We start from the raw sequence: 288,358 nt of genomic DNA on the forward strand, positions 1-288,358 counted from the left end.
TCTCTGTGACAGCCTTCCAAGTCCTTGAAGAGTGCTATCCTGTCTCCCCTCAGTCTCCTCTTCTCAAGGCTAAACATGCCCAGTTCTCTCAGTCTCTCCTCATAGGGCTTTGTTTCCAGTCCCCTGATCATCCTCATTGCCCTCCTCTGAACCCTCTCCAGTTTGTCTGCATCCTTCTTAAAATGTGGTGGCAAGAACTGGACACAATACTCCAGATGAGGCCTAACCAGTGCTGAGTAGAGGGGAACTAGTACTTCCCGGGATTTGGAAGCTATGCTTCTATTAATGCAACCCAAAAGAGCATTTGCCTTTTTTGCAGCCACATCACATTGTTGGCTCATCTTCAGCTTGTGATCGACAACAATTCCAAGATCCTTCTCGCTTGTAGTGTTGTTGAGCCACATATCCCCCATCTTGTAACTGTGTATTTGGTTTATTTTTCCTAGGTGCAGAACTTGGCATTTATCCCTATTAAATGTCATTCTCTAGGGAGCTCATTCCACCGCCAGGTGCCACAACAGAAAAGATGTTGTAAACATTAAGGCTCAAATTCAGATCCAGATTATGAATCACACTGTATTTTTATTGATTAAATTTGTATACTGCCCAACTGGCAAATGCCCTCAGGCAGTTTACAATCATGTGTTTGTTTATTACATTTCTCTACCACCCAATAGCCAAAGCTCTCTACGCAGTTCATCATAAACCCAAACAACAACAAAATAACAATAAATAATACAAGACAAGTATCAAAGTGATACAATATTAAACATTAAAACTATTTAACAATATTAAAAAGACTGATGAGCCAGGAGTAAAATTAATAAAGCAACAGATTAAAGGTTAAATGCCTGCTTAAAGGGAAAGGTCTTTATACAGTGAAGATGTAAGAGAGACCTTTTGGAAGCTTGCAAGCAAAGGCTTCCTCCGTTGTTTGCCTCTGTCCCTTTCCAGTAACTGGCATTCCAAGGTACACAGCCCATGAGCATGGAGGTTCCATTTAACTATCATGCCTGGAACCTCCATGTCTGCAGCCTGATGTGCAGACATTAGTAGGTGATAAAATGTATCTCCATGCCATCAAGCGACTGATAAAGGCACAGAAGCAACCAAGGTTGTGTGTGTGTGTACGTGCTTTCTGGTCTGTTGGCAACCCTACTTTAAACCCCAGACTTTCAAGGCCCAATGGCATTCCCTCTAACCTGGTGCCCTCCAGATGCTTTGGACTAGAACTCCTAGCATTCCTGACCATTGGGCATGCTGGCTGGGAGAGTGCAGAGACGTAGCCAGCGCAAAGAGAAGTGCACCAGCTATGAGGGGGAGAGGGGAGGAGCGCAGTTTCTGAGCTCCAAGGTCAGAGCCCTGGTTCTGACCCAGGATCCCAGAAACCGAAACATCCTATGGCCCTCTAGACAGTGTCTAGTGGCCGCAGGAGTGCTCCCTAAGTGGCTAGACAGAAGCTAAGAATCCTGGAGGGGAAGAAGTGGAGCTATACCTGCTCTGGTGACAATTGAAATGGAAAAATACCACTTGCATGGTTAGCATGGGAATGTGTTGCTGAGGTGCTGAGAGTCATGTAGGAAAAAGGTCATAGTGATTGAATTAGTACAAGAGGACGCTGGCTGATTAACTTACTGTGCATGAGTCACAATGCCTAGCAGGGACCTTGTCCCTGGAAACCAGAAAACTTCCTCTGAAGGAAGTTTGCCCCTGGACTCAGCGCTGCACCAAATATTGACCAAAGCTGACGTCATGGGCCTTGTTTACTTGTTTGTATAAATGCCAAAGTCACCTATTGTTCTGGGTCCAGTCCCAAGGGGCCATGCTGGCAACTACTGACTGCACCACACCTTGGTGTTCTGGTAATAAACATCCACTCTAACAAAAGTCCGTGTCTGTTCTCTGGCCAAGCCTGGCAGAACGGTGAAATTCTGCAACAAAATTTGGAGGTTCTACCAAGACTTCAACACCACCAGAGCTGCTGGCCACTCACTGCCAGTCCCTGGGGGACCTGGTGAGTGTGCAATGGGACCATTGCTCCCTGCCAGTCCTTCCTGGGCACTGACTGCAACCAGTGAGTATTCTCTGTGTGGGTCTGAGATTGAACTCTTGAGGTTCATGGATGTTTAGGTTGGTGGAAGGCTAGGACTGCTTGTTTGGAGCCATTGTCTCGTTTGAAATCTGTCACCCGTTGTTGTGTGAGAATGCTGGTAGAGGTGACTGGGTCCCCCAGTCCGCCCTGGTCCCCAGTGCATCCTGCCTGCCACCCTCTGAAGGGTCCCCAACCCAGGAGGAAAACAGGCATGGTGTGAAAGTGCCCTGGAATACGTGGCAGCCGCACCTACAGCAAAAGCCTAGAATGCAAGGGCTGCATATACTGGTTTCATAGAATCATAGAATAGTAGGGTTGGAAGGGGCCTACAAGGCCATCGAGTCCAACCCCCTGCTCAATGCATGAATCCAAGTCAGAGCATCCCTGACAAATGGCTGTCCAGCCTCGTCTTGAAGGCCTCCAGTGTGGGAGAGCCCACCACCTCCCCAGGTAATTGGTTCCATTGCCGTATTGCTCTGACACTCAGGAAGTTTTTCCTGATGTTCAGTCGGAATCTGGCTTCCTGTAACTTGAGCCCGTTATTCCGTGTCCTGCACTCTGGGATGATCAAGAAGAGATCCTGGCCTTCTTCTCTGTGACAACCTTTCAAGTACTTGAAGAGTGCTATCATATCTCCCCTCAGTCTTCTCTTCTCAAGGCTAAACATGCCCAGTTCTTTCAGTCTCTCTTCATAGGGCTTTGTTTCCAGTCCCCTGATCATCTTTGTTGCCCTCCTTTGAACCCTCTCCAGCTTGTCTGCATCCTTCTTAAAGTGTGGTGCCCAGAACTGGACACAGTACTCCAGATGAGGCCTAACCAGTGCTGAGTAGAGGGGAACTAGTACTTCCTGGGATTTGGAAGCGATGCTTCTATGAATGCAGCCCAAAATAGCATTTGCCTTTTTTGCAGCCACATCACATTGTTGGCTCATATTCAGCTTGTGATCGACAACAATTCCAAGATCCTTCTCGCTCGTAGTGTGGTTGAGCCACGTATCCCCCATCTTGTAACTGTGCATTTGGTTTCTTTTTCCTAGGTGCAGAACTTGGCATTTGTCCCTATTAAATGCCATTCTGTTGTTTTCTGCCCAGCACTCCAGTCTATCCAGATCACTTTGTTTCTGTCTTCCAAAGTATTAGCTATCCCTCCCAATTTTGTGTCATCTGCAAATTTGATCAGCATTCCCTGCACCTCCTCCTCCAAGTCATTAATAAAAATGTTGAAGAGCACTGGGCCCAGGACTGAGCCCTGCGGTACCCCACTCGTTACCTCTCCCCAGCTTGAGAAGGTCCCATTGATAAGCACTCTTTGAGTCCGATTCTGTAGCCAACTGTGGATCCACTGGATCATTGTTTCATCTAGCCCACTTCGAGCTAGTTTGCTCATCAGGATATCATGGGGCACTTTGTCGAAAGCTTTGCTGAAGTCGAGGTATATGATGTCTACAGCATTCCCACGGTCTACAAGGGAGGTGACTTGATCAAAAAATGAGATCAGATTTGTCTGGCAGGACTTGTTTTTGACAAATCCATGTTGGCTTCGAGTAATCACGGCATTGTTGTCAAGGTGCTTCCAGATGGATTGCTTTATGATCTGCTCCAGAATTTTCCCAGGGATTGATGTCAGACTGACTGGTCTGTAGTTCCCAGGTTCCTCCTTTTTACCCTTTTTGAAGATAGGGACAACGTTAGCCCTCCTCCAGTCATCTGGCACTTCCCCGGTCCTCCATGATTTCTCAAAGAGAATAGACAGCGGTTCTGAGAGTTCTTCTGCCAGTTCCTTTATGACTCTAGGATGCAGTTCATCTGGCCCTGGAGATTTGAACTCATTCAAAGTAATGAGGTGTTCCTTGACCATATGCCTGTCGATCTCAAGCTGCAATCCTGCCCCTTCAGCCTGTACTTCGCCTTTGCCAGGGGGGTCATAGACCCTCTTTTGGGAGAAGACTGAGCCAAAGTAGGAATTGAGCACCTCTGCCTTTTCTTTGTCCTCTGTTATCATTTTGCCATCCTTATTTAATAGCTGAACAACCATTTCTTTCCTCTGCCTTTTACTATGCACGTAGCTGAAGAAAGCCTTTTTGTTGTTTTTAGCATCCCTCGCTAACCTCACCTCGTTCTCCGCTTTAGCCTTCCTGACGCCATCCCTGCAATTCTGTGCTACCTGCCTGTACTCTTCCTTTGTTACTTGGCCTTCTTTCCACTTCCTATATGTGTCCTTTTTTGTTTTCAGGTCATCCCTAAGCTTTTTGTGAAGCCACATTGGCTTCTTCTGTTGTCTTCCACCTTTTCTTCTTGTTGGAATTGTTTGTGATTGTGCATTGAGAATTTCCTTTTTTAAAAGTTCCCACCCATCTTGGACTCCTTTTCTCGCTAGCATTGCTTGCCATGGGACCTTACTGATCATTGTTCTGAGTTTATTAAAATCAGCTTTCCTAAAATCCAGGGTACGCGTTTGAGTACACTCGGCTTTTGCTTCCCTTAGAACCAAGAACTCAAGTACAACATGGTCGCTTTCCCCCAGAGTTCCTGTAACTGCTACTTTATCCACTAAGTCATCTCTGTTGGTTAGGATCAAGTCAAGGATAGCCGATCCTCTAGTTCCTTCCTCTACTTTCTGTAGGAGGAAGTTATCCGCCACACAAGTCAGGAATTTCCTGGAGGGGCCATGTTTTGCAGAATTTGTCTCCCAACAAATATCAGGGAAATTGAAGTCCCCCATTACTACTACATCATGCTTCCTTAAAACATTGGCTATTTGCTTTTCAAAAGTTTCATCCTTGTCTTCTCCTTGATTGGGTGGCCGGTAGTAGACTCCGACCACCAGGTTCCTTTTATTCTTTGCTCCATTTATTTCAACCCAGATGCTCTCGATGGGGCTACCAAGCTCCTCCTCCTGTATTGATTCCCCCTTGTGTCTTAGCACGCGGACTTAGCTGCGGCGGTCTGCCCTCCCCTCCCTTGCGTCTACTGGGGCTCTGTAGGTGAAGACATGGGGTCTTCAGGGTCAAAAATGGTACCATTGCGTCCCAAAAAGGCATGCTGGCTTATTACATGTACACTCTTTGCAGTCCTGGGTCATGTAGGTTTTTAGAAAAATGGAATTGGTATACCAGGAATGATCCAAACAAACAATTTCCCCTAACCAAGACATTTGACATGGACAGGCTGGTGCACCTGAGGGGAGCCCTGCAGGGACTAGGTGCCAGAATCCCACAACACCAGTGGGATGCCTACAGTATGTGAATGCATTCTCTGATTGGTATGTTGAAACATCAAAAAGGTCACCTAAGTCCCGGGGAATGGAGTCTTGAGGACTCCCAAGAAAAACTGAAAGACTGGGTCAGATGTTGAAACATCAGAGAAAAGCCACAGAAATGTAGAGAAGAATTGCAAACAATGATCACTTGTTAAAAACCTAATTGGACTAGCACGAACCAACTCATGCAAGTTATTTTGCCCCAAGAAGCACGCAATAGATTATATGAACAAGCGAATTGGCCAAATCAAGAACCAGCAGATCTTAATACTTTAGACCAAGCGCACATCAAACTCCTAGGAACAATCCCTGAAATCTGTCTGCAGAAAACTGATTAGGGTAAAAATAAAAAGGTAAAGGTGTCCCCAACCAGTCTTGTCCGACTCTAGGGTGTGGTGCTCATCTCCATTTCTAAGCCGAAGAGCCAGCGCTGTCTGAAGACGCTTCCGTGGTCATGTGGCCGGCATGACTGAACACCAAGGTGCACGGAATGCTGTTACCTTTCCCGCTGAAGCGGTACCTATTTATCTACTTGCAATTTCTTGCTTTCGAACTACTAGGTTGGCAGGAGCTGGGACTGAAGACGGGAGCTCACTCCGTCATGCGGCACTTGGGTCTCGAACTGCTGTCCTGCCAACCTTCCAGTCTGCAGTTCAGCGTCTTAACCACTAAGCCACTGTGGCCTCTAAGCTAAAAATAATCAATTATAAACCAAGCAAAGGTGGAGGCTGAGGTTTCACAAAACTTAATGAACATTGCAATCATTACCTTGCTTGTCCAACAAAGAAGAAAGGAAAAGGGGGGGTCAGCAAAGAGACAGGGGACAAGGAGAGCCCTGCATAGATTGCTGCCACTTTTGTGGCCAAGTTGGGTATTAGAAAAACTAGCGTCCCCACCAGCCTGGCCAGCTGATGGAAACACTTCACACATCCCAGCCGCTTCCGCTTCTCCTCAGAACTTCTAGTATTTCAGTACTTTCCTTGATTCTGTAGCCACAAGGGTTTCTCACTGTCTGCAAGCATTACAGCCACTGCCCTCCTTGTTCAAACCGCTGAAAATACTGTGTTAAGTTCTCCTTTAATTCTTTGTGTACCTCACTCAGTGGCAGCTCTTTTACTTCAGACAAAGACTCAGCACCATGCAACGTTGTTCCACTCTAAATCCTGCGTCTTTGCAGCCAGATCCTTCCGAAGGTATCCCTTATGATTGTTTGGAAGTGGCTGAGCACCTAGCAAAGCCACGTCCAGACTTGTCAGATGAGCCACTGACAAATGTAGATTGCATATATTTTGTGGATGGGTCTTGTCAAAGAAATGCTGAAGAGATATGCTGTCTGTACTTCCCATATTGTAATAGAAAAAAATTCTTTTGCCTAACTGTACTTCTGCTCAAGTGGCAGAACTTTTTGCCCTCTCTAGGTCTACTGTCTTATTCCTTTCAGCAATAAACCAGTCTCCCCTGGCAACTCTGAAGATGTTGCACAACTCCAAAATCAGACCCAAATTTTGAAAAAGTAAAGTGGAGACTGGCTGGTTGTCCTCAGTATACTGGCCATTTATGGTGCTCCCCAGATGGCCACCTGGTAGCACCCATAGTCCTTCTTCCCCACCTTGTAGTAGCAAATAAGACAAATAGAATCAGTTGTGTCATTCCCCTAAGGAGCGAAGGTGCCACAATGGTTTAGGTCAAGCAAGTTGCATAAATGTGAATAATGTGTTTAATGTACTCAGTAACTTCGTTTTTGCATCTGTATTTGTGCCTATGGTTCCTGCCATGTGGGGGTGTGAGCTTTTTACTCCTCTTAGGGAGCAATCCTATGGCTGCTAGTCAGCAGCTAGACGGCCATAGGATACGTCAGTTACCGGGAACCGACCTCAGAGCCCACGCTCCGAGGTTGGTTCCCTGAGAACCGACCTTCCCCGCTCCCGTGCTGCCTTGCAGGCAGCTCAGAATGGCCCCGTGCTCGGAAGAGGAGCGCAGAGCGGCCAAAACAGGGTGTTCCTGGGGGCGTTCCGGGGTGGGGAAGGTGGAAATGCCATTACAACACATCCGATGTGTCGTCCGGCAGCTGCCTCCCCTGCTCTGCCTTCCAATGGCTAGACAGCCAAAATCATCTGTCTAGCCGCAAATGCAGGGCGGCTGCAGAGCAAAGGGGCCGATCCCCTCCGTGCTTCTCCTGCCCTGCATCGGATAGGCAGTCGCCTCCAGGTTCAGAGGCGGCTGCCTATCCCGATAGGATTGCGCCGTTAGTCATCAAATGCCTGTCCTTTGGGGCAGCTAGACAGATTGTCCTATATGCCACTCGAAAGCTACAAGAGCAGTAGCTTATCCCGTGTAAAGATCACGATGCAATGACTGTATGTGACTGGCAATGGAGAGTGAGTGTTGCTAGGGGCCGTCTGTATTGTTATGTATTGGCTAATGCGTTTAAACATGTATTGTAGCTTAGGCTCAACCTTATTCATTCATTCATTCATTCATTCATTCATTTCATTTCTGTACCGCCCAACAGCTGAAGCTCTCTGGGCGGTTCACAAAAAAACCTTCTGTGTGTGCCGGTAAGTGTTACTTCACAAAGAAGAAAATGCAAGCTGAATGTTTGTTGAGGGATGCTGCATGTGCTAGAAAGATGCTGTCAAGATGGGAATGAGATTTTAAAGTGGTCTAAGCAAGTGTAAACTTTTATTGAAAGTCACTGGCAGGATGTATTTGTACACTGAGGTAACAGTGGATTTGAAATCCCGTGTATTATGTTTTATCCCATCATATTGGTTACTGTTATTTTCTTGCTTTGTCTTTTTGCTTTGTATGTAGCAAGCTTAATGATATATGATTTGTTTTAATTGTTTAATGAAAAACTGCTAGTGGAATCTGTGAAAGTTCAAAGGGTGGAGTGTATTGGATTTGGTTTCGGAAGAATGTCAGGCAGTCAGGTGCGAATTTGCCCATAACCTTATGCAGTATTTAATGTAGCATTTAATAGCACAAGTACATTGATTTGCTAGAAAGTTGGCAATTTTCATGATTTTCGAGTTCATTCTTATAGCTGTATTTACATACAGTGAAGGCCATATTTTTTGCTTCCAGAGGAAGTTAAAACAATGCACAGTAGTTGTTCTTCACACTGTGTACCTTTTAACCGATAAGGGATGCTTCTTTCTGTACTGGGAGAAACTTATTTTGCTACCAAAGGAGAAAGACCTTGGGAAGGGGGGAGCAAGCAGGGTGTTCTTTCACACAAAAGATAGATTCAGATAGATTGGCATGCTCCTGGATTTGCTGCAGTAGCCCAGCAATATTGCCAGTCCTGCGCAATCAGCCTAGATCACAATGTGGGAAAAACCTGCAAGGGCTGGGCAAGCAGCCCATCCTCCCCTGTGGGGGCCATTTGTAAATATTCAGATTGATTTCATCCAGATGCCAAAATGCTGTAATTACCAATATGTGCTTGTGATAGTTGACATGTTTCCAAGTGGGTCAAGGTACAGGCCAAGTCATGCAAGAACTGTGTAAAGACCTGAGAATCAAACAGAATCTGCACTGCCCTTACCATCCGCAGTCACCAGGTAGAGAGGCAGAATGGAACCTTAAAGAACAAACTGTTAAAAGTTGTGTGATGAGCTAGAACTCAAATAGTCAGATGCACTGCTGCTCGCTCTCATAAGCATGAGGAGCGCTCCCAATAGGGTTAATGGACCGAGAGCACATTAAATCCTCATGGCAAGGCCAATGAGGCTCCCAGTCAGGACGGTGGCTGATTAACTTACTACTCATGGGTCAGAATGCCTACCAGGCCCGTTGTCTCTGGAAACCAGAAAACTTCCTCTGAAGGAAGATTGTAGCCCCTTGACTCAGCACCGCACCAAATACTGACCAAAGCTGACGTCATATGCCTTGTTTACTTATTTGTGTAAATACCCAAGTCGCCTACCGTTCTGGGTCCGGTCCCGAGGGGCCACGTTGGCAACCCTTGCACCACACCTTGGTGTTCTGGTAATAAATATCCGCTGAGGAGTCAGTGTCTGTTCTCTGGCTGAGCCTGGCAGAAGGGTAAAATTCTGCAATGCAACATTAATATGAACAAAGGTTTATCTCTGTATCTATGAGCTGACTTGAGGGCCCATTTTGGGTAGAAAGCCAGGTTAGAAATGTTAAAATAAAATAAATGAGCAAAGTGACTGGTAAGACGCTTCATAAGTTTTGGCCTATTAAAGTTTTTGGCCTATTAAAGTTTTCTTCCTTTATATCTCTGCTGAGTCCCTGCCTATTTCTACAATCCTATGCATACTTACTTGGGAGTAAGCACACTGAGAATTGGGCTGTTATTAATAAAACCTTTTTTAATAACAGTTCAATTTGCTTTGATTTCTCCTGCCCAGTTAATTGTACATTGTGTTTTCAATTCCTGATTCAACTGCTTGAGATTCTGCTTCCTTATGCCCCCCGCCCTCCCATGTGCACAACAGGGTAGTCGCTTACGCTTCAACAAAAAAGAGGAAATGCATTGTCAAAAAAGAGGGCAAAAGATGACACTGATTTGCATATGTTAATTCATATGAATACATGCACATTTAGAAATGATTACTGTAATTTAAATATAAATACGATACAGGGTGGTACCCAATTATCCAGGGTGGTATCCATGTGCAGCCACCATTTTTCATATCCAACCCCCAGTCAGGGGTTGTTGTGTCACACGAACCTGGCAAGTGTGGGTTATGCAGGGGTTAAACAACCCTCATATAACCCTAGAATATAACCCAGGACACCATGCCGTGTCATGCAAAAAAGGGTGGTATCCAATTAACTGGCTGATGGAACAGCTTCCATCAGCAGAATGGGAAAGGGGTGATTCCCTCTCTGCCCTGCAGCCCTCCCCCTACACACACACACCCTCAAAACCTACTCTGGAGGGTTGTGGGACCCTTTGGAAATGATTTAAGGGGGTACAACAGGCTGCCCCAATTCACTGGTTACTGAGGTAGTGAAGTTAACTCCAACAGCAATGAACTATTTCATGGACAACGTTAGCATGCTGATTACATGTGTTTTATCCTTGCATGTTAGGGAATATGGACCTCACACAACCTTTCCTTGCAGAAAATGTTCTGCCTCACAAGTTTCAATTCCAATTTTCGTTAATTAAAGGCAGTATTTCCCAAAGTTCTGCATTAAAACTGAAGGCATACTTACTTATTTAAGACATGTACCTTTCCATCAAAATGTTTGAGGCAGCTAACAAAAACTAAAAACAATACAATCACTGTTGAGTCCCCAAACGTTTACATTTATTTATTTATTTATTAACTATATACACACACACACACACACACACACACATATATATACCGCTCCATATCTAGAACAGATTTTGGAGTGCTGAACACAAGGGATAAAACAGTAAAGTGCATAAGATTTTTTTTTTAAATCTCACCTGCAGAGGAGTCGAACCCTGTGTGTCAGCATGAATCACTGTTCTGGACACACCTCCTAACTGGAACAAGAGGAGAGCTGTAACTCATCCAGAGATGCAAATGGCAGCCTCAGCTAGGAGCAGGAAATCCTGCTGCATCTCTGCTCTGAGTATGATTATATCACTCTGTCCAGAATTAGCAACACTGAGAGGCAGCTGATTGCAAGAGCCATCCGCATCCATGGTGCTTTACAAAGAAAGAGAGGACAACTCCCTGCCCCAAGGGATCTACAATCCAGGCCCAATCTACATGGCCGATTTAATGCAGTGGTAGAGTGCATCGGGGACGATTGTGACAGATGACGTTGTCGCCAATCTGCTGCCATCCCGCAGCATCCCTCCCGAAAATGCACATTTTCAGGAAGTCCATTTATGTCAGGGTTGGATCGGAGCCCAGAGAGCCCCAAAGCAGTTCTGATTCTTAGGAAGAGAGAGAAACAGTGGGAGAGGAACCCGCGCACTGTTCAGAGAAGCAGCCAGGGGAAGAGCCCCTCCTGGTACACATTCCTGAGAGTGATAGTGACCCTGGCAGGGAGAGGGAGGAGCAACAGCAGTTTCTGGATGCTAGGCACCGGTGCACCCTCAAGAGCAAGGTGGCGGGCACAGAGAGGAGGTGCTCAGCCTGCTTGGTGCGATGGCAGCAGCACCCCGATGCCCCATGGGAAAGGGGTGGACCCTCTCCTCCTAGCCCATAAGTACAGAGGTTTCCCACATTCCCCTCCAAACGGAGACCAACTGATTCCTAAGGTTAGAATCCCCAAGTAGGTAGCTCTCTTAAGTCTCCCTCGTAGGATCAAGCAATTAGTATCTGTAAGCGTCATTAGATTGAATGGGAATAAAGCCTTGGAAAAGAGCCCTATTGTCTGTGTGTTGATTCTGGCTACCTGAGGATTTCAGAAGGCAGCAGGGGCGACCTCCTTGACAGTTTACTCCACTGTTTCGGAGCAGTTCTGCAGCAGTGTGCTCCGTCCCCCTACATGAAATCCTGGTCATGCCTCGGTGACCTGGCTGTGCCCCGCAAGTGACGTCTTCAAGGGATGGAGTCTCCCCTCCACCCATTCCCTTTTTTTCTCCATTTGCAGTAGGGCCGCTTTCACAATAAGTAGCCTCCTTTTCCCATTCATAATAGCAGTAGCGCTCTTTCATTCACGATAGTGAAGTAGCCCGTTTATATGTCGTGCACAATAAAGAATACACAAAGCTTAAGGGGAAAGGGCAGCCAGTAGCAGGAGCCTGCAGCTGTAGTATTTCGCAGTCGCGTTACTGCGATACACCTACAACTTCGCAGTGGCGCGATACACCTACAGCTAAGGAATACCCAGAAGGGAAGTAGAAAGGGCAGCTAGTACAGCAAGGGAGCATGGACCAAGGTGGGAACAAGCCTCCCCAATCACGGAATTGCTCTGGGTCGCCCCTTCAGAGAAACACAGCAGTTTGCTTTTTCCATTCACAGATAGCAGCTGCGGATTAATTCATGTCTACCCTTCAGAATAGTCCTGTGTGTGTGATTTTCCTGTGTGTTTGTGGGGAGGAAGAGGAGAAGGCTTAGTTGGGGTTGGGGAAGCAGAGGCAGCAGCAGCAGTAGCCACCGCTGCTGACTCCAGAGTGCTAGCAGAGGGAGGCAATTCCAGTCCTTTCCCTCTGTGCAGGATCTAGGTGCCTCCTGTCTGCCCGCCCGTCGGTCTGTCCCCGGGCTTCAATATTGCTGGTTCACAGATAGTGGATGCGAGGGGGAGAGGTGTAGGGTAAACTATCCGATGTTACTCATCTCTTCCATTAAACTTCCCTGAGCAGTGGAGCAAGGAGAGGGACAGGAGCAAGCCTCTCTCACTGGCTGAGCAGCATCTATGGGGCTGATGACGTTCACTTCTACTAGAGGGACTCCCCCCATCCAACCACAAAGTAAGGCGGATTAAAGTGCAGTTTGACCTTTGAAAAGCAGGTTTTGAGGTAGTGTTTACTCCACATTTTTTGCTTCATGTGCCTGGGATGGACCAAAAGTGATTTCATGAAAGTCCGGATAATACTGGAAGCGCTTCTCATTCTGTTTCCATGTAGACTCTCCTCCAGAAACTAATTTAAGGGAGACAACAACAATGAAAGAGGAGGTAAATGGAAACTACCGCTTAGTTCTGGCAAAGGGAGGGAACTGCAAGGAACCAGTCTCTCCAACAGACATAGCCAAAACAGGTCATGTGATAAGAACTGAGTCTTATAAAGCAATTTGGATTTGAGCAACAAGAAGTTTTTGGTATTCTTTTTTAATATATGGTTGGTCCGTATCAGAAGCAGAATACTGGACCTTGCTGTGATCCAGCAAGACTTTTATCACCTTTCCCCTCGGACTTAACAGAGCAGTGTTTTTGCCATAGGATTTCTGCCTTTAACAAATACAGAAAATTCTGACATTCTCATCATAGCCGCCTTGAGTGCCATTTTTTAGAGGGTAGAAAGGCAGGGCACAAACAGATAAATAAACAAACAAACAAATTATCCCCATCCTACGCCAGGAAAAGCTTCATCTGCTTAATTTCTTTGTATCCAGCTGCCGTTAAAGGCACTGGAGAAGGGCCAGTTAAGAAATAAAACTTGGCAACTTTTTCACCCAGAGAACCCTCCCAGCTGTTAGGCCTGCTTTTCTCATCCAGCATTTTGATACAAAGGGCATTCTCTTGTGCTCAGCCTCCCTGCCTTTCCAAAAAGCCACATTTTGCATGCCTCTGGCATCACAGCTTCTGACAATTCTAGCATCCATTTCTGTCACATGCTGGTCTGTTTCTAGTGGAGGATTCCGTGGTGTTTTCCATCTGCCTGGAAAAATCAAGCAGCGCTGCAGAAATGAACCAGAGGAGGTGGAGACTGGTTCACCAGCAGCGTGACCCTGCTGAGGGAGCTGTCTGCCTGCTTACCCAGGGAATGGATGTTGCCACAGATGTGACCTGGACTTTCTTAAAATGCCAGCCACATGGTGGAATAGACTGACTGTGAAGCATCAAGGTGGGCGTGTCTCCTGATTTAGAGAACAGTTCTCTAAGGTCCTCCTCCGGGTGCCTCCTCCAAGGGAAGCTTGGAAGGCGGCAATGAGGGAGAAGGCCTTCTCAGTGGCGGCCCCCCATCTGTGGAACAAGATCCACAATGAGGCCTGCCTGGCACCAGCACTGTTATCTGCTCAGCGCCAGGCTAAGACCTCTCTCTTTTCCCAGGCATTTTGCAGCAGATGATAAGTTTTAATTGGTCCTGGATGTGTCTTTAGTTATGACTGACTGTTCAAAGTTGTTTTTAGTTATATGTTGTTTGTGTATATTGCGTGCGTATAGGTATATTGTATACTGTGTGCTTTTACGTAAATGGATTTTACACTTTGTATACTGTATTTTAATGGTTTTAAGTTCTGTAAACTGCCCAGAGAGCTTCGGCTATGGGGCAGTATAAACATGTAATTAATAATAATAATAATAATAATAATAATTAAAAGTCTGTCAAATAGAGAACAGTCCTCTATGTGAAGCCATCCTCTATTTGAAGGGCTATCTATGTCTGCTTTCAAGGTCAAGAACCATAAGAAAAGAGAGCAGGGGCCTTGAAACTGTCCATTAATAGCTAGTACTCAGACAGCAACTAAGCAAGCAGACAATCACCTTGTCAAAGATTTCTTCACTACAGTGTGATGTACGGAAGGGCCGTGGCCTAATGGTAGAGCACCTGCTTTGCATGCAGAGGTCCCAAGTTCCATTGCTGGAATCTCCAAGTAGGGCTGGAAAAACTCCTGCCAGAAACCCTGGAGAGATACTGCCAGTCAGTGTTGGCAACACTGGGTAAATGGACCCATGGTCTGACTTCATATAAGGCAGCTTCCTTGTCCCACTGTGTTTCTATTTAAATCAGTGCTTTTTTTTTTCTTGTGGTACTCACTGGAACTGAGTTCTGACATCTTTCCTTCTATTACACACACGCACACATATACATACATACATACATACATGCATGCATAGTGTTTGTCCACTATTTTAATGCTCTTCATTACAATTTAATCGCCACCTACTCCCAAGGAAGCGTAATCCAAGAGTTCTGGTACCTTTTTCTCCAGAAAAAAAGCACTGATTTAAATTACAGTAATTATTTCTAAAATTGCATCTGTACATGTAAATTAGCACTTGTTAATGCAAATCTGTGTCCTCTTTTGTCCTCTTTTGTGGCGATAGATAAGTGGCCACCCTAGACATGGTTAGCACTACTTTGGTAATCGCCCATTTAGACTGTTGGAACGCTTTGCACAGGGGGCTGTCCTTGAAGACAGCCCAGAAGTGCATTTAGTACAGAATATAGCTGCCAGAGTTCCAATTGTTAGTCCAGTTGCTAGGAACAAATCCCGTCAGTACCATGCCATCAGAGGTGTGATGTGTGGCAACCCGGGAGAGGACATTTTTGGTTGTTGGTTGTTGTGCTGTTTGTGTCACTCTCATCCTAAGGAGCCTAAGACACTTTTTATTCAAAGCTAATACACTTATCTTTGTAGGGCCAAAGACCTTTTTATTCACCCAGGTGTTGACATTTTAAATTGTTTGATCTGTTTTTATACTGCTTTAAAGTGCTGTTTCATTGTTGTTTTTATTCTTAGTTTTTTTTTCTATTATATTTAATTGTTTTAAATCCTCTGAACTGTGCTGGAAATTTATATTGTAGCATGATATAAAAATCTATTAAAAATAAAACGGGAGTTTGAGGAGCCTTTTAGTTTGCTTGCAAGATGTGGTATGGCTTGGCTTAGATCCTTTGCGTACAATGTTGCCACCTTTTTTGCCTGGCCTCGCTGCTGTTTAATTTCTGACATACAGAAATTAAGCAGGTGATGCTTCTCCCATCACCATCTTCCTCCATGCCAGGAGAAACTTCACCTCATACATTGCTGCGTTCCAGGTAGCTATTAAAGGCATAGGAACAAGTCAAGAATAGTAAGCAATTTTTTTTAAAGAAGTAACCATGCTTGGATTCATAGAAGGCATAATGTCCAGCTATCAAGGATTGCAGGGGGTCTGGGCAAGATCATATCCTGTAAAACAGAATATCACAGCAATTCCATAGAGTGGTAAGTGGATGTATAATTGGAGACAAAGTCAAGAAGGCAGATAGCAGATTTAAGCAGGTGAGCATTCCATAGAAGCAATGCAAGGCATGCATGCAAAAAGGTATACAGGTAGGAAGTCAAACAACAGCCCATTGCTTCTCAGTTCAGTTAGAATGGCTAAACAAGATGTAACACTAAACTATGGCTGTTCCCCAAAGTTCCCATCTCCTCCTCCACAAGTCTACCATAATGCCCTGACATCATGATGTGCCATGTTGCCTCATCTTCCCACCCTTGCTAGCAGCAGCCAGTTATGCAGAGCATGGAGAAACACAGATAGTTGTGATGTCAGGATATGGGTAAGTTATTCAACAGACTAGAGGGAGGAGCTGGATCTAGTCTGACCATCTGACTAAAGAGCTTGAACAGCTCTGTGGGCTCCTGGTGCAACGTGAAGCGTCCTTTGTTCTGCAGGTCACCTGACAGAATGCTGAGTCAGAATCAGAGCAGACAGGAATCTTACTAAGCGTTGTTTAGCCATTTAATGTGATGGTGCTCAAAAGCAGCAAGTAATTGGCTAGATGTACCAGTGGGTCCACCTTCTGCTTTGCAAAGGTTACCTTAGGTTTTCCACTTCTTGAGAGTGTAAGCATAAGAACACTGGGAGAACCATATGGCTTCATGTTTTCAGCAGTAGATTAATCAGCTAAAGCCTGGCAATGCGATCCTATACATGGCTATTCCGAGAAGTAACTCCCATTACATTCAATAGGGCTTACTCTTTGGTAAGTGGGTATAGGATTGCAGCCTTAGCTGATTAGTTGGGAGAAGACAATTTAATTGATGTGGCAAACATTAATTGGCAGGGAAGAGTGTAAAGGTAAAACATGTCCATTTTCTTTTGCTATAGTGGTTCTGATAGATTACTGTAATAAAAAATTAAAATATTTGCGCTTTTTGAGTGGTCGTTCTTGTTTACTGAACTGTAAGTTATGTTTCATTCCTGTCCATTTCTCCAAAAGGTATCTATATGGAGGCATTTGGTTTTTTTTTTAAATATGCCAATATATTTCAATTCAATTAATTAAATCACAGTAAATCAAATATCAAAAAGGCAAATTCCATATTGGAGATAATGAGGAAAGGATACTGAGAGGTTTGGCTATGGGGCAGCTCCTAAATTTATTATTAATAATAATAATAATAAATCATCTACCTTTTAAATAATTAACTTAGGGCACAATCCTATGCAATTTTAGACAGAGAAAGGCCCTGCAACTCCTGGCATTCCCCACCCAGCATGGCTGGGGCATTCTGGGAGTTGTAGGACTTTTTTCTGTCTAAACATGCATAGGATTACGCCCTTAAAACCTTTAATAAGTTGACAGTGTTTGACCAGGAAAGAGATCTTGGGGTTCTGGTGGACAGTGTGATAGAAACGTCAGCCCAGTGTGCCACTGCCTGAGAAGCGCAAATTCCATGTTGGGGATCATTAGGAAAGGAACGGAAAATAGAACTGCCAATATCATAATGCTTTTATGCAAACCTATACCTCAAAAAGGATATTATAGAGCTGGAAAAGGTGCAGAAAAGGGCAATCAAAATGATCAAGAGGCTGGAGCAACTCCCCTATAAGGAGAGGTTACAAGGTTTTAATCTTTTTATCCTTTTACTGTTTTATCTCTTGTGTTCCCTGCTCCAAAATCTGTTCCAGATATGGAGTGGTATATAAATATTGTAAAAAAATAAATACTGTTTCTGGTGCCTCCTGTAAACAGCACTGTTCCAGGAAGCATTCCTTAATTGGCCAGTCACAGTTTTTATTGGTATTCTGTTTTTAAAAATAGCATAATTTTAATCTGGTGTTTTAATGTTTTTATCCTTTTACTGTTTTACCTCTTGTGTTCACCGCTTCGAAATCTGTTCTAGATATGGAGCAGAATATAAATATTGTAAATAAATAAATTATGGTAAATAAGGTTTTAAGCTGTTGGTTTTAGAAAAAAGGCAAGCATGGGGAAATATGATAGAGGTTTATAACTTTATGCATCATGTACTAAATACGATCCCTGGGGAAGGAAACGGCAACCCACCCCAGTATTCTTGCCATGAAAACTAAATGGATCAGTACAACCAGAGATATGTCGGTATACCATCGGAAGATGGGACTCCCAGGTCGGAAGAGGGTCAAAATGCTACTGGGGAGGAACAGAGGATAAGTTCAGCTAGCCCCAGATGTGATGACGCAGCTAGCTCAAAGCCGAAAGGACGGCTAGCAGCCGATGGTGCTGGTGGTGAACGACGAATCCGATGTTCTAAAGATCAACACACCATAGGAACCTGAAATGTAAGATCTATGAGCCAGGGCAAATTGGATGTGGTTATTGGGGAGATGTCAAGATTAAATATAGACATTTTGGATGTCAGTGAACTGAAATGGACTGGAATGGGCCACTTCACATCAAATGACCACCAGATCTACTACTGTGGACAAGAAGACCACAGAAGAAATGGAGTAGCCTTCATAATTAATAATAAAGTGGCTAAAGCAGTGCTTGGATACAATCCAAAAAATGACAGAATGATCTCAATTCAAATTCAGGGTAAGCCATTTAACATCACAGTGATCCAAATATATGCCCCAACTACAGATGCTGAAGAAGGAGAAGTAGATCAGTTCTATGAGGATCTGCAGCACCTACTGGATAGTATGCCAAAAAAAGATGTTATTTTCATTACAGGAGACTAGAATGTTAAGGTGGGTAGTCAAACGACACCTGGAATTACAGGCAAGCATGGTCTGAGAGAACAAAATTAAGCGGGACATAGGCTGATAGAATTTTGCCAAGACAACTCACTGTGCATTAACAGTCTCTTCCAACAACCTAAGAGACGACTTTATACATGGACTTCACCAGACGGTCGACACCGAAATCAGATTGACTACATCCTTTGTAGCCAAATGTGGCGGACATCTGTGCACTTGGTAAAAACAAGAACTGGAGCTGATTGTAGTTCAGTTCACAAACTTCTTATTGCACAATTTAGAATCAGACTAAAGAGAATAGGGAAGACCCACAGATCAGTTAGATATGAGCTCACTAATATTCCTCATGAATATGCAGTGGAGGTGAAGAATAGATTTAAGGGACTAGATTTAGTAGATAGGGTCCTGGAAGAACTATGGTCAGAAGTTCGCAACATTGTTCAGGAGGCGGCAACAAAAAAGTCCCAAAGAAAAAGAAAACCAAGAAGGCAAGATGGCTGTCTGCTGAGACACTGGAAGCAGCCCAAGAAAGAAGGAAAGCAAAAGGCAACAGTGATAGCGGGAGATATGCCCAATTAAATGCAAAATTCCAGAGGTTAGCCAGAAGAGATCAGGAATTATTTTTAAATAAGCAATGCGCGGAAGCGGAAGAAGATAATAGAATAGGAAGTACAAGAGACCTCTTCCAGAAAATTAGAAACATTGGAGGTAAATTCCAGGCAAAAATAGGTATGGTCAAAAACAAAGATGGCAAGGACCTAACAGAAGCAGAAGAGATCAAAAAAAGGTGGCAAGAATATACGGAAGATCTGTGTAGGAAGGATAATAACATTGGGGATAGATTTGACGGTGTGGTCAGTGAGCTAGAGCCAGACATCCTGAAGAGTGAGGTTGAATGGGCCTTAAGAAGCATTGCTAATAACAAGGCAGCAGGAGATGACGGTATCCCAGCTGAACTGTTTAAAATCTTGCAAGATGATGCTGTCAAGGTGATGCATGCCATATGCCAGCAAATTTGGAAAACACAAGAATGGCCAACAGATTGGAAAAGATTAACTTATATCCCCATACCAAAAAAGGGAAGCACCAAAGAATGTTCAAACTATCGAACAGTGGCACTTATTTCACATGCCAGTAAGGTAATGCTCAAGATCTTGCAAGGTAGACTCCAGCAAGTCATGGAACGAGAATTGCCAGATGTACAAGCTGGGTTTCGAAAAGGCAGAGGAACTAGAGACCAAATTGCCAATATCCGCTGGATAATGGAGAAAGCCAGGGAGTTTCAGAAAAACATCTATTTCTGTTTTATTGACTATTCTAAAGCCTTTGACTGTGTGGATCATAACAAATTGTGGCAAGTTCTTGGTGGGATGGGGATACTAAGTCATCTTGTCTGCCTCCTGAGGAATCTGTATAACGACCAAGTAGCAACGGTAAGAACAGACCGTGGAACAACAGACTGGTTTAAGATTGGGAAAGGAGTACGGCAGGGTTGTATACTCTCACCCTGTCTATTCAACCTGTACGCAGAACACATCATGCGATGTGCTGGGCTTGATGAATCCAAGGCTGGAGTTAAAATCGCTGGAAGAAACATTAACAATCTCCGATATGCAGATGATACCACTTTGATGGCTGAAAGCGAGGAGGAGCTGAGGAACCTTCTGACGAAGGTGAAAGAAGAAAGTGCAAAAGCTGGGTTGCAGTTAAACCTCAAAAAAACCAAGATTATGGCAACCAGCTTGATTGATAACTGGCAATTGAGGGAGAAAACGTGGAGGCAGTGACAGACTTTGTCTTTCTAGGCGCAAAGATTACTGCAGACGCTGACTGCAGCCAGGAAATCAGAAGACATTTACTTCTTGTGAGGACAGCAATGACAAATCTTGATAAAATAGTTAAGAGCAGAGACATCACACTGACAACAAAGGTCCGCATAGTTAAAGCGATGGTATTCCCCGTAGTAACCTATGGCTGTGAGAGCTGGACCATAAGGAAGGCTGAGCGAAGGAAGATAGATGCTTTTGAACTGTGGTGCTAGAGGAAAATTCTGAGAGTGCCTTGGACTGCAAGAAGATCAAACCAGTCCATACTCCAGGAAATAAAGCCAAACTGCTCACTTGAGGGAATGATATTAAAGGCAAAACTGAAGTACTTTGGCCACATCATGAGAAGATAGGATACCCTGGAGAAGATGCTGATGCTAGGGAAAGTGGAAGGCAAAAAGAAGAGGGGCCGACCAAGGGCAAGATGGATGGATGATATTCTGGAGGTGATGGACTTGACCTTGGGGGAGCTGGGGGTGGCGACGGCCGACAGGAAGCTCTGGCGTGGGCTGGTCCATAAAGTCACGAAGAGTCGGAAGCAACTGACCGAATAAACAACAACAGCAGCAAGTGGACAGGCCTCTTTCATAATACTAAAACATGGGATCATCTAATAAAGCTGAATGGTGGGATATTCAGGATAGACGAAAGGAAGGACTTCTTCACACAGCACATAGGTAAACAATGGGGTGCCCTACCACAAGAGGTAGTGATACCCACTGACTGGGATGGCTTTAAAAGGGAATTAGACAAATTTGTGGAGGACAAAGCTATCGATGGCCCAGTTCACCATGAATAAATGGGAGTGGACAAGCATGCTGGCTCCCAACTGTCCGACCGCTTTCACTGAGTTAAACAACCCAGGGACATTCCAAATTCCGGGGTTGAGCATAATGATGAACAGCCCAGGGATAAAGCATCCCTGGGTTGTTTAACATAGCAGGAATGGCCAGGGGCCAGCCCACTCTCTTATTCCCACTCCATTATCATCAACCCATGGTTAACAAATCATGGGTTGTTTGCAATGTGCGAACCAGATCAATGGCCACTAGTAATGATCGCTACGTATTACCTCCGGCATCAGCGGCAGTATGCTTCTGTATACCAGTTGCTGGGGAAAATGAGTGGGAGAAGGCTGCTGAACTCATGTCCTGCTTGTGGGTTTCTGATAGGCATCTGGTTGACTGCCATGGAGCAGAATGCTAGATCCAGCACAGGCTCCAGCACAGCTGATCCAGCACAGCTCTTCTTATGTTGTTATGGCAGCTCTAGAAGACAGATTTTTACTTGCCCCCATATTTGGGTGGGTGTCCAATCATCCCACGTGGCCAGGTTGACTTCTGACAATTTCCCCACAACATATTTCCCCTTTCTGCTTCCACCCGACAGCTCGAAATCACTAGGTATATTCCAAACAACTGGACAGCTCTGAAGCACAATCTGCAGATTCAGAGCATGAATTAGTAGGAGAAAGCATTTTTTTTTAGCAACACCCCCCTTTCCTTTTTCAGTTGAAGCTAAAGAAAAATGTTTACTCAGTTGCAAAATCATGATGGAATAAAACAAAATTTAAAAACAGAAGAAAGGGTGAGGCCTTGATATGTCTCCAGAAAACCTGTAGGAGGTCTTCTGTTTTTAATAGAACAAGGATGGAACAGCCATTGTCATGTGGAATGAAAAGATCTTCCAAGGCTAATTGGGGCAGTGGGGAGGCATGGAGAACTGGACAAGGTTGAGAACATGCAGGGGCTTGCATCATGGCATAATAATGCACAATAAACAGAAGACTTTATGTCTCTAAAGCACTTTTCCATGGCAAAGCTTAATTTGAGTCAGGGCCTAGGGCCTAGAACCTGCTTTCTGTACTATGTTTTCAGCCCTGGAACATGTGAGACATTAATAATTAAGGTAGGGGAGCGGCCACAGTTCAGTGGTACAACATATGCTTTTCATGCATTAAAGCCCCAGTTTCAGTATTTAGCATCTCCAATTTAAAAACATGATGTCTAGAAGGACTGGTAAACACTTCTGTCTGAGATCTTGGACAACCTCTATCCGTCAGCCTAGGCAATACTGGGTTAGACAGACAAATAATTTGACTAAATACCAGGCAGCTTTAAATGTTAAATGAAGGGAGTGTCTCTGAGCATGTGCAGAGTGCTCTGTCTTACCACTGACCATGACAGGAAAAGTTCAGCTGTTGAATTCTACTTTCCCAGGTACAGGGGTAAGTGAAAGGAAAAACTTTACCTGCAAAATGTTTGCAAGTCAAAATGCTATTAAGGGCACAGGAGCTGGGCCAATTCAAAATAATGACAATTGTATCCTCAGCATCTCTGTAGCTGCTCCTCTGTTTAAAAAAAGGAAAATAAAATATATACTACTTATACTCACATTTGTATTGCATTCTCAAGTGTTCAAATCACTTAACACACAGTATCTGATTGTGATTTTTACAACAACCTCATAAAGTGGGTTAGTTCCCTTGTTTGTTTGTTTGTTTGTTTATTTCATATCTATACCGCCCAATAGCTGAAGCTCTCTGGGCGGTTCACAAAAATTAAAACCAAATAGCACACAATAAAACAATTTAAAATATATAGAATATTAAAACCACAATATAACAATACAGCCACAATAAAACCTAGCAGCAGTGCAGGAGTTTAAAATACAGATTTAAAACAGCAAAGCTAAAAGTTTAGAAAGCTAAAATGCTAAAATGCCTGAGAAAATAAAAAGGTCTTCACCTGGCGCCAAAAGGAATACAATGTAGGTGCCAGGCGAACCTCACTAGGGAGCTCATCCCAGAGCTGGGGTGCCACAGCAGAAAAAGCCCTCCTCTGAGTAGCCACCCACCTCACTTCCTTTGGCAGGGGCTCACGGAGAAGGGCCGCTGACGATGATCTTAAGGTCCAGGCAGGCATTTATGGGAGGAGGCGAACCTTCAGGTAACTTGGCCCCAAGCCGCTTTAAATGTTAATACCAGCACTTTGAATCGGGCCCGGAAATGGACTGGCAGCCAGTGCAGCTCAAAAAGTAATGGCGTAATATGAGCTCACAGGCCAGTCCCTGTTAACAATCTTGCTGCCCTATTTTGGACCAGCTGAAGTTTCCGGATCATTTTCAAAGGCAGCCCCACATATAACGCATTGCAGTAATCCAGACGAGAAGTTATCAGAGCATGGATAACTGTAGCTAGGCTATCTCTGTCCAGATAAGGGCGTAGATGGTATACCAGCCTAAGCTGATAAAAAGTGCTCCGTACCACTAAGTTCACCTGTGCCTCAAGTGACAGTTCTGGATCCAAGAGCACCCCCAAACTATGAACGTGATCCTTTAGGGGGAGTGCAGCCCCCTCCAGAACAGGTTGAATATCACCAAGCCGGGCAGACGAACCACCCACTAACAGTACCTCCGTCTTGTCTGGATTGAATTTCAGTTTATTGGTCCTCATCCAGTCCATTACCGTGCCCAGGCACTGATTCAGAACAGCCACTGCCTCACCTGGTTTTGATGAGAAAGAGAGGTAGAGCTGGGAGAATGTAGAACTGCAATGTTTCAGAACGGTGTCCTTAAACACTGCAGAACAGGCAGAAATGCAGCAGGCAAACCTTTTTTATTGCATTGCCCTGCCAGGAAAAGTTCAGCTGCTTAATTTCTGGCTGCCATGCGGTTGTTCAAAGGCATAGAAAGCTTGCCAGGAGCAAAACTGGCAATGATATTTCACACCCATTCACAAATTAATCTGGGAAAAACACAAACTTTGCTCCAGGTGAGCAGATTTAATCCAGGCCAGGAATTCCGGAGGCCTTACCTTAGCAGGTATGGGGGGGGGAGAACCTCCTCAGCAGGAATGTGAGTTACAGAGACCCCACCCAATGACTTGAGGCCTGATATCCTTCATTTTATTGGAAAGAAGCCAGAGAACCTGGACTGGACAGGGTGGGAGGATAATGGCAGGGAGAAGCAAGGCAGGGAACAAAGGGTATTGCTTGCAAAGATAAGCAGTACCCAGGATAGATTTGCACTCTTCTGAATAGAGCCCAGTCACCGGGGGTGGGTGGGTGCGTGGGTGGGTGCGTGGGTGGGGTGGGGTGGGGGATCATAATGTCACAGGTCTATCAGACCCCTTCTGCTGTGTCTCAAGTATCTCTGTGTGTCTGAAGTATCATTACTAATCACTAACAAAATGCTCATCATTACGACAAGCAGGTTGTATATGGAAGGTGGATTAACGTATTACAAGGACTCCTTGCGCTTACCTGTCTGTGAGGGCATAGTCCAGCCTATCTCAATCGGGCAGGTTTTGATGACATTTTCGTTAGGCCTTCTAGTAAGACACAGATTAAAAGTGCTTCAAACCAGGGCTCTCTTGCTGCCAATTGTCTTTTCTTGCTACACAGCAGTGGAAGATAACTCCACTGGTAGAGGGGCAAAGACCTGGGGGACAGCCCCCTTGACATCACCTTCCCCCTAAACTGTCAGTCTTGTCTGGGCATGTGGGCCTTTGGTAGAGGAGTCACCAGTAATCCCCTCAGTATCCCAGACCATGTGCATCCACCCCTTTGAGCTCTTCTTCAGCAAGTAGCTAACCACTAGTCATGGTTTGTCTCCTCTTGCTTATGTTTGGGCAGCAAATTGGGGCTGCCTGCCTCTGGCTCTGGATGCACAGCTGGTTGTCCTTCCTTCCTTCCCAGACACAGGAGGCGAGGCTGCAGCCCTGCCAGCCAACAGGGAAACAATGGAGGGTTTTGACACTGGGTATGGGTGTGTACCAAGCGAGGCAGACAATGTCAGTGTTTGGCATCTATGATTTCAAGGAAAGGGAGAGTGGAAGGACAACGTTTATAGAAAACTTTATGACATCCTGAAAGTCCACAATGTTGCTATGGTTCTTCGATGTGGGATTTCAGCTCCTGAGAATGTCAGTTTTTAATTAATGTTTCTAGCCCTCACAGGCACACAGAAATATTCAGTGCCACCACATGTAATTTGGTCCCCAAAGCCACAGCAGAAGATCTTGCAAGAGGCTAAGGTGGTGATGCCAAATAGGCTTTTCCTGCCTTACTGCCCCACCCCCCGATAGCTTTCTGTGTAAAAAAAACATATATTTTATGCAGATGCTAAGTAAAACATTTTTTAATGCATAATATATTTTGACAGCCAAATCAGGATTTCCTGGTTGGGGAATTTGCTTTGCTTTGGTGCCGAATACAAGAATTCAAGTACAAGGGCTGGAAAAATATTTTCTAGTTCTTAGGTAGCAGCTCTGCGCAGGAAATATATGGAAACATATATTCATGCGTAGCATGCCAGCACCAAATGTTAAGTACCTGAGCAACTAGGGCATCTGGGATTTCCCAGCCCTGCTTGACTTTATTTCTCTTTAACCTAAGGGTCTTAGGGCCAAGCCAGGCATGAAGGTAGAAGACCCCTCTTGTTATATGCAGGTCTACCTCTATCACATTTAAGGCAGAGGGTAGAGGCCTGATTTAAAGAGCAAAGGCGGGGGTGCAGGTGGGATTGCTCAGTCCTCCTCCTGCCCATGACTTACTTCCTCACAGTCTTTCACCTGAGATTATTTTCCCTTCAAACAGGCTCTGATACAGGAAATAAGTTGTACCATAAGAGAAAAACACTTGGGGTTTGGCTCTGGGCAGATATAATTAGGGAGAGAGGGAGTCAATGCTCCTTGTCCATGCTCCCCTTTCACTTTTTCTATTGCCCCTCTGCCCTTGCTTTAAATATGTTTGGGCCAGATTTGCATTTAAAAGGACAAATCTGCCGCCATGCCCCCACATGTAATTTGGTCCTCAGAGCAACAGCAGAAGATCTTGCAAGAGGCTATGGTGGTGATGCCAAACAGGCATCTTCCCTTCATCTGCAAAGGAACCCAAGTTACATTTCCTCCTCCTGAATTTCACCCCACTGTCCAGCCAGCAGCAGGACAAGCTCCAGACTTGTGGAGGTTCTCAGACAACTTCATATCTGATGGCCTCATGCTTGCCTGGGGGCGGAGGCAGCTAAGGCATAGCTGTTGGGCGGGGGGGGGGGGGAGACAAGGTGCACACCCTAACACTCAAGGATTTCTCTAGGATGCACTATCATTCCAGATCCGGTAAGGTCATGCCCAGTGCACCTAGCCAGGCTGTGCCTGAACATAAAATAGATGACGGCCCAGAATTCCTTGCACTATTGCAAGGGTCTTTAGGGCTCGATCTCATACTCAGCCAGGGCCCTCCTGGTTGGAAGCAGCACTGGTTACCTCCAACCTGGCCGTAAGTGAGAGCCAACATGGTAGTGGCAGTTCTTGGCCATCGTCTGACCCTGCTGACCTCTTGTGCCAGTCATGCGAATGAGCCATTTTGAAGCTAAGGTCAGGCACCGCCTCCCAAGCACAATTGATACGGTCTGGTCATTCCTTATGTTCCTTAGATGTGATATGGGCAGTGCACATGGGTTCAACCCTGCCACAAAGATCATCAGAAGCCTGTATTCCTTTCCTGAACATCCTTGCTAACAGAGTCCATGATTGTCTGAAGGGTCCACAGAGACAAGTCTGGGACCCTGTGCAATTCTTAATGAGCTTTCCCTGCTTCTGCTGGTTGGGAAACTAACAGGGACAATAGATTAAGGGTTACAGAATTGGGATGACCTGTCATTGGGATCACATCCAAGCACCAGATCTCTTTCAAGTTATTTCCATTCCCGCATGATCCCTACCCTAGTCAGTTGCTGCTGTTCTTGGTGCTCAGGAGACCAGCAAGGTGGATCGATTTTAAGATATGAACCAGCACTGCAGGACTGATTTCTCTGGGGGAGGGTCAGGCCTCTTGCCCAGGGGTTCACAAAACAGTCTGAGGCCACACAGCACCGTTCCGCTGCTGAATACCAAGGAAAACAAATCTGATCTGGCCCATAAACTACCTGAATAGAAAGGTGTTTAGGAAATGTCTAAGCTATTTGGAGGAACATTAAGGTATGTGTGTAATAAATTAATTTTATTTACAAAGAAATGCTGGCTGGGTGGCAAAAAAAATCCCACCCACCCGGAGGTGACCTTAGATTTATTAAATGTTCAGGAATGTTCAAAACTAAAAGGGAAAACTCTCTCCGCAATCACTGAGAAGAGATGATTCAGCCACCTCACAGCTGAATGGTATGCAATCATCTGGAAATGGCGCCTCACCTCCTGAAGGAATATTCTTTGCCTTTGACCCTGTTCAGACACACATTTGGGGCAGGGTGGTTAGCCCTAACCACTGCAAGAGTCCCTGCCATACGTGCAGCTAACCATGGCCCATAGTGTGGTTAGCCTAACCACTCTCTAACCACCCTCCGTCCTGCAGTCCTCCAACTGTTCCAGCATCCCAGCAGCCTCAGCGGTTCATACAGCCATTACAGGTGTGGGCTGCTGATAGCTGTTGGCGGCCATTTTCTTCTTTCGTTCTGCTTCTGTTACAAAAAAATAAGCAAGAAATAAATAAAAACATTGAAAAACTGCACAAAATTGCCATATCACTAAAATGTGCACATACACAAATGCACATTTGTGCAAAATCGCTATATTTTGCAGTTTTGCAAAACTATAAACTATATAACAGTTTTGTGCACATGCTCAAATGTGTGTTTTAGCGATATATAGGAAAAATGCGCATTTTAGCGATATGGTGATCTTGCACAATTCTTCAGTGTTTCTATTTATCTTTTGCTTATTTCTGTAGGGGGAGCAGAAAGAAGGAAGAAAATGGCCACCAACAGCTGTCAGCAGCATCACTCCTGTAATGGCCTTTTTTGGCCACTCTTGATGCAGAGCTCTATAGAAGTGCTGTGTTAACCACAGGGCCTGTTCAGATGTCACACTATGCCATGGTTAGCACCACAAACCATCTTGCAGCAGGTGGTTAGTGAGTGTGGTTTGTGCGTGGTTAATAAACCATCATGGTTGGGTCTGAGCCCTGTTCAGACGTCATGCTAAGCCACCATGGTTAGCTCAGAACTCCTAACCATCATGGCTTAGCGTAACATCTGAACAGGCTCAGTTGGCTGTAGTTGTTAGAGTGTTGGATTAGGACTTCAGTTCTAATCCCTACTTGGCCATGAAGTTTACTGGGTGACTTTGGGCCAGTCACTGACTTCCAGCCTAGCCTACTTCACAGGATTGTTGTGAAGATAAAATGGACAAAAGGAGGCTCAGGTACACTGCCTTGAGCTCCTCGGAGGAACGGTAGAATATAAATGTTACAAATAAATAAAATAAATATTGCATATGGAGGCGAGTAATGACCGCTCCAGAATTTTGGGGGCCCTCAGATAAGACACCCTCTGTGACTCACTTAATTTGGAAGAGGGGTGGCATACAAACCAAAAATTCTCTCATGCCAGCTGTGGTCCAAATTAGATGCAACAGTAGTAGTCCCATTTGTCTAATCTTCGCTGGACCGGCCATGTTGTTCGAAAGCCTGATCATCGTCTTCCAAAGCAGCTACTTTATTCCCAACTTATGAATGGAAAACGGAATATTGGTGGACAGCAAAAGAGATTTAAAGATGTTCTCAAAGCTACTCTAAAAAAATGTAACATAAGCATTGAGAACTGGGGAGCTCTAACCCATGAGCGTTCCAACTGGAGGTCAGCCTATATTAAAGGCGCTAAGCACGAGTAGGGGGCGAAAGGGAGAAATGAGCTCAGCGGAAGGCACATCAAGCAAACCCTCATTGTGATTGCCTTCCACCTGGAAACCTATGTCCTCGCTGTGGGAGGCTGTGTGGGTCCAGGATTGGCCTTCACAGCCACCTACAGACCCACTGCTAAGACTCTACCTCTGGAAGACAATCTTACTCGGTCACGAGTGATCGCCATGATGATGATGATGATGATGATTCATACAGAAAGCAGGAAACGTGGGCTGTCTTACTTTCACATTGAAAGGGGTGCATGAGTGAGTATAGTGAACCTCCCAACTCCCCATAGTCTGCATTTTTCTCACAGAAATCAAGCCAAACTGTGAGGAAAAATACCTGGCGCAGTTGGCTGTGGGGGAGCTGGAAAGGGTTCAGCTGCCCTCACCCATGCACCCCATTCAGTCTTAAAGTAAGACACCCCATGTCTCCATTTTCTGCATGAATGTGGCTTGCTATTTTGACCACTTGACCAGATTTTATCCAGATTCTACCATACCACCTGGCGTTCATTTGCACCACTAGCTAGCCCGAACTCCCAGCTTTCTTGAAGAAGAAGAGGGAAAAAAGGAAGTCTCTACCCTTTGTAGAACCTCGTGTGGCGCAGAGTGGTAGGCGGCAGTATTGCAACCGAAACTCTCCCCACGATCTGAGTTCGATCCCGGCAGAAGTTGGGTCTCGGGTAGCCGGCTCAGGTCAACTCAGCCCTCCGTCCTTCTGAGGTCGGTAAAATGAGTACCCAGCTTGCTGGGGGAAAGGTAGTCACGACTGGGGAAGGCAATGGCAAACCATCCCGCTACAGTCTGCCAAGAAAACGCCAGCGCAAGTGGCATCCCTCTAGGAGTCAGCAATGACTCGGTGCTTGCACAGGAGGAACCTTTCCTTTCCTTTCCTTCCCTTTGTAGAACCAGAAATATGAAGCAAAATGTGCAGGAACTGTTCTGTTTTTAGCCAATGAGCGGGCATCGAAATGGCAAATGCGGTTCAGTATAAGCCAGGGTAAAGTGATGCACACTGGGGCAAAAAATCCCAGCTTCAAGTATAACCTGATGGGATTTGAGCTAGTGCTGACTGATCAGGAAAAAGATCTTGGGATTGTGGTGGACAGCTTGATGAAGATGTCAAACCAGCGTGCAGCCACTGTAAAAAAGGCAAACTCCATGTTAGGCATAATTAGGAAAGGAATTGAGAATAAAACTGCCAATATCATACTGCCCTATCTATGGTGCGACCACACTTAGAATACCGTGTTCCGTTCTGGTCACCGCACCTAAAAAGAGATATCGTAGAGGTAGGCAAAGAGCAGAAAAGGAACTAAAATGGTCAAGGGGCTGGAGCATCTCACCTATGAGAGAAGTTTACAAGAGCTAGGATTGTTTAGCTTGGAAAAAAGGTGAGTAAGGGGAGACATAATAAAGGTGCACAGAATTATGCATAGTGTGGAGAATGTGGATAGGGAGACATTTTTCTCCCTCTCTCATAATACCCGGGATCATCCCATGAAGCTGTGGGAGATTCAGGATAGATAAAAGGCAGTACCTCTTCACACATTGCATAGTTAAACAATGGAATTCAGTGCTACAAGATGTAGTGATTGTCCACACTTTGGATGGCTTTAAAAGGAGATTGGACAAATTCTTGGAGGAGAAGGCTGTGACAGGCTACTAGTCCTGATGGCTATATGCTACCTCCAGAACCAGAGGCAGTGAGCCTATGTACACCAGTTGCTGGGGAACACGGGCGGGAGGGTGCTGTTGCGCTCATGCCCTGCTTGTGGGTTCCTGGTGGACAGCTGGTTGGCCACTGTGTGAACAGAATGCTGGACTAAATGGACCCTTGGTCTGATCCAGCAGGGCTCTTCTGATGTTCTTATGAGTGAAATCACAACTATGGTTGACATTTAAGGGACCTTAGAGTTTTAAAAACTGTAGAGTGATATGTTGTTGTTTATTCGTTCAGTTGCTTCTGACTCTTCGTGACTTCATGGACCAGCCCACGCCAGAGCTTCCTGTCAGCTGTCGCCACCCCCAGCTCCCCCAAGGTCAAGTCCGTCACCTCCAGATTATCATCTATAGAGTGATATACCCATTGTCTACAGAAGAGACTTCCTGGTTCATTCTGAATCCATTCTTTGTGTTGGTCTTCCCTGATGGAGAAGTGATGGCTTTTCATAGAAAACAATAGAGAAATCAAGAATTCTTGTGTAGCTATGATTAGGAAGTAGTATATCTACTCCAGAACAAAAGGGAGCAAAGACAGGAGTTCATACTCTAACTCAGGGTTGTTGTTTTTAATTAAAAATGTTTTTTAAGGAAAGCTTGTAAACATTAAAAAATATTCTACCAGTGCAAATAAAGTCCATCATTACTATACCTATATTGTAGGGGGTGCTGGCACTGTAGCTGAGAGTGTAGGTTACATCGAAGTACGACAATGTTGTTATACCTGTATTGCTGGGGAGGTGGGGCTGAAAGAGAGGAAGAGTAGAGTACGACAACCCTGCAGTGTAGCGCAGTGCTATTATCAAGTCTCCTGGCATGTTGGGTTTTTAAATGCAGTCAAGTGGGACTTGTGAAGTTGATTGTAACAGCAATGCTGGGAAGTGGGGAAAGAGGGTGGTTAATTGTTTTCCCACCTATGGGGAAAAATAGGGGGACTTTTGGGGTTGGGTGGATTTGGATCATTAAAACAGCCTGAAGGGAAGGCATTCATCAACCTTCCCCCTGCCCAGTGATAGGTCTGCAATCAGCTTCACAGTCCCCTCGCTCGCATTTCCCTAACAACAACAACAACAACAACAACAACAATAATAATAATAATAATAATAATTCTGAAACAATCATGTACAGTTTGAGTCTCAGGGATGTTGAATGGCGTGTTAAAATGCTTTAGTACAAGTTATTATCACAACTACTCCACCTGATCTGGGGACTGCCCATGACTGGTTTGGTTTTCAAGCCAAAAATATCCCCCCACCCACCGCCGGTACACCTCGGGCCACAGGTCTGTTTAGTTGAAGTGTCCCAACTCCAACTCCCTCCCCAGCCAAATCTAGCACTCAGCTGCATACAGGTGCTTCATGTTCCAATCGCCTGCCCGCAACCACAGTTACATTACACATTTGCACCAGCAGAACATCATCAGACCGCCATCTCCACATTTCTGAGCGCTCTTGGGCAGGACACCCTCAATAGGCCCCCTCCATCAGTGAGTCACCCTTCTCAGCACCATTGTCACCAGCTTCTATTGCACCTTCTCCTCTCTCTCAGCATTGCTACCACTTGCTTGCCTGACAGGCAGACAGCCAGTGAGCAAGCAGGCCATGGCATCTACTCTGCCTCCTCACCACCACTGTTACCAGGGCTGGAACGAGAGGCAGGTGAACGAGCAGGTTGCATTAGTGAAGCAGAGCAGCAATGTCAAGGGGCTCTTTTCAGCTAGCCTCTGCAGGGGGGTGGGCCCTCAGCAGGTGCCCAACCATGACTACCCTTGACGCCGGCCCATTCTGATCATACCAGCTCAACCTGGGCATCGTGTCGTCCTTCCCTTTCCCCATCTCTATGATGATAATCTATTTTCACAGAGAGTTAGAAATGCAACAGGTTTAACTGTTGAAACTGCATATTGTCTGGAAGTCTGTGTCCGACCTTTGTTTCACATAGACCCCCACCCTGGCTTTCTACCTTCCAAGGGGAAAAAGTGCATCCAGCTTATCAGTGGTCAACCTTTGCTGCACCTTTGCCCAATATCTGAAAGGAGGCTGTTTCACTGTGTCAGTTTCACAGGGGTGGTCGTATAAATATAGAGCCCAGTCTTTTGGTAAAGGTTTTTGGTTGGAGTTAGAAGAAGCTAACCTTCCTTTCCGGAGCTCACGTTCTCCTGGAGAGTTGTGAGTCTTCAAACTAGTTCAGTCTTTCAGATGCCTGAGGCCTATGGTTCCAACCCCACACTTTCCACTTCTCTCTTCCTAATCCCAGATCCCATCACCCCATGATTCATCCCAACCTCACTCTTTTTCCCTCCCTCCTCATCCCAGATCTTAATTTCACCCTGTGCTGATCCTAACTCCCTACCTAAAGTACAGTGTACAAGGAAGAGTAATAGCTTATGTTCTAAAAGAACTAGGAGAACATTTGCATAGAGTGTAGTAACTTGCAGCTTAATCCTATGTGTGTACTCAATGTAAGTCCCATTGAGTTTAGTAGTGCTTACTCCCAGGTAAATCAGTATTGGACTACAGCTTTAATTATTATAATTTTGGTTAACAGCAGCATTAAAGTCAGAGATAAAAAATGCTACCTTTAAAGTGTTAAGACTGACAAAAAAGGAAGCACCAAACTACATACAGGGTGAATTCGCACTTCATGATAAACTACCCTGAAAACAAACCCCAGTGGTCTGTTTAATCCATTGCTTATCCCCATTGCTGCTATCTATTTTGCCATGGTTTGTTTCCCCCTTGGTCCTCCCACCCGCTTCTGGCATGTATCCCAGTGTCCTTTGCGGCACAACTTTTGTGAAATTTGGTTCTGTCTGTGTTTTGCAGATGGTCAGGTGTCTTTAAAACAAAAACACTTTCTGGAATTGTATGCAAGTTTAGTTGTGGGGGGAACAGAGACTAAAAATACACATCCCCCCATACGCTTAAGTGTGAAAATACAGATTTGGGGAGGATTTGCACTTTGAAACTTTTTTTTTCACTTTTGGGGAGATTTGCATAAATTCTCATTAACTAATACACATTAGTTAACATTAATGGGCGCAAATGTCTTCTGCGTTGCTGCTAGGTTTTATTCTGGTTGTACTGTTATATTGTGGTTTTAAGCTTTCATATTTTATATTGTTTTATGCTGCACTCTGTGGTTTTAATTTTTGTGAACTGCCCAGAGAACTTTGGCTATTGGGCAGCATAGAAATGAAATGAATAAATAAATAATAAAAATAAAAGTGAAAAAAGTTTAAAAGCACAACCCCCACCCCCGCCCCCATCTGCATTTTCATGCTTTAGGCTATGCAGGGGGAATGTGTATTTTTGGTCTCTGGTCATTTTCCTCTACTAAATTTGTGCACAATTTTGGAGAATGAAAAAAGCTCCCACAAATTAGGGAAATTGCACAAATTTCAGTTAGTTGCTGCTTGATTTGCACAATTCTCACTTTCACATAGAGCAAGCAGTGATCACAAACACAAGTGGGAGTTGGTCACACAGGTGTTGCTAGCCTGATATGTGGCTAGTGAAGCGCCCAGCACAGTGGTCAGGTTTATTGCTGCTCTTGTCAAGCAAGTGTTTTGGCACAAGCCATCCTGCCAGGTTTGCACGACATGACAAGCCACTCTGAAAACAAGCCAGCATAAACAACGCAACAGTAAGCCCTGGGTTCTCAGGGTGGCTTGTGCATGGTTAACAAACTACACTGAAGCTACCGTGGTGGGTTAGGTCCTCACAACAAGCCACTCTGAAACAAACAAGGCTGACAACCCACCATGGATTGTTGTGGAGTGCAAACCAGGTCACAGAGAGGAATGTATTAAGGAATTTCCCTGAATAAGAAAAAGAGGGACCGATTATAAAGGGTAGTTCAGCCTTTGCCAGTCAGTTGAGGGTTACTTAATTAGACTAACAGCACAACCCTATTCTTGTTTACTCAAAAGATGCAAGGTTCACAATGTTCAGTGTAGCTTACTCCCAGAAAGGTGTGCATAGGACTGCAGTCTTTGACATCTTTAATATAGAATGATCTTAACTTTATTTAGTCTTTGAGGATAGAAATACATGTTACATGCAAAAGAAAAACCAACCTTTTGTTCCCTATCTATAAAGCAACTTGGAAAGTGATGATCTGGAGCGGAAAATTAGTGGGTGTGAGGGGGGGAGGAGGGTTGGTTAACCCTTTCCCACCCCATGGTTTGCATAAATAGCAAACAATTTGTATAATATGCAAATGAGGCTGTCTAGATTTGGGGAACTGGAAACCCTAGAGCCATCCCACTTCATTGAGAATGCGGCAGAGTGGTGATTAAAGAAGCATGACTCCATGGTTATGGATTCCTGCTTGCGAATGGCGTGGTCGAAGCACTGGGACAGAATAAATTGCAAAAGCTCAACCACACCAATCTCTGCTGCCAGTCTGGGAGGAAAGGAACATTATTGCTTCCCTGTGAGCAGAACTCAGGTCTGTCACTCTCTTCCTTAAGAATTGTTAACAGTAAAAATCTACACATGAAAATGATATTTGATCTTTTATTTCTGTCAGGACAGTTGGGAGGGAACACAGACAGCCAACAACACTTTGCTGCCTGAGGCAGGGCAGCCAGTGCCTCCCCTACAAGTCAGGGCTCATAGTACCCAAGGCCAGTGAGGGTATTTTGGGACCTGAGGCAGAAAATCCCACAGGTATCTCTCCCTGTCCTTTGCAGTAAAAATACAACAACAATACACTCAAAAAGCAACCATTTGCTGCCCTTTCATTAAACTGGGAATTCAGCAGGTAGCCTCAATGCCGGTCAGGAAAAAAATGGGGGTAATTCAGTAATGTCATTGGGGGAAAATACAATAGGAATGTATTCGTTGATTGCCTCAGCTTGGCTCTACCTTTGTGGTGTGGAACTAGGTTGTGGTTCCATCCGTCAGGGTGACTGTGATTCAGTTTCAGACCAAGTATGATGCAATGCCCCTGCAATGAGGTCATGCAACAGCCGCCCCACCAATTTTGTCTTCCGGGGAAGCTCTGACCTTGGGGAGATCGCCATGCTGCTCCAGATTGTGTGTGTGTGTGTGTGTGTGTCTGGGGATGGGGTGGGGGGAATGGAGAAAGCTTGGTAGGCAGCATTTTCGTGGAACTGTGGAAAACTGGGGAGGGAACATAATATTTTGTCAGATGTAATGCACAGAATGGGAGGAGAAACCTCTCAAATTCCTGAAGTGCAAACATCAGACATTTAGCGTGCTTCCAGACGGGGCTTTTATTCCCTCAGTCGCTTGCTTCTTTCACGGAATTTTATGGGAGGTTCAGGTTATTATCATCTTCCACTCGTAACCCTCTAGCACTTTCCCACCGCATCTTCCGCCTTCTTTCTTACTGCAGAAATCCAGTGAGGGGAAAAAACGGAATAGCTGCACAATGGGTTCTAATTAGTAGTGCTAGGAGTCTGGAAGCACCCTTGAAAGCCAAACCTGTATGAAAATGGGGCAAAACTTTAAATGTTTTGTAGGATATATTTAGGAGTTCTGGGCCCAGCCCTGCCCACTTGTAACATATGCACACAAGACATCATGCAACAGCTATTTTTATTTTTTTGTTTGTTTTATTTGTATCCCCTCGTAGAAGTTAATAGACTGCAAGGTAGGAATGTTGAACCTCTTTCGACATTCACAGTGTTGTAACACTTTTCTTCAGGGTCTCTAAAGGGCCTCACAGCAAAGGCCTTGTGCAGGGAGAATTAACATATAACATTTTTAATTTGTTAATTAATAATGGACTTGTAATCATTTTACGTGCATAACAATACACCTATCTTCAAAAACAATAAAACAGAGCACAGCCCTCCCAAAGGTCCGTCTTTTTTTCAGCTGGAGTCCACAACAAAAATATAAATAAAACTTCTCTCTGAAGCTTGATTTTTCTGCTGACTGAAGAAGGAAAACAGCCTCTACTCAGTTCACTCCAGCTCCACAGCAATCTTCTCAAAATGGACCAGCATCCAGCAACACAGGAACAACATAAACAGCCCTTTATACAATATAAAAGAAGATAAACAACAAGGAACTCATAGTGTTTGTAAAAAAGATCATGACTCTTTAAAAAAAATGTCAAAAGTAAATCTCTGTACTAACCTGTCTCAAGGGTTCAGGGTCTTGCAGCGAGGAGAAAGCAAGCTTCTTCCACACTGCATTTTGGAAACTGCCTAAAATGGTGGCCACTCCCTATCTCACTCCTTTACTGAGCATGTCATGCAGGAATATTCCCACTCAGAATTCTTAAAGAAAAATATACCAGTGGGTTACAGTATCTCATTATCTGTCTGTCTTGCAGAACTGGCCAACTTCTGTATTCTAAGGGGCCACTTTGCTCTCTAGGCCGTAGCCTGGGGGTCTGGAAATAATATTTCACTGCCTAAACTGTCTCATTCATGGGTGATTGGGGTTTTTTATATTAATGTTAGCAGCACCTTGCTGTAAGGTTATATTTATATTACAGTCTTAAACTGTAATATGCCATGGTTTCTCCCCCCAAAAACCTGGGAACTGTAGTTCTGCAAGGGTGGCTAGGAATCTCTAACAGAGCTTTCAGCACTCTCGCCAAACTACAGTTCCCAGAATTTTTGAAGACACAGCAGCTAAACTGTTATAAAACAGATACAAGTGAGTAGTCTAGATCTATTCTGTTTCAGAGTGGCAGAGCACATGCTTTTACATGTGGCCAAGTCATTACATAAAAAGCCCCAAGCAATGCCGGGTTCAAGCATGGAATATCTTTATTTCACATACAACTTTTGAAAGCAAAGTTGTTTCCCATAATGAAATTTGGTAGGAACACCAGGAGTTAGCTAAAATTAATTTGTGCACAGTTGTGGTCCACAGTGTGCCAGCTGATCAGCCCTAGGCTATGTATTTATTAATCTACAGAACTAACTTGCAGTTGCCTCATCTTGAGGTCTCGGTAACAATACTTTAAAGAAATCTACAAAATGAAGTCCATGCTATAATGAGGCTAATGCTCAGAATGAGAGTGGTCCCTAATTTAGGTACATACTGACATATACACCAGGGCCAACTGATGCTCAAGCCCTGTTTTCCATTTGACGGATGTGCTGACGAACAAACTGAATGCTGATTAAATGCTCTGTCTTGGACCCCATGCTCAGAGAGGTTGTCCACCTTTGTTTTAAAGTGTCGCATGTACATTTATTCAATTACATACACATATAACAATGTATTTAAAACAACACAAACAAACAGCAGAATAGATTTTTAAAACGTTGACCGTTGATTGGAAGGAAGCGAGGGGAAAGGGGTGAATGACCTCACCAGTTCCCAGCCAATCAGTGGCCCCAACTGCAAAGAGGAAGAACAGGTTTTGCCTGAACTTGGTCCAGAGGAGAAGGCTGCGTGTCTGACCAAATGTACTAAAATTATGCACATAATTTGCATAATTTCACTCTCAGTATTTCTCTTGACTCTGACTGGTAACATCAAGGGTCTTGTATGTTATGTGGTAACAAACAAGCAAGTAAACAATGTCTACTGGATCACCCCTATCTACATGTTTATTGACACTCTCAAAGAACTCTAAAAGTCCTGAGACAGGACTTACCTTTGTGGAAGCCGTGTTGATTCTTTTTCAACAGGGCTTGTCCTTCTATTTGCTTACTAATTTTATCATTAATAATACCTTCAACTAATTTACCCAGAACAGATGTTAAGCTAACTGGGCTGTAATTTCCCAGATCCCCACAGGATCCCTTTTTGAAAATGGGTGTTACATTGGCCATCTTCCAGTCCTCTGATATTGAGGCTGATCTTAGGGACATGTTGCATATTTTGGTTAGAAGATCAGCAATTTCATCTTTGAGTTCTTTGAGAACTCTAGGATTAATACCATCTGGGCCCGGTGATTTATTTGCTTTCAATTTATCAATAAGGTTGAGAACTTCATCTTTTGTCACCACTATTTGCCTCAGTTCCTCAGGCTCCCTTCCTGAAAACATCAATTCAGGCACAGGTATCTGTCCTATATCTTCTGCAGTGAAGACAGATTACAAGAATTAATTCAGCTTCTCTGCAATCTCCTTGTCCTCCTCCAGTACTCCATTGCTATCCAATGGTCCAACTGCCTCCCTAGCAAATTAAGCAAAATTCTGAGCTTAGCTATGTTCTGCAACCTCAGTGCAATTTTAGCTCTGCAATTGTAACTGATTCTCTTGCAGGCACAATTCAAGGTACTTCTTATAATCTCTATAGCCCTAAATATGTGATCCCAACATCTCTGTGCAACGCAGTCTTACACATGTTTACCCCACTGTGTCCATAGGACTGATACCCAGTGCACTGGACTGTAGCCTTCAAGGACACCCCCCCCCCGTCTTTTGTCCAATTACAGTCTCAGATCCACTGGGGGGCACCCTCTTAATATCATCTATGCACCAGGTTCAACCAGTAAAAGCCTGCAGAGCAGCAATCTTGGTGTTTGCCCCCTATGTACAGAACTTGCTCCCACTGCAGATTCACCAAAGTCCAAGATAGAGCAACTTTTAGAAGCATTGGTAGAACTGCCTGTTTTAACCGGCCTTTGGAACTGTCAGGCAAGGATGGACAATCTCAATGAACTGTATGTCGATACATTCTATTTTGCTGTGTTTTTATTTGTGTTTGTTTTAGTTATCTGCCCAGAGTCCTTGGGATGGGCTATACTGTGCAAGTCTTGTTTTCCCTAATTTTATTTTACTTGTTATGGGTAGACGCAAATAGCTACACAGGGCTCATAAGTGCCGCTCCCCGACAGCTGGAAATCCTCCCCAGCTTCTGCGATTTCATCAGATGTTGCCTGAACATCTTCAAGCTTATCTTCACAGCCTAAAGGGTTAGAAGTTCATTTTTAAAAACAAATGACATGAAAGCTGAGATCTCAGGATCCTGAATTCTTCAACTGCCACTACTTTCTGACGCAGTCATGGAATACACACTTTGCTGGTAAGGTTGCAGGTTCAAGTCACACTTCAGCCATGATGCCAGTGAGTGGCCTGCGGCAAATTGCTGCAAGCTCTATTCCAACTTTCCCCAGTCTAGTGTCCCCCAGATATTTTGGACCACAATGCCCATCATCCCCAGCCAGCATCACCACAGCCATGATGGTTGGAGTTATGGGAGTTGTAGTCCAACACATCTGAAGGGCACAGGTTGGGGAATACTGCCTACTTTTCCCCAATCCATAGAATGTGAATGATAAGATTGGTTTATGTTGCAGGGAATTTTTTGGAATAAAAAATAATAGAAAGGGCATTGTATATTGAGTATTAAATACATAGGTTCGGATCCTAAGATAAGTTGACTGAAGGAAGCTCACATGGACAAGTTTTCCATCCCCTCCTCCCACCTGTGTCCCCAGAAAAGCCTCAGGGAAAGCCCTTCTGAATAACATGGCATGGGGCATGGGAGGATCCTGGGGGGGATGAGGAGACAAGAAATGTTCTGTAAGTTCACTTATCTTAGGATCCAAGCCAATATTCATATTACAGAGAAAAATACAGTTGGGGATTTGCCAGGAAACATGTTGCGCATTTTGGAAGAAAGGATGCCATCCTTTTTATTGGTCTAATAAAAGCCTGAGATTCAGAAATTTAGCAGGTGAAGCTTTGCCCATCATTTAACTTCATGTCAGGAGATAGGGTTTCCACCCTTTGTTTACATGAATTTTGGCTCCTAGGGCTGAATGCCTCTGCGTATGTGCAGAGTTCCTTTCTCCTTTCCACTTGGGGAAAATGTTTTTTAAAAAAGGAACCTCAGACAAGCTGTTTGTGTTTAATCACCTGGCTGGAAAGTGTCCAGGTGTGCTGTAGACTCTGGCACCCTGTGCAGCCCCTTACCTGCCTAAGCGAGACAGTGGGTCCACAGGTGATGCCCTGCCTGAGAAGTGGCCCAGGGTGCAATGGCAAGCAGTCTCTCAAGTGGCAGGAAGAGGCATAGGCTTTGCACTGGGCCAGCTGGGACAGCAACAGATGTGTATGAAATCCCTTGAAATGAAATTCCAAAGCTGGGGAATGCTGGGAGTTGTAGGCCTTTTCTCTGTCTAAACCTGCATAGGATTGCCTCCTAAAACAGGTTAACTTCATTATAAAAACGCAATCCAATAGCTACAAAAATTAATTTAAAATACATCGCTATGAAAGCATACAAACATTTGGGGCAAAAATAGGTGATGGGGCCTACCTAGGAGTCACATTCTCTGAATTCATGCCCTTTGGCTTTCCCCTAATGCTGGTGACCAGCTGTTGTGGTTTGCATATTATCAGAAGCCTTAGGTTTTATCGGTTTTCCCTTAGCTAAATACTGGTTCGTGCTCTGAGTTTGATTACAGCAGCCTCCCACTCCCTGACTTCCACTGTCAAACCTCTACCCCCTCACCTTTATCCAAAACTCTGCTGTCAGATTAATTCACCTCTTTTTTTCACCTGATATCCCTCCTCCAATCCCTGTCCTGGCTTCTTAGCACCTTCTATATCCAGCACAAACTGCCTCTCCTTGTCTTTTCAAGGGATATATGGTCCTGGACTCCTTATCTTTCTACCCTAACTTCCTGCTATAGCCCTGACTGTTATACCTTCATTCCTCCCTCAGCCACCTGACGATAGGGATCCATTCCATCTGTGTCTCGCAGATTGTGAGGCATCTTTTTGTTCTGTCATCCGCTCATTGACAGAATCGGATTCTTCTTTAGGGATGTCTGAGAATTTTGTTCCTACTTGCAAATGCGCATTAGCAGAAGTGTGCACTTGCGCAAATCCCCTCCAAAAGTTAAAAAATGCAAGTCTATGGAATCCATGTGACTCAGAAAAAGCCTGTGGAATCTGCAGATTGGATTCATAGAAATATGAACTCATTTGAATCCGTTGGATTTCTCTGACATCCCTGCCTGGAGGTCTCTTGCATCTGTACCAGCCTCTGCTCTTTCTTCTTTTCTGCCCTTATGCCTGGAACTCCCATGCAGGTTGGTGCCACCCTCTTTCTTCTAATCCCTCCTCAAAAATCACCTTTCCTGTGAAGCCTTCTGTCCTTAGTCCTGGACTGAAACAAAGCCTAAGTATATGTATATGCATTTATTCACATTCATTCCTCGTTATCCCTCTTCCTCTTCCTTTGTTGTCTCCTCTGCTATTGAAATGTAGGCTGCAAGCAGGAGGGTGTCAGCATCCTCAGGCAGCTGCCAGGGCCCACCAGCACTGAAACCAACCTTTGCCAGGTAGCTACAATCCACCCCATTAATATTCCCACAACACCCTGGACACTGGACCAAACTAAACGTTCCATAAAGCACACATAATGGAGCTATGCATGCTACTTTTATTTACTCTCCCGCAAATGTGTGTGGCCCCAATTTGGATCAGGACCATGGTACTTCAGGAGAGGAGGGTTTAAGCTTCCCCACTCACCTATTTTTGTCCCAAAAATCCATCTCTGCAGAGGGGCATGTTAAAAAAAAAGAAAGCAAGCAAGCCCCCATTGATTCCAATGGATTTTTTCTCTCTCTCTGTTTAACCCCCCTCCCCATAAGGGGGTGGAATTTTGGGACAAAAACGGGTGGGAGAAAAGCTTAAACCCTCCTCTCCCTAAGCACCATGGTCCCAACTCAAAATGGGCCTGCACACACTTGCAGTAGAGTAAGTAAAACTAACATGCATACCTCTGCTATGTGTGCTTTAAGGAATGTTTAGTTTGGCCCAATTTCAGGCATTCTGAAGCACTGTGGGAAATTTAAAGCAATGACTGCCTGGAACCAATTGGAGGGTTCTAGTGCTCTCAGTACCAATCAGAGGAGCACTGCTGGGTAAGGGGGGGCATATACAGTACTATGTTAAAGGTCCCCTCAACCCTGGGTTCCTTGGTACAAACAACTGTCTTTTTATTATGTTTCACTGCAAAGTGAAATCATTTTATAAATAAATATTTATCTTCTTCATCTGTGGTAGCAGCTGTTTCTACATGCCCAAATCAAAGCTCCATGAAGGAATTAATCTTTATAAACTGACTCTAAGGGTAGGTTCTTTGCCACCTTTTATCTTGCTCTGCTCGTGTACCTTGAACAGCTGGCTTCCATGCAGTAACTGAGTATGTGAAACTTCTGGCATAGGGATGAAGCGATGGGAAACATTTACCCCAGTTAGCTTATGTGTATCATTTTTATTAAAGGCATAGAAGTAAAGCTAGGGGAAAATGTTGGTAACCATAGCAGGTTCCCATGTTATAAAACAAGCAGAGATGAGGGAAGCATGAGCTGGTTGTGTTTCTTCATTTGGCCCTTCATTTGTGAAGCAGGAATGTATGCATATCCCTCAGGAAATCACTTGAACTTCCTCTGTTGCTGTCTGTTCATCACTTGGAATGCTATCATAAATACCATGACTCCATAAGTCACTTTTGCTAATGAGAGCTAGCAAGAAGTTATAGTTCCACAAGAACCACAGTCAATGGCGGGGTTGCTAACTGATCATGGAGGCAAAGGTGAACCTGGCCTCCTCTCATGCATTTAAGCAGTGAAAGCTGGAGGCTCCGATGTCAGTGGGGTGGTGCATCCACTCCAGGTTTCAGTCAGAACCAGTCAGAACTCTAAAGGAGTGCTTCGCACCTTGGATAATTCCTTTAGAGTTCTGACTGGAACCCAGAGCGGATTCACCGCCCCACTAACCTCGGAGCCTCCAGTGTGCTTAAGAACGGCATGATCTGCAGAATCAGCACGGGCTCGTTTCTGATGATAAACCTGTTGCTAAAGGCATAGGGATAGGGATACACATGTGGCAAACCTAATGACCAAAGACCTGCACATGCAGGTTAAATTGAACTAGCCAGGCCTTCCCAGAGCTCTGCCCCAGAATTTTTCAGGATCACCACTCAGCCTTGGAAAATGGAAAGCTATATATTAAAACCCCCTCTAGGCATGTGTACCTCATCGCTGAGTAACCCTGCATACAATTGGATTATGGGGAAAGCTTCCAGGTAGATTTCAACCACTGCATCTCCCCCCCACCCCATTTTAAAACTATTGACTACGCAGCTTAAGTCCAGTCTTGTGGAGGGATGAGTATTGCATGAATGTGAGTGGCCTTTTAAAATGTGCAGTAACCGTCTTTCTGGCTTGATTCTATTATTTATTTATTTACAATATTTGTATTGTTGTGTGTCCGACTCTTCGTGACCCCATGGACCATAGCACGCCAGGCCTTCCTGTCCTGCGCTCTCTCCCGGAGCGTGCTCAAGTCCATATTCATTTGTATACCACTCCATATCTAAAACAGATTTCAGAGCGGTGAACATAAAAGGTGAAATAGTAAAAGAATAAAAAGATTAAAACGCCATATTAAAATTATGCTTTTAAAAAACCAGAATGCCAATAAAAACCGTGGCTTAGGGAGGAATAAGGAATACCTCTAGGAACAGTGCTGTTTTCAGGAAGCACGGAAGCAACACAGTGTTGGTTCCTACCTGACCTCCAGGTGCAGGAAGTTCCAAAGAAAAGGGGCTGCCACACTGAAGGCTCTTCTCCTGGTGAACTCCAGTTGGGCCACAGGTCCATGTGGAACCACCAGGAGCATGCCCTCCCATGACCTCAGTGACTGGGCAGGTTGATAAAGGAGAAGGTGCTCTTTCAGGTATTGCCACCATTGCAGGGCTACTGTGCTTTTGACTGTTGTATTGTTGTTGTTCAGTCGTTCAGTCGTGTCCGACTCTTCGTGACCCCATGGACCATAGCACGCCAGGCCTTCCTGTCCTGCGCTCTCTCCCGGAGCGTGCTCAAGTTCATATTCATTGCATCCGTGATGCTATCTAGCCATCTCATCCTGTGCCGTCCCCTTCTCCTTTTGCCTTCAGTCTTTCCCAGCATCAGGGTCTTTTCCAGGGAGTTTTCTCTTCGCATTAGGTGGCCAAAATATTGGAGCTTCAGCTTCATTATCTGTCCTTCCAATGAGCACTCAGGGTTGATTTCCTTTAGGATGGACTGATTTGACCTCCTTGCAGTCCAGGGGACTCGTAAGAGTCTTCTCCAGCACCACAGTCCGAAAGCATCAATTCTGCGGCGCTCAGCCTTCCTTATAGTCCAGCTCTCACAGCCATACATTACTACTGGGAAAACCATAGCTTTGATTAGACGGACCTTTGTCGGCAAGGTGATGTCTCTGCTTCTTACTATGCTGTCTAGGTTGGCCATAGCTTTCCTCCCAAGGAGCAAGCGTCTTTTAATTTCATGGCTACAGTCACCGTCTGCGGTGAGCTTGGAGCCCAAGAAAGTAAAATCTGTCACTGCTTCCATTTCTTCCCCTTCTATATGCCAGGAAGTGATGGGGCCAGATGCCATGATCTTTTTTTTTTAATGTTGAGTTTCAAACCCGCTTTTGCACTCTCCTCTTTCACCCTCAACAAGAGGCTCTTGAGATCCTCTTCGCTTTCTGCCATTAGGGTGGTATCGTCTGCATATCGGAGGTTGTTGATAATTCTCCCAGCAATCTTAATTCCGACCTCTGATTCATCCAACCCGGCATTTCTCATGATGTACTCTGCATATAAGTTAAATAAGCAGGGTGACAATATGCAGCCTTGTCGTACTCCTTTCCCAATTTTGAACCAATCGGTTGTTCCATGTCTGGTTCTGACTGTTGCTTCTTGACCCTCGTACAGGTTTCTCAGGAGACAGGTAAGGTGGTCTGGTACTCCCATCACTTTAAGAATTTGCCACAGTTTGTTGTGATCCACACAATCAAAGGCTTTAGCGTAGTCAATGAAGCAGAAATAGACGTTTTTCTGGAATTCTCTTGCTTTCTCCATGATGCAGCGAATGTTGGCGATTTGATCTCTAGTTCCTCTGCCTCTTCTAAACCCAGCTTGTATTTCCGGTAGTTCTCGGTTCGCGTACTGCTGAAGCCTAGCTTGTAGGATTTAGAAATTCACCAGGCAAAGTTTTCCCCAGTAGGGAAATGCCATGAGGACTGAATGCTTCACCTGTTGAGGCAGGTATTAAAATCATAGGAGTCTTACCAGAAAATAAAATACTTGATAGAGAGGCACTGGCTGACACAGGACAGCCTATAAGAATCATAGAATCATAGAATAGTAGGGTTGGAAGGGGCCTACAAGGCCATCGAGTCCAACCCCCTGCTCAATGCAGGAATCCAAGTCAGAGCATCCCTGACAAATGGCTGTCCAGCCTCGTCTTAAAGGCCTCCAGTGTGGGAGAGCCCACCACCTCCCCAGGTAATTGGTTCCATTGCCGTATTGCTCTGACACTCAGGAAGTTTTTCCTGATGTTCAGCCGGAATCTGGCTTCCTGTAACTTGAGCCCATTATTCCGTGTCCTGCACTCTGGGATGATCAAGAAGAGATCCTGGCCTTCTTCTCTGTGACAACCTTTCAAGTACTTGAAGAGTGCTATCATATCTCCCCTCAGTCTTCTCTTCTCAAGGCTAAACATGCCCAGTTCTTTCAGTCTCTCTTCATAGGGCTTTGTTTCCAGTCCCCTGATCATCTTTGTTGCCCTCCTTTGAACCCTCTCCAGCTTGTCTGCATCCTTCTTAAAGTGTGGTGCCCAGAACTGGACACAGTACTCCAGATGAGGCCTAACCAGTGCTGAGTAGAGGGGAACTAGTACTTCCCGGGATTTGGAAGCGATGCTTCTATTAATGCAGCCCAAAATAGCATTTGCCTTTTTTGCAGCCACATCACATTGTTGGCTCATATTCAGCTTGTGATCGACGACAATTCCAAGATCCTTCTCGCTCGTAGTGTGGTTGAGCCACGTATCCCCCATCTTGTAACTGTGCATTTGGTTTCTTTTTCCTAGGTGCAGAACTTGGCATTTGTCCCTATTAAATGCCATTCTGTTGTTTTCTGCCCAGCACTCCAGTCTATCCAGATCACTTTGAATTTTGTTTCTGTCTTCCAAAGTATTAGCTATCCCTCCCAATTTTGTGTCATCTGCAAATTTGATCAGCATTCCCTGCACCTCCTCCTCCAAGTCATTAATAAAAATGTTGAAGAGCACTGGGCCCAGGACTGAGCCCTGCGGTACCCCACTCGTTACCTCTCCCCAGCTTGAGAAGGTCCCATTGATAAGCACTCTCTGAGTCCGATTCTGTAGCCAACTGTGGATCCACCGGATCGTTGTTTCATCTAGCCCACTTTGAGCTAGTTTGCTCATCAGGAGATCATGGGGCACTTTGTCGAAAGCTTTGCTGAAGTCGAGGTATATGATGTCTACAGCATTCCCACGGTCTACAAGGGAGGTGACTTGATCAAAAAATGAGATCAGATTTGTCTGGCAGGACTTGTTTTTGACAAATCCATGTTGGCTTCGAGTAATCACGGCATTGTTGTCAAGGTGCTTCCAGATGGATTGCTTTATGATCTGCTCCAGAATTTTCCCAGGGATTGATGTCAGACTGACTGGTCTGTAGTTCCCAGGTTCCTCCTTTTTACCCTTTTTGAAGATAGGGACAACGTTAGCCCTCCTCCAGTCATCTGGCACTTCCCCGGTCCTCCATGATTTCTCAAAGAGAATAGACAGCGGTTCGGAGAGTTCTTCTGCCAGTTCCTTTATTACTCTAGGATGCAGTTCATCTGGCCCTGGAGATTTGAACTCATTCAAAGTAATGAGGTGTTCCTTGACCATATGCCTGTCGATCTCAAGCTGCAATCCTGCCCCTTCAGCCTGTACTTCGCCTTTGCCAGGGGGGTCATAGACCCTCTTTTGGGAGAAGACTGAGCCAAAGTAGGAATTGAGCACCTCTGCCTTTTCTTTGTCATCTGTTATCATTTTGCCATCCTTATTTAATAGCTGAACAACCATTTCTTTCCTCTGCCTTTTACTATGCACGTAGCTGAAGAAAGCCTTTTTGTAGTTTTTAGCATCCCTCGCTAACCTCACCTCGTTCTCCGCTTTAGCCTTCCTGACGCCATCCCTGCAATTCTGTGCTACCTGCCTGTACTCTTCCTTTGTTACTTGGCCTTCTTTCCACTTCTTATATGTGTCCTTTTTTGTTTTCAGGTCATCCCTAAGCTTTTTGTGAAGCCACATTGGCTTCTTCTGTTGTCTTCCACCTTTTCTTCTTGTTGGAATTGTTTGTGATTGTGCCTTGAGAATTTCCTTTTTTAAAAGTTCCCACCCATCTTGGACTCCTTTTCTCGCTAGCATTGTTTGCCATGGGACCTTACTGATCATTGTTCTGAGTTTATTAAAATCAGCTTTCCTAAAATCCAGGGTACGCGTTTGAGTACACTCGGCTTTTGCTTCCCTTAGAACCAAGAACTCAAGTACAACATGGTCGCTTTCCCCCAGAGTTCCTGTAACTGCTACTTTCTCCACTAAGTCATCTCTGTTGGTTAGGATCAAGTCAAGGATAGCCGATCCTCTAGTTCCTTCCTCTACTTTCTGTAGGAGGAAGTTATCCGCCACACAAGTCAGGAATTTCCTGGAGGGGCCATGTTTTGCAGAATTTGTCTCCCAACAAATATCGGGGAAATTGAAGTCCCCCATTACTACTACATCATGCTTCCTTAAAACATTGGCTATTTGCTTTTCAAAAGTTTCATCCTTGGCTTCTCCTTGATTGGGTGGCCGGTAGTAGACTCCGACCACCAGGTTCCTTTTATTCTTTGCTCCATTTATTTCAACCCAGATGCTCTAGATGGGGCTACCAAGCTCCTCCTCCTGTATTTCTGTGCAGAGATATGTATTTTTCACATACAGTGCAACCCCGCCTCCCTTTCTGTTCCTCCTGTTCTTTTTGAACAAGTTATATCCTTCAACTGCTGTATTCCAGTCATGAGAGTCATCCCACCAAGTCTCAGTTATACCTATCAAGTCATAATTTCCCTCCTGTATTAAGAGTTCAAGTTCGTTCTGTTTGTTTCCCATACTCTGGGCATTAGTATATAGACATCGAAGACCATGTGCTTCATAGTCTGGCTTTCTTCCTACATGTGTCTGAAGACTATTATTGGGCGCTATCAGCGCTGTTCTCTCCATTGCAGTGCATGCGCCTACGTCCATTGTTACCCCCAACATTACATCTCCCTTCCCCGTAGGATTCAGTTTAAAGCCCTCCTGATGAAGTTCTTCATGCTGTGGCCAAACACATTCTTCCCAGCCTTTGTGAGGTGCAACCCATCCCTAGCCAACAGCCCATCTTCCAGGAAGTATAGCCCGTGGTCCCAGAATCCAAATCTCTCTCGTCGGCACCACCTTCGTAGCCAGTCATTCACCCGGAGTATTTTTCGTTCCCTTTCTATCCCTCTTCTAACTACTGGAAGGATGGATGAGAAAACTATCTGGGCCCCAAAGTTCTTGAGTTTCCTTCCCAAAGCTTCAAAGTCTGACGTGATCTCTTCGTAGCTCCGCTTGGCGGTATCATTTGTTCCCACATGGATGAGAAGAAAGGGATACCTGTCAGTGGGCTTTATGAGTGCAGGCAACCTTTCAGTCACGTCTCTAATCTGTCCTCCCGGGAGACAACATACCTGGCGAGTCCACGGGTCTTCGCGACATACTTGGGTCTCGATCCCACGCAGCAAGGAGTCTCCCACTACTACCACTCTTCTCTTCTTCTTCTTGTAGGCCTGGGTTTCATCGCCTCTGTTTGACTGACCTTTAGCCTCTTGCTCACTCTCATGCAGGTTCCCCTGTGATTCTTCCTCTGCAGGCTGTCCTCCAGTCTCATCTGCAAGTACCTGGAATCGGTTCCACAGCTCCACCGCTTCCACTGGTGCAGAGTGGCGTCTAGTTCTTCTTCTCCTAACTGTCACCGTTTTCCAAGGAGTATCCTCTACTCCATTTTTCTTCTCCTCAGCATTTCCCACTTCTGCCTCATCTTGCTGTTGCTCTTCAAGCTTCTGGTCTGCCCTTTGCTGCTGTAGTTCCCCCATTCTGTCCAAGAACTCTTCGTGTTCTCTTATTCCCCGGAGGGTTGACAGTCGCCGCTCCAGTCCACTTACTTTTTCCTCCAGCAGCGTGATCAACTTGCACTTGTTGCAGGTGTAGGCCATGTTGTTCTCAGGCAAGAAAACAAACATGGCACACACCTTGCAGGTCACCACCACTGGAGAGTCTTGTCCTTCCATAGCCCCTTTTCCCTTTTTGTGTCTAGCTTTGTGATTGTTCTAGACTAGTCTGTGCCTGCTCCTCTACTCAGTAGAGGTTAAAAGCAGAGTCCCACTGGTGTGGAAGTGTGTGTTACAAGACAAATAAATGGGAAAAAGTTAGTTAAAAAAAAATGTTAAAAGAAGCGTGGTGGCTATAATAATCCCTTGCACTTTCAATGCATGATTCCTTTCAGGAATTGTAAAAAGGATGGGGGTAAGATTGCCAACTGACCAGCACAAAGTCTGCTCTGCTCTTATGTCAACTTGATCGGCAGAAAGGTGAAGCTTTCTGCCACTTTGAGATAAACAAGATCACCTCCCAAAGTCAGGTGATCAAGCTGCCATTAAAGACACACCTACCTCCAGTTGAACACTTGGCAATCCGAAGAAGGGGGATTCAGAATGACTACAAATTTCATGGAGACTTTTGGGTTCGTAGATAGGCGGAGCAGCAAACTATTGCAAACAAGCCCCTTGGCAGCTTGCCGCAAATTTCTCAATGAGAAATTTCTCATTTCTCTTTTGTATACCTAGTCCCAAAATGACTAGGTACACCCCACTCCCCCTCCACCCACCCCCCAGCATTGGATTACAGTAGTAGCTGCTGCCAGGCAGAATTGAAATTAAAGACTGATGTATTTGCAGAAGAAATGGTAAATACTAGGTGGGCGTTTGTTTTGCGGGGAGCAGAGGGGGTGGTAATTGCATGAAAGTAGGTTTTAACAAAAGCCAGCTAATTCTCATCGTTAGCTATTCACTAGGCCATGAATCTCCTGGGGATTTGGGAGATGTGGAAAGGAGTTGAGTGAGGTGGGGCAGACGCTGCTGATCCTAATGGAGGAGGAGAATTTGTATTAATGACAGCTGAAATAAGACACCCGGGCCTTTTTGCCCTTTCCAGGAGCAATAATGGGGCACTGTTCTGGCCTCTAGAGGGTGGAGGGAACATTCACAAGAACATTTAAACTGGATTACTCACCCTGTAAAAACATAATTTAACCCCCTTTCTTTTGTTCACACAAGAATCACAAGGCCAGGTTAAAGAGAAGTCCGGTGAACAGGTGTGCTCCCCTTAAAAAAAACACGTGTAAAATGTAAATGGTGTGATTCTAATTTTTGTAAGGGCTGTTCACACACACCGAGAACAGCATTAGAAGGGTGTGTCGGCGTCGCACTGCTATACATGCGCACTATGTACAGGAGTACGTTTTCCCCATTTTGCAGTGAGATCAGTATGAGGGTTCTCTTTATCCTCTGCTGTGCTTTTCAGAGAGGAAGTTGTCATGTTCTCTAAGGTAGGGGTGGGCTGACTTCAAGCTTGCTAGATCTACTAGTTTGGGGGTGGAGTGATGGTGTTGTTTTACTAGAACCCTGAGGTCCCACCAGGTGCAAAAGAGTTGCAGGTGGGGGTCATGCACTTAGGATTAAGGAACAGGGTGCCTCTGAACACATGCTCGACCCAGGAATGTGTTTTTGTACCAGAACTGAGCTGCTCTCAGTTTTTGGGCAAAGTAGAAACAACCTCGGAAGGCCATGGCAGGGTCATTGCTTCTGGCCCTATCATACCAGAAGCAAATCTTATCATTTATTGTCAATTTATTTTATAACTATTTTATACCCACTTTCAATTATATTCCGATTCATGTTCAATCATACTCCAACTCCATGATGTGTTGAACTTTGCAACTAAGAATCAAGTGCCTGAATTTGCTTTTTTCCTCCTCCTCCTCCCTCCCAATCCCATTTCCTTTTGTGTAGTGCCTTTTAGGGTGCAATCCTATGCATGTTTAGACAGAAAAAAGTCCCAGAACTCCCAGCGTTCCCCAGCCAGCATAGGATTTCACCCTTAGATGGTAAACTTGTGGGTAAGGATTGTCTTATTTCTTATCTTTATAGGCTGCTCTGGGAGTCTTTTTGGCTGAAGGGCAGGATAAATAACTAAATAAATATTTCCAGAATGGTTTATTAAAAAAACACACAATTAAAAGGTAATTTAAAAACATAAAATAAGCGTAAACACCACAAAAGTATAAACGCAGCATAAAATTGTCAGTAAGAATAAAACTGATTTTAAAAGCTCCAGAAAGTAAAACGTTCTTCACCTGGTGGCACCTAAAGGACAATAAAACAGGTGCTATGGGGGAGCATTCCACAACTGAGGAGCCACCACTGAGAAGGCCCTCAGATGGTGGGGGCACCCTCAAGTGGCCCTTCACTGAAGATCTTAATGCATGGGTAGGTACCTATAGAGACAGGCAGTCCTTCACATACACTGCCCATAAGGTGTGAGTGGCTTTCAAGGTCAAAACCAGCACTTTGATTTGGTAATGGAAACAAACTGGGAGCAGTTGGCATAGCATAGGTGTAATGTGATCATAAAGCCCAAGTCCCATTTAGTGAGCTGGCCGCCACATGCTGCACCAACTGTAATTTTCTTCCTAACAGTCTTTCTGGTATAATAATTTTTATTTTCAAAAAACAGAAAAAACACACAACAGCAACTTAAACACACAATACAATACTCTAAAATATCTCTTAAGATTGCAAGATGTCTGCCTTTGGCTCCCCTTACACAACAAATGCTTATTATTATTCTCTACTTCTTATCTTAGTTGTATATCATACATTGAGTCCACAGACATTATCTAATTTCTCTCCTAATTTTTAACAACAACAACAAAAGAGAACCAGCCATCTCAAAGTTGAAAATCCACATACACAGATATCATTTTTCTCTATTTCTTGTACAAATTCTATAAAAGGTTTCCAATCTAACATAAATTTAATTTGTTCTTCCTAACAGTCTTCAGAGGCAGCCCACACGTAGCACATTACAGTAGTCTAACCCTGGAAGTTAGCAGAGCACGGAGAACTGAGAAAAGGTTAGGCATAGGGTTGCCAGCCATCACATATTTTACATTGGGTATTTTTGCCTCAATTTTGTATCTCTTTCATAAAGGCATTTTTGAGATGAATCGCCCAGAGAGCTTCAGCTATGGGGCAGTATAAAAATATAAGAAATGAAACTAAGGGAAGAATTAAACTTTTGTCTGCATTGACGTCACATCCTGATCCACAAGATCCTGCCCCCTTATTTGGCAAAGTCTACTAGGACCCACCTCTGACTCTGGCCCACCAGAACAGCCCCAAACTGAACAGTCAAAATCCACCCTGGCTCTGCCTGCTGGCTAGGTATCTTTAAAATCACAAGATGGTTACCTCAGATGGCAGAAATTGGATGCCGTTATTAAGGGTGGGAGAGCGGGTGACTGACAAAAGAGCAGGACCCACTGGGAAGTTCTTCTGTGCAAGCCACAATGCAATGAACAGGAAGGGCACAGTATGGATTCCAGTAAGACTCCACACTTCCTGGTGTGGGACAGCCCTACCATTAGGCAGAGTGAGGTGGAAAGCTGAGCTTGGCTGTCTGCACGTTGTTTGTTGTTGTTGTATTTATACGGCTGGGGAAATGGGGAGAGGTGCTTGTGGGATTCTTTTTGTCTTGGATGCCAAAATGATCCGGCTGGCCTTGGCACGATGCCCCTTGACTGGGGGTGGGGGGCCCATTTGTTGTTCCGCGCAGGCAGCAAAACATCTTGGGCTGGCCCTGCTTGGTGAATAATGCTCTGTGGATTAGATCTGCCTGCATCCCTCAGCTGCATCCAAAATCTGCCGCCTGAATGGGCCATCTCCCATGGCCTCATGGTAGGGCTGCCTCGAGCAGGCAGATTGGCTCTTGTTGCAAGCAAATCCCAGAGTACTGGAAATGGTTAATTGAGGGCTAGCTTAAAAAAATTAGGTTCAAATCAGGCATGTCCGTGACAATCGGAGACTTTTGCGGAGCATGTGGCCTCCAAGCAAACATATAGCATCTTCGCTGTTTCTCTGCAGCAAAGCCACAGAAGTTGAAGCGTAAACAATCCCCCTTGACCCCCCCTTCCCTTAACTGCATTCCCAACTCACATCCCCAGTGGCAGTTTCTTAACAAATTGTGCAACATCCTGGATTCCATAGACCACAGACTCTGTAGGGGCTGGGAGAAGAGGAGGGGGGAACTTGTAGGGTAGAGCAAAGGGTGGTCGGGGGACAGAATTTCAGCTCTAGGAAGGGAGCATGGCCTAGCACAGGAGAGTAGGAGGGGCCTGTGGTGATTTGATCCAGGACTCCTGGATTATCTTCTCTAGGCGCTCACCTTCTTTCACGCAAGGCTTCTTGCGCCCTTAACATCTGCATTGGAGGCAGGAATGCAGTGGATGAAGTTTTCTTTCAGCATGGAGATGCAGTTATGAGGAACTGTTGCACCTGTTGAATGTCTACACAGCTGTTATAGCCAGGCGAGCACTTCTAGGAAATGTTATTAAAATGTGGCGGCCTTAATTCTCTGGGAGAAGATGAGCACAATAGCAGAATATAAGCGAGAATGCCCGGCCTTCTTATAGTGTGAAGTCTAGCACGTGAGTGAGGACTAGAGGAGAAGAGGCCGATCTTGGGCAATTGGGGTGCTTCCAGACTGACAGCTTCTGTGCTGTTGGGGTTCCAGATAAGGCTTTTATCACACCCTCACCCTGCCTCATTCTCGGGTTTCTACAGGGTGGGGGTGGTCCAGATGATGTCGTCTTCCATTTATAGCCCTCCGGCGTTTTCCTACTGCTTCCTCTGTCATTTTTCTTAATGCAGAAAATCCATTAAGGAGAATAAGATAGAAGTGCTGCACGATGCCTTCTAATTCATAGAATTGGGAAGCCGCCATCTGGAAGCACCCCTGGCATGCTTCCAGATGAGGCTTTTATATCGCCATTGCCCCCCCTCATTCGTTCATGGAATTTTATGGGGGACCAGCCATCTTCCACTCATAGCCCTCCCATGTTTTCCCACCACTTCTTATCTTTTTTCTTACTGCTAAATAAGCAAATATGGAATAGCCGCACAGTGCCTTCTGATCATTAGTGCTTGGACTTCTCCATCTGGAGGCACCCTTAGTCAAAGGCATTGTGCAGCATTCTTCTTTTCCTCCTTACTGATCTTTTGGTTGCTTGCAGACGAAGCATTTATTGTGCAATCACCCTTCCTTAAACGTGACATTTTTCCTGGGAGTCCAGACCATCTTTGATTTGTTTACCTCCCATGTTTTCCCACTGCTTCTTCCATCTTTTTTCTTACCACGAAAAAAAATCTATTAAGAAGGGACAGATGGAATAGCCGCACAATGCCTATTGATTGGCAGTGCTCGGAGCCTTCCAACTGGAAGCACCCTTTGTGTTAAGAAAATAAAAATATGGAAGAGTGGTGGGAAAATACAGGAGGGTTACAAAGGGGAGAAGAAGACCTCTGGACCCTCCATAACATTCTGTGTTTGAGGCAGGGCGATTGCACAATAAAAGCCCATCTGGAAGCACCCTTAAGGCACAATCCTGTGGCTGCTATACAGCGGCTAGACGGACATAGGATTTTTCGTTTTCTGGGAACTGAGCTCAGAGCCAGCACTCTGAGGTTGGTTCCCAGAAAACCAACTCCCCTCCCCCTTCCCTGCTGCCTCACAGACAGCACCAGGCTCGGAGGGCAGAGAGGGGAGGGGACGGCGGAAGCGCTGATATGATGCTTCCTATGCACCATCCGGCCTCCCCCACCCCCGGTTCCAAGGTGCCCTGGCTAGACAGCTGAAATCGGTTGTCTAGCCACAAATGCAGGGCAGCCAGAGCACGGAGAAGATCCCCTCCACGCTCCACCTGCCTTGCACTGGATAGTCACTCGCCTCTGAGTTTGGAGGTGGCCAACTATCCCCATAGGATTATGCCCTTAGACTACTTCTACCCAGGAAGTGAGCCTCGGGTAGTCCACATGAGGCTTTCACAGCACCATCACCCTGCCTTATTCGCTGAATTTTTATGAGAGGCCCAGATGACGTCATCTTCAATTTCTAGCCCTCCCATGTTTTCCCACCAGTTCTTCTTCCATTTTTTTTCTTACTGGAAAAAATCCATGAAGGGAAAGAAGAAGTGGGGATAGGTGCACAATGCCTTTTGATTGTTACGTTAAGAGCCCTCTGTCTGGAAGCACCCCCAGTATGTGGGATGGGTCTGGGAATCAGCATGCCTGGGGTCTCTCTGAATGTCCAGTGGGGCAGAGTTACACACTTTAGAAGCCGAGATGGATGGATTCTGTTTCCAACTTTAGAAGTAGAGGGAGGCCAATTACAGTGGGGGGTTTTGGCAGAGAGCCAGAATTCCTGGTGTTCTCTTGGGAAGAGATGAACTCCTCTGGGTTATAGCGGAAGGTTTACAAGCCAGGATTCCAGGGTCCCACCGCACCCAGCTTCAGGAGGGGAGTGATCCATTAGAAAAGGGAGTGGGACATTGATTGCCTGGAGGCCTGAGCTCCTGGCTTCCAATCCTTCCTCTTGGAGGAATCCACGTGGAAGCAGGGCTGGTGGATTTGAAGTGGGAAGCAGGAATTCAAAGCTTCTGCTCTCTAACGTCCTGTGCCCAGGTTGCCCCCGTGCAACGTAGCCACTGACCCCCTGCATCATCTTCCTGGGAGCATTTGAGTGTTTAGCCGGGGTGGGGGGCAGGGAAAAAAGACAGCCCCCTTCTGCGCAAGGGCAGTTGCCGTGGGGTATCCTTCCCTCCCTCCCTGCCGGGTCTATTTCTCACCCACCCACCTCCCAGGCCACCCATTTGGCCAGCGGCTGGTTACGCCTGCTTATTTGCCCTGAGCGCTCCCAGGGGAAAGGGTGTTGTGTGTCACTTGTGTTGTGTATGTGTGTAATGATCTCAGCCTGACTGGGGGCTTATCAGGACCAGACGGAGCTTGCACTTGAGGAAGGGGCCAGCCAGACATGGCTTATTTGCAGAGGATAAAGTGTACTGTACAGGGGCAACGTCACACAGACATGATGAAGAACCCTTTCCTTCCAATCTCCTCTCCTCTCCCCTCCACCGCCACCACCGCCACTCCCTCCCCCCACTCGCTGCCGCCGCCACATCCACACCGGTTTCCAGCCCATCAACCTCATCCCCAGATAGCAGGCTTACTTGAACTCTAAGTTCCCTAGGAATATGCAGCCCTCCCCCTTTCTCAGCCATTCTGTGTGTGTGTGTCTGGAGGCGGGGGGGAATCCTGGCAGAAGTTCCATCTGGGGGAGAGATAGTGGTCTGTGGGTGATGTTCCCTGTATGCAGACCCTGAGGGTGGCTCCAGGTCATGTAAGCAAGGGCGGAGTGTCAGAATTCTGTTCTAGCAGGTCCCTTTAATTCAAAAACATTAGGGCTGCCACCAGGCACCTTAAACTGAGTGCCTCTGAACATATACAAAGTACCACCCCCAATCCAGTGGGAACAAACTGTTCTTTTTTAGTGACCTAAGCATAAAGTGCCTATGGACACACGCCATTGATGAGAAATGTCTTTTTAAAATAAATCTATGCAAGGACAAAGCAACTCTGAGCATGTGCAGTATGTCCCTGGGAAATGCCGTTTTAAAGAGTAGCTGCACATTTTACAGAACGTAGGAAAATAATTATTGCAAAACTGAACATATATCCCCCATTCCTGCTTTACATCCTATCTTGACAACTGTCCAGGAGGATAACATTTTGGCTGGGTGGCCACTCTGTTCAAAATTATTGCAAAAAGTCTTGTTCTTGGTTTAGTGGAACCCAGCCATAAAGGAAAATGAGGGAGGAGGTTACAAGATTTTAGATACAGCTTCGCTTCAGAACTTGTTTTCAAGCCCATATATGAAATCATAATAAAGAAGTGAATGCTTTTTAAGCATGGATAGAATGACTTTTCCTTCACCACGGAGTAAGGATAGCCAGCCCATGTAACATCTGGGATTAATGGCCTGGATTTCCAATGCATGGTTTCTTAACATTCTGCATCTATTTGCTGGCAGTGTCCAGATTCCAAAATGAATGATGCAAATTTAACTTCTGTTCCAGGCCCGCTCTCTTTCCCCTAAGTATTTCATATTTGGCCTACTTACCCTGTATAGCAGCCTTCCCCAACTTGGTGCCCTCCAGTTGTGCTGGACTACAACTCCCAGTATCCCTAGCTGGGATGGGCCAGCTGGATGTGGATGCTGGGGATTGTAGTCCAACACACCTGGGGGCTGAGGTCACTGCCCGGGCAGTGAACAATGCAACGGGGCCAGTTCCTCAATGTGCAGTCCATCTTTTGCCAGTCCCTCTTAGAGGCCAGTTCCACCCCTCCCGCCCTGGAGTTACAGAGGAGATGGTGAGAGATGCCAGCTTGGAGGCCATCAGGAATCCAGGGCAGGGAGGAGATCAAGCTGGGAAAGAGGGTACCCAGGCGGGGAGACAGGAAGGGGGTTGATGGTTGTTGGATAGGAAGAATACTCTCTCTCTCTCTCTCTCTCTGATAATACTAGCACCCATTGGGGTCATGCCATGCAGGCAGACCTTGGGTCTGCTTGAGCATGCCGCTCACTTCTCCTACTTCTTCTGGCCCTCTAGATGGCTGCGTCTGGCAAAGCCCACAGTGGGAGCGCTCACCTGGCGTAGCAGTCTCACCTGGCCCAACCTTCTGAGTAGACCTGGCTTCCCAGTGACTCGCTGGGGTACTGCAGTCCTGCTGGTAGACCTGGCCTTCAGCATTCTTGCTGCCCAGCGTTGATACCCAGAATTCCCCCCTTGCCCCGTTGCCCCAGCCACACCACACATGCCCTCCAGCCCTTAAATGTTCATTAAGTCTGCAATGGGACTGGAGAAACATAAGGCTGCTGGCCCCAGGGAGGCCGGAGATGGCAGCCTTCAGCCTGCACCCAGGGAGGTGGAAGAAGTATAAGTCTGCTGCACTCAGGAAGTCAAGGCTGCATCTACACAACCTCAAGTCTGCAAGGCTTTCTGTACGGAGGCAGAAGATTACCGGGTCTGCAAGTAGCTAGACAACTTCAGATGCATTCCCACCATGGTCCTTGCCAGGCACAGCCATCTAGAGGGTCAGAAGAAGACGAGGATGAGGAGGAGGAGGAAGAGGAGAGCGCCAGTCTCATTCAGACCCAAGGCTTGCCTGCCTGTCTAGGCCAGCATTCTGTTCATGCACCTGGTGGTCAACAAGGACTTGTAATCTGGCCTGAATCTCCCACCATTCAGCTCCATAGCATGACCCCAATGGGTTCTAGTATTAACACAGAGAGAATGAAAACCCTCTCTCTAGACTCCAGTCATCCACCCGCTTTGCAGCTTGATTTCTTGTTCCCTCCCTAGTGGGTTCCCCATGGCCTCCAAGCTGGATCTCACCCACGCCAGGGCTGGCATCCCTCACTGCCCATTCTGCAACTCTGGCGGGAGGGGTTGACCTGGCCTCTGTGCAAAACACGACTGAACTCTACAGAATGAGCTCTGCTCCATCACTCCCCCCGGCCCCCGTTTCCTAGGTATGAGCCCTTAGTGCCAGGTTGGGGAAGGCTGCTGCATAGCTAGAGCTTTGAGGAGAAGGCTGGGCCCCACATGTTTTGTCTATACAGCTGAAAACAGCTGCTCTCAACAATCTCCTAGCGAGCCCAGCCAGCCCACCTCTTAAGTCACTGCTCCTGTCCTGGATGCCATATCTCCTTGGGATGATACTGTGTGTGTGGAATATGAGAAAGAGACATTTGACCTGGGGTGCATCCCTCCAGGAGAAGCAGTGAAAGGAACAGGAATGGCAGTGGACACGGGAAGCTCAGGAGCAAGGAATCATAGATCATAGAACAGTAGGGTTGGAAGGGGCCTATAAGACCATTGAGTCCAACCCCCTGCTCAGTGCAGGAATCTAAGTCAAAGTGTCCCTGACAGATGGCTGTCCAGCCTCATCTTGAATGCCTCCAGTATGGGAGAACCCACTACCTCCCTAGGTAATGGGTTCCACTGTTGTATTGCTCTAACAGTCAGGACGTTTTTCCTGATGTTCAGCTGGAATCTGGCTTCCTGTCACTTGAGCCCATTATTCCGTGTCCTGCACTCTGGCATGATCGAGAAGAGATCCTGGCCTTCCTGTCTGTGACAACCTTTCAAGTACTTGAAGAGTGCTATCCTATCTCCCCTCAGTCTCCTCAAGGCTAAACATGCCCAGTTCTTTCAGTCTCTCCTCATAGGGCTTGGTTTCCAGTCCCCCGATCATCTTTGTTGCCCTCCTCTGAACCCTCTCCAGTTTGTCTGCAACCTTCTTAAAGTGTGGTGCCCAGAACTGGACACAGCACTCCAGATGAGGCCTAGCCAGTGCTGAGTAGAGGGGAACTACTCAGTGGCATAGCCTTGGTGGGTCTGGTCAGACAGGTCTGAAGGAGTTTAGGGCCCAACAGGAAGGAGGCCCAATACAAATGGAAGTACTTTGAACTGAGCACAGAAGCCATTTGGAAGCAATCCAGTTGGAGCACAACTGGGAGGGGCTAGTTAGTTTCAGCTCTTGTGCTGGCCTATTCTTTGCAAGCTGAGCATGCTGGAGCACACATCACCCAGTAAAAAGAAAGAAAAGAAAAGAAAAGCAAGGGGGTGCAACAGAAAGCTAACACACACCTCCATGCAGCAAGTCTGCCCTCTGTACTCAATCAGATACCACTCTGTTGCCTTTGAACTGAGACGTGCCCAAGGGGCCTGCAAAAACTAAGACGGCGCAGTGTTTTTTTTAACTAATTGTTTGGCTGAAACTGTCTGGATGGTATCGTGAAGAAGGAGCTGGTGCCTGATTCCCAGAGCACCCATGGTGTTTGACAGAACTACTTCTTAGGGGACGAGCTGTAACTCCGTGATGGAGCAGGATCCTTGGTCCTTGGTTAGCCCCTGCCAACTGGGTGAGAAGTATTGGGCTAGATGGACTAATGGTTTGACTCAGTATAAACCAGCTTCTTAGATGTATATGAAAGAGTGCGTTCATTTCTGCATAGAACATTGGAAGCAGAATTTTGAAAGCAGCAACTTGTACTAGGAGTTTTAGGGCATAATCCTATGCATGTTTAGACAAAAAAAAGTCCTACAATTCCCAGCATGGCTGGCTGGGGAGTGCTGGGAGTTGTAGGGCTTTTTTTCTGTCTAAGCATGCATAGGATTGCACCAGTGCCGGCCCAAGGCCTTTTGCTGCCTGAGGCGAATGACAAGATGGCGCCCCCTCCCAGTCCATGTACAAAAGCCAGCTGGACGGGCAGATGGATCAGTCTTCAACACTGATAACTGGACAGCATCCTCCACTGCCCCTGAAGGCTGCGGGCTAACTTAGGGGGAACAGAGCAGCCTGCATGGCCTACAGGTCTCTCCTCCAACACCTTGTTGTCATCTCCCAGTATCTACCACCTGAGGTGACTGCTTCACTCTCGCTAATGGTAGGGCCGGCCCTGGATTGCGCCTTTACTGAATGCTGAGACCTACATAGAGTCTGCTTTTGGGAACTGGAATAGTCAGTACTTTTACTTTTTATCTTTTACAAGAGAAAAGGCCTATTTCTAGCCTAGGCTGATTGATTGACTGACCGAAGGGATTTATCCCCCCCCCCCCGCCCCTTCAACAGGTTCCCAAGGCAGCTTACAAAAAGTTAAAAAGACAATAAAACAAATTAAAACAGAAACGTTAAAATGCCACAGTATATAAAAGTGCGTGTGTGCACAAGTTTTATTTGCATAATTTAATGCAGATCACAGAATTCAACTTTTCTTGGAGCAGAGGTTGGTGCAGAACCTTTGGGTATGATTGTGCCTCCATTATACAATTTATAAATGTTGCCTAACTCAGCTTTCCTCGACACAGAAATTTGTTTATCTTAGCAATGTATTTTGATTCTTTTTTTAACAGAGTGTATGCAGTTCCAACATTCCTTTTCAACCGGTAATTTGTAAATAAACCAATTTTTCACAAAAGCATTATATGTTTCCAGTACGTTTCCAGTACATTTCTCAGTCAGAGCTAAACCAGGGCACAGTTCTGGATTCTTGTCTGAGTTTCAAATCCCAAATGAGGAACATGGGAAGTAAATATAAAAAGAGTGTCCTTAAGCATGCACTGAATAAATTTCATTCACTACTACATAACTACAGCCACATCCACGCCACATATCTGAGATTGACTGCAATGGGGCATGGATTCTGCATGTAAAAGCTGGCATCACAGCAGCTTTGCTTGGAGAAATTGGGTAGTTCTCCTAAAGAAATGGATTATCAAAAGGATGCTGGGAGTTTCCCAGCATTCTGGGAAAGAGAGAAAGAACGATCATGAAGTTGGCAATGTGACTGCCTGTAACCTTGCAAAACCGTTCATCTGGGGAGGGGAGACGAACCTCCTGGAGGGCATCCCCTCCATATTTCCATGTGAATCCTGGGGGCGAGGGAAGCTTTTGCAACATCTCTGTTTCCACCAAACAAGGAGACTGTCACAGCTCCATTCTGAGAGCAGCAGCCTCAGAGAATTTGGCTGGTCTCTAATCCCAGCTTTGCTTCAGGCACACGTTTTTATATGCCACTGATTTATGCACAGCCGCCCACGCGACTGCATGGGCAGAGACGTCTCGGGGACCTCCAGCATGTTTGCATGCTCTCTGTGTGCATGGATCAGCAAATCTGGTGGTGATACCAGCTTGTACAATTCAAGGACATTTGTGTGCTCTCTGCTTTTCTGTATGTATGTGTACGGTCATACCTTCTGCTGCCTGAGTGTTTCCTCAGTGCACATCACTGCATTGCTGTGTGCATGAATGACTCCACACACTGTGTAGGAAGAGCAGCATGCACCTGGGCATCAATTTTAGATATGCATTAGCACACAGGTGTGCATGTCCTGTACATCTGTATATGGAGCCCTCAAGCTCGGTCTGTTTTTTCATAGTGGCACAGCTGAGTGTATTAATGGTGCATTTCAACTGTTTGCATCTTCGAATCCTAGCACTGGGCAGTGCCGTTATTTTGTTGCAAGGAAAGGTTGAAATACCAGTATTTCAAGATTACTGTCTTGAGCTCTTTGGATCTTATGAAAATTCCATCTTAATAAATAATCTGGCAGTAGCTCCATTCCTCCCCAGTCCCTTAAATGACCTGTGGATTCCAATTCAATTCATGGGAACATAGGAAGCTGCCTTATATCAGACCATTGGCCCATCTAGCCCAGTATTGTCAACACTGACTGGCAGCAACCACTCTCCAGGGTTTCAAGCAGGAGTTTTTCCTCACCCTTACCTGGAGAAGCCTCCCAGTTCCTGACTGAGAATGCCAGAGTTTCTTTATTTTCACTTTCTTTAATGACAACAACAAAAAGTTTGTAGCCCTGGTGTTCCCAAGAAGTTCTTCATAGGAAGATGCTGATCAGAGAGAAGTAATTCTCCTTGTTGTGCGGCAGAGATGAGTCACTACAGAATCCTTCTCTCTTCCCTTTTATTGAATGATTGAAATGCAGATAGAAGTGTCCTGTTCACTTCCTCCTACCAAGCTTTTACAAAGGGACTGCTTATCTGGTGCACTCTGCACATACTTAACGGCCCTGTTTTAAAAATTATTGTATTTTTTTAAATTAGTATTATAGTATTCCAAGGCCCCATCTACATGAGCCTTTTACTCTGGGGCGGCTGCAAGTTGAGGTCCCTCAGGACAGACAACACAGTCGCCACTTCGCAGCCATCCGTGGTTTTCTCCCGGGAAATGCAGATTTCCAAGGAGGCGTTTTGCTGCAATGTTTTTCATTTGCTTCAGGTTTCCCTGCTGTTGCGAGCCGTCTGTCCCTTCCCCGAACCGACTTTGCATTTTGCAGTGGGTGTGTTGTAGGCGTGCATAGTGCTTGCATCACTCTATGATGCCCCTTTACTCCCCCTATCCCTTCACAGCTGCGTGGTTATGGAGGCACAGAGAGGCGTTTTCATTTATTTAATCACACTTTCGCACATTTTTGCAGCTTCGTATCTTCGCAATGGTTGCTTTTGGACTCAGTGCCCAAGAGCCGGGGAGGACCAACGTTGCTCCAGCCACCATTTTGGAGTGATGGGTAGGCACATACCGCTCATGCTTGTGAGTGCGAACCATTGCGAGAGTCTCAGGCTGGGGAACTGACAAACAGATGGCGTGGGAATGAAGGCGCACAAAATACTCACTTTTTACCTAACGAGGGAGAGAAAGACACAGCAGCGCCCCAAAAATACAAAACAGCCACTGAGGTGTCGGACCCCATGCTCACAGGACTGCACAGCTGCGCATTTAGGTATAATGGCAAACAAAAAGGGCACGGTGGAGTTTGTTAGGGCAGTAAATCACGAGTGTATACCACCAGAAGCTACTTTGAAGCTGAAATGTTGTGCCGTTGCGACTGAGTGAAGGGTGAAAGCGGTGCCATGTAGACGGGGCCCAAGACTAACCCTAAATGTTTGGATCGGGGAACCTGGCAAATTCCACTCCATTACTCTGTAGAAATCCTCTTCTCTGGCCTATGAAAATACCTCTTGCTGGATGAAAGGCCACACCTCCTTGAGCAAAAGCCCCACCCACTTCAAAATGAGGGCACCTTGCCCAGAGAAGTCCCCATAAGCACTGGAGTTATTTGAACAATGAAATGAACAAACCAATAAGGCGTTTATTGGTCTATCACTGTGAGTTAATTATTACATAGTTTGCTGGATACTTTTCACTTGGGGCAGTGGCTTATAATTGCAGCAAGCCTTTAATGTCTGAATAAGTTCACTGAGTTCACCGTAACTGGGGAAAAAAGAAGAGGTGGATGATGATAGTCATCTCACCTCCTCTATTGCAAAGGAAACCGGGTGGACTCCCATTTGATTCCAGAGCATAGGCAAAGCAATGTTCCCTCACCATGGAGAGAACCCAAGAGTCTTGTACACATCCAGAGGCCAAGGTTTTCAGGGGTCAAACAATACTGATTCTGGCTAAGCTTGAACTCCAGAACTCCTTGTTTTAGAAAGTAAGCACTGAGCACCTCTTCACTGTAAAATCCGTTCAATCCCAGAACAAGCAACGCAAAGGAGCAGGGCCGGCCTGGCCCAATGAACTTTGGTGGTAGACTGAATTTTCCTTGCTACGTAAAAAATTATTTGGTCATACGGGAGAGAAATCTAAGTTAGAACCATGTTCCCTGACATGCAAATTTTCTATGTGGCAGGAATTATTTTTGTATGAAGAATATTAACTCATATACGTCTCTACCTGCAGTCTGAAATGCTACAACCAGACACGAGCTTGCCACCTCGATGAGTACAAGGCCTCAATTTACATGGCACCTCCCCTCTGCGAACTCTGTGGAATTCCACTGTGTTCTTTGGTGTTCACAGAAGAGGAAGGGAAGAAGGTAAAATAACACTCAAGCTACACTATCAGATAGCATACAACAGCCCTTACCCAACCTGGAGTACCATAGGTTGGGGAACACTGGCATACACATTTTCTTAGCTTATCTTTGAGGCTTACCCCCTAGCCTCTGATGCAGCTTCTGCCACACCGCCAAAATGTGATGATGCAGCAGCAACACCCCACCCCCACCCCTAAAAAACTGGGTGGCAAACGGCTACAGAAAGTTAGAAGTGACAAATTTTGCTTTAAATGTAGCTCTAACCCTATGTAGCAGTTTGATGCAGAAATTCAGTGGCAAACTGCTGATGGGGGGGTGTTTTTGCTGCTGCACCACCAAATTTCAGTGGTACGGCAGCAGGAGGAGTGCAGTCCGGGGGGGGGGAGGAAAAGTGGCCCCTGGGTCCCCCAAAGTTGCTAATTCATTCCTGAGAAGACCTAGTCATTTGCCCTTGAAGAAGAGCCTTATGGTTCAAAATCACTTGGGCTTTTATGACTTGGTTTGCACATAACAACCAACCATGGTTTAATTTACCATGGTTTGTTGAATCATGGGTTGTCATTACATGCGAACCTGGAACTCTGGGTTAACAATCCATGAAAAGAACTCATGATTTTTTGTTTGGTTGTAAACTGTTGTTTAAATCATGAGTGAGTTATTGTTACATGCAAACCCAGAATTGTGGGTTGTTCATGGGTTGTTTTGCCAGGCTACAGAGGTAGCAGGCAAGAGCAGTAAAAAAAACAGAGCCTCTTTACATGCCAGTACTGTAGCGCTGCAAAGGCAGTTGGGAGACAGGGAGGGAGCTGGTGGAGGGGGAAAACAAACAACCCAAGGACTGAGAAAACAAACCATGGTTTGTTCAACAGTCTGCCAGACAAACCCTGGGTAGGGCAACAAACCATAGTTTGTTTGTTTGTTTGTTTACAATATTTCTTGGATGGCTTTCAGGACAAGAGCCCTCCAAAGACAGTGTACAACAATAAAACTCATAATAAAAACCAATATGGTAATAAAAACAGTAAAAACCGCAACAGCAGCAAATACCCTAAAACAACAAGCACCAGCGTAAAAACAAAACCTACCTCATACAACTGCAACTACAACCCAGTCTGATAAAACAACAGGGGGTGGCCAGAGTAAAGCAGTACATTGTGAGGGCCTTCCTAAAAGCCTGCAGTGATGGGGCTTGGTGGACCCTCTATGGCAACTTATTCCAGAGGCATGGTGCCACTGTGGAAAAGGCCCTCTGGTATAGTCACCCATCTAGCTGTCCTCACAAGTGGGCAAATGACAATGGCCTTTCCTGTTAGTCTTAAAGTGCAGGCAGACGGTCCTTTAAGTAATTTAAATAAATCACAAGTTAGCATTATGTGCAAACCCAGCCAATATGTTGTTTTCAGTGCTCCTTTGAGGTTTCCTCCAGGACCCTTTCTCCACGACAACGGAAGGAGAAGCGAAGGGAGGCTTACCCAGATTGTTTCAAGAAATAGGTTTTGGTGGTCTTTGGTCCACGCAGGGCTCCATATACTGCACCACACCAGTATAAGTCACTTCACAGAACATACTTCTGGGTGGGCTGGGGGGATTGGAGTAAACGTCATCAGACTGGCAGGGGCTGCTCAACCAATAAGAAAGCCTCTCCCACCCACCCCTGGCTCTCCTTTTTCCTTTCCCTGATATTCCCGTAAAGCGATGGATGGAAGCTTAGCCTCCTTGACCACAATTGGAGTTACTTCTGAGGAGACCCCTTCCCCAAGCTATGCCCATTCTGCCAATTGTTTTTTTATTTCTCCCCCTCTAAAACCATTATCTCATTTTGTAATTATCACGTGTTAGCGCTAATGTGCGGTAGTGGCTTATTGAGAGACAGGGGGCATAGCTGTTGCTGGACAAATACGTGATAGAGACCTAGTGGCATTGAAAACCTCTTTGCAGGTGTGATTTTTGAACTTCTTCCTTTCTGGATGGGTGACTTGTTTCATATCTCTGTGCATCTATCACGCATTAGCTCTATCTCGTAAGTGCTCTATTGTGCAATTGTGTCACCCATCCAGAAAGGAAGAAGTTCAAAAATCACAGCTACAAAGGGGTTTTCAATGTCACTAGGTCACTATCAGGCATTTGTACAGCAACAGCTATGCCCCTGAATAGTGGCCTAGTGAGGTAGTGAGATAGGGGGGAGGCAGGCGTAGGTACTGCTGACAAAAGCGCTATTTCAGTTTAACGCTTAAAAAAAAAAAAGAGGCTTCCGGAAGCACAATGGGAATTATTTCCAAGTAGACACATATATGTTTGTGCTGGGAAAGAAGGGGAAACAAAAGGATGGGAAACCAGCCCCCTTTCTAACCTGATGCTGGCAGGATCAAATGATCAAAGGTGGAAGTAGTTACTTCCGAATGGTAATAAACCAAACAATGGAGAATTGCAGGTTTGAGAAAGGGCTTTGCAGGCTTAAGGGAATTAATGCTTTAAATGTGCTATTTCAGTTGCGGGGGGATCTCTGTAAATGCTGGTGTGTGCATTCAGGGGACAAGCCTCATTGACCACAATGGGAGTTACTTCTGAGTAGACAGTAATTAGTTTGTGCTGGGAAACACAGGGACAGGAAACACCCCTTGACCAGGTCCTGGTGAAAGGCACACCCCTGGGCAGGGCTAGCATCCCTGAGGTAAATGTGGGGCTTGGGGCACCCAACAACTATACCGGAGAGAACCTGACTTGAGCAAAAGAATCAGACTTTAAGCAGTCTCAGGAAATCTTTTTTCCACGATAAGCTCCGGGGTGGCTCCTGGATGGCCATGACATCATGTATCCTAATGACCTAATGCAGCCAGTTCCCAGCTCAGAGTAAATCGCTCATGGAGACACCCCCCAGTTCTTTCTTTCCTTGGTGTTCCTCATCAGACAACTCAGCATGGAAATGGTTCTCAGAGGGTCTGAAAGCTACTGAGAGGCTTGCCTGGCCCCGAGAGATTTGCCTTGTCCCTGCTTATAATTTTGGTACTGGGCTTTTTCTTTTCCTAGGCATTTGTAAGTGCGAGTTTTATCTTTGATGTTGTTTTTTAAAGCTGTTCTGCCATATGCTGTTTTAGATTTTGTAAGCATTTTGTGGTTTGGAATATTTGTATCACTACATATTGTATTACTGTATTTTGATGGTACTCCGTATTACCATGCTGGGAAAGTGTTTTGAGAGGCGTGATATATATTTTTTTTAATATGTAAATAAATGCTGGACCACTTTATTTACTGGATTCCTTCAAACCTCACAATGTTATTGTCTGGGGTGGCTGGGGGAGAAGAGTGTTCTTTGAGACAAGGCTGGGCCAAGACGTTTTGAGATGAAGGACAAGATGGTGCCTCTTCCCCCATTCCATATACAAAACCCAGCTGCACTGGCCGTTGAATCTTGCTTCAAAACTGGTGATGGTACAGCATATTCCACTGTACCTGAGGACAGGTCACACAGCTCTGCCCACTTCTCTACCTGCTACCTGAGGAAGCTGCCTCACTCTGCCTCATGATAGGGCCGACCCTGTACTGGGAATATCTGTGCTAGGAGTGGACAAGAAGCTGCCGGCATTAAGACCACTGTGCAACACAAAGGCTCCTTCGTGCACCTAAGGAAGGGAGAGATGCTTGGGGATGGCAACAAGCTCATTTGGTTCAGCTCAGCATTTCTCTTGCTACCTCTAGGTTGCCTGGCACAGCTATCAAAAGGAGCGAGGGAGATGGGCAAGATGTGTGTGGGATTCAGTTTCACTGGCACCACTTATTCCCCGCCTCCTCTCATTGGGTATTGGCTATTCCCCAAAGAGTCCAAATAATTAGGACGTTGGTGCTTGCAGCTACTATTGTTATGGCTGACATAAATGAATAACCAGCACTTAAAGGAATTTCACAGGTGTAATCTGTACTTAGATATGCCCTTGGGAATTTGGGGACAGGTACTAATTCACCAGGAATAATTTTAAGGATTAAGTTCTCTCATCTGGAAGCTTGCCAATGTCCCAGTAGTAGAACTAAAAATAATATTTTGGGCTGGCTAAAATAGGACAGATTAAATTCTGAGGGGACCTAAACTAGATGTGATGTGGGGATCTGTAAACACGTTCTCCCATTAAAAAAAAAAAGGTTGAGAGCAGCTCTGTGTGCATGTGCGAGGGGGTGGAATTTGGAATGGGATGATCCAAATGTAATAAATAAAATAAATAAAGGAGGAGGGTTTTTTTCACCCAGCACTGTTTTCTTGACAACTATGCTTGCCTTGAAGGCTTTGTGGGAGGCTTTAATTGGAAAATGGCATTGCAGAAAGGCGAACCTCCTCTCCTTGAATGCTTTGGTCTTGATCCAAATTCCACCCCCACCCCACGATGGCAGTGGTAGCTGTTATAATTAACATGGGAGATCCAGTTCACAGATTTCCTGCATCACACCTAGTTTGGTCTGAAGGGCGCAATCCTATCGAGATAGGCGGCCGCCTCCAAACTCGGAGGTGGCCGCCTATCCAAAGCGTTCCCTCCGCGCTCCTCCTGCCCTGCTTTTTCGACTAGACAGCCGATTGTGGCTGTCTAGCCATGGGAGCATGGAGCACGGAAGGAGGCTACGTTCTCCCTGCTCCGGAATGCCCCCAGACACACCCCTTTCTGGCCGCTCCACAGTCCTCTTGCGAATGTGGAAGACAGGGCTGATCCGCGCTGAGGCAGCGTGGAAGTGGGGGGATGTCGGTTCTCTGGGAACCGACCTCAGAGAGCGGGCTCTGAGGTCGGTTCCCAGAAAACACCATATCCTATGGCCGTCTAGCCGCTGTCTAGCAGCCATGGGATTGCTCCCTCCATCTCTTATAGGAAAGAGAATGTGGGAAAGCACCAATTGCAGGAAAAAGGTAGGAAAGAAATCTCCAATTCCAGCCACAGATACCCACCAGCGCTGTGAAGGGCAATCTGGCTGCATTTCGAGACAAGATGAAGTATTATTATTATTATTTTTCCTGGTGGAGCATTTCTCCACAATGGTGGCCCTACCAGTAGACAAGGTAAGGAGGGCAGCAGCAAGGTTCAAGGGGCCCAGTCGGCACTCCATTATGACTTGAATGTGCACTAGAAGACACCCCAGAATGCTCTGCAAAGCATAGGGGACCCATGGCAGCCATGTGGAACTTCCTTGGTAGACTCATCATTATGGAAAGGGTTTCCTGAAGCTAGAACATTTGCAAAAACCCCATGCTGAGCAGAGTGATGGCCAGTTTACACTACATACAACAGTCTTCCCAACTGGTGCCTCCCAGATGTGCTAGACTACAACTCCCATAATCCCCCAGACAGCATGGCATGGCTGGCTGGGGGGCTATTAGCATAATAGTCCAACAATTGGGAGGGTTGCAAGTTGGGAAAAGGTTGCACTAGCAGCATGGAGGCTAATTGCAGAAGCCCTAAACACAGGCTGGTGGAGATTCATCTGACTTTAAAGCAGAGGCTGGGACAAGCGCTGTCTGGGTGTATTATTTAAAACAAAATAACCCTAAACTAATGAACAACCATTTACTTATTGATCGCTAGTTATTAGTGCTCTTTCCTCTTACAGGCTGGATCTACATGGCACATCGCCCAGAGTGGCTGGGTGACCAGCCAGATGGGCGATTAATAAATTTAATAAATAAATAAATAAATGTGAAACACGTTCATGTTTAATGCAGATTTTCATGATATCAGCTTTGGTCCGTCAGCAGCACACGAAGCAAAACATGTGGAGTAAACACAACTTTAAAACCTTCTTTTCACAGGTCAAACTGCACTTTAATCTGCCTTACTTTGCAGTTGGGTGGGAAGAGTCCCACTAGTAGAAGTGAATGTCTTTGACCCCATAGGGGCAACCCAACGCAATTCTGTCATTGGGGAGGCTTGTTCCCAGCCTGTCCATGCTCCCTTGCTGTACTGGCTGCCCTTTCTCCTTCCCGTCTGTGCATTCCTTAGTTGTAGTTGTACTGCACGACTGTGAAGTTGTAGGTTTATCGCCACTGTGAAATAGCAGCTGGCCACCCTTTCTCCTCCCTCCTCTCTGTATTCCTTAGTTGTAGGTGTATTGCGCGACTATGAAGTTATAGGGGTATCGTGCGACTGCGAAATAGTGGCTGGCTGCCCTTCCTCCTTCTGCTCTGTGTATTCTTTATTGTGCACGACATATAAACAGGCTACTCCACTATTGTGAATGCAGTGCTACTGCTATTATGAATGGGAAAAGGAGGCTACTTATTGTGAAAGCAGCCCTACTGGAAATGGGGAAAAAGAAGGAATGGGGTGGGAGCAGCCCCACCCCTTGACCACCTCACTGCCAGGTCACAGCTACGTCACAGAGGCACGCCCAGGATTTAATGCTGAGGGATGGGGCATACTGAAGGGGAACCGCCTGGGAGCTACTCAAAGTAAAAAATATGGAGTAAAAGGACTTTCAGAAAATGTGGGTTTTCAGGAGGGATGCAGCTGGTTGGCTGTGGATTGGCCACGACGTCATGTGTCCCTAACAACTTTAAGCCACAGCAGCATCAGAGAAAACTTCCCATGTAGATGGGCCCACAGTCATTTTGGGCTTCTTCACACAGAGCTTTTATCCTGTTATTGAGATTGCTCATTCACGGAAGTTTGCGGGCCCTTGAGATGGCGTCGGCAACCTCCAGGGCATCTCCCACACTAAGGGCGCAATCCTATGGAGATAGGCGGTCGCCTCCAAACTTGGAGGCGACCGCCTATCCAATGCAGGGCAGGAGAAACACTGAGGGGAAACACTGAGGGGAACAATGCAGGGCAGGAGAAACACTGTTCCCTCTGCACTTCTCCTGCCCTGCATTTGTGGCTAGACAGCCGATTTCGGCTGTCTAGCCACGGGAAGGCGGACCAGGGGAGAGGGCTTCTGGATGACACATAGGATGTGTCGTACCAGCATTTCCGCCTTCCCTGCCCCAGAACGCCCCCCTGGAATGCCTCGTTTTGGCCACTCCGTGCTCCTCTTCTGAGTGTGACTGCGGGGCTGCCTGCGAGGCAGCACAGAAAGGCGGGGAAGGTCAGTTCTCTGGGAACCGACCTCATAGTGCGGGCTCTGAGGTCGGTTCTCAGAAAGGCACATATCCTATGGCCATCTAGCCGCTGACTAGTGGCCATAGGACTGCTCCCTCTGTGATCTTTATTCCATTTTTTTTAAAGATCAGAGATTATGAGCTATCAAATTACCCCGCTTGTGTTCTGCTTGAGTTCCCTCCATGAAAAAGGAAAAGCCGCAAGAAGAGGAGCGAGATCAATGAAACCTATGGAAGACTCAGATACGGGGAGAAGGAGGTGGGAAGGGGAGGGGGAAGGAAGCACTGTAAAGGGAGTCCGTTGTGATCCTGCATTTAAAACGGAAGCAGAAAGCCCCCTTTCAAATGTGGGATTTTAGGCGGGTGTAGAGATGCTCTTCCTATCCCTTACTAAATGAATCTCTCTAAAATGAAGCTCTCGCTGGCCTCACTCTTCCTGAACCGAATTTAACAGTTCTCAAACTGTTATTCTACAGCCAGTCATACACAAACTAGGGCATGATGTCATCATATATACCAATAGCAAACTTGTTTTCCTAGTGTAGATCCTTATGCAGTTAAAACCACACCATCCACACACAAGAGGCTTGGTGGAACCCCAAGGTTTGCAGAAAGACAAAGCATTTTTTTTAAAGTGGGGGGGGCACAAACCACCCAATGAGGACTGTGCATCCTCAGTAGGCATGGAATACCGATTGACTGTTGGAGGAAGAAATGAAAAATTGGTGATTAGGGAGGGGGAATGGAACAGAATATCCTGGAGGAGGGCATGGCTGGCTGGTTGGAACTCTGAATAGGAGCATTCTATACTGCAACATTTTGTTGCAGGTCCCCCTTGTAATGACATAATATACAAATATATAACCACATACATAATTTCTATATATTAATCTATAAACCCCCGTTATAGACTGCTTATGGAGGTGATGGAAAGTTAAGAATAATGTCCTGATATCCCCTACATTTTATTCCGAAAACTGACTAAGATTTGACCAGCACCGTGTGATATGGACAACCTTGAACCGAATTTGCACGGGTCATGGTAGATGTGCAGATGCCCGTAATAAATGGGGCAAAACAACATCATCAAATTGTGATTGTGGGGCATCCAACATATAGTGACAGAGTGTCAAAACCGAGCCTACAATGGAGACTTTGCCGATTTCCTGGCTGTGAAAACTGAAGTAAAAAACTGTATCTGTAACCTAGACATACGTTTGTAATATCCCTGTCTATATTTTATATTTTACATTTCATATTTATTATGCTCTATGTTTTTATTGCAATGCGCTGTAAATGTGCCATACAATCAATCAATCAATCAATCAATAAATTCCAATTACAGGTTGGTCTCCTCCCATTCTAGTTCTCATCAGGTTTGTGAATATGGCTAGCTCTGCCATATTCTATAACTTCCGCAACAGATTTTGTTTTCGTTGGAATGTCTGGCACCTTTAATCTCACTGCTATTTCTACCTTCCCCAATGTTAAGCTATTCCCGGTCCCCCTCAACTACTGAGCCCCACATACAGCCCCACATACAGAAGGGTAAAATAATGTTTCCCAAATGGCCGATACACAGTTTTACCTGAACTGAAATGGAGACACATTTCACCCTTATACCCAAAAGAGTTGCTTGTGTAAGAGTGAGAGGAAGAGTCCACCCCTGTGTTTCTGCATGAGTTAGGGCGCAGTCCTATGCATGTTTATACAGAGAAAAAGCCTACAACTCCCAGCACTCCCCAGCTAGCTCTTTTTTTCTGTCTAAACATCCATAGGATTGTGCCCTTACTGTGTGAGGTGGGAAGAGTAAGGATTAACCACAGTAGTCAGCCAATTAAAGATATCTTACATTGCAATCCTATATATGTTTACTCAGAAATAAATCTCACTATGTTCAATGGCGCTTAATCCCAGGAAATCATGCTGCAGAGGTTTGGAGTTTTAGCTGATTAACTGTATGAGTTTTAAGGCGCAATCCTAGGCATGTTTGGACAGAAAAGGTCCTACGACTCCCAGGATGCTCCAGCCAGCTGGGGCATGCTGGGGGTTGTAGGACTTTTTTCTGTCCAAACATGCCTAGGATTGCGCCTTTAATAAATTAGTAGTGCAATCTTATGCATGTTTACTCAGGTGTATCAGATTGTAGCCTTAATTGAAATAAATTTGCATATGCAGAAAGCAATTATTTTGAAGAAAAAACTATTTGTTATGATGCACACACATGTCATAGCAGGTGCCATCTTAGAAGAGGCACTCTCTCTTGTGTGTGTGGGAGAAGGGAGAATGCCTCATCTAAAATGGCATCTGCCACTTGCAGGTGTGTGTGTGTGTATTCTATGACCAATATTAATTATCAACTCATATAGACATCAACTGCATCATTACCAGGCAGAAAATATACACTTCTCTAAAGGAAGAAAATTACAATAAGTGTTCCAGTATGTGTCAAAACGTTGCCTGTCTATTTAACAATTCATCACAATTAATTTTCCCTCAGTTCAGATATGCATCAGACCAGTCCACTGCTACTTGTAAATGTTAACTGATGTATTAACAATGTGTTTTTTTAATCTCCTAAAAATGTTTTTTTTTAATTGCTGTTTTTAGATAATCTTAGAAGTTCCTTCTTGGTTGTGAAAGAGTTTAAGAACCATGCTGTTCAACATCTACATGAAATCACTGGGGGAGGTTATCTGGAGGTGTGGGCTGAGGTGTCACCAATATGTGGATGACACCCAGCTCTATCTCTCCTTTTCATCAAATCCAGGTGAGGCAGTAGCTGTTCTGAATCAGTGCCTGGGCCAGTAATAGACTGGATGAGGGCCAATAAACTAAGACTCAATCCAGACAAGACAGAGGTACTGTTAGTGGGCGGTTCATCTGCCCGGCTAAGTGATGTTCAACCTGTTCTGGAGAGGTTGAACTTCCCCTAAAGGATCAGGTTTGTATTTTGGGGGTGCTCTTGGACCCAGAACTGTCACTTGAGGCACACGTGGATTTGGTGGCACGGAGCACCTTTTATCAGCTTAGGCTGGTATACCAACTACACCCTTATCTGGACAGAGATAGCCTAGCTACAGTTATCCATGCTCTGATAACCTCTTGTCTGGATTACTGCAATGTGTTATATGTGGGGCTGCCTTTGAAAATGGTCTGGAAACTTCAGCTGGTTCAAAACAGAGCAGGGAGTTTGTTAACGGGGACTGGCCAACGTGATCATATCATGCCAATACTTTTCCAGCTGCACTGGCTGCCAGTCTATGTTTGGCCCCAATTCAAAGTGCTGATATTAACGTTCAAAGCCCTAAATGGCTTGGGGCCAAGTTATCTGATGGATCATCTCCTCCCATATCTACCTGCCAGGACCCTAAGATCATCTTCGGTGGCCCTTCTCCAAAAGCCCCCACCAAAGAAAGTGAGGCGAGTAGCTACCAAGAAGAGGGCCTTTTTTTGCCTTGGCACCCCAGTTATGGAATGAGCTTCCCAGAGAGTCTTGCCCAATGCCTACATTGTGCTCTTTCTGGCACCAGGTGAAGAAGACCTTTTTATTTTCCCAGGCATTTTAGTGTTTTAGCTCTGTTGTTTTAAATCTGTTATTGTATTTTAAATCTCTGCATTGCTGCTAGGTTTTATTTTGGTTTGTACTTTTATATTGTAGTTTTAAGCTTTTAGATTTTATATTGTATTTTATGATGCATTTTATGGTTTTAATTGTTGTGAACTGCCCAGAAAGCTTCAGCTATTGGGTGGCATGGAAATGTAATTAATTAATTAATTGTTGTGCTGGATCAGACCAAAGGCCTATCTAGGCCAGTATCCTGTTTCCCAGCCCCACAGTGGGCAACCAATGCCTATGGGAAGCCTACCAGGTACCTGCAGGACGTGAATGCAGTAACCCTCTCTTGTTGTTATTCTCAACCAGCTGGCACTTAGTAGTAGCATATTGCCTCTGCTCCTAGAGGCAATATAGCCATCATTCATGAGTAGTCATTGGTATAGCCTTACTGAATGCTTCTTCTAAGATTTGCACCATTTTGGCTGATTAAAAACCTTTTGATCAATTGATATGCTTCTTAGACAGCCCTAGAATTAACCCCTTAGAGAAGACTTTCTCACAAGTCTCTGTTCAGAGTGTGCCCTCCTGCATGGAAAAAGAGACACCTAGTGCAGTGATTCAGGCAGAGACACAATAGTCACTTCTGGAGGTGAGTGATTCTGCTGGGTCTCTGTAGCAGGCGGGATTGAATAAGCCGCCCCATACAAACATGAGGCAGAATGATCCACCCCCAATAGAGCCTGATCACCAGGCACTCCACCTTGTGAAATATACTGTAACAGCACTGGCCTCCAGATATTGTTGGACTACAACTCCTATCATCCCTGACAATTGGCCCATGCTGATGAGAGTTGCAGTCCAAGAACATTTGGGGTACAACTGGTTCTCTGACTCTTGATAACATGGTTAAGTAATTTTTATCTCATGGCTCATTAAGAATTTCCTGGTGGGATGTAGTTTGGGAATTGCTGTCTCATCCTGTTAAACCCTTTATTTCACTACAGTACCCTGTACTCTTCTAATTCTTTGACACAGCCCCCAACTGTACCAAAAGAAACCCAGCAGCAGGGTCTCAGATTAAATTTTCTTAGCCCCATATTGTAGATTATGCATTTCTAATAAATACCTCATATTGCTGCTTACTGGTTTTGCTGATTTAGATCGCTGCAGTTTTGTACACTGAATAATCAGGTATGTGGTGGTGCAGTTGTTTTTAGCAACTATGCGGCAAGATTTCGGTTCCTTTTGATGGTGTTTGCACAGAAAGATACTAAGTGCAAAATCATATGCAAGTCTATTCAATGAGTGGGAACACGATTAGTTATTTCCTTTTTTAAAAAATTTACTGATATTTTTGCACTGTAGTTGACAAACCAATACAAATTATATTTTCAAAAATAGAAATCCCTGTGAGTTCAAGGTGACTTACTCCCTCGTAAGTGTTGAATTGGGTAGGATTTCAGCCTAAAAGTGCCTTTTATGCCTCTCTTCAGCCTTGTATAAACATATCTGATGAAGGACAGAAAGCCAATGGTAGGTTTTTCCTTCCTTCTGCAGCCACGGAAAATGCAAAAAGCACTTTTTGAGCCACGTGTTTACTTGGCTGTAACTCCCTTTGATCTCAGTGAGGCTTGCTTCCAGGTAAGTCAATTTAGGATTTCACAGTATTTAGTGTCATGTGCAAAAACCAAACCAAAGAACACCCTCTCCAAATTCTTTATTCTTGAATTCTACTCCCTGAGCAGCGGTGGCTTACAGGGCTTAATTCTGAGCCACAACTCTGGCCCACAACCCATTCTGATGAATGCCAAGAACGGATGATCAATCCTAGATCGTATGAAGAAGGATGACAGCAACTGCTCTGAACTAGCTGGGAGTTGTAGGAAAAATGCCAGTCCCTTTATTCTTTGTTTCACTGCTGTCCTCGTTTCTTCCGCGGAACTCAAGGAAAGCATACAGGAGCTAGCCCGGCGATCTCCCAGACCTGCTTAGCTTCAGCAAGGCTCTTATAGCATGTGCTTTCAGGCCACACACTGAGACAAGGGGACGGCCGGGGGTCTTTCCAAGACTCGAACTAGCAACTAGTCTGTTTGCCCAATTTCCAAGCACGGTTTCTGTGCCTTTAACAACTGCGCGGCAGCCAGAAATTCGCATGAAGTCGGGCAATTTTAGGAAACGCTCCACCTGTTGGATCCCTGCCTGTTGCACCGCTGTTCGAGGCGTGGGAACTTTTTCAACGCGGGGGGGGGAGGAGTTAGCCCTAGCACCCGCCTCTAAGAAAAGGCAGCGATTCTACGAACACTTACTTGGGGAGTCAATCCCATTCAACTCGATGGGCACGACTTCCGACTACGCATTAGGGTCAGACTGGAACGCTACGCACCCTCGCTTGGAAGTCGGCCCCTTGGGACATAATTTCGGAGGAAATGTGCGCCGGATCGAGCGAGCGACAAGAACCCGGAGGCTGCTGGCGGCTCCGCGCGGCGAGCGCCGGCGCGCCTTTTGCGCAGCGCGCTGCAGGGCCTCGGAAGGGACGCGTGCGCGCCCAAGCTGGGGAGCGCCGAGGAGACGAGGCGGCTCTGCCCGGGAGCGAGCCCAGCGCCCGCTCCGGCGGGCCCGCTCGCCGCCTCTGCGCGTTGCGCGGGGCAGGCGCTCCGTGCGCTGGCACCGCGCGCGCTCGGCCGGCAGGGTGCAGGCGTTAGCCAAGGCGGCGGCGGCGGCGGCGAGGAGGCGGCGGCGGAGGAGGAGCCAGGCCGGCCTCCTTCCCTCCGGCTCGCGAGTCCATTTCCCCAGCGCCAGTGACACAAACACGCCAGGCGAGCGAGCGAGCGAGCGTCGCCGCTGCCCAAGCCCGGATCTTACAAACCCCCCGGCCCCGCCGCCTCCGAGGCGCTCCGAGCGCACGGCCGACCCGCTCCCCCGGGGCCGCACCGAGGAAGCGCGCGGGGAAACTCCGGCTTGCGCGGCGAGGGGAAGGGAGGGGAAGGGGAGGGGGGCAGGACGCCAGCTTCCTGCTTGCGAAGACGGGGGGCGGGGGGAGCGCGGAAGACCAGCGGCGGCGGCGGCGGCGGCGACCCGAGGTAGGTGACGGGGTGGTCGGGGAAGCGGGCATCGCGCGTCTCCGGGCCGCTTCGCGCGAGGCGCCCGGCCGCCGCGCCGCTGCACCCCAATATGTCTTCCCTCCTCGGCCCCCCACCCTCTCCCAGCTGTCTCCACCCCGCGCTCCCCGTCCCATCGCAGCTGTTCCTGTCACTGCCAACGTTGCAAATCTGAAGGAGATCGGGCAGGGGTGGTGGGGGAAGATTGCGCGCCCCCCCCCCCGCTTCTCCATGTAGGGATTTCTAGCCTTTGGAATCTTGTGGAGTGCAAGCTTTTCTCCCCCCCCCCCATATCTCCTTCTCGTTCAATCTCATCACTTTCATCCCCCCCACCCCACCCTTCTCCTCCCCCGTTTGGCATTAACCTATATATATCTATATGTTCTGCCTCTCTCCAGCAATGGAGAAGGAGAGTGTTGGAAGGAGGGGCAAAATAAGGGGGGGGGGAGAGACAGCTCTGTAGTTGTAGAGACACTTCCCTTTTAAATTTTTTTGCTGGTTTGTTTACTGCACTCTTCAAGAGGTCGGTGCCAACTTGGGGTTTGCGACAATTTCTCGCAAAAATGAAGGGTTGGAATCGGGGTGGTTCTCTCCACAGCAATTTTCTCTGTAATTTACGCCAGGAATTAAAATCATACTTATTGCAACTGCCAAGGAGATAAGGGGGCTATCTGGGTTGGATTAATATCCCCCCTTCCCCGCCTCCCTTGCATGAATCGAATACTTGCCACTATATGTGCCTCTGGTTCTAATCCGGAGTGGGTCTGTGTTTCTCTTATTTCATTTTACTTGTTATTTTTAACTCTTACAAATGGGTTGCAAAGGCCGCCACTGGGAAACTAGTTTTGACATTCGTTTTGGGGTGGAGGAGTTTGGAAAGGGGAGGGTATTTTTCTGTTGGTGTTGAAAAGGGGGAAAATATAGGTAAATATTTTCTTAAAAAATAAGGACGTTTGGCATGTGGCTGGCGGATCACAAGTTGGGGGGGGCTGTAGGGGGGACTGCGAAGTATTCCTTTTACGTTGGCAGCAGGGCCCATTTTCCGGTTGAGCTGGATTTAACTTTGCATGTTCCATTTTTTTTCCAAACGGAGGGGAGGGTCTGGGGGGGTGAGTGATGGGTTCCCCCTCTTGGCTTGATCAGAGAGAGGGGGGAGGAAGGGGGTACTTCGGGTTGAAAAGGAACTCATGCAGCAGGGATCCTGTCCTTGAAGGAAGGGGGGCTCTGAGGGGCGACGTTGGTATTCATTCTTCTGTCACACTGACAGCTGTCTATGATGGGACATGGCTGGGGGGGGCGTTAATCCTAGCTGCTAATGCATCCTGGTGTTTAAAACTCAAACGCCTTCAGATGTCTGTAAATGCTTGTAGCCCTCAGCTCCCTGTTAGATGTTTTATTTAAGGATGAAAATGGAGGGTGGGGGCACTTGGAGATGTTGTTCTGGGCCTGATTGGTGCCCCAGTTTAGATGGCCACAACAACCCAGACAGCATGCAAGTTTTTGCATCTGGCCTGAGGGAGGAACTGTGCAAAAGCTGCTGTTGCTGCCGTGCAAGACGGTGATCTGTTTTACTCCACCCCTGTCTCCAGTCTTAAAAATGGAGTGGGGGGTTGCAGTGAAAGCTCCCCCCCCTGCAACCCCCCCTTTTCCTTGCGAGTGCCTGTTGAGGTAGGGGGTGGGTGCAGAGGAAGGAAGGGATGGAGAGGACTGCCCTTTGACATGAGGATGTCCCCAGAGAGTGTGCCTTGCGTGGGTCAGCAAAAGGTGATGGGGCCAAGCCAGGTGTCTTTCATCCCATTTCCCCTGAAAATAGGTGGCATAGATCGGGCGGGGGGCATCCTCAACCAGGAGAGTGGCAGGTTGGGGCAGATATGTTCAAGGGGAAACTGTCTCGGTTAGGTGAAAAAATCAGCTGGCATCTTTGGCAGGGCCAGAGAGCCATTCATAGAGCCTTCTAGTCCTGCGTGGGTCTGCTCCCACTAGTCCTCGCTCTAGGTGTGGGTCTTGTCTCCCCCCCTTCTTTCATCCGCCTGTGGCTCCCACCCTGACCCCATGTGCAGATCTTCCTTTGCCAGTCTTTTACTGCTTCACTCGGCTCTGTCACCATGCAATATTAATTGTCACTTTACCTCTCCCTGGAAAAGGAGCTGACTTTTGCTCTGTATATGAAGGTGGGGGACAGGAGGGAGGTGGTAGCGAGGTCACCTTTTACTACCAGTGGGGAGGAAAAGGTGTAACTCCAACTTATTCTTAATCTATAGCTAGGAGGCTTTGAAGGACGTTACAAGTGTTGGGTGAACGATGGTTGCGCTTCAAAGGACAAAAGTCACGAACCGCAGCCCTGCCCACCCTAAAGCAGCCTGCAGTGAGTGTCTATAAGTGAGTGGAGGGGTCAGCGCAGGCCAAGAATATGACTTGTTCAAAGTCAGAGGTCAAAGCTAGGAATCAAACCCAGAAATTCTTTCTCCTGTTGCAAGAGCAGAGTTTTGTCAACACAGCGAAGAGCTAGGGCAACCGTAGGGTGTTTTCGTCTATCGTGCTGAAAGTCCCCCCCCCATTACCTGCCTCCATAATGCGAATGTAAAACTTGACACTAGCTAGAACAAACGTTTGCATTTTTAAAATGTCTCTCTCTCTTTCCCCTTTGTAAAGGAAGTTTACAGGATCTTTCGCCCTTGTTAAATTTGAGCTCTGTGTGTGACGCATATTCTTGGCCTTCTCTCTACCCCCCCCCCCCGAGTTAAGTAGACATCACCTTCTGCAGGACCCAAACCCACATGCTATGGGAAAATGGCCTCACTCTGAAGCAACTGGGGCTTGGCAACAGCATGGCTAAGAAAAGGAGAGAAGGCACATCTTTTCAAGCAGCCTTAAATTTCTAATGAGAGGTGCTGTGGTCTCCCACATTGGAGGCCTTTCTGTCCTAGTTCCAGATGCATGGAAGTGAGTTGTGGATACTTAGTGGTGAGGGAAAGGCATTCTGCATGGGATCAGAGATGCTGTCCCTAGCACTGAAATACAGGTTCTTATTACCTGTATTTGTTGCGTGAGACTTTTGTGTTGATTATGAAGTGCAGGATGCAAAGGATCCTTATCTCAGTGGAGAAGCTGTGGTCTTGCTCTTTTGATGGTAGGGGAAAGATCTGATCGCTTTGGAACGTGAGTGGGTGCTTTGCTCTGCTATGGCTAGGCCTGGGCAGAGTTTGAGCAGATCTCATTTAAGCCCCACGCCGGCACCTCTAAAGCCTTAATATGCAGGCAATATTGTGAAGCACATGTGGAATACACAGGTGGCCAAGCTTTTCCGGGTAGCTTCATAACAACAACCAAACAGGTTTCCCTACCTGTGCGAATTATTGCCTGCGTGCCCCAGATGGGTGCCTATATTTGGTCTGTCTTGAGTTGCCGAGCTGTAGCATGCTTGCACTTGGTGGCAGCAGCACCGTTAGCTGATGCTCTGTGCCATGGCTCCCACACGGTGAAGGCCACAATGCCTCTTACCTGGTTTGACCTTTGGCTGTGATGACCCTGGGGGATGCCTTCCTCTGAGACCTTTGTTGACTCTTCATTCCATATTGACTGTGGCCGCAGCCCCGGGCGCTTTAGATATACTTGCAGGAAGCAAAGCAGACTGCAGGATATATTGGGTTTGCTGGCTGCACCCGCCCCCACCCAGTTTTTCTGCTCAAGCATACACTCCAAGGGTTAATTTTCTATGGTTTGTTTTTCTGCTTGCTCTAAGATCTCCCAAGCCAATCTCTGTTTACTGCCATAGGTTGTGGGATTATTTTTCTTAGTAAACATCTTTATGTTAACATGGTTGCATGCGCTCCTGAAACCCTAGGCTGGTATAAAGATGTGGCGCCTGTATGTGTACGGTCTTGAGTGTTCTCCTTTTTGGTGTGCGCACTGTTCTTGCTTGCATCTGTTCAGGTTGATGTGTAAGGCACAAGCGTATATACACACACCTGCCATAGCACTTGGTTGCTCATGGGTCGCTGTGCAGTATGTGTGCAAGCTTCCCGTGTGTTTGTAGAAGAATAATATTTGCACATGTCTTGTGGGAATATACGGTGTATGTATATGTACAGGTCAAACACTTGCTTACATGTGGCATTTATGCACGCAGTTAGTGCTCGGTTGGCATAGCCACGCAAGCAACGGGGTGGTAGCCCTGTGCGGGCATAGTCACTTGCTCTAGAGCCCCTTGGGGAGTTTCAGGGTCAAGCAGGGTTTGAGCCTCGCTCTTTCATGTCTAAACTCGGCTGTCTGTCCCTTGCACTGCACTGGTTCTCAGCAGCAACAGAGCCGAGTGACCTTTTACACACTGGAGCTGCCTCTGAGTTTCAGCCCCATAGCAAAGGAGGCCCCTTGGGGAGGCAGTGGGGCCAAGCAGCCGTTGACAGTGGCCCCAGCCCAGTCGTGGCGGCCCAGTCGTGGCAGACTCCACCCAAGGGCGAGGGATCTTTGATCCCAGGAATGGACAGAACCCAGCCACAGAAAGTAGCTACCTTACAAACTCGAACGAGAGTAAATGTGCACTAATACATCAGTTCCCTAAAAGTGTCCTGTTATGCCCAGAAAGATGTTCTTGGGAACAGGGGAATGATGTTTTGTTCTTGTTACGTCCAGATATTCGCTGACCTTCTCAGCCCCAAACTAGCGAGCTGACCTCTCCAAGGGCATTCATAAACCCCTGAGTACAGGGATTATGAATGTGTGTTTTTGTAAACTGCAGCTCTCATGGACACAACATCTGGCCAAATATGGGGACATTTCTATTTCTTCCCCCATCCCCTGCTTTTTGTATCACCTAGGTGTTTTAATTTAATTAATGTTTGTGAACCTCCTAGAGAGCTTTGGATGTTGGGCAGTGCAGAAATGAAATAAATAAAATAAATACATTGCCTGATAAAGAGTTCTGGAGAACTCGAAAGCTTCCGCGATCTTTTGTGGCTTTGTGGTCGGTCCTAATGAAGATATTGCCCAATGGTGAATTTTGGATTTCCCCCCTGGATTTTTGTGCGTGCGCACGCGTAGGTAAGAACTGTGTCTTGCCGAGGAGATCTGATCCCTAGAACAAGGAGAAGTGATTAACTTCTAAAGTGAGAGGTGTGGGGGAATCCTCTGAGTGGGAATCCTCTCTCCAATCCCCGAGGTTGTGATTCAGTATTTATTTGTACAAACTTATATACCGCTGAACATAAAAATACCTCAACAGTGTACAATATTAAAATCAGAATAAAAACACATGATAAAGATTAAAAAAATAGTTACAGATTGCAAACCTGCAGGCCAGGACTGTCTTGTTTTACTGAATATTTTTAAGCCACTCCTTGAGCCTTTTTGGCTGAGGAGCAGGATAAAAATACATTAAGGCCGCAATCCTATGCATGTTTAGACAGAAAAAAGTCCTACAAGTCCCAGCATCCCCCCCATGCTGGCGAGGGGGTGCTGGGACTTGTAGGACTTTTTTCTGTCTAAACATGTATAGGATTGTGCCCTTAATAAATAAAACAATCACATAATAAAATACATAGCTGGGTTATAGTGACAGAAGCACACTCTGCACATGTTCAGAGGCATTCTTCCCCTTGTTCTGTTGTGTACCAGGCTGAGTGCTGGTATTGAAACTGTGGACATTTTGCTTTGGAGTGAGGAGATTTTTGTCTCCAGCACTGATGTTGGTGGAGTGGGCCTAAGAACAATACTTTGTATGATATAATGCAGGGCTGGGGAGTCTGTGCTGTGACCCTCCAGGTTTGGTTTGATTCCAGCTCCTATCAGGCCCAGTCAGAATGGTTGGTGGTCGGAGTGATGGCAGTTGTAGTCCAACAGGATCTGGAGGGCCCCAGATGTAAAGTGTCATCTAAATTCCAAGTCTTGTCACACGTGTCACCTCAGTGAACCCTTACAACAATGCTGTGGGGTAGGTTGGTGTTATTGTGGCTATATTGCAGATGGGGGAAACGGGGCCTTAGGCTGAGAAGCGGTGGCTCTCCTGAGGCAGTCGAGCGACTTCACGGCAGAAGTGGGATCTGTTTCGCATGACCAGCTCACTCTTGGCCACCCCGCCAGGAGTTCATGCCGGGAATGGTAAACCCTGGGCTTTGCTTTTGGCATATTCTATGGTTTCGAGCCTCTGCTGGGAATGGCCTCTGGCTTCTCGGTTTGCTGTGTCGCAGTTGCCCTGCTCCCCTGTTTCACTTTCTCTCTGCTTCTGGCCCGTGCCAAGAAAGTGGCTCTGATCCCTGCAAGGCCCCGGGGAAGGGCAGCCTGTGCTGGAAGGGAGCCACCGAAGAGCTGGTCTGGGGAGAATGCCTTGATCAGATGCAAACGAAGCCATTTGTCCCTCCCTGATGCTCCAGTGCGGCACACATCCAGGCAGTTGACATACAGCCCAGTCCAGGCTACCCCAGTGGGCTCTGTGGGGCCGAGGGCCACCTCTTTCCTTCAAATCTTGTGTGTTTCTGAAGGGAGACGTCTCTCTCTCTCTCCCTCTGTGGAAGTGGGGCAGAGTTCACCACGGCTGGCATGTGCGGTCGGAGTTGGTGTGGGAGCGTGTCGTGTGGGCGGGGAGATGTCAGCTGAAACGCACGTGGAGAGTCTCTGGCAGTGGTGTTTTGATATAAATGGTCGATTCAAGTCAGGCGAGGGGGAAAAACGGCTCCACCGGTGTCAGACTTTATCTGGCTGTGGCGGGAGAGAGGAAACCTTGGCCTGGGCCTGCCTCGGAGGCCGTCTCTGATTTGAATTGGAAAGAGCCACCCAGGCACCGTCTTAGGAAGAGCTGAAACGGGACGCTTACCATAAGAATGCGCCAGGGGAAGGGGTGGGCGAGCTGTCAGCTGAATATTCTCAGAACTGCCCACGCTTCCTCACTCCTTCGACTTGGAGGCCTCCCGTGAGCCGCCCGGCGCGCTTCTGAGTTGCAGCGACGGGGAGCTTCAGGCTCTGCCGAAGTCTGAGCACCGTGGAAATCTGCCTCGTGTAGCTCCAGCAGGGACGTCGCCATTCCTAAATCCGCTGGAGGTGCTTCCAGACGGACGCTCCCAGCGCCGCCAGTCGAAAGGTGTTGTGCGGCTCTTTTGCCGTTTGCTCCTCAACAGATTTTGTGTGTGTGGAAAGAAAGAGGCTGAAGAAGCAGTGGGAAAATCTGGGAGGGTTACAAGCTGACGTTGATGACATCTGGGACCCCCTTCAATTCCGCAGTTGAAGCAAGGGCCATTGTGTTATAAAAGCCTTATTTGGAAGCGCCCTGGGAAATCTGGACGGGGGGGGGGGCAGGAGCCTTGCAATAGATAAGTTGTGTCCATGCTGGGGGCTCGTGCTGATCGCTATTTCATCTTGAGTTGTCATCCTCATCCACGCCTGACTACCTGGAACTCTGTCTGTCCTTTTCTCTGCCCTCGGTGGTTTGTTTCACCTGCTTGAATCCATCCGGGGTTTTCCCTCTGCAGGCACCTCTTTGGTAGTGCCTCTGTGCTCTTCTTGTGGCACATGGGTTTGCACTGGTGTAGTCCACTGAGCGGGTGGTCTGCAGCGATGGTGGTGATGGAAAAGGATCATTGAGAGTAGATAGCAAAATTCTTTTCTTGTTCTTGTTCCCAGGAATGGCACTGTGTAGAAAAAGGAGTACAGTCAGGAAGAGAAAACTAGCATTAAGGTTTAGTGTTGGTATAGGAGTACTGCTAGTAGCTTGGAAATGTTTGTGGTGGTGGTGATGGCGGGGGGACACACACACAGACTTTGTTCTCAGAATGCTGTCAAGGGATGCAAAAGGAGTGCTGCATGGTTGAAAAGTGACCTGCGCTGGGAGCTCTAGGAAGCTTTAGAAAGGAGGCTGCTTTCTTAATTCTAAATGTGTTGGCTGATGTTACTTAGATATGAATGGAAAAGCATTCTGCGCATGTTCAGAGATGCTTTTCTTTTTCTTCTGTAGCAGTCTCCCCCAGCCTGGTGCCATCCAGAGGTGTTGGACAACCCTCCCATAATCTGGGGGTTATGGGTATTGTAATCGAACACCAGGTTAGGGAAGGCTGCTATATACTAATAGCAAACTTATTCTCTAAGTGCTGATCTTTACGCAGCAGAAAGGATTACTATCACACAAGAGGGGACACCAGTGTGCTTGGGGGAACCCCACGCTTTGCAGAAGTACAAAATCCTTGGGGGAAAAAACCCTATGGAAATGGAACCCCAAAACAGCTCAGTGGGGACCGAGTGCTGACTTTTTGAAAAAAACAAAACACTGGAGTGGCGAGGGTGGGTGGGCAGGAATAGAATGGAGTATCCTGAAAGAAGGCGTGACTGGCTGAAATCTGGTTGAAAGGCGTGGCACACTGCAATATTTTGTTGCAGGTCTCACTTGTTATATAATACTGCTTTGTATATCTTTCTTCAAACCCGGGGTGGGCCGACTTCAGTCTTGTGGCATTCACTTTGTTTTTTATTAGGACCCTGAGATCCGCTAACCAGAGCCTGGTGCAAAAGACATACACTTAGCATTAAAGAATTCCGAGCCCAGGAATTTGTCTTGAGTGCCAAAACTGAATGGCGTTTGCAGTCCTTCCACACAAAAGTCCACTCCTGATTTCTCCTGCCCAAGCTTTCTTCATTTCAGCATATAATTTAGGGCAGGAGTGTCATTTTGTGGTTGTGGTTGTTGTTGTTAAATAACTAGGAGTCAGAAATCCTTGCTGATCTACTGCAAGTTCCCCAGAGATCTACCAGTAGATCTCGATCTACCTTCTGCCCAGCCTCGCTTTAAAGAATGGGATGAAACTAAATGGACATGGTTAAAAGAGGAGTGGAGATGCTTCAACATCAGAACTCAGTGCAAATGATTTATTTTTCTAACTGTACTGCTGTGGTGCTTTGCTTCCAGACTGGTGGTTCCTAGCACTACCCAGTTGTTACTCTTCCACCAAAAGCTGCATGCGGAATTGCAATTGACTTTCCACACTTTGCAGGGGGTGCAGGGGAGAGATAGTGTTTTCACCCTTCATGTATATCCTGTTACCTTCCAACTACACTATTGGCATGATATAATTTTGTGGATGGGGATGGGACAATTCACCTGAATATCCCATTTTTCAATCAATTTTTGAATCCATTTAAAAATTTGTACTAAAGCACTTAAAAAATTTCCACACATTTGCACAATTACTTCAATAATCTCAAGAAGTAGAAGAGACGGTCTGGGAATCTCATGTACCCCACCTCGAGTTCCATGGTGGAAGAAAAATGGGTGGTATATGTACTAAATAAATAAGAAAAAAATAAACACAGTGATAAAATGGTGCCTACTGAAATGGAAGCATTTTTTTAAATCCCAAAGTTTACGTTTTTGTTAATGTTTTTTCATATGTGCTATTGCACAAATATTTTAAATAGAGGTGTGTGAGTGTGTGTGTGAGAGAGAGAGAGAGAGAGAGAGAGAGGAAGGAAGGAAGGAAGGAAGGAAGAAAAGAAAGATACAGAGTAAAAAAAAGGGGGGGGTAAAATGGCAGTAGCTGGAAAAGTGATAGTGAAGACGTGCCAAAGTCCTGCACGAGTCAAAACCAAGCCTCTTCAAAATGGCAGAATAGTGAGGAGGTGATATATACCTTTGGAGGGTGCACTACAGTTCCAACATTTTGTGTGTGCAAAGAGTGGATTTTGTGAACTCTCAGAAGAGACAGAAGAAACACTGGTTCACACAAACAGCATCTCTGTGCGAGTGCAACCCAGGACAGAGTTGTGCTTCTGTTTATGTCTCCTCCAGCCAGCGAGGTTTTGCACACATCTCCCCCAACGGAGGAACTGTGCAAATGTTGTCACTGTTGTGCAAGGAGACGGCCTACCCCTCTGAGACTGGAAAAGTTGTTCAACATTTTTTCCGTGGAAAGAGCTTTTTTAAAAAAAAAGACCTTGCAGGAACCTATTAGATGGGGGTGGCGGCGGTGGTGGCAGGAAGGGACCAAGAGGTCTGCCCCCATAAGGATACCCCCAGAGGGTGTTCCGTGTGTGGGTCAGCAAACTGTAACGAGGTCAGTTAGAAAACCAAGAGGGAAGGTGCTGTATGCACAAAACATCACAAAGGAACCCCCCCCCCAAAGCACCTCTAAGTATGGACTGTAATAATAATTTCTTTATCATGCAGATCTCTAAAATACTTGTGGAATTCCAACAGAAACAGCCAATAGAACAGACGAATTCCAATGGAAACAGAAGCAAGGCTTGTCTAAGAGATCAGTTGCTCCGGTGGAAGAGACCTAGTCTCGAAACACGTTGAGCATTTTAGAGCGTTTTAGAGATCTTCATAATAAATAATTATTACAGTCCATATTCAGAGGCGCTTTTGGATTTCCCCTCTCTTTGATATCTTGTAACGAGGTCAAGCCTGGCATACTTGATCCCACTTCCCCTGAAGATGGGTGAGTTGAATCTTGGGGTCCCCCATCCCTGTGTTCTCCCAAGACAGTGGTGTGGGGTCTGTTAGCCAATATGAATTAGCTCGTCGTCATTTCCAAAACTACAGTTCTACAGCTTTGCAGCTCAATTACTGGGGGTTTAGGCCATTCCTGCTCTAACCTTGCAGGAGGTGGGAAGAACGCAGGAATACGGGCTCCCAGCACCTTTCCCAAAGCTATAACCGGTTAAATTTGGCTTTCCACAGCTGAAGGCGGGGGGCAGGGGGCAAAAATCCAGGTGTCGGGTTCCCAGGCGCCCAGAAAGGTGTTGCTGGTGGCTAAGACTTTGAAATATTTATTCAGCCTGGTGCCTAAAATTTGACTGCCTCGATACTTAAAAATGGCAACTCGATCTTGAAGCTGATAGAAATGAGACTGAGCCAGTGTAAAGATTTAATGGAGCAGAATGACTTGAGGGCTAAACTACATGTCAGGAAGACGCTAGTTTTAATAAAAGAAAACAGCCTTGAGAGGCTGCCCTTTTGACTCAACAGGTGCTTCCAGGTGAGGTTTTTATCATGCAGTTGCCCTGCCTCATGCATGGAGTTTTATGAAAGATCCAGACTGGTAACCTTCCTATGTTTTCCCACCACTTCTTCCATCTTTTTTTTCTTACCAGAGAAAACCCATTAAGGAGGAGAAGTTAAAGTAGCAGCACAGTCTCTTTTGATAGGTAGTCCTAGGAGCCCTCCATCTGGAAGCCTCTGTGGAGCCGCAGGGTGAGGTGTTGAACCCTTTCCCTGCCAGCTCCCCACCCATGGCGTTCCAGGCATGCATTTACTAGGTTGTGGGGAAACGCCTAGAGGTGATTTCAAGCAGAAAAACGACCGGCAGGGAAAGCGTTAAATGCTCCCTCCCTCTACTTCTCTGTTCTGAATTCCTTAAATAAATGGAATAGCGCAGGATTAGTAACTTGCAGCCCTCCATATGTTGCCGGACTCCAACTCCCATCCGCACCAGCAAGCATGGCCAGTGGGCAGGGATGATGGTATTATTATTATCATTATTATTACATTTATTAATCGCCCATCTGGCTGGTCACCCAGCCACTCTGGGCGATGTATAGCATACAATAAAACAGTTTAAAACAATAAAATTCTACAGTAAAAACATTTTCTAAAATACCCTAACCCACCCCAAATGCCTGCCTGAACAACCGTGTTCTTAATGCACGACGGAAGCTCATTAAAGCTTCAAATGGTAGTTGTAGTCCAGCGACATCTGGAAGGCCACAAGTTCCTCACCTCTGGAGTAGTCCCTCAGTGGGAAATGGAGGATGGATCAGTATGTAAGAGGCAACTTACGGGTGAAGAAAGGGAGTGGTTGGCTGTGATTGTGTCATGAATGTAGCACGTGCAGCTGCTGACTAAGCATCCACTGGCTTGTCCCGAATGTGAGAAAGCAGTGTAAGTTCCTCAGGGCAGGGCTTTGTTCTGTGGTGTGTGTGTGTGTGTGTGTGTTGTTTTTATTATTCTGTAAACTGCCACGTATACAGGTGGCTCTGTACATAAATCTCTGTTTTAATCTTTAAAAGTCAAGTTTCTAGCCCTCTTGGAAAAACAGAAAATGTGTCTGTGATTCAAACTAAAAACAAATAGGCCCTTGGTATGAGTTTTTCCCTCAGTACAACCTGCAAATCCTCACCCCTCGGTCACTTTTTGACTGTCTTATTCCTTTATGGTTTGCTATCCTTCTTTTACCCTGTCTGAATATTGCTGTGCTGGCAGCTGGATGCAACTGTTAGAATGAAAATTGCACATGCAGGGTGTGTAGTCTCCTTGCCATCTAGTCATCAGTGAGTGAGAGCCTCTGTCCTTTGGTGTTTCAGTTATCTGCGTCTCCATGTCCTGTGCGTCAGGGCTGGAGCCTGGCGTTGTGACAGGCTGCAGTACGGTCTCAAGCTGATACATGTAGACGATGGTCATATTGGGTCAAAGGCAGGAGACAAGGTCGTCATGGGTGGACTGGAGGTCAGATACCGGATCAGGCAAACAGGAACCAACGGCCTGAGGTGAGACAAGTTAGGAGAGCCTGTGAACCGACACAGTCCAGCAAGTTGTTTAGACTTAGGACCAGGCTTGACTGGAAAGATTTTATAAGGCCTGGTGTGTTTCCATTGGCTTGTGGTGTCAGTTGACTCAGGCCCAATACTGTAACTGACAGTCATCTGTCAATCATCTGCATGATCCACAGAGCCCAGTCTGGCTGGCTGAGGGACCAGAGCGTTGGTGGTGCAGAAGATAAGCTGGTGAAGGTCCCAGTTTGAGGCCCCATTGGGTGTTTTCAACTAGCTTTTCCATATGTGGTGCCCTCCAGATATTTTGGACTTGAACTCCCATCACCTCAGCCAACATGACATTGCTCAGAAGTGTTGGGAGTTGTAGTCTAAAACATCTGGGGGGCACCAGGTTGGGGAAGGATGTTATAAACCATACGAACATAAGAAGAACCATGCTGGATCAGACCAAGGGTCCATCTAGTCCAGCATTCTGTTCACACAGTGGCCAAACAGCTGTCAACCAGGAACCCACAAGCAGGGCATGAGTGCAACAGCACCCTCCCACCCATGTTCCCCAGCAACTGGTGTACATAGGCTCTCTGCCTCTGGTACTGGAGGTAGCACATAGCCATCAGGACTAGTAGCCATCGATAGCCTTTTCCTCTAGGAATTTGTCCAACCCCCTTTTGAAGCCATCCAAATGGGTGGCCATCACTACTTCCTGTGGTAGCGAATTCCATAGTTTAACTATGCGCTGTGCAAAGAAGTCCTTCCTTTTATCTGTCCTGAATCTCCCACCAATCAGCTTCATAGGATGACCCCCGGTTCTAGTGTTTTGATACCGGATAGATAGCATGGGCTCTAAGTGAAACCCTCTTTCCTACCAAGCCCAGCCTAGTTACAGCTGTGTGAGTTTGGAAGGCCCAAGAGTTTTAACTGGAGATCTGAGAAATAGGAAGGGCCAAGAGTTTTAATTGGAGGTTTAATTGAAGTTTCAATTGAAAGCCCAAGAGTTTTAATTGGAGATCTGAGAAATAGGGCTGGGGAAGCAAAAGCTTGTGAGGCTTTATATGGCATGAGTGGGAATAGACACATTATGCTTCAATAATTCTCATTGGCTGCAGCATGAGAATCAAATCCATTCATGTTCACTGCATCATATACTGAATTGCTTTCCTGTGCCCGGTTAAGAGAGCCATCTTGATGAGGGGTGTGGGAACGATAATGAAACCTCGGTATCTGATTGGGGGCACTCAGCATTCTGAACTTTGACTAATCCAGGGTTAGGCCTGGAGTCACATTAATCCCAGTCTGGGGTTGGGGAAAATCCTGATAACAGATTGGTTTGGACAACATTCAGTGCTCTTTCATTCCATCTTGTCAGGAGGATGACACAGCCCTGTTCTGAGAGCCCTGTTCTCTTGGTGCCTTATTGGCTCCTGCAGGCATTCAGAGTTTCTCCTTTCTGGCCTTTCAGTGGAATATGGCAGATTTCTCTCTGACCCCCAACTTTTGCATGACAGGGCTCCAAGCTGTTTCTTTTTTCTAAAGAACTCCTGCTTAGCAGTGCAATAATGCATATCTCCATGATGTGAAAAAGTTATTTGTTAAAAGTTCTACTCTATTTGTAGAGTCATGGGGGATTCCCTACTTGCAAAATCTGGGATCGAAGCAGTGGCTCCTTAAATTTAGGGTGTTTTTTTTTAATGGATTCAAACATGGTCTGGTATCTTCAAAAGGACTTAATAAATAAATAAAAAGGAAGGGATCCTTGCCTTCATATATTCCCTCCCTCCCTCCCTCCCTCCCTCCCTCCCTCTGATGTAGGATCCAATTCCCTCTCCTCATCCCCCCATTTGAATTTGCCCTGCCAGTTGTCGGAAAGCATTAGGCGATGGGATGCCACTGCCTCCGTGCCAAATGAAAACCGAGTCCTGCTTTCGTTGCTGCCTGCCGGGGTGGTAGGGAAAGGGGGAGGAGGTGAATGGGTGGAGAAGAGCTGACCCTTTTTCTTGGATGCCTTTCCTCTCTTTCCTTCTCTTTGGAGCTCTGTGTGTGTGTGTATCAGGAAACAGTAGCTGGTTGTGTTGCTGGGGCTTCAGTGTGAGCTGAATGACCTTCTCTCTGTGACATAAGGGGATGATGGTTGTATTCCTTTATTGGCAGAAGATTTAGGGCTGGGGTGGGGACACGGCTTAATATCTGAATTGAGGAGGGGCCAAGCATTCCTGGAAGTTGAGCAGCTTCTGCCTTGGAAATCTTGTTTTCCTGATGTTTATCTATTAAGTTACCTAAAGTTATTTAGTTATTTACCAGATTTTATCAGTCATCCTTCTCAGTGCTTAAGGCGACGTATAGTAACATTATAATAAAATAGTCAGGATTAAAATCTCACAAAATAACTTAAACCCCCTTTTAAAAACAACAAAAACAGCAACAAAAATAATAGCTAATTAAAAGCTGGAACTAGTAAAAAAAAAAAAATGAAGAAGAAGCCTCCCCCAAGAAATCTAAACTGATTTAAAATTAACTGATTTAATAAAAACAAGGGAGACAGTGTGGTGGTTAGAGAGTTAGTGTGCTTTTAGACTAGGGTTTTATGTGCAGTCACCCTGCCTCAGTCACAGAATTTTATGGGAAGTCCAGACAACATCTTCCATTTGTAACCCTCTAGTGTGTTGCCACTGCTTCTTCTGTCTTTATTTTACCACAGAAAATCTGTTAGGGAGAGAAAGCTAGAATAGCTGCACAGTGTCTTTTCACTGATAGTGCTAGGAGCTGTCCATCTGGAAGCACCCTTAGTCTTAAGGCCAAACTAGACATTATTCACATCTTTAGCTCTTGCATGATCGTTTATTTTGAAATAAGTAGCAGGCATGGGCGGGAGTGAGCTGCATCAGTACTATGGCATGGTGGGAGGGGTGCTTTAACCTCCCCCCCCCGTGGTCCTGATCAGAGTGGGAGCTTTTCTCCCATTGCAAATAGGGTCTCGGGGTCCCTAATTCCAGTTGGGACCATGGCAGGGGCAAAGGGCTCAGGCTCCCCATCCCACGGTCCCAGTCTGGCTCAGATCCCCCCTCATTGCCAGCTTTTTGTTTTTTTAAAAACAATTGTGCAAGGACTAAATATGTTAATAATGTCACATCCAGCTTGGCCCTTAGATTGAAGAGACCTGGGTTCACACTCCTGCACAACTATAAGCAGGCTGTGATCCACCAATCTGAATGCAGCTCACCAGACACAAATCGCAATAAGGCTCTAGTCTTGGGCGAGGAACCTTAACTTTGTGGGAGTGGAGCAATTCTCAGTGCTTCTAGCTGAAAGGATCAGGTAGGAGGAGATGGGAAAGACCTCTGCCTGACACCCTGGAGATCTGCTACCATCAGAGTAGGTGGTAATACTAGGCTCCATGGAGCAATGTAGCTAAAGGTGGCTTATAACAAAACTAACTTCCTCCTGCAGAATATGGACAACGATGAAGGCTTGGGGAAATCCTGAGGAGATATAAAAGCAGTGCCTTCAATCTTTCCAAGCCTAGCGTTGTTGTTTTTTTAAGTGGGCAGCATGGGGGCTCATTTGTAATTCACTAATTTTATATGTTTTTCCCCTTTTGCTGTCGTTTTCTTCTCTGTTCTATTTCTCTTTTTCCCTCTTTCTTCCTTTCGCACACTGTTCTGATGATGATGATAATGACGTTGTGATGTTGCAATGTTGTTGGCATGTCGGTTGTGGGTCATGAACCACTAGATGAATACCAATGCTGTAGAGCCTAGATTCTAGAACTGAAGAGTGTCATACTACAACCATGAAGCCTTCTGGGTGGCCTTTGGCAAATCATTCTTTTATAGCAGCATCACTTTTTCGCTTCTAAAATGAGAATATTACTAGAAATGTAAATGAGCATTAAAAAAGTGCCAGAGTGCGAGCTGCGAGCGAGGATGTTTAGTTCATATTCCATCTTGGTCACTCTGTTACTAGCCCAGTGGCCTTAAGCCTTAGCCTCATCCCTCTATTTGCTGTATAAATAGAGGGATTTTGCTCTATTTCCCCATAGTAACCTATGGCTGGGAGAGCTGGACCATAAGGAAGGCTGAGCAAAGGAAGATAGATGCTTTTGAACTGTGGTGTTGGAGGAAAATTCTGAGAGTGCCTTGGACTGCAAGAAGATCAAACCAGTCCATACTCCAGGAAATAAAGCCAGACTGCTCCCTTGAGGGAATGATATGAAAGGCAAAACTGAAGTACTTTGGCCACATCATGAGAAGACAGGACACCCTGGAGAAGATGCTGATGCTGGGGAAAGTGGAAGGCAAAAGGAACAGGGGCCGACCAAGAGCAAGATGGATGGATGACATTCTCGAGGTGACGGACTCAACCTTGGGGGAGCTGGGGGTGGCGACGGCCGACAGGAAGCTCTGGCGTGGGCTGGTCCATGAAGTCATGAAGAGTCGGAAGCAACTGACCGAATAAACAACAACAACAACAAACTACTACTACCCAGTGGCCTTAAGTCTCAGCCTCATCTCTCTATTTGCTGTATACTACTTCTATGGCTCCCCTTCATGGATCGCTGCCTTGTTGTGGTGAAGGGACTTGCATAACTCAGTGAAGTCGTAAGCTATGCCGTGCAGGGCCACCCAAGACGGACAGGTCATGGCAGAGAGTTCTGACAAAACGTTGTCCACTGGAGAAGGAAATGGCAACCCACTCCAGTATTCTTGCCAAGAAAACCCCATGGAACGTATCACAAGGCTAAAAGATATGACGCCGGAAGATGAGCCCCTCAGGTCGGAAGGTGTCCAATATACTACTGGGGAAGAGCAGAGGGTATTTCCAAGTAGCGCCAGAAAGAGTGAAGCGGCTGGGCCAAAGCCGAAAGGACACTCAGCTGTGGATGTGTCTGGTGGTGAAAAGAAAATCCGATGCTGTAATGAACAATATTGTTTATGGACTTGAGCACTCTCCGGGAGAGAGCGCAGGACAGGAAGGCCTGGTGTGCTATGGTCCATGGGGTCACGAAGAGTCGGACACAACTGAACGACTGAACAACAACAACAACAACAACTTCTACGGCTACTACTAGCTTTCCTTATGGAGTTGTAAGGATTGCTGAGATAATGTATCCGAAGTGCTTTGGTTTGAACACTTAAGCAATATATGAGCTCTGTCTGTTGCTGATATTATTAATTATAGTTCAAATGTGGGGGACAGGTCTGATTTTAGGGACTTGTATTACGAGAAAGGCTTATAAAATGGGAAACGAGCTCCTGAGGCTGAAAACCAAGATGCAGGCCTTGTTCTCACAAACAGTTGATGAAGGGGTAAACCTCCTTCTTGACCAGCATTTCAAGCTGCTGTGGGGGGGGTCACATGATCAAGAACGTGTCATCAGGGCATGGGGAGGACAGTGTGGGCATGAGGCAAGCGGAAGGCCGCATGGTTGTGTAATGCCAAGAGGCCCCTTCTTACCGCACAAACTGACCTTGCACACCTGCCACGGTTCTTCTCGGAAGGCTAGGAGGCCCCTGAGTCGTGCAGCGCAAGTTCCCTATCTAGCTGCATTGGCGTCCTGTGCTTCCTGTCTGGGGCTGTTGAACAGGACTTTGTAACATCCCTATAGGGTGGAGAAACAGAGGCCCCCATTTCCCTCCTACCACTGTGACAAGGAACCCATGAAACCTATTCCTGACCCCGCTGTACCTTTACCCATTAGATTCCTGTACTCTCTAATACTGCCCATCAGAACTGTTCTTATCGTACGCCACGTTAAGTGGATTTTTATTTAGAAAAGTGGAACACAAATAGAAAAAATAGATCAACTGTAGCAATGGGAATGAACGGGGCCTCGTCTACTCAGTGATATTCCAGGCTCTTTTCTGATATTTTCAGCTTTCCTTTTTCCTCCTCCTCCTTTTTTTTTGTTTTTTAAAGCCAAGTTTCTTGACCCTTTACTTTTGGAGATATAAGGGGAAATGTGTTGACAGTATTCTACCCAGTTGTTCAGTAAGAAGTCATCTTTCTCCCAGATTCTTGTGTTATGTCCAACGTGTGCAAAAGCACTGAGGAGACTTTCAGACACTTTTTATTAAAATTAAATTTTAAGTATTATAATTACTCATAGAATCATAGAATAGTAGGGTTGGAAGGGGCCTACAAGACCATCGAGTCCAACTTGGATACATAGAAGTCATTAATTTAAACATACTTGCTGTTTCGCATTGACTTACGATGCCTGCCTTCCTACCTTTTTCACCCTTGGTGTCTTTTGGCCTCATGCACCAAAAAGGGGTCACTCAAAAAAGGCTAGTAGTAATTTCTGCGTACCCAGAGGATTCCGTGAGTATGCAGAAGCATATAAGTTTGTAAATTAAAAACGAAACTTTAAAGAACTCCCTGACAAGAAACTGTGAACTACCAAGAAGGGACAGAATATGGACTGCAGTTGCGTCAAGGGATGGGGAGAGAGAAAAGAGTCCAAAGGAACAAGAAGTAGGCAGAGAGTGGGAATCTGTCATTTAAGTCTATGCAAGACAGCCCTTGAGACACACAACCTTAGGGTCTCTGTTGAAAACAAAACCCCAAAAGGAGGCTGGGCGGGAATGGCAGGGAATTAACCTGCTTAAGCCCCTGACAGTTTATAGTAAGTATCAGGAGGGATTAGTGTTGGGAAGGATGCATGCAGTGAAGTCACCCCCCCCCCCCCAGCTGCTTGCACTACACAGGGATATTTCAGAAGGAGAGAAAAAGATGAAAGGACCTCTTTCCCGGTCTAAAGAAGGGTGTCTCCCCCCCCCACCGCCCCCCAGCTATATAGCAATGAAATACTCAAGCTGCTGACTGGATGTTTTCTAGCCACGGCTGGCTTCAGGTTTGAGTTGGCCCATCTGCGGTGGGCCCTGGCAAGCGCGTTTGGCAGCGGTGGCAGATGACGGCAGCAGCGCTCTGATCAGCACTGGGTTTCGGGGGGGGGTTTCCTCTAAATTTCCCACATTGCCTAGCGTGCTGCTACATGGGGGCATTATGGGGAATTAAAATTTCAGACCCAGCCATTTGGCACTGCTCTGAGCATTTCTGGGCCAGAAAAAAACGAAACTGTGTCTACGGCTTAATTTGAGCTAGGGCTCAAATTCAGCACCAGCCAGCCGGTTCTGTCTCTGGAAATTTACAAGTAGGAGTTGAAGGTGATGGCCTACCTCTCTTTTTTTTGTCCCTAGTATCATCTGGTATTCAGAGGTATACTACCTCTGTTTATGGAGGCTCCATTTTGCTATTGTTATTGATAGCCATAGATAGGCTTATGAATTTGTCTGCTTAATCCTTTTTTCTTTTACGTGCCAATGGTTTGTTCAAAGACTTTTTTCTTCTTTTCATCCCAAAGTCATTGAAGTCTTGGTGAATTACGTTAAGTCTCATTTCAGGGGACCTTTGACCTCTTCCCCCAAAACAGCTGCCATAGGTTCCGTCTTTCTTTCTTCTCTTAGCTTTTGCTGCATATGTAACTTTCATTGCCCAGTGGCAATGATCGTTTGCTTCAAAATCCAAGCCTTTCCCATGGCATTTTTAAACGAGAAAATCAACCTTGAGGTTGCTCAGGGGAGCTCCCTTTTGCCTCCACTCCCCACTCAACAACAGAAAGCTGCCACAAAATTGAAAAAAGTATGGTGGGGGAGAAAAAGGGTGGGGCAAATGGCGGGGTGAGGTGAAGGGGACAGCAAGCTGCAACTTTTGTAGAAAAGGCAATTTTCCTGTTTTTCTGGGTGTGTGGTGGGTTGGGACTTTACATGCAGACACAGAGCAAAAAAAAGCAAAAAATGTAGATTTTCCGCAACGAGATTTAAGGCAGCTCCATGCTTCATGATTACCGTGGGAAGGGAGCGTGTTACACCTGAATTGCTTGCAGCAAATGTGTACAGTGTGGATATGATAACACCCTTGAACACACATACCTGGGAATTCTGGCCCAGTCAGGTACACAGGTGTTTAAAGATGTGTTCATGTGCATATATTGTCCACACTTTACACTAGGCAGCTGTGTCTTGCTGCCATTTAATTTCCTACAGTGCCCCAACTCTGGGCATTGCAGGACATTTAAAAGATTCACCACTGCCAGGACTAGTTGTCGCTCAGAGGGCTGCCGCCGCCCACCACCACCATTGTCTGGTAAGTTTGCCAGGGTTCAACAGGGGGGCACTTTGCTCAGCTCCCCCTGCCACCACTCAGCCTGGAACTGGGCCTTACCCTGGATGCAGGCAACGTCATTGTAGCAGCCGTCTTTCTTTCAGCGGCTTCAGAGCTGTCCAATTTCTTTGCAACAAAGTGTGTGCGCGTCTGCATATGTGTGATACAGAAAGAGTAAATGCGTGTATTCCAGTGCTCCAGTATTTGAGCTTCGGTGTCTCATAAAAACCCTCATCAGTCAGATATGAAAAAGAGCAGACTCTCAGGCATATGGAAAGACCAAGTGACTGAAAAGTGATTTTTTTCCCCTTCTTCTGATGTTTGTGAAAGCATTTCTTTTTTGGGCCATCCACAGAACAAACACCACAGCCTGGGATCGCGTCCATATTTAATGTAATCCAGCACGGCTTGTAGGCATTTGGGAAATCTACCTTTTTGTTGTTGTTCTTAAAGCTGCGTTCCACATTAGTCTCTGAGAAACTCAGAGTTTCTGAATTCAAAGGATCGATTCCTTTCCCCACCCTGGCTTGACTCATGGCAGCACAGAGCCCTATCCCGTCAGTTCATGACCTCCAGATATAGGTCAGCTGTTTTCCGGATAAATCGTCGGGCCCGCCTGTCACAGGCCTGAGAGGAGGGAGTTCCTCCTTGGCTTGATGTTCTTGGAAATGGAGGAACGCACAGGCAAGCACATGACCCGCCGTTTACCGTGGTCTCTCTTTCTTCACCTCTTACAAGGAGACGTGTCAATTTCGCAATAGCTTGTCCTGTCGCCATGCTGATGGGGGTGGGTTTTGCTGGGAGAGGCATCCTTGGACACACATCTGCTGTGACTTCTCCTCGTTGTCTCTGTGTTCTTGGGTTCTGCTTCTTAAGACTCGATGCAATACTGTTGGGTAACCCTGGGCCGTGGATTTGTTGTGGGGATAGGCACTGTGAGTGACTCAGTGTCTTCCACTCCAGGGACCACTCTGTTTCCTTTGCTTATGTCATCCTTGTGGCATCCTCTGTCCAAACCAGAGCTGCTGGCAGTCTCAACAGCTGCTGTCCCTGAATACTTTGGATTCCACTTGGGTTTGGTAACGGAGGGCCTCAAGATAGATCGTCTTTGGGGGAGCACTTGCGTGAGGAACAAGCATGCACTTATTTGCACGTTCAATTTGCACATCCATTTTCACGCAGATTTTTGCATACTTTGTTTGCGTGATCCCTTGTTTTGAACACCCTGAGCTTGTTGTCCACATGCAGCATTTCCCCTGGTTAAGACATTTGATCAAAGATGGTCATCATCCATGTGTGGACGTGGACTCCTCCTTTTTTGCTAGCATACTGTTGTTTGCTAGCCTCTTGGAATCTAGGTCTTTGCATGTGTGTCTGGGGGGCGGGCTTGATGTTTGTATTCTGGATAGTTGTAGAGAGATGTTTGAAGACACAGTGGTGAAACAAATAAAAGGACTGCGAATAAGGACACAAACGGTCCAAATTTGCTGGGGTTTTTCTCATATTTTTTGTAATTAATCACCCAAAGATTTAATCACAGATTAAAATCTGCATAACTGGGGTGGTCCAGGTAGAGCTACCTGGTTCATTATGCCACAGGATTTCATAGGCAAGAGCTATATGGTGACAGTTTTGTTGGCCCAAATTTTGACCCAGATCCATAAATGTATATGCTCACCAGAGCATGTACTCTAACTCAGACAGACATCTGCTTGTATCTGCAGCTAGGAATGCAGGTGGGCAGAGAGAGAGATGGCAGTCTCGTCTGGAAAGGGAGACTCAATTTATTTTTCCCTCGTTACTGTGCACACTCTTCTGAAAGGCCATGACAAACCTGCGCATTTGACTTGGTTGTATACATTGGCATCCATGCAAACCTGAGGGGTCATATGCCAAGGTATGTTCACTGGTTGGCATATACATCACTCTTGTAGATAAATGTGCTCACATGTGTATGTATTAATTAATTCCACATTTGCAGAGCCTCGAGGAAGTAGGTGATGCACTTCCAGTGAGCGCACACTGCTGTGTGAAGAAGGTGTGTATATCTCTGGAAAGTCTCAAACTGCTTTCAGTAGCTGGTCTGCTGATCTGTGCTTGGAGCCGCCACACCTCTTAAAAACCATGGGCCTTGCTGGGCTCAAGCATTTAACTCCCCTTTTATATTTATTTATTGCATTTCTATACCGCCAAAGCTCTTTGGGCAGTTTACAGAAGTTAAAACATTAAATACAATATAAAAAGTTTAAAAGCCATTTACAAAAAAGCGCACAGACACTATACACAAACAGGAAAAGGAAAGGAAAGGTTCCTCCTGTGCAAGCACCAGGTCATTACTGACCCCTAGAGGGACGCCGCTTGTGCTGGCGTTTTCATGGCAGACTATAGTGGGGTGGTTTGCCATTGCCTTCCCCAGTCGCAAACAACATATAACCAAAAGCAACATTGAACTATCAGTCATAACTAAAGACACATCCAGGACCGATTAAAACTCATCATTTGCTGCCAAATGCCTGGGAAAAGAGATAGGTCTTAACCCGGCACCAAAAAGATAATAATGTTGGTGCCAGGCAGACCTAATCAGGGAGCTTATTCCACAGATGGGGGGCCACCACTGAGAAGGCCCTCTCCCTCATTGCTTTTCCTGGCAGCAGGCCTCCTGTCATCATGCTCTTCCACACGCAGCTCTCAGATGTGATTCCTCATCCTGCTCTTGCCTTTAGTGCTACTGTGCCATATTTCGTTTACTCAGCAGGAGTCTCTTGGTGCTGAGCCAGTTCTGGATGGGGTTGCACTCCCCCTGAAGGAACAGGTTCATAGCTTGGGGGTTCTCCTGGTGTCATCATTGTCACTTGAGGCTCAGGTGGCCTCAGTGGCATGGAGTGCTTTCTACCAGCTTTTGTCTGGACAAGGATAACCTGGCTTCAGTAGTCTGTGCTCTGGTAACCTCCAGATTAGATTACTGCAATGCACTCTATGTGGGGCTGCCTTTGAAGTCTGTTTGGAAACTTCAGCTAGTGCAAAACGCAGCCCATTTGCACTGGCTGCCTATTATGTTTTCAAACCCAATTCAAGGTGCTGATTTTGACCTATAAAGGCTTATAGAGCTTAGGACCCAATACCTGACGGAGTGCTTCTTCTGGTATGAACCTACCTGTATACTGTGATGAACACCTGAGGCCCTCCTCAGAACGCCTCCTCTGAGGGAGGTTTGGAGGATGGCAGTAAGGGAGAGGGCCTTTTCAGTGGTGGCTTCCTGACCGTGGAATGCTTTCCCCAGGGAGGCCTATCTGGTGCCAACATTACCATCTTTTCAACACCAGGTCAAGATTTTCCTCTACTCCCAGGCTTGAAGGCCTATAATGGGCTTCTTATGCATCGGTGATTTTGGTTATGGTCTGTACTGATGTTTTAGTTTTATTATGTTTTGATATTTTAATGGAAATTGTTTTTAGCTATTTTTTATTTTGTATGTTTTAATAATATTGTTGTAAGTTGCCTTGGGTCTTTTTAAAGAGAAAGGCAACTAAGAAATTCTGTTGTTGTTGTTGTTATCTCTAGTCCTCTTTCTGTACCTGCCTTGCCATTAGGACTGTTTCCCAGGAACAGGCTTTGGCCTTCCTCTCTGACCAAGGATTTTGTCTTTCCCTTCCTTGACTTGCCCTTTCAGCCTTCCCCAGTCTGGTGCCCTCCATATGTTTTGCACTTAAACTCACATCAGCCCCAGTCAGCATGGGCAGTGGTCAGGAATGCTGGGAACTGTAGTCCAAAACATGTACACCAGGTTGAGGAAGGCTGGATTAGAAGCTTTGTCCCTGTGCTGTGTAAGAAGGTCACAGAATCTCTCCCAGTGTGCAACAGTCTCACTTATACCACCAAGATACATTCACATTGCAGTCTTAAACTAGTTTAAAATGGGTGTCAGTGTCTTCAGTAGCTCCCCCAGAAGACTTTTGGGAATTCTAGTTTCTAAGTGAGTGCAGAAATCCATTAAGGAAGAAAAGACAGATTCATTGCACAATGTCTTTGCATTGTTAGTGCTACGAACCCTCCATCTGGAAGCACCCTTCGTGGGGTGTAAATGTTATATTCAAAGAACTTCAGAGATTTATTTGGAAATTATCTTTATTGGGATAGTTGTATATATTTTCAGACATAACAACTTGGCATACATTTCTCTTACGTTATTTAGATTTTAAGAAAAAAGATGAAGGTTCTGAAAACTGCTAACATACAAATGTTAGCATGCCTGAATAGCTGTGCACATAAATAGAAGTGCTCCCAAGAGTCACCTGAAAAAAGTTAATTACAAGGTTGATTTTAGTTTTGACTAGTATGGTACCCATTCCACTTGTTCAATTTGACTTGTACTAATTCATTATGTTGCTAATTAATTTAATCAAATAATGCATCACACCAGACGCAAACAGCATCAGAAATTTTAAAAAAGATGCCCTTCAACCCTAGTGTGTGTGGACTGGCTGGCTGGTGCAGAAACACACTGGTTACCACACTTGGCCTTGCACACAAAACCATGCATGTTGCCAGTGCACAACTGCACGTGTTAGCAAAAGTGTTGTTGCCACACACTTTCTATATGAATGAAGGCTTGGCCGGTGTGGTACATTCCTTGGCAACCTCTAGATCAGATTACCGTAACATGCTTTATGTGGGCTGCCTTTGAAGAGTTTTTTGGAAACTTCAGCCGGTCCAGAATGAGACGGCCAGATTACTAACTGGAATTGGTTGCAGAGAGCACAGATCACATGTGCCTTAATAAGCACCCTTGGCTTACAGTCACTTTTCCAGGCACAAATTCAGTGTGCCTGCTGGTGTTGACTTCTAGAGCCCTCAACTATCTGGGGCCAGCGCACCTTTAGGAATGTTTGGTTTGTATGGGTTCTGGGGAAAGAAGCTTAATCAGGGGTCTTGATGAGAAGATTGGGCATCACAGAGAAGCTGGTCCTCCATTCCCATCATCCCCCGCAGTGCATAACTGTAGGGGAGTGTTCTAGAGCAACCTTCCCCGGCCTGCTGCTCTTCAGACTACAACCCCATAATCCCTAACCAGTAATGGCCATGCTGGCTGGGGAGGGTAGAAGTTGTAGTTCTAGAGTGTGCTTTCATTTTGTGTGGGGACACTGAGGCCCTGCTTTGGGCAATGGGCCACATTCGTGGTGATACCATCTTCCACAGGAAACTTGCCAGGCTTGCTCTTGGCTGATGTTCAGGAGGGTGGCGAAAAACACTTTGTGTGGGTTGGCCTTGGTGGCCCTTGGCTGACCTTTCATTTCTTTTTGGGGGGGTGAGTAATAGCGATATGGTTTGTCTTAACTGGTTATTTTTGTGTGCCCTTGCATCTTATTCTCTATAGTTAATACCGTGTGTGAACTTCGTATGAGCCATCTTGAGGGTGCTTCTGGGGCTGTGGGGCAGGCTGGAAACGTTGAAATCAATGAATTGGCAAATGAGAATCTCCAACCGCACCCATGCTTGCAAATGCTCCCGCCCACCAGCACATCTGCAAGGCATACTTGTGCCTAGCCTCTCTGCCCCCCCATCCTGTCACTCGTGCCTTGACAGATGTTTCTGATACTTATTTTTGGGGGGTAATCAGCTTGTGTTGTCCCTACCCACTGCAAAGTGTTCTCTGGATTAAACCTAAGCAGGGCTGAATCCTCATGGAGGTCACTTAACGCCATTCTCTGAAGCTCCATCCTACTCCCTGGCTTGGGGGCTGGGCCATGATACAGTCTGCAAGTGCCCTGCTAATGGGGTGGTGGGTGGGATTGGGAAAGGGAGTGATGGTTCTCCAGTTGAGTGAGAAGCTTATAGAACCACACAGTTGGAAGGAATCTCATCTAAGACCATGCGCCCTGAAGCATTCCTTGGAAAATGTCTAATGAAGGAGAATCTGGTATTTCCCAAAGCCTCCTTGTCCCACACAGTGGGACTTTTCTGACAAGTAGAATGTGCTTTCCAGTGTTCCACCCTGTAGTATATTATAGTTGTTATTTATATTGTTATGTAAGGTGTTTTACCAAATGCAAGAGAAAATGTCCCTGTCCTGAGGAGTTTACAATCTAATATACAGCATAGGGGTAACGAGAGGGAGGGTTAAGCGGGGGAAACGTAAGATAATTTTAGCTACATGCACTTAGGCTTAGAGGGCTCCCAGGTAGAGGGCTCCCAGCAGTACCAGCCAAAAGGCATTGTGTATCTCTTCCATCTTTTACGCCTTAACATCTTTTGCGGGTAAGAAAAAAGTTGGCTGAAGCGGTGGGAAAATACAGGAAGGGTTACGAACGGAAGGCGAAGTTGTCTGTACTGCCTGTAAAATTCCATGAATGAAGCAGTGCAGTTACACAATAAGAGCTTTGCCTGGAAGCACCTTTAGTTACAGTAGGACATGGGAGCTCGGGGCTTGTGCCAAAACCTTCAAGGGAGATGTGGGTTTTGAGGAGAGATTTGAAGGAAGCTGGAGGTGGCATCACATGGGAGTTCTGGGAGGCCATTCCTTGCAAAGGAGAAAGGATAGACTCTGTTCAGGGAGTAGGAGACCTTCAGGCGGCAGAGAGTTGATGGAGCTGGGGGAGCAGAGTTCCCAGGTGGGAATGAGTCAGGATATAAGAGCGGAGAGATACGACAGGGTGGGCCATGGCGGGCTTTGAAGGTAAGGACAAGGAGCTTGTGCTGGATTCAGGAGGAGGGACAATTGCCCACTGGCACGGCAATTGCTTTGCTTGCGGAGGGTCCCAGGTTCAATCCTCGGCATACCTAGTTTTTCAAAAGGAGCAGATAGGTAATTGGAAAAACGGCTGCCTGACTGGGCTAGAGGGACAAAAACCGGCCAAGCTTTCATCCCAGAGCACAGGACACGGAATAATGGGCTCAAGTGACAGGAAGCCACATTCCGGCTGAACATCAGGAAAAACTTCCCGATTGTTAAAGCAATACGACAATGGAACCAATCACCTAGGGAGGCGGTGGGCTCTCCCACACTGGAGGCCTTCAAGACGAGGCTGGACAGCCACCTGTCAGGGATGCTCTGACTTGGATTCCTGCATTGAGCAGGGGTTGGACTCGATGGCCTTGTAGGTCTCTTCCAACCTTACTATTCTATGATGCTATGATTCTAAATATTCCGCCCTCATAGAAGGCAGCATCCTATATTCCTATGGGAGCTGACAGGGTGCCAGTGCAGGGGGGCTGGGAGGGACATTGCATGGTCAGAGGAGCAATGAGAGAGGTGAATGGTTTTGGCAGCAGAATGCTGGCTGGGGTGAGGGGACCAGGGTGTGACAACGCAAGACCAGAGAGGAGACTGCAGCAGCTACTCTAGGTGAGGAATGACCAGGGCATAGACGGGAGCTTTGCTGAGGGGATGTTTAAATTAAATGCCTTCTCGTCCTTACTGAAAACAAGCAACCAGCCATTTCCCCCCAGTTTGCTTTTTAAATGTTTCCTCCGTCCTCTTAATGTGCCCAGTTCTTTCATTCTGTCCTCATGGGATTGGCACTCGAGACTAGTTTCTACCTTACCCTTATCAGTGATGTGGGCTGTTCCTGAGGAAAGCTCATACTGCAATCAGTGAGGACATTTTTGCACGTGAGGCTTAAATTGGTTTGAGGCTTAAATCAGTGCAGGCGAGAGCATGCAATTTGACTCCTTTTCCATCATCTGTCACACGTGTGTGTGTGTGTGTGTGAGAGAGAGAGAGAGAGAGAGAGAGTCATATGTGCAAACAGTTTTGGTCTTCAAGATGCCATTGGACTTGCAGCTGCTCTTCTAGTTTGTCATCTCTCTTCTAAATCTCTTTTTCTGGTTTGTCAGCATTGTTCTTGAACTGTGGACAGGGCTGTATATGCTCCATGCCTAAAAAAAAAATAAAAATCTGCACCTACGGAATCCAAATGTTATACTCTCCAAAATACGAATTTTTCCACTTGCATAAATCATACACACTTCTCTTATTTTGTATAACGTATTCTGTTTTTTTGCAAATTATGGGAAGGGGCAAGGAAGCCTTGGATTTTTCAAGCATAGCTTTGCAACCATAAGGGCTAGAAATATGCTTTGAAAAACACATGCATGAAAGTTGAGATCCTCAAGAAGATGTGTTCTGCACCCAATACCACAGGATATCTTTCCACAGCACTACAGTGCAAAGTTTTTCAGCCCTGGTGATAGTCTTAGTTTCTGTGTCTTGGAAGCTACACTCCTACATTGCAGCATTGCAATGATGACTTGTATTTGGTTTCTTATCTGCTAGGAAGACCGCCTAAAATCATTCCCAGGAGTGCTGCTAGCTGGTCAGTCTTGCCCCACCTTGTACTTGTGCATTCAGCTCTTCATTTGATATGCTTATTGCTTTCCTGCTAATTGCTCAAGTGAGTTACCTTCCTGTAAAGCATCTTACCTGCCTGATCCACTTTAGGCTCTAAGCCTACAAGTTGTGGTAATGGCTGATGCAGAAGTATCAATCGCTGTAAGATTTACACACATTCTTTGGCATGAAGGTTTGTGGTGCTTTACCATCTTGGCTACAGTTGGGCAATAGAATGTTAAGGCTGAAAGTTTCCTGTGCATAATTTGGGCATCTTCATACTTCTGGGCATCCCAGGTTTCTTCTTTTTTTAAAAAAAGTCTGCAAGCTTCTAGCCCTCATGGCTGCAAACAAAATCTTGAAAACAGAGTTTGGGTTGGATTAGTTTACGAATGGGATTGGATAAATGGCATATGTGACCAAGGGTTTCGGAAATAAAGAGGGTGCTCATGTCTCATAGCCTTGCAGAGCAATCTTATGTAAGTTTACATGGAAGGAAGGAAAACCCACTTTCATTAGTGGAGCTTGCTCCCAGATAGGTGCGAATAGAACTGCAGTTTTGCAACCATGCTGTCCCTGGAACCCAAAGACTCAGAAACATGTGAATAGAATTGCAGCCTTAATTGACTTTTAATTGGGTGGTGGGGTGGATATTTATGCTCATCACAGGAGCCATTAAAAAAAAAGAATAGTTGTGTGGTAGCTGACACAAATAAAGAGGATGTTGATCACCCTGCTGTTGGGAAGAAAGGAATTTGGCTGCGAGGGGCAGATTTGTGTAGGAATGGTGTAGGCCTCCTGTCTGTCTGTCTCTCTCTTGCACGCACCCTCTCTCCCAATTCCCAATCCCAACATTCCGTCACACACTAGAGTGACCAAGAAACAGAACCCAGCATTCTGAAAGGACAGAGCTTTGCAGAATCTCAACGCCTGGGGTCATTAGGGCATGTTTGGCCCCCATCCAGTGGTGTCTTTGAAATCACCACTTCCATTTCTTCCATATAAAAAAAATTGGTTGTCGGTCACACCTATGAGAAAAAATAAAGCTCTACATGTGGGGACACAAAAGCATGTCCTCCAGCCCTGACATTGGGTAAACTGGCCTTAACTGACTGAGATCGTGCAGGGGTAGCCAATGGGTCTCTGCTCTCCAATGCACACCAGGAATTCTTGCAGTATCCCAGGTTTCCCTCCAACATATCCTGCTTATCGATGGGCCTTTTGCCACTGAGAATAATGATAGTGACCCACCTTACATGGTAGTTTGAAGAGCTGTTAGCATGGCAATGCATGAGAAGCGATTTGAGCACTTGGGAGAAATTCTACATGAATAATACGATTTGTGACAACGCCTGAATTTAGTTACTTTGGTGGTTTACTTTAGGTTTACTTTAGGCTGAACCTGCATAGGACTAGGCCCTGCAGCTTCAGATAAGCTTTTCAAGAGGTTGGTCGCCAGGATGTTTGGAATTTACAAGCTTATCTCTTATGACCTCAACTTCAGTACTGCTCCCAACTTGCAAAGGAGGACATTTGGGGCTGAAAGACCAAGCAAAGGTGTGGGTGCTTGAAGCCTAACTTGCAAGCGAGCACAATCTTCACAGGGTCTTACGCGGTGTGGACATTAAGGCAAGAGCCTTAACGTAACCATTTCCATTCTTGTTAGTGCATGAGAGAATGTGTACGGATCTTAACTCTTCCATTCAGCTAGGGCTGAGCAACTTCCAGGGCTTGAAGGGGGGACACGGCCCCCCGAATTCTGTAGGGCCACACTCCTCTCCTACCGCCTCTGGAAGTGGCCACCCCCCAAATCCCAGTGGTTGTGCTGCGAAACGACACGGAGAGGGTGCCTCTTGTTTCCCAACAGCCTGCCAAGCAGCTCTTTGGTGGGTTGTTGGGAGCCCCATTCTGCAGAGAGAAAGGGCATGTGAGGGGAACCATCCCTGTGTACTTGTTTCTCGGCAGAAACAGAGATTCTGCAGAGAAGCGGGCCGTGTGGGGAGCGTGCACTGTTTCTCAGCAGAGTCACGCTCCCGACAGCCCACCCAATAGCTGCTTGGTGGGCTGTAGGGAGCCCGATTCTTCTGGGTAACAAGGCTGGGATTATGCTGGGATGTGTTCCCCAGCACAATCCATGGGATTTCAGGGATGGCAACAGTGGTGGCGGCTGGCAGGGACAGGGTGGGGGCATACAGGCGGCCATAGCAAGCCACGGTGTGTTGTCCACCCCCTGCCTTAAATCAGAGATGTTTTGATCCTAGATAATTTGTGATACCACATAATCCATTCAACCCGTTTGGAGAGATTCTTCCGGACCTTTTAGATGTACAGAGTGCTTGGCAGCCCAGCTTACTGAGCCCACTCTGCACTTCCTCTGGTTTCCGAGATTTTACCAAGCATACACATTAAAGTTTATTTTCATAACCTTAAGGGTTAGAAACTTGCTTTCTTTCTTTTATTTTTTTTAAAGGAAGCTGAGATGACTTGCAGCCAGAAGATGAAGTATTAATTGAATTTGTACAGAAATAATTTCATACTTCCCTCCCGCCCTCCTGGAAAAAAAAAGATTGCTTACGATTCCCTTAGTCTCACCCCTCCCCATCCATCTCATCCCACCAGTAAATCTGAGCTGCATCCCCATAACCAAACCAACCTTCCTTCCTTGCACTGCTGTTTATAATCTTCAAGATTTATTACAGGGACATGAATTCTTTCAGTTGTTGTCCCGCTCCTTCGGTTGCAGCATGCAAATATACCCTCCCACCCATCTGTCCAAATCTCTACTTTTCTCCCTTGTGCTTGGGTCTGTGCACCAGGGGTCCACTGCTGCCCCCCCCCTCGCCACCACTTTGTGTCCAGGTGCAGCTTGGCTCCCTCTCAGCCCTGGACTTTGGCCGCGGCTTGTTTTGCAGCTGCAAAAGTCCTGAGTCAGCAGGAAAAATCCTTGTTGGGTGCAGGAATGGTGGGAACTGGGAGCCAGCCAGGCGGTTGCATGTTAAGAGGCTGGAAAGGGAGCTAGTTTATCTCCTGCAGTGACTATTTTCTGTTTTGTTGGGGCTTAATTTGAACTTGGACGTTCGCCAAGCATAAGTCCTGGAACCTAATTTCAGCCTAGAACATGCAAAGAAGGGGGAGAGATGTGCTTTCCTTCTTTCTAAGCAGAAGAGAGCTTCTGAACATGGGCAGAGTACTTTTCCTGCACTGCCAAGGAGCCAGAACAAACCCACAGACATTTGGGGTTAAGAAGGAGACAAGCTTCCTTGGCAGAGGATAAGATGATGTCCAGGCAAACTTGAGGCCTAGAATCTAGCGCTTGAGCGCAGATTTCGTCTACGCGCTAGAATGGCTCCTGATGGCATTTCTCACACTGATTTCTTCCTGTTGGTGCTCCAGTGGCAGTGACCATGGCCATAATCCTTCTCAGCCCCTTGGTATTCTGAGGACTTGAGGGTAAAGAAATGGCTGGATCAACAACCAGAGCGTAAATGGCGAAAGACTCGAAAGAAATACTGTCGAAAACAGGCCAGAGAACATCTTAAGGACAGCGCTGTGGTGATGAATGGCAGCAAAGAAAGCTCTTCCAGCGTTGCATCTCCTCAATGCCAGCTGGTTGGAGGGCTCTTTTGAGCAGTTAAAGGCCTGTTTCAAACACCAGAGCACCAACTTTTCAGAGCACCAACATTTGAGACCACTGAGCCCAGTTTGCATTACATTTTGCAGATAAAATCGCTCATGCCTGCTTCGACTTAAGACTACATAGTTATGTCAGAGGCAGAGATGGATGTAGCTAGAATGCTGTCTGATCAGGTTGTTTCTGGATGCCTTTCAGTTCGTGCAGCCTGAGGATTTTGACAAAATGCTTGGAGGCCAGTGGCCTGCTGTCTGCCCTTTGGATCCTTGTTCTCCCTGCCTATAAACTTGGACCCTGGAGGTAGCCAGTGCCTCTTTGAGGAAAGGTTTGTTTCCCACCACCCTAAAGGAGGTAAAAAGGAAGCCAATCTGGGGTTGTTGTTTTTAAAAGAAAGCCAGTAGATTTGAACAATTACCATCTAGTCCCAAACTTATCATTCTTGGGCAAGGTGGTTCAGCAGGTGGTGATGTTTCAACGCCAGGCAGTCTTGGACGGTACTGAGTATTTAGATCCATTCCAGTCTGGCTTCTGGCCTGGCAATGGGGCTGAAATGGCCTTGGCCTCCCTGGTGGATAACCTTTGCCAGGAGGTGGACAGGGGGAGTGCAACCCCATTGCTTTTCTCAGACTTCTCAGCGGCTCCTGATACCATCAACCATAGTCTCCTTCTGGACCCCCTCGCTGGAGTGGGGGTTGGAGACATAGTGTTACAGTGGCACCAGTCCTTTCTGGATGGGGTGGGGTTCAGGGACAACTGTTCCACCCTGCGACTGTTGGCCTTTCGTAAGCTAGAATCCTAAGGTACATCCCCCATGCTTTTTATCGTCTACATGAAACCATTGGGAGAGAAAATCCAGAGGTTTGGGCTGAAGTGTCACCAGTATGCAGACAACGCACAGCTCTACTGCTCATTTCCATCTACCAATCCCAGGAAGACGGTGGAAACCTTAAAACAGTTACACATGTAATGCTCTCTCTACATAGGGCTGTATTTGAAGACAGCCTGGAAACTTCAGGTGGTGCAAAATTCAGCTGCTAGAATGCTTGTGCAGGCTGGGTGGTTTGATCGTCGCACACCAATTTTGAATCAGTTGCGTTGGTTACCCATTCATGTCCAGGCTCAACTAATGGTGCTGGTAGTACTAATCTTTAAAGCCCTGAACAATTTGGTACCTCTCATTTGAAGGAGTCATGACTAATTTGTCTCCTGTTCATTTTAATGCGCCTACTCCAATTATGGCTAAATCTGGATCCAACCAATTGACTTGATTCCAGAAAGAATATAATGTAAACACTGATCGCCTACACCTATATGAATGTGCCTAGGGCCTAGCATTAGTCCCGCAGGCCTTGCTCTTGGGCTGGCTGCTAAGGTCAGTCAGGTTGGCAGATACCAGGGACAGGACTTTTCCGTGGTGGCGCCTCACATGTTGAATTCCCTCCCTTGAGGTCACCATTTGGTCCCCTCTCTTGTAGCCTTTAATGGATCCGAAAGCCATTTTTTCCTAAGTTTTTTATTTTTATTTTTTCCTGGGGCCCTGCATGTGATTGATTGATGATTGATTGATTGATTGATTGCATTTATATACTGCCCAACAGCTGAGGCTTTCTGGGCAGTTCGTAACAAAACCATAAAGTACAACACGATTAAACATAATATAAGACTTTAAAATTGTAAAAGTAGCAGGTAAAACCAAAGTAGCACTCTCCGGGAGAGAGCACAGGACAGGAAGGCCTGGCGTGCTATGGTCCATGGGGTCACGAAGAGTCGGACACGACTGAATGACTGAACAACAACAAAAAAACAAAGTAAAACCCAACAGCAGTTACAGTCCGGGGAAAGCCTGGGGGGAAAGCTAAATTTTTAGGAGGCACTTGAAAGATGCCACATTTTCTGTCTCCCAAACTGCATGGGAGAGGGTTTTCCAGAGGGTGGGTGCCGCTACCGAGAAGGCCTGCCACCGGGGTTCTTCATGGCGACCTCCCTTTCGTTTTGGAAAGACCAGCAAGGCCGCCTCTGCTGGTCTTAGATGTCGCCTGGGTATATATACGGGAAGGCGGTCTGCTAGGTATCCTGGTCCCAAGTTGTTTAGGGCTTTGTATGACAATAACAGAACCTTGTACGTGGCTCGGTAGCAAATAGGCAGCCAGTGCAGTTCTTTTAACACCGGTGTTATGTGAGCATAGCTAGCTGTCCCAATGAGCACCCTGGCTGCTGCATTCTGCACTACCCACAGCTTCTGAACTGAGCATGAGGGCAGCCCCACATAGAGCGCATTGCAATAGTCTAATCGTGAGGTTTTTTGGGGGTGCTGTTTTTATTTTGTCATTTGTCAATTGTTAAACATTTTAAAATTGTAATATGTCTTAAGGAACAGGGTAGAAATATATTAAATAAATAAATAACCCCCCTTAAATTGCCATCTGAGTTAGTAGCCATCACTATGTTATGTGACAGCAAGGGAGAGAGAGCCTTCTCTTTTGTGGCAGCCTGAGTGTGGAATATGCTTCAAATAGAGGTGAGACTGGTGCCAACGTTATTTTCTTTTTGTCATTAAGTCAATGGGTTGAATCCAGATTTAGTCATACTTGGAGTAGGCTTGGAGTTAGTCATGCATAACTTCAGTACGATTGATTTCAATGGGTCTACTCTATAAATCTGGAACCCACCCTATATCTGCTTGCCCAGGTATTTTAAACTGGTTTATTTTAAACAGGCCGATATGAGCCGTATATTTTATGTCTTTCCTGCCTTTTATTGCTGCAATTGATGTTGGTTTTGATTGTATATTCAGTTAGGATTTAAAAAAAAACATTTTGTTTACTGCCCTTGTAAGATGAAGGGTGGCAAAAATTACATTTAATCAATATTTAATATACATCCTGTGACTGTGAATTCCATAACAACTCTGCACTGTGTGAAATAGTATTTTCTTTTGTCCATACTAAATCTACTGCCAATCAATTTCATTGGATGACCCCAAGTTATAGTATTATGAGAGAGGAAAGGAAAATTTTCTCTTTCCACTTTCTCCACCTTGTGCATAATTCTATAAACCTTTCATGCCACCCACCCCTTTAGATCTTTTTCTAAATGTAATATCTCCAAACACTTTAGTCCTTCCACAAAAAGGAAGGTGTGTCAACCTCCCATATCAGTTTTAGTTGCCCTTTTCTGTACCTTTTTCGGTGCTGTGAGACCCTTCTTGAGATGGGGGTGACCAGAACGGTCAACAGCACAATATTTTTATTTATGGTACTGACTGTTTTATTTTCAGTCCCTTTCCTAATAATCCCTAACATGGAATTTACCTTTTTCTTAGCTGATGGGATTTGCGGGCCTCCAGATATGCCCACCCCTACAGCATGCATTGTTAGACTTGTGTGATGTAATTGAGGAACTGCTAAAAGAAGGATAGAAAAGGGTGCCCCCCTGATTATAATGAAGAAGAGCAAGATTAAAAAATGGTACTGTGCTTTGCAAATTCCAAATGCTATGGTAATGATAAATCTTGGGGGGCTTCATTTGAGTGAGGGCCCTGATTGGACTTATTTGTTTGTGTTGTATATTTTTAATTAATTTGGTATTTATAAGCTATCCTGTTCCAAAAGCCTCAGTGGATTTGAGGCATTTTATGCACTGATGGGATAGATCTCTGCCCAGAAATGGTCACAATTTCAGTTATATGTAGGCAGCAAACTGAAGGCACGGAAGAGAAGGCAGATATAGTTGGGAATATCTTGGGTATCTTATCTTTTGTGCTGCCCAAAAGTTTTGATGCTGGCCCTTAAGAATTTGAAGTAGTTTCCTGGCTGGTACAGATTGTGTGTGTGTGTGTCAGAGAAGGAGGGGGAACAGCGGGGGGGGGAGAATGGATCAGGGTACCTGATCACCTGTGGCGAGTAAGAATCACCTCGCCATGACCAGGCAGGGCAATGTTTCTGAAATGACTTACAAAGATACGTATGAGCAAAGGGGTACTAAAATCATTATGGGCTTCTAGCTTTTCTAGAAATTTTTCTACAGATTTCTTATTTTAATGTTTTATTTTTAAAAATTACCCAATTTCTCAGCTTATACACAGGGGCTCTTGAGTCAAAAAAGAAGAAGAAGAAAAAGTAGCAAATGGTGCACAGTTGAGATCATATAATGCGCTTTATTTGCTCTTGTCATTTCATAGAATCATAGAACAGCAAGTCTCTTAACACTGTGGTGCTTGATGTATCTGGTGTTATTTGCTCCAGATAAATGAATGTCTACATTCCTAGCCACCATGGCAATTGGCCATGCTGGCTGGGGATCATAGGAGTTACAGTCCAACACATCTGGATTGGGGAAGGGTGGAGCTGCCTGTGTTTAACAGGAAAGCTGAACAGATCCACAGAAGATTGTCTTAGAGACACCATAGATCAGAGCTTTCCGAACTGTGTGCTGCAACACATTAGTATGTCGGTGGCAGTGTGTAGGTGTGTCATGCGAAATGCAGAAAATTGTGCAGAAGGGCACCGCGGAGCTCCCTTACTCGTGTTTGCTTCCCTTGGCCCCTCCCCCGAAACTTCCTAAAGCAGCCAATGTTAAAGCAGCTAAGGTTTAGCTGCTTTAACATTAGCTGCTTTAGGATCATGTGGCATCTTGACATAGGACGCACATGATTGGCGGTGTTGGAGCAGTACGGCGAGGTAGAGGCGCGGGGCGAAGAGAGGGGAGGGGAGGCGCCGCCCAGGGAGCAGAGCTTGGCCAGTGCTGGCGCGGAGAAGTGGCAGCGGCCTCCAGCCCTGCGAGATTTCGAGTGCGCCCTTCGCAGACTTCTGCACCGCGCTCCTGCGCGGCCAGGCCAGAGTAGCGCGCAGGTGGAAACGCCACCTGGGACTGGGACTGCACCAAGCGGGCCGTCCGCCATCTTGGCCAGTCGGAACGGAGCTCAGTGGAGGCCAGAAGCCTCGGAATCAGCGTGCTCCCAATCACCCGGGCGAGCGCAGCTGCAGGCTGTCACCCAGTCAACCCACCTGCTGCTGGCTGAAGGGAGGCCACCCTCCCAAACCCAATGTGGCAAACAGCAAGCCACCCACCATGTGGCACTTATAATTTGATTTCTGCCATTTATTTTTATTTTTACTCTGCTGTAATTGTGGATTAACCACCCACTGGCAGTGTACCACCGGAGAGTGCTGGGACTAGACTCTGGACATAGGCATTGCAAATATTTACAGCAATATAGCCTTGTAGTGAGACGTATATATTTACACCATTTTTGTTGGACTTTTGCTTCTCTACCTCATGTGTTTTTGTAGCTGAGCTCCTACCTGGGCCTATGTGTCCTAATATGTATTGCAAATACTTGGGTTAATTTTGTTTATTTTTCAATTTTTCTTGCACATATTTACATACTGTTACTCATAAATGCCCCTTCATGGATCACTGCCTTGTTGTGGCGAAGGGGCTTGCGTAACTCAGTGAAGCCATAAGCTATGCCGTGCAGGGCCACCCAAGACGGACAGGTCATGGCAGAGAGTTTTGACAAAATGTGGTCCACTGGAGAAGGAAATGGCAACCCACTCCAGTATTCTTGCCAAGAAAACCCCATGGAACGTATCACAAGGCTAAAAGATATGACGCCGGAAGATGAGCCCCTCAGGTCGGAAGGTGTCCAATATGCTACTGGGGAAGAGCAGAGGGTATTTCCAAGTAGCGCCAGAAAGAGTGAAGCAGCTGGGCCAAAGCCGAAAGGACACTCAGCTGTGGATGTGTCTGGTGGTGAAAAGAAAATCCGATGCTGTAAAGAACAATATTGTTTAGGAACCTGGAATGTTAGATCAATGAATCAAGGCAAGCTGGAGGTGGTCAAACATGAGATGGCAAGATTGAACCTCGACATCTTGGGAATCAGCGAACTAAAATGGACAGGCATGGGCGAATTTAATTCAGGTGACCATCATATCTACTATTGTGGGCAAGAATCCCTTAGAAGAAATGGAGTAGCACTCATAGTCAACAAAAGGGTGGGAAAAGCAATACTGGGGTACAATCTTAAAAATGATAGAATGATCTCAGTACGAATCCAAGGCAAACCATTCAACATCACAGTAATTCAAGTCTATGCCCCAACCACTGATGCCGAAGAAGCTGAGGTTGATCGGTTCTATGAAGACCTACAACACCTTCTAGAACTAACACCAAAAAAAGATGTCCTCTTCATCATAGGGGATTGGAATGCTAAAGTAGGAAGTCAAGAAATCACCGGGATAACAGGCAGGCATGGCCTTGGTGTACAAAATGAAGCAGGACAAAAGCTAATAGAGCTTTGCCAAGAGAACATGCTGATCATAGCAAACACTCTTTTCCAACAGCACAAGAGGCGACTCTACACATGGACGTCACCAGATAGTCAATATCGAAATCAGATTGATTATGTCCTTTGCAGCCAAAGATGGAGAAGCTCCATACAGTCAGTAAAAACTGTATATAGTTTTTATATACTGTTTTTATATACTGACTGTATACAGTCAGTATATAGAAGGGGAAGAAATGGAAGCAGTGACAGATTTTACTTTCTTGGCCTCCAAGATCACCGCAGACGGTGACTGTAGCCATGAAATTCAAAGATGCTTGCTCCTTGGGAGGAAAGCTATGGCCAACCTAGACAGCATAGTAAGAAGCAGAGACATCACCTTGCCGACAAAGGTCCGTCTAATCAAAGCTATGGTTTTCCCAGTAGCAACGTATGGCTGTGAGAGCTGGACTATAAGGAAGGCTGAGCGCCGAAGAATTGATGCTTTCCAACTGTGGTGCTGGAGAAGACTCTTACGAGTCCCCTGGACTGCAAGGAGGTCAAATCAGTCCATCCTAAAGGAAATCAACCCTGAGTGCTCATTGGAAGGACAGATACTGAAGCTGAAGCTCAAATATTTTGGCCACCTAATGCGAAGAGAAAACTCCCTGGAAAAGACCCTGATGCTGGGAAAGACTGAAGGCAAAAGGAGAAGGGGACGGCAGAGGATGAGATGGCTAGATAGCATCACGGATGCAATGAATATGAACTTGAGCACGCTCCGGGAGAGAGCGCAGGACAGGAAGGCCTGGCGTGCTATGGTCCATGGGGTCACGAAGAGTCGGACACGACTGAACGACTGAACAACAACAACTCATAAATGACAACAATGTATGTTATTATCTTACAAATCATATATTTAAAAAATATAAATGAAAGGTTTTCATGAGATATGTTCTATCCCCATACATTTTGTTATTACAATTTATGTATGTGTCCTAACGGGTTAGTTTAACCTCCGGTTTGCTAGTAAAACTGAATTACCATGTCACGAAATGATGTCTAAAAAGTGTGTCACCAACATGAAAAGTTTGGAAAGCTCTGCCATAGATACTCAATGAACCTGGTCAGCAACTAGATTGTACAGTAGGGGTGAGCAGACCTCTGGCTTATGGGAACAACTTTGTTTGTTTTTTTAGTAGAACCCTGAGATCCACCAGCCAGAGCCTGGTGTCAAAGATACGCACTTAGAATTAAAGAATTCTGAACCCAGGTAGTACGGCATAAAGAGCTGGATGCGCCCAATCTTGTCTGATCTTGGAAGCTAAGCAGGGTCAGCCCCGGTTAGTACTTGGATGGGAGCCCGCCTGGGAATCAGGCTTCCTGCGCTGAGCAGGCGGTTGGACTCGATGGTCTTGTAGGCCCCTTCCAGCCCTATAATTCTATGATTCTACCAGAACCGAACTCACAGTCTTTGCACACAAAGATACACTAATGGTAACACCCCCCACCCTGGCAGCTTTCTTCTTTTCAGCAGTATTTTGGGTCAGGTGAGTGGGTGGGGGGTGACATTGTTAAACAACTGGGAATCAGAAATCTTGGCTTATCTCCTGCAAAGTACCCAGAAATGTGGCCTAATTTGGCGCTGGGGTCTCCAGTTACTGAACCCTACTTAATAACCTGTGGCCTGATACAACCAGGACGAAAGCTGTTGAAATGGCATATGGCTGAAGTGTAGAATTGTGAGGAGGATGTATGAAATTATGTACTTTGCCCACACACCATTTTAATGGTTTTGATTCCAGTGGGAGCCAGTGTTGGCGTATGACAGAATCTCAGAAGTCATGCTGACCCTCGCATCCGTGAAGCGTTGGCCATAATTCCAGGTGCTCGGTCTGGAGGCGTCAGATATTTGAAGTGCTCTGTGAATTAGATCACGCTTTGTGTGTGTGTGTGTGTATACATATATTTATATACGTGTGTGTGTGTATGTGTGTATTGATATCTGTATTTGTTTTCTGCAATTTGAAACCCTCTGCTAATCTGGCACAGTAGGAAGCCATTTTATATTAATTTCTTTGCCAAATTGCGTGTCTCTCTTGGGTTTGGAAGTGGGTGTTTCTGACGTTTTTTGGAATGAGTCCCGAGATTGATTGATTTCTTTAAAAATGAGATTACTTTTAAAAAATTGACGTGGGAGTCCTAGATGGCATCTATTCATGAATAAGTGGGAAAAGTGACCATGCATGTTGTGGATGATTGGGACTGGAGTCTTGGGAGCAGACTTTCACAAATTACATAAACAATCCATTTTGGGGTCTCTGATTGGCTCCTGTGACGTTGAAGGCAGAGTGATGCTAAGCCAGAGCAGAAACAAGGTGAGGGTGGAAAATGATCTGTAGCCTAACAGGAGCAGATCTCTCTCGCTCAGACCAGCGAGTGCGTTTGAAGCGTTTATAGAGGGTGGGGAGTAATGTTGCCAGATAATCAATTCAGAATCTTCATCCTAGAGCCTCAGAATTACTTGCTTTTGTTCAGAACCTTCATACAGAGAAGTTGAGGGGGAACTTCAAGCCTAACTTCCCACTGCACTCCTCCTCTTTCTCTGTCGGTACCAATTATACGCATACCAGCTGCCCTTCACACACTTAAGGTTTAAAATTTTGAAGTTTCAAGGGTGAAGGGTTTCCCCCCCTTCTGTGTGCTGTTCTCATCATCTGCTTTTTTACAGAGCAAAACATAAAACAACCCCAGCCGTCTCCATGCGGGCTGGAGAATGCTGGGAGTTGTAGGACTTTTTTCTGTCTAAACATGCATAGGATTGTGCCCTTAATATTTGCATAGTGCGTTAAAGTGTTCAAAGTGCTTCACGTGCATGATGTAGTTGTAATCCTTACAACCCTGTAAGGAAAGTCACTGCTGTTATTCCCCGTATTGCAGATGTGGGAAATTGAGGCTGAGAGAGTCCACCTAGTGAGTCCATGGCAGAGGCAGGATTTGAGCCAGGGACTGACCTCAGTCTCTTAGCCTCGATGCTAAACCAGGGTTGCTGAGCCATACAGTTGCTGAGCTGAAACTTTGCTATAGCAAACCTTTAGCTCAGCATTTGGGGCAGGGAAAATTGGAGGGGCAGAAATACCCTGAAAGTGCTGTGCTCATTTTTATTTTTGTCACCATGTCTTTCATGGTGTTGGAGCGGCAGCACCATTTCCTTTGGGGACTGCCATGTATTTTCCCCACAAGTCTCCTCAGAAAAACACTATCTGAGGGGGTTAAAAGACATGATGGCTGCTAGCCGCCAAGAGGAATGCTGCTAACGCAGATAAGTTCAGCCATGCTTCTTGTCCGTTCCTCCCAAAATTGCTGAAATCCATCCTCCCATTCACCCCTTTCACTGTCTGTAAATGAGGCAGTGAAACTGGGGTGTGTATCTCTGTGTGGGGCATTTCAGTTCAGCCTTAGCATACAGACAGGCTGAGAAAGAAGAGAGAGGAAAGGAAGCCCCCAATCCCAAATGCTCCGCTGATCCAAGTAGTGCAGTTGGGGAATGTGGAAGGGGAAGTTACTAGCACTCTTCCAGCCCTTGTTGGGGTAGCAGTAGCGGTAATACAAAGCAGGGCGGTAGGGGATCCATTTTCCAGAACAATCTCCTGCTCAGGCGCTTGCTTGAGACTTATTGGCCGCTCTAGGAACTGCTGCTCTACTTCCCAAGGTAGCGTTGCAGTGAGCAAGCCTGATGTCTCATATATTTGCACATGAGCGTGCAAAGGGCCTCCATACCTCGTATAAAGGCCGTCTGTAGGCAGTACAGTTACAGAGCTCGCTTGATGCACTCTGGCATGTTGGTGCAAAGAGGCTTTCTTGACCGGTCTCTCCACATTTCCCCCAGAGCAGTGATGGACAAATCGTTCAGGTTTGATTTTGCTTGTTTTCTCACAGTTACGTTTCTTCTGTCTCATTTCTGCACCAGTCTGCAGTTTAAAAAAAAAAACCTACATGAAATTCTGAATGTATTTTGGTGCACATTTCTCAAAATGTACACATTTTGTATGCATTTTTCAAATTATATGCCTTTTCGCAGACAATTTTCCCTAACATCAAGCATTCTTGTGCACACTTTTCTGTACTATACATTTTTTTTTAATGTGCAAATTTTGATTGCAAACTTTGGAGAAGGGCAAATGCCCCTTCCCAGCTCCAGGCAGAAGAGGATGACTGGGACTCCTCTTTTCACCCTCTCTGGATGACAGTGGATCATTCGCTTTAGTGAGGATGGCACACAGCGTTGTGGAATGCTGGCCTTTTGATATTCACTGAACGCTCTCCAACTGGAGCCGGCGTGGCGTAGTGGCTAGAGTGTTGGACTGGGAGCCGGGAGATCTGGGTTCTAGTCCCCACTCAGCCGTGGAAGCTCATTGGGCGGATTTGGGCCAATCACAGACTCTCAGCCCAACCTACCTCACAGGGTGGTTGTTGTGAGGATAAAATGGAGAGGAGGAGGATCATGTAAGCTGCCTTGAGTTCCTTGCAAGAGGAAAAAAGGCGGGATATAAATGCAATCAATCAATAAACCACCTTGTCTGCAAGCACCTGCTCCACCTTCAGCGAGGCCCAAAGTTCCTTCCTGGGTTCTGTCTGGGGCAGAACTCCTTCCTGTCGCTAATTGGAGGGCTGGCTTACCTGTTACAGCCACCCCATGGCACGTGCTTCGTATTGCTCGACATTACAGTCCCCATGATTTGCTCCAGCGCAAGCCCTGCTTAAGTGGGTGAGCTCCTGCTCAGCTTCCCTTCATTTCAGTGGGACTTGTGCAGGACACCTTACCAGACTGCCAGTTGATTGTTCCCCGTGTCAGTTAGCATGCCTTCAGCATGGCATTTGGATTTTCCTCCTCGGGCAAAATGATGTAGTTGTACGTATTTTTTTCTTGATGGGAATGTAAACCATGAAGACACTTAAAAAATAATAATACTGGTGTTGCATTTAATAGAAGGTTTGCACTTGCTTGCTCATCCAGATCAACAAATATTTTTTCAGAGAGTTTGGCGCATTTAGAAAAGTTTCATGCATGTGCTCTGGGAAAATGAAGGGGGCGGAGCTCCAGCATGCAAAGGAATGTGGAAGGGGGCAAGCGAGATGCGGTTTAACTCCTTCCCATTGCAGTTCTGCTGCTCAGATCCCTCGCAAGGCATGGGAGGGTGTGTGGGACAATCTGCCAGCTGGCCTTGGCTCAAGTTTACGTGGGAGCTGTGGCGGCCTCCCGCAACAGATGCTCTGTGGCGGATTGTGCTGCATTGGCTGCCCTTCTCTTCTCCACCCCGCCCCCCGGCCCCTGAAGCACTTAGACTTAATTAAACATCTTCCGATTCGCCAAGCCAGGAACAAGGAGCTCCCTGGCCCTGGCTGCGTGCCACCCCTTGCTGAGCGGAGGAGAGTGGGGGACCGGGGAAGGGCTCTGGTGTGTCACAGCCTTGTAGTAGCACCCACCCCTCTCTTCAGTGGGGCTGCTTTTCTTTTTGGACACACAAACTCTACAATCCCCAACTGCTCCCTCTTCCATCAGCTGTCTCTCTGCTTCCATGTATTCAGTCTTAATTGAGATATCGGTAGGGCTGGAAAGGATTCCCAGTGGTTGAAAAACTGGTGCATGACATCTGAAGATGTTGATCTCCCCCCCCGCCCCCCCCCCCAGCTTCTGCTCAGGCATGTGGCTTTAAAGGTGTGGATTTTGTGAACTCCAAAATCTAGACCTAGAAATCTCTTTCCTGCCCTGTCTGAAGCCGCCACCCATCACTGCCCAGTCTTCTGATGTCACCCAGACCTCAAAAGCCTCCTCTTTCTTGCAGACCTCCTAAGAGAAAAAGGGTTGCATAGTCCCTCTTAAATCAGGGAAAAGTCACTTGAAAAAGAAGGGGAACAGGGCAGACCTCACATTGACATTGAAAGTTCGGTCATTAGCGTAGTCTAGCCTGTGATGGCTCCATATCCTTTGGGCAGGAGGAAGGTTCAGTGTAGGCTAAAGAGCTCAGCTGTACATTCAGCACAATCTGTTGATGCAGTTGATACTACACCGTACCACTTCCAACTGTGAGGGTGGGCAGAGGATGTTGCATGCTAGTCCCATGTTAACAAAGAAACAAAAAAATCCCTATGTGTGGAAAAACAACTTGTTACGTGCAGGGAGGTGGTGCCTGCTCTTTAAGATGGGGAGCCTTAAAATGTCTGTTTCCCCTTCATCTCTCAGTCTGAGGTGGTGCAATTCAGCAAAAACTGCACTCCGTGATTTCCTGTCCAGAGAAGCATGCTCGACAACCTGCAAAAGTTCCCATGTTGACATGGCACACTCCTCCCTGAAATGCTGCAGTTGCACCTGTCCATGGTCCCAGTAGTCGGGATGGGTGGTGCTCAGTCAATGCCATGAGGCTGAAGTTGGTTCCTGGTTCCCAGTTCCTTACTCAACGTGGAGACTGGGCTGAATAAAGAACTGAAGTTTGCATATGTCTCCTCGCCCGCCCGCCAAAATGCTTTGGGACACCCAGTATCGTACCTCTTTGCAAGGAACCAGTTTCCATTTCAGACTCCTTTTAAATAACCTACGCTTTTGCACCAGAAGTAGCGGACACAGCCTTGGTTTTGCTCCCCCTAAACCTCATTTTGCATAGACAGAGGGTTGTCATGGAGTGCCTGCGGAAGTGTGGATCGGTGGGAAATGTGTCCATCCAGGGCATGGGACTTGACAGGGTGTACGTGACAGGTGTATACCTTGGGAGTGTTTATCTGTTTGGGGTCTGTGTGCACGCACACACCCTGCCCCCATCAGTCTCTCTGGCCAGCTCTCATCAGCCTGGCTAGTTGGTGGTTAATTACCTCTTATTGTTAGCACAGGCTTAGCTAAACCCTGCTAATTCCTTCTAATTTGTCCTTGTTGATCAGGTAGTGCAGGTGGTAATGAGAAGGGCAGAGAGCCTCCATCTGTCTGTGGCCTGATGTGAGTGGGTTGGAGTTTTGTCGCTGCATGCAGGCGCATCCAAGAGTACAGTCCCTCTCCCCTCTCCCACCAGTTCTTGTAGGCTGTCCCCCCCCACACACACATTTTGCTCAATCGTTGGGGAAACTTTAATGAAAGGAGTAGGGGTCTTGCCAGGGCAGAAAGCTCTGGGTTAGGAGGAGAAGGGAATAGAATCTAAAAATCCCAGTCACTCTGCCCACCCCCTGCAAAACAAACAATTCTCCCGCTGCTGATTTCCCCATCTCCTAAGATCAGCATATGGAATCCTGCCATCCCAGCTCCCAACTTTAGCTATTCTAACTCACCAGCCCCCATTCATCTTCTAGGCTCTTGCAATGTCTCTGCCTGGGATCAGTGTAGATGAGGCCTGAATTCAAATACATTGCTCAGCCAGGAACGTATTAAATGGCCTGTCAATTGGTCTGTAAATTGGGAATCTCTATCTATCTATCTATCTATCTATCTATCTATCTATCTATCATCATCATCATCTGTCCATCCATCCATCCGTCCATCCGTCCGTCCATCTGTCATCATCATCTGTGACTGCACTTGATACAGCATACAACCTGGGGAATGACCATTTTAAATTCAGATTAGTATAGCTGTTTAATTTGGATGGTCTTCTGTATTTAACAATGTGCAACACTGACTGCTTCTCATGGTATTTGCTCTCCTTTGGTGTATTGGTTCTTCCTGCTTTGGGATAGGCAAGGTTGTGTGAATATACTGTTCCAAGTGCAGAATGTGGCATGCGAGTCACCTCTGTTCATACTTTGTTTGAGAAAGCAAGCTTTTAGCCATTAATGGTCCAAAGATGGTCCAAATGGTCCAAAGAAAAGCTTGAAACTGGGCCAGGTGTGCTCCTTTGGGGGTTGTTGTCTGGCCACGCAACCCAGAGGAAAGAGAGGTATGTGAATGGAGTAGTATTTGCAGCAAGAGGACTTGCCAACTGTCTCCTTTGGGCAGAGGGAGTGAGGGAAAGAACCAGGGCCTTGGTCCTCCACTCTAGGTGGTAAAATCTCTGAAGAAATCAGGGTTCACGGGTGTGTCCTTAGCAGTAGATTCCGGTAGTCAAGGGACAAGGAGACTGCGTCCTACATAGCTGCTTGCTCTTCCTTCATGACTAGCTGAAGTAGAATTAATTGTGCAAAATAAGCAGATGCAAGCAAATTTGCATGATCTTATAAGCTGACAAAATTCTGTTGTCTTGATGGAATTGTTTTGATTTATTATTATTTTAAGGTATTTATTGCTTTATTTAAAATATATTGTCATGCTGCCCTTCTGTGGAACGTACAACAGAGTACTAAAGCAAACCAACAAAAGCATAACACTAGATCAATAAATAAAAACAATATGTAGGCCACATACACTCTTGACTACAGACATGGTGTAATTGAGGGTAAAAGACAATAAAACCGTGGGTGGGTAAGTTGTGTTGTCACTGCAGAGGCATAGAGGAAGTTAAGGAAGTTGGACCTCTCGGTTCCACAACCTCTCCGCAGGGGTGGAGGACCCATTAAAATGGTCCGCCCCAGGCGTCTTATGGATCCAAATGGATTCCTGAACGCGCTTGGGGATTCTCTGGGGCATGCCAACGGCCACTCGGTCGAGACCCTGGTGGGTGGCTGGAATGCCGCAATCACTGGGGCATTAGATCGGGTGGCTCCGAAACGCCCTCTCCCCCTGAACAGGGCTCGGACTGCACCATGGTTCAATCCGCGGTTATGAGCTCTGAAACAGGAGGTGAGACGGCTAGAGCGCCGGTGGCGGAAGCCTCGCTCCAAAGACGATCAGACACGGGCTAGAGCTGTATCTTCAGCCTATCACGTGGCGGTGAAGGCAGCAAAAAAGGAATATTATGCTGCCTCCATTGCATCTGCAGAGTGCTGTCCCAGGAGGCTGTTCCAAGTGGTCCGGAGCCTGGTCGGTCCTGTGGCTCCGGAACCACTGGAGCATTCTAAGGCCTCCTGTGAGGCTTTGGCAAGGCACTTTGCAGATAAAATTGATCAGATTAGGTGTGTTACTCTGCACACTGTGGATACAGTTAGTGAGCAAGAGGCGGCCTGTGGCAAACCGGTTTTGTGGGATCGGTTCCAGCTTCTTCCTCCTGATGAAGTGGACAAGGTGCTTTCATCTGTAAGGCCGACCACCTGCTTACTTGATCCTTGCCCATCTTGGCTCATTATGAGCTGCAGAGAGAGACTGGGTGAGGGGATCAAGGCGGTGGTGAACGCCTCCCTTGAGGAGGGAGTGATGCCATCAGCCCTCAAGGAGGCAGTGATAAGACCGCTCTTAAAGAAGCCCTCCTTCAATCCTCCAGTTCTGAACAACTTTCACCCAGTCTCAAATCTGCCATTTTTGGGCAAGGTGATTGAGCGGGTGGTGGCGGTGCAGTTGAAGGCACACTTGGAAGAAACTGATTATCTAGACCCATTTCAGTCGGGCTTCAGGCCTGGGCATGGGACAGAAACGGCCTTGGTCGCCTTGGTGGATGATATGAGGAGGGCTCTGGATAAGGGTGAATGCTCCTTCCTTGTTCTCCTTGACCTCTCAGCGGCTTTTGATACCGTTGACCACGGTATCCTCCTGGACTGCCTAGAGGGGTTGGGCATTGGAGACACTGTATTGCGGTGGTTCCGGTCCTTCCTCTCTGGCAGGTACCAGAGGGTAGCACTGGGAGAGGAGGTTTCGGACCCGTGGCCACTTACTTGTGGGGTGCCACAGGGTTCCATCCTCTCCCCGATGGTATTTAACATCTGTGTGAAGCCGCTGGGGGCTATCATCAGGAGGTTTGGGGTGCAGTGTCATCAATATGCGGATGACACGCAGCTCTACCTCTCATTCAAATCTTCACCAAGGTTGGCCGTAGAATCCCTGTCCAAATGTCTGGAGACGGTGAGTGGCTGGATGGGGAGGAATAAGCTGAAGCTGAACCCTGACAAGACCGAGGTACTTTTGGTGGGAGACAAGAGGAGGCTGGGGGATGTTGACCTGGTGTTGAATGGGGTACGGCTACCCTTGAAAGACCAGGTCCGCAGCCTGGGGGTCATTTTGGACTCCCAGCTGTCCATGGAGGCTCAGGTGTCAGCTGTGAGCTGGACAGCGCTGTATCAACTCCATCTGATACGGCAGCTGTGCCCCTTCCTTCCCGACCATCTGCTCCCATCGGTAGTACATGCCCTGGTCTCCTCTCGTTTAGACTACTGTAATGCGCTCTACGTGGGGTTACCCTTGAAGACGGTTCGGAAGCTGCAGCTGGTACAGAACGCGGCGGCTTGCCTGATTAAAGGCAGCCGCCGGCGAGATCACATCACTCCAGTGCTGAAGGAGTTGCAGTTGTTTTCCGGGCCAAATTCAAGGTGTTGGTTTTGACCTTTAGAACCCTATATGGTTCCGGCCCAGCCTATCTTAAGGAGCGCCTCCAGCAACACCAGACAGGCTGCTTAACAAGATCAGCCTCGGATGGCCTTCTCTCTGTCCCATCAGCCAGGACAGCTAGACTGGTGGGGACGAGGGAGAGGGCCTTTTCTGTGGTGGCCCCCACTCTGTGGAACTCCCTCCCTAGGGAACTCCGTCATGCCCCCTCTTTAATGAGCTTCCGTCGTGCATTAAAAACGTGGTTGTTCAGGCAGGCATTTGGGGTGGGTTAGGGTATTTTAAAAAAAAATTTATGGTAGAATTTTATTGTTTTAAATTGTTTTATGGTGTGTTGTACATCGCCCAGAGTGGCTGGGTGACCAGCCAGATGGGCGATTAATAAATTTAATAATAAATAAATAAATAAATAAATAAATGGAAGTGATGTCAACTTGTCTTGTGGAAGCACCTTCTTGTTAGTACCATTTATTTGCTAAAAAGCATGTCTGCACTACAAAAGTCACTCTGTTTGAAACCGCTTTAGCTCTCTTCGCCTGCTTCGAAGAGGCTTGGGCATTGTAGTTTGGGGAAGGTACTGAAAAGTCTTTGTTATGGACCCCTAGAACTCTTAGGATTGCTTTTCCCAGAGTTCTTTAGTGAGAATTATGGCAGGCTTAATTCACACAAATAGCAGATGAGAAGTAGTAAAACTGTTCTTGGAGCAGACCACCATAGATTGCAGGTAGAGGAGTGCATACCTGAATGCTTCTTTCTATTGGAACAGCAAAAAAACAAAAATACTTTCAGCATATACAAAACTATACTTTGGGGCAAACGGTTCTAATTTAGCCTTCTCCCTGGCATGCTAGTTTTCGGTGTGCTAGGACTTACTCTTTTTCGCATGGGAGAGCTTTCCCCAACCTGCAGTCGTCTGAAGTGGCACAGTTTTGCAAACATTGCATCATGTGATCTTTGATGTGAAGAGTATTTATTTATTTATTGCATTTATATTCTGCCTTTTTTCCTCTTGCAAGGAACCCAAGGCAGTTTGCATTATCCTCCTCCTCTCCATTTTATCCTCACAGCAACAGCCCTGTGAGGTGGATTGGGCTGAGAGTCTGTGACTGGCCCAAAGTCCCCCAGTGAGCTTCCATGGCCGAGTGGGGACTAGAACCCGGGTCTCCTGGCTCCCAGTCCATCACTGTCACCATTACACTACACTGGCTCTCCAAGAGTAATTGTGTTTCGGGTGTGTGGGTGTGTGGCCGGGGTGGGGGGAGGCAGTTAAATATGCAAACCCCTTCCTGTCTGAAATGGTACGGCCGAGGAACAGTTTTGCCATATGTTGTGCTATCTGTCCGGACCAGTCCTTCCAAGGGTTTGCAACTGCTTTAAGGTTTTAGTGTAAGCTAAAGTGTAGTTATCAGATTTTTGTTTAATTCCTAGGCACCAGAATCAAAAATGTAGCTTGTGCCCTGAAGATGAATGGGGAAATAAAGTAAAAAAGGATAGTGTTACCACCCTCACATTTTTAGCGAAGTGTCTGAGATTATTCCAGGCCTGATATGTTAATGACGGTTAATGACATCAGAAGCGAAAGTCAGGTCTTGGGAATGCGATCATACGGGTTAGTGGCTAGGACAAGTATGTGTTGAAGAAAGGTAGCTGGGAACTAGGACGCCTGGGTTCTCTGACATAAAAGTGAAGTCCAGGGGTTTGGTTAGGCCAGGCTTGTAAAAGGCCACTTGTCAAATTGGCCTCAGGGAATAGAATTCCTGCAGGCGGTCAGGTGGGGCGGTCCTCTGTAACATGGAAGATAATTGGTTCTCATTTCTTCTAGGCCTTCTGTGTTCCACACATGTAGAACATAGACATGTATTTGGCTGGCAGGCTAGTAAACGTTTATATGGGCTAGTAATTTTTCCCAGATTTATTTGCAAAGAGCATGGGATACTGGGAGTTTAGGAGCTGTGAGTTCAGTGTTCAGCTTTACAGAGAGTGGAGAAATAAGGTCTTGTGGGTTAGAGGAGGCATGGAGTGAGGACATTTGGATTCCGTTCGTACCTCTGCATAAGGGGGTCTTGTGTATCATTTTAGAAAGGGCTGGGAGCCAAGACTCTGGGGTTCTTTTCCCAATTCCTAATGCTGGAAGCAGATGGAGCTTAGCGGTTTGCTGCTGTTCCTATAATGCAGCATTCTTTTAGGGGAAATGGTATTCTAGATGCAGAACAGAACCAAGATGCAAACCTGCCCCTGCCTGACCACATATGCTCATTTCTACTAGAAATGCAACCATGTGGAAGCTGCTCTGTGTGACGACAACGTGTGGGTGAAGCTATTTAAGATGCAAAATGCAAACAAGGAGGATTTGCATTGGCGTGATGAAAAATCCCAGAAACTGCATGAGAGCTGCTCGTTCCAAGAGTTTGTCACGTAGGAAAAGCAAGAGCCTCACATTAACTGGACTGTACAGCTGTAGCTGGCCCCAGATACTTACTCAGATTGGATGCTGCTATGTGTGGAGGAACCAGTGCTGGGGAAAGAGGGCAGAACACCAGAGGGATATGGCTGGCTCATTGAGGGTTATTTAACCCACCTTGAGCCGCGGTGTGCATGACTGCCATTTTGAATACGCAGCCCCCAGGTGGGGTGATTGGGGCTTGCAGTGTGTCATGCGAATCTGACCATCGTGGGTTATTCGAGAGTTAAACAACGCTCACATAACCTTTCTACTAATCAAAGGTTCGCGTGACACGCCGCAACCCCCAAACACTCAGATCAGGGGTTGCATGTTCAAAATGGCAGCTGCACGCATTGCATTCATTGTAGGCTAAATAACCCTGGATGACCTGGCCGTGTCATGTGAACTAGGTCATAGTAGTGGCCTTACAGTGACTCCCACTGTTCCTTTTGCCATCCAGTTGTGCAAGGGGTGATGTTCAGTGGAGGACCAGAAGTCCAGGGCTGTCTTTTCCATTTCTGTGGGAAGTTCTTCCACCCGCACAACTGCTTGCATGTATGCATATGGCACAAGAGTGTTGAGCTGGTGGTTGAGAACAAGGACCCTGTTTTCTCCTATTCCTTTTCTTTGGAGGGGGGGTTTGGACCCATTCATTTTCTTTGGATCTCAATCTGTGGGATTGTGACTCAACCCAAATACTGTCATTGTCCCATGCATGGGCCTGATTTGGGCCGAAACCAGGGAGTTCATGACCCTGTATGCTTCGTGCTTTGTGTGTCTTGGAGAAGAGGAGGAATAGAGGACTGTGCATCCAAGCCACATGCTGCAAAGAATCCCCCCCCCCCGTGCCCCTGTGAAGGACATGGATTCTGTGTACGTCCTTGGCATGCTGCCAGTCTCTATACTTGGCCATGTCTGGCGTACGCCCATCCCAAACACTCAGCTCGCTCTCCCACATATTTACACTTCATGGTATAGGTTCCATAGCTGGGGGGTGGCAGGGAAAGGGTTGGGGCACTGAGCAGGAAAGGCAAGGACAGTTAGGGAGGGGGCAAGAAAAGGGAGACTTGGGGAGGAGGAAGATTAGAGGCGACGTCTTGAGAGCTGGTGACAGGGGACGGTGGATCTGCCAGCTGCTTGAGAGCTGTTCTGGCTTCACAGCAGTGGAAGTGAGCTGAGAACTAGGAGGAACCTGGCTCAAATCTTGCGGCCGCTACAAATTCACAGTGTGACCTTAGGCAAGCCAACTATGGCCTCGCCCCCTCATCTGCAGTGTGTGGGTAATAATAAGGCCTGCATTTAAAGCGTTGTCAGGATGACAACAAAACGAAGTGCTTTCAACACTCCGAAGTGCTATGTAAAAGCTGAGTATTACCGTTTTCCTCCTTTTGTTCTCTGGAGCCCTGTTGCTTTTTCAGGCAAGGATCTAATATTCCAAGCCCCCCCCCCCCCCAAGAAAATGTCCTCATTACGTGGCAAGTTGGGAGAATGACAGCTCCTTACATGGTTTGCAGTAGCAACAATGACACGTGTCTTCTGCCTGAGTTTTGCTTTAGGGTGTTTGGAATAAGCCTTGCAGCTGATTTTAAGAATGGTGCTATATGGACTGTCTTGGGTTTGCAGGCGTCTTTTTCTGAATATGTGCGAGTGTGCTCTAGCCCTCCCCGCACGCCGCCCATGTTGCGTTGAGTGAGTGGCATCGCAATGTCTGTTATAGCTGCTGTTTAAGAATTCTGGGGGTCTCTAAAACATTCCGGCCATATTAGGGGTCCTTGCAGAGGTTAAGCAGAAATATCGTTTCAGTACAGAGGGTCAGTCAAGAGGTTGGTGAAGGGGTTTGGCACACACATTGGCATGAATGCTCATAAACACACACGCGGGCATGGCTACGCTCTGTGCCATCGGCAGGCCTTGCTGCATGTACCTCGGCTCTCCTGCCCTGCTTCCCCACTGCCCCAGTTCCAGCCCTCTGTATGCCACTAGATCTGGCTCCCAGCACATCCTGCTTTGACACCTGTGTCCTGCTGTCCTGCTGGAGACCCGAAGTCTCCTGTTTCCTCCCAGTACTCACCCTATCCAGCTTGACTGGTGGAACCCAGTGCCTTCTAAGCACTGGAAAGAGACGGCTGGTGTCCTGCTGTGCCAGCCCCTGTCCTTGTCTTGCTTTAACCAATAGCCTCACGGGGCTGTTGGAAGGATAAAATGTCAGGGAGGACGGCATGTCAGCTGCCCCGATCCTGTCTTGCTTTAGCCAGTAGAACCCACCACCTTCCAGGAACAGAAAATAGAACCCAGGCATCCTGGCTCCCTGTGTCTCCCATTACATTCATCCCCAACACCGGGGTCTTGGGAGTCATTGCTCTAATTTAGAAGTCCATTCTTTCCAAAAGCTAGAAGCAGAATGCAGAAGTCCGATCTCCCAACACACCCCACTCTCCTCTAGGGATGTACGAAAGTCACTTACCTTTTCGCAGCTTGGCTTCGCGGTGGGGGGGAGGCGCTTTGCCTTTCCCCCCGAAGTTCAGGCAAAGGGGGGGAGGCTTCCCACCTCGCCCGGCCGAAATTCAGGCCGGGGGGGAGGCTTCCAGCCTCGCCCGGCCGAAATTCAGGCCGGGGAGAAGCGCCCCGTCTCCCCGGCCGCGAAACAAAAAGTAAAAAACAAAAAACAAAAAACCCGTGATAGGCTACGTGACGATTTACGTAGCCTATCACGGCTAGATTTCCAAAGTCAGCCGTGATAGGCTACGTAAATCGTCACGTAGCCTATCACGGGTGACTTTGGGGGAAAAAAAAAAGCGCGTACGCAAATGGCGGTGCCCGTGGGCCGCCGCCATTTGCGTACGCGCTTTTTTTTTTTCAAAGTCACCCGTGATAGGCTACGTGAAGATTTATGTAGCCTATCACGGCTGACTTTGGAAATCTAGCCGTGATAGGCTACGTAAATCGTTACGTAGCCTATGCACAGGTGTGGTTTTTTTTTTTAACTTTAGTGTGTTTTTTTTTGCAATGGCGGCAGCAGCAGCCGGTCGGGAGACCGGCCGCTGCCCACGCCGAACCGCCGCCGGGAGGGACATTTGCCAAAGGTAAGTCCCGTCCCGGGGGGGGGGTCGGGGGGGGCGGAGAATTTCACCGCCGATTTCGGGGGGCCGAATGTGTTGGCGCTCGGTCCTCCGAAGATTCGGGGAGAAATTCTCCGCCATCCCTACTCTCCTCCCAGAGAGCCCATGACATCTGTGCGGTATAGTGGCTAGAGCACTGGACTAGGATTAGGAAGACTCAGATCCCCACTCAGCCATGGAACTCACTGGGTTACCCTGGGTCAGTCGCTATCTCTCAGCCTAGCCTGCCTCACGGGGCTGTTGGAAGGATAAAATGTCAGGGAGGGCGGCATGTCAGCTGCCCCGATCCCCTTGGAAGAAAGTCAGGAAATCAGTGTAACAATAAAAAAACGATAAAATAAATCTGGCTCCTCGCCTTTACTGTGCCAACACCTTCTTGGCCCTGTTCTAACCAGTAGCTTCCGCTCCCTTGTAAGGAAGGGGGTTGCAGATGAAAGGGATGCCCTAGCTCTGCCCTGAATCTTGTTATATTTTTAGAACTGGAATGTAGCAGTTCCAAAGCCCCAGACCACACGCATCCTTCACCGTCCTGTTCTAGCCAGTACTCTCCACTGCCTCCCAAGTGCGAGGAGCAAAAAATATGCCATGCCTTTGTAATGTCCAAAGCACTTCGCATACATCAGCCTTCCTGAACCAGGTGCCCTCCAGATGTGTTGGACTGGGAACTCCCAGCATCCCCATTCAGCATGGCCAATAGCTGTGCTGGCTGGGGATGGTGGGGGTTGTAATGCAGTACAACTGGGGGGTTGTAAAGTTGGAGAAGGCTGGCATGCATTATCTCGGTAATCCTTACAATTGTCCCACAAGGTAGGTCTGTATTATTACCCCCCTATTTATTGCAAGTGGGGTCCTGGGTCTGAGAGAATAATACTTGCCTAAGGTCGCCAGGTGAGTTGATGGCTGAAGTAAGTTTTGAAGCAGGAACTTCCCAGCATAGTGACTCTTAGCCGTTTGGCTGCAAGAGACAGAACACAAGACTCGAAGCTCCAGGAGCAGCCTTCCTCAACCAAGTGTCTATGGCCATGCTGGCTGGGGATTATGGGTTTTGTAGTCTAACACATCTGGAGGGCACAAGGTAGGGGCAGGCTGTCCTAGAGAGCTCTCTCTTACTGTACGTAGCTGTGCATTCCCCAAACTAGAAACCAGGAGTCCAGATGCTTTTCCTCCTGCCTGCCCCCCCCATGGGATACAGAACTCAGGTGTCCTGGGTCACATCCCTGTCTCTCCTCCTGTCTGCACCGCACTTACTTCAAATCAAAGTTGAAAATAGAACTTTGGAATCATGGCGTATCTGTTCTTTTCTCCTGGGAAGAGGGCAAGGACACAGCGCTCTGAGAGTTAACCTGATCTCTCCCCCTCTCCCCCCCTCTCCCCCCTTCCCTCCCTCCCCCCCACCCCCCATATCTGTCTAGGGCTGGGTCATGCCAGAAACTGACTAAGCCGGATTGTGCAACGATTCTTCTCCCCCCCCCCACTGCCTGGGGCGGCGGCTGCTACAGCAGGCAGACTGCTAGAGGCTGGGGGGGTGTGCTGGGGGCCTTGCAAGGGGGAGAGGTGTGCCCAGGGTGGGGCAGCCAGGTGGCCAAGAGGGAGAACAAAGACGGGAGGGGGGCTTTTCTTATTTACCCAGCCTTGAGTGTTTGCTCTGGATGGGTGGGAGAAATGGAGCGGAGGGCAGAGAGACGGGGACCGGAGTGGATCAAGAGGGGTTGTCCGTGCAGTTCTAGGAGGGAAATGGAGAGCTAGTGGATTAAAACAAGACTGGGAAGACACCATGACTCCCTGGGATCTGTGCAACTGTCCAGGAGGGGAAAGGTCTGGGGACAAGAGGAGTTTCTTTGGAAAATCTACCCAAGATGACTTAATCCTAACTCTGCCATTTACTTTGGCAACATCAGGTAGAACAGAAACGAGATGGCCTCTGCCCCAAGGTGCCTGCAGCCTACATTAGACAGATAAGGCAATCGACAGGGAAATTGCCATGAAAGGCAATCTTTATTCTCCAGCAAGGAAATCCAAATTTCACATGCATTCAGCCGGCTCTATAAATTATGTCAATTAAGCAAACATGCAGGAATTTCCTCATCATGCATTTATATTCTGTAATATGAACTGTTTGGTATAACCGTTCTGCTAATCCTAGGGAGAGGCAAGGCGTTTAACTATGGACAGTCTTATTCAGCAGCCCCTCTTGGCTTCTGAGATTTCACAAGGCATTTACTTACTTTTTTTTTTTTTAAAGGCCACAACCATAAGGACTAGAAACTTGATTTTTGTTTTAAATGAAAGTTGCGACTTCAGTATTCCATCCCATCTGTATGCAAATGGCATGGATCGTCACACTTCCATCACCTTTCTGTTCTTGAAACCAGGGTGGATGACAAAAAATACGGAGGAGCCCTATAGCAGTGGTAGAGCACCTGCATTGCATGTGGAAGATCCTGGGTTCAATCCCTGGTGTCTTGAGGTAGGGTTGGAAAAAACCCTGCCTCTAGAAACTTGGAGAGCCTCTGCTATTCAGTACTGGTCTGATTCAGTACGGGTCTCACTCAGTATAAGGCAGCTTCCTGTGTTCTTATGTTCCTAACTCTGTGGTACCTTGAAGACTACATAAATGCAGGGTGGTAGTATTTGCTAGGCAGATTCTGGGCAGCTAAGGAGCACTCAAAAGGGATTTTCCCCATTTCAGCGTGTGCTTAATCTGTGCTGCCGATTGTATATGGAAGAGCTAGGAGGTGACACACAGGGCATGTAATTTTTTGATTTGTTTTAATTTTATTTCACAACAACTCTGTGATGTAGGTTAAGCCATGTATAGGAATGTTGGAGATATCCACAGTGGAACCAAACGAGTTCAGATTTTCATGAATCCAACAGGCAGATTCCACAGCAGACCGGCTTTCCCCCTGTTGGGCAGATTCTGCAGACTTACGGACCAGTTTTCCCAAGTTTGCCAAATTTTGCACAAATGTCATTGTTGAAAAATATGCAGAATAAAAAAGCGCAGCCAGAAATGTGCATTTCCCCCATAGGCTAATGCGCGAAAATGGGCATTTGAGGCAAAATTGCGTTTTCGCGTGTGTGAATTTGCGCAAATGCACATGTACACATATGTGAATTTGTGTAAATTTGGGACCAAAAAAATCTGATTCATCGATGGGTGGACAATGGAATGAAAGGTGCCTGGCAATGCGCAAAACACAGATGCAGTGGATTTTACACAGTCCATATATCCCCAGCCACAGGATTGTCAAACTACGTACAGGGAGAGGAGCTGAAGTGTGAAAAAATTACGTCATCATGCAGGATGCATCCCCTCCCCCATGCAGCATTGATTTCCTCGCCTGCCCATGCTTTCCCTGCCAATATGTGCACAGTGACATAATCTCCAGAGAAAGTGTAAGAATGGATCTGGGTTCCAAGATGGGAGCCTGTACTATACAACCTGACAAGCATGGGGGAATCCAGGAAAAGAAGGTGGGACACCAGGAAGCATTATTAACTAGGCTCTCTGGCAGTCTGCCCTGTGTTCTGGGAGCTGTGCAAAACAATAAAGATGTATTAAGTGTGTAAAGCTGCAGGTTGCTACCATGTTTAATCTAGAGGGGGGGGGAAACTGGGCCGCAAGTATAAAAAATTAGGGAAACATTTGGTTTAAGAGATTAAGGGCTGTTGGGAGAATTGGAATCCGAAGGTGTACCTGGGGCCATTCATCCTTCTCAGGATCTTTCATAAGCAGACCACCAGGTGGGGGGGGAGGGTGGCAAGGCAGCCAGGCAGAGTTGGTTGTCAGGAATGAATTGGTGTTTTCCTGTGAGAGCAACTAAGTAGCTGAGATCATGGAAACTTAACTGGTGCTCTTACGGTGTTTGTTTCTTTGCACAATCAGGAGCTTGCACGCCCGGGTGTTTGCACAATAGCTGATATGAAGGGAGTTGGCAAGGATAGTGACAGAAGAGCTGTAGGAACACCTGTAGACTTACAAAGAGTTACTGGACTGGTGGAGAAGAGATCTGTGTTTTCCGTGTCACCGAAGGGCAGGACGGCTGGCCTCACTATGAGTCAGCTGGTCTGTTTTCCAGTCTGTAAAACGAGTTTAACCCAATAGGGTACTCTTGCTGTACTTGCTGTGGGAAAGGGTCTAGTCCACTTGAGAAATGTAGCTTCCTGGATGTGTGGCGTGCTCTGCTCCACAAATGCCTTCGGCTACCAGACTGGTGCCATTTGCTTTTGGTCTTTCCTGCAAAATTGCAGTCGCAAGCCTGCCCTCACCAGCTTGTTGCATGAGGAAATGTATTTAAACATGGGCCCTCTGGTGATGGGAAGGATTGTAATTCTGAATTGCCATAGTGTAGGGACACCAGACCTAGCTATGAGAGAGGGGGTAGCAGAAAGGGGTGTTGTCCCCACTGTCAGTTTCTTTGCCGTAGGCCCTAGGAGAAGGGCCATGGTGCTGGGCTAGAGCTTGCATGCAGAAGGTCCTAGCTTCACTCCCTGGCATCTCCGGGTAGGTTTGGGGGAAAACAGCTGTCTGAAACACTAGACAGTCAGTGCCCATCAGTGTAGACCAAGGCAATGGCGGCTGGGGGCTCCGATGTCAGTGGGGCGGGGAATCTGCTCTGGGTTTCAGTCAGAACCCGTCAGAACGTTCAAGGAGCTATCCAAGGTGCACCTTGGATAGCTGCTTTAGAGCTCTGACTGAAACCTGGAGCAGATTCACTGCCCCACTGACACTGTGGCAACCAGCCCCCAGTGGACCAAGGGTGGCCCTCCAGAACCTTTGGCCCTCCAGATGTTCTTGGACTGCAGCTCCCATCAGCCCTAGCCAGCACAGCCAATGGTGAAGGATGATGGGAGTTGTAGCCCAGCAACATCTGGCGGGCCACGAGTTGTCCACCCCTGATGTAGATAAAACTGAACTATGTGGACCAATGCTTCCTACATGCTCACCCAAGGTATGTTCCATATTTAATCTTCTCCATTTTTCTAGTTTGCTCCAAATTTTCCTCTATATTCATGTACATTTTCTGGATGCTACCATCATTTTGAAGGATGGCCACTTTCATACTACTTGATGTAGAAAGCCCACTGACTGATACAGATGTCTGCATGCAAGCAGTTACCATCTTTGTCCCATTAGAAAACCCATTGTTTTCAGCCAAGCCATGCATTACAGATGCATGCGCTGTGATGAACAAGATCTTGACATTCAGTTGACTATACCTGAACAAGTATTCATAAAGTTCAGATACCACCCAAACTTGGTAAATAGATTATTAGGGCTAAATCATTACCTAGAAGTAAACTGCTCCAACACCAGCAAAATAAAAACCTTAACAGAACACCTTTAGTGGTCACCTATAGGTCATAGATAAGGGTGTGGCAACACATTATCAGATACCTACAGCCCATCCTGGAAGATTAACCTGTTCTAAGAGACATAATAGGAGGCACTCCTATGCTAGTTTATAGGCAGCCACCTAACCTGAAGTAATTGTTGATCAGGGACAAAACCTCATCACAGGACTCAGAACAAGGTCCTAGAACTTGCAGTAGGCCTAAATGCCAACTGTGCTAATTAATAAACACTAGTGATAATGTAAGTGGACCCAATGGGGCTATTCCCTGCATCCAGGGCAAATATACTTGAGCATCATCAAATGTTGTGTATTTGATCTCCTGCATCAAATGCCCCAAAGCTACTTATATTGGCCAAAGAGGACTATATTTAATACAAAGATTAAATGGGCACAAATCAGACATAAAACATAATAACATCAATAAACTTGTCGGTGAACATTTTAACCTCCCTGGACATACCATCAAGGACCTCAGGGTGGCAATTCCAAAGAAATTGAAATCAGGGGCTCACTTGGAACGTGAAACAGCAAAACAAGAGATGATAAAGAAATTTGATTGTATTAATCAGGGACTTGATAGGGACTATGGTTTCCATGCACATCATAAAGACTTGGTGGACTTTGTGGTTTGTAACTGTTGCTTTAAGGGAATGGACTGCTTGCTGCAGATCTATCTATTTAACTGTCTTTTCAGCCAATTCCACTTATAGTATCTGATGAAGTGGGTTGTAACCCATGAAAAACCATGCTAATTTACTAAAATACCTGAACAACTACATGGTTTTATATAACTACATGTGTGCTACACTTGACCCTTGAATTGGTTAAAAGAAGGCTAGCCCGGTTATACAATAATATTATGCATGTGCTAAATGATTTACTATAGGAAGGAACTGTATAAATATCCTCTCCCCTCCTCCACCGAAGAAGAACCAAGCTGTTTTTAAAGAGAAAGGCCAGTCTTTTAACTCTCTTTGTTTACAAAGCATGTAGGGAAGCTGCAATGGCTCCTCACCACGGTTAAACAAATTCCAAGTCTCCGAAACTACCATCACATGATTTCTACCTCCGTGTTGGTTCTGCACTACAGGCCTCAGGCTTCACCTCTTCATCTCCTCCTGCTTTTTTGTGCTAACGGGACCTTGCAGCCCTTCCACAGAAGGAGGTAGATGGCTTAGAGACCCTGTGCGTTCTAACCATTAGACTTTAATTCCCTGCCAGTTCAGGGAACCTGATGCCTGCCCCAGGGCTGGCCCTACCATTAGGCAGAATGAGGCGACTGCCTCAGACAGCAGATGATGAGGGGTGGGGAGGGGCAGGCAAGGTGTTGGAGGGCAGAACTTTGTGCTTCACATCACCTGGCCTGTGCCCCCTAAGCTAGCCTGCTGCCCTCCGGTGCAGTGAAGGAGACTGTTCTGTCACGAGCACAGAAGTAAGATTCAACTACATGTCTGGCTGTCTTCTGCATGTGGAATGTGGGAAAGTTCCATCTTGTCCATTACCTCAGGCAGCAAAATATCTTGCCTCGGGAGCCTGGGACGATTTGGGCAAATTGAAGGCACAAGCTCCAGCAAGATTCCTCCCTGGCAAGAGCCATGGGTAAAACCCATTATTCCTGGCTCTCTTTCCCTCTACCAATTATTTTTTTTCTCCACTGACTGTCCAGAAGAGCCAAGATAAGCAGTTACTCTGTGCTGTTTCTTCCCCTCTCTTGCCCCAAATCTCCTCTTTGTGGACTCAGTGATGGGCTGAAATATATGTAGAAATACTCCTTTAACAACTACCTGATAGCAGGGAAGTCTGAGAGTTTTGCCTGTGTTCTGAAGTCATGCAAACATGTTCCTTCTGCAATCCAGAATGTGAGCAGGAGTGCTTTTTCCCAAGAAATGTTTGCAAATTCCCAAAGTTGCGATCACATTCAAAAAATGTTCGCTTTTTAAAAATGCGCACTGTGAAATGTGCATTTCCCCCCAAATATGCATTTTCATGCTTTAGTCAATGGGAGAAAAGTGCACACTTTTGAAAGACGCACCCAGAAATGTGCACTTTTCCTGTTCAAACAAGCCGAAAAGCAGGTCGAAAATGGAAGCGAACCAAAACAAGCTTGAACTGATTTTTGGAGAATTTAGGTGAGATTGAAAACCACTGGTTCTCCCATCCCTGCATAACAGAGAAATTTAATGAACCATTTTCCAGCATGGAAATGCAGTGGTGAAGGAAACTTCACCTGTTGAAAATCTGCCTGTTAAAAGCACCAAAAGCTGGTAGGTGTGTGTGTATTTAGTGAGGGGGATGTCATGAGCTAAGCTACCTCAGCCTCCGTCACTTCCCTTTGCTGTGGGTTTTAAATATTTCAAGCGACGACTCTGTAGTGACAGACAGGGCTGGTGTCCTGTCATCTCGCATCAGATTCCTCCATGGTAAAATGTCCCCCAGCAGTGACCCAGTGTGGGGTTCCATTGGCAGGTGCTGAATTTTTCCAGCTCTTCTGAAAAAAACATGGCAAGGATCCAGGGTTGCAACAGAGCCAATACAACCTGAGCTTGGGTTCTGAATTCCTGATTCTTCCACTTGACTGCACCGTGGTTGTACTACTAAAACCAGCTGGGCAAAGTGATCAGCCTATGCCTTCCCTGGGCCAGTGGGCACCAGGCAGTGCCCCTGAAACCTTCCTCTTTGGGAAGAGCTCTGCCTTGGTTTGATGCGCTCTCTCTCTCTCTCTCTCTCTCCATGATGGGCAGCCCTAGGCCTTGATGTGGTTCTTTCATTTCCTTGGGCTCATGACCACGCAGTCAGCTGAGCTGAGGCATCTTCCTCCTCATCTGGTGTCGCCCTAGAGAACGGGACCATGCGTGCATGCGCGCGCGCGCGCACACACACACACACACACACAGAGTTCTTTTCACCCATTCTCCGTGCCCCCAAGCCTTCATACTTCACTGATGTTATGCCAAGCCCAGGTGCCGCTAATCAGCTGCCTTGAACAATGCTGTGTGGAGCAGCGCGATGCTCATAAGCTCTGCCCAATTCTGCATGTAGATACCCAGGTTTCTGTGTCACATGAAACCGTACCGTCTGATGCAAATAAATTATGCAGATTAGACTGCACATGTATTTGCTTGTTTTTGCATAGTTTATTACGCTTCTGCTAGATGTGAGGACAAGGGAGCCCTGCAGAACAGTCTGATCCTGTCTTGGGGTCGCTGGGAGCCCTGCTCAGCCTCACTCCAGCTTCTGGGTTTTCACCAGGCACTGCTCTTGTATCGTTTGAGTGCATCTTCCAGTTCTTATGAGCTAGGAACTTGCTTTAAAACCAAACGAAAGCGGAGACTTCTCAGGCTGCTGGATTCTGCACCAGAAAAATAGTGTGCATGAAGTTCACAGGCTGGTTCACAGTCCTTATGTTGCTCACAGCTTTGCTCTCCTTGGATCCGTGGTCTGACTCAGTATAAGGCATTGTATATCTGAGGTGTGGGTGTCGTAGATAGAGATGTAAAATTTCCAAAAATTTTGAGGCCATGGGGGAAAAAGCAGCTTTTTTACGAGGGTGGGGGAGGGGGTTTGGAAAAATGGAAAAATAAGCAATACTTATTTTTTTAGTGCTCTTTACAGATCTAAAGTCACTTTGTTGCTTTCAGACAGCCTTCCCCGACCTGGGGCCCTCCAGATATTTTGGACTTCAGCTCCCATCGGCCTCAGGCAGCATGGCCAGTGGCCAGGAATGCTGGGCACTGTAGTCCAAAACATCCGGAGTGCACCAGATTGGGGAGGGCTGCTTTAGGAACATTCAGAAGCATCTTTCTTCCTAGCGTTATTTTATGTATGACTTAGCTTACTCATAAAATTATTATAATATTTTAAAACGTCTAAAAGTAAATTCGGTTAGTAAATTTCTAATTATTGTCTGAATAGATAAGAACTACATTAAATGACCGCAACAGCATCAGAAACACAGGACTCTATAGAACTAAACCCAGGCTGTCAAGAATGCACATTTACTGTCAAGAATGCACAGTGGTGACTCTACTCACATGTTGGGAAACTGAGCATAAATGTCTATCTGTAAAATATACTTTAGCTCAATAATTTTAATAAGAAATGAAAGAACTAACTATGCTGGGAATCTTACAGAGAGAATTAAAACAAATATTTTCCTCCATGGCTTCATTATTTTTAGACATTTTACATCTCTATCTTTCTATAAAAGTGTTTTTATTACATAGTTTGTAGAAATCATTTTGGGTGAAGTAAGGACTGGGTAACAATATATAAATACTTTGTCTTAAATTGTAAAAGAAAATATTTCATAATCCAAAGCTGTTCAAAGTTTTAGGGAAAAATAAAAACGGTTTTTCAGAAAAACTGGGGGGAAAACCATTTTCCCCCTGAATTTTTCCAGCTTTTTTCTGGGCCGTCACACCTCTAATTGTAGAGAAGGGTCTGGAAACATTGAAATATTGTTTAATTTCATCGTTTGGCCTCTTTTCCTGAAATGCGATGGCTTTCATACTGGATTCCTAGGAACTTCTGGGGTTTCTTGGTGATGAGATCAGTTAACAGAGATCCATCCGCCCAAAAAACAGCACGTCAGCCATTTTGCTGATCGCAATGTGCAGCTGTCAGGTGGAGTTCTAGGGATCACTCTCGGTATGCACAAAGTGGTGTTATAGCCCAAGAGTCCTGGTTGGGATGGGGGTGCCATTTCAGGTCCCAGTAGGTAGGGGGGCAGATATTTTGACAGGGGCAACAAGAGTCACTGCAAGGCACAAATGCCTGGGTTCTGATAGATTCAATATTAAATTTACCAAAAGTAACCCCCCCTCCCGCCTAAAACTATAAAAACCTTCACTGGACTTTTGAAGCACTTTTGTTGTGCTTGATTTTTGCACCTTTTATAAACTATAGTTATACTTTTAAAACGTGAGAAGTCATCTGATGAAGTCCTGAAAGATGAGGGGGAGGGCTTGCTTCTCCCTACCTTCGCAAAATGATGGCGGCCTTCTTGAATGGAGAGTGGGCCCTAGAATGTGTCGTGATGCTCAGGGCCGTGTTGCCAGATGAGCCATTTGGAATTCTTGTCCCAGAACCTTTAAACTTATTGGCTTTTGTTCAGAACTCTTGTGCAGAGGTTGCATCTGTTTGTTTTTTAGGCGGTGGGAAAGAGCAACCTTGCACCCCCTCTTCTTTCGCAACCTTACCCTTCGCCTTTTCACCTCAGGAAAGTGCCTGAGAGCAGTAACCCCGTTCCACGTCCCCTCTTCCTCACCCCTAACCTAGTTTGCAGGATACCCACCTTGCAAAAAATAAAAGAATTCCTCACCCACCCCCAAACTCAGCCATTTCTGCTTCACTTTTCCAGCACTCCCGGAGAAGGAAGAGAGGAAGGGAAGTTCCAGTCCCTACAGTCTGATGTTGCTAAGGGTGGGCATAGATGACACGAACTCTCCCTGATGGGGGGTCAACAGCCATATTAAAGCAGAGACACCCCAGCCTTTCTCCAGCCATCCAGTACGTGCGCTCACATTCTCTTTTAATTTATTTTAATCCATTTATATCCTGTCTTCTCCTCCAAGGAGATCAAGGCGAGTGCATGAAAGCCTTCCCCGCCCCCATTCTGTTCTCACAGTGACTGTGTGGGGTATATAGTAACTGACTCAAGATCACCCAAGAAGCTTTATGGCTGAGAGGGTCTCCCCAGACCCTGTCCGACACTCTGACCACTACACACATTGGCTAAGTTTGCTGGCCACTCTAGGAGCTGGTACTCGCTGTCCAATTTGGTGCTGCATTGGGGAAGCCTGAGTTTGCGCATATTTCCCCACTGCAGAGGATATTGTCGCTTGTGTGGAGGCCCTTGATTTTCATACATGTCTGAGGACTCTCACCCCTTCTGTGCTGGGACTCCTCAACTGATTAATTTAAAGAAGGCTCTCGGAGGCAGGGAAGCTTGAAAGCCCTTGCTGAAATGTGAACATGCTAGTTATCATGTGCTGCTTGCGGATGGAGCTAAGATACAGTTTTCACGTCACCATAAGCCACGCTGAAAATAAACCAGTTGGTTGTTTGATCGCTAACTCATGTTACTCCTGACAGATGATCAGGGGCTCTCTGGCTTGCCGTGGCTTGTCTCCCCCTTAGTCCTCCCGCCCACTCCCGGCACGTATCTCATGGGCCTTTGCAGCACAGCCTCAGCAGCCTAGCGCAGCACAAATGTGCTCATTAGTGGAGTAGAAGAGTTTTTGCGCATTTTTTTTTCACCGTCAGGGAGATGTGCACAAATTTAACTTAAAAAAACTTTGGGGAAGATTTGTGCAAATTTGCTAAAGCACAGTAGTTACTGCATATAAGCACAGTACTTACTGCACATAAGCACAGTAGTTACTGTGAATTTGTGCAAATCTCCCCCAAAGTTTTTTAAAAAATAAAGTTGAATTTGCGCAAATCTCCCTGAAGGTTGGGAGGGAGGTGCCACTGTCTAGGGATGCGACGGAGAAATAAATTGACAAGTGTCATTTCAAGACATAATAGAGAGGGGATATTGTTATGCTGGGTTACTGTACTAACAACTGTAGTACTCAAGAATGTAAAAAGCGGGCAGGTGGATCTGCACATTTGTGAAGGACCAAAAAATAAAAATAATTTTTAAAAAGGTCATGAAGATGTAATTCTCAAGTGGCATTTCTAATAGTTGTATTGGAGGAGGGACAGATGGCGAGGGAGACAGGAGATGGCACTAGCAAGATTGCGAGGAGCAACCAGTTTTTTCGCTGCTCTTGTCTGGCAGCTCTGTAGCCATTTCTGACAAGCCATCCATAAGCCACTCGGCCAGGTTCGCACATCATGACAAGCCACCCTGAAAACAAGCCACCCTGAACAGCTCAACAACAAGCCAGGGTAGCTTGTGCATGGTTAACAAAGGTATGGAATAAAGTGTGGTGACACAATCAAGGAAAACTGTTTCAATAATTATCAGGGAGAACATGTTGAAATTGTTACACGGATGGTATATTACACCAGTGCATCTGGCAAGAATAGCCAACACAAACAACACAGAATGTTGGAGAAACTGCAGTCAGCAAGGTTTATATATTCATATGTTGTGGACATGTCTTATTGTGTCACAGTTTTGGAACATCATAATTTTAGAAATGGCAAATATTACACATCAAACTATACACAAGACACCAGCATTGGTCTTACTAACAATATGGGAAGAACAAAAGTGACATCTCAGGATTTAATTGAGTTCATGCTGATGGCAGCCCGAAGAGTCATAGCTAAAAGTTCAAAAACCACAGTACTTTTAACATTGAAATCATGGTATATGGAATTATGGCAAATAGTCATGGCAGAAAAATTGACATACCAAAGTTAGGTAAAGGCAAAATCAAAATATGTGGCTTGTATAAAATATGGTAGGATTTTATTCTATATACTGATCAGGGGCATATACTGCAGTATTTGTAAAAGCCTTTCCTCAGATTATGGAAAAGAGACTAAATATAAACTTGATTTATTAAAGAGTTATAATGAAAACATGTATGCAACCTATAGATTCCACTTATATCTTGGTTTGTAAAGTAAAACAGAAGAATACGAATAGATGTTAAAGGCACAATCCTATGGCTTCTAGACAGTGGCTAGACGGCCATAGGATTATTCGGTTTTCGGGAACGAACCTCGGAGCCAGTGCTCTGAGGTCAGTTCCCAGAAAACCACCTCCGTAGCCCCGCCGCCTCATAAGAGACACGATTCGTCCCCAGCTCCGCGCTTGGAAGAGCAGCGTGGAGCAGGGGAAAAGGGGGTGTTCCTGGGGGTAGGGAAGGGAGGGGATGGCGGAGCATAGTTACGACACTTCCTATGTGCCATCCGACCTCCCCGCCCCCCGCTTCGTCTAGACAGCTGAAATTGGCTGTCTAGCCGCTAATGTAAGCAGCTGCTCCACCTGCCCTGCATTGGATAGTTGGTCACCTCTGAGTTCGGAGGTGGCCGACTGTCCCCATTGGGTTGCGCCTTAAATGTACTACCTTCTGTCAATAAATAGATTTAAACAATGTAGTTCTTTTAATCCACTTTCTTTCGTTTTCCTCTTGTTGCTTTGGTTGATTTTATTTTGGAAAACTAATCAAATCTTTTTTTTAAAAAAAAAAAACCTATGCTGAGGAAACTGAGCTGGGTTCGGACATTATGACAAGCCGCCCTGAAACAAAACAAGGATAGCAACCCACCATGGGTTGTCGCACGTGTGAACCAGGTCAGTGAGGGCTGCTTCAAATGTGACCAGGAATAACATCTCTTTGTAGGAAGATGTGTACAGATTGCATGTGATATTTCACTTTCACATCTCTCTTACTGCATGCGCATGTGCTGAGAAGCAAAAATTGACTTCCCAGTATGTAATCATTGTACAATTATCATGCACCACAGCTGTGGATGAGAACGGGTGTAGTGTAGTGGTTAAATGTGTGATCTGTGAAATCTCTGGTTCAAATCTCAACCCAATAATAAACTCACTATGTCAGGGGTCCCCAACCTTTTTGGAGCCATGGGCAGATTTGGGAATTTGAGAAGTTGCTGAGGGCACCACCGCAAAATGGATTGGGTGGTCACATAATGGCTGCCTAGTCAAAAGTGAGCTAAAGAGGAGTGGAGGGGGGAGAAAGTGCAAGGCTAGAGGCTGTGAGAGAAGGGGAAATAGCAAGGCAAAGGGATAGAGGGGAGAGAAAAAGCAAGTCTAGAGGCTGGGTGGGGAGAGAAACAGCAAGGTAAAGTTGTGGAGAGAGAAATAGCGAAATTACAGGCTGGGAGAAAGGGGGAAACAGCAAGGCCAAGGGGTAGAGAAAGAGCAAGGCTAGGAGGGGGAGAAACAGCTAAAGATGTGTATGGAGAGAAATAGTGATGCTAGGGGCTGGGAGGGAGGGGGAAATATGAAGGCAAAGGGATAGAGGGACAGAAAAAAGACTAACACTTTCCAGGGTTTTAATTTTAAAAATGAAGGGGGAAGGAAGTGAGAGCTTCACAGGCGCTGTGTTGGGGACCCCTGCACTAAGTGGCTTCAGGCAAGGCTCTGCTCTCCCTGCACCTTCCTCAGCCATAGCACTTCATCCGCTGTATGTAGCTAATAATGCATACCTACTTAGAGTTGTTGTAAGGCTTACAAAAAGATATTGGACCAGTTCTGAGGTAATGCTAAACCAAAGTTTAGCAGCATGTGAATGAGCCAGGCTTGAGTTGCAGGCTTGAGCACATCAAACACACACACACACACGCACACACACGGCCTGAAGGAGAGTGGAAGCATCCCCTTCCATTACATCCACTAAGGACAAACCAGTTAGTTTGAATTACTGTTAGTGAACCAGCCAAGATCAGGAACCACGTTTTGATCCTGGCTTGTTTCAGTAAACCACTGTTTAACAAACTACAGTTTCTCCTCTTGGATCCAACTACAAATTGCAGGTAGTTTAAAAATGGTTCCAATCTCTGTACAGTTGTGAGCAGGGGGTGTGCACGAGCCCCAGGATCGTGCAGTATCATTTCCTAAACATTAAGTCTGAACCAGGCTGAATATGTGGAGCATTTTGAACAGTTGAAATGTGCTATATGAATGCTACTATAATTATTGTACAGCTGGTCTCATGTTCCCTGCAATACTGATTTCTGCTACAACTTGGAGAAGTGTGTGCCTACTCAAACAAGAAATTGGGTGGAGCAGAAATGAATTTTGTAGTAATTTAAGTTTGTTTGTTTGTTTGTTTGTTTAATTGCCAGTCTAGGTTGAATTTTTCAAAACTGCGGTTTGCATTTAACACAGCAAAGTAAAACTAGAATACACGGGGAGAGGGGAAAGAGCTTTTGGACCAAGTAGGCAAGGTTGAAGTTGAACTGTCCTTTAAAGATTTGAAACTGAATTTGTGAGGGAAACTTTCCCCCTATCCCCACTGGCCAAGCTATCAATTCATGATGTGTTTGTGCCTGGGTTTCAGTACCAAAGTTTCCTCTGAAATTTTGCCTCTTTCAGCATTTCAGAATGCATCTCCAAATTGACAAAAGCCCCTACAACAAATTTTGTTTCTAAAATGTGAATTTTGAAATCTAAAATCGGCTTTATAAGCACAGTGGCAGTGTTCACACATAATCATAAGCCAGGATTCCTTGCTTATCCTGGCTTACTGTGAACAAGCGATGTGCTGGTGCATGCAGCCCCTTTGGTCTCGCCTTCAGGCGAGTGGGAAAAACTAACCAGGAAGGGATAGCTTATTGTGATGTCTGAATCTGGGATCTGGGTTTGTGCCTCCCAACAACAAACCCAGGTTTAAATCTGGCTTATGAACCTGTTTTATTTGGAAGCAACAGACGAGGATCTCAGATTTGGGTGTCACAATAACCAATCACATCCTGGTTAGATTGACCTGCTCATGCAACGGGAAGAGCAAAGTGGGAGTGAACAGACCGCATGCACCAACACGCTGCTTGTTCACAGTAAGCTAGGAATCCTGGCTTATCATTAGCTGTGATTGCAGCCTTTTTTTCTCTCCCTTTTTCTTTTTTCTTCCTTATAAAATTTTCAAATTTGCCCTTGTGGGAAAACCTCTTAGCAGAGCCCCCCCCCCCTCCCGCCACATCCAGTAGTGCCCCGTTAAAGATGCATAAGATCCTGTGTAGTGGCGAGTCATGTTTAAGGGGAACCCATTTTTGGAGTGACATACCCCTCCCTTTTATTCCTGATGAACAGCTAAAGCTTCTGTTGGTCCTGCCTCCTTCCCACTTCTCTCTGCGACCCCCCTTTTTTTGATCAGCTCTGTGCTGCACTCGCTGCTTTATAAATCCATCAAAGGAATTTCCCCCCTCAGCCAAGAAAAATGTGACCTACTTTCCGCCTTTTTAGTCTCCGTCAAAGGCTCAGGCAAACAGCATGGGCAGGAAAGCCTCTGTGGTGGGGAGTCATTCTTGCACCCCAACCTTCGCTCCTGCGTGTGCCTTTGCTATACTGGACTGTCCTTCAAGGGCTCCAGTATCTTGTTTTGGATGCTGAGAATTGTGGCTGTCAAATATTGCCAAAGTTGGCATCATATTTGGCACTGAACTTGGCATCCACCAATTTGGATGGCTTTAAAAGGGGGTTAGGCAAATTCCTGGAGGAGAAGGCTATCGATGGCTACTAGTCCTGATGGCTCTGTGGTATCTTCAGTACCAGAGGCAGGAAGCCTATGTACACCAGTTGCTGGGGAACACGGGCGGGAGGGTGCTGTTGCACTCATGCCCTGCTTGTGGGTTCCTGGTCGACTGCTGGTTGGCCACTGTGTGAACAGAATGCCAGACTAGATGGACCCTTGGTCTGATCCAGCAGGGCTCTTCTTGTGTTCTTATTGCACCTTGCTGTCTGGTTTTGTGTCGTTTGTTGTTTTTGCAAGGAATTATCCTCCCCTGAGACAATAAAAGGAAGCAGAGGGGGTCATGAGTGGGGAGGGGGCCATTTACAGGTACCTATAAGAGCGTGTTCCCTATTTGTCCCAGTGCTGTCATGTCCTCCAACCCTATGGATGTCTTTCAGACTCCATTCTACCACCTGCAAAATCAGGACATGTTTTTAAAGGCAAAAATTGCAAGCCCATATTGCATTTCTGTTTTCTAAAAGTGCCCTTCTGCCATTTCTCCATTTTTCTTTAAAATCCCCTCATCATCACAATGTCGTTCTGACACAGGTAAGTAACAAGGGAATTTTAACAGGGAGGGCAACTAAAGGAGACAGACTGGCTTTCTTAGGGCTCCCACACGAATTCGCGACTTGCCAGGACTTTGAGCCCACCTTATGCTTGCGGCAATCCAAAGGTGCACCCTCAAGAGAATTTAGTACAGATTACTTAGCCCTTGACCCTCTTCATCTCTATGGTTTGTACAAAGAAGTGTGTGGGCAAGTGGGCTAGTAAAAAAAAAAAGTAAGCTAGTTACTTTTGTGGGCCCCATTTGCAAAGCTGCTTGTTTTCCCAATAAGGGTGGTTAAAAAGTAATAGAAGGAGAGATTCCCCATCCAGGGCTTGAGTTTTCCAGTCCACAGTAGTGATGATGAGCACAGAAGTGGGGCATGGTCATTATTCCAGATCAATTACCGCAGAGTCCAGGGGCATCTCCACACCAGCCTAAAATCCTGCATTTAAAATGGGGCTTTCTGCTTCCGTTTCAAATGCAGGATCACAATGACTCCCTTTTTCACGCGCTCCCCTTCCCCCTCCTCTCCCCCCTCCTTCTCCCCGTATCTGAGTCTTCCATATCCTTCATTGATCTCGCTCCTCTTCTTGCTGCTTTTCCTCTTTTCACTGAGGGAGGGAACTAAAGAAGAACACAAGGGGGTCATTTGATAGCTCATTCATTATCTGCGATCTATTTAAAAATGGAACAAAGGGCATTTAGTGCAGGAGACGCCTTGAATGATCACGGTGTCATGTAAAGAGCCCACAAACTTCAGTGAAGGAGCGATCTCAATCGCAGGATAAAAGCTCCGTGTGAAGGAGCCCCAGATGTTGCAGTACAGTCTGTCCGCTGTTTGATTTCGTTAAAAAGGGGAGAGGATCCAAGCTTACCAGAAAGTCACATCCTTTGCCCCACATGCCCTTCCTCCTCCCACATCCTGGATTCTGTGCCTGCTGGTTATGGTTACTCTGCAGTGTATTCTGCGGTATGTTCAGCAGCACTGTTGCTCTTGTTGCGCCACAGCTATCGGGAATATGTCCTGGCATGAAAAGCAGTCACCGGGGTTTAAATCCTGGTGAGCCCTGGCTCAGCTTAAGCTCTGCTCCTATCCAGTAGACTGCTGATAGAATAACAGATGAAGAGATTTCACCAGTGTTTAATCTCTAGAAATAAGAAATTTCAGAGCTCAAGCCTGTTGGGGAACCTAATAACAATAAAAACAATAACCACAACAATAATAGCAACTAATTATTGTGCCATCTAAATGCATGTTGCTCTACTGCATAAGCCCAAAATGATCTCTGCCCTCAAAGAGTTTACAGTCTGAAATTTTACAGAGGGAAGAGAACAGAGAGTTTGTTTATTTACCATATTGATATACCTCTCCACATCAAAGATTTCGGAGCGGTGAACAGCAAGATAAAAGAATAAAACACTATATTAAAACCGTTAAAACATTTTAAAAGAAACATATCAGAAGAGTTTCTGATCTGAAGGACCATCTCCCTAACCCCAAATGAGTGGAGGTGGGCTGTAGATTAAAGGTAAAGGTGTCCCCAACCAGTCGTGTCCGACTCTAGGGTGTGGTGCTCATCTCCGTTTCTAAGCCGAAGAGCCAACACTGTCCGAAGACGCTTCCGTGGTCATGTGGCCGGCATGACTGAACACCGAGGTGCACGGAACGCTGTTACCTTTCCCGCCGAGGCGGCACCTATTTATCTACTTGCAATTTCTTGCTTTCGAACTGCTAGGTTGGCAGGAGCTGGGACTGAAGACGGGAGCTCACTCCGTCACGCGGCACTCGGGTCTCGAACTGTTGTCCTGCCGACCTTCCGGTCTGCAATTCAGCATCTTAACCACTAAGCCACCTCAGCCCCGGGCTGTAGATTACTCAGTGGTAAACTCACGCTCAGAGGAACTCTCTAGACAGACACGCATGCGCACGCGCACACACACATTCCCTTGCAGGTTCCTAGGCTGAGCCGCCTACCATTGAAAATGGGTTCAGTCTGAAGCCCCCCAGCGCCCTGTGCCCAGTCATCCAGTTAGAGCAGCCTGTGGGAGACCCCAGTTCCTCCTTTCTGTTGCAGAGAGATGTGGCAACTGCAAAAGACTATTCTTGTGGGCTTCTGTTGGGGGGCGGGGAGGTTGTTGGTGGGGGGAGGCATTGGTGGTTGCACGTGTTTAATTACTGAGGAAGGAAGTTATTGTGAGCTAGCTCAGGCTTCCATACAGGTAATCCTCCTGGCTCTGCAGAGGAAATCAGGCACCGTGCCACCTTCTTTCTGAAGAGCGTAATTGGAGCGTAACTCAATGCCCAGGTGAGTCCCGAGACCTGACTGGTTAGCACCTACCTTGTGGCTCCCTCTGATATTCCGATAAAATGTCTGCAGCACAACAGTTCCCTGGCACCAGCTCCAGAAGGCTTGTTTGCTCTCATCAAGGTGCCAAGGACTTGTTAGCTGACAGAGCAAAGGAGGCCTTTTGTGTCGCTGCTTTCCCAGCATATCATGGGGCGGCGGGGGCACGGGGGGAGCTTCCAACCTGGGCTCACTTTGTAGGGCTGGAATGCTGCCTCAGTGAGCCTCACAGGCCCTTTGCCCCCTGAAGGGGATAGAGTGGGCGTGTGTGTATTAGGGCTAAAAGACGGGGACAGTTAGGCCGTAAGCCTTCCTCCGCAACTCACTTGTTGCAGTCAGGAGCCCTTTGCTCGGCAGGCATCTTTCCCTTGGCTTCTGGCACTCTGTAGCCTGGGCGGGGTGGCTTGATCTGCAGGGTGGACATTGGGTGGAGCACGGTGGTTGGTTGGATGTGCAGTGAGCCAGGGAGTCCTGAATTCACATGAGATCCTGGTTCAAGCCCCAAATCATTGGGTGGCACTCTGCCCTCAGCCCGAGCTCCCCTCCTGCTTCCGCCCGTCAGCAAAGTGGGGATAATATTGTTCCAGGTGTACGATGCCACATGGGTGGCACAGGAGTCAGAAATTTAAAGAAAGGAGCTGGAATGCCCACCACCTATGTTCCTGCCTGCCTCTCCAGCTCAGTAGACCAGAGATGAAGCCTCACTAAGGCACGGTAAAGCTGTGTATGCGCTGGAGTGTGTGTTACGGTGGTCTCGCTGTTGCATGCCTTTCGACGTGTCTTGGGGCACCCTGGCCTAAATGGTTGGGCTGCCGCTGGGGCTACAGTGCCAACAGGGACCAGAAAAAACAGCTGTAAGGCCGGAAACCAAAGTCAAAAAAGAAACAGCTGCACCAATGTAATTCCCAACGCGTTTCGACACTTGGCCTTGATTAACGGAAAAAGGGAATCCTTCTTTTGGAGGATTCCCTCCCTTCCAAAGACTGGAAGCAAGGGAGAGGGAATCCTCTAAAAGAACCTCCAAGAGTTTTTCCCTTGATAAAGGCCAGGTGTCAAAACATATTTGGGAATTAAATTGGTTTCAGCTGTTCTAGCTCTGGTAGCCTCAGTGGCAGGAATGTATAGAAAGCATTTCAAAATATGGTAGAGGAATACAGCACATTCAATTAATTAATTAAGTAATTAATTAATTAATCATTCACAACATTGCCTGTAGATACGTTTGGCTAGGTCACCGTGATCCTGTCATACAGCGCTCACTTTGGATAGCAGACACATTTGCCGCTGGTCCACTGTTTTCCTCTTGGTAACGTTTGAAAGTGAGAACCCCATCCGTAAAAATGCTGGAGCAAACGTCGCTCCTTGTATCCACAGCGTGTCCACTGCATGTCCCAGGATGCTGCGTCTTCAAACATTTTGGTGTTCACTGGGAAACGTGTACTGAAAAGGCAGCAAATTTGTATGCAGCAATTGGTCTTAAGGGTGTAGCTACCTATATCTAGGTCTCGTGTTCTGGTCTGGGAGGAGTGGTCTGCTAGGAGGGGAGTTAGAAGACCAAGTGCAGTGACGGCTCCACCTTCCAATTGTAAAATCCACCCCCCCCCCAGCAGCATGAGCATGAGAAATTTGTTTTTTAAAAATCGTATGTGTCTTGCAGTGTGTGTTTGTGAGGGGTAGTCTTCAGTGCAAAGCCAGGACTGGAGGACATGGAGCAAGGTGGAGTAAATTTACGGCCATATCACCCAACCACAGGAAGCCCCACCCATAACCTTCTCCCTCTTTTGGTTTCTAAAGACCGAGCTAGACAGGAGGGCAGCAGAGCTGCGTATTTTCTACTTGTATCGCCTACAAATCATTATTGAAAGTAGGGGATGGAAGGGGGTTGATTTAAAGGACATAATGTGGAACCCTCCACCCATCCTGCTGCATATTCTTCGCAGGCTCTCTCCCCAGGCATTTTTCTCCCAGCTGGGGTGCTAATTCCAGAACTGAACTTGTCTTCAGACAAAAACATTTGGTGGAGTGGGGGGAGGGGCTGCAGGGAGTTGAATGGTGGGGCCTTAAATCAGGCTCCCCCCCCCCCAGTGTCACTATGTTATTGTGACAGATCAGGGTTTAAACCCCAGGTTCTGTCACCGTCATATCTAATTTGGCCCTGAGCCTTCAACACGCAAGGGTTGCACATTTCTCCAAACATCTGTCCACAGTGAGGACTACCAGCTTGCACCCTCATTTTCAATAAAATAAAAGGATTCATATATACTCAACGTTCTGTGGCTCAAAGCTACTAAATCCTATAAAATAATCCATATTTGGGAATTCCTGCCATTAGAGTCTCCTAGCCTCCAAAGTAAAAAAAAGAGGCTGTTGAAGATGTCTACACAGTCTACTACATACTGCATCCTCCTCCACCCCCAACTTGACATGTGGATTAATCACGCTGGAGTTGGGCCAACAAACCCTTCTCCTGATATTTCAGCTGTTCCTGGCAGGACCCTAAGCAGCGCGTTCCTAGCTTGGTCCGTCGCTGTCTTAGCTTCCTATATTTTAAATCCTCGTGAGTGTAGCAAGAAGTTTAGAAACCACACAAGCCATGTCGATTGCATGTTCAGTGACCACAATGAGGTTTGGAGACAGGCTGGGGGGGGAGGGCGGGGAGGCACAGTAGCCTTCTCCCTGTGCCCAATGTCCCCTTTCCCCCAAATGTTCCAACTTCTAGAAACAACAGCACTCCCCCCCCCCCGCCGCCGCCCAATTTAGCAGCCATTAGGGCCAGCCTGAAAACCAGTCATTGTGGGCAAATTTGGGGCAGCTAAGCAGCTAGCATTTAATCGTGTTTTTAAAAGCAACAATAATATATTTGTTTTTAAAAGAACCTTGCCCAGCCCAGCCCCAAGTGGAAGGGAGAACTTGGAATTGAAGTGAAAACAAAATCAAGACAATTCAGACAGCCTTAATTGGCATCACCTATGAGAGCGCCAGCATCCCAAATGGAACAGCGATGTAGAATTTGGGGTGGACCGTTTTGGAGCACCCTGTGCACTACTTCAGTCCTTCAGAGCAGGAAGAAACAGCAACCGGCGTACGGCCCTCTTTTAACAGAGCCGATTGGTGGGAGATTTGGGACAGATAGAAGGAGGAACTTCTTCACACAGCGCATAGTTAAACTATGGAATTTGCTACCACAGGATGTAGTGATGGCCGCCAACTTGGATGGCTTTAAAAAGGGGTTGGACAAATTCCTGGAGGAAAAGGCTATCAATGGCTGCTAGTCCTGATGGCTATGTGCTACCTCCAATAACCAAGGCAAGTGAGCCTACGTACACCAGTTGCTGGGGAACATGGGTGGGAGGGTGCTGTTGCGCTCATGCCCTGCTTGTGGGTTCCTGGTCAACAGCTGTTTGGCCACTGTGTGAACAGAATGCTGGACTAGGTGGATCCTTGGTGATCCAGCAGGGTTCCTTTTACGTTCCTATGTACTTGTTTGAACAATACAATCTTTGAAATGTCTCGCAATCCATAACCTGGGACAGAACCAAAATGCAGTAGTGCACAACTGCATTTGTCATTTGTGTCAAGTCTGCCCAGCGTAGGCTAGTCAGGATGGGTTGCACATTGCCCTGTTTCCAATTTTGAACTTGCTCAAATTAAAGCTCAAATGGCTTTAAAAGGGGGTTGGACAAATTCCTGGAGGAAAAGGCTATCAATGGCTACTAGTCCGGATGGCTCTATGCTGCCTCCAGTATCAGAGGCAGTATGCTTGTGTACACCAGTTGCTGGGGAACATGGGCGGGAGGGTGCTGTTGCACTTGTGTCCTGCTTGTGGGTTTCCGGTGGGCAGCTGGTTGGCCACTGTGTGAACAGAATGCTGGACTAGATGGACCCTTGGTCTGATCCAGTGTGGCTCTTCTTATGTTCTAACGGAGCAGGCCTCCTCCCTGCCATATTCAGTGCAAGGGAATATTATGGATTGCCATGACTTTCTAAAGCAGTAGTGGGGAACGTGTGACCCTCTGGATGTGGTTGGTTTCAAATCCCATCAGCCCCAGTCAGCAGTGGCAATGGTCAGGAATGACGGAAGTTGCAGTCCAACCACACCTGGAGGGCCAAAGGATTTCCAGCCCTCCTCCTAAGGGAAAAGCCAAGATGAATAGCAGTAGTTTAATCACAGGAAATGTTTTTCCCCGTGTTCAGCCTCGCAGGCATTCAGAATACTACAAATTACCTGTGTAGCTGAGCGTTTGAATTTATCTCTCTACCACTCGATCAGTCACAATGAGCAAGCTTTTAAAAATCTGTTGCAGATTTCAAACTGGAGATTGTAATTACTGGGCCTTGCAGCTTGGGTTGGTCTTAAAATGCAGCACTTTCCTTTTCCTCATAGAAGTGAGTGAAAAACCCTTACGTATGTAAGTTGGGCTGCCAGCTAAACCTGGCGCAGTGCAGTGGCTAAGAGCCTATGCTGGAAGCCCCGGTCTGGGTCCCAGCCCTGCTGTGATGTCACTGGGTGGTCTTTGGCAAGCCACTATGATCTCAGTTCATCCCCCTGTCTGCAATAGGGGGATGATGATCCTGGCCTGTCCACCTGAATTGTTGCCAGGGTTAAAATAAGATGCATGTAAAAGCAGCGCTTTGAAAGCGCTGTAGAAATGCTGAGTAATTATTTTTATTTATTTATTCTATTTATTTTTAAAAATTCTTGTCCGCTTTTCAGGGCAGAAGCCCTCCCAAGGCAGCTCACAGCTTAAAATACATAAAAACAGTTAAAATATTAGAAGTGGTAAAACATAAACACAATAAAATAGCAATAAAAACAACAATAAAAATAATTATTATCATTACACTTGCACCCTGTGCTTGGTGACCCTGCCATTGAGAATCAAGCCCACCCTTTGGGCAAGTCTACATTAAGCAAAAAACCCACATCCTTACTGGGGCTTTCCTCTTTCAGTTTCTTTGTGGGATTAGGAGGGGCTCCTTTCCATGGTAGACACATGGGTTTAATCGAGGGAACACCTCCCTCCCTGGCATGTGTGCAAAGCGGGGGACGGACGGACTTGTTTTCGTTGTTTAACTTGTGCTGTGCTATTTTCCTCACAACCCCCAGGAAAGCTACAATTTCTGAGTAGATGTAACATTGTTCTGTAAGTCTGCAACCCTTGGCACACTTACTTGGGAGTAAACCCCACTGAACTGAACGGGGTGCTCTGAATCAATAGAGGATGTTGATTCTGAGCTTGGTGGGGCGGGGGATCAGATCTGTCTCCCTTTGTCTCAGGGAGGCAGTTTACTGTCTTCTCCCTCCGATCAGCAAATGTGCCCAAGTGTTTACATGGCAGACACGTAGTTTGAATCGAGGAAAGTCCTTCCTCGGCAAGTTCATAGCGCTAAGCTGGCATCGCACTGCCGATATCCCGTGTGTGTGTGTGTTGTTTTTTAAAAAATATTCCAGCTTATCTCTGATCTTTTTGAAAGCGGGAAAAACGGGAAAAGGCGCAGGAGATGTCCTGGCGGTTGAAGAAGTCGTGTAAAGGCCCCGCAAACTTCCCTGAGTGGCCAATCATGAGTGAGCAATAAATCGCTCATGTAGAGACACCCATTGTCTGCGTCCCACATTTAAAGCTAGTTTAAAACTAAACTAGCTTTAATTTAAAAAGAAAGCTCCCACCTTCACTGTAAGCCACCATGAGTATTTTTAATCAAATTTATTAATTTATTATTTATTAACAATATTTCTACACTGCTTCTCATTTGATACAAATCTCAGAGCAGTTAACAAAAGAATAAAAACAATCAAAATGAAACAAATGAACAAAAAAAGACCACACACACACGATGGCATCAAATGGACATAGAGATGATGGTGATGAAATAATTCTCCGTAGTAATGTGTCTTCACTGCTGCATGTTGAATGCGGAAGTAAATCACCATCCTCTCAAAAGGCGGACCGCGTGCCAGTCAGCACCTCACTCTGTGGTTCCTTGGCATGCTTTATAAATGAATGATAGTGATTGTGAACATTACATGACAGTTCACTTGCCTTCCATTGTTTTGCAGTGCTGGGGTTCAAAGTACCATTTTGGCTAGTCTGATGGTAGTGGGTTATTTCAACTGCAAGTACGGTTTCCCCTCCCAACCTCCCCCCCTCCGGTTATTAACTTTAACTTCTCCAGGACGTGGGGACCCCGTTCTTCAACTTAGCTGGTTCCCACCCACCCCACGCTGCTCCCCATCCAAGAGCATTCTGCCCCGTGTCTTTGCGCAACCCCAGTTCCTGGTCAGGCTGTTGCCAGTCTGTTCCAGTAGGATCTGCTCCCCCCAGGGAGGTCAGTTGAGGACACAGCTGGACCTCCCCCCCCCCATTCTTTTCCCTTTGAGGGAGGCCAGCGGGACTTTGCTGTTTTCATGTTTCCTTTGATGATGTTACAGTTTTGGCCACATGCCAGAGAGCTGCAGGTTTCCTTCCAGAGCACTTTGCATGCGGTGCACGGGGGGGGGGGGGTGTGTGGTGTGGCTGTGGCGGCAGGAGGAAGAGAGAGGGGGAGGAATCTGTGGAGGGAAAAGGTGGGCTGCATAGGGGGACAAAGAGGAGGGGTCTAAGCCTAGCATATCCCCTTGCTAACTGCGTCTTAACCCTGGACTCCAGGCAGTGGGAGATCACACAAGGGTGGATTGGGGAAACTGAGGCAAGATCCCTCCACACGTGCACACGCACACACTAATGTTGTTGGAAGGACCCTGCCTCTTCCTACCTTGATCATTTTTCTGTCTATCTCCTCTTTCTACAATGCCCCCAATATCTACCTTAGCTGACCCCCTTTGCTAAATTTCTGTTCCTCTTAAAGCAAGATGTCACTGTGGTCATTTCTAAATTGAGGGCTTCAGGGGCTCAGCCATGCCTGCAGACTAGAAACCCAGACCCCAAACTTGTGGGGCCGAGGGCCGGTTGTGGGTATATGCCTTAATGACAGATCACTCTGCACATGCTCAGAGGCTATTCCCGCATTTCCCATGTTCCCAGACTGAGAGACCTGGCGCTGAAAACAGATTCTGGAGCGATTGCATTTTGAGCCAGGACTAGTAGGTTCAAATCCCCAGCTCTGAGTGGATGCCAGGAGTGAGGCCATTCCTGTTTGAGCCCTGAATCTCCCACCTTCTTGGCTGATGTTGCTTTCCAAAGCGGGTGAGAAAAATATGCCAGAGCCATTCAGCATTTGCATGAGTTTATTTAAATATATGCAAAGGAATAGTGTTCGCAGCCTAGCGTTTTTAAAAAGAAAAAGAAGAAAAAAGCTTGAGTCGCAAACTGGCTTGGGCCACTTAAAACCAGTCTGGCAGCTTCTCTATCCACCCTCCCCCCCGCCCAGTTCCTTCTAGTCTTAGGGGGGGCGGGTGTCGGCCCGTTCCAACTGTTAGTCTATGAATGCAGAACAGGAGCTGCAGCACTGCCTGGTGTCTGAATCTTCTGCCACTGCTTGATATGGTCCAAAATACACTGTTTCCGTGTGGCACATGAGCACACAGCCTGCGTGCCACTCGAGTGGAATTCATTGCCCCTAGTTGTGGGAATAGCCATTGGTGCAGATTTTTTTCCTTTTTAAAGGAGGTTTAGACAGGTTCATGGAGGAGGGATCTGTCCATGTCTGCTAACTGGGTTAGCTAAATTAAGCCTCCGTATTCCAAGGCAGTTTACCTCTGAATGCCAGATGCTGAGGACAGACAAAGAGGATGGTTGCTATCTCCATCGTGACCTGTTCATGAACTTCTCAAGGTCATCTGCCTTGCTGTTGTTCATGGCAGAATAATGGATTGAGGCAGACTCTTGGTCTGCCAACCAGCCCTTTGCTCATCGCATGCACACACAATTCCAGAGTGACTTGTTCCGTGGGCTCAGACAGGTGAACTAGACATCCTGCATTCAGATCCCAGCTCAGTCACAGACTCACTGGGACAGCCTTGAGCAAATCCCTGCTTCTTGGACCCAGTACAGTGGGAATCCTGTATGCTGCATGCTTCGCATGCTGAACTGGACAGCCTGCATTCAGATCCCAGCACAGTCACAGACTCACTGGGACAGCCTTGAGCAAATCCCTGCCTCTTGGACCCAGTACAGTCGGAATCCTGTATGCTGCATGCTTTGCATGCAGCAGGTCCAAGGTTTAATCCCTGGCATCTCCAGGTAGGGCTGGAAAAACCCCTGCCGTTGGAGAGCTGTTGCTGGAGAGCCATTGCTGCCAGTCAGTGTTGACAATACTGGGCTAGGTGGACCCATGGTTTGGCTTGGTACAAGGCAGCTTTCTATGTGCCTATCCCCAGCTCCAAGAATATTATAAGAGTTAAAAGAATTAGAGAAACCATAGAGTGAGGAACAATTGGTTTGTAATTGGGTTTCAAATTGGTTTGTTGTTACAACTGATGGGTTGTAAGTAGTTGAAATTTAATTAGTAGTTTATTTAATGTGTAATTACTGACTTTGTTTATATTATTGTGTTGTATGTTTTGGGTTAACTGGAATGCTCTCTGGTATAGAGTGCAATATGAATTATTGTTGTTGCTGTTGTTATTTTGAACCCCCAGCCTAATTGGCAGGCCACATTTGCCTGCTGTCTGACCATTCTGTCTGTAGTACAGAATGTGCCACAAATAGACATCCTGCAGAAAGGTGGTTGAAGAGGAAGCAGCTCTGGGTTCAAACAAGTGAGCCAAGCTGCATGCTCCCTGTTTCAGCTGGGAGAGCATTCCTTCCTAGTGTAAAATAATGGAGTCATCAGTTGCATCCTGTCCTCCAGCAAAAGACATCTAAGTCTTGCAAAGGAAAAAAAAATATTTTCTCCCCCCCCCGCCCCCCCGCCTCCTTCCTTAATTTCATCATGCAATAAGAATAATAACCCATAGTATTTCTATTGTGCTTTAGGTTGTCCATGTACACTTTCTCAGTGTCCTTATGGCAACCTTATAGGATAGCTTAAAAATGTAAGAAGAGCTCTGCTGGATCAGACCAAGGGTCCATCTAGTCCAGCATTCTGTTCACACAGTGGCCAACCAGCTGTTGACCAGGAAACCACAAGCAGGGCATGAGCACAACAGCACCCTCCTGCCCATGTTCCCCAGCAACTGGCATACAGATGCATACTGCCTCAGCCATCATGACTAATAGCCATTGATAGCCATATCCTCCCTGAATAACAACGACAGCTTCTTCTTGTTGCTATTATCATTATCATTATCCCTACATATAATTAACGTTATTATCATTGCAAAAGAGGGGCCTATGGGTGGGAAATAGTGGCTTGCCTAGGGAGAACTGATGCATTTTGTCTTAGGTTCTTATGTTTATAGCAGAGATGAAATTTGAACCTGGGACTTCCTGGTTCACAGCTCTCACTCTTAGCCACTACTCTGCACAAGCTGTCAAGGGTAGCAGTAAAAAAAATGGGGTGCAAAGAGCCAGATAACACTGCATTTCACAATTCTCACCTTTTATTAAAAAAGGGTTAAGATCTCCAGGACTGGAAGCCGGAAGACCCAGGTTCTAGTCCTGATTTGGCCACGAAGCTCACGGGGTGGCTTTGGGCCAGTCACAGACTCTCAGCCCAACCTACTTCACAGGGTTGTTGTTGTGAGGATAAAATGGAGAGGAGGAGGATAATGTATGCCACCTTTGGCTCCTTGCAAGAAGAAAAAAGATGGGATATAAATGCAGTAAATAAATAGTGCTGCAGTGAGGGCGTGCATGTCAGGCATTAGCAAGAGAAAGACACTCTGTGCATGTTCAAAGGCACTGTCTGAAGGGCCTCAGTGCTCTACACATCAGCATATTCCTTTCCCACGGGTGCGTCTTTCAGTGTTACGTCTCAGTGCCCAAACTTTTTCTTCCTCCCTTCCCTCTGTTGTGCTCTTGTCCTTGACAGATCATTCTACATTTGCGGTGCAGAATTAATTATGCAAAGCAGGCAGGCAAATGTACCTCATTTGTATAATTAATCCCGCATGGTTTGGAGTTTTGAGGTGCAAAAATTGGGGACTTGTTGGGGTGTGTATGGAGGGACGACGTGGAAGTTGCGCAACTCCGAAGTTCAGGACCGGTATATTAGAGCAGGGTTGTAATCAGGATCGATGAAGTGCAGACTTTTTATTACAGTTTCCTGTTCTGACATCATAGAAGTAGCATAGATATTCATTTATATGAATAAGTAAGAACACGGTTTTCCCTTTCTTATCTTTGTAGGGTCTCATCCCCACGTTTTTGCCCCAGAATGCTTGCTGTTTGCCAACGCTGAAGGAGGATCAATGGGGCTTTCCTCCTAACTCTGGTTAACAGCCCCCTCCCTCCCCAATCCCAAACCCACATCTGTCGTGGCGACCGTGGAGTGTCGCCTCTGGGGGCGGAGCCCACCTCGGTCTCTCCTTATTGGTTCTGGATGGAATTGCGGTGAATGGAACAGAAGCCCAGCACGGTGGAGTGCCTGTCGGAGCCAGAGGACACCCGGTAAGCTCGCCCAGCAATCGGCAACCTACTGTGCATTATAGATTTTAACATTCCTCTTGTATGTACCACAATTAGATACTTTATGGCTGTTTCACAAGTGCATCTAGCTCTGGGTGTGGTTGTAAAAATGCCACTGGTAGGGCCCTTATCCCTGCTTTGGAGACACCCTTGTCAACAGCAGTGTGGGGAGTGGGATGTGCAGCATCATGGGCCTGTTCTCATGATCAAAGAGCCCACCAGCGGCCATTTTGAATATTCAACCCACGACAGCAGCTTGTTATGTTGCCCGAACCCGGCGGGTGTGGGTTGTGCAAGGTTTAAACAACCTTTGCAGAACCCATGTCCTGTTCTAGGGTTATTCGAGAGATGTTTAACCCCTGCACAACCTGCCCCCACTGGGTTCAGATGACATGACAAGCTGTGGTCACGGCTTGAATTTCCCAGGATGACACCCAGGGGCACCGCAGCTCGTCGTGGCTTAACTAAGCCATGATAAGCTGCGGCAATTGTGCAAACATGGTCAGTGTTGCAGTGTATCTTTACCCCCTAACAGGAGTGCCCCTGTGCGGGGTTTCAGGCAGCCAGCTAGCCAGCCATGCCTTCCTGCAAAACATTATAAGCTGTAAGGGGCTCAAGCAAGCCAGTTCACTGTCCCTCATGTCCCCACGGGTTTCCAGCATGTTTCGTTCTTCTTGGGGGTGTGGGATTGCCCCCTTTGGGGTCTCTTCTTTAAAGACTGTTTTGTACTGCTGCAAACCTTGGGGCTGCTGATGCCTCCCTCCTGTTTCTCAGTGGCCCCATTTTGGCTCCATTTCTGTCAGCAAAGCAGTACTGAGTTCCCTAGTGGAGGGGGTGATGGAGTACGCGTCGCTCAAAGGGCTGGTCCGAGTTTAGATTGTTTCCAAGACTTTAGTTCCTCATTCCTGTATTCACAGCCTGCAAGCACAGAAGCTGGTACTGGATATGGCATCCAGCATCTTGAGTTTCTTGGCCTTCTCCTTTTTTTCCTTTTTTAAAAAGATGCTAGCCACGAAATGGAAGAGCAACCATCCCCCACTCTCAGACGCCCTCAGCCGTCTCCGCGGGCCATTTCTCTTCTGTTGCTCTACATCTTCCATCTTGTCTGACAGAACATTTGTGGTTGGCAGGAGCAATTTGTTGTGAGCCAAGCAGGTCAGATTTGGCCACGGGTCTCTCTAGTTGTCGACCCCTAACTAACGTGGGGTTGGGATGTCACATGAAATTGGTGATTCCCAGTGGCTGCCCAGGGGCTGTCGTGAGAGAGCTTCCTGCATGTCGCAAGGAGTTAATTAAGTTAAGCCTCCTGAGTCCAGAGTCCCATCACCTCTGCATAATTCGCTGCTCTGTTCCCGCTTCCTTCTAGACAGCCTCCTTCTAGTCAGTTGGGTGGGCCACCTCGCCACGGCTCTCAGCTGTGCTTGTTTGGGTCGTTCAGCTACTCTCAATGCAGACATGACAGAATTAATATTCACCTACAGTAACTCGCACAGACATGGATTGGTGGTGGACAGTTCTTAGTTTTACACACCCTAAGAGAGCAATCCTGTGGGGATAGACGGACTGCAGAGGACCTTGGAGCACGGGGCAGGGTGGCCAGATGACACATAGGAAGCATCGCACTGGCACTTCCAAGCGCCCCGCCCCCAGGAACACCCGATTTCCCCCGCTCTGTGCTGCTCTTCTGAGGCAGGGCGGGAGGGCAGTTCTCTGGGAACTGACCAATCCTATGGCCGTCCTGCGTCCTTTTTACTGTTGTAGGGATCTGCATCTCTGAATAGTAGCTTGGTGCTTATTTTCAATTTGTTTGGTCCAAGCACAGTTTTTCACAGAGGACTCTCACTGACTGGGTGGGGCCTTCTGAGCATGTGTTCTCCTTTGATGGGAAGCCTAACACCCCATGTGTTAAGCCCAGGGCCAGTCTGTGGGACTGAGTGGGTGCTAATGTGTAGCTGGAGCTGCTAAAGTCCCCTTGTGGGCGTGTGAATGAGGGCATGTCAGGGCACAGCTATGCATGATGGGGTGAAAATAAAAGGACAGGATCCAAACTGTTTCAGATAAGATCTTGTTTTGCATTTATGGTGTTAGAATCAGATTGCGCAAATAGAGACGGGTGGAGAATGGCAAGCAGCGTTACCTGTCTGCTGTGGTGAATCAGGAATACATTATTATCAGCACTGTGATTAGATGAGGGGCCATCAGAACGACAGAATCCCCTCAAGTCTCCTCCTCGTCCTCTACCTCCTCCTCTTGTCCTGTCTCTCATGGTGCCACTGACTGAACTCCTCTGGTGTCACAGTATGTCACAACCTTACCAGCTGCTATTGGCTTAGCTGCTCTGATATCACAGAGGAGCTGGCAAATTTAAGGCCAGGTGGCTGAAAATTTCATGGGAGGATTTAAAATGTGAATCCTTAGGTTACACTAAACTGGTAAACATTGCCTCTGTGCAGTGATGAGCTTTTGACCTGTTTTGCACAGAACACTAACTCATGATTTATTTCATTCGTGGATTTTGAACTCCGGGTTGGTGTGACAGCCAGTGTGGTGTAGTGGCGAGAGCGTTGGACTGGCAACTGGGAGATCCGGGTTCTAGTCCCTACTTGGCTGTGGAAGCTCACTGGGTGACTTTGGGCCAGTCACAGACTCTCAACCCAACCTACTTCACAGGGTGTTGTTGTGAGGATAAAATGGAGAGGAGGAGGATTATGTATGCCGCCTTGGGTTCCTTAAGGAGGAAAAAAGGCGGGATATAAATGTAATAAATAATAAATAAATGTGTGAATACAGTTGCCCTACAACCATAGCTTGTCAACCATGAACAATCGAGCGCAGCTTGTTGTGATGTCCGAACCTGACAAGGGTGGTTTACAACCACCCCGCAATCCTAGAACAAGCCAGGGGTTTCAGGGTTGTTTGTAAACCACCCTAGCCACCCACCCTCTCTGGGTTTGGACATCACGACAAGCTGCACCCAGTGAGGGTTATTATTGAGATTAGATGGCACATGAGGGATGGGAAAATAAGCCACAGTGGCTTATTTGGCCTCCTCAATCATGTGAACCCGGTCAGTAAAAACCCACGCTTTGTTCTTTGTTGGGTTGTAAACTCTCAGTTGTATGAACCATGGGTTGCTACGTTTGAATCCCGAACTGTGAGTTGTTCATGGGTTGTTTCACCTGGCTACAGAGGCAGCAGGCAACAGTGGTCAAAACCCCCAGCTGCTCCATATTCCAGTGGTACAGTGCCACAAAGGCATTTGGTATAAAGGGAAGGGAGTGGGCAATGGAGGAGGGAAACAAACAACCCAGGAATTGAAAAAACAAACCATGATTTATTTGATCGTCTGCCAGATAAACCCTAGATAGGGCAACAAACCATGGGTTAACCAAGGGTTAAATAACCATGGGTTAGTGTCTTTCAGTGACACTTCAGTAAAGATCAGATAAACCTATGAAGTTGCCTTCTATTCACACATAGAAGGCACCACTTCTTGCAACCACTGGAAAGTGAGCATGCATATGCAAACTTGTCCTCAGACATCTCTTTTACATAGAATCTGCCCTGATTAAGAACTGGTTTATGTTGATTGGATATTGGTATGTTCTTCACAATTAACCGGACCTCCAACCATTTTGTTTATCTTCCATTTTGTTATATTCTTGGATAGGGAATACCACAAGGGGAAGGGAGCTAGCATTTTGTTATGTTTGACTTGTAAATTAGCCACTCACCTATAACAAGTAGAGACCGCCTCCAGATGATCGAGCCGGGAAACTTTGCTAAAGGGTTGTTCTTTTAGGCTGCAAATGATTTAATGTTGGCATGTGTGGGCAGGGAGGGCTAGTATAAAGTGGTGTGAATTGGTCGTTTTTACAGCCTTCTTTGCAAGGCGGCGTTCCGTGTTTTCTGACTTGACCGGGGAGCCAAGCTGGCAGCAGCTCAGGGGACCACAGAAAGGCACAAGCTTGACATGCCAAATGTGTGTACTCAGTGGACATCCGTTCAGAGGCAGGCCATATGCGCGTGTCCATACATCTGTGTGCGCACTCCTGTGTGCGCACAGAAGCGCTCGCAGAGGTTGCAGCAGCATCATGAGCTGGTGGAGGTGCTGGCGTGCAGCCAGGTTCTTGGTTCAGTTTGCAGGTGATGACACTTCAGCTCAGGGATTCACATTCCAAGGTCTGGAAGCTCACACTGCTGTGTCCGTGGGCCTTTTCTGTTGCAATCTCTGAATCTCACATCACGCCTGGGCTTTGATCTCCTAAGGGAGGTCAGCTTTTTCTGCTCTGGCATGCTTCCGTGGTTTTGTTTTTTGAACAACAATAACAAGTTTCCAACTTTGGAAACTGCGGAGAAGGCACAACTTGGGAAACGGTTCGCAGTAACTTTCGAAAGGCTCCGAAACAAGAGAAGGGTTTGGCGAGCTCCTTCCCGTGGCCGGGTGGTGGGTGTTAAGTTGCCTTGCCTGGCTGCTTCTCCAGTCTCCTCATGCCAGTGTCCATTCCCTTCCACCCTAGGGCAGATTTGCTAGTCACCCTGGGGGGGAGGGGGTGTATGGCTCGCCTGTCTTCCTTGTGCCCCATGTAGAATTTGCACCGGCCTTGGTGCAAGATGCCTCCTCTGCAGTGCACTGCGGTCAAAAGTCGTAGCCGATTTGGGAGGGAGGCGGTGAGTGAACGAGTCCGGCCTCAAGCTGAATTGACCGAATCCCAGCGGGAGGAGTGGGTGGACAATGCGCGTATTTGTTCCTCTCTCCTCCCTGCTGTTTTTGTGTGTGTGATAAACTTATTTACATTTTCATGCCGACATTAGTTAAGAGTGTGTTCTAGCATGGCATTTGTGAACATCTCTCTTTCAAGCAACGAATGCAGCAAAGACAAGTGTTGTGTGTGTTGTAACAAGGTGTAAGAGTGGAGCGTGCCACCAATTTTAATCTAGGAAAAAAGGTCTACCTAGTGCAGCATTGGCCAATTTGTTGCTTGTCCTCAGGTGTGCTTCTGCTGAACATGGAGGTTCCATTTTGCTGTCATGGCCAATGATCATGATGCTCACTGAACGGCCTTGGCTGGTTTACTGTCTCGACGTAACCTGTCACCGGGAGTTATTGTGAATTTATTTATTTATTTAAAATATTTCTTGGCCGCCTTTCAGGGCAGAAGCCCTCCCAAGGCAGCTCACAGCAATAAAATACATAAAAACAATTAAAGTATTAAAAGTGATAAAAATATAAAAACAATAAAAACAACAATAAAAGCCAACAGTAAAACCAACAATGATGGTAACAGCAACAACAGCAAAAATAGCAGTCATATCAAGAGAAGGCCGGGGTAAAATAATATGTTTTCAAGGCCTTCTTAAAAGTCTGCAATGATGGAACATGGAGGACCTCTGATGGCAGCTTGTTCCAAAGATGTGGGGCCACTGCAGAGAAGGCCTTCTCATGTGTGGTCACCCACCTGACTGCTCTCACGGGTGGGCAAATGAGAAGGGCCTCTCTTTCTGATCTTAAAGTGCAGGCAGGCTGATATGGGTGAAGGCGGTCCTTCGCATAACTTGGTCCCAAACCATTTAAGGCTTTAAAGGTCGAAACCAGCACTTTGAATTGGGCTCGGAAAGGCGCCGGTAACCAGTGCAGCTGGCGCAGTATAGGCGTTATGTGATCGAATCGGCTCACCCCCACCAATACTCGGGCAGCCACGTTCTGCACAAGCTGGAGTTTCTGAACCATCTTCAAAGGCAGCCCCATGTACAGTGCATTACAGTAGTCCAGCCTGGACATGGCTAGTGCACGGATAAGTGAGGCAAGGTCCTTCCTCTCCAGAAAGGGCCGCAGTTGGCGTAGCAGCCTGAGCTGGTAGAAAGCACTCCTGGACATTGCAGCCACCTGGGCTTCCCCAGTCAGCTCAGAGTCCAGGAGAGCTCCCAGACTGTGTACTTGGTCTTTCAGGGGGAGTGCAACCCCATCTAAGGCCAGTTGTAAACCTCTATCCGAAGTAGTTGGTTTCCCAACCCACAGTACCTCTGTCTTGTCTGGATTAGTTTTCAGCTTGTTCACCCTCATCCATCCCAAAACAGCCTCCAGACACTGGTTCAAGAGTTCCACAGCCTCCCTGGGACGTGCGGATGGAAACAAGGGGTAGAGCTGAGTATCATCCGCATACTGATGACATTTCAGCCCAAACCTCCAGATGACTTCCCCCAGCGGTTTCATGTGGATGTTAAAAAGCATAGGGGACAAGACAGAACCTTGCGGCACCCTGAAGACCTGTGTATGCTGAAACGTATCCTGAGATCGCTTTGGATGGGTGCTTGGTGCCTTCAGATGCCTCTTCCAGGATGCCTCTTCCAGGATGCCTCTTCCAGGATGCCTCTTCCAGGATGCCTCTTCCAGGGTGCCTCCAGATGCCTCTTCTAGGATGCAGTAAAACAATGTGCCGCCCTTGGGCATGAGAGACCCTAATTCAGTGTGTCTCTGACTAGTCTGCCTTGCAGGGTGCTGGTTGTGAGAATGAAATTATATAAATGAGTCAACATAACAGAGTTCAAAATAACCACAGAATTAAAACACACACGCACAACAGCCAAAATAAATTAGTCCAGCTCTGCATTTACACTGGACCATCCTGGTGGTTTTCTTAGAAATGAATGCAAAATTTGCAGAAAGGTAATACTGTAGGGCAGCCTTCTCCAGCCAGGTGCCCTTCAGAGGTGTTGGACTATGCCAGTTACCCCTGGCCATTGGCCATGCAGGCAGGGGCGATGGGAGTTGTAGTCCAAAACATCCAGAGGGCATCAGGTGGGAAAGTATGCTTTACACGGTTCAGAGAATTTTACGTACATTGCCTTAGTAATCTTTGCAGCAACCCTGTAAGGTGGGATAATGTTCTTTTTTTAGCACTTTTTTTTAGTACTTTAGTACTAAGGTAGGATACTGTTTAGTACTTTTGGCCTCATGAGCAGGTGTTCTTTTTAATGTTCTTTTTAGTGCTTCAGTAGTAAGATAGGATAGTGTTTAGTACTTTTGGCCTCATGAGTTGGTGTTCTTTTCAGAGTTCTTTTTTAGGCATTCTTTTTAGTGTTCTTTTAAAGCACTTTTTTAGTACTTTAGTACTAAAGTAGGATAGTGTTTAGTACTTTTTAAACTACTTTGCAGTAACCCTGTAAGGTGGGATAGTGTTCTTTTTTAATACTTTTTAAGTGCTCTAGTACTAAGGTAGGACAGCGCTTAGTACTTTTTTTACTACTTTGCAGCAACCCTGTAAAGTGGGATAGTGTTCTTTTTAGTACTTTTTTTTTGTACTTTAGTACTAAGGTAGGATAGTGCTTAGTGCTTTTTTAGTACTTTGCTGCAACCCTCTAAGGTAGGATAGTGTTCTTCTTTGGTGCTTTTTTTTTAGTACTTTAGCACTAAGGTAGGATACTGTTTAGTACTTTTGGCCTCATGAGCAAGTGTTCTTTTTAATGTTCTTTTTAGTACTTTTTTTAGTGCTTCAATAGTAATATAGTAGTACTTTTGGCCTCATGAGTTGGTGTTATTTTCAGAGTTATTTTTTAGGCATTCTTTTTAGTGTTCTTTTAAAGTACTTTTTTAGTACTTTAGTACTAAAGTAGGATAGTGTTTAGTACTTTTTTTACTACTTTGCAGCAACCCTGTAAGGTGGGATAGTGTTCTTTTTTAGTACTTTTTTTTTTTAGTACTTTAGTACTAAGGTAGGATAGCGTTCTTTTTTCCACTTTGTTGCAGATTAGGGGAAAGGGCTGAAGCAAAGTGAGTGAGGGGATTTTCATTAAGGCTACCTGTGATTCCAGGGCAGAGGCAAGATTCATCAGAGGATTCCTGCGGAGGTTATGGACGGTAGCTCAGTGACAGAACACGTGCTTTGCATGCGGAAGACCCCAGGTTCAGTCCCTGGTTAAAGGGACTGGGTGACCCATAGGGGAAAGAGCTCGGGCTCCGGGCAGCCCGTGCCAGGTTGGGCTGGCCTTCCATTATTTATTTATTTGTTGCATTTCTTTACAACAGCAAAGGCTGTCTGGGCAGTTTACAACAATTGAAACGGTAAAATGCGGCACAATAAAATGTAAGACTTTAAAATTGTAAGAGCAGCATGTAAAACCAAAGTAAAACCCAACAGCAGTTGCAGTCCAGGGAAAGCCTGAGTGAAATGGTGCGTTTTTAGGAGGTGCTTGAAAGATGCCACATTTTCTGCCTCCCGACTGGCACGGGGGAGGGTTTTCCAGAGGGTGGGTGCTGCTACCGAGGAGGCCTGCCCCCAAGGTTCTTCATGGCGACCTCCCTTTCGTTTTGGAAAGACCAGCAAGGCCTCCTCTGCTGGTCTTAGATGTCGCCTGGGTATATATACGGGAAGGCGGACTGCTAGGTGTCCCTGACTGTTGGCCATGCTGGCTGGGGCCTTGGGAGTTGCTGTCCAGGGTATCTGAAGGGCACCAGGTTGCCTCTCCCTGGCCTGGACAGTGCTGGGCTGGATGAGCCGTCTGGCTGGTACAAGACAGCTTCCTGCGCTCATCTCAGTCTCAGAGCCACTTAACTATAGTCGTTCCCACAGAAGCAGATATAGTGAAGTTGCATCCTTCGAGATGCAGAGCCCAGGTATTCCCTGGCATAGAACCTGAGGTGCGTGCGTGCGTTGTGAAAGAGAGAGGGAGGGACACGCCTGGTCATTGGCGCACCAACGAGTCGCCTGCCAGAACAGCTTTGATTTGTCTCTTTCCAGCGTTGGGCTGCCAGAGTGCCAGTCCCAGGCAGGGCTTGTCTTCATGTGTGCCAGGCTGCAAGCTGGGTCTGTTTACCCCTCTGTCTGTGGCATTTGGATGGGCCAGGGCGGGGGGGGGGCAGGAGAATGGGCCCATTCTCTGGCACTGGCATAGGCTGGGCCCTCTCGGGCCCCACAGCACAGCAGGTATCCCTGGCTGGCAAGACTGCCTGCCTGTCAGCCAGCCATGACGCAGCCTCTGTTTGCCCAGATGTTCCTAGCAGGAAGCACTGGCAGCCAGGACAGGCGAGGAGGATGGGGACCAAAGGACCTAAGACCTCCCCCCATTCCTAAGGTGTGCAGAGTTGCTGATTTCTTTGCTGCACTTGCCGTTTTGTGTGTGTGTATGCAGATCTTAATTGCATGCATCCTCATAGAAAGGTAAAGTTCACACCAGATTCCAAAAACAACAACGGTTTTCACTATAATTCAACGTCAGGAGTTTATTTATGTCCATAAAGCTTTTTTTTAAAGAATTAGACTATCTTCTATAATCCAAAGTGTTTTTTTTTTAATATCAAAAATGTCAAGTATAATTAAACAAACACAATTAATTGCAAATTGGAGCAAAATGAAATATGAACACAAAAAAGCCTCTGTACACCTTTATAAACACAGGTGCAGGCCATCATACAATGATATCCCAGTAACATACAGCCTGTAAACAAATCATGAAGGGATTAAGAGACACCTACAGTTAAAAGTAACCCAGTCAAGTTGAGTTATTGCTCAGAAAGGAAGTCATGAGTCGTGTGTGCTAATTGGCAAACCTCAAGATTGAAGTTGTTGATGGATCAAAGAACGTTACACTGGCTGTCCTGGAGTCTACACCAAGAACATTGTATTGAAGGAAGTTTTGTAAAGATAAAAGAATTGTTGTTGTTATTAACATTTCTATACCGCCCAATAGCTGAAGCTCTCTGGGCGGTATACAAAAGTTAAAAACATTAAAAATACAATATACACAGATTAAAAGCCAGTTACATAAAAAAACACATGAACAGACAATATGCGCAAAAGAAACATATATCTAAAACAACTTCAAACAAACAATCTCAAAAGCAAACAACCATAACCATAAGACATTCCAGGATCGATTAAAACTTATCATATGCTGTCGAATGCCTGGGGGAAGAGAAAGGTCTTAAACTGGCACCAAAAAGATAACAATGTTGGCAGCAGGTGGGCCTCATCAGGGAGATCATTCCAGAATTTGGGGGCCACCACCGAAAAGGCCCTCTCCCTTGTTGCAGTCTTCCGAGCTTCCCTCTGTGTAGGCAGCCAGAGGAGGGCCTTAGATGTTGAGCGTAGTATACAGGTAAGTTCGTGTCGGGAGAGGTGCTCCGAAAGCTATTGTGGTCCCAAGCCATGTAAAGCTTTATAGGTAACATTTTGAAGTTTCAATAAATGCAGCTCATTAAGTTAAACCTTTTGTTAGATTTGATTTTTCTCCGCAAACTGTGCTTGCGGGTAACCAAGTGGTATAATATAATACATATCAATAAAATACAAAATAAAAACAAGGCCAGTAAAACATCAATAACATCAATAAACACGACCCCTAAAAACCAATTATCACGTATTTACAGATCATCTGATGGGCTAATAGCCTGTCCAAATAAAAACGTCTTTGCCTGCCCAAGCCAAGGCTTCTTTCACAAGGAGTTCTACAGCCTGGGAGCAGCCACTGAGAAGACCCTCTCTTAAGTTCCCCCCAAATATGCTTCAGATGTTGGCGGAACAGAAAGAAGGGGCTCTCCCTAGGACCTTAAAGCAGGCTGGTATGGGAGAATGCAGTCTTTCAGATAACCTAGTCTCAAGTTGTGTGGGGCTTTGTAGATCATAACCAGAACTTAAAATTTTGCCCTCTTCCTCCACCCCAAATTTTTGGGGTGTGGTAGCATAGCTAAAAGTGGGAGCTAAGAAGTCCCCAGTTCAAATTTGATCTCCACCATGAACTCATTGATGATGTAAACTAAGCCATCGTTCTATCATTCTCAGCTTTCCAGCTGCAGCATGGGGGTTACTAATGCTGGCCTACCTTACAGGGTTGTTGTAGGATCGCTACGTTAAAGCATGTAAAATGCTATATAAATGCTGCAAGTTTTCTTTATTATTGTTGTCGTTAGCAGCAGCAGCAGACGTGACAGTCTGTTGTAACACAAACAACAAAGAGTCTTGTGGCCCCTTAAGAATCACAAATCTATTCTGGCATAAGCTTTTGTGGATACTCTCCATTTATTATTATCCCGTAAGGGCCTTTTAGGTGTTCACAGGGGTGAGGATTCCCTAACAGGCATGCACCAGTAAAGACCAGCCTGAAGGCACATGCTGCCTGAACTCACTGCTATGAGCAGGTTCTTCACGTTCTTGGAAAATTTGGCTCCAGCTGACTGCCAGTGAGGAAGTTGCATCTGCCGCGGTTTGAGACTCTTCTGCCTTTTTGCTGGCAGCAGACCTGATTTTTGTCACAGGCTCATCTGCCTTAATACACGTGCACAGGCACGTGTGGGTGAGTGTGTACCATTGCGCAAGCGGCGGCGGTGTTTTATCTGTACGCATGCATGCTTGTCCGGCCACTGCGTAAGGAGTGCACTTCTGTGTACGCATGTGTAGACGGGGCAGACGCCCATCACTCCCAGCTTCTGCATATTACATTTGAGGGCATGCGGACCTGTGTGCTGTGCAGCAGTTTCGCTGGTGGGCTGGGCGACCTCGGTTCAGCAAGGGGAGCCTGCTAGCGCCTGGGCTGTCAGCTCCCTTATCCCGGCTCCTCTTCCGGCTTTGGCAAACTGCATATATATGGTTGGTCCCCTGTGATGAGCGTACCTGGCCACAGGGTGGCAGCCTTGCTCCATAACTTGCCCTCTAAGGGGCATTTACCTAGGCAACAGGGAAGAGTTAAGTCCAGCAGATGGCAAAAGGTGCAACCTCAGGTGGGGTGGACGTGGACAGAAATGGTGTGACCTCAGCACTCAGCAGCCGGTGACTGAGAGGGGGACTGGGGGGTAGGTAATATTTAAGCACTGACCCCAGCAGGGATGGGGTCGGCAAGCCAAAGGGCTTTGAACATCTGGCATCAATGTTGTTGTTCATCTTAGAATAACGGGAAGCTGCAACCTACCGCATCTTTCCCTGACCTGCTGCCCTCCAGATGTTTTGGACTACAACTCCCATCTGCGCCAGCTGGCACGGCCAATGGTCTGGAATGCTGGGGGTTGTAACCCCAAACATCTGGCAGGCACCAAGTTGGAAGTCTGGCCTAGCTGGGTTTGCGGAATCCATCTGCCCACTTCAAGCTTGGATTGGCTTCAGAGGGGACTGCTGTGCCCGCCACAGCCTCACCACCTAGCCATGGAAATCCTGCCCCACGCTCTGAGCCCACCCAGTTAGATCCAGGGTTATCATCTTAAAATGTGTGCATTTGTTTCTACTGGCCACATCTGTATCCCACCCTTCCTCTAAAGAGCTCCACGTGGCAAGCTTGGGGACTATCTCGTTTTACTATTACGATTTATTATTATTTATTGCATTGCTATACCACCCCATAGCCAAAGCTCTCTGGGTGGTTTACAAAAGTTGAAACATTAAAATTCAATATGCAGGGTTTAAAAACGCGTTACATAAAAATGTATAGACAGTATATGCAAACAACATATAACTAAAAACAACTTTGAACTAAAAACTATTTTTTCAAACTCCAACAATAAAACACAGCTTAAAAACAGTCTACAAAAGTCAGCAAAAGGAACCAGAGTTCTCAAAAGGGAAGGCCTGCCGGAATAACAGCGTCTTTAATGCCTACTTAAAAACCCTCAACGAGGTCAGCAGGCGCGTTTCAACCAGCAGGTCATTCCACAACAGAGAGGCGGCCAACGAAAAGGCCCTGTCATGTGTGCCTGCCAATCTCACCTTAGGCAGCTGCAGCAGACTTTTTCCTCCCAACCGCTCCAAGCAACAGATGTTGGGGATAGCAGTTTGTCAATGTTTTTTTACCATTTTTTTACTATTTACCATTTTACCATTTTACCATATGAGATTTTACCACCATTGGAGGGCGGGGGGGGGGGGGACAGTCCGATTTTCCATTATAGGCGCCGTCAATGTCATGGGCTTTCTCTTCTCCCCAGAGCTCTGCGAGATAGAATAGGATTAGGTAGGCTGAGAGAGACAGACGGGCAGACAGGCAGGCCACCAGGTTGGCCGTGCTGTGCAGCAGGTCAAAGCAATCTGCTTCAGGCAGTGCCCTGCAGGTGGGAGAGGAGACAGGACTTGGTATCTGAATGATGCAGGCGGAGTTTTTGAAGACTTGGCCCCTGCCAGGGGCGATTGGCCTCCGCGGAAAGCCAGCCAGGAAGCTTCGTGGCCAAGCAGGGACTTCAACCCAAATCCCTCCAGGTGAAGTCTGGTAGTGTATCTATGCTGGGAAGCATTGGTGCTGCCGTTTTCCTGCCTCCAGCCACCTGTCTTTGTGCCGTTTTGTAAAAAGGAACGGTTGTGTGTTGGCGTGGCGTGGTGTGGTGTGGTGTGGCATGGCTTGGCAGGCTGGAGAAGGGGAGCGGGGAAGAGAAGAGCGATGCCATTTTAGTGCTTTCCCTCAGGTGTTACAGTATCTGAAGTATTTGGGGTGCCCTTCGTTCGCACACTGTGCCCATAGGAAGACCCACCTCTCCCCCCCTAGAATGCCAGGACCTGGAATTCCTCATCCCGGAAAGGGGTCTGGACCTGCCTTGGGGGCTCAGCTGTCTCAGGATATGCCCCCGCCGCAACCTTTTGCTCTTGCCCCTTGGCCCCAGGGCGAGTCTGTTCCCACAGGTTCGTCTGCTGCTCCCATCTTACGCAAATACATTTCTCAGCCCTGTGTGGGAGGGAGAGCGTGACAGGGCAGCTCTGAGGTTTTGCTTGCTCCAGAAAGGGGTGGGGGCACATCCTCTTTCTAGTCTCATGGGGGAGGCAAGACGGTGCCATCTAGGATATGTGGCTTTTGTCACCCTGCTCCTTGGACAACCCCTTTCTGTGCACAAACCTCTTTTCCAAGGATGAGCTTATGGTGCCCAGGTGTGTACATTGACCTGCAGGCTTTTCTTCTGTACATATATGGCTAGTCTTTGTCTCACCGCTGTGTATGTGCTGCGGTTCTGCCGGAATGCAGAGAATTGCAAAATACGGTATTGGCCGGAGATACCGGCTTCCTGAGGATCTCAGCTTTCATCGTGTAGCAGGTTCCTAGCCCTTATGGTTGTGAAGGTGGGGAATGGGCTTGAAAGGACATGGGCAGTGCCTGGTGGAATCTCAAAAGTCAGATGAGTTTATGAACAAGATTTTTGGTGGTCACTCGGACTGGACCGTCCTTCCAACCATCTCTGTGGGTGGAGCTAATATGAGTAGACCTTGCTGCCACCTGCTGCAAACAGCTAGTATTGCATCTTATTGTAGTAGACAAATTCCCCCCAAATATTTGAGACTAGGAGATTTGGGGAAATCAAGGGGTTGGATTTGTTCCCATCTGTGTGTGTGTTTAAAGATGAAGGGTACTGGGTTCAGCCTCTCATCCTCTACCAGCAAATCCCTCTGGCCCCTGTTCACATTGGGAGGGAGTATTTATTTATTTAATTTGTTTATTTCATTTCTGTATTGCCCAATAGCTGAAGCTCTCTGGGTGGTTCACAACAGTTAAAACCACAAAGTACAGCATAAAACAATATAAAATACGAAAGCTTACAACTCCAATATAAAACTACAACCAGAATAAAACCTAGTAGCAACACCGAGATTTAAAATACAGATTTAAAACAGCAAAGCTGAATGACTGGAATGCCAAAATGCTGGGACAATAAAAAGGGCTTCACCTGGTACCGAAAGGAGTACAGCGTAGGCAGCAGGCGAACCTCTCCAGGGAGCTCATTCCACAGCCAGGGTGCCATCATACACTAAGCTGTGCTTAAGTTCTGAAATGAGAGTTACTGGGGCTTCAGTCTCCCTGGAATCCATGACCTTTCAATAACCCTAGATAGGGCCGAATGGCCCTATTTTTTCCATGTGGTGAGTAAAATGCACTCTGCAGATGCTCAGAGGCACTGTCTTGCCAGAGAGGTCCCAGATAATGCTCCACACATGTGGTGATTTGCTATATATTGCCCCCAGAGGTTCTCACCAGGACCTAACATGGATCATGTGGGAGGAGCTGTGAACTTTGAGGATGGCGTATGACATATTTCTCTGGAACGCTCATAACGTTGTTCCTGGAATTCTAAGCTCTGTGGTGAACATGCGTTAAAAGGCTTGTAAATACACATTCACCTGCTTGCCCTGAGGTGGCGAAGCACAGAAGCATTTGCAAACCTGAAGAGAGTTAGTTCTTTATCTCTCGTGTACCAAAAATGATTTAACAGTGGTATGCGTGGGAAGGTGAGCTAGTTTAAAAAAAAAAAAAAGGAAAAAGTGAGGGCTGGAAATGTATTTTCATGACTGGGGCAAAATGTCCCCCCCCCCCCCGGAATTCTATAATGTTTTGACAAGTACCTTGTGCTTGCCTGTTCTTGCCCAGGTTTTCAGCTAATTGTGAGGGCGGTTGTCAACTTCAGCTACAGAGGTTGGAGGGATGAGAAGCAGGACTCCTCCTGGGTTCTATATCCAGCTCTGGTAAAGGGGATGAAAGCTGACTCACAGATTATAAAATCTGTGCATGGAAGGAGGCTTCTCCACTTAGGGAAAAAAATGGTCTCCTAATACAAATGCACAGAGACATGGTCATGAATGTAGTGAATATATAATTTGCCTTATTTTGCTCAAAACGCGGGTGGGGACATTGGTTACATTTCTGCTGAATATAGAAATGTCTAGTTACAGCCCTGTGTGTTTGACACGAGGCATGTATCATGCACTCATCATTCCCTCCTCATGGTTGTTTATGGGTTCTTTAGACAACATTGTGACCCTCCAGTTTTGTTTCTGGGTCTATCCAGCACTTCTGGAGAGTTTTTTTAGAGCAGGAGAAAGTGGCATTTAATTGTAAAAGTGAAAGAAAGTGCGATTTTCTCTTGTGCATTTGCGCTATTCAGCTATACCACAATGCCACCTAGAGGTTATATAGCAGAAAAGCAGGAAAGGAAATGCTCCTTGTGTAGTACTCGGATCTCAGTTATGCAATGAAACTGAAAGTAGATGCAGCAGATTAATAGCAGATTGACTTTGTGTAGAAAAGCTCTGTGGAATATGCGTTGTGTAGAAAAGCTCTGTGGAATATGCGATTTTTTGCTGTGTGCATTTACTTAGTACATTCATATCCCATCTCACTTTCCCGAAGCTCAAAACCTCCCCACCCCATTTTATCATCATAATAACCCTGCAAAGTAGGTTACGTTGAGAGACTGTGGCTGGCCTAAGGTCACCCAGTGATTATTATGGCTGAGTGGGGTTTTGAACATAGATCTCCCAAGTCCTGGTCTGACATGTATGTGTTTTGGGAAACTGCGACTGGCTGACATTTCCTGTTGCATTCATAGTGACTGAGTTCAGACAACATGCCAAGGTTCATCATGGGTTATTTAACCTGCGATGAGCCACAGCTCCCACAGGCACCAGGTTGCATATGCCGCCCTTGCTCGGGGGTTGTTGTGTTGGGAAAACCCAGCAAGTGTGGGTTATGTGATGGTTAAGCCCTAGCGTAACCCATGCCTGCCGGCTTCGCGCGACATGACAATCCCCAAACAAGGGTGCATATTCAAAATGGCGGCCACCCCCCCCCCCGCAGGCGGTGCAGCTGTGCCATGCAAACAGCTGTTGTGCCATGCAAACAGCCCCAGTGTGTATACACACAGCAAAAATAAACAGCTGTGAGAGCTGGACTATAAGGAAGGCTGAGCGCCGAAGAATTGATGCTTTCAAACTGTGGTGCTGGAGAAGACTCTTACGAGTCCCCTGGACTGCAAGGAGGTCAAATCAGTCCATCCTAAAGGAAATCAACCCTGAGTGCTCATTGGAAGGACAGATACTGAAACTGAAGCTCCAATATTTTGGCCACCTAATGCGAAGAGAAAACTCCCTGGAAAAGACCCTGATGCTGGGAAAGACTGAAGGCAAAAGGAGAAGGGGATGGCAGAGGATGAGATGGCTAGATAGCATCACGGATGCAATGAATATGAACTTGAGCACGCTCTGGGAGAGAGCGGAGGACAGGAAGGCCTGGCGTGCTATGGTCCATGGGGTCACGAAGAGTCGGACACGACTGAACGACTGAACAACAACAACAAAAGTGCGATTGCTGCACATACAGGTGACACGTTATTTCCTGTACAGGAGTAACTTGCGTATAAGAATTTGTAGCGTGTGATGGGTTGGAGCAGGCAGGAACTGGGGACCGAAGCCTCCAGAGTCTTCACCCCTTCGACCTGAAGAAAGCAATATAACCCAGCAGATTAGCATGCGGGAGTGCTGGGCCCTGGAATCTGGGGCTCTCATCCCAAGACGCTGAGCTGAACGTGCAGAAGATCCCACTTTCAGGCCCCAGTACCTGTGGTTAAGAAGAACCTCTGGTCTTCAGGCTGGGAAATCCTCTGCCTGAGACTTTGGGGAGCTACCGCCAGGTACTGCAGGCAGAGTAGACAGTGGTGAATTGGACAGACTCGTCGTCTGGCTCGGGGTAAGGCATTCGCAGCCTGAACCGCTGGGCTTCAGTCCTGCGTATTTTGTGCTGGCTGCATCTTCGTGAGGTCATGTTTGGTGGCCCGTTTGTGAACTCTGCCAATCTCAGTTCTAATCGTATGCAGGAGTTTGGAGGCAGAGTCTTCTCAGGTCTGCTCCGCTGGGAGGGGCCGTGGCTGAGTGGGGTAGAGCCTGTGTGTTGCATGCAGAAGCTCCCTGGTTCGATCCCCAGCATCTCCAGTTAGGGCTGGAGAAATCCCTTCCTGAATGCCTGGAGAACCATGGCTGCCAGTCAGTGTCGACAAGACTGGGCTGGATGGACCAAGGGTCTGAGTCAGTATCAGGCAACTCCCTGTGTCCCTTTCTTTCTCCTTAGGGGGGCTGTACCCCCCAGTGCTGGCGCTCAAACCAAGAACATTTGACTGCATTCCCTCTTCTTTCTTCTCCTGCTCCCCCTTGCCGGCCCAGGGAATCCCAGATGCTGAAGGGAGGAATCTCCGTGCCTCTGTGCTCCTCTGCTGAGCACAGACTGTCCTCAGGTGCTGAGCCTTGCTGGCCAGCGGCCAAGCAGCATCATGCAGTCACTGTGGAGGAACAGCAGAGCATAGCCTGGCACTGGTCCCAGGAACTCCTGGTACAAGCCGTGCCTACAAGCCTGACGTGGACAAGAGGACATCCTGTTGGGTGCTTCTGTGGGGGGGGGGGGGAGCAGCCAACCTAGTTGTCCCAGTCTTGTCTTCCCCCTCAACGCTGCGGTCGCTATTTATGTCTTTTTTTAGAAGCTGCATTGTGTACATGCTGCTATGTTGTGTTTGTTCAAAGGCTGCACGTACACATCGCCAGCATGTGTTATTGTTGGGTAGTTTCCCCAAGTGACAGCTTTAATCAATTTTTTTTTCTTTTTGCCATTCCTGTTGCTATAATTCAAGCATCACGCCTACTTTGGCTAGAATATAAATTTCGGTTTAAATATCTCTCATGCAGCTGTTAAAGGCCTGTTTCTTACTGCAGTGGCAAACCTGTGTTTTGAGCAGTATCATTTTGGACTGTAGGTGAGAGATCGTATTGCTTAATTCTCCTCCATACCAAAAACCTGAAACCTCTCCAGTGCGTAGGCAACTAGCATTATTGGGGTGCTGGGGAGGGAAGGCTAGACTAAAGCCAAATCTAGTTCTTTATGTAGGGGGGATTTTTTTTATGGAGAGGCACTGAATCGTGTAAGCCTCCACCTGCTGTCTGAAGTGGTATAACCCACTCACAGGTGTAGCGCCTCAGTGGAGCTAAACCAAATGCACAGGAACCCCAGCAGAAAAAAAATATGGCAATTCTACTGTGTCCGACGATGAAGGATGTATTTGCATTCAGACCAATACATTTAGGGTGCTTCAAGATGAGGGTTTTATTGTGCAGTCATCCTCCCTTCACAGAATATCTATGGAGGGTCCAGATGTCATTGTCTTCCACTTGTAATCCTCCAGTGTTTTCCCACCACCACTTGCTTGCTTGCTTGCTTGCTTGCTTGCTTGCTTGCTTGCTTGCTTCCTTCCTTTCTTTCTTTCTTTCTTTCTTTCTTTCTTTCTTTCTTTCTTTCTTTCTTTCCACAGAAGATCTGTTAAGGAGGGAAAGATAGAATAGCTGCACAATGTCCCTTGACTGATAGCGCTAGCAGCCCTTGGTCCAGAAGCACTCTTCATATAATAATGGTTCCCTAATTCTTCCTCCCTCTTGGGGATTTTTTTTTTGGGGGGGGGTTGTCTTTTTGGTGGCCTCACACATTACGCTGTAAAGGTGTACATGTATAAACATGATATGTTCAGATGGCAAACTGGTCTTCCTGGACTACAGGTATGGTAACGGTACATATACCACGGGGGAAAGGGATTGGTTGCCGTTCCCCACACCTTCTGGAAAACGTGTACTTTTGTGTAATGTACAGAGAGGCTCCGAGGGAGTGTGAAAGCACTGAGACACTCCGTGAATAAAATTATGACTGCTCCGGCGTGTGGTTATTGTAGTGTTTTTTGGAGGGAGGCCATGTTGTACTTTTCTATAGCGTGCCTTTCAGGGGACGTCATGGTCCAACCTGGCACGCTCCAGATGCCTTAGACTGCAACCCCCATAATTCCCAGCCAGGATGGCCAGTAGCATCCGGCATGTTTCGAGAGGCATAGCTGTGTGTTGTACAGTTCTGCTGCGGCCGCACCTTTCTCGCCCTTCCGCCCAGCCTTGAGCTCAGATTTGACTCAGACACAGCCAATGCCGTCTCCCTTTGCTCCTTGTTGATAGGACTTCTTCTGTTGTACACTCACTGCTCAGGGGCCTTTTCCCCAAAGAGGCCCACCTGAGCCCAATGTTGCAGACTTTTAACAAAATCAGTGAAAACATGCCCTTCTTAAGAAGGCTTTGAAAGATGGTTTGCAAACACGTTGGTGATTTTTGATCGCTTAAGTGCCGTGAAATTTGCAGAAATGTGGGACGTTCGCCTTTTAATAAATGAATATATAGGAAACTGAACCGGTGATCTTCTTTGCTCCGCCTTCTGCATTCCACTAGCACCATCGCTGCCAATAGGATAACAGCATGCAAACAAGGCTGCAGCAGCTGATGGCCAATTGGCTGAACTGCCACTGAGGTCACCCTTTGTTATTGTTTTTTTTTAATCTAGGCCAAAAAGGACATTTTGTCTTTTGAACTTAATTTGGAAGGAAAAGCTCGTGAAGAAGACAGACCCCCATTCTTGCACACACATTCCCTCTCGCTCAGTTTGGGGCTAGGCGACAAAAGTATTATTTAAAAAGAAGGCTGTTTTTCAAACTAATGGCAAAAGTAAACCATCCCTCTTTATAATATATAAAAACCCTATATTGGGTAAAATCGCACCCTAACAGACGGCGTAGACAGCAGTGGGGATGATGGAACGGCGTGCGTGGTTTCTGATAGTTGTTGGTTGTTCTTTTAAGAGTGCCTCAACTCTAGCTGCTGTACAGCAGCTATGTTAAAAAGAGCAAATCTTGCTCACGGGCTTACAGGCATTTGAAAAAACATTTCATGAGTCTTGAAATCCTTTCTATTAATCTGTCCTCCCACTTTTGAGGGAGGATTGCCTAATCCACATAGCCTTCTCCGTCTGGAATGTAATTTCCTCCCTTCCCCGCCCTCCTTTTGAAATTGGAGGGGGGTAAAGCAGGGAGAGGTTATCCAGCATGCAACACTGTTGGGGGGTTTCAGGTGATGTAAACATGATCTCCACTGTGCACCCCCATTCACTTCATTTTATAGGATGAGAAAACACAAATTCCTCACTAGAACTGAAGATCTGACCGACAACCCCTCCCATCCCATCAGAAATGTTGGAGAATGATCACCTCCTGGGTTTCCCTCCCTGTTCATAGGGGTGTGAGCGGGGGCACCCTGCCACAGGGTGGAGTGCCATGCCACTAGGCTGGGGTGTGTTGTGCCATTTGGAGCAGAGGGTTCCCAGTGGGGTCATCCTGAGGTAATTGGTTAGTAGTTCATTTAGCAACTTGACTCACAGGCCTTTGCACCGGAAAAATATGCATTAAAAAAATCGAGCTTGCAACATCTATTGCAATGTTTAGTCGGGGTGGGGGGGAAGAAGAAATGGAAATGACATCAGTTATAAATACAGCCGCCTCCTTCAACCAGAGTTCCAGCCCTTTTCAGCTGTGATAATTGGCTGAAAGAATAAACACCACCAGATTCCTGATTTATCACCAGATCGTTATTCCTCCCCTCCCCCCGGTGTATTTTTAAAATTATAAAATTGCAAATCTGTGTCATTCCAAAGGAATATTTTATATTTTAACAATAAACATTCCCATTTTAATATATATATCTATATCTATCTATCTATATATATATATACACACACACACACACACACACACACACATTTTATTTATATATATATATATATATATATATATAGCGCCACTTTTTCCACCTCAGCTGTGTCCATGGAGGAATTGTCAGGGATTTACAGGTCATACTTCAAATTAACTTTTCTGTGAGAATTTAATTTTCAAAAATCTGGGGTTTTTATGGCATGTTTAAACAAAAATGAAAGTAGTTCTCAGAATGTTGAATTCTGTGCCCAAAGCACTTGCTCAAGCATAGAATTCATAGCTCATCGGCTAATTTAATTTTTTACTATTGGCTACGGGACCATTTTGAAAAGTTTGGATTGCTTTGAGCATTTGTTAGTTTTGGGTCAGAAATGCTGATGGGTTAAATCAGCTTTTTAATGTATTGATTTGAAAGCATTCATTATGTCATCCAGTTCTAATGTGTGAACACTGGACAAAAGGAAATTAAACACACACAAAACAATATTGATTGTATCTCGGCACTGTTTGCCTGAATCCCCACTTCCTAACGCTGGCTGAATTGAGAACCTATCACTTGCAACAGCAGCCATTCCTTGTGCTTCTGAGCTATTCCTTTCTGTGGGGCTGTTCACACAACACGCTAACCCACACTCAGTGGTTGAGTACGGGTTGTTTTGAACCATGGGTTGTTTGTTGAACCGTGGCTTAGCGTGTTGTCTGAACACACCACGTTTTCCGCAGTGTGGGTTATTGTGTTCTCTGAACACAGCCAGGGTGGCTTGTTAACTACCTTGAACAACCCAATGACAAACCATAGGTTCTCAAGGTGGCTTGTTGGAGAAAATAACCCACACTGCATGGTTGTTGTTTTTTAATATTGAAATTTTATTTTATTTTGAAACAAAGTTAACAAAAGAAAGGCAACAAAAAGGAGAACATACATAATAATAAATCACAATCACAAAAGAAACAAAGGAATTCACTAATTATAAATCTAAGTAGGAGCTCAGTTTCTAATGAAAGGAAAAATGCAGGCTCTACAACATATGAACGGGGCGTGTGAAGGTGTATGCCACTTTGTGTGTTTGTGCATAGTAATCAGAAAAAATAACAGGCAACTGTATTTTGTTGGAACTTTATCAAAAGTTTGAAGTGCCTCAGCATAGGAAATGAATGGAAACCATGGTCTTCACGTTAGGATCTCTTGCTCACTGCACATACTGAGTAAGTTTATACAGACTCATAGTCTGCATGGTTAACAAGCCACCCTGGCTGCGTTCAGACAACAAGCCAGCCCATGGTTCAACAAACAACCCACTGTTCAAGACAACCCACACTCAACCATTGAGCGTGGGTTAGCGTGTTGTGTGAACAGCCCCTGTGTGTTCTTTCTTCTCCACCTAGAGTTCAGCTACAAACTGAATTAATGTAACTCCACATCTTTTTCTTCCCATCTTCCTATCCAGAGCCAACATGGTGTTGCAGTTAGTGTTGGCCTTAGGCTGGGATTTCATTTCCTTGACCACTGGGCCAGTTGACCTTGGCTGGTTACTTCTCTCAGCCCTAACCTAACTCACCGGGTTGTTGTGCGGATAAAATGGAGTGACCCCCCCATGTACACCACCCTGAGATCCTTGGGCGAAGGGCAGGGCACTGTTGTTTATGTGCAACTATGAATACCATTATTACCACCCCTCACTTCTTTTAAAGTCAGCTGTTATTCATACGTTTTGGAAATGCTCAAACTGAGGACTTTAAAGCATGTTGTTATACTTCCAGTTTTTTGGTTTTGTTTGTTTTGTTTTGTTGAAATTCACAGTAAAAATTGATTTTTTAAAAAGTCAGTTGTTGATTTGAACATAAGAACCAACGGATTGGTCTCAGTTGTTGCGGGTGGACTGGTTTCTCTCGACCTCCTGCACAGAGTCCATACTGATGGGCTGGCTTTGGGAGAGGCTGTAGTAGCAGGGCTCTAAAAGGCTGTGGAAAGGACAGCACGGGAATTCCAGGTCTAGAGGGGGGTTCGCCGTGTGCGCACATGCGATGAAACCTCTTCCCCAACCCCCTTATCGCTTCTGTTGCTTGCAGATAACATAAAGTGAATCCACTTGTACTGCTCTCGCCTCCTGGTTTCTTAAAGGGTGTGGGAGGATGGAAATGGAGCTGTGTGAAGCGAGAGGGTGAGCTGTAGTGCCTTGGAAAGCTTTGGGGCAGGGGGCCGCAAGGTGGGATGAGAATTCAGAAGGCTGTGGCGGGTGAAGACGTACGAGCACATGAACCTGTAAGGTTCCCTATTCGTTATAAATTCACTTTTCTTTCTCTCCACCCCCCCCTTTTCCGAAGGTGGCCGGATGGGAAACGTAAAAGAAAAAGCAGCCAATGTTCGGTGAAAAGCAGTATGTCAGGTAAGCACCTTTTCGAGCCTTTCAGTGCTCAGGTCTTCCTGGTCGCCACTCTTCTCTCCTTCCTGATACTAGAGAACAGCATACTGTGGGTTGCCCCTGCTGTCAGCGTACTGAGGAAGTGACCCAGTTCTTGCTGAAGGAATCCTGCTTCATCTTCTGGCTCCTGTGTTTTTCCTAAGAGCACACCGCTCACTCGCACAATAGGAAATGCCACCCAAAGATATTTGTACCCATAGGGGCCATCTTTACCCAAGAGCTGCATTAATAGAAGCATAGCTTCCAAATCCCGGGAAGTACTAGTTCCCCTCTACTCAGCGCTGGTTAAGCCTCCTCTGGAGTACTGGGTCCAGTTCTGGGCACCGCACTTTCAGAAGGATGCAGACAAGCTGGAGAGGGTTCAGAGGAGGGCAATGAAGATGATCAGGGGACTGGAAACAAAGCCCAATGAGGAGAGACTGAGAGAACTGGGCATGTTTAGCTTTGAGAAGAGAAGACTGAGGGGAGACAGGATAGCGCTCTTCAAGGACTTGAAAGGCTGCCACAGAGAGGAAGGCCAGGATCTCTTCTCCATCATCCCAGAGTGCAGGACACAGAATAATGGGCTCAAGTGACAGGAAGCCAGATTCCGGCTGAACATCAGGAGAAACATCCTGACTGTTAGAGCAATATGACAATGGAACCCATTCCCTAGGGAGGTGGGGGGCTCTCCCACACTGGAGGCATTCAAGACGAGGCTGGACAGCCATCTGTCAGGGATGCTCTGACTTGGGGTGTTTCTACATTAAGCAAAAAACCTGCAAAAATCCACATCCTTTCCGGAGCTTCCTGCTTTCGGTTTCTTTGTGGGATTAGGAAGGGCTCCTTTACACAGGAGTGCCTCCCTCCCTTCCTGGCATGTGTGTAAAGGAGTGCGGGAGGGGGATGTCTTGTTTTCGTAGCTTAACTTCTGCTGTACACTTTTCTCGCAGCCCCCAGGAAACCTCTGACTTACTTCTGAGTAGACTTGAAATGTAGAATTGTGTCGTAAGTCTGCAACCCTGGGCACACTTACGTGGGACTGGACCCCATTGAACTTAATGGGGTGCTCTGGATCAACAGAGGACGTTGCTTCTGAGCTTGGTGGGGTGGGGGATCAGATGTGTCTCCCTTCGTTGCAGGAAGACATTTTACCCTCTTCTCCCTCCAACTGAGAAATGTGCTGTAGCACTTACATGGCAGACACCTGGGAATCGAAGGAAGTCCTTCCTCTGCAAGGCTTGAGCAGAGGCAGGAGTTGCAATCGGTGGGTGATTCTTGCCCTCGCGCTGGTCAAATCTGCTCCTGCACGCCCCGCTCCAGCCTCAATGCCTTCGCCATCCTGACCGCACTTGCCCCCAGCAACTGAAAACAAACGCCCACAGCAGGCAGGCAGAGCGGTTTCTCCCGCTATTGGAGAATTTGATGGGGAGGTCATGGCGCTCCTGTTCTGTGGGCTGGAAAAGATACCACATTTATTGCATTTGGGGAAAACACGGGATAGGCTGGGTGAAATTGCGGGAGACACCCTGGAGGGTAACAGCGTCATCTAAAGAGCCCGCAAACTTCCGTGACAGAGCCATCTCAATAGCAGGATAAAAGCTCCGTGTGATGAATCCCTTGGATTCCTGCATTGAGCAGGGAGTTGGACCCGATGGTTTTATAGGCCCCTTCCAACCCTACTATTGTATGATTCTAGATCACAGACACATCAGTGGGGTTCTAGTACTGTAGGATGGTCACAAATTTATTTATTTGTGCTGCCTTATAGGGGGTAATGCCAACTTGCACAACATTTGATCCATGTAGGGCAGAGCTCTAAAGAGAAACTGGGGGCAGGGGCAGCTCCCCATTAGCTCCCTATTCACATTTCTGCTCCTCCTGCTCTGCCAATGGCAAGTTGGAAATTCAGACTGTACACAAGTGTGTTGCTCTAGTCTTGTCTTAGCTCTGTAGATTTACAAAGCCTCACCCCAGAATTGTTTTAATTGTAGAACCATAGGGACCAGAGTCCCCAGCACTCCAGACTGCACAAAACAGTATCATCCTCCCGCCCACATCCCACCCCATCCCTGATCATCCTACCCAATCAATAGTTAGCCACACAGAGAGAACAGGCCCAGTATAGTCATATGCTTGCAGAGCAAATAACTCCCAAATGACTCAAGCAAGTGAGCCAAGCCACACGGTGCAGGGTCAGACAATATCAACCCGCCCAGTCACTGAGATCATCAGAGGGCATGCTCCTGGTGGTTCCTCATGGACCTGTAGCCCAACTGTAGTCCACCCAGAGAAGAGCCTTCAATGTGGTGGCCTCCTTCCTATGGAACTCCCTGCCTTTGGAGGTCAGACAGGCACTAACATTGCGTTGTTTTCGGCGCCTTCTGAAAACATCATTATTTCAAGAAGTCTTCCTTGACTGACTAGCCACAGTTTTTATTGGTGCTCTGTTTTTAGAAAAAAATGCTTAATATGGTGTTTTATTCTTTTTATCTTTTATTGTTCACTGCTCCAGAATTTGTTTAGATGTAGAGTGGCATATAAACGTTGTAAATAAATAAATATGCATACATGCAAGCTCACCGGATCACTAGGCAATCTGCCATGGGGCCCCCCAAATCAAGCTACCAATTCGACCTTGATGCAAGAACAATTCATCAGTTGGGACTTCTCAAAATTTTTTTTTAATGGTATACAACTCTACTACGTGCAAGGTTTTGTCTCTGAAGTTGAAGCAGAATCTTCCTGACCCCCCCCCCCCCCGGATTTTAAAGAGGAAAGGAGAAAAGAAGGAGGGAGAAAAGTTTGCCTTGACCCAAACAGGTCATCGCCAAGAGACCAAAATCTACATAACAGGATATCCTTCAGAAAGGTATCCAACTCTGTCTTGAACCCATTGAGGTTTGTTTGATGTTTTCTACTGGCCCGGAGAAGGAGGTCACGGGGCAGCTCAGGATATCGGCTCTCAAACGACAAAGTCTGCAGGCAGAAGATAAACCCGCTAAAGGGCTGGGGGGTGCAAGAGGTGAGGCCATAGTGGGTCATGGGGCAAGAGGACTGGCGGATGTGAATGCCAAGCCAGATCTTCGCTCATTAGGTTAATTTCTCCTGTGCCCCTACAGCCTGTCATTTACTCAGTCTCCCCACCTCCATTCCCAAAATCAAAACCTTTTGATTCCCTCTCATTAAAATCCTCAGCTCTTCAAAGTTCTCACTTTTGTTCCTACATGTTTGACCACTATAGTAGCATGTTTGACCACTATGAAGTCTAGAATGTGATTGTGGTGTGAGTGAGTGTGTGTGTGTTTGTGTTAGAGAGAGAGAGAGAGAAATATGTCCCTTGATCCAGATTTTAGGAAGTATGGTCCAATTTAACCTCTGTGCTAAGATTGCACCCCATTTGCAATTTTTATGAATTATAATTTGTATGGATGTGTAGAGTTCCTTTACCATATTTTAAACTCTCTCTCTCACACACACACACACACACACACTCACACACGCGTGCATGTGTAATATGAATGGCATTTGTCAGTATTTTCTCACAAGAAATAAAATCCCAGTGGACATGGATAAATTTCTCATCAGTGGTGACTCACAGATTTTGTGTTCTGCCATTTAGATGAACCAATTAAAAATGCATCCATTGATAAGCGTAATCCACATTGCCATCAACCTGACATCGCCTTGATTCACTGGTTGCCAGATGGAGAAATTTACCCTGGTGCATAAAACATTGAGCACCGATCTGTGTAAAAGGAAATGTCGGGGGGGGGGGGGGCTGGGAGACAGGAATGACACAAATTCCAGGGCAATTTGAATGTCTCTGTATATCTACATAACAAATGTATATTGGTCTTACATGGCTTCCCTAAAGAATCCAGGAAATTGTAGATGAAGATCCCTAGCTCCCCTCACAGAACAACTGATCCCAATTTTCCCTGGGGAGAAGGAATGGCTACCAGATTTAAGTGGTATAGTTGCCCTGGGACTGCAAAGCAGAAAGCAAGCAAACCAAGGTCCAGTGGGGGGCTGTTTCCATACCTCCCAGGCAAGGGGAAGACTAACCTGTCCTGGCCTAATCCACCAGCCAGAGAAGGAGCATCTGCTTTCATGCATGCTTTCCTCTTCCCTCTTCATTCCTTTCTCCTTTTGTGCTGTGTCTATTAGATTGAGAGCCTGCAGGCATGGCCTGTCTTATCTTTTAATATCTGTGCAGTGCTTAGAAAATCTCAGGCACTTTTTATGATGATGGTGATGGTGATGATGATAATGATGATGGTGATGATGATGTGTTGGACTACAACTCTCATCACCCCATGCAGCTGGCATGGCCCATATACTGGCTGAGGGGGTGATAGGAGTTGTAGTCCAACACTTCTGGAGGGGAACAACCAGGTTGAGGGACACTGTCTTGTGAACTGCACAGATAAAAGAAAGCAGGTCCTAGCTCTGCAGATAAGATGAGTGGCTGGCATACTTTGCCAGGTTAAAAGATAGCACCTCTAATCCGAGTGTGGAAGCTTGTGCAATGTGATATGTGCCCTCTCTTGAATGTCTCCATGTGAGTGCTGCTTATAGCATTTCTCTTGAATTGATGTCAGTTTGCCCTTGTAGTAATTTTCAAGTGACGTCAGATATAATACCTAAAGAGCCGTCCAAGTGCAATATTAATCTCTGGTCTGAACCCAACAGTACAATGCTTAGCCAAAATGCTGGTCCAACCCTTAGTTTTATTCCTCCCACCATGCTCCACATGGGGCCGTCCATCTTTGTTGTCATTGGGCCTGTGCAGATGTCACACGCTAAGCCATGATGGTTAGGAGTTTTGAGCCAACCATGTTGGCTTAGCATGACGTCTAAGCAGGTGTCTTTCCCAACTGTGGTGGTTTATTAACCATGTTCACTAACTGCTTGCTGCAAGATGGTTAGTGGGCTCTACCATGGCTTAACGTGACGTCTGGCATGCCTCCATGGTTAAATAACAACCGCCATAGAGCTCTGTGGTAAGAGTGGCCAAAGAAGGAGCAGATCTCTATGGCTGAGATCTGCCTAGCAGCAAATGATGTGGCTGATGCAAGCACCGAGCACCAAAATGGCCGACAGAGCAAAGGCCGCTGGGATGCATGGCTGCCTATCCGGAGGACTGTGGGTTCCTGCGGGAGGGAGTATGGTTACCTGCATGTGTGGCAGTAGCACTCTCAGTGGTTAGCGGTAACCACCATGCACCATGGTTAGTCTAACCACCTTTCTCCAATGTGTGACTGAACAGGCCTATTGTCTTCTTTTTGTAAAGTTAATTTTTTGTTGGTTTTTTAGTGTTATCATATTATTTTTTAAAATACGGTCTTTAAAAAAAAAATAGGGGCATATCACCAATTAAAGAAATCTTAGGCCTGGTTTACACATACACCCGAATGAATGCTAAGATGGTAGAATGCACTGCATTGCTTCAGAATGCAGATGGGGGGAATCACGCATTTGAATGCTTGTGCATGCTTAAACATACCCTGTAAATAGAAAGCCAGTACAGGAAGCAAAGGGGATGGGCTAAAACCTTTCTCCCTGATGTGCTAGTTTTCTATTTGCAGGGAGTTTTGAGCATTCAAAAGTGGTAACCCTCATATCTGATCTGAAACGGTGAAGTAGGGGCAGAACATTTTCCGAAATTAATATGTTTCCAATGCTTTATTTTTCCATGGAAAATGTTCCATTTCATAGGTCCATTAGTAACAATGAATGGATGCCAGTTGCAAATACAATGTTGGCCACGCTTGGCAGTTTCAAAGTTGTAATTAAGATTTTAGAGGTGATTATCCCTAGCAAGTATGTGAGAGAATACTGGTTAGGCTTCATCTTGAGTACTGTGTCCCATTCTGGGCGCAACACTAAGAAGGATGCAGACAAACTGGAGAGGGTTCAGAGGAGGGCAACGAAGATGATCAGGGGACTGGAAACAAAGCCTATAAGGAGAGACTGAGAGAACTGGGCATGTTTAGCTTTGAGAAGAGGAGACTGAGGGGAGATAAGATAGCGCTGTTTAAGTCCTTGAAAGGTTGTCACAGAGAGGAAGGCCAGGATCTCTTCTCCATCATCCCAGAGTGCAGGACACAGAATAATGGGCTCAAGTGACAGGAAGCCAGATTCCGGCTGAACATCAGGAAAACCTTCCTGACTGTTAGAGCAATATGGCAATGGAACCAATGACCTAGGGCGGTGGTGGGCTCTCCCATGCTGGAGGCATTCAAGACGAGGCTGGACAGCCTTCTGTCAGGGATGCTCTGACTTGGATTCCTGCATTGAGCAGCGGGTTGGACTCAATGGTCTTATAGGCCCCTTCCAGCCCTGCTATTCTGTGATTCTATAATTCTGTGACATAGAACTAATAGGTAGTAACAGCAAAACTGAAGGTGCTCCAACAACCTCAGTGGAAGATAACTGAACTCTGTTGAAATAGATGAGCGGTTGTCAGCATACCATGCACAGTTCATTGAGTTTCTAAAACTTATTAGTGTGTCAACAGTTTTCAGTACCTGGGGGGGATTATTTATTTATTTATTTATTTATATTTATTTTTTGCATTTATATCCTGCCTTTTTTCCTCTTACAAGGCACCTAAGGCAGCTTACAGTCTCCTCCTCCTCTCCATTTTATCCTCACAACAACAACCCTGTGAGGTAGGTTGGGCTGAGAGTCTGTGACTGTCCCAAAGCCACCCTGTGAGCTTCCATGCCCGAGTGGGGACTAGAACCCGGATCTCCCAACTCCCAGTCCAGCAGTCTCACCACTACACCACACTTGCTCTCAGTTTAAATTTAAACAATGAAGGGAAGTACATGCTATTCTCTTTAAATTTTTACAAGTATTCCATTAAAAACAATTACATAATATAATATTTAAATCACATTAATTATGCTTTAATTGCCCCCTTCAAATATTTCAGGTCAAATACTTGTGGGATATTGGGACAAAAAATTAACAGGGGGTATTTTTTTTAGTTTTGTTTACTAAGGTCAAGTAAAATAGACATGTTAAATTCGATCACTTTCTAGGGATTCAAAATTTGTTCCAATGCAAACTGAAAATTTTCTGATGCAAATCAGAATATTTTCTGGAAAACTCACATCACTAATCTGAAGTAGTATGCCCATTCTGCCACCACATTGTCACCTTCTTCTGCTACGTGTGTTGTTGTTCAGTCGTTCAGTCGTGTCCGACTCTTCGTGACCCCATGGACCATAGCACGCCAGGCCTTCCTGTCCTGCGCTCTCTCCTGGAGCGTGCTCAAGTTCATATTCATTGCATCCGTGATGCTATCTAGCCATCTCATCCTCTGCCGTCCCCTTCTCCTTTTGCCTTCAGTCTTTCCCAGCATCAGGGTCTTTTCCAGGGAGTTTTCTCTTCGCATTAGGTGGCCAAAATATTGGAGCTTCAGCTTCATTATCTGTCCTTCCAATGAGCAGTCAGGGTTGATTTCCTTTAGGATGGACTGATTTGACCTCCTTGCAGTCCAGGGGACTCGTAAGAGTCTTCTCCAGCACCACAGTTCGAAAGCATCAATTCTTCGGCGCTCAGCCTTCCTTATAGTCCAGCTCTCACAGCCATACATTACTACTGGGAAAACCATAGCTTTGATTAGACGGACCTTTGTCGGCAAGGTGATGTCTCTGCTTCTTACTATGCTGTCTAGGTTGGCCATAGCTTTCCGCCCAAGGAGCAAGCGTCTTTTAATTTCATGGCTACAGTCACCGTCTGCGGTGATCTTGGAGCCCAAGAAAGTAAAATCTGTCACTGCTTCCATTTCTTCCCCTTCTATATGCCAGAAAGTGATAGGGCCAGATGCCATGATCTTAGTTTTTTTAATGTTGAGTTTCAAACCAGCTTTTGCACTCTCCTCTTTCACCCTCAACAAGAGGCTCTTGAGATCCTCTTCGCTTTCTGCCATTAGGGTGGTATCATCTGCATATCGGAGGTTGTTGATAATTCTCCCGGCAATCTTAATTCCGATCTCTGATTCATCCAACCCGGCATTTCTCATGTTGTACTCTGCATATAAGTTAAATAAGCAGGGTGACAATACGCAGCCTTGTCGTACTCCTTTCCCAATTTTGAACCAATCAGTTGTTCCATCTCTGGTTCTTACTGTTGCTTCTTGACCCTCGTACAGGTTTCTCAGGAGACAGGTAAGGTGGTCTGGTACTCCCATCACTTTAAGAATTTGCCACAGTTTGTTGTGATCCACACAATCAAAGGCTTTAGCGTAGTCACTGAAGCAGAAATAGACGTTTTTCTGGAATTCTCTTGCTTTCTCCATGATGCAGCGAATGTTGGCGATTTGATCTCTAGTTCCTCTGCCTCTTCTAAACCCAGCTTGTACTTCCAGTAGTTCTCGGTTCGCATACTGCTGAAGCCTAGCTTGTAGGATTTTGAGCATCACCTTGCTGGCATGTGAAATGAGCGCAATTGTGCGGTAGTTTGAACACTCTTTGGCGTTGCCCTTCTTTGGAATTGGAATGTAAACTGACCTTTTCCAGTCTTGTGGCCACTGTTGAGTGTTCCAGATTTGTTGGCATATTGAATGCAGCACTTTAACAGCATCATCTTTTAGGATTTTAAATAGCTCGGCTGGAATACTGTCATCTCCGCTAGCTTTGTTGTTACTAATGCTTCCTAAGGCCCACTTGACTTCACTCTCGAGGATGTCCGGCTCAAGTTCAGTGACCGCACTATCATGGCTATCAGGGACATTCAAATCTTTCCTGTATAGTTCTTCTGTGTATTCTTGCCACCTCTTCTTAATCTCATCTGCTTCTGTTAGGTCCCTGCCTTCTTTGTCCTTTATCATGCCCGTCTTTGCACAAAACGTTCCCTTGAGATCTCCAATTTTCTTGAAGAGATCTCTACTCTTTCCCATTCTATTGTTTTCCTCGATTTCTTTGCATTGTTCATTGAAGAAGGCCTTCTTGTCTCTCCTTGCTATTCTCTGGAACTCTGCATTCAGTTGGGTATATCTTCCCCTTTCTCCCTTGCTTTTCGCTTCCCTTCTTTCGTGAGCTTCTTGTAAAGCCTCATCAGACAGCCACTTGGCTTTCTTGCATTTCTTTTTCTTTGGGACGGATTTCGTTGCTGCCTCCTGAACAATGTTACGGACCTCCGTCCATAGTTCCTCAGGCACTCTGTCTATCAGGTCTAATCCCTGAAATCTATTCGTCACCTCCACTGTATATTCATCAGGGATATGATTTAGGTCATACCTGAACGGTTTAGTGGTTTTCCCGACGTTCTTCAATTTAAGCCGAAATTTTGCAAGAAGCAGCTCATGATCTGAGCCACAGTCAGCTCCAGGTCTTGTTTTTACTGACTGTATAGAGCTTCTCCATCTTTGGCTGCAAAGGACATAATCAATCTGATTTCGATATTGACCATCTGGTGACGTCCATGTGTAGAGTCGCCTCTTGTGTTGTTGGAAAAGAGTGTTTGCTATGATCAGCATGTTCTCTTGGCAAAACTCTATTAGCTTTTGTCCTGCTTCATTTTGTACACCAAGGCCATGCCTGCCTGTTATCCCGGTGATTTCTTGACTTCCTACTTTAGCATTCCAGTCCCCTATGATGAAGAGGACATCTTTTTTTGGTGTTAGTTCTAGAAGGTGTTGTAGGTCTTCATAGAACCGATCAACCTCAGCTTCTTCGGCCTCAGTGGTTGGGGCATAGACTTGAATTACTGTGATGTTGAATGGTTTGCCTTGGATTCGTACTGAGATCATTCTATCATTTTTAAGATTGTACCCCAGTACTGCTTTTCCCACCCTTTTGTTGACTATGAGTGCTACTCCATTTCTTCTAAGGGATTCTTGCCCACAATAGTAGATACGATGGTCACCTGAATTAAATTCGCCCATGCCTGTCCATTTTAGTTCGCTAATTCCCAAGATGTCGATGTTCAATCTTGCAATCTCATGTTTGACCACCTCCAGCTTACCTTGATTCATTGATCTGACATTCCAGGTTCCTAAACAATATTGTTCTTTACAGCATCGGATTTTCTTTTCACCGCCAGACACATCCACAGCTGAGTGTCCTTTCGGGTTTGGCCCAGCCGCTTCACTCTTTCTGGCGCTACTTGGAAATACCCTCTGCTCTTCCCCAGTAGTATATTGGACACCTTCCGACCTGAGGGGCTCATCTTCCGGCGTCATATCTTTTAGCCTTGTGATACGTTCCATGGGGTTTTCTTGGCAAGAATACTGGAGTGGGTTGCCATTTCCTTCTCCAGTGGACCACATTTTGTCAGAACTCTCTGCCATGACCTGTCCGTCTTGGGTGGCCCTGCACGGCATAGCTTATGGCTTCACTGAGTTACGCAAGCCCCTTCGCCACAATAAGGCAGTGATCCATGAAGGGGATCTATGTGTGTAGACGAAGGCTTTTGATGAATCATAGAATCACAGAACAGTAGGGTTGGAAGGGGCTTACAAAGCCATCGAGTCCAACCCCCTGCTCAATGCAGGAATCCAAGTCAGAGCATCCCTGACAGATGGCTCTCCGGCCTCATCTTGAATGCCTCCAGTGTGGGAGAGCCCACCACCTCCCTAAGCAATGGGTTCCATTGTTGTACTGCTCTAACAGTCAGGACTTTTTTCCTGAAGTTCAGCCGGAATCTGGCTTCCTGTAACTTGAGCCCATTATTCCATGTCTTGCACTCTGGGATCATCGAGAAGAGATCTTGGCCTTCCTCTCTGTGACAGCCTTTGAAGTACGTGAAGAGCGCTATCCTATCTCCCCTCAGGCTCCTCTTCTCAAAGCTAAACATGCCCAGTTCTCTCAGTCTCTCCTCATAGGGCTTTGTTTCCAGTCTCCTGATCGTCTTCGTTGCCCTCCTCTGAACCCTCTCCAGTTTGTCTGCATCCTTCTGAAAGTGTGGTGCCCAGAACTGGACACAGTACTCCAGATGAGGCCTAACCTATCATGTGAGTTCTGGTTGATTAGTTGATTAAATCCCTACAAATTTCAATATGCATCAAAAACAATGTTTTCTGGAGCAAAAAGGCATGCTTTGTTTTTAAGTGATACATGCAGATGTCACAGCAAGCACCAGCTTAGAAGAGGCATCCTATTGTGTAGGAAAGAGAAGGAGGAATGCCTCTACTAAGATGATGCCTGCCACCCACAGTTGTTGAATTAATAATTAACTTAAAAAAATCTGATTTCCAGTTCATCAGAGGCATCTTTTTAGTTGATCAAAATGTTTTAATGGATTCATCTAGGGTGATTCCAGATGGAGGGTTACTAGCCAGAAGGCATTGTGCAGTAATTCCGTCTTTTTTTCCTTAAGAGATTTTTTGCAGTAAGAAAAAGACCAAGGAAGTGGTGGGAAAAAGCAGAAGGGTTACAAGTGGAAGATAATGTCTTCTGGACCCATGTTTAGGGTCCAGTTAATAATTATTTATTTATTATATAAATAAATAAATAAATACAATTCTGTGAATGAAGGAGAGCGATGGCACAATAAAAGTCTTTTCTGGAAGTACCCCATATCAATTAATAGACTAAGGGTGCAATCCTATGCATATTTAGACAGAAAAAAGTCTGGTTGAGGAATGCTGGGAGTTGTAGGATGTTTTCTGTCCAAACATGCATAGGATTGCACCCTAATGTTGCGGGGGGGGGGGTTCTTTTAATTGCAAAACTGCTCTGGAAATTGCAGGGGCATGTGTGTTGATCACTGGTACTAGCCAATCAGCACTGTCCATAATCACCCTTTTCCTGTTTAAATTGAACCAGGCTGCAAATTTACAGAACCAGCTTTCAGAGCTTAACCTGGGAAAGAAAAAATATATTTGTGCTGAATGTAAGGAGGGCCCTTCCAGACAGGCCCTACTGCTCTAAAAGCATTATGTCTGTCTTCATTGTTATGTCTCCTATCTCTAGCATTTGTACATCCTTCCTTTGAGGACTGTGGCCTCAGTTTTATTTTGTTTTTAAATAATAACTCTTAACTAACACCATCACACCCCTACACATTTGATATTGATATGTAGTTGTGGGGGTGGGGGAGGAAGGTGCAAGACAGAACCTTGAGAGAGTCATAAAGTATGTGGGTTGTTATGGAAGGTTTAAAATAACACATAATTAATTAATAGAAGACATGAATGGGTTTCTGGGGTGGGGAGTGTTTTGATGTGTTGTGCTGTGCATATACATACCAAGCGCATTCATGAGCCCCCAGCAACCCAGTGCAGCCATCTACTCTGTAGGTCTTCGTGCATTTCACCTGAAGGTCTGCAGGGGGCTTGTAAACACGTTCAGCCAGACACATATACAAGCCTCTGGCAGAACTAAGTGCTAAACTTGCAAAGGGTTTTAGAGACATGCCAGGGAATGTTGGAGGTGGTGCTTGTATGCCCAGGTGCCCTTGTCCTCACCACCCTTATATCCTTAAATATGCAGGCTGAATACCTGCATGTCGCTATACAAACCAGCTGATTAAATCCTTTATCTTGCCCCTCCTCCCATGCTGCAGGCAGATTATCAACCAGTTTTGTTTTTGTTTAAAGCATCGTTTGTATGTTGATTATATTAAATGTTCAGTCATCACATCTTTACTTTTAAAAAAGAGCTTCATGAAATGTTTTTAAAAGTTGAAAAACTGCTCCAGGGATTTTGTGGGGAGAGGACACAGTTGGGTATCACAGCCACCTGTCAATCAACAACCACGAATACTGCCTCTGTAGGGTGGATCTTCACTCTGGGAGTTACATTGCAGTGTGGGCCTTTGTCCACCACTTGCTAGGCACTTTAAGATCAATGTATTTTCCTCTGCAGATAGCACTTTTAGGAGGACGGGGTTACAGAGGGTATTGAGGCCCTCCCTAGTCTGACTGGAAAACCTTCCATGGGACGCTGTTGCTTTTATCCAATCCAAATGCTTGGAGGTGAGCAGGATCTAGTGGCCAAGGGCCAATGCTTGTGGGTTCCTGGGCGACAGCTGGTTGGCCACTGTGTGAACAGAATGCTGGACTGGATGGACCCTTGGTCTGATCCAGCAGGGCTCTTCTGATGTTCTTACAGTAGTAATAAATGTCCGTCTCCTCCCGTGGAGGGTACTGTGTAAGGTGTGATGTGGGTTGTCTGTTCATATGATACATAATGCTCAATTTGCCCAAACTGCACAGACACACATGTGCATTAGTACAGCCTCTCCCAAGCTGGTGCTCTCCAGATGTGTTGGACTACAACTCCCATCATCCTCAGCCAGCATGGTGAAAGCTGCACTAGTATATGTCCCATGCCACACATTATATGATCCGTGTCGTGAGAAGTACATTCATGTGCTAATTGCTCTACCACACATGGAAGACGTTCAGTGACTGTGTAAACTGGATGCCCTTTCACTAGATGCTTTTTGTCTCATGGAAGCTGACTAAAGAAAGTATATTGTACTGAGTCTCCATCATTAGAAGTGGGACTCTAACCTGGCCAGTTGGGAGGGGGAGGAGATCACCACGAAGCTCAGTGCTTTGGCTTCTGACCCAGAGGCTGGTTGTCTTGCTGGCAGAGAGGAGGGAGAGTTTCTCTTCTCCCTGACCCCAAACCCATAAGGCTTTCATGTTACAAACAGCTGCACTCCAGATGGGCTTAAGACCCAGCATATCTTCCCCCTCATCACCCCTCTGTCTTCATCTGGAAAATTGCATTGGCTCTTTGGGACTTCTGGCTCCCGGCTTCTAAGAGCCACTTGTCACATGATACTTCCTCTGCGGAGGCATACACTGGTGCAGTCAAAATATGTGTGAAACCGTCATGTGTGAAGTCACAACGTTCATTGGGAAGTTATCATCAGAAGTAGATTTCAAGTGAGCAAAGACACATATGTATGTGTGACATCTTTGCATGCAATGTGCTTTACCTACTGTACACCCATGTATGCTTCTATAGGGAAAATGTCATGTGGGAATCGGGCCCTTGGCCACTCCTAGTTTTGTTCACCTCCTAGGAGTCAAAAACAGCTCCATTCTTTATGCAGCAAACTTAATAGCTGTGGGTGCGCTTGTGTTTCTCACCACGAACATGTAATATGTGAACAACGTAATATGTGCCTCTAACATGGATGTGCACAGGCGCATCGACATGGATGTCTTAAGACATATGTGTATCATTAATGCTTTTCATGTTTGCTGTCTAGTGTAAAACTAAGAAAACAAACCTGTTCTCAGTTAGCAATCTGCTGCCTTGCCCCCCTCCATTTTAGTTCTTTGGACTCTACTTACAGGCATGATGAGGGAAGGATCAGATGTAAGATGAGTCTTTATGCAAACAGTATTCGACAACCACTTTCTCCATCAACATCTTGTGTATATTTTGTATGTCAAATATGTCAGGATTCCTTCCTTCCCTGTTTTTTTTAATGATTCTGGTGACTTTAAGGAGGTTGCCCTTGACAGTATTCAGCGGTCACCTTTTTCCTTGCCTTTAATGTTAGCAACAGAATGTCAACAGATAACATTCTTCCTGGTAACATTGCTACCACGAAGAGAGCCTTTTCTGCTGTGGCACCCTGGCTGTGGAATGAGCTTCCTAGAGAGGTTTGCCTGGTGCCTACATTGTCCTCTTTCATGCACCAGGTGAAGACCTTTTTATTTTTCCAGCATTTTAGTGTTATAGTCTTTTAACTTTGCTGATTTAAATCTGTTACTGTACTTTAAATTTCTGCATTGCTGCTAGGTTTTATTCTGGTTGTATTTTTCTACTGTAGTTTTTATATTTTATAATGTTTTTATTCTGTACTTTGTAGTTTTAATTTTTGTGAACCATCCAAAGAGCTTCAGCTATTGGGCGGTATAGAAATGTGATAAATAAATAAGATAATGAGGCTTCCGTTAGGGCAAGGCTAGGAAACTTTATCCAGGTAGAAGGCTGGATGACCCCCGCACCAAGCCCTCTGTGGGCTGGATGTTCTCTCCTTAGTCAAACATGCCTTACAACATGGACATAAAGCAGGGGATATTTTATTTGGGGCCATAGAGCAGTTTGCCCTGGAAAAGAGGAAAGAGCTTTGTAGGAAGAAACTGCTTAGAAAGGAAGCAATCTTGCAGTTTGATACTGTAACCCCTTCAGGCTTAAATGATAATATTGATTATATGTCTCTCTTGGAATAAGCTGTATCGTATACTCATTCTTGTTTCTATCTTGAAATTGATCACGATACAGGGGATTCTAGAACGTTGTCTCCTTCCCCTATTGGGGAGGACGTGGGGCAAGTGAAGCACCTAGCAGACTGTGTGACCTCCCAATTGGGACAGCAAGCGGCACTCTAAGGAGGAATCCCCACTGTTACCTCCCATCAAAGATAATAGCAGGGAGTCCTCTCTGCTGTGGGGAATGCCTCTCCCTTCATGGGATGGGGCCTCATCTGAGGACCCACAGCCCAGATGGGCTAACCTTGGCTTGTGGACCGGAGGTTCTCCACTCCTGTGATAGGGTAATAAGATATCAGTTTGGCTTGAAGGACCTTACTCAAGAACTACCTTATTCATGGTGCACCTTGGAAGAGGGTGAATAGAATGATAGAATAGTAGGGTTGGAAGGGGCCTATAAGACCATCGAGTCCAACCCCTGCTCATTGCAGGAGTCCAAGTCAGAGCATCCCCGACAAGTGGCTGTCCAGCCACATCTTGAATGCCTCCAGTGTGGGAGAGCCCACCACCTCCCTAGGTAATTGGTTCCATTGTCATATTGCTCTAACAGTCAGGACGTTTTTCCTGATGTTCAGCCGGAATCTGGCTTCCTGTCACTTGAGCCCATTATTCCATGTCCTGCACTCTGGGATGGTGGAGAAGAGATCCTGGCCTTCCTCTCTGTGACAGCCTTTCAAGTACATTAAGATAAGGACAAGGAAGCTCCAGGGAAGGTGAATGGAACAAATAGGCGATGGAGCCCAGAAACCAAAGCCTGCGGGCAGGATAATGGAAGAGTCAGAGGCCTGAGGGAAAGAAGTGGAGAGGGGATGCAGAGTTGAAGAAAGGGAGGGTTGATGAGAGAGAAGATCTGGGGGAGAAAGATTGCACAGGTCCTAGGGACAGCACATAGCTGAGTGCTATAGGCAGAAAGGGGGCAGAGCAGTTGAAGACAGGACAGCTGAATAGAGGGAAAAAAACCCAGGACACAGGGAAACTAAGGGCCAAGGGGTGTGCAAAAAAGAGACCATAGAGCCATGCAGCTGGGAAGCAGAAGTCTGAGGGGAAAGGGAGCATTAAGCAGTGCCAGCCTGAGACACTTTGCTACCTGTAAGAGAGCCCAAATGGCTCTCTCTCACCTGCACACACACACACACACACACACACAGGCCAAATGTCACAGCACCACTCAGACACCAGTTCCTGCCCAGTCTCCCATGCCCAGATATTGCTGCGGAGTGGAGAAGGCATGGAGCTGTGGAGGCGACAAGGTGAAACGGTGAGCCCCGTACTGGGCTTAAGGACCTGAGCAGCATGGGAAGACTGACAGTCAGGATGGGTGAAGGAAGTGGGACAAAGTAGGCAGGGAGGTGACAAGCAAAGACCGGACGGAAAGGTGGCTGCAGAAAGGCAGGGGCCAGAAGGAAAGAGATGCTGTGGAACGGAGGGGCCTGGTTGAATGTGGGGCTGCGGGAAGATGTCACATACGGCCTGCGTGCTGTTGATAGCAATGGAGTGTGGAAGCAAAGATCTGGGCAGGGACAAGCAGGCCAAGAAGGTGGTTTGAATTTCACATGTTGAATGTATTGTGTCGATTCTCCCTCCCTTTGTCCAGTCTCCGGCATGGCAGATATCTAGGCAACCTACCGCTGCTTTAAGGCAGCTGCCTGTGTTCCTGCCGGGGGGGGGGGGGAGGCGCATTCCTTAGCCCCCCACACATACCAGTGGGGGGGGGACGTTCCCTTCCGTCATGGCTGGGTCATGCTGGGGTCATGCGATGGCGACCCTTGCCACCACCCCAGACAATAGGACATTGCCAGGGCAAAGGGTGAATGAGGGAACAGAGGAGGGGTGTCTTCATTATCGGTGCTGAGGAGGCCCTGGAGGGTACGCAAGGTTACATGAGCTGGTGGGGGGATAATTGGAGGGGGTCACATGCTGCTTCCTTCCCTCTCGAGCCCCCACGGCCAGAGATAAAGAGCCTTTTATGGATGTACATAGCCTGGTGTTTTCCGCATGAAAGGCGCGCTCATTAGCGGCACTTTAAATAGCCTTTCAGAAAGACTAACGAAGCCTGGATTGGGGCGGGGGGGGGGGGCAAGCAAGGACAGACCTTGCTGGTGCCCGCCCGCAACCTGGAATATGGGGTCAAAGAGGCACTGGCGAGCCCCTCAGCGTGCCAGCCGCCTCGCCGTGTTTTGTCAGCAAAGCAAGACTGAGTCAAATATGGGGCTGCCTACAAATTAAAGTGGAGAGGCAACTTCAGCAGGGCTTCGTTTTGAGTCAAGGTTTATTTTATCACATTTGTATCCTGCCTCCAAGGAACTAAGAGTGGTAGATGTGGGATTGTCCCATTTTATGTTCATAACAATCCTGCAAGTTGGGTAAAGTAAGCTAGTGAATGGCCTAAGCCTACAGTCACCTAGAATTTTAATCCCGTTCAGGGACCCAGGTTAAATTCTCTCTCTACTATGTCATCCTTGGATGTATGAAATGATCATAAAAAGAAGAGTGCCTCTGAGCGTAAGATGTGTGCAATTATTTCATTTATTTATCAGGTTAAGCAGTCAGAAACACCCTCCCCATAAATACATGCACGCACGCACGGACACACACACACACAACACCCCTCAGGTTTAAGGGTCAGGCTTGAAGTCTGACACTTCAGGCCCTCTTTTCTCCCCGTTTTTAAAAGAAAATAAAGCACCAAAGGTATGCACGGCTTAAGAATAAGTTCTGTCCTATTTCAGTTAATATGGGGACACTTTCTTAAACTGTACACAGAGCAATGCAAATCACTACAGGGCCAGTGCAGACTCACAAGGAAATGTGCATGACATTAATTTTTTTGTTCCCCCTTACCTTTTTTTCTTTTGTCTTGTTCCGTTTTTGCTTTTGTTTTTTACTTTTCATTTATTATTATTTATTTCTATATTTAACTTTTGCTCAGCTCAACTCTCTTGTTCACATCTGGGATGTCTTTACTTTCTAAGTCTGGGACTGTATAAAGGGGGGGAGGGGAGGGGGATGAGGAGGAAGGGACTGGGGAGATATCCATGGTTTGTATTGTATTGAAAAACTAAAAACCCACTAATAACAAAAAGAAAGAAGCCTGTTTTCAGTACAAATGTAATTCAGTTTTACATTTGCCATGAGTATTTAAGACCATTTCTACATGAGGCATTTATTGTGTGCTTGTGAGTGGCCACTCATGGAAATGTGCAGGTCCATTACACAATGTCGTCAACCTTCAGGATGTCTCCCGAGGTTTTTCCCGGTTATCCCGCTTTTAAAAAGATTGGATATGAGCTGGAATATAAGAAGAACCCTGCCATTTCTGTAGTATGTAGTGCCGGCGTGCCATAGTAATTCTGCCACTAGGTGGCGCTGTTCCATTGAAAAATATAGAAAGCCCCAGTAAGGCTGCTGAGAAAGGGTGTTTTCCATTCCACCTCACATTCGTTGTATAAAGGAGCCAATCCTAATTGCGCCACAGAAACAGAAGCAAAATGCTCCAGTAGGGCTGAGAGATTTTCCCTTGATTTTCCCTTAATGACACGCTCGATGATCCACTCCTATCAGATGCAGAGATGTGGCACAGTTATTGCACCTGCCCCCTTCCCCTCAGTGGGAGAAGCCAAGGGCCAGAGCACTGACTCACACAGAGGTGCAGCAGTCAGCCTCCTTTTAAAGCACTCCTCATGCAGAGATGGGGCAGAATTATCCACCCCAGAGGAGGCTGAATGTTGCATTACTATTATTATTTATTACATTTCTATACCGCCCAATAGCTGGAGCTCTCTGGGCGGTTTACAGAGATTAATCTTTGCACGACTTGCTGTTACTGGCTTGTCTCTTTCCATTCAGGAGACACACCCACAACTGCAACTTACACAAAAGGTGGTCTCCTCTGAGAGCAGGTCACTCATACTCCTACAGCAAAAAAGAAAATCCCTTCTAGGCATACACCCAATTCATAGAAGGGTCTGTGAGACCGTGCCAGGCACTGCAGCTCCCATCCACCAACCCCCACTCCCAGCATCCGCTCAGTGTCTGAAAAGGCATGCTTGTGCACAAACAGCCCTTTAAAGATGAGCATATCAACTGTTCATGTTTGCTGTACTAATGTGGAGCCACAGGAAAATAATCCTGCTCTAAGCAAGCTCTCTTATTCCTGCCCCCCTTACACACACACGCACGCACACACACACACACACACCATTGTAGTCCCCTGGGTCATACTTGCAGATTCGCTGGAGGAAGGATTTAGGTGTAAGATGAATGTGTGGAAGTCTTGAATAAAACAACCTTTCTTGGCAGAGTTACTGGTAACCACCCCAGCCCACCACTCCCATCAGCATTTAGTGTGTTTGAATGTCTTCTGGATTCTGCTGTTGTTGGAGTTGAACTACATTATATGGAGAAGATATATCACATCACATGATATAGAGATAGAGATGATAGATAGATAGATAGATAGATAGATAGATAGATAGATAGATAGATTTTTAACCTGTAAGGCTTTACATGGCTTGGGACCACAGTACCTGACGGCGCACTTCTCCAGACATGAGCCTACCCGTACACTACACTCAACATCTAAGGCCCCCCTCCGGCAGCCTACTCCAAGGGAAGCTCAGAAGACAGCATCAAGGGAGAGGACCTTCTCCATGGTGGCCCCCAAATTGTGGAATGATCTCCCCGACAAGGCCCACCTGGCGCCAACATTGTTATCTTTTTGGCGCCAGGTTAAGACCTTCTTCTTCTCCCAGGCATTTGGCAGCATATGATAAGTTTTACTCAATCCTGGATAATTTTATGGTTATGTTTGTTTGCTTTGAGATTGCTGTTTGAAGTTGTTTTAGATATATGTTCTCTTGTGTATATTGTCTGTTCGTGTATTTTTAATGTAAATGCCTTTTAATCTCTGTATGCTGTATTTTTAATGTTTTTAACCTTTGTAAACCACCCAGAGAGTGTTGGCTATTGGGCAGTATAGAAATATTAACAACAACGACAATAATAATAATAATAATAATAATAATAATAATAATAATAATATTGGTACCAAAAAATATAGGTGATCAACCCTTTCAGCCCTGAGGACTGCATGTGGTGCCAAGATGGGGCCTTTGCATGCCAGCACAAACATACGGGGGCAGGGGGGCAGGGATGGGATTGCTGCAGATGGGGAAAATTAAAGCCTCTCCCCCCTGCAGCAATCCCAGCTGCTTCAGGGTCACTGATGGAGGGGGAAGCGAAAGCCTCCTCCCCCCATCTACCCTGATCAGGTTCACTTCTTTCTCACCGCCATTAGCAGCAGGGACCCAGCAATCCCAGTTGCTTCAGGATTGTTGGACCAGTGCCACGAATAGCAATGCTGGGAGAGCAGTTCTTTTCCTCCCAGCCCAGCTCATCAGGATTTTGTGTGTGCACATGCAGCCCATGGGTTGCCCACTCCTGATACATATAGGGACAGGCCCTATTGTTTTTGTTTGCGTGATTTTTAGGGGGTCGCTCCTAGCATTGTGCAGGGTTCATCTTTTTCTTTTCCCATTATTTGTAGCAGTCGAATGTTGACAGGCAATGGAAAAATAGGCATGGAGGTGAGAATCGAAAGCCTGGGGAAAGGCTAGGTGGAAGAGTAGAGTCCTGTGAGTGCGTAGGTTCTCCTTTCAGCAGCTGCACACATGTGATGGGAAGGGCTAGCAGCCTCAGTCCCGCTTCCCCCTCCATGCCCTGGCTGTACACATGGAAGTTTTCATTTGAATACCCCTTAGAAGTCATCCTTTTGGGGTGGAAGACCAAAGTGTGCCTCCAGTCTTAAGTCAGGAAAGAAATATGTCTCGGCTCTCAAATGTGGGAAATGCTGTATAACATCCTCTCAGAAGAGGCCCGGGTGCATGTGGCTTCTCTCTCAGAGGTGCAGTTGGCAACGGTAGGATCTCAGGCCTTCTCTGCAGAGGCAGATTCCTTGTCTTGGAATTCCTTCCCTTGGGAGGCCTGCTTGGTTGGCTCCCCCCATCCAATCTTCAGAAGGTTTTGCTAAAACCTTTCTCTTCAGTAGGGCTTGGAAGTTGCTGGAGAGACTTCAGGAAGGATCTTAGCACACAGTGCTATTTGCCTTTGTTAGCAAATTTAGTGTATTGTGGGTTTTATCCTGTTTTATTGTGTCTATTATATAGGGAACTCCGCCATGCCCCCTCTTTAATGAGCTTCTGCCGCACATTAAAAACGTGGTTGTTCAGGCAGGCATTTGAGGTGGGTTAGGGTATTTTTAGAAATATGTTTTTACTGTAGAATTTTATTGTTTTAAACTGTTTTATTATATACTCTGTACATCGCCCAGAGTGGCTGGGTGACCAGCCAGATGGGCGATCAATAAATTTAAAAAATAAAAAATAAATATTATATGGAATGTGGGCAGAGAGAGCCTGAACTGACAAGTAAAGTGACATTTAAAATAAAAATTTAAATAAACAAAATGATAATGAAATAGAAGCTTCATGTTCGGGGGCTGTGTGTGTCTGATCAACAGGTCCTAGTAATGAGCAACAAGGAAGTAGCTGACGCTACCTTGCCCTGCTTCTCTATGTGGGCTCATGGAGACAGAATACTGGGCAAGATTGTATTGGCCCCAGGAGCGTAGCCAAGTCATTTATAGTGTTAGAGGAGCCTAGAGATCCATAATGCTTGCTTAAGTTCATTATTGGTGCAATTCCCTTGTTAGTAAACCTCTGAGCATGTGCAGATGAGTCAAAAGGCCGATAACAGCCCCTGCACATTCCATACTAATGAATGCTAGAAGGCCTTATCAGGCTGTGCCTGGGAAGTGAAGCTGTGTGTTTATGCTGAGATACAGGCGGCTGTGCTGAGAACCTAGTGCTGTTAGTCTATGCTGGGAGTGGACGCCAGGGGTGCTTCCTGCTGTTATGCAGCCTTATTGTTAACATGTATCGTATAAAACCCATTGCACCCCATGGCTCTTGGTTCAGAGAAGCTGTCTGATCATTGGGTGCGCCTGTGTGCTGTAAGTTACCCAATAAAGTATCCTTGTAAGTAAACCTTTGGATCTGATTTATCACAATCTTGGCACCTCTAACCTAAGGGGTCAATGCCCACGGCCGGGGCAACACAAAGATGGATCCTGGCTGTGACTCAGCAGGTCTGGCCTTCTTGCAGTGAGAGTTTTCCCTTTCCAGTTCTGACCTCTTGGCTCTGTTTTCTCTTACAGGGTACATCCCTAGCTACTTGGACAAAGATGAGCAGTGTGTTGTATGTGGAGACAAAGCCACAGGGTACCACTACCGATGTATTACCTGTGAAGGCTGCAAGGTAATAATCACCTGAGAGTGGTCATCTTAGCCAGAGCATCCCACACTAGAGTGGCTCACTAGGGAGGAATTCTCACTTGGGACATTTAGTGGTCGTAACATGCACTTAGTGGTACCACTGAATGATCCCAGGCAGCCTGCCTAGGGTGGTTCTGCACTGGGGTCACTGCTTTTGCTACTGGCAGTGATGGAAGGCATTTGGCCCTTTTGCGTGGGGGGGGGGAGGGGAGGGATTACCTGGAGCAAGTGAGGAGTCCAGAAGGTTCGAGATCACCTGAGCGAACAGAAGAATGAAGCATTATGGTGTGTCTCAACAAGCTACAAAGCCATCTGGAATGGGTGAAGTCAGGAGGGGGTGGGGGTGGAAGTTAGGAGAACCTGTATTTTTCATGGCACCAAGTTACATTTCTTAATTTATAAACCCTGTTCTGCCTCACACTTAGTTTGTTGGTCAGCCTCTCTCATTGCCTCTCCCCAAATTCTGCTGATGCTACTACTTATTTATCACATCTGTGACTTGCTCTTCCTCCAAGGAACATGGAGTGGGGCATGCATGGTGTTATCTGGTTTTATCTTCTTGTGGTTAGTCTGAGAGATAGTGACTTGCCCAAGACCATGCAGTGAGTTTCGTAGCTGAAAGGTTCATTAATGTGTACTAATGGGAGGCCAAGGGGAACCATCTGGACCTTCCACCATGGCACCAAAGTGTCTTGGGGTGGTCCTGATAATTCATCTTGGATTAGAGCCATAGAAAAAGAATAGGGGCACACACAACTTCCAATTGAACTTCCAATATGAACATCGTAAGCCACCATTGGCCCTTTTTCTCTATGCCTTGCATTGGTGATTAGAACAGGAAAAAGTTTGATTGAATATTGGAAGTGTTAATAGAACTGCAGTGGGACTGTACTGCCATATTCTCCCCTATGAGCCTGCTCGTGCCCTGAGATCTTCAGGGGAGGCCCTTCTCGCGGTCCTGCCGCCATCACAGGCTCGCCTGGTGGGAATGTGGGAAAGGGCCTCCTCGGTGGCTGCCCCAAGGCTCTGGAATTCTCTTCCCAGGGAGGCGAGAGTGGCACCCTCCTTGGTATGTTTCCACAGGCAGGTAAAAACTTTTTTGTTCCAGCAGGCCTTTGGGGATAGATAGTCTGGACCTGTGAGAATATGGTGGATTGGTACTATTGTTTATATTGTTGTTGGCTTTTTTAAATTCTTAAATTTTATACAATTTTAATAGTGTTGATAATTTAATTATATTTTTAACTTTTGTATATTTCTGTTTATATGTTTTAACTGTATAGGTTTTAATGTTATAAAGCCGCCTTGAGTCCCAGTATTGGGAAAAAGGTGGGATGATGATGATACTCAGTTAGAATATAGGAGCTGCTAGGTGGGTGAACCTTGGTTTGGCAATGGAAGGGTAAGGGACCTGCCTTGCAATGGCCACTTGACCCTGATTGCGTTCTCCTCTCTGCAGGGCTTTTTCCGACGGACGATCCAGAAGAATCTGCACCCAACATACTCCTGCAAGTATGACGGCTCCTGCATTATTGACAAGATCACCCGCAACCAGTGCCAGCTTTGCCGATTCAAGAAGTGCATTGCCGTTGGCATGGCCATGGACTGTAAGGGCACGGCGCCCACTGTGGAGGGGTGTGGGGGTTGGCGAGATGGGGAAGAGGGTGATTGCAGCTTCTTATCAGGGGCCTCATGGAAAGGAATGTGGCAAAGAAAGGGCACACGTTTGGGGGGCCAGGGCCGGGCAGTATGTTGCTTGGTGCATAGAGTTGTACGGCTTCACCTTTGAATCCTTACTATGGAGCCCTTGATGTGGCATGATTGCTCCAGCCTTCATACTGGCTATCCCAGAATTCCATAGGGTGTCATAGGAGCTGGCCAATTGCTTTCCATAAGGCTATTTAGCACATGGGTAGCGGCCAGATGCAGCAGGTGCCTTGCAGAGTTCTGATTGGCTATTTGTGAGGCCCCACCCCCCCACTCACACCTCTCTGTTCTTTGCCACCCCCTAGTGGTGCTGGATGACTCCAAGAGGGTAGCCAAGAGGAAGCTGATTGAAGAAAACCGGGAGAGGCGGCGCAAAGAAGAGATGATGAAATCCCTTCAGCACCGGCCAGAGCCAACCACAGACGAGTGGGATCTGATCCAGATCGCCACGGAGGCACACCGCAGTACCAACGCCCAAGGCAGCCACTGGAAACAGAAGCGGAAATTCCTGGTAAATGGCAGCAGTGGGTAGGGTAGACAGAACTCTACTAGGGGTTGTGCATATTTATCAGAATTTATCTGATGCACAAGTCCACATGCTGATGATCCCTTTTTTTCACCCCTTGCTTTCTTTTTGGATAATATTTCCTAGCCCTCCTCCTGTTTCCAGTTGTCTGCATCTTTCCTCCTCCTTTTTCCTTGCCAAGAAAGAAAAATAATCTGGCTACATAAGTAGAAACATGCACATCTTATTCTGCATTGAAGTTGCATTTGCACTGAAAAGAATTGGAAAGTGGTGTGGTTACTACCTAGATTAGGTGTCGGAGTCCACAAAACACATCCGGCCCTTCAAAGCCTCCACTATGGCCCCTCATGGGTGTCCTGACTGACACACACACAGAGAGCAATCCTGATAACAGGTCACTCTTTTCTCACAGGTTGCAGCAGCAAGGAAAAAGTGATCTGCATCAGGATTGCCGGGGTGTTTGTGTGCGTGCATGCATGTGTGTTTATTTGGAACCATGCAAACCACAAGCCACAACCACATCATATGTGGCTTTTGAAGCTGAAAAAAATGTGCATCCCTGACACAGGGAGTTTGCAGTCTATATGGGCCACCTTTCCTGTGATTCTTCTTTCTAAATATGTGCGTAAGGAAGCAGGCTGAAGTGCATACAAATGCACAATTTTATGGTATGCAGATGGTCAGATACAAGTTAGAAGAATGCATCTGGCAAAGGTATATTCATGTTCCATCTGATTAGTTATGTGTTGCAGTGGGGCTGTTTGCATGTAACGTGCCAGGTGCATTCCACAGCCTTTTTGAATAGTAAACCCCTGACTGGGCTTAGAGGGGGTTGCTACATGACATCCAAACCTGGACACTATACCTTAATTGTGGGTTAACAACCCACAGATAACCTAACTACTGATTGTAGGTTAACTGTGGGTTGTTTAAGCCACAATTGTCTGGGTTCAGATGTCACATAGCGACATCCAACAGGCCAGTCGGAGTTGAATATTCAAAGTTGTAGCAGAACGTGGCTGGCGCACGCTACAGCAAAACTTACAGTGAATTAATTAACACACAATTTACCACTGTTAGTTGTGAACCAGGTCAACAACACACATCTCTGGCTGTTTTCTAGCCGTTCTGCCGCTCTCACGTCTAGAATACAAGAAAAGAACACTATGAAGGTTGGGCAAAACCTGGGCTGTGTGTACTTTGACCCAGTGTATTTAACGTAATTAAAATTCTGCACCAAGAAAAGCTGAATTCTGCACCCCAAATCACATTCTGCATTCCCACAAAGTCACAGTGTCCACACAGCTGTTGGTGTAATGTTGTATATTAATTGTTTATACAATGAGAAGGAGTCGCCCCTTAACACACTTGAACTACCTGCTCACAATCCAGCTGCCTGAAAAGTGTCGGGGGAAAAGTGGAACACTTCCCCTCCACTCCAGCTTTTCCAGTAATTGTTTTTGACAAGGCTGCAGTCACCATGTGCTCTCCTATACTAAACTTTGAAGCCAGTTGCACTCTCGTGGCTGCCCCCAAAGAAATCTTAGGAACTGCAGTTTTGTGAGAGTGCTGAGTGGTGTTTGAAAGCGATCTTCAGCTGCCTCACAGCTCCCCTTGTTTCTTGTCTGGAAGCCAGGACTGGGGTTATGCATAGTGACTCCTATCTGTGCACATTTCCTCCCCACCCCCACCCCAATTCTCCAAGCATGTATAATGTCCTATTAATTAATTACTTTCGCCACCCACCCTTTCATCCAGGCCAACGTGTTTCAATCGAGTGGTTAAGGAGTTGTGAACTGGCAGTGTCCTTTTTAATCATGAAATTTTATTTTATTTTGAAACAAGGTTAACATCTTTTTGGTGTAGGCTTAAAGATGAAGTGTGTGTGTGTGTGTGTGTGTGTGAGGAGTGTTCAACTGCATTAGTGATTTGTGAGTATAGGAGCAGTGCAGCAGCGGTGAATTAACTGAATTAATGCAAAGCATGATCCTGCTCATGCGGGTGTTCAGAGAGTGGTAAAAGTGACGGATTTCTGTCCTCTCTTTCAGTATTGAACTCAGTCTATAAGGCCGCAGTTGCTGTGTGTTCTCTCTTTTATATAGCAGTGCATTCTTGGGGTTCTGATAGCAGGCCCTGAAACATTAATTTTTTAAGAAAACATCACATTCCATACAGTCTTTAGGGTTAGAGGTCGCCCTCCCCCCAAAAGCTACCCTCATGCCTTCATAAAAGCATTTCCTGCATACCAAAATGGAAATCTTTTCCAGGGGTAGGGGAGAAACAGGCAGTGCCCTGTATCTGAGAGAGCCAGCTTCTGAATTTTCAGGGACAACTCTGTTTTGGGGGCAGTAGTTTGGGAGCTGGGGTACTCAGTCACCTCACAGTTGCCGAGGTTCTAGTAGCAAAGTTGGTATTATCTTGCAGAAATAATTTCTCCAGTATGGAGCACATATTAGAATGAGGGGGAGGAACAATGAATGCACTTCCTGAAAGGTTTCCTCAAGAGACAGATCGGCTTTTGCCTTTCCAGAATGCTTATGAATTAGCAATACAATAAAGCTTATACACCCTGGCTCCCGCCCAACTAAGGTTAGTCATGATGACTAGGTTCTGTTGAAAGCAATGGGGCTTATGTTTGCCACAACTGACTCTGGTTCAATGGGACATATACACCTAGCTCGCACAAATAGCTGGTAAGGCGACAAAACCTGTTCCTGGGCTGAACAACTTCAGATGGGAGAATCACACGGTAAAATGCTTCCTCGTATTAAAAAAAAAATCCCTCCATACAGAAATCAAGCATGTTACAAAGAAGAGTTCTAACCTCCATGTCATACTAGAATTCTGTAGCCCGGGTTGCACGCTCAAACAACCCATGGTTAACAGACACTGGGCTGTTTGTTCCCACTTGCTTGCTTCCACTTTCTGAAATAACCCAGAAATGCCCCGTTATTGGGATGTTCTTGTGATGTACGAACCAGCACTCTGGGTTTTTTAGGGTTAAACAACCCAGAATTTCAACCCATGGTTAGTTGTTAGGTTAAAACTCCAGGTTATTTAACCCTAAACAACACAGAGTGCTGCGTTTGCATCTCATGAGAACAACACACAATTGTTTGGAAAAATGGAAGTGGAGAGTGGGTGGGAGGCAATGTGCTCACTCGGTCCCGTGTGACCACACCAATTCCTGGGGTGTTTAACCCAGGAATTGGCATTACATATGAACCAGGTCTATGTGTAGGGATTTTTTTTTTTTTTAATGCTGAAGCATTCAACTGTGCAATCTCCCAATGGTAGTTTGAAATGTGTGGAAGTCTTGAAGTTCAAGTCCAGAAACAGTTTTCCCTCTGTATCTGCTTTTGAACAAGGTCTTAATCACAACTCCATTTAGCTGGATTGGGGTCAGAGGATGCAATTTCCTCATTCCTTTTTTTTTTTTTTTTTAACACACCTTGATTAGAATTTGGTAGGACAACAGCCGAACAATGATGTTTTGGAGATCAGATGTGGCCATGGACTACCAGTTAGTTACCCCTGGCTTATACCTTATTTAAAAAAGCAATTTCAATCCCTTCAAACTTTTTTTGTCCTTTTTAATCTCTTTTAACTGTTTTAAAGGCTGTATTGATTTGAACTAATTTTTTGGGTGCATGTGGTTATTGCCCTTTAGGAGGTGGGCTGTTAAAGTAATATGTTGCTTACTGTATTATATGTACATACAACATAGGACACAGTCCAGTCAATGTGTAAGTCCCTTTTATTTCAGTGGGAGAGAGGTAAGCAAGTGCTCTGCCCTCTAATTGAAATCAATTGCATTTTAAAGTGGTTTTACATTACTTGTGCCCGTGATATTGAAAATGTACCTGCCTCCTTTCCTGGCTACTGCATACATTAGATTGGACATTTTTAATGTGGGACAGTTGTAACCCATCCTTAGCAATGGTGGTAAGCTCAGACGTCTACGTGTATGGTAATAAACCCGAGAGATTATAGTTTTCATTAAATGCAGTTTTCTCCCCCTGCAAGAGCTTGTCAGGTGCTTCGGACCTGCAGAGAGGCCCTTGAAGGGTTAAGCTGATGGAGCAAAGGGACACAGCTGTGACCTCGCAGCTCCATCCAAGGGCAGAGAGTCCGGAAACCCGCACCCAGAGCCCCTCCCTTCCCCCACTCTCCTTAGGAGGGCTGGGATTGCTGGCTTGGGGCGCCCTCTGCTGGCCCTGGGCAGTCTGTGCCAGGGCAGGGCAGGGCACGGAGGTCACGGGAAGTGGGGTTTGGGAAGAGGAGATTGGGGACCGACCGCCTGGGTGGGTTGCGGAGAAGCATTTCACTCTTGTGCCACCCCCGTCCCCCATCCAGAGGTTTAGAACACAGGACAGAATCCCCCCTCCATGTGGTAGAGGCATGCACTAACTGGGCAAATTGTCTTTTGAAATTCAGGCCAGAGAATGGTCTGAAAGCGTTATGGTGCAGTTCTGACGCTGAAGCTAAGCTGCCTGGATGGGAGAACGAGATGTGAACCACATTGAGTTCTGTGAAGGAAGAGCAGGATGTAAGTGTGCATTTTGACACACAGTTTGAGCAGAAATGATGTACAGCAGGACCCATGTACAGAACCTATCAGCCACACATAAGAGATGGTGAGTAGGCCGCAGCATCGCTCACACCCTCACCGCAGCCCCTCCCTGTAGCTGCTCCCTTCTCAACGACGCTTAAGGGATATTTTATTATTTATCTATTATTAGATTTATTAGCCGCCCATCTGGCCAGCTGCGCCGGCCAGCCACCCGGTGTACAATACAAATAACAACAGAAAATACAACAAATCAACTGAACAAAACAACATTACTCTAAAAAGAACCTAACCCACCCCAAATGCCCACCTTAACAGCCAGGTTTTCAAAGCCTGGAGGAAGCTCATCAAAGAGAGGGTCATTCGGGAGGGGATTCCACAGAGTGGGGGCCACCACAGAAAAGGCCCTCGTCCTAGTCCTCACCAGTCTAGCTATCCTGGCTGATGGGACAGACAGAAGGCCTTCCAATGCCGATCTTGTTGAGTGGCATCCCTGGTGTTGCTGGAGGCGCTCCTTAAGATAGACTGGGCTGGAACCGTATAGGGTTTTAAAGGTCAATACCAACACAATGAATTGGGCCTGGAAAACAAGTGGTAACCAGTGCAACTCTTTCAGCACAAGACATTAACCAGGTTCCCCATTTAACAGTCACCCTCAGTCAGGGTTCGCCTTAACCAGGATTCATGTCTATGTGTAAGACACAGGAGGGGAATTTACTCCAGAAAGGCTATGTGTGCAGAACTAGACCAACTCAGTAGTTGGCATGGGTGGCAAAATTCCAGGGGCTCAAGGCGAACTCCAGAATAAAATCCCGGCCCCAGGCTTAGATCCTTGTGACAACAAGGTGTAAGGGAGCCGTCCCCAACCTTGTGCCCTCCAGATATTTAGGACTGCAGCATTCCTAACCATTGCCTGTGCTAGCTGAGGCTGATGGGAGTTATCTGGAGGGATCCAGGTTGGGGAAGGGTAGTCTAAGGTGTAGGGACAATTATGTCTCCCTCCTGCTTTTCTAATCGCATTCTCCCTCACTCCATACAAGTGAATAGAGTGAAAGTATACATTTGCTTGTATGACATTTTATTATTTATCTATTATTAGATTTATTAGCCACCCATCTGGCCAGTTACGCCGGCCAGCCACCCGGCGTACAATACAAATAACAACAGAAAATACAACAAATCGACTGAACAAAACAACATTACTCTAAAAAGAACCTAACCCACGCCGAATGCCCACCTGAACAGCCAGGTTTTCAAAGCCCGGAGGAAGCTCATGAAAGAGGGGGTCACAGAGCAAAGGGGCTGCAATTGAGTAAATCCTTATGGGGGCAGAACATAATTGTTCCCCAGCCTAGACCCTGTTGTCCCCTTGAGGAGGAAACCATTATTACTCACACACACCAGACTGCCGGACAGGAAGAGCAAAACTGAACTTTAGCAGTTTAGGGATGTGGTCTGAGTCAGTGCAGTTCACTGAGCCCCGATGTTACGTCCACACTGGCTCAACGAGGGCATCAAGGTTACCCTTCAAATGTAGCAATAACTTTGTGGAGAACTGTGGGTTTGGGTGCAAATGGGGGCTGCCTTGAGCAGAGTCCATAGCAGCTGTAGCCTATCTTGTAGGGTTTGATGTTGCCAAGCTTTTGTATCCTATAGAACCAGACTGGAATGTTCCAGAACAAGGGAAACTACCTTGTGATCCTGTACTCCTTAGAAAGAGGGTGATGGCTGGACGTGTTTGAACCTGTTTTGCCATTAGATCAGAATGGGGACAGAACTCTGACCCCCAGTAGCTGCTAGACGCACAGTCTGTGGCAACAGAAGAATCTGAATGCATGCGTGGTGGCTGTTGCATGCGTGGTCATGAAGGACAGCATTTAAAAAGAGGTCAAATCCCATCTCTGTGGGAGAGGAGGAAGAGGAATTAGCTTTGTAGTGCATACAAAGGTACTGCTGTGAAAAGGGCAGTGTTGCTGATTTGTAATGAACACATTACTTCTGAGCTCTTTATTTTTTTAAAAATAAAAGGCACACCAAAAATGATTGAGCGGTTTGTAACATAGGAGAACTTGAATGGGGAAGATCCACCTATGGAGGGTGGCTCTTGGCCGACACCCATGGAGTCGAGGAACACTGCCCCGCCCACCTCCCCCATCACACACACATTCCCATTTGTTTTTCAGATGGTTCCATTTGCACAAAAGAAGGTGAGTGGTAGGTCATATAAACATATATGTAGTCCGTCCGTCCATCCATCCATCCATCTATCTATCTTTTAAGCTGTGCTTGAAGAACCCCTTGTGACTTCTCTGTTGATATAATGCCTATCTTTACCCTTACATTAATCAACCCCAGCAATAGGGCTCCATGTACCCCAGCTCCGTGCTCCCCATGAAACCCTGAACTACACAACATGTGTACATAAGAACATAAGAAGAGCCATGCCGGATCAGAGCAAGGGTCCATCTATTCCAGCATTCTGTTCACACAGTGGCCAACCAGCTGTCAACCAGGAACCCACAAGCAGGGCATGAGCGCAACAGCACCCTCCCGCCCATGTTCCCCAGCAACTGGTGTACCTGCCTCTGGTCCTGGAGGTAGCACATAGCCATCAAGACTAGTAGCCATCGATAGCCTTTTTCTCCAGGAATGTGTCCAACCCCCTTTTAAAGCCCCCCAAATTGGTGGCCATCACTACATCCTGCGGTAGCGAGTTCCATAGTTTAACCATGCACTGTGTACATGATATACATTCAGCAGGTATGGATATTCGCTTATTCTGCAGAATTTATTCTGCGGGGCACTGACGCCTACCCCGTGCCACTGGAAATCCCATTTAGGCTTCTGAGGTTCCACCAGATGTATCCACATCCACTACCTTTACCAGTGTCAGCTGGCCTTGGTAGCCAAGCAAAATTTGTGGCCACAGGGCCCTGTCCCTCCCCCAAAGAGCCGGGTCTGGTCCCTCACACTCTGCCTCTGAAACATGAGGCCAGGGACAACCCCCTGCTCAACCCCTGCTCCACACTTGGACCTGGGGCTGGAGATCTTCCCCCTCCCTCCAGGCCTGGGGCTTGTTTCGATGCTCTCCTTCCAAGGCACATGGAGTTCTGGAATGACAGGTCCAAACCTTCCCCTGGGCCAGATGGGAAGGCTGGTGTTTGCTGTAGTGCTCCACTGGAGCTTGATTCAGGTATTCTGCCTTTGAAGTCTTCCCATGAGCCTTGGAAGTGGAGCGGCAAAACATTCCTCCCAAACTTTGAATTGGAGAAGAGGTGGGGATGGACCCCCAAACTTGCTGTGCTCCACTTCCAAAATCTGGAGTGCTGCATAACTCCAGGGATGATCCATACCCCATTTCCAGCTCTGCAGTGGGGAGGAAGGTCGAGGCCTGTCACACTTGCCTGAGGGCAATGGCATGGTTCTCATAGCAAGCATGGCAAGGGGAACCGTGGGCCACTGAACTTTGCAGCTGTGAGGACTAGAAATGTGCATTAAAAAAGAGAGTGGAGATTCTCTGGGTCCTTAATATTTGCATAGTGTAATAGCAGAATAATATAAAGAGCTTTGCCTAGTAGGGGTTGGAGAGACTTGAAGGAGAGAGAGGAGATATTGAAAGCTAGAATGTTTATTTACAGTTCTGAAACTGGAAAGTGGTTTTCCTATGGATGGGGGTGGATCAAAAACCACCTTTCTGCATAGGTTTAATTCTGCTTGTCTTAACTCACTCACAGCCCGAAGATATCGGTCAGTCACCAATGGCCTCCATGCCTGATGGGGACAAAGTGGACTTGGAAGCATTCAGCGAGTTTACGAAGATCATCACCCCAGCCATCACCCGTGTGGTGGATTTTGCCAAAAAACTGCCCATGTTTTCAGAGGTAAGCAGTGGGTAGATGGTACCAGAGGGGTGAGAGCAGGAAAAGAAGTTTGGTTGTGATTCCTTGAACACTCAGAGATGATGAGGATATTGTTGTTGTTGTTGCTGTTGTTATTTACATTTCTATACTGCCCCATAGCCGAAACTCTCTGGGTGGTTTACAAAAGTTAAAACTTTAAAATACAGTATACAAAGTTTAAAAACCATTTACATAAAAACATATGGACGATATATACAGACAACATATAACTAAAAGCAACTTTGAACTAAAAACAATTTTTTAAAAATCCAACCATAAAACATAGCTTAAAACAACACTGCTTCAAAAAGTATACAAAAGTCAGCAAAAGGAACAGGAGTTCTCAAAAGGGAAGGCCTGTCAGAATATCAGCGTCTTTAATGCCTGCTTAAAAACTTTCAACGAGGTCAGCAGGTGCATTTCAACCGGCAGGTCATTCCCCAATGGAGGGGCTCAAAGGAGAAGGTCCTCTGGCGTGTGGCTGCCAGTCTCACATTAGGCAGCTGCAACAGAGAGCCCTCAGAGGGCCTTAGGAGGTGGACTGGGACATAGGGGGGAAGGCACTCCCTAAGGGACCTTGGATCTAGACCATGCAAGGCTTTAAAGGTAAGAGCCAGCACTTTATAGATATCACAACTGTGGGCTGCCCGCCTTAACACTGATTAGTAAGGAGAATAGCCACCAGTATGGAGTAGCCTCCTCCAGCATTACAATCTTCAGGGCTGGCGGTCGGCAGGAGATATAAAAACAGTACCTCCTCATATCATCCCCCAGACTTGGTCCCAGAGATTTTGGTCCTAGCTGCCCCTTCCCACCCACTCTGCCTTGGTCCTGTGTCTCTCTTCACCTCCTCTTTCCTACATTCATGCCAGCATATACATGGGAGATGAATTGCTTAGCCCCTTGTAGATAAAAGAAATCAGAAAGACAACTGGGGAATTCTGGATCTTCTACCCAGTTTGGTTGCATAGCATCATGATGTCATCACATTCATTATGTGATTCCTGATGGGCTGGGAGGTAGGGGTTTGTTTTTGGAAACGTTTCTGTGGGAGCACTACTTTGGCTCCCAAAACCAAAATGGCTGGGAAGAGTAGAAGAACATCCAGAGTTATGAATTTCCTCATGAATTAGGATTGGCCAGTGAGGCCCTGCTCTCTGTGGCTCCCTTAACTGATGTCAGGTTGATTTCCACTAAGGGCAGGGTTTCTTTTGCAACAGTAGCACCTTACTTTTGGGGCCTTCAAAGGATACTTCCCTATTTTTCCTCTGCTGTTATGTTTAGTTCAGGGATATGTGAATCTTTTACTGTATTAGTGTTTCATATAGGATGGCTTTAGTTGTTTTTTTTATCATCATCTTCATCATCATCATCATCATCATTTCTATACCTCCCAATAGCCAAAGCTGTCTGGTTTACAAAGATTAAAAACATTAAAAATACAGTATACTGAGATTAAAAGCCATTTACATAAAAAACACATGAACAGACAATTGTCAGGAGCGCCATAGTGGCCTTTTTCAGTAGACTCCAATAGCCAATTCAAGACACAGACGAAAGGATTCTTTTCAAGGCTTTAATCCTTTTACAACTTAATGACTCTTTCAGATGCTAATCACCAGCGACTAAGCAAGGAACAGCAGAGTAGCCTATGCTCCGAGTAGGCAGTTGATTCTCGTTTGAAGGAGAGTCACTTGAAGACCCTGAACTTATGGGCTAGGGAGAGATCCTCCCTCTTTCCCTTGGGTCCACGGGAAGCGGCTGTTGCTTGCGTGCCAAACGGGCGCTATGCCTCCTTTCCGCGCCCTCCATCGCTCGTCGCTCCCTGCGTCTGCATCGAGTGTCTAGCAAGCCCCCCTCCTGCACTTTCTCACTGCTAGGATCGCTATCTATCTCAGGAATGCCGGCAGGAGGAATCTCTGCCAGCTGCTGTGCCTGTGAGGGATGAGCTGGCTCCTCTCCCACAGATCGCTGATCCTCCTCAGAATCAGAACTGCTCTGGGGCTCTATGGGCTCAGTTTCCACCCTGACAACAATATACACAAAAGAACATATATCTAAAACAACTTCAAACAAGGAATCACAAAGCAAACAACCATACACATAAGACATTCCAGGATCGATTAAAACTCATATGCTGCCAAATGCCTGGGAGAAGAGAAAGGTCTTAACCTGGGGCCGAAAAGATAACAATGTCGGTGCCAGGAGGGCCTCATTGGGGAGATCATTCCATAATTTGGGGGCCACCGCCAAGAAGGCCCTCTCCCTTGTTGCTGTCTTCCGAGTTTCCCTCAGTGTAGGCAGCTGGAGGAGGGCCTTAGATGTTGAGCGTAGTGTTCAGAGCGTAGTTTGGTGTTTTGGTCCTTGTGTGCCTGTTCAGTGGAAAGGATGGATATAAATAAGTAAGCTGTGGTCAAGAACCAGGGGGATCAGTCCAGTGGTGCTGGAGGAAGGGAGCAATGAAGGAAGCAGAGAATGCATGAGCATGAACCTGCAAGAACCTGCTACTCAGGCATGGCCTAATAGCTGTCCTGGGAGCATTTGTAGTTGGCTGGAGCCAGCAAGGTTCAGTCAGCTTCCTCATGAGCTCAACTGGTGACTCGACTGGAAGAGCAGTATCTCCTGCAGACAAGTGGCTTTTCAAGAGAAGTATCAAATTTCCCACTTCAACATGCATCCCAATTTGCTCTTTCCTGAGTGAACCCTGATTCTTAACATCTTGCGGTTTTTCACTCTTCTTTCGTTCACACCCAAACATTCTGGCCGTTCTGTTTCTGGGACCTCAGCTTAGAGCCCAGCCATTCCTTGCCTCCTGGTTCTCTTGGGGCCTCCCTCCTTGCTTCACTGTTCTGTCCTGGGCAGCAGAAACCTAATTCCATGCAGCATGGAACAAGACTGCCCTGCTGCCGCAAAAGCCAGATCCTAGTTGACCATCTAGGCTGAGGCCAGCAATGACCGTGTTTCTCCCTGCCTTTAGCTGCCTTGTGAGGACCAGATCATCCTTCTGAAGGGCTGCTGCATGGAGATCATGTCGCTGCGGGCGGCTGTGCGCTACGACCCCGAAAGCGAGACACTGACACTAAGTGGTGAGATGGCTGTCAAGCGGGAGCAGCTGAAGAACGGCGGTCTGGGCGTGGTGTCAGATGCCATCTTTGATCTGGGCAAGTCCCTCTCTGCCTTCAACCTGGACGACACTGAAGTGGCGCTGCTCCAGGCCGTGCTGCTCATGTCCTCAGGTATGGGCAGCTGACTGATCGTGCACTCAGTATACTCTTCCCCCTCTATCCCATGATTGCCCCGTTGAAACGTAGAAAACTGCCTTATACTGAACCGGACCATAGATCTATCTAGCTCAGTCTTGTTTATGCTAACTGGATTTCAGACTGGGGTCTTTCCCAGCCCTACCTGGGGAGTGAGTGCCAGGGATTGAACCTGGGCCTTCTGCGTGCAAAGCAGGGGCTCTACCCCTGAACTAAGGCCCTTCCCTTAAAGGGTGTGGACTTGGGCTGATTTGTTTCAGAGACCCCTCAGCCACTAACTACAGCGTGGGATGTGTTTGGATACTGGGCATGGTCAATGCAGGCGTGAAGGGGCAAGTAAGAGTACCATAAGGTAGAGAAGAAGGTGACAGAAAGTGTAACAGAGGTGGCAGAGGTGGCAGAGACATCATCTTGAAACAGGGCTGGAAAAGACTTCCGTCGGAAACTCTAGACCACTGCCGCCAGTCAGTGTACACAGCACTGAGCTAGATGGACCAGTGGTCTGACTTGGTAGCTTGCTATGTTCGTAAGCAGGCTAAAGTCCCAGTCCAGCCCTACAGCCTGACAACTCTACCCCGAGCAGTCAACCAACACAAGCGCAGAGATACTGTCAGGAGCGCCCTGGCGGCCTCTTTCAGTAGACTCCAATAGCCAACTCAAGAGACAGACGAAAGGATTCTTTTCAAGGCTTTAATCCTTTTGCAACTTGATGACTCTTTCAGATGCTAATCACCAGCGACTAAGCAAGGAACAGCAGAGTGGCCTATGCTCCGAGTAGGCAGTTGATCCCCGTTTGAAGGAGAGTCACTTGAAGACCCTGAACTTATGGGCTAGGGAGAGATCCTCCCTCTTTCCCTTGGGTCCACGGGAGGCGGCCGTTGCTTGCGCGCCAAATGGGCGCTACACCTTCTTTCTGTGCCCTCCATCGCTCGTCGCTCCCTGCGTCTGCGTCAAGCGTTCAGCAAGCCCCGCTCCCGCACTCTCTCGCTGCCAGGGTCACTATCTATCTCAGGAATGCCGGCAGGAGGAATCTCTGCCAGCTGCTGTGCCTGTGAGGGATGAGCTGGCTCCTCTCCCACGGATAGCTCTTCCTCCTCAGAATCAGAACTGCTCTGGGGCTCTGTGGGCTCAGTTTCCACCCTGACAGATACCTCGCAGCTCCTGTTGCATTAGCTGGCAGAGCAGCAGAAGCAGTGATGGTGAATCCTGGTCCAGTCACAGCACACTGTCAGGGCGAGGCCAGCGCTGCGAGAAGCCATAGCCAGATCTCAGACTTGAAAGGCCTGCTAGAGGAACAGGCAGTGCAGCAGGCAGAAAGTACTACTCTGCTGACCAGGTTAGGGCAACGCACCAAGGGGTTACTTCTAGTACTTCTAGCAGGCCTGGCCAATCCAGAGGCTTCATACGTCCTACCCATCGCTGTGCGTGATGTTGCACACTCCTCAGGCCCTTGAGGCCTGGGCACATCAAATCCCCAGGGCGCTCCGCTCAGCCCCAGCCCATGAAGTCAAAGGCCCAGAGTCCTTGATATAGGCTGCTTGTTTCCGTGGAGATTAGAGTAATTGGTTGGCTGCGAAGGCAGAGCGGGGAGAGCCCATCTGTGAACCCGCAGCTTATGGCCATCTGACATGCATCCTCCATTCTGTTCCTCTTGCAGACCGCAGTGGGCTGATCTGTGTTGACAAAATTGAGAAATGCCAAGAGACCTACCTGCTGGCATTTGAACACTACATCAACTATCGCAAACACAACATTCCCCACTTCTGGCCCAAGCTCCTCATGAAGGTGACCGACCTGCGAATGATTGGGGCTTGCCACGCCAGCCGCTTCCTGCACATGAAGGTGGAATGCCCCACGGAGCTCTTTCCCCCGCTCTTCCTCGAGGTCTTCGAGGATCAGGAAGTCTAGGGTGTGGGGACGGAGGGGGCAGACAGGGTGGCATGGGAGAATTGGGGACGTGGGGCAATTTGGGATTGGGGCGATGTCTGGACTAGGGCCACAAGGCCCCCACCTCATCACCTCGGACACAACAGATTTTCATTTTTTTTGTTCTGTTTTGTTGTTTTCATTTTCCTTTTCATCTTTTGTTTTGTTTTTCTAAATATTGCACGTCAGCATCAGTGAATCATGTGGACGGGGAGGCAGGAAGGGCATCGTTGATAGGGGTTGGGCCACCAAAAAAAGGTCGAAACTATACAGAACCTTTGTTATGAGGTAGACTTGTGCAGTAGCCAACACTTGTTTGTCTAGGCAGACTTTAAAAAAATTAAGTGGGCAATACAATTCCCACCTGCCCCCTGTGTATCTTACTTCCTCCAATCCCCTTTTGTCCCAAAGTTTTCTTTCCAGAGTAAGACATCTGTCTTAAATTTTGATATAATGTTAAGAGGAGGAAACCAATCCACATGTTCCCCCCCCCACACACACAAAAATCTTTGCCCTTCTCCCCATTAAGAAAGAGTTTCCCTGCCCCCACAGCACTGGAAACAGCTGGCACCTCTCTGCTTTAGCCCTGATCAAACCTCTCTCGTTAAATGGACTTGATTACCAATATATATAAATATATATATGTTTCTTTTGCACATAACAGTCCCAGGAAACGTCAGAGTGTGTTTGGTTGTTTTATTCTTGTTTTCATTTTCTTTTAGAACTTTTTAGCATTTAGTTACCCTCCCTGGGAGGCTAAAATATAAAATGCACTTTTTTTGTAAAAGAAATAAAGATTTTTTTTAAAAAGAAAGAAAAGGAACCGAGAGAGGAAGAGAACGATCCTATTAAATTATTGGGATGTCGGGGCGGGGAGGCAGTGGGGGAAGAAAGTCACAGGTGGTTTGGCAATTTTTTTAAAAAAAATACGCAAATTGAGGCTCAAGGTCCAAGCGTGAAGGACAAATGCACTTTGAAATAGACAAGGACTCCCCCTCTCCGCTTCTCCCCTGGTGGAGAAACAGGTGATTGAATCAGAAATCTACTTTATTTTGCTTTGAATCGCACTGCAGGGCTTGAACCTAAGGGGTGCCTGCTTTTTATTCCAGTGCTGAAGGGTATAATGATCGACCTTCTTCCCTGCCCCTGAACTTCCTCCCTTCCCCAAGGCTTCAGCCAATCTACCTCCATGCTGGGTAAGGTGCGCAGGATCAACATGTGCCCACCCACTCTTACGCTGTCTCCCCTCCCCCCCCTTCCCCCCAGTTAAAGGCCGCATGCAATGTTCCCACTGGGCTTTTAAATGGCCCTTGCTAGTTCTTTGCACACGCTTTCCCACGCCCTGTGGCGGTACACTTCTTGCTGCACTAGTATTCTTCCTGCCCTGCCCTGCCCTGCCCTCCCTCCCATGTTATTCTCTCTGGGGAAGCAGAAACCCTGACCCTTCAGTGCTCCTCCAAGAGAACCAAGTAAGGGTCGAATCTTTTTTTCTTTTTTGTTGTTTTTGCAAATGGCACTTATCAGTATAGAACACAGGAGAAGGATGACATTCACAGGGAGATGGAAGCATCCCTCCCACAACCCAGAGATCTGCAGACTTCCTAGCAGTGAGCAGGGCGTGACTAGTTCTGCGTAACCTAATTGGGGAAGGTGCCAAGCATTTTGCTCTCTGCTTAAAAACCTGTCTTCTACATGTTCCCAACACCCTTAAACCTTCAGCCCTATTGTAGCACCAATTGTACTCATGCCCATGGGGAAAAGGGCAAAGACCTCTGCTTAACTGGCTCCTCTGTGGCAGGGAGCATGGATGGGGGAAGAGCACTGTTTCTGAAAGTCATCCCTGCCTGATCCAATCTAGTTAGCCCTTTTGGAGGGGCACCGGATCATGGGAATCATGTTCTAATGCACTTCCTTCCCCATTGTGGTCATCTCTGCCCACCCTTAATGCCATGGGCAGAACCAAACCCTTAGCCTCAGGTTGCACAACTTAGCTAGGAGGAAACCCAATTGGGGATTTGTGGTGGGCAACCCACATTTGGAAAACAGAATCAGCCAAGCTGTCGAGAGAGAAGCACCCTGAGTTCCCAGGTTTTCAACCCTGGATTAGCTGTCGTTTGGTGACACATTTTTCATTTTCACTGTTCTGCTTATCTGTTCGTTCCCGGTTGTTTGGGAAACAGGGCAGAACCTCCGAAGCTCTGGCCAACAACTAGTTTCATGGGAGCACCACTTTGAGGGGGGGGCATAGAGAACGGTGATACGCCTTCCTCTCCTTCCCGGAAGTGGACTGCCACCAAGTCCCCGTGGTCCCAACCGCTAGGCCTGCCCTTCACACAGCTCTCTTGCCTCTGGGCTGGCAGCGGGGTAGGGGGATATTGGCCATTGGTGCCTAGGAGGCAGATTCGGCATTGGGACCTCAGTTGCTGATCCCTACAAAGATTTGCAGGGGCGGGGTGGGGAAGACCACCAGCCCCCCACTTCCTTCTTCCTGTCTGTTTCACCCTTAATGCAGACAAGACTGTGATCACCTTAATGCAAGTATTTTGGCACTTAACGCTGTTAATGGGTCAGACCTCTTGCCTGAGCCGCTTCTTCTGTGATAGATCCATCTTTATGTCAATCTGTTAGCCAGACCTCTTTTGCATCTGTAATGTAATATTATTAGGGGAGTGGGGTAATTTTTTTTTTTACTCCCCCTTCCCTTCCTTTTCTTTCTCTCCACTGTCACTTGGTTTCCGTTGAGAAAAACCCTTTACCTCTTACCTCATTCAAGACGCCGTGGGAAACGTTGTGGGATGGGTTGGGTGCATGTCAGATGTACCATTTGAAGGTTCAGGGGCCGGCGCATGGAGAACACAGCTCCAATTTAAGCTAATATACAGAAATATATATATAAGTATGTATAATTTTTTTTAATTAAGAAAAATCTTTGTACGGGTCTGTTCACAAAAAAGAAAAAAGAAAAGAAAAATCACGCAAACGAGATTGGGGTTGGAAGAAAAAAAGTAGTGTTTTTTGTTTTGTTTTTTTTAATCACCTTTAAACAATGTGGGATTCATGGGGGGTGTTATTGCTGAGTTGGCATTGACTAGAACTTGGAGTCCCAAATGCCAGGACAGCATGGTTGGTTATAAACAGGGCTGTTCCTGCTCCACTGTTCCATGCAAGCGTAGAATTTGAAACCGGGTACAGGTCTTGAGAGTCTCCTTTTAAAAAAGAGAGCAAGTTTCTCACCCTTATGGCTGTGAAGATAGGCTTGAAAGCCTGGTGAAATCTCAGAGCAGGGGCCAAGTAGGATTTCTAGTGGTGCGGAGCGCAAGTCTCCCATGCAGAAGCAGAATACATTACGCAAAATAAATGCACGTGTGCCATTTTGCTTAATTATTCAGCTCTTAACGCAGCATTCAGCTTTTCTTGATGTGGGATTTAGGTTGTTTTTAAAGTGCAGCGTATACACAACCCTAGCTGTATTCCCATCAGTTGTCTCCCCAGGGAACTGCAGCTGAAATTGTTTATCTTGGGGGCATGCAGTTCCAGATTTCTTGCTTAGAAGATGCGAGTTAATCTATTGAAATGTGAGGCAAGGCATTCTTGGGGGTCAGAACACCTTCTGGCCCCAGATAGCGGGTGGGTCTTGCCTGAACCATCCCCAAGACCCAACGTCCATGCAATAATAATTCGAAAAGCACCCAAAGATGAGGGACTCCAGAGCCTGGTTGGCCAACGTTTTAGCCTGGCATTTTCTCCTTGTACTTAAATTGTAATATACATTTCCTGCACACACATGCGCACATACACAGAGGCTCTTCCTATAAATAGAAGCGCTGGTTCCTTCATGCTCCATCTTACTTTCCCAGGAGAGGCATTGAGAAGCAACCCGCTAACATGGATCACCTTGACTCAGCCCATTCTTGTTGCAGACCCAGTGGCTTTGCTCCTTCCTAAGTCCAACCCCTCATTTTAAAAAGTTGTTCTGACCCCATCCAACCAATCCCTCAAGCCTTTTGTAAGCAGGTATCACAGAGACCGTTTCACACTTAAAACACTTCCCTTCTTGCTTAAAACATGTCTTATGCAATGAGCTAAGGTATCTGTGTGTCCCAAAGCCTGGGCTGGATCCAGGTTCTGCCGGGATGGGCTCAGCTCACCGAAGGTTCCTCCACCCACAGAAGGTTCCTTTGCCTGATTTGGGGGGATCCTTCTCCCCCATTCACCACAGCTCATCCCATTCGGCAGGGTCTCCTGACTCTGTGTAGCTTTTTTCAGGGGGCTGGAGGGCTGCCGCGGGTAGGGGTGGGTGGGGAATTCCACTTCCACCAGCACAGTTGATCCAGCGTAAGTGTGGACCCAACCCCTGTGTCTTTATGCAAATCCTGTGCCAAGGAGAAAGTTCCACTGAAACAAGTGGGACCTTCTTCTACGTAAACATGCAAAAGGATCGATCGTATCTCTCAAAGGCTTTGGAGGAAAACACAAGATCTCAGGAGCTTCTGAATAATGAACCAAGAGCTCATCATATAAACACACGAGGCTGCCTTAGATGGTGCCAGACCATCTAGCTCAGCATTGTCTGCTCTGGCTGGCAGAGGCCCCCCAAGGCCTCTGGTATAGGTCTTTCCCGGCCCTGATACCAGAGGGACAAATGAAACATGATGCAGGAGACCGGTGAAAGTCTCCGAGCTGTTCGGGATTTTTTTTTACTGATCAAAGCTGCAGGGGCGAGGGCTGTATTTCTAATCAAAATCCTGTGCCATGCTTTCTCACCCAGAAGGAATAAGATACAGGGTCCTTCCCTTGGATATCCTGTTCCTGGAGATCCTAGTCATTAAACTCGGGACTTTCCTTATTCAAGCAAGGCCCATGGTCTGCCACTGAGCTATAGCCCCTGCCTGTGAGAGAACCTTTTGCAGTTCCAAACTGGAGCCATCAGCTGCTTTAAGTGTGTTTGTTTCGCAGGTTTTAAAAAGGTACACAATGCTAACACAACTGCATCCAACTCGCATGCATGCACACAGAGATACGCAAATAAACCCAGCTCCCTCCCTCCTTGATACTTAGATCCTTTCACACAATCAAGTATTCCTGCATTGTTCCTCTTAATCTGCTGCTTTTCCACTATGCAAGAACACGCACCCCCTGGCAGAATTGGATCACTCTGGGCCTGCTCCCATCTGCACTGTGCTCCCACTGCCTTTCTCCCTGCCTCCCCCCACCCACCAAGGGCACTTTTCGGGGGGGGGGGCATACTTTCTCCCCTCAATCAGAATCCTGCAGAAGAAAAGGATGAATGGGGTGGCAAGACGAGGCAGCTGTCTGGTCAGCAATGGGTTGCAACACTAACAACAATTTCCAGGGAATTGGATCTCTGTTTATAAGCTGGAGCATCAGTCCATGACTTGCACCCCTCGGTCCACTGGTGATTCCCACCCACTTGTATCTTCTGCCATTTCCTTCCACCTTATAATGCATGCATACGAACATATGAAGCTGCCTTATACTGAGGCAGACCACTGGACCATTTAGCCAAGTACTGACTGCTCTGTGTGGCAGTGGCTCTCTGGGCAAGAGTCTTTGTTACTTGAGATGCTTCCACTGAAGATACTGGAGATCTGAGCTATTCCCCAATACAAACTTAAATTTTTTAAAAAATGCAATCTCTCTTACTGTGGTGGTCAATATTTCAGACCCAAACCCTAAGGACTGGGCCAGAAATTCCCACATATGTCTCAGAAGTTTGGCCTAAAAGCCTGGCTCTCTAACTGGGACATTGAATGGGCTCTCATCCCCTTTGGAAGAGAAGAGAGGAACGTGGCACATTGGCAAATCCTGTTTGGGGTTCCATGTCAATCTTAAGGGATTTCAATGCACCACAAATACCAGAATAAGACAGTGCAGTTCCAATTGAGGGGCGGGGGTGGGGGGAGAACCTAAGAGAGCTACAGCTTTCACTAGCTTACCTGCAACATACTGATAAGGCTGGTTGATTATCCCCACCCTGCTTCACCCCATTTTGAAAACTGTGATGTTTCTAGGAAAACAAAGATGCTTTTCCCAGGCCTTGGAAAAACCATGCCACTTCTGGGCCTCATGCACGCCCATCAGTTGATGACCACAACATCAGGTGATGGCTTACTTTTGTGAATGGGCCGCCACCAGGTTGAATTTTAATGTTATCTCTAATCATGCTTTTTTACTGAGTCAGTTAACACATTCATCAGTCACTCATCAAGTGACCATCACGCATGTGTAAAACACTCCTTGGGCTGGAGATGAATGTACGTTATAAGAGAGTTCAAAGTAGTTTGTCGGAGATTTTGTTTCTTAAGGGTACACACACGTTCTAATGTCAGCACTGGTGAAAAAAAAAATTGAAACAATATGCAAACATATTTAACCTGAGGCAGAAATGTGCAATGTTTAATTAATCAATTTAAAAACTTGAGCAACTGTCAAGGTGGCCCCAGTTAATCAGGCAGCAGTTTAAAAAATGCATATTTTTAATACTACTTAAAATATTTGCAGATGGCAAGCTCTGTCTTAAGAGGCATTCCCTCTTTTCTGACACATAGGAGGAAATACCTGTTCTAAGGTGGTGCCTTCTCTGACACATATGCAGTATCCCTAAAATGAAATAGGTTTCTTCCTTCAGAAATACTGTTCTTCTTTGTGGTCACTGTGCAGTCACACATCTGCCTGCACGGAACCGCATTTTGGAAATTTCTAGAGCTTTCTTTAGCATTCTATACACTACACTCAAGAGGGGAAACCCTGTGAACCATTGCTGGTTGAGGGTGGGAAGATTGCTTTTCTTCCTCCATTACTTTTCAGCTACCTTAGCAGCAGCAACGTCTTAGCATTTTTCTTCAGCCTTTTCCTCAACTTTATGTTTCCCCCTAGCTTGTCTTCCCAAGAAATGCAAATTTAATGGATAGCTAAAACTCCTATGATGCATTATGATTTCATTAATTAGGTTGGAGCCCTAGCCTGTGGTACACACCCCAGCCAACAATCTCTCTTTCAAATCACCTTCAGCTCTCTGGTAAAGTTATCGGACAGTCTCCAACATTAGTTTTTCATGACCTGGAGAGAAGCAGGAGTGTGCTCTGTTTGTCCACGTCTGCATTACAGTTTAAAGGTAATGCAAGCTTTGTTGCTGTTGCTGTGTTTGCTGTAAAAAAAAAATTACAGGACTCCTGAAACTGGGGCTTTAGAAAAACCATTTACAGTGTTTTAAAAGTCACAGGCTCTGCTTAGATTTCTTTTGTTAGCTAGGGTGACCACTCAGAGAGACAGACACACACACACACACACACTGCCTTACCTTTGATGTACAAAATGGAAACTGTGCCCAAAAGCATGCATTGAAAGACTGGATATGGCTGCTGTTCTGCCACTTTTTAACTATCCTCTCAATCTGAAAGGGCGTTCAGGGAAAATAATCTACATTCAATGATCTTCAGTCCATTTTCTATGGTCAAGCCTAAACCTTCAATATATAACAAAAAGCAAGTGACAGGTAGCCCTTCTTTCATCAGCTTGTGTGCAACCTACCTCCTCCTTCATCTGGAAGAAAAACCCGTCCTTCACCACCTTAGTTCCACCCACTGTGTCCTGAGGTTTTCTTGTCTGCTCTCCTTTCTGCAGGTGAGAACTCCCTTTTAGTTCTGGTATCGTGCAGCCCATGACTCCAACTAGTTCCCCTTCTACTTGGTGGGCACAGCAAAGATCCCCATACCTAGGTCAATGGTCCACTCTTCATGGAAGTACTACAGATGAGGCCAAAGGCTGTCACCCCACCATGACCGGGGCACCACCAGACAAGGCAGCAGAATTGGCATTGTGGTGCAAAGGCCCTCTATAGAGTTCACCCATTTTAAGCAGCCTTTGAGTGCCCTAAAGCCACACGCACAAACTTGCATCTTTTCTCTGAGTGGGAATATTACCCTGACTCTGTGACATGCATGTACATGCATCTAGGTATGTGAGAAGGATATGCTCATGGGCACACACCCAACACGTGTGACCATTCCTAGGTGTCGGCCAGATGTCCAAACTTGTATTTGCCACGGCATGCACATAAATATCCAAACTTGGGAGTGTTGTGTGTATGCAGTGTGGATCAACTCCGGTGTGTGTTCATCGCATTTTTTGTGTTTTGAGTGAGCAGGCTGTCTTATATTTTAATTTTCCGTTGGTGCGTGAACAATCCTAGTGTACATTTACCCTTCTGTTGTGGAAATTGGTTCCAAACCTCTGTGTATGAATGTGCGTATGTATGCCTGTGTGGGTGTGTGCGCATGCATGTATGGGCGTGTGTGGGCGTATATGCGTATACATGTACATGTCTGTGCTTCTAGCTGCGCATCTGTCTTGATGTGACTGTGCTTTCTGTCCTCTGCACATTTGGGGCAAGGGTGTCTGCTCCCATAACGTGGGCCCCCACATGCATGCTACATTTATTGACCGTGAGTGCTGGGGCTGTGGTCTGGCCTGACTGCATGTCTAGAACTATTGGGCCAGGCATTTAGGCCCATTTTCTGATTTGTAGCGGAGTCACGATGTGCGTATTTGATTGCGCTCAAATATGGGTCTGACTGCTTTCATGAGTGACTCCATGTCTGTGGTGCTAGGTTTGTGGGTTTTGGTTCTCTCATCCAGCCCCCCACGTTTAGTATTACTAGCCATTTCTGCCTAAAACACTCCCATCAGCTTTTCTTCTCCCCTCTGTGATCCCACTTGTCCACCCCCTTGACAGAGAAGCTGAAGCATTTGCCATTCGTGATCCCATCTTGACCTGTCTCCCCCCACGCTCCCCCTTCTTTCTGGAGGCCTTAATGGCAGCCTGCAGGGGTGCACTTTCACACGCCAAGCAGTGTACAGTCTGCTCTGTATTTGTATTCTTGTAAATATTTTGTATATAGCCAAGTCAGTGTAGGCAAAGAACACTGTCTAAGGAGGCATGGTTTGGAGCGTGTTTGCTCTTATGTTAACATGCTTGCAACTCTGGTTATTAAAAAGGGAGAGGGGCAGGGTATTAATTCCTCATTGCCTTATACCAAATAATGAAGTCTCCTTTCAAAATAATATTTGGTCTCCTCCACTCACTTCCTACCCATATCCAAACGTAGGGACTGGGAAACCCCACATTGAGGGTGAGGTGGGCTTTAAAACCTGAGACGTTGCCGTGATCGGTTCCACCTTGGAGTAAAATCTCTGTGTGCGCGTGTGTGCGAGTGTATAACGGAGTGAACGTTTCTCCTGCACAAGTTCCACTGAAAGGAATGGGACCTCTTATCAATTTCAGTGGGGCTTGTGCAGGGGAACGTCCTGCTTGATTGCACCTGTAGCATTTCTATATATAAATGTAGTTCTATCAGCTGTGTGCGCAACTAAGCATGCACAGATTCCCTATGCATACAAAGTGTAAAGCCCCTGTGCACTTTGCGCGACCTCATCACACCCACACACATGACCTGCAGCCCGTAATCCCTCCCAAATTGTGGTTGGGCAGGGGAAGACAATATCCATCCATTTTATAGCATACCAGACTCCCTAAATACTCTCTCCTTTTCTTCAGTTGATGTAGGGGGCTCCAGAAAGTGGGTGAGGTGGTCCTGCACCATTGGAAACAGACGTGTGTGACTTCAGCTTAGCCCTCATGTGTTGTAATGTAGGGTTGACCTTGCTGTAGTCGGTTTTATCTGCCCCGTAGCCTGGAATAATTTGGCTAAACTGCTGACCAGCTTCATTCCCTTGAATAACGTGACACCCTTGTCCAAGCTGCTTTCAGTCTCTTCCTTAAAGGCCCTCTGTCTCCATCCCTTGAGCTTGTAAACCAAGGGAAGTGAGTTGCCACCACCTTTTGAGAGCAGGAAGCGTTTGCTTAAGACACACATATACATTCATCACTTGTTAGACAGCAGTGTCTGAGTGAGGGATTGCATGTGAATAAGCTATAAGCGACAGCTAAAATTCTCACAGCACCTGGTATCACTTCAGACTTTCTCTGTTGAGGCACCCCAGGCAGTTGAGGGAGCGTGACCAAGAGATATCCATGGTTGTGTGAATTGGCAGCTCTTAAAACATTCAGCTGATCCAATTGTGCCCCGGAAAGGAGGAAAGAAGGGACAGGAGCACCCTGATTTCCTCATGGGGGTCACTCGGGTTCTGAGGTTGTGACATCTTAGCCAAAGAAAAGCTTCCCGCCCTGGGCATTTTCCTCTGCACCAGCTGTGGAGGTCAAACTCTGAGTGAACACACTTCCCCTCCCCTTATACTTTCAGGGGGGCCACTGCCTCTTTGTAGGACCAACCCACAGCGTTCTCATCCGTGACCCTTCTCCGCCCCCCCCAACACACACACACACACACCATGACTCTGAAGGGAAACTAGATAGCTTTTGCCTCAAAAGGGGAGGGCCAGGATCTGTACCTTTTGAGTTTGTGCCTGGGATATATGCAAGGCGCTTCCTCCGGGGAGAGCTGCAAAGGGGAGGGAGGTCTCAGGACTTACCGGTATGCCCCAGCTTGCCTAAAGAGGGCACTGTGGACCATCTTGCGAGGACTGCCGCCGCCGCCGGGCAGGAGGACCAGAGGGCACCTGGGCAGCGCCCTGCACCTCAACCCATCCTTAGAAAGAAGGGACGATCTCAGGGTGACTCCCTCCCATGAAGTCCTGCCACCTCAGGTGTCGTTCCCACCATCATGCCGATTCTCTCTTCAATGCCCTTATTTTGCCTTTGGGGGGCTACAGTCCAGGGCAAGGAAAACAGCAAGCAGACGGGCGCCTCCCTCCTTGTGGGTAGGTACCAAGCTGTATCTCCACTGGGTTGGTATCCAACCTGACTGGAGACGCACAAGGCCTTTGCCGCCAGGAGCAGAAGGCCTTGCTGCTCAGGGGCACAGTTGCCCCACCATCCCCTCCTCCCTCCACCTCCATGTGGGGCACTGTGATGATTTGTGCATAGCAGCTCGGGTTTTTTTCCACACCAGAGGCCTACTTGTGGGGTGTGGTGGGGAAGAACACGCTTCCTGCACCAGTTTTCAGTATTCCTTTGCCAAGTACATACCTCATATAGTTCCTGCAGATGGTACCCAACAGATTTCTTCTGCACCTCACCCCACCTGCCCCAGCCGACCTTTCCTCTGCAAGCTCTTACTCAAGGGGTCACAATTTTGGATCAAGACTAGAAGGTTTGGGCTGGGAAGAGAGCTGTTCTCAAATACACTGGGGAGAGTTTCCAATAAGGGGGCAACCCCATAACCCCCATATACTATGCATTGTGGTTTTTCCCCCTCGCAGTCCAGAGCAGGGAAAGAAACTGTGAGCAGGGAGTTTGTGAATGTATGTTTGGGGCATGGGGTTTTCAGAAGGGGTGGTGGGTTGGGGGATCAGAGGGAGGGAAAAACCAGGTGGGGAAATGGTCTCCCTCCACCTCATCCTTATCCCTTCCCCCCTCCCCTTTCTTCTTTTTTCTTCTTTTTTTTTTTGCGTCTGGGAAGCAGGAAGCTGCTGATGTAAAAATACGACAATCACAATTTGTCTGTGACGTGCGATTTTGAAAAAAAAAAACCCTGAATAGTCTGGGGCGGGGGAAAAAATAACCCTTTTTTGTGTTTTTGGTCAGGATTTTAAAGAAAGATATTTTTATGGTAATTGTCGCTGGTCTATTTTACTATATATTTATGTAATAAATATATGATTAAAAAAACAAACAAACCTACCCTTAAAAAAGAAAAAGAAAAAACCAACGGTCACAGCCCCAACTGGCTTTTGGTGTCTCATTTCTGGGGAGTGGTCGTGGGCAAAAGTCCTTTTCTTTAAATACCAAAACAGGGCAGGGGCACCTTGGCTGAACTGTTTTTACAGGCAAGAATTCTACAAGCCCTTGGTTGTCAACATCGCCCCCCCTTCTTTCTTGCCCTACTTATTAAAGCCCCTATCAAAAGCTGAATAGAACCTTGCTGGGTCCCATGCACCTGGCTTCCTGGTTGTTGGGGGAAGAGAACACATCGGTGGCCTCGCTGCTGAAAATTAGGCTGGGGACAGATGATAATGCCCAAAGGTGGAGAAAAGACTTGAAAGAGTGGGGAGAAGTTACTTGCAATGTGAACATTCATCCCACTTTCACTTCTAGTAATGGGTAGGGTGGGTTGGCTGAGGGGCTTGTATTGTTTCAAAACTGGGTTTGAATGGAGGCAACAGGAGGGCAAAATAAGCGTGTACAGAACACATTATGGGAAGTGAAACCTTTGGGAAACGTGCACATTTCAACAATATTATCTGTTGTCTCCAGCCTTCAACATACTCTTAAGACCCACAAAGTAAGTGGGACAAAGTTGCCACCATTTACGTCCCACTGAACTTGAGCACAATTCGCTTTCTCTAGGGTCAGGGCTGAAGTCCCCTGCAAGGTAAACGATGCTTGTGTATATATTCAATCATTTCTGCCCTCCTAGCAGGAGCAAAGGATCACCTCTGGTTCAGTCCCACTTCACCACTACACCTCCTCCACCTTGAGAGAGCATTTTAGAAAGAGGGGACTAGAGGTGAACAACTCAGGAAGAAGACCATCCAGGCATTTTGCTTTCAATATATTATTCCCGTGTGGCCGGTGCCACGGCCAGGAAGAGTGCCGTTCTATTCACACAACTCCAATATACACAGATATATTTACAAGGACAGCCGTGCCGCTTGCTTCAGAGCAGGTAGGGGCAGCAGCAGTTACACACCAGTATAAATAGGTAGTTGAGTCCAGGCCCAGAGAGCAGCAGTCTGGTTAGTGCAATGATGCAGGGAGGGGCAGGACGGGTGGGTGGGCCAGTATGCAAGCCCTCCCCCTCGCCTACTGAGCGTCTATGCGGAAGGAGAGAAGTTTCTCGGAGTGCATGTTGTTGAGGGTGCGTAGGTCAGGAAGCTTAAGCAGCAGCTTGGTGAAGCGGGATGTCTCCTGAGGGTGGTTCTTGAGGATCAGGGCCCGCAGGGCCCGGATCAGCGTCTCCTGCAGCTGCTCCACAGATGCTGGGTTCTCAATGCCAGAACAATCTGCACAGAATGGGAACAGGCAAGTAAGTATTGTGTAACAGCAGCACAGGGAAGCAGACCCCTACGGGCTCCAGCTCTCTCATGTATCACACATTCCCGCCCTCCCACAAGGTCACAGGTCCCCTCATCTTCAGATCAGATCATACCAGAGCCTGATCTACAGGAACCCAATCTCTTTGAATCCTGGGTGATCATTTCCAAAGCTCCATCAGTGAACATAGCACTTCACAGAGTAACACAAACCAAAGACAACGGGTCTCTGCCCCAAGGTGTTTACACTCTCAGTTTTCACAATGGGGGAAGAGAAGCAGGGGGAGGGGGGGGGAAGAGAAGAGGCAAAACTATTAGGAGAAATGTGGGGAACTGCAATAACTAGGTATTTGCAGTTTGTAGCTATTGGGTGTGGACTGAGATATAAGCAAAAGCTTCAAGGAAAAGGAAAGGTTTGCAGGGGGAAGAGGAGTGGCGTGGGGGAGAAGGGAGGTGCTGAGGTAGCTAAGGGTGGTAGAACTGGAGGCAGGATGGCTGCCATCATGGGCAACGATATAACTGGAAAATAAGGGCAACAAAACAGGATGACTGCAGAGAGCTTCAAAAAAGATAGGGCCAAAGAGTTGGTGCTCCATGACTGAGACCCCCACTAATCCAACTGAAGAGCACCCACCTGCAGAGATCAGCACGACAGCCGTGAAGAGGCCCAGTTCTTCTTCGGAGAGTGCCAAGGAACCAAGCTTCTCGCTGAACTCGAACATGGATGTGAGAAGGTCGCCCATGCCCATCCCCCACAGCTCCTCAAGGCTGTACTTGGTACGACTCATGAACGTCACCGTCTGCTCCTTGACATTGAAGAGGGAGGCAAATCGAACCATCAGCACCTGGGGAAGAGGCAGGAGAGAGAGATGCCTGTCAGAACACAGGATGTGCGGTGCCCACAAAACCCAGTCAAATGCCTTCTGTGTTGGCTTCCAGGTCAAGGGGGTTCGCCTACACACCAAATTACATGAGAAACATCTTTCGAGATGACATTCCAATCTAGAATGGACCAAGGCAACCATCTAGTCCGTCTCCCTTGCTCACCCAAAGTTGAGGTTCTGGGGGGCATTTGTGCCCTTCGTGCTGTGTATGTATTCTCAGGGTCCGTGTCCTTTGCCCACTTAGACAAATAAAAATCCCCCGATTTCAATAGATAGTTGAACAAGAACAGGAATTGAGGTTTATGCTCCAAGCCCAATTTCAACAGCTGTGCACATGTGACCACGTGCTTCCGTGCATGCACCAGGGCTTTATGGAACTCCCACTTCAACCGCAACTCCCATGCGCTGCTCTGGAGTTGTGTTCTTAGGAGTACAAGGAATTGTGGGGTGTAAGGGAACCCTCAGGGGCCTAAATGTAGGAAAGAAGGCTCCCAGGCCTGCAGACCTCTAGATCTGCCTATCCACCCCAAGCCAGCAGACGAGAGAGTAAAAAAAGGATGATGTGCGCTCACTGCAGAGCCTAGTGTGCAAGCTTGGGACGCATGTTTTTCCCAGTGGGATCATGTATGGAGTCATGCTTCGCTTACTCCATTGCTGAATGCATGGGCTTTTGCACAGCACCTCTGCCTTTTTGCACCAAGCGCAACATCTGCTTGGGGTGATCTCATGGGAGTGTCAAGCCCCACCCATTTAAGTAGAACACACCTTAACAGAGAAAGCATTTAAGCTAGTAATATCATGACTAACAGAATTTCTAAGAACAAATACAACAGTAGCATTTAAAATGGGTTTTCAGTAAGCTTTGAAATACTAAACCACTTATGGTAAAACCTAGCGGTTGCTTCACAATACAAAGGGTGGACAGCAGCCTCAAGGGCCTTGTAAGGCAGTGCTTTTGTCACTCCCCTGTTTTAAAGTCTTGCACCCTGATGTAGCAATGCAAAGAGGTTTCTGTATGTGGGTCTCCTCTAGTGGATGTGGAAATGCCTGCGCCATTTGGCAGTGCATATGTAACCTCAATCCCCTCACCACATGGGAACTCATGGACAAGCTTGGCCACAAGAAACTGGGGGTGCCGTCCCCCAGAAGATTCTTCCAGTGGTGCTCTTGAGCAGCTCCCATCCATTTCAATGCAGCTGGTGCCAAAGAAAGTCTCGGGAGATTGTGCTCACACTTTTCATGTGTGCAGGGAGCCTTGCGCCTCAGGTCCTTGAGGCTGAGGCCTTGGTGCTTAGAAAACCTTCCATTTTGGGCAGGGGAGACTTCCCCCCCAATTTAATTTGCAAAAGGTAATTTTAACAATATCTCTAATCTTCCAAGGCAGGCTGCAATCCCTGGCACACATGCTTGGGGAGAAAAACCCGCTGAATTCAGTGGGACTTCTCTCCAGGTTGGATCATACATCGGATACATCAGATCATACTGCAAAGGGGCTGTTTTTCTTGTTCAGAAGCAAAACAAATACATTTGGCAAGAACAAAGTCCTCCCTTTTGGAGCAGTTGCTTTGCTCTAGGTGAGGCTGGCATCCAGCCTCTGATTAATTACTCCTAATTACTTTGTTTTTCAAAGAGAAACTAGCAAATCATGTCCTTTCAACGCATTTTCATTACGTTGCAAAAAAGTTTGAAAAAATAAAGTTGTCCATTGAGCTTTAGAATTTTTAAACATCTGTGTCTCCCATTATTTTCATCAGTTTCCACAAATACATACAGACAATCATCTCCCTTCCCACACAGAAAAGGTTGGTAGCTTATAACCAGCAGGGTTCTAAAAGGGCGGCTGGAAATCACCCTACCTCAAATGTGCCAGCTTTGAGTAAAGAGACCTGGTCGTGCTGTGACAGCTCCTGGAAACCAGGGATGTGTTTTGCAAATTCCACAACCTCTCGTACGGCAGGAGTGAAGCTCAGCGAGAAATCTTCCCAAATCTCCTGGACCGTGCGGCCACTGCGACCATGTGGATGACAATTCATAGGGCACGCCTGTTGGGATGGAAAAATAGCCATGTTAGATGAAGCACCACCGGCCAAGAGCCGCTGGAGCCAGACAGCAGCTATGTAGGTCTGCAGTGTAGAGGCTTCTGAACTCCCATCTTTTGCTGCTCTTCTACATTTGTTTCCGCTCACACACAGCCGTAAGAAATGAAGTGTTCCATACTTCCCATCCAATGAATGACCAAACTGAGCCACTGTCACGTTGTAGCCTGACAACTGACTGAAAATGCTGGTAAGAGGAAGCTTCATGCACTAACCTGGGTACATGACAGCACTCCAGCCACAGAAGAACCCAATTGTGAAACGGAACCATGGTTGAGTCCAATCCTAGCTAAACCATGACTACTTTCAACGTACAAGCAAGCAACGTATTTTTTACCAAGCTTTGACTCCCCACCAACTTCTTAAAAATTCATTAACAAATGAATGCCTTCTCATGTAAAGGCATCGGGGCAACCACAGTGAAACATTGAGCGTGTTGTGCGTGCACCCCTCTGTTTCACTGGCGAAGTTCCACACACATACATACACACATGTGCGTGCGCCATCATCCACCAGTACTCTCGAGTCAGCACTGATGTTCCTTAAGGATACGTAGGTGAGTCAAGCCCCATCACCATTCTCAATGTACTGTTATCATTGTGGCAGATTCTCTGACCTTGTGGGGGGCTAGGATGGAGGGATTTCCCACAAGAAGGAGATCTATCGGTTCCTGCCTCCTCTCCTTATGCAAGATTTTACAAAACGAGGGCTGATGAGTTAGTGCATTCTGTGCTCCCCACTGCACGTCCCCCCCCCCCAGCCCTCTCTCTCTCTCTCTCTCTCACACACACACACACACGCACATATCCAGAACACACGCACTGGGAGATTCTCCGCTTGTGGATCTCCAAGCTGCTAAGCTACTCTTGATCAATTAGCATAGTTGATGTTGAGACAGAATCACGTATATTAATTGAATGCGCACAGCCCACTACGCAACCTGTTTACATGGAAATTAACCAACTCCCACTGAATTCAAGGAGAATTTATTTTGAGTTCTTCCTCAGGGCTGCACCTTTGTTTGTTTGCATGGGTGGTCATTTTTTAGTATAAGAAATAAAATAATCTTAACTGCTTTTCACTGGATAGCGTACATGCCTAAACACAGCAAGAGAATGCTAAGAACAAAGGGTAAAGTAAAAGCCCTCCTGATGCAGGTGTGGAAAAGCAAGAAATACAGAATATGTCTAAGGAACAGCCTATGCACCTGTAATACAAGCGGCATACCTGGGCGGCTGAACATTAGAGTTCTAGAATGTGTAAATGGGGGTGGGGGCTCAAAAGACAAAGTAGCTGAGATAAAAATCTATCCAAAGCAGAAATTAGGCTGGTGGCCTAGCTACGAATCTCGCCTCTTCCTCAAGCAAGCCATTGATTTCCCCCCCAAGATGGTAAGGCAAACTGGCTACAACGGGGTCCCTCTTACAAAGAGAGAGAGCAATCTGTCACGTCTGGACACTGAATAAACCTTGGCAGGCCAACGAGAGGGTGTCCGGGAAGTGCCTTGGGGATGCGACACTTACCAAGAGGATGTCTCTGGGCTCGCTCTGCCGCAAGGAGCCTTGTCCAACGGAGGCGTCTGTCTCCCCAGAGGAATAGCCGGAGGGGCAAAACCGATGTCCGTTGACGTTGTTCTGGTGGCAAGAATTGCTTGGGGCCGGGCCAGTGTTCCAGTTGTCATTCTGATGAGAGAGCCCATTGCTGTGGTAGCCATTGGTCAACCAGTTGCTCTCCCAACTGAGAGACTTGTCGCTTCCCACGGGTGGCAGGGGCCCCGCGGCCAGTTTGTCATGGGCATAAACAAAAATCTCCTTGTGGGCCTTGGCCACTTGAAAGATGACATCTTCCATGACATTGCCAGGGCTGGGGGAGCGCGGGGGCGTCAGCTGCTGGGAGAACTGGGAGAAGCAAGGAGAAGCCTGAGGTGATGAGGCTGCGTGGGGTGGTGGGGAGCAGGGGGCCAGCTGGGGCTGGTGGCACAGCAGGGGGTTGGTGGGCTGTGGGTGTCCCGTGGGTAAGCTCTCTGGCGGGCACTGCGCACTCAGTTGGTTGTTCGCCATGTTGTTCATGGCGCTCTGCATCTCAGCCAACATCCGTTGCTTTTCACGCTTGGGGATGCGCCCAAAGCGTACCGCTGTAGGGGAGACAGGAAAAAGAGAAGCACCTGTGAAGCATCGGTATGGCAGATGAGGAACGAATTTCATACAACAGTGACTTGGGCTTTCTTCACACGGACCTTTTATCCTGCGGTTGCAATGGCTTCCTCACAGAAGTTTGTGGGCTCTTTACATGAGGCCGTGAACATTCAAGGTGTCTCCTGCACTAATTGCCCTTTGTTCCATTTTTAAATAGATCGCAGATAATGAGCTATCAAATGACCCCCTTGTGTTCTGCTTGAGCTCCCTCCCTCCTGAAAAGCGGAAAAGCAGCAAGAAGAGGAGCGAGATCAATGAAGGATATGGAAGATTCAGATACGGGGAGAAAGAGGGGGAAAGCGGGGGGAGGAAGCATGTGAAAAACAGAGTCGTTGTGATCCTGCATTTAAAATGGAAGCAGAAAGCTCCATTTTAAATGCAGGATTCTAGGCCGGTGTAGAGATGCCCTAAAAAAGCCAGCAGAGAAAGCAAAGTCTTGGCTTTTCTTGGCCAAAAGGCAAGCAGCAAAGGGCCTCCTTTTGGAAGGGTGTTCCATTGCCACCAGGGCCCTGTTCCCTTGTTCTCCGCCATGCGGTCCTTGCACGCCCTTTCAAAATGGCAGAGGGGAAAAGCAGGACAGACTGCCACAGGGGGGCCTAGAGGTGCTGGAATAGTAGGTTTGGGGAGATGATGAGATGGACGTTGTTGGATGTCAGAACAGCGAGAGCTAGTGAACAACGCAGGGCCAATGAGGAAGGAAGGGGTGATCTGCTTAACTGGGGAGGAGTGAGTGAGGGTTGCGTTCAAACATATCCCGAAAGAGTGGTGAAGGGTTTGCTGCTGTTTCCAAAACAAAACAAAACAAAAACCACCCCAAGATACCTCTCGGCACTCCAGGGCGTGATCCGGGCACCTCAAGTAGGCATGCCAGTGAAGAACTATGAGATAGCCCCGCCCCTTACAGGCCCCAGCCCACAAAAACCGTCAGCCTCCAGCTCTTGGAGTGGTGGAACTCACCGTCACGGGACATGCCGACCCCCAGACACTTCTTGAAGCGACACTGCTGGCAGCGGTTGCGGTTGACCCGGACGATGTGGCAGGTCTCGTTCTTGAGGCACTTTTTGTACTGGATGTTTTGCTGAATGCTGCGCCGGAAGAAACCCTGGAATGGAGGTGGAAGAGTGACCAAGTTAGCTTCACTGCCCAGATGGCGAGCAGAGCATGCCTGAATCCAAGCCCCAGGGTCAGCCTCTTTCCCAGCCAGCTCCTAGAGACAGCGAGCTGGAGTGAGCTCGGGCACTTTCGACCTGCAAAGGCCTCGAGAGCAGCCTGCCTCGCCAGGGGGAGAGCTGCCACAGCACGGCCAGGCCTCTTTACTCAACGCTGGCACATCTGAGGCAGGGCGATTTCCAGCCGCCCTTTTAGATCCGTGCTAGTTTTAAGCTACCAACCCTCTCTATGTGGAAAGGGAGAGGATAACGGTCTGTATGTATTTGTGCAAACGGATGAAAATAACGGGAGACAAAGTGTTTTGAAAATTCTAAAGCTCAATGGAGAACTTTATTTTTTCACACACACACCCTCCCCCCCCAGCCTCGCTTTTGCTCCGCTGCCCCACACTAGCATGGCAAATCATGGAGGACTTTGGGGGGTTCCAAGACGCTTTGCACAAATGTCTAAAATGTTGGGCAGGGTTGACAAAGGGAGGGTGGCGGCCACCTTGACTGGTTTGGAAAAAAGCAACCTGATGCATCCGTCGGGTTGGTGGGGTTGATTCCTGAAGGAATCTCAAGCCCTGCCTGGCTGCAAGTCAGGATTGGAGCAGCTCTTCAGCCTAAGGGCCAGCATGGTGCAGCGGCGAGAGCATTGGACTGGGAGCCAGGAGATCCGGGTTCGAGCCCCCACTTGGCCATGGAAGCTCGCTGGGTGACTTTGGGCCAGTCACAGACTCTCAGTCCAACCCACCTCACAGGCCAGGGTTGTTGTTGTGAGGATAAAATAAAGGAGAAGGAGGAGGAGGGTTATGTACACCGCCTTGGGCTCCTTAAGGAGGAAAAAAGGCGGGACAGAAATGCAATAAATAAATAATAAATGAATAAGGGGTCAGCCTAGAGGCAGCTGCTCTACCACAAGGCAAGGTGAGGTGATCACCTCTCGCCACAGATTTTGGGAGTCAGTAAGGTGCAGCAGAGCAGGAGACAGACGGATCTGGCCCATGGGGCACGATCCACCAGCGTGCTCTTGTGCAGCTCCCATTCACATCCATGGCTTGGAGAAGAAACACCCTGGTGGATCGCACCCAAGGCCTGTTAGTGTGGAGAAGGGGGGACCATTTGGGACTTTCTGCATGAGACACCAGAATATCTTGGGACTTTCTGCCTGAGGCCTTGTCCCATCCCCTACCTGCAGCATATGTCAGCCTTTGCCAACCTGGTGCCCTCCAGATGGGTAGGACTGCAACTCCCATAATTCCCACTGGGAATGATGGGAGTTGCAGTCCTACCCATCTGGAGGGTGCCAAGTTGGCGAAGGCTGACTTATGTCAACATAATATTTAAGTCCCACAATTCTTCAACGCAGAGAGAGAGAGAGACAGCGCTCACCTTGCAGCCTTCGCAAGCATGGACACCGTAATGGAACCCAGAAGCGACATCCCCGCAGACTTTACACAGGAGGACCATCCCACTGAGTTCTGGGGAAGAGGAGAGAGAGAGGGGTTGAGACTCCCAGCCCACAGACAGGATTCATAGCTCTGTGGATCTCAGCGCCTCCACCTGAGGGCTCTGCAAACGGCGCGGGCATGCCGCTGGCTCTGATGGAGCTGGAAGGCACTACGGTGGCCTGACAGGCAAGCTGATCTCGGGTGGCAGGCCTGGATCCAAAGCCCGACAGAACCTGCCGGAGGAGTTGGTGCAAGTGTAAACCCCACGCAGGGGTGACCCAATATATTTTGCTGCCTGAGGCAAAAAACGAGACATCCCCGCTCCCATTCCACATTCAAAAATCCAGCTGGACTGGCGGATGAATCTGTCCTCAACACTGGTGATAGAACAGTGTCCTTCACTCCACCTGAAGGCACCGGGCCAATTTAAGGGGCGCAGAGCGATTTCCTCTAGCACCGAGCTACTGCTTTACAGCATCTGCTGCCTGAAGCAACCGCCTCACTCTGCCTAGTGGTAGGGCCGGCCCTGACCCCACAGCCGCCCCACGGCCCATCCCCAATCCACGCCCCAGCCCGTCACTCACTCGTGATGCTGCTGCTGGTGCTTTTGGTAGGGGAGACGCGCCTCCCATCATCTAAGGCCACCTGCAGCCCCACTGGGGAACCTCCAGAACTGTAGGAAGAGGAGGACGACGAGGACGAGGAAGGGGAGGCGTCATCACGTAGCCCAGCTGAACTACCCCCGTACGGGCGTCCAGAGTCCTGCACCAGAGACCCCGTGGGTGAAGGTGGAAAGTAGCTGGGGAAGGAGGGTTGTGAGGACAGCTGGCAACTGCCGTTGGAACTGTCGCTGCCACACAGAGAGACGGGGCTGGTGCGGCTCGGCGAAGAACCGTTGGAGCCAACGTAGCTGATCACGCCACCTGCGGAGAGCAAAAAGACCCGTGAGAATCTGTCAAACCGCAGAGCCGTCAGTGCAGTCGTGCTGGTGCCCAACCGCCTCTTTGCATTAGGCAGTTCAAAGTTCTTCTATGGCATGTTCAAATCCGGAAAGGCTCAGCTGTCTCAAAGCAGGATAAGTTTCTAGCCCTCACTGTTGCAGATCATATCCTGACAACATGATTGTACCTTGAAGTGGCTTTCCCAATGCAAACACCGCAGACGCACACAGCTACTTGTGGATGTTTCTGTAGTCAGAGAGGCAGGTGATTTCAAGGACACCGTGGGGGGGGGGGAGCAGGAAAGGGACCTCTACAACTTCCCTGTGTTGGCACTCAGCCATTTTTAAACTGAGAGGCCACAGAGCAGCCCACACACCGTTGAAAAGCACCCTAAAGGCTGAAGTAGCCATGCTCAGAGACACAAGGAAGGACGACCCGCCCATTCCCCTTGCACCGCCACCAACATATATAATCCAGACCACAATAAACCGCTCCGTAAACTCAACATTGGGATTTAAGGGATTGAAAATAAAATCAGGTCTAATATAAATATTGATCTACGACGCGTTCACCAATTTTGATTTGGCTGATGCCCTTCAATATAAGCATTTCGAGGGTGGCTTAGAATAACATTTGGGATCCTGTGTACAGGTCTGGTTGCCCCATCTCAAAAAGGTACCGCAGAGAATAATAGCAATATTCTTTGAAAAGGGCCTCAGCTGCCAGGCACTGCAATTACATGAAAAGGAAGTGATGCTGCCTGCAGGCTGGACGTTCTAAAGGAAAAGCAAGACCGTTCTGAAGGCAGAAGGGAGGTGGGAGGAGAAAGAGAAGAGGCCAAGGTTAGCACAGCCCTGCTGGCTAGGAATGAAGCCAGTGGTAGTCAGACAGATCCGGAGGACACCAGGTTGGGGGAACTGGGTTAAAGGCTTGGAAGAAATAAGAGAAAGGGGGAATTGAACTTACAGTAGGGATGGGGGACACCTTTTTAGCTTAGAAAAATGGCCACTAAAATGGAGCATGATGAAAGAGCTTTATAAAAATATGAATGGGGGAAGGAAAGAAGGACTCTCTCCCACAATACTGGCAGAAAGCTGCTGTGGTGCAAGGAGTGCTTACAGGCAAATCGCTCAAGATCGACTCAGGCGAGTGAGCCAAGCTGCGGATTAGCAAAGCAAATTCCCTCTCACACATGTCCATCGGACAACTGAGCTTGGGTAAAATTCCTTCCCCTACCCCAAATATCTTTAAGCAGGAATGAACCACATCCACGGAGGCATAAAACTTCACAAGAACATCAGGATTAATTTGGTGGATCAGACAGAGGGCCATCTAGCCCCGAGTCCTATTTCCAGCCATGGCCAGGCAAACACCCCTGAGAACTGACATGCAGAGTCTGAAGGCAACAGCACTCGGTCAAGGATGCTGTAATCACAAAACTCCTTCACTGAACAGGGGGCCGGACTAGATGATCTCCAAGGACCCATCCAATCCTTAACATTCTATGATTCTATTCCCTTGTTCTTTGACCACAGTATCAGTTATGCAGGATACTGTCTCTGAACATGGAGACTCCCTAGGTCGCATAGCTAATAAGCATACTAAATAACCTTCTGCCTTTAGTTTGAGCAGTGTGACAACTCAGAATCTCCACACACACACACACACAGCTACTATATTCATTTCTTTCCTGTATACCTCTCACTCCATTTCAGAGCCAGCCATTTCTGCAAACAACCAGATTGCCAGCCTGCCTGCCTCAACCACCCCCCTCACACACACACACAAAGTGGTAATTAACAGTTCAGGTCACACTGTGAACATGTGAATTTTGACAGTCGTGTAAGATAAAAGGAGAGAAACAAATGGGCACACAGGATCGTTCTCCTAGGACACGTGCAGAAACTGGAGTGGGGGAGATTAAGATACGCTGACTGGTGAACAAAACTACAGACGAGAGAAACCAACGCAGTCGAATGCGTGGGAACTATGTGGATGAGGGTTCCTCTCCCCAGCACACACCTGATAAAGGTTTGTCAAGTCCAACCCCAATTAATTGGCTCTGAACTCATCTTGCCAAAATTCTTCTCTTGCAATCCAACTCTCTCCCTCTGCTTTCAGTTGCTGACCTACATCTCAGCACTGCGAAAGGAAAAAACACCGAGTGAGTGACCAAGCGAGCGAGTGAGGGAAGAGAACGTGGCAGGGGGCCAAGAGAGCATCGAAAAATGGGTGGAAGCCAAAAAAACCCATTGCACCCCCAAAGTTGGGGAGGGTGGTTAAGCTGGGATCCTGGAGATTAAAACACACACACACACACACACTTGAGGTTTTGCAGCTGGGCCACTTGCCAAGGGGCAAGTACGGTGGGAGAGGCCTCGAGCAAAGTAAAAACAAAGCCCGCAGTGCCAAAGGGATTATAAACACGGTCACATGTGAGAGCCACGTTTGGTGCCCAGACAGGCCTTTAGCAACGAGACAGAGCCTTGGCTGGTGCTGGTGAGCTCTTATCTCCACTGGCTGGTTCCCTCCAGCGAATGACCTTCCTTGTGTGGGGCTCGAGCACCTGGGATTGCTGGCTTAGCAGGCGCTAAAACAAATAAGCACAGTTACTGCGAGGTGGCCAGGCATCTCCCTCTCCCTTTCATCAAACACCAAGTACAGGAACAGCTCGGTACTAGTCAGGACTAGCCCAAGCAAACAGTCCAAATAATGACACCCACCGCCACCACCTACCAGCTGTAAAAAGGATAGTAATACATTAAAGGATACTCTGGCACCCATGCTCTGCTGCCCAGAAAAGGGGAGGCCCTGGCACCAGCCCCCCGAAGCAGGACAGGATCCAACAGCCTGAGCTTCTGATCCCTTGCACCGTTCCACTTTCATGACAAACATTCCTCCTCCCCATAAGTGAAGGACCCCGTTGCATTTGGAGTATTGCAGGCGTTTGCCCCTCTCCGTTTCATCTGTTGTACAGCCTCGACGCTCCCCATTTCCTGGGTTTGAACAGGCCTCAGTCTCCCCTAGGTCCAGTTTGACAGATCCTACAATCTCTGCTTGACAGGAGTATGCTTTCTACTCTGCACACTGTATTAGACAGCAGTCTGCTTGCCCAGCAGTTCTCTCTCAGGGTTCAGTGCAGCCAGGGTTTGAATTAGGGTAAGTACAGAAGGCTTTTCTCTCTCTGTCACTGGATCCTACAGCTGCAGAGAATGAAACAGTGGCAGAAGAGGTCTTAAGCATAGCTCAAAGTCTGACAACACACTTTGATCATACGCATGAGGGATAGATAAACCTACCCTCCTAGCTAACAGAACTACCGCCTCACTCTTGCGCATCAGAGGCTCTTCGCCATTCTGCTGAAATTAGGGTTAATCTAGAACTCAGCAGCAAAGCCATCAGCTGAACGGATCACAGCAAAGTCAAGAGCTTTCCTCAAGCTCCCCCAGGGAGTTTGCGACAAGGCATGATGTCGGTACCACGCATCCAGGGCCAGCGTCCCACCTAGTCTCTTGCCATGGAAAGGTCTCCAGCTCCAAGGACAACGGATGTGCCAGATGCAGTGCCAGAGCCCCTATCCAAATCCCATACCATTCATGCTTGTGGTGGGGCACATCTCCCCATATATTTCAAATGCCACACAGCTGTGTAGCAGTCTGCAACTTTATCAAAGGTGGGTTGTCCTTTCTCCCATTGCACAAACGCATAACATCTAGCAGAATGATCAAGCACACAGATAACTGGGTGCAGATATTTCAGGCATGCGCCTTGATTCAAACGAAGAGCCCCTTGGGTTACAGAGGCCTGGGAACCAGCAAAGCATCTGGTGTGTTAAGGCGGACATGATCATCCCATCTGGATTCTGAATGTGGCCACTGCATGTGATAGTGTTAGTAATCCCTTTGGCACCAACACTGTTGTTCCGCTTGTGGCCTCTCCTGAAAAACTACTTCACAACCCTCCCATTTTCCTTTCTTTTTTTAATAAGCCAGCAGCAGAGTTTGGAAATCTGGCACGTCTAGGTGCAAAGGGCAGTGCAGGGAATCCCAGTAGAGGAAGCTATGCCCATTTTGCAGTCTTCCCTCCCAGTTTGGAGTCTCCAAGCCTGCATGTGTGATTAAATATGGACTGTGTGGGGAAGATGATTATCCTAAGTGGGTCACGGAGAATAAATAAGAACTTGCTAGAAGGCACAAGCGAGGGTGGAAGTTATGTGCAGACCAAGTTGGAGAGCTGCCGAATGGGTGTGAAAAAGGCAGGGGTGTGTCATGTCTGCTTGTGAGGTGTGCCGCCAGCCCTCAGGCTCAAGAGAGGACGACTCAGGAGTGGCTGGAGATGCATGTGGACCTTCCTACCACACGTGGTCTTTGACACAAGGCCAACGTTGCTCATTTGCTCACCCCACAGGGATACAGGCAATGTCAGTGGAAGAGCATGGGAGCTTGCAGCAAAGATGGCCCTGAACACTACATGGGGCAAGTCTCCCATACCCAAGCACCACCATGATGGGGGGGGGGCATAGTGATTGAGCCACATAAAGAAGAGGTACCATGTACTCAGGAGTTTGGGATGGGGAAAAGGTCCCCTTCTGTGGGTGGAGCAAATATTAAGCCAGCGGTGATCTCCAAAGGACAAGACAAAAGGGGCTTCAGAGCTGAGAGCAGGTTCAACCCATCCACTGCAAAAATAACAATGTCAACAGACAGAAAGGGGGATCATTTATCACCCAGACTCCCGAACCAAGATGTCTGGACCACTATGGGCGTCACTGGATTCCTAGCCCAGTCATGGATTCAAAACAAAGAAGGCAAATATACTCACAAATGACATACACAAGAAAGCTCAAGCCACGAGAGATTAAAAACAAACAAACCACCCCTCATATACACACACAAACACACTACAATCTTATGCAGTCATTTGGGGAGTATCCCATTCTGAGCTCAGCAGGCCTTGCTCCTGAGTACACATACCTTGTACTGGGCTGCACCAATACCCCACTTGTAAAAACCAGATAATTGCAAAGAAATCTGCATTTGAGTTGGAATATCAAACTATCTCCTCCTCCGCTTTCTCCATTCCCAGCCACTTTCCCCTCCAAGGGAACCCTTCCTCTGTCCTGATTTTTGTCATCACTAAGTTCTTGCTATCCTAGAAGTAGACAGATACAATTCGGGTAGGTTGTATGGAAGGTATGCCATAGTTCTCTTGTCAATATCTATATAAATGAAGTATCATCTAATAGAAATACATAGTAACAGATATATAAATTCATATATACAGAAATATGGAGCAGAGGAACCAATACCTAGTTGCTAAAATGCTGGAATGAAACTGCTGGGTCTCACAGCATTCTTCCTCAAGCAAGAATGAGTCCTAAAAAACCAGAAAATGTGTTTCCAGCTCTTAAACGGGAGTCAATGGAATTAAAAACGTGTTCAGCTTTTTTGTCACTTCCCTATTTTGTATATAATACAGTTCTTTTTAAAAAGATAGTATCATGGGGTGGGGGGTGTATGTTGCACAGAGATCTTACACTGCTACTTTTCAACAGAGGGAAAAGACTCTGTGGAACTCCCTCCCTAGGGAACTGCGCCATGCCCCCTCTTAATGAGCTTCTGCCATGCATTAAAAACGTGGTTGTTCAGGCAGGCATTTGGGTATTTTTAGAAATATGTTTTTAATGTAGAATTTTATTGTTTTAAATTGTTTTTATTGTTGTACATCGCCCAGAGTGGCTGGGCGACCAGCCAGATGGACGATTAATAAATTTAATGAATAAAATAAAATAAAGACATCTGCACATGCTCAGAGGCACTACATTGCTGCAATAATTGCTTTAATGGTTTGGGGCACAAATAAAAGGCACTTTGCATATATTCAAAAGAACGTCACATCTCTTTTTTAAATCCACCAAACCCTACACCTTTGATGAAAGGCGTTCTGTGCACGCTCAGAGATCCTGGATACAAAGCTGCAGAACCCCCCCCCCAAAAAAAGTTGGCAGCCTTGTTCCCAAGACGCCTGACAAGTGGTACCAGGGCATATATAGGGTCATGTAACGACGTGTAACGAAGAATGAAATTAGGAAGCTGAAAGGGAGAGGAAGAGATTCCTGGGCTCCTTAATTCGCAGGTCAAAGCAGGCCCATCCCAGGGTGCGGAGGCCGGTGAACTGGGGCAGCTGCCCAGGGGGCACTCCAGACCCATGAGCTCCCCATCCTAGCCGATCGCGCCCCCCAACGCCCCAGAGCCGCTCCCTGCCCGGATCTCAGCGACCAAGCAGCGAGATAGTAAGCTGGCGGGCCCCGTCCACGTGTCCGCTTTGCACATGGGTCCCTACCCAGCGCTGCCCATCACGCTTTGCCCCGCCCCTCGCCCACCTATTGGCTCCGACGCTCCCCGCCCTCCCTCGCTAGGCGTGGTCCACCCGACAGCCCCGCCCAGGAGAGGGTGCTCGGGACGTCCGTGCTTCCCGGATGGTGACGTTCCACGAGGGGGCGTGCCCGATGATGTAATGGGGCGGGCCGACCAATGGAAGGTGACGGGCGGGGCCAGTAGGGAAAACAAACTTTGCACGTGGCTGAGCCGGGCCAGAGAACACGTGAGAGTGTCAGTGGGGGAAGCGCGGTGGGGGAATCCCGGGGAAGGGGTGGGGGATTCCGGGGGGGGGGGAGCGCGCAAGGCGGCTCCAGACAGGGGTCGGGGATGGCAGGGGGGTCCCTGGAAGCGATCATGCGGGGGGCGAGCAGGAGTCCAGGAAGGGAACCCGGGAGTACCGGGAGGGGTAACGTCTGAACGAGACCCTCGGGTGTCCCCAAGGAGGCTCTCGGAGAAAAACGCCCGGCGGCCGAGGCTCGCAGGGGGAGCAGAGCAGCCCCTCCTCTCAGGTCGCAGGTTCGGTCCCGGCTGCTCCAGGGAAGGCGACTCCTGCCCGAACCCCGGCAGCCCCTGCTGCCCGTCTGTGTCGACAGCGCTGGGCTAGATGGACTCGGTATAAGGCAGCGTCCTATGTCCCTGTGCGCCCCCAAACTCCAAGGTCAGAGGCGTCGCCCGGCGACTAGGGGCCCAGACCCTCGGCTCCCCGCTCGCCCCGCACAAGGAGGGCGAAGGGCGGCCTCTGCCCCCGAAGCGAGCCCCTGCCCTGCTGCGCCCGACCCGCACGGGGGAAGCGGCAGGAGTCGGAGGAGGAGGAATGCGCCGGCCGTAACTGGGCTGGGCACGCAAGACGGCAGCAAGACGGGGCGAGGGAAAGCGACGGCGGGGTCGGGGAGCCGCCCCCCCCCCGTGGAAGCCCCGACCCTGGTCTTCGCGGGAGGGAGCTCAGAAGGGATCCGCTCTCCTCCGTGCTACGCACGACTCCAGCGTCGCCGGAAGGACCCTGCACGTCTCGAGAGCGGCTCCTGCTGTCTCTGGGGAGAGGGGGCGCCCCGCCTGGGAAGCCTTGGCACGTCCGCTCCCACCCGGTGCCGGGGAACAGGGGGCTGCTCCTCGCGTGACACGTCCCGAAGCGAGGCCCTGGAGGTCACCGGAGAGGGAGAGCTGTGGCGCAAGCGTGAGGGATCGGAGAGCAAGGCAGGCAATCCGTCAGGGGCTTACCTGGGGCGTTGTTGTTCGTATCCAGCGCTGCCATCCTGCTCAGCTGGCAGCTGTCATTCATGTCTAGCGACGAGGCGAGCTGCGATTCAGTGGGCGAGGAGGGGCGGAGGGGAAGCAAGAGGCTGCCCCCTTCTCCTCCTCGTTCCTCTTCTGGTCCCCCCAAAGTTATGAAGCAATCAAACCGGTCAGCTTGCGGTGAACGCCGGTGGAAATCTGCCGCCTTAAAGCAAAAAAAACTGTTTTTGCACTGAAGCCCGGAGGACAACGCGCCAGGTTAGCGGAGCACGCGAGGGCTCTCACGCCAGCCCGGAGCTCGCCTGCGCTGCTGCCGCTCCCTTCGCCTGCAAAATGTTACTCTGCCAGGGCGCACTCGCCGCCGTCTCCTCTGTGCCTGCAGCTGCGCAAACGCCAGCACGCGGCACTGGAGCATCCACCATGTGACTCCTAGGGAGAGCCTCGTGCCCCAGTGACACACTTTCTGAAGCTGCTGCAGCAGCAGCAGCAGCAGCAGGCACATTGCACTGGGCTTTCTCATTTGGGCGCGAGGGTTGCCGGGAGTTGTAGTTTCCCTGGGCTGCGCTTTTTCTCCTTTGCGCGTGCGCGCGTGCGCGCGTGCGGGTCGTGCATTCCTAGGGAGTGACTTTGCTTATTCTTCCTCTGGCTTTCTCCGAGAGAGCAAAGGAGATTGAGGCGAGCATTCACGCACACACACAGAAAAGGGGTGGGGTGGGGTGGGGGGAGGAATATCCCTGAAAAACGTGATGCCTTAACGTGATGTGTGGAAAGAACCCAGTCTCCTTTCAACCACAGCTGGCTGCCAGTGCAGAGCTTGGCAAAGGATCGTGCAGGAACGGGCGGGGGGCCGACGAATCAACGCCTTTCAAAATAGGAGTGAGCTTTTTCTGGGGCAGCCAATGCTTACTCACGTTTCCTCCCAAACTCCCCCTCCCCCCCTCCCTTCTAGCCCCCATCCTGCTTTAGAAACCTTCCTCTCTGTTATGTTTCGAAATCACTGGCTAGTAATTTTTAATGCAGGTTAGCCACTCTTTTGTACTGGCAGCAGTTGCAGGTAAAGAATGACCAGAGGGGGTGTGCCCCCCCCATCTCCATGATGGAGTGAGAATTCTACATTGCCTTTGCGATCATAGGTACCAAACCAGGTGACGGTGAAGTTCTGTTGGATTAACTCGTCTGAAAGGAAAAAGGAAAACAAGTGTGATCTTCTGTAGGCATTTATGTATACTTCTAAAGGTTGAAGCCAGGACCTGGATAGGTGCCTAACCTGAGTGCACCTGGTATTCTTCCCTTCCTTAGTGCACCTGGGAGGGATTCTTTTCCTCCACAGCAACTCTTGGGGCTGAAGAGCTACCTATTCTGTAAATTCAATGGAGTTTAGAACCACTGGGAGAGCCCCATTTTGCAGGCAGGCCTTTTGTGTACCCACACACATTTGGACTGGCAAGAAACTTGAGCAGAATGTTCCAAATTCTATGTAGCACCTATCCCCACCTGCTTCTTTCCTAGAACCCCATAAAAAGACGTGGGCATGGGCAGAAAAAAGCTTTGAGTCTGAAGGGACTCTCCGATCTTTTCCCACTCTTTGATCTTTTTATAAAAATGCAGGTAGGAAGGGAACTTTTTTCAAATCCCAGCCCCAATAGATTTCAGAGCATGTTCACATGTGCCCTTGCTTTTAAAGGTTAGGCAATCCCCCTTCCCAGGTGAAAGACAGGGAGGTGCTGTGAGCCCAAGACCATGTGACATCTGAAGGGTAAAACCAAACTGACACTAATTAATCAGGGGCACAGACCACAGATAAGTTCTTTTCTGCATTGAAATGAATGGGAAGCATGCAAGCATTTGTCCTTGGATTTGGGCAGAATTATTCTCTCTTCCTTAGCGGCCACCTGAGGTGACTGTAAGGGGTCCTTTGTGTGAGTGAGGGGTGTCTGTTTAGAGACAATCAGGAAATTGTCTGAATATGCCAACTCAGAAACAAAAATTTGGATTAAGGGTGATGTGTAAATAAGGTTTCAACCTGTATTATTTCTATTATCTTTAAAATGCATTATACCTGCCTTCCCCAACCTGGTCCCCTCCAGATGCGTTTGAGTGCAACTCCCACCATTCTCTGCCAGCATGGGTCATGAAGTTGCATGGTCATGGAGTTGTACTTGAAGACCCCAAGTTGGGAAAGCCTGAATTATACCATGTGTTTCTTTCTCCCTTTCATTCTGAGACCGGGGAGCTCTTTTGTAACCCCTGGCTTGCTGTAGTGAGATTCACATGTCCTGTCCAAGAGTTACATTACATCCCATGTGCAGCAAGGAGGCAAGATTGCAGCAACTCATATTTAGGTCACGTAGTGCAACAGCTCTTCTTTGAGAGGGATATTGCTCACCTCGATGGGGCAGTCTGGAACAGTTGCTGAGTAAGAGAAGCAAGTGGTTGAAGAACAAGTCATGGTGTGTTGTGAGTGAAACTCCACCTGCTGTGGATATGGCTAAGAATAATGCATGCCACGGAAGAGTCAGGAAGCCAGTGGCTCTCTGATTTCTTCATTCTCTGGATTCCTTTGAACACAAACCAGCTAAACGAGATAAACACACTTTTTTTTATCCTAAGAGGTGCTTCAAACAGCACCTGCTCTGAAAGTGTGACTTATGGAAAGGAACACAATTCACAGTGTTTTTCTAAAAACAAACAAACCATCATCATACTTACTATTTATATAGCACATTTCAAATATAGTATTTCCCAAATGTTATTTCACTAACCCTGTACAACAGCCCTGTAAGGGCAGGCCATGACTTTTACCTCATGCCGCAGATAGGAGGCTGAGGCTGAACAAGTGTGAATTTGTGGCCGAGATGAGATTTGAACCTGGGACTTCTCAGCCCAGATCACATTCTAAGCTACTTTGCTGTTACTGCGCAATATATAGCAGGGGTGCAAAACCTCAGACACCCCTGACCTATCAGGTAACACTCTGGAAGTAAGTCCAGAGATCACGCACATATTTTGCAAAGAGCTGCATGAATAACACTATTGACATGTGTACATGTGAAGGTGAGGTATCATTTGCATAAACCATGGTGGTATCATATCATTACAGGAACATTCTTCTGATATGACAGGCAGATATTGATCAAGTGCCTGTTAACTAAACTGCCTGTGTATTTAAGGAACTTCTTTTCCTTGTAAGTTTGCCAAGGGTCTCATTGGCAGAACTACTATCTCAGCAAATGCATGTTCCCAAAATGTATGTTCCCAAAGGGTTTTCTAGGATAACTAATGGGAATGTGGGGCTCGGGGGGGGGCACTTAGAGAGGAGGATTGGTGAGCAAAAGGAAGGGGTGTTTTCCATGCATTGTATGTGGGGCTGCCCTTGAAGAGGGTTCAGAAACTAGTGAGTACAAAAAATAGCTGGTAGGTTCCTAACTAAGTTACAGCAGCTACACTGGCACCTTGTCCATTTCAAGGACCAATTCAAGGTGTCAGTTTTGACCTTTAAAGCCCTATATGGCTTGGGACCAGGTTGTCTTAAGGAATATCTTCTCCCACACAAACCTGCCTGATCACTAACATTTTCTTTGGGTCCTCTTGCCTAGTCAAGTAAGGCAGGTGGTGACCCCAGGCAGGACTTTTTTAATTTGGCACCCCCACCCATGAATGCTCTCCCCAGGGAGGCGTGCCTAGCGGCACCCCCGTGTTTCTGGCATGCCAGGTGAAGATCTTTTTAATTTGCTCTGGCTTTTAAAGACATGGAATCTTACACTGTTTCAACAGCGTATTGCTGTTGTGTTTTTATTGTAATCTTAATTTTGTTAACTGCTCAGATAGGTTTTAATATATGCATACATATATACAATAAATAAAGTAATAAATTTCAGAACCTGGATGGGGAAAAATAAATTAAAATGTCTGGGGCGTGGGGGTAAACGCAGCATCCCTCCTTCTCACTGCCTCTCCCCTGGTGCCTGCCTAACCTCTGTGTTAGTGTTACAAGGGGAACTTGGTCCTTTCAACTTCCCATAAAATCTGGTTCCACGCTGGGCATGAACAGGAAGCAGCCTGAGTCCATGTTGTTGAACCAGCAGATGGGAGACAGGTTTCCAACTGCAATCCTATACTCACCTAGGACCCTAAGAGCCGTCTTGAACTCAATGGGGCTTAAACATTTCTTAACAGACATGTATACACCTTGCACTGTTAACCTGTGAGTGGGTGTGTAATGCAGGAGGAGGTGTTTAAATTTACCGGGCTGGATCTACATTTGGGGGGTCTGCAACAGGATTGGCAGAAGCAGACGTCTCCTCAGTCTCCTCCCCATGGCAGTTCCTCCATCCCCCTGAAAATGCTACACAGAGGGTCACAGGGCCTGCTGAATGGGATGAGCCATGGCGGGGGGATCCTCAAAAATAAGGCAGAAGTACCTTCTCTGCGCAGAGCCTTTTTGTCAGTAGCACATCCTGGATGAACCCACTGTATGAAACCCTCATTGTATGAGGGAACACCAGGTTCCCCACCACACTGAGGACACAGGAACAGGGTCTGTGCTGGGGAAGAGAGGACAGGTGGTGGTGACACTGCAGGGCAAAACAACAGCGGAGGCAGCTGGTAATGTTGACGTCTTCCAGTAGCCAAACTGAGAGGAAGCGAGCAACAATACCACCAACCCTGTTACCTGTTACCATCCAAGAGTACAGACTATAGCCTGCTTGGGAGTTAAGACCAATTCATGTAGCAGGGCATACATGAATATGAAGGTGGGGTGCAACAGGAAATGCATATGGGTGTGGCCCAGAGAGCCGCCTATAAGAATCAGAAGGAAAAGTGGCTATAGGGTGAGCTAGGCTGAAATAAGGGTGAGAGAGAACCACCCGTCCATTCCCTTTTTTGTCCTTATGTGGCCTTTGTTAACTAGTTGCAATGGTTAGGAAGGAGTTAAGGGTCTGTGTGTGGTGTTTTTGTGTATATACATGTGCATTCAGACACATGTCTCATTCGGCACACATTTTTTCCCTTACAGGTGTGTAATATTTCTAATAACATGTTATCTGCCTTGTGTTTCTGAGACAGGGTGTCATAGAAACTCAGAAACCTAACTACACATGCTGTCGGCATAAATTCTTTGGGGAGGGGAGTGAGCGGGAGTGAAACGAGACTAAATCAGCTTAAACCCAAATACTCAAGCTTAAAGTGTTTGTCAGTTGTAGCTTCAGTAAAATAGAGAGATCAACAGATCTCTTTTTGAGAGGATATAATGATGTGAGACCACATCACTCCAGTGCTGAAGGAGTTGCACTGGTTATCAGTTGTTTTCCGGGCCCAATTCAAGGTGTTGGCATTGACCTTTAAAACCCTATATGGTTCTGGCCCAGTCTGTCTTAAGGAGGGATGCCGCTCAACGAGATGGGCCTCGGAAGGCCTTCTATCTGTCCCATCAGCCAGGACAGCTAGGCTGGTGAGGACTAGGGAGAGGGCCTTTTCTGTGGTGGCCCCCACTCTGTGGAATCCCCTCCCTAGTGACCTCTGCCATGCCCCCTCTTTGATGATCTTCTGCTGGGCTTTGAAAACCTGGCTGTTCAGGCGGGCATTTGGGATGGGTTAGGGTTTTGTTGTTTTGTTCAGTTGATTATGTAAATTTGTTATGTTTTGTGTTGCTATTTGTGTTGTATGCCGCCTAGAGTGGCCAGGTAGCTGGCCAGATGGGCGGCTAATAAATCTAATAGATAAATAAATATACACACACACACACTAGGTTGAATAAAGTGGCAAAGACTGCTTTATTCAAGAAGGCTTTTGGTGTGTAAGCAGGACTATTCACAGGATCCTGATCATCATTTCTTGACTGCATGTGTGAATGGGCAGGTAGAACTCTCATACTGCATCACCAGAAATAAAATGCTTTTCAATGGAGTTGCACATTCAGCTACCAGTCATCAAGTGTACATTAAATAACAGTGCAATCCTATACATATCACCTCAGAAGTAAGTCTCATTGAGTTCAATGGGACTTACTCCCAGGTAAATGTGCATAGGAATGTAGTCCAAGGGTAAAGAAATGAAATTATGTGCATGCAGGCAGGTCATGCATGCAAATGATTCCTATGATTGCAGCAGCTAAAAATAATGCAAGTAGCCACTGAGAAGCTATCTGTATCCATGGAAGTCCTGGGTCACATGTTACGTTCTTCACACAAATGCACCTGGGTGACAGTTGGGCGGTTGCATCAGTTCAGACTTTACATGTCTGAACTGGTCCTAGGTAGCTGTTTATAAGAGCTGCAAGCTTGCAGGCCTGAAAAATAAATATACAGCTTGAAATATTGCTTAACTTTTAAATGGGGTGACTATATAATAAGTTATAAGTTGTATATGAAGTTGTATATAATAAGTCGTTCCATCTATACTGTCTCTTTCAGTATTCTGTAAGTATTATCACAACTGATGTGTTTCTGAAGACAAATGTCTTAATTTGAAGGCAAATGCCAAGAAGTCCTGTACACATTACCAGGTGTTTACAGCTACGAGTACAGTTCTGGAAGCAGAAAAGTGGTATAGGAACAGTAAATACATAAGAAATGCTAGATAAATAAAGGTGTGGATGCTGATTTGTAAGGTCACCCTACAATGGTATGAGCTTAAACTAGCATTTGCTGAATCACTGAAAAAAAACCTTAGGCACTTTAGCACAACCTTGCTGAGTCAGTATATTTGCCATGAAGATTACAGGAAACAGGGCAATAATGGGTTGAGCCATTCCCTGTCATCGGCTTCCAAGGGTTACAGTATGGGAACACTCTTTTGGCAAAAGGATGTGTGTCCTTAGCATGTTGATTAAAACAGCTGCTAATGCACGCTGTGCATTTTCTACTGCTATTTTTATTTCTAACTATTGGCTATTAGTACATCCTGCAACAGGGAATTCCACAGTCAGTGAAATCAAACAGCGTTTTTGATTCTCCAGTCAACTTCCTTGAGAGATTTGTGTTTTGTTAAGGGGAAAACCAGTTGCCATGCATTTATTTTTTTTTATTTAAAGCATTTCTTGGCTGCCTCTCAGGGCAGAAGCCTTCCCAAGGCAGCTTACAGCAATAAAATACATAAAAGTTAAAATGTTAAGAGCGATAAAAAAATAAAAACAACAATAAAAGCCAACAATAAAACCAGTAACAACAACTGCAGTAACAGCGACAACAGCAGTCATATCAAGAGCAGGCCACGGTAATATATAAGTTTTCATGGCCTTCTTAAAAGTCTGCAATGATGGAGCATGGCGGACCTCTGATGGCAGCTTGTTCCAAAGGTGCAGGGCCACTGCAGAGAAGGCCCTCTCATGTGTGGTCACCCACCTAACTGCTCTCACAGGTGGGCAAACATGAAGGCCTCTCTTTCTGTTCTTAAAGTGCAGGCAAACTGATAGGGGTGAAGGCAGTCCTTCAAGTAACTTGGTCCCAAACCGTTTAAAGCTTTAAAGGTCAAAGCCAGCATGCATTGACCCTTGCCACCCACTGATGATTGCCATATTCCGTGAGGCAAATACACACCTGAACCCGGGGGCAGGGGTGGCAGTCACGGAGGGGGGTGCAACAGGAAATGGTGCACAGGGAAGGGATTCATATCCCTTTCGCTCCTCGCTGCTTCTCCATTCCAAATCACCCTTTGCAAAAGCTTATTTTCCTAAGATGCAGTGGTTATTGTGTTCTTTTGTTTTGTTATGCATGTTTGCATGCAACGTTTGGACTGTATGTACCCTCTGAGCTGCCTCTCTTTTTTAGATCGAGTATCCTATAATTTCCTTTTATTTTTGTGGAGGGCTGATTATTTTTCTCCTCTCATTCTTTATATCTGCCACCTCTGCTTGTTTCCGAAGTGGAGTGAAAACTGTACACAGCACTAAAGGGGTGGGTGACCCTTTGGGTTACATAGACGGTGGGATTAGGAAAATGGATTGGATGGATTAGATTAAATGCAGTGAAGAATAAGGGAGAGATTTTGTGCAGATGGATAAAATGCAGTGCATCTGGCTGATGGAACTGTGTACTTGGATCTGAGAGACCTGTGATCCAATCCAGCAAACACAATTGATACAAAGAAACAAGTTTCCAGTCCACAGGCAGATCTGCTGTGTGAGGTGTGCAGAAGCCAACTAATGGGGGGCGGGATAAATACTGCCTCCAGTACTGCATGCAAAGCTGTGTACATGGAGAGCCCCACAGAGATTCCCACATAGTTATTTCTTTATTGCATTTCTGTTTTGCCCAATAGCCAAAGCTCTCTGGGCGGTTCACAAAAACTAAACCCACAGAGTACAGCATAAAACAATATAACATATGAAAGCTTAAAACCACAATATAATAGTACAACCAGAATAAAACCTAGCAGCAATGCAGAGATTTAAAATACAGATTTAAAACACCAGAGCTAAAAGCCTACAAAGCTAAAATACTGGGAGAATATAAAGGTCTTCAGTTGGCGCCATGTGTATCACCTAGGGCCCTTTTACTCCTTGGATGCAACATTTTTTTTTTTTCTAATTGGAACCCTGAGTTCAAATTCTTCTCCAGTCATAAACTCAAGGGTTGAAGTCGGTCAAATAGTGCTCACCTGCACCTCGGTTCCTCATTGGCTAACTGGGAATGATAATGGCCAACTAACCTCACCAAACAAGCTACGTATTATTGAGAGTTTGGCTGGCTGTAAATGGGTGGCAGGGCCTTGACGAAACCATGTTAATGTTTCTTAATGACACAGACTGCCTCTGTGCGAGCAGTTTGTCTGGAGGGTGTGGTCTGAGACTAGCGTTCTGCAGAGTGTGAGTGAGTGAGAAACAAAGGGCAGTTTGAATGGACAGAGGCAGAGAGACTGAAGGCTGAGAGCTTCTAGTATGAAATGGAGTCAGCTGAAACTGGGGCTGTTTCCTTGTGTTGGCTGAGCAAGTTGCTCTCTTGGGATCTGCTGCCTGCTGGAGGATGCCTATTTGCCTCTACTTACACTCTGCTTACGCTCCGGGAGAGAGCACAGGACAGGAAGGCCTGGCGTGCTATGGTCCATGGGGTCACGAAGAGTCGGACACAACTGAACAACAACTGAACAACACTCTGCTTTATTATTATCAGTAAAGCAAATATCACAAGGCTACTCCAAGTCCCTGGTGCTCTTTTATCCCAAGGGAACCGAATCCCACTTGAGGAACTGAGGAGCATATGACACAGTAGATAGGTGGGGCAGCAATTTGGGTCATTCTGGAGCCAGATCTGCTGGAATCAGTACAGAATAGATTATTCCGCATGCTACTGGGTGTTCCACCAGGGATGCCAGTGGCATATTTGCGGGCAGAAGCTGGTGTAATGCCGAGATTGTGTTTTATTTTGAGGGCCATTTCTTATTATTTTTAACAACTAAAAAACACTGCAAAGGAATTGGTCGAATTGTGCATCACAGAGCAGTTACATATATCCTCTCAGAATAAGTGTTTAATAGCAAATCACTACTGAGGAAATATGGATTTGATAGGCATGGCGGAGAATTCCGCCACAGATCTCGGTGAGGCCGAATGCCAGTGCATTTGGCCCCCCGAAAACCGTGGCGGAACGAAGCCCATGCCCCCCCCCCCCCCGCGAAATGGGCCTGGAACGGAGCCTACCTTGGTCGGCCGTTCCGGTGCTCCTCAAATGGCGGCCGTGTCTGCAGCCGCCATTCACGTCTTTCGAATGGCCGTGATAGGCTACGTATTTACGTAGCCTATCACGGCTAACGCAGGGACACCATTTGCATCCCTGCGGAGGCTGTGATAAGCTACGTAAATATTTACATAGCCTATCACAGCTAAAAAAGGGAACACAAATGGCAGCCGCCATAGCCGCCGCCATTTGCGTTCCCTTTTTTGCCATGATAGGCTACCTAAATATTTACGTAGGTTATCACGGGCCAGCGTAAGGACACAAATGGCGTTCCCTACACAGGATGCCATTTGCGTCTGCACCAGCCCGGCAGTGGCTGGAGGCCACGCTGCTGGTTGGCCTGGCCGGCGGCTCCACGGCCTGGCTGCAGAGCAGAGCCAGCTGGGCAGGATTCCAGGGGGTAGGAACGGATCATCTCCCCCCCTCATCGAGGATTCCAGGGGGAGGAACGGATCGCCTCCCCCCACCTGCGGAACCCGGTGGAGCCAGGTAAGCGGGGTTTCGTACACCCCTAGATTTAGAGGGCTCTGTTACTGCCAGAATTTACTCCAACCGATGCAATATTTTAGTGCAGCTTCAGGACTTGTTTGTAGCGAAGGATAAGGATGCTATTAGCTCATCCAGATTTTCAAACGTCTTTCCCAGTTTAAAGCAGTGCCATGGAGAGAAGAAAAATACATGTCTGAATTAAAACCATCTTCTCTTTGTAAGGCATATATAGTTTTGCACTGTCAGACAATGAAATCACATTTTCTGGAAGGGAGATTCAAGAAAATTCCCAGAGAACAGTGCCTATGAATTTGCGGCTGCCAACAGATAGAGGACACCATATTGTAAATGGTATGATGGATCCAGGCAAAAATATTTGCAGAATTTTGTAGCAAAGCTCCCTACATTCAGCAATATGAATAAGATTAAATATCTACTGTCCAGCCCAGAGAGGTTTATAATATTTAATACAGCTAAATTTGCAGTGATGGCTGCCCAGTTTAGACAAGCTTATCTGGCCTACTTCAAGACTTAAGATTTGTATGTTTTATTTTCTGTACATAATAGGCTCTATTTTACGTATGTTTTATTCTCAGAAGTGTGTATGCTTGGCTACAACCAGTATTTGGTTTCTTACTGCTAATAAAGTGACAGTAGATAGGAAAGCTAGTTCCTTTGGGATCATCACACAATGTAATGAAATGTATGAGATGAAATAAAAAACGGGGACATATACAAAGACACATTAAAGCAAGGGTGCACAATCTGCGGCCCACCAAGGCCTTAATTGTGTTCCCCAAGGATGCCCTGACCTACTACCGCCAAGTTTCCTCCCCCAGGGATCCTGAACCCTTGAGACAGGTTAATAGGGAGGTTTCCTTTTGATTTTTTTTTTAAGCATTGTGATTTTTTTTTTCAAACGCTGTGAGTTCCTTGTTTGTTTATGTTCTTTTATATTGTATAAAGGGCTATTTACATTGTTCCTGTGTTGCTGGATCCTGATCCAGTTTGGAGAAGATTGCTGTGGAGCTGGAGCCTGGAGTGAACGGAGCAGAGACTGTTTTCCTTCTTCAGCCAGCAGAAAATCAAGCTTCAGAGAGAAGTTTAATTATATTTTTGTTGTGGACTCAAGCTGAAAAAAAGACAGAACTTTGGGAGGGCTGTGCTCTGGTTTATTGTTTTGGTGGGTTATGCATGTAAAATTATTACATATGCATTATTATTGTTTTTAATTAAGATATTAAAATGTATGTTAATTGTCCCTGTACAAAGCCTTTGCTGTGAGTCCCTTTGGAGACCCTGAAAAAAAGCATTATATATGCAGCCCCTGATCCAGCGTTGCGTGTGGCCCTCAAAGCCGAAAAGGTTGTGTACCCCTGGATTAAAGTGACTGATAGTACGAGGGGATCCTTTGAAATGCAGGATCTAAGATTCGCAATACCCAGCTCTCCACTACTGCAGAACATGCAGGTTTGTGGCACATGGCCAGGGCTTGACCATCAAGCAGTCCAGCAAGTAAAGTGGATCCTAGTGTACAGGGACACCAGGAGCAGGGCTGGGAGGCCAGCACTGTGTAATCTGGAACCACCTGCTTTTCTGCTGCTGTCACCTTGAGCAGTTCACACTGCCCTCACTCATCACCTGGTTAACACAGAGGATTTAAATAGACTCTGAGGCGCAGCCAGATGGGCAGTGCTCCAGATGTAATTTGCATCCTGGAAGTGAACCTGAAGATGCTAGCAGAGTGTGCAGGGGACATCGGAAGAGGAGTGCCCACTCTGTGCTCATTTTGTGGGGATAGGCAGAATGAGGTGAATCCAGTTGATGGAATGATGGACTTGCATCTAAGAGCCAGCAAACACCCATTCATCTGCAGAAGCGTGCATTGCTTTCTCCTCTTTTTGGTTTATCATACTGGCTACTTAGGATGAGGGACAGGTTAAAAATATTTCTTAATAAAAAATAAAAATAAATGATGGGTCAGAACCAGATTTTAACCATCTGAACCAGATTTGGCCTTCCATGGAATGACACTTCATTCCCTAATTGCCAACCCAGAGAGAAGAAATGACAGAAGGAGGGGAAAGCAGCTGCTGTAGTAACAGGATTTGCCAGCAGGCCAATTTGGATCAGGGGAGACCTTGGAGAGCAGCCAGCACAGTTTGGGGCCACAGGATTGCTTCCTCCATCCTTTTGAAATCAGTAGGATAAGTTAGTTACAACCAATATAAATCCCACTGGTTTTAATGACACCAAACCATGACTTGTTTGGATCCAACAACATGTTTTTAGGCTTCTGCTGTCCGTCTTTTCATAGATATTATCATTTTGCTTTAGCACGTCCTGGAAGCCACACTGAATGTTTTTATTAAAACAGAAAGGCAGGATATAATTTGCCTAAATATATAAAATGGTGTTTTCTGTAATAATTTAGCTATGGGAATTCTTTGAATAAATCTGTAGTGCAACTGTACATTTCCTAGCTTCAAAGCTTCCTTCTGATGTTTCAATACAAGTCTTCCCACCCACGCCACAGTCTTTTCATTGAACACTGAAACAAGGCCAAGCATTTATTTTAAAAACTCCACTCAAAACCTGTATGTTGATTAAAATAGCTCACTGCAGCTGCTCCTGGACAGGGAGATCCTGGCCACTTTAATCCATGCCCTGTTAACCTTCCAGTTAGACTACTGTAATGTGCTCTACATGGGGTTGCCCTTGAAGACTGTTTGGAGATCGCAGCTTGTGCAAAATGCAGCCATGTTGACTGGCTCACCAGGGAAATGCTGGGAGTTGTAGGACTTTTCTCTGTCTAAACATGGATAGGATCGTGTCCTAAGGCTGTGTTTGTACTTTAAATAAGTCAAAATTCCACACCACGGAAAAATTTACTCTCCAACCAATATAAAAAATGCAAGATGCACCGACAGTGACTTTTCTCATTAGTTTTGTGTAATTAATTTACAATGTTTAGTAATTCGCATACACTGATTATGCTTCAGGCAGGAATGGGCCAGGAGGTTTGCAGGACATTGAAGCATTCCCCACTCTGCCCACAACTGGAAAATTTATTCAGCAACCTGTTGACTTCTGAAATTCACCTGGCATGGGCCACACACTGAAACAGGCTAAAGCCTTCCCCCACCCTTTTAAATCAAAGCTGCGATTTTTCAGAAAGCTAAGTTCTGTGGCCAGTACCACATTCTGTGCTTTTTCTGTGTAATGCTTCATAGGGTTTGTGTGTTTTTTGAGCTGAGCCCACAAAATCACAAGATTGATGGAAGACAATCCCAGGCTTATTCAAAGACCCAGGACTATGCTAGCACAATAAGACCTCAGAAATAGAGACTGTTTAATGAAACAGGGGGCCTTAATGTCTTTGGATTCGGCTGTCACCATGAGCCAGTCACATTTCAGCAGAAAAGGCTGTGTGAGTGCAGTGGACTTCGAAGTGGTAGTCATTATTATGATTTCGTCTTTATTTTGTAGTGACTCAGTGAGGTTTTTTAGTTTACAGATTGAGTAATTATGGCTGAGAAACAGTGCCTTGCTGAAGGACACAGAGTGAGTCACTGGCACAGGAGGGACTTGAACCCAGGTCTCCTAGGGCTATGTCCCATATTCTATCCAAGATAAACAGTCTGGGAGGGGAAAAACAAAACCAGCAAGAGAGTTTCTGTGGATGTGCGAGATGACCAAAGGATTGCAGGGCAGGAAGAAGTGTCCCTCATTCTGTCAACCATTTCTAGAAAGTCCTGTTAGGGAGTTGCATGAGGAAGAGCTGGGGGCAGGGGAAACAGATTTACAAGTGGAGCCTATACGTGTCTACTCAAAAATAAGCCCCACTGAGTTCAATGGAGCTTACTCCCAGGAAAGTGAATGTATGACTGAAGCTTTAAAGCACTCCTTCAGAAATAAGATAAAGAAATATATTTCAAAAGGAATGTTTAAAATACACTGGTATATTAAAGCCATTTTTTTAAAATGGGAAAAGGTACATGGTCAATTCAGGATTACAAATGGGCAAGTTAATTTCTACCTTATTTTCCATTTTCTGATGATACTCTGGCAGAGCACATCAGGGTGGGGGAAAATATGACCCATATCCTGAATCCAGGGATTATTTTCTTTAAAAATTCAGCGTAGTCTCCATGCTCATGGTTTTATTGTTGTACCCTTACAAAGTAAGTTCCCTGCTTGAAGAAGAATTCTGTGCAACTCTAGAGGTGGCTACTCTACCAATACTGTCGAAATGTGAAACATTTTGGATGCCATCTGCAAGAACATGAGAGGCCTATTTATTGCATGTCCTTGGTCTTCTGAACACAAGGTGCAACTTAAATGAGCATTAGATCTTGACATCTGCAACTGAAAAATGACTAAAATATTATTAAAATGGCATTTCATACTATTTTCATATATCAGCAGATATTCACAAGCACAAGGATGAACTTTGAATGAAGTCATTTTTTTCTTAAGATGTGGGGACTCTGCAAAAACTTGTAAACATCCAGCACAATTTAGACTTGGTCCCATCTTGGACCATCTTAACACATCCACTAAAACCACCACTATACCTCTTGCTCTCCTGCTGTTTGTGAACATGAATGGCAGAAAGTGGAAGTGAGCAATCTTAAAATCTGTTTTACTTACATTCTAGTCAGTATTTTGATTTTTCAAAAATCCGAACTATAGAGCTATTTAAGCAAAACACCTTAAGCAATGTGAAAAACAATTGTTTTTCTGTAGTACCAATAACATCTACCAGTTTATTTTCTGCAATGCTACATCGAATGCTAGCTGTACTCCAGAATTTTATTTTATGTAGTAGACAAAATCTAAATATGGCTTGTAATTCACTAACAGTGCAATCCTATGCATACCTATTCAGAATTAAATCGCATTAAATTTAATGGGACTTACTGCCAGGTAAGTGTATGCGATGTAATCCTAAATACACTAACCAGAGAGTAAGTACTACTGAACTTAGAGGGGCTTACTTTTGAGTAACTCTGTGTAGAATTGCACTGATAGTCAACAGCAAATCATTCTTATTTTTCTGCAATATAGTGTTCTCAGATGAGCTAAATTTTAATAGCATAGCATAAAAACTGTATCATCATCTTTCTATACAATGTGGTGCCCAAATCCGTATCTGTAACATGCTGCCAAAGTTTGTACCAGCACTTGATTTTCAACTAAGCAACACCTAATCGACAGCAAAAATATTATTTCCTACGATCTAAAACAAAAAAACCCATTGTTCTGCAATACAAAGTTAATTGTACAATGCCCTATTCAAATACAGAGTATGTATATGTGTATATAACCTACATACATAGTCTGCCAAAAACGTGGTCACTGCAATGCGGTGATCGTCAGAGGAAAAGAAGTAAACACTGTATTTCTGTGATATGCTGTTCCAAATCAGAGGAAAATTTTATTTTTCATAATACAGTACTGCCCAAATTAAAGTAAAACAACGTGCTTTCTGCAGTGCGGGGGTCAAATCCTTACCAATTCCAACCCCTCCTGCAATGCAGTACTCAAAATCCATACCAAGACCCGCACCCCGCAGCGTCCACCTTCACAGCGACGAACCGCTGCGTCTCTCAGTGGGTCGCGGTCTCGGAACTGCCCCTTCCCATATTTCACCTTCCACCTGACATTGTTGGAATCCTGATCTACTTAAGCCGAGCGACGCTAGAGACCCGGGGGGGCTCGCTTCTCTCCCCCGGCCCGGCGCCGAGCGGGCTTGACCGCCTGTGCGAACGGAGCGCCTTGCGCGCCAATGCACCAACCCCGATTCTGCACCGAGGGGAAGGAGGGGAAGGGAAGGGATCCCTCGCCGGGAATCTGGGATCGCGGCCCAAGGAGCTTCCTTTGCCTTAGCGACCGGGAGACGGCCCGATCGTTTTGCGGGGGTGGGGAAGGGGAGCGGGGCGGGGCGGGGCGGGGACCAGCGCCGTCGTTTTCCTCCCCAGCCAGCTCTGCGCGTCTGATGCGCTTTGGGCACCCAGAGGATCCCCCGGCGGCGGGAGCCATGGCGAGGCACGGAGGCGGGGAAGGACGAGAGGAAAGGAGAAACACACGCGGGACACAGCCGCCCACTCGCACCGGGCTCCTTCCCGCTCTTTCCCAGGGCCGGGGCCGGGTCAAGGCAGCCCCAGTTGGCGGCGCGAGAGGAAGTGGGGCGGACCGCCCAAGCGGCGCGTGGCCGCCCCTCGTGAGCCAGGCTGGAGCTGGCTGGGCTGCGGCCGCGGCGACAGAGCGGGAAGGGGCCGGCCTGGCCGCGTGCGAAAGCCGCCTCTCCCCGCCCGCCAGCCCGCAGGCGGTCGCTTACATAAACCAAGGGAGCGGGGGAGCAGCCAGCAGAACTCCGCGCTCGCCTTGGCCTTTCCCGGGGGTGGGTGGATGAGGAAGGGGCACAGGCAAGGGAGCCGCGGGAGGCCCCTTGGCGCGCAGCGGGGCGGCGTGAAGACGGGCGGACCGTTTTGACTTATTATTAATAATATTATTATAATTAATTATTGTTAATATTATTATCTTTCCGTGGGTTGGTTAGGGCGCAAGCCTAGGCATGCTCAGACAGCAAAAAGTCCTACAGTGCCCAGCATTCCCCAGTCAGCTGGGGAATGCTGCGAATTGTAGGACTTTATTCTGTCTAAACATGCCTTAGGATTGCGCCCTAAAGTGTTTTTTCTTTTTTGTAACCCACCTCGATTGTCACGACAGAAAAGCAGAGTGTAAATAATAAACAAGAGAACAGAAGGAGGTGAGCATCCAAGTAGATCATGAAGAAGAGAAACGGGTTCTCGGGATGCAAAAATAAATTTATTATAGGAAGCCCAACGCATTTCAGCTTTCCTTATTTTTAGGCCTTCAGGGGGTACAGAAAAAAGTCTGCAGGAGTTTTCGCAGCAAAAGATTGTCTCCTGTGTCAGTCTACTGGCGACCTGCAGACTTTTTGCTCTACTCCCTGAAGAAGGCCGAAAAATAAGGAAAAGGCCGAAATGCGGTGGGCTTAGTATAATCTATTTTTGCATCCTGAGAACCCGTTTCTTAGTTGTGATATAAATAATAAATAAACAACAGTAAACACGCACTCTGTCTACAGTTCGTTTTGTTCTGGCAATGTAAGTCCAGCTTGGGCCTAGTTTTCACTGACGTGGTCAACATATGTCATGGTGACTTCTGCAGGTTTAACTTGTGTTTGTTGTAACAAAATAGTCTTGCAGTGGTATGTTAAGGACTTACTAAAGAGACTTTATTCATGTCTATTGGGAACTAAGCCTGACTGAGTTCAGTGGAGTTTTACTAGGTAAGTTGGTGTAGGATTGCAGCCTTCTGAGTAGACATGCACCGGATTGCACTGTTTTTGTATCATCTCTGTGGAGTGGATCCCACTTACGTGGTTGTACCGCTTCTGGCTGCAGGTGCCTATGTGGGTTCTTATGAATGAACGTGCCCATATATTAGTTCTCTTATGTGCAAGGATGTTTGTTTAAAGGAGCATTCTGTGAGCCACTGCCTGGCATCTGAAGTGTCACAATCCAGACACAGGTTTACTACTGCAGTGGGAACTAGGACTAAATTAGGTAATGCTGCAGCCCAAATTAACCACAGTCCTTCCTCACCTTTCCCAGTTCCCACTGTTTTGCACAGTCACCTTCCCCTTGGTTTGCAATGCACACCTACTCACGCCTTCATTTTGCAAGCTGAGCCAGGAAGAAGCAGGAATAATGGAGGGGTGGGGGTGATTTTGTGGGCACAGTCAGTGGCACCTTCTCTAGGGGGAATCTTCTGTGGGGCATAATGGAGCCAAAGGGGAAAGGGTCTCTTCTACTGAATTTTAGAACTGGGGTCCACAATCCATTTTTGTTCTGAAGGGTGAGGGGCTTCAGGCAAGCTGCTAAAACCATTTTATTTTGCTGAGCTTTTAATGTGGGTTAAAGTTTTGCCTCCCTTCTTTTATGCTGGATTGTTTTATTCTCTTGGTTTTTATTGTATGAAATTGATTTTAGTAACTTGGACTGTTTTTGCTGTGTTTTATGAACTTTGAGATTATTTTCTAAAGAAAAGCAGGGTATACGTTCCTAAATAAATATAAAAATAGAATACTTGTAGAGGGGCAGGGCTCTATGAAAAACGTGACATTCCTATTGTTTTAATTAAGCATATTTGTATACCACCCTCCTTCCAATGATCTCAGAGTGGCATATATGGATAGGGGTTATCCCACTTGATCTTCACAATAACCTTGTGAGGCAAACTGCTGAGTGTGACTTGCCCAAGGTCACCCAGGGAGCTTCATGACTGAGCAGGGATCTGAATTCTGATCTCACCAGCCAAAGTCCAAGGCTCTAACCACTACACCACACTGACTGGGGTGGGAGGTCTGGAACTGGGAAATTTTTTAGGAAGGTGGGGCTGAAGAGATATTCCAGAGGGGGCTTGCTGAAGTTTGGGCAATGTTGACTGAATGGAGCTGAGAGAATGTGGTGGTGGTGGTGGTGAGTTTAGGAACTGGGGGTTATTTCTGAATGGGGGAGGGTGTCTATTCCATATGGCACTAGAGAATACTGGTTGTTCTGAGGGGAACTATATGGAGCTTAGAGGTAATTTTTTAAAGGGGTGGTTTGTGGGGAGCGGGGACTGTGGAGTGTGTGATGGGCTTTAGGTTGTGAGGAGTTAGTTGTGATACTTCTATAAGATACTTTGGAGTGAAGTGGGGTGGGGGGGTTAAGAAGCTTTGGATTGGAAGGTGGAACTGTATGGGATGTGGTATTTTAGCTGTTTGTGAAACTGAGGTAGTCAGGGATGTAGGGCAGTCCCTTTAAATTAAACAGGGCTGTATTCCCTTATTAAAAAAAAAAAACAACCCTATGCACAGCACTGCAGTTTTCTCTGCAGAGAGATTTATGACCCTTCTTCCTAGAGAAAGCCAAGGGATCTGCTCCCCCCCCTCGCACTTTTTGGTGCAGTTGGATTGGTCTGCAAATGCAGCCACACGTAGGCACAGAACAGCTGCAGAATACAAAATACCCATCAAAGCATCTAGGGCATTCGCCCACCGTTTTTCCTAGATTTTTTTTTTTTTTGCATGAAAGCACTGCAGAAGTTTTTGTGAGGTGAGCTTTGTAGGTCGGGTTCAGTTTTGCTAGCTGTTCCTCCTAATCTAGTATTTCCTTGGCTTGGGCAGAAGTCCACATTTCAGCTCTTTTGCAGCAACGTTTTTTGTTGTTGCTTTGTTTTCCCCAAGGAAGCATATGCAAGAATCAAGGTCATCTCAGTCATCTCGTAGGCAAACAGTTGCACTGGGGCACTTTGTCTGTCTATCCTAGACAAGTTCAGGCCACAGCCTGCTGCTCTCACTTGGGCAATAAAGGTATCGCACGTGCAGGGAAACTCTTGGACACAGCACTGTGAAACGGGTGGTTTCCACTGGCTTGAAGGAACTTGCTTGGCAACCCTTTAACAACCTAGAAGCAATTAGCTTTGGAACTGGGATACACCACTAGTTGAGTAGATGAGTCACCAGTATGTTTTGTTAAATACCTCTAGGGTGCCAACTTCTGAACCGGCCACTGCAACTGTGCCTTTAACAGCAGCTTGATGTGAAGATGTTAGAAGCCAACTCCATGCCTGAAAAGTTTCACTTGCTGATTTCTACACATCAGGCTGAAGTGCACAACAGCAGGCCAGGCATTTTTTGGTCATTGGCAACCCTACTTTGTTTTGTTTATTTTATTTATATAGTACCATCAGAGTGCATGGTGCTTTACAGAGGACAGGTTGCTGCCCCAAGGAGCTTGCAATCTAAAATTCAACACAGGGGAAACAGCAGAGGAAGGCAAGGGATATAGAGGTGGCATTAACAGGCAATGAATATGTGATTGTTCGTTACACATGCTTAGGCTTGGTTACAGGCTGAGCTGCAGAGCATGGAAACTAGGGTGTTGAGCCAAAGTCTTCATGGAAAACGTGTGTTTTGAGGAGGGATTTCAAGGAAATAAGAAGTAGCTTCACGCACATTCCAGGAGACGGTTCCAAGAGTCTGAGGCAGTGGGAGACTTCGGACGGCTGAGGGTGGTAGACTGGAGGAATAAAGGTCATGGGCAGGGTTGTGAGCTGTTGTTCACTAGCAACTAAGCCATGCTTGATGGAAGTGAGTGTGGGGTACTTGGCTTCATCCCGCCCCCCCCCTTATGTTAATCGGAACTTACCCACGAGGAACTGGATTGTACATGAGTAGGGGGAATTTCTTGCATTTACATCCCAGCAGGCTGGAGGTTAACAGGCAGCTGTGGAAGCCCTGCATATTTTCTACCCCAGTATCTGTGATGTGGTTAGTGGGAACTGGCTCCCAACTGGCTCTCTTGGTGCCTTTTCAGTGCTGACTGAATACTTTTTTGCCTTCTGGTCTTTTTGTCTTTTGTCATTGATTTTATTTACTCTCCTTATCTATGTTTTGTGGTCTTTTGTCATTGATTTTATTTACTCTCCCTATCTATGTTTTGTGTTTTATTTTAAAATGTATATTCTCTCTGTCACCCCTGCTTCCATCTTCAGGGTTGTTGCAATGAATGAATAGTGAGATGATATATGGAATGTTTTGAATGTTTGAAATATGCTATATAAATGCTAAGAATTATTCATTGCTTTTGGTCATACTCCCATGGTAATGACTACATTTTCATCCTTCGGTCACTTGTGGGAAGGCAGAAACTGGCCCCAAACATCTCATTCTAGAAATAGCTGTCCCACACCAGAGCCACCCAAAGACTTTCTGAGGCCTGAAGAGGGAAACAAAACTGTTGGGCAATTCGTATTGATTTCAATGAGGCTTGTGCCGAAAACTTGCTGGTGGATTGTGCCCCATGGATCAAGACTGTCTTTTACTCTTAATGATACCAAAAATGCACTGTCTTACGGCTGCTGCCACATGAGTGCTTCCATCCCATGCTCAGAGAGTTAGGAGGAATCTGCCTTTGATAAATTCTGTCTGTTTTTGATAAAGTCTTTCATGTTTCTGTCCTGGAGGATGGAAATAGTTCATTGAAAACCTCAACCACCTTGCCTTAATTTAACAGCATAAATTATTGCTGTGTTTTCCAGTGGTAATTGCGCTGGATTTTAACACCAAAGTACCACTGGCAACCAAATGGCCTGAATGTCAGTTTAGTGATTTGTGAGTCTAATGCTGCAATTCTAAGCGCACGCTCCTGCGCGTAAGCCCCATTGATCTCAATAAGGCTTTCTTCTGTGTAAACATGTTTGGGATTGCACTGTTAGGCCAGTCTGCCAGCAACAGGTTTTACAGGCAACATTAAATGACATCTTGGGTTGAAACCTCATTAGGCCCAGAAAGTGACATTTTTTAGCAAAGCAGGTAACCTAGGAAATACTAGAAATAGGGCCCATGGGAAAGAAAAGCAGGGCAAAGCCAGCTAGAAATAGAGAAGGGAAATTGGAGCTGGCACTTACCCATTCAGCTACATCTTTATAGACATACACATTCCTTTCTTGCGCATCTCCCTAGCCAGTGTATAAAGAATCCAAATTGTCTAAGATCACACATTTATTGCACTGCAACTGAAGACTACAGTTCTTACTAGCTCCTTTAAGCCTCTTGGGTTCACTAAAATAAAACAGCTTTGGGGGAAAAACAGGAGGGGTCTCAGTCCATAACTTTAGAAGACACCAAAGGACATAGACGTCCGTCCAGTGGGACATGTAATGCCCCCCCCCCCCCATTTGGGGGATGTTCACATGAAACCCCATCAAAAGCACCTGACCTAGCTGGAAATTACAAACCAGCCAGACTATTTGAGAGGTCACTGCTTTAGGTTTATTTTTCGTTTTAAGGAGGCAATTTGGCTTTTGCTGCTGTCGTGTTGTTTTCCTTTTAAAGTCTGCCTTATTGGACCAGGGCAGAGTCAAGCAGGGTCCCTCCTGCTTGGCAAAGTCGGCATTCATGTGCCTTTTCAGGGTGTTGCCTCCAACCAGCTGGAGGCCTGCCTTTTGCTAGCCGTTCCATGTGAGTTACGCTCCTTCTGTTCCTTGGGTTTTCAAAAGCCCTATCCATCTGAGAAGGGCTGTTTGTTTAAAAAGCCTTGCCTCTCGGTCACATGCTCAGGCCATGTGAGGCATGTTCCATTTTTAGCCACAACAACTTCTTCACTAGACATCTCTGCTGCAGTGACATGTGCAAAGCCAAGAGGCGGAGACTCCGCACGTGTATGAGCAGGATCTGTGTGTGTGTGTGTGTATTCTGGCTACAGGAAATTCCTGTTCCAAAGCAAGGCATGTTTTATTTTGCAGACTGGAAGTGGGAGGAGGGTGGCTTCGGGTTTTGCTTTGTGTTGTTGTTTTTTGGCTAAATAAGGGTTGTCTCAACTGTGTGGTGGAGAGGAAGCAGAGAGATGATCACCCTCTCCAAACCAAGAGATCTGCTTTCTACTATTATGAATATTTCAGTATTCCCCTAGCGGATATTAAAAGGAAAAGGGAGGTGAGAGTTTGGCGAGGGAAGACCTCAGTGCAGAGGAACTGCAGTACAGTTAAATGTGGGATGTTTACCTCTGCAACGAGCTTCAACGCCCTTTCTGTGCTTAGTGAGAAAAGCAGCAAAATGCATCGGGGATGGGAGGAGACAAGTGTTTTTGCTGTACAGTACACAGAGCAAGTGAAGTTAAACTTCAGTTCGGACCAATGAGTGCTTCAATGCAAGCTTTTGAGTCACACAGCAGTCTTTCCCCGGTTTGATCATTTTGAAAGGGGCGAGAGGAAACAGAGGTATCCGCTTCCACGCATGTTTCTTTATCCAGCTACCCAATATATGTGAACTATTTCAGTCTATGAGAAAGATAAGGACCTACTTCATTTGTATGACTTGAATTCCAATTCTGATCCAAACAGGATGGCTTTATATTTTATACTGAAATTACTGATGTTGCATTTGATTGCCAACAGTCAGTGGCAGAAGCGCACAAAACAAGCAAGGCCATTATCTCTTGCAGAACCAGTTTCGGCCAGCATACGCTTTTGATGTACACAGCACTGTTTGTGAAGCACATCCAAGTGTATATCAAAAGGCTGCGTATCTCTGGGTCAGGATGAAGTTGGTCCTATCACAATGTAACCTTTATCTTGAATTATTTTCTGGGGCCAAAAAGAAAAAGACAATTTGAATGTCATAGACAGTTGGAATTGACAAGTTGTTACAGAATCACCCTGTTTAAAAACCACACAGGAAACAACAAGGTTAATAAAACTGCTGTAGTGTTCATTCACACAAGCCAGAAAAAAAATAACCCCTTGGGGCTGATGAGGAATTGGCCTGTGAGTTCCCACAGGCCAATTCCCACATTCCAGTACAAAAGCCAATGCTTCCTTCTAAAGCAAAAGTAACATGCAAATTGCCAGGGGCCAGTTTTGCTGAAAGTCAACTCCTTTGACCTGAACAAGCCTTGGAAAACTTTCATGTTTTCCATTTTCCCAAGAGGTAGGGAGTTTATGAGGCAGCCTTTCAGAAGGTCAATTTCCTATAATATGAGAGTGCTGGTTGCATAAAGTGTTTTTATGATACTTGCTCATTTACAGATATTGAGTAGAGGGGAGTGGACAGACACCCAAACAGCATCCATTCACCCAAAGCAATACATACCCCAAGGCTCTTCCTGGCCAGCAAGTTGCAAAAATTCAACCTCAGTTTTTCACTTGGCTACATTCAAACTACCAAGCTGTTTCCTTCAGTCCCCTACCCAAGTAGGTGAGATGTCCAATAGTGAAGAGACCGGAGGCATCAAAAATCCCTGCTCATTAAGCAAAACATCTTCAACTAGTGAACAACAGAAAAACTTTAAGTGAAGGTCATTTGACATGCACATGTATGTTAATAGGCATGAAACCCTATGTAGGTGACAGTTTGGACCCTGAAAAGTTTACTTCTGCATTCTGTTGGTATTAGGGGTGTATGGTTTGTGAAAAATCCATTCTGCCTGTGTTTCGGAGATTGTCAGGCGCCTTTCATTTTGTTGCCCACCCATCAATGGAATCAGATTTTTTTGTTTCCAAATTCGTGCAAATTTGCATGTGCAAAAATGCACATATTTTGCTGGTTTTTAAAATCTTGTGTATTTTTCTATGCCAAATTTTGCACAAAATTGGGGAAGTTAGAAAACTGGTCCACAAGTCCACAGAATCCACCCAACAGGGTGAAAGCTGGTCCGCTGCAGAATCCACAGGTCGGATTCATGAACAACCGAACTCATTCGGTTCCATTGCGGATTTCTCCAACATCCCTAGTTTGTAATGGCCCCCACCTGAGTCCAATCAGGCAAGGAGGTGAGTTTTATATTCCACTCTATTGTGGCTAGACATCCAGATTTCAAAGCTGACAGGCCTTTGCTTGTCATGGGCAGGCCAGAGTAAGATGCTGAAGAAGATAGGATTGTGATAATCTCTTTGGTAGCATCCGGCTTACTGGAAAATAGGTGGTGTGGTTGGACAGGGAGACTTGGTGCTGTAGCTCTTGTTGGACAGATCCAAAGGGGAGTTAAGGGAAGTGTGTGGTTAGGGACGAGCTAGTGTAGTTTGGGGCTAAGAGACTAAGCAATGAGTTAGGAAGTTCTTAATTCAAATCTCGCCTCTACCATGAATTGATGGGGTGGCTTAGGCAAGCTACCATCTCTCAGCCTTGGCCCACTGTCTCCAGTATGCACATAACTCTATACAGTGGGGTTACAGGCATGGGGCTAATGAGCTACTTTACAGAATTGTTGTAAGGATCGCCTACTTGAGAGAGCACCTTCTCCCTTATCAACCTGCCCGGTCTCTGAGGTCATCAGAGGGCATGTTCCTGGTGGTTCCGCATGGACCTATGGCCTGGCGGGAGTCCACCTGGAGAAGAGTCTTCAGTGTGGTGGCTCCCTTCCTATGGAACTCCCTGCCTCTGGAGGTCAGGCAGGCACCAACACTGTGTTGTTTTCGGCTCCTGCCAAAGATATCCTTATTTCCACAAGCATTCCTCGATTGACCAGCCAGTGTTTATTGGTGGTGTTGTTGTTTTAAAAAAACATTTAATATGGAGTTTTATTCCCGATATCTTTTATTGTTCACTGGTCTGGAATCTGTTTAGATGCGGAGCAGTATATAAATGTTGTAAATAAATAGCGTATGTGAAACTCTTTGAATGCTGGAAAGCACCATATAAATGGTATTACTATTAGTAGAGAGGAGTACTACGTCTGCCCTGGAGTCCTTTCCACTGATGTAAGAAACAGCCCGAGTTTCACGGTTCCAAACAGGTCCATAGTTTTGATAACTAGCGGGTTCCTTTGCAACGCTCACCCAGGAGACCACAATTAATTATTAAAGGAGGAGGTCGAAATTTTGTGAGTGTGGGAATCGTGGCAAGGGCGCTAAGCTGAGGCACATCACAGGCGTCTGATGTGCACCCCCATCGCCTTGGTTGGGATGAAAATGGAGCTGCGTTGCACCGCGCTGGCATGGCCCTGCAAGGGAGAATAGCTGTGGGCTGGGCTGCAGCTGCACCAGGCTGACTTCAGGAGCCACCTAGTGGCCAGAGGTTGCAATGTCTGTGGGATGCGCCCTAAGATGCTGTAGGCCAGCCAATAAATCTAATCGTAAGAGCATTTTGGAAACTGAAAATATATGAATAAATAATTACAGTAGAATATAGTTTTTCACAGTGAGTCCCATGGCAACAAATTCCAGCACTTTGTTAGTCTGTTGTAATAAAAAGGAGTCTTGGAGCACTTTTAAGACTATGATTTATTGTGACACCTGTTTTACGGACTAGAGCTCTAATCCATGAAAGCTTATGCCCGGATAGATGTGTAGGCCATTAAGTTGCAACAAGTGTTTTGTTCCCACAGTGCGGTATCTGACCCCTCTGTGAGCCTAGCTTAGAGTAAATCTGTGACGTGAGGCAGAGGACCCAACCAAATTCTGGGCTTGTTATGACAAGGTTGATATTTTAAAAGGTTTACGTGTTAGTGGTTTGTTCCAAGGAATCTGGGGAACTGTAGTTGTACAAGAGATTGGAGATTTCAAATAGAATTCTCAGCATTCCTAACACATCGGTTCCCAGCATTTCTTTAGAGAGAAAGTAAACTAGTTAGGCGGCTGCCTCCGAACTCAGAGGCGACCGCCTATCCAAAGCAAGGCTGGAGAGGCATGGGGGGGGATCGTTCCCCCGACTGGGAGAGGAAGCTGTGGATGTGTCGTACACGCAGCTCCGCTCTCCCCACCCTGGAACGCCCCCCCAGCCCCACCCCTTTTCAGTCGCTCCGTGCGCCTATTATGAGCATGGAGGACGGGGCTTCTCCATGCTGCCTCCAAGGCAGCGTGGACGATGGGAGAGCTTGGTTTTCTGGGAACTGACCTTGGAACGCAGGCTCCGAGGTCCGTTCCCAGAAATGAGCATATTGTATGGCCCTCTAGACAGTGTCTAGTGGCCATAGGATTGCACCCTTAAACTGGCAATGTAACTATACCTCAGGGTGGCCTCATGGGCCTCTGTCCTCTGGGGTAGAAGGGAAGGCAGTTCTGATAGAGGTTTGGAATCGCCGAACTTTTAATATAAAAAATCTCTGGGACTGAAGGGCAGAGGCAGTTCCTCCACACCCAAACAAAAATTTCTGATTCTTGCTCCCCCCTAGACTCTAAAGAACTCAAGAATATGGACAAGCTCCTTGGAAGTGTGAGGTTGGCCACCTGTATGCTCGACTCTTGCCCTTCCTGTCTTACCAAGATAGCCAGACGGTACCTGGCTGAGTAAATTAGGAGCAGACATCAATGCCTCCTTAGGGGTGTCTAATATTTAGACACCCCTAAGGAGGCATGGGCACATTCAGCAATTTGAGAAACTGTCCTAGCCATCACCACAAAATGGCGGCCATGAGAAACATGGCTAGTCACCTGCGCCATGCTCTCCAGAGATTCTGCCTGCCCTCTGGCTCACACTGTTTGGTTTGCTGAGAGCAGCCACCTATCCTGTTTCACTCAGAGTGAAACATAGCGTGGGTTACTGCTCCGGAGAGCCCCATCAGCCATGCTTTCACTGGAGGGGGGGGGGAACGTAGGCCCTCCAGGTGGGGGGTGGGGGGAAGTGCACAATTTGCTGTTCCGTTCCTCCTGCTCTACCGCCTGAGGCAGAGGATTCACCCTGCCTCATGGGAGGGATGGCCCTGCTAGTCACAGAGGACAAGTAACCTGCCCCAAAGACTGAGTACAAGGCAGAGGTGGGATCTGAGCCCCAACACACAAAGCAACTTGTTCGAAACCACCTTTTTCTGTGCCAACAGAAACCTTTTTCACAGAATGCAAACTCTTCCCCCACGCCCCACAGCCAACTCATTCTCCCATCTCTTTTTCTCTCTCTCCCCAGCTCACCAGCCATACGCACATTCATATACTCACATTTTCACCTCAGCTCGCCACCCATACACACAGGAATACACACACCACCCCATGCATCCATACACACACACATACATGCGCAGCAAACATCCCATACCCATCCATGCACACACAGACCCTCCCATTTCTGTAAGCACATGAAAAACTAGACTCGCTCCCTTTCAGGATTCCTCCAAAATCCCCCTCTCTCTGGATCATCCCTAAACCCTTTCTGTCTTGCTCTCTCACACACATGCAACCCCCATCCATTCAGACACACAAGGACACAACCCTCCCCAACCCCTCCAGGCTGTCCCAACTGGCTTCCCACTGTTCTTCCTAGCCCCCACCCTGCTGGCTTTCTGCTGCCCTTCACAGCCCTGCTATTGCTTTCCCACCCTCACCCTCCGCTCTTTTTGGCCCCTCCCAGTTTACCAGACAGCAGCGACAAGCGACCCCTTTTTCCTCTTCCCCTTCTTTGTCTTGTTGGCTGGGCGTGCTGTAGAGTTGGCCTGCAGCTGCCCACCATCTTCATTTTCTAAGACTTGTCTCTGACCCCACAAACAGCTCAGAGGCATTAATGGGGAATGAAGATGGTAGCAGCAGCTGGAGACCCACACTTCGCTTTGAAGCAATCTCAGCTGCTGGTGAGAACATTTGTTAACTTTAAAAAAAAAAGCAGGGAGGGGCAGGGCACCTTGGTGGTCACCAAGGAAGGTGCCCAGGGGTGCATTGGTGCCTGCAGGCCCCATGCTACCTACTCATCCAGCCTTACAATACCTGCGTTAGACCTTTGCTAGAAGAAACCTCTGGATTCCAATTCACGCGGCCAGCCGAGAACGTGCTCAGTGGTATCAAAGATAATAAATTAGGCGAGATACAAAATTCTTTGGAGAGGGCATTTGACAACTGGAGTGCTACAGATAACAAAGGAAAGGAAAGGAAAGGGCGGGTGGTGGTGGGGGGAGTTATCACCTTGTCTCTAATGGCACAGGCCCTCTATGGAAGGTCATAGAATCATAGAATAGTAGGGTTGGAAGGGGCCTACAAGACCATCGAGTCCAACCCCCTGCTCAATGCAGGAATCCAGGTCAGAGCATCCCTGACAGGTGGCCGTCCAGCCTCATCTTGAATGCCTCCAGCGTGGGAGAGCCCACTACCTCCCTAGGGAATTGGTTCCATTGTCGCATTGCTCTAACAGCAGGAAGTTTCTCCTGATGTTCAGCCAGAATCTGGCTTCCTGACCCTTGAGCCCTGCACTCTGTGATGATTGAGAAGAGATCCTGGCCTGTGACAACATTTCAAGTACTTGAAGAGCACTACCATATCTCCCTTCAGTCTTCTCTTCGCAAGGCTAAACATGCCCAGTTCTTTCAGTCTCTCCTCATAGGGCTTGGTTTCCAGTCCCCCGATCATCTTTGTTGCCCTCCTCTGAACCCTCTCCAGCTTGCTTGTCTGCATCCTTCTTAAAGTGCGGTGCCCAGAACTGGACACAGGACTCCAGATGAGGCCTAACCAGTGCTGAGTAGAGGGGAACTACCACTTCCTGGGATTTGGAAGCTATGCTTCTATTAAAGCAGCCCAAAATAGCATTTGCCTTTTTTTGCAGCCACATCACATTGTTGGCTCATATTCAGCTTGTGCTCTACAACCATTCCAAGATCCTTCTTGCTTGGAGTGTGGTTGAGCCATGTATCCCCCATCTTGTAACTGTGCATTTGGTTTCTTCTTCCTAGATGCAGAACTTGGCATTTATCCCTATTAAATTTCATTCTGTTGTTTTCTGCCCAGCACTCCAGTCTTATCAAGATCACTTTGAATTTTGTTTCTGTCTTCCAAAGTATTAGCTATCCCACCCAATTTTGTGTCATCTGCAAATCTGATCAGCATTCCCTGCATCTCCTCCTCCAAGTCATTAATAAAAATGTTGACAAGCACTGGGCCCAGGACTGAGCCCTGTGGTGCCCTGCTTGTTACTTCTCCCGAGTTTGAGGAGATCCCATTTATAAGCACTCTTTGAGTCCAATTCTGTAGCCAGCTGTGGATCCACCTGATCGTTATTTCATCTAGCCCCCTTTGAGCTAGTTTGCTCATCAGGATATCATGGGGCACTTTGTCAAAAGCTTTGCTGAAGTCAAGGTATATAATGTCCACAGCATTCCCACAGTCCACAAGGGAGGTGACCTGACCAAAAAATGAGATCAGATTAGTCTGGCAGGATTTGTTCTTGACAAATCCATGTCGGGTTCGAGTAACCACTGCATTGTTTTCAAGGTGCTTCCAGATGGATTGCTTTATCATCTGCTCCAGAATTTTCCCAGGGATGGATGTCAGACTGACTGGTCTGTAGTTCCCAGGTTCCTCCTTTTTACCTTTTTTGAAGATAGGGACAACATTAGCCCTCCTCCAGTCATCTGGCACTTCACCTGTCCTCCATAATTTCTCAAAGAGAATAGACAGTGGTTCTGAGAGTTCTTCTGCCAGTTCCTTTATGACTCTAGGGTGCAGTTCATCTGGCCCTGGAGATTTGAACTCATTCAAAGTAATTAGGTGTTCCTTGACCATATGCCTATCCATCTCAAGCTGCAATCCTGACTCTTCAGCCTGTACTTTGCCTTTGCCAGGGGGGTCATAGACCCTCCTTTGGGAGAAGACTGAGCCAAGGTAGGAATTGAGCACTTCTGTCTCAGTGGAAGAGCTTAAGGTTCAGGCAGGTTGATTAAAGAATAGGCAGTCCCAAGGTCCCAAGCCATAAAGGTCTTTAAAGGTCAAAACCAGCACACTGAATTGGGCTCAGAAGCAAACCAGAAACTAGTGAAGATTTCTCACTATGGGTAAATTAGGTTCCCAGCAAGCTATTAAAATGCCAGATGCCATATCTTGAACCAGTTGCAGCTTCTGAACTGTCTTCAAAAGCAACCCTACATACAACACATTACAGTAGTCTAATCAAGATGTTACCAGAGCATGGATCACCATTGCCAAACAGTCCCTGTCCAAGAAAGGTCACCATTCGTGTATCACTCTTAGGCTGATGAAATGTGCTGTATGCCACTGAGGATACTTGAGTCTCTAGTGACAAAGCTGGATCAAGGAGTGCTCCCAAGCTGCGGATCTGATATTTCAGAGGGAGTGCAACGCCATACAAAATAGGCTGAATCCCCTTTCTCCAGAGTAGGGAGCCATCCAACCACAAGACTTCTGTGTCATGGTTCCAGGTGCCATGTGTCACCAGAGTCGTCCTCAGAGGAGGAACCAGCACCATCAGAGCCAGCTCAGGAGACCCCGGCACTGGCCAGGGCAGTCCAGGACCCTCTGGGGTAATGCCTCTGAATCTGCCTCCTAGAGAGGTGGAGAGTTCAGCTTCTGAGGCTGGGGAAGATGCTGAGCCCCCACGTAGCCCCTGAGAATGTCGGCGTCTTAAGGTCCATGATAGAATGGTTCCCAAGCAAAGGAATGCTCGCTTACCGAAGAGGACTACTCATGAGGACACCTGAGAAGCCTCTAATAGGAAGCAGCTTAGCACTGGGAGGGATTCTAGTAGCTTTAGTTATAGCAGCTCTCACTGGTAACTTGAGAGCTCTTGGAAACAATGCCTCTGCTAGTTCCAGTTTCTGCTACTTTGTCTCTTGTGCCTTGCCTTGTGATGGGTGCGCTGTGCTACTGACCCTGGACTGTTTCTTGACCCTATGTCTGAACTGAGTAACGTACCTGACTGTCAGGGTGGAAACTGAGCTGATAGAACCTCAGAGCAGTTCTGACTCTGAGGAGGGACAGCAATCCGTGGGAGTGGAGCTCGCTCATCTCTCACAAGCACAGCAGCTGGCAGAGATTCCTCCTGCCAGCATTCCTGGGATAGATAGTGACCCTGGCAGCGAGAGAGTGCTAGAGGGGGGCTTGCTGGACGCTCGATGCCGATGCAGGGAGCAACAACAGATGGAGGGCGCAGAAAGGAGGCGTAGCGCTCGTTTGGTGCGCAAGCAACGGCCGCGTCCCGAGGACCCAAGGGAAAGAGGGAAGATCTCTCCCTAGCCCATAAGTTCAGGGTCTTCCCATGATTCTCCTTCAAACAGGGACCAACTGCCTAACCTGGAACATAGGCTACTCTGCTATCTTTCCCCAGTGCTGTTCCTTGCTTAGTCGCTGGTGATTAGCATTCTGAAAGAGTCATTAAGTTGTAAAAGGATTAAAGCCTTGAAAAGAATCCTTTTGTCTGTGTCTTAAGTTGGCTATTAGAGTAGACTGTAAGAGGCAGCTAGGGCGCTCCTGACACTGACTGATTTACTGTGTTTCACCTCTTGCCTGTTACCTTGACCCCTCCTGCTGTTGCCTGATCCTTGTTGCCTGCCTGTGTTCTGACTTCTGCCTGGATTTTGACCATTCTTGCCTTAGCCTAAACCTCCTTGGACTGAAATCTGTGTGCTTGACCATTTACTTGCCAAATTGGCTATTCTATTGCATTGCTCCCTGTATTTGCTTGCAACAAACCAAGATGCTAGAGCAGGACACTCTGTCTTATCAGAACTCTTTATTAACTCACATCTACCCCATGACTGAGTTCAGGCACGGATTCAGCCCTTCTACAACCCCACCTGATTCAGATGACAAGGAGCACCTCCAGATCCTTGGATGACTTCTCATAGCAACTTCATGTAGATGGTAAAAAGCACGGGAGATAAGACAGGACCCTGTGGGACCCCATGCTGCTTGTAATGGGTCAAAGCAGTGTTGTTGTTGCTCAGTCGTTAAGTCGTGTCAGACTCTTCGTGACCCATGGACCATAGCATGCCAGGCCTTCCTGTCCTCCACTCTCTCCCAGAGTGTGCTCAGGTTCATATTCATTGCATCGGTGATGCTATCTAGCCATCTCATCCTCTGCCGTTCCCTTCTCCTTTTGCCTTCAGTCTTTCCCAGCATCAGGGTCTTTTCCAGGGAGTTTTCTCTTCACATTAGGTGGCCAAAATATTTGAGCTTCAGCTTCAATATCTGTCCTTCCAATGAGCACTCAGGGTTGATTTCCTTTAGGATGGACTGATTTGACCTCTTTGCAGTCCAGGGGACTCGTAAGAGTCTTCTCCAGCACCACAGTTCGAAAGCATCAATTCTTCGGCGCTCAGCCTTCGTTATAGTCCAGCTCTCACAGCCATACGTTGCTACTGGGAAAACCATAGCTTTGATTATACAAACCTTTGTCGGCAAGGTGATGTCTCTGCTTCTTACTATGCTGTGTTGGTTTGCCATAGCTTTCCTCCCAAGAAGCAAGCGTCTTTTAATTTCATGGCTACAGTCACCGTCTGCGGGGATCTTGGAACCCAAGAAAATAAAATCTGTCACTGCTTCCATTTCTTCCCCTTCTATATGCCAGGAAGTGATAGGGCCAGATGCCATGATCTTAGTGTTTTTAATGTTGAGTTTCAAACCAGCTTTTGCACTCTCCTCTTTCACCCTCAACAAGAGGCTCTTTAGATCCTCTTCGCTTTCTTCCATTAGGGTGGTATCGTCTGCGTATCTGAGGTTGTTGATAATTCTCCCAGCAATC

General features: G+C 46.8%; 2 protein-coding genes across 4 annotated transcripts; one reads left to right on the top strand and one right to left on the bottom strand.

Moving 5' to 3' along the window:
- Window positions 1-78,886: 78,886 nt before the first annotated feature.
- Window positions 78,887-226,607, top strand: THRA (thyroid hormone receptor alpha). Of its 2 annotated transcripts, none has more exons than XM_084804564.1 (9): window positions 78,887-78,976; window positions 163,443-163,703; window positions 187,333-187,394; window positions 209,819-209,919; window positions 211,396-211,543; window positions 211,949-212,154; window positions 220,474-220,620; window positions 223,616-223,874; window positions 225,556-226,607. In XM_084804564.1, the coding sequence occupies exons 2-9, from the start codon at window positions 163,651-163,653 to the stop codon at window positions 225,804-225,806; spliced, it is 1,227 nt and encodes a 408-aa protein (XP_084660690.1). In that variant the 5' UTR covers window positions 78,887-78,976; window positions 163,443-163,650; the 3' UTR covers window positions 225,807-226,607. The 2 variants fall into 2 exon arrangements, with proteins under 2 accessions (XP_084660690.1, XP_084660688.1); XM_084804562.1 differs by lacking the exon at window positions 78,887-78,976 and adding an exon at window positions 218,923-218,946 and having other exon boundaries at window positions 163,559-163,703; window positions 225,556-225,906.
- Window positions 226,608-237,324: 10,717 nt separating this feature from the next.
- NR1D1 (nuclear receptor subfamily 1 group D member 1) lies at window positions 237,325-255,572 on the bottom strand. 2 transcript variants are annotated; one of them, XM_084804561.1, is made up of 8 exons: window positions 255,215-255,572; window positions 247,260-247,598; window positions 246,617-246,705; window positions 245,031-245,175; window positions 243,402-244,012; window positions 241,639-241,824; window positions 239,533-239,743; window positions 237,325-238,868 (listed from the first exon to the last, which is right to left on the bottom strand). In XM_084804561.1, the coding sequence occupies exons 1-8, from the start codon at window positions 255,273-255,275 to the stop codon at window positions 238,669-238,671; spliced, it is 1,842 nt and encodes a 613-aa protein (XP_084660687.1). In that variant the 5' UTR covers window positions 255,276-255,572; the 3' UTR covers window positions 237,325-238,668. The 2 variants fall into 2 exon arrangements, with proteins under 2 accessions (XP_084660687.1, XP_084660686.1); XM_084804560.1 differs by lacking the exon at window positions 237,325-238,868 and having other exon boundaries at window positions 239,135-239,743.
- Between the last annotated feature and the right edge of the window lie 32,786 nt (window positions 255,573-288,358).

The sequence above is a fragment of the Heloderma suspectum genome, chromosome 6 (assembly GCF_057233095.1).
Source record: "Heloderma suspectum isolate Gila_16-S chromosome 6, 16-S_ref, whole genome shotgun sequence".
NCBI lineage: Eukaryota > Metazoa > Chordata > Lepidosauria > Squamata > Helodermatidae > Heloderma > Heloderma suspectum.

Bases quoted from the DNA above. Each gene is read 5' to 3' on its own strand.
- THRA (XM_084804562.1), top strand. From the start codon at position 163,651: ATGGAACAGAAGCCCAGCACGGTGGAGTGCCTGTCGGAGCCAGAGGAC. The intron at 163,704-187,332 runs GTAAGCTCGCCC...CCTTTTCCGAAG, and splicing joins TCGGAGCCAGAGGACACCCG to GTGGCCGGATGGGAAACGTA. The intron at 218,947-220,473 runs GTGAGTGGTAGG...ACTCACTCACAG, and splicing joins TTCCATTTGCACAAAAGAAG to CCCGAAGATATCGGTCAGTC.
- NR1D1 (XM_084804560.1), bottom strand. From the start codon at position 255,275: ATGAATGACAGCTGCCAGCTGAGCAGGATGGCAGCGCTGGATACGAAC. The intron at 247,599-255,214 runs GTAAGCCCCTGA...TGCTCTCCGCAG, and splicing joins TACGAACAACAACGCCCCAG to GTGGCGTGATCAGCTACGTT. The intron at 245,176-246,616 runs GTGAGCGCTGTC...CCTCCATTCCAG, and splicing joins ATGCTTGCGAAGGCTGCAAG to GGTTTCTTCCGGCGCAGCAT.